The sequence below is a fragment of the Meriones unguiculatus genome, chromosome 2 (genome assembly GCF_030254825.1).
Source record: "Meriones unguiculatus strain TT.TT164.6M chromosome 2, Bangor_MerUng_6.1, whole genome shotgun sequence".
Lineage (NCBI taxonomy): Eukaryota > Metazoa > Chordata > Mammalia > Rodentia > Muridae > Meriones > Meriones unguiculatus.
In genome coordinates, this window is record NC_083350.1 from 46263661 (window position 1) to 46552018 (window position 288358).

Genomic DNA, 288358 nt, shown 5'->3' on the forward strand with positions numbered 1-288358 from the left:
TAATGGTCCAACTGAAAGCCCTAGGAAAAAAAAAAGAAGCAGATACACCCAAGAGGAGCAGACGGCTGGAAATAATCAAACTCAGGGCTGAAATCAATCAATTAGAAGCAAATAAAACTATTCAAAGAATCAGTGAAACCAAGAGCTGGTTCTTTGAGAAAATCAACAAGATAGACAAGCCCTTAGCCAAACTAACAAAAAGGCAGAGAGAAACTATCGAAATGAGCTAATCAGAAATGAAAAGGGTGACATAACAGCAGACAGAGAGGAAATCCAAGCAATCATTAGGTCATACTACACAAGCCTATTGGCCACAAAATTTGAAAATCTAAAGGAAATGGACAAGTTTCTTGATTGATTCCATCTACCTAAATTAAGTCAAGATCAGGTAGAAAGACTGAATGGTCCTGTATCCTCCAAGGAAATAGAAGCAGTCATTAACAGTCTCCCTTCCAAAAAAAGCCCAGGGCCAGACAGTTTCAGCACAGAATTCTACCAGACCTTCAGAGAAGAGCTAACTCCAATTCTCTTCAAACTATTCCACAAAATAGAAACAGATTCTAAACTAAACTCATTCTATGAAGCCAGAGTTACCTTGATACCTAAATCACACAAAGACCCAACAAAAAAATAGAACTTCAGACCTATCTCTCTTATGAACATTGATGCAAAAATACTCAATAAAATACTAGCAAACTGAATCCAAGAACACATAAAAGATATCATCCACCATGATCAGGTATGCTTTATCCCAGGCATGCAAGGGTGGTTCAATATTTGGAAATCCATCAATGTAATCCACCATATAAACAAACAGAAGGAGAAAAACCACATGGTCATCTCCTTAGATGCTAAAAAGCATTTGATAAAACTCAACATTCATTTATGTTTAAAGTCTTGGAGAGACCAGGGATACAAGGCACTTACCTAAACATAGTAAAGGCAATATACAGCAAGCCAATAGCCAATATCAAAATAAACAGAGAGAAACTTAAATCCAGTCCATTGAAATCAGAGACAAATCAAGGCTTCCCACTCTCTCCATATCTCTTCAACATAGTTCTTGAAGTCCTTGCTAGAGCAATAAGACAATTAAAGGAGGTCAAGGGGAGTTCAGAAAGGAAGAAGTCAAAGTATCACTATTTGTAGATGATATGACAGTATACATGAGTGACCCCCAAAATTCAACCAGAGAACTCCTTCAGCTGATAAACACATTCAGCAAAATGGCTGTATACAAAATCAATTAAAAAAAATCAGAAGCTGTCCTGTATAACAAAGACAAAAGAGTTGAGAAAGAAATTAGGAAAACAACACTGTTCACAATAGCCACTAATAACATAAAGTACCTTGGTGTGACTCTAACCAAGCAAAGGAAATACCTGTTTGAGAAAAACTTCAAGTCTCTGAAGAAAGAAATTGGAGAAGATATTAGAAGATGGAAAGATCTCCCATGCTCATGGATTGGTAGGATTGACACAGTCAAAATGGCCATTCTGCCAAAAGCAATCTACAGATTCAATGCAATTCCCATCAAAATACCAACACAATTCTTTACAGATCTTGAAAGAAAAATTCTCAACTTTGTATGGAGAAACAAAAAATCCAGAATTTCCAAAACGATCTTGTACAAGAACAGATTGTCTGGAGGTATCTCTATCCCTGATCTCAAGCTGTACAACAGAGCAATAGTAATAAAAACTGCATGGAATTGGCAAAGAAACAGAACAGTGGATCAATGGAACAGCATAGAAGACCCAGAAATAAACCCACACACCTTTGGATACTTGATTTTTGACAAAGAAGCCAAAACCATTCAATGGAAAAAAGACAGCATCTTCAACACATGGTGCTGGTCTAACTGGATGTCTACATGCAGAAAAATGCAAATAGATCCGTATTTATCACCCTGCACAAAACTAAAGTCTAAGTGGATCAAAGACCTCAACATAAAACCGGACACATTAAATTGGTTAGAAGAAAAAGTAGGGAACAGCCTAGAACTCATTGGCACAGGAGAAAACTTCCTGAACAGAACACCAACAGCACGGGCTCTAAGAGCAACAATCAATAAATGGGACCTCATGAAACTGAAAAGCTTCTGTAAAGCAAAGGACACTGTCGTCAAAACAGAAAGACAGCCTACAGACTGGGAAAGGATCTTCACCAACCCTGTATCTGACAGAGGGCTGATATCCAGTATATATAAAGAACTCAAGAAATTAAAAAGCAAAAAATCAAGTAATCCAATTAAAAAATGGGGTACGGAGCTAAAGAGAGAACTCTCTGTAGAGGATTATAGAATGGCAGAAAAACACTTCAAGAAATGTTCAATGTCCTTAGCCATCAGGGAGATGAAAATCAAAACAACCCTGAGATTTCACCTTACACACATCTGGATGGCTAAGATCAAAAACTCAAGTGACAACACATGGAGAGGTTGTGGAGAAAGGGGAATCTCCTCCGTTGCTGGTGGGAATGTAAATTTGTACAACCACTTTGGAAATCAATCTGGCGCTTTCTTAGACAATTAGGAATAGTGTTTCCTCAAGATCCAGCTATACCACTCCTAGGCATATATCCAAAAGATGCTCAAGTACACAACAAGGACATTTGTTCAACCATGTTCATAGTAGCTTTATTTGTAATAGCCAGAACCTGGAAACAACCCACATGTCCTTCAATGGAGGAATGGATACAGAAATTGTGGTACATTTACACAATGGAATATTACTCAGCAATTAAAAACAAGGAAATCATGAAATTTGCCGGCAAATGGTGGGGCCTAGAGAAGATCATCCTGAGTGATGTATCCCAGAAGCAGAAAGACACACACGGTATATACTCACTTATAAGTGGATACTAGACCTATAAGATAGGATAAACAAAATAAAATCTGTACACCTAAAGAAGCTAAACAAGAGGGAGGACCCAGGGTAAGATGATCAATCCTTACTTAGAAAGACAAATAAGATGGACATTGGAAGTAGGAGAAAACGAGAAGCAGGATAGGTGCCTACCATAGAGGGCCTCTGAAAGACTCTACATAGCAGTGTACCAAAGTAGATGCTGACACTCATGGCCAAATTTTGGGCAGAGTGCAGGGAATCATATGAAAAAAGAGAGATTTAGTAAGACCTGGAAAGAACAGGAGCGCCACAAAGGACCAAATATATCTGGGCATAGGGGGCTTGTTTGAGACTGATTCTCCAGCCAGGGACCATGCATAGATATAACCTAGAACCCCTGCTCGGATGTAGCCCATGGCAGCTCAGTATCCAAGTGGGTACCCTACTAAGGGGAACAGGGACTATTTCTGACATGTACTCAGTGGTTGGCTCTTTGCCCTTCCACCCCCCGTGGGAGGAGCAGCCTAGCTAGGCCACAGAGGAGGACATTGCAGCCAGTCCTGGTGAGACCTGATAAGCTAGGGTCATATTATAGGGGAGGAGGACCTCCCCTATAAGTGGACTTAGAGAGGGGCAGGGAGGAGATGGAGGAGGGAGGGTGGGCTTGGGAGGGAATGAAGGAGGGGGCTACAACTGGGATACAAAGTAAATAAACTGTAATTACTATAACAAAATTTGCTTGTCTTGTTCATAATATGTGGCTTGGTCTCATTTTATTATTTCCATGATACAAGATTCCATTGTCTGGTGTCATAATGAAGATTTTCTACATCTGTTTAACAAATTATGTTTGAACTCAGTGGTTTAATACAGAAATAATCATTCTTTCTCTTTTCCTTTTCTGTGACAAGGGGATTGAAACCAGAACCTTACCTATGCCAGGCAAACATGTGATAATTGCAGTCAACATACATTTAAAGTTTCTGTAAGTAAGGTGTTCAGGAGAGGCTGCTTTGGAAGTGGTAGCAGCCAGGCTAGTGACTGGGGCTTCATAAATCTGGGGTTAGATGGATGCTTCTAATATGGGTTAGCAACACGGCTGTCATGTTGATGCTGGCCTGTTGCCAAAGGCCACAGTTTCCCACCATGTGTCCTTTCCAGGAATGCTTCAGTGTCTTTGTACCATGGTAACTGAATGCCACTGGGCATCAAGAGCCAAGAAAGATCAGAACTGAAGCACTGTACAATGTCAGGTGCCGCGTTACAGCATTTCTACAATAGTTGTGTGTACAGGTCAAGACGGCTCAAGGATTAGTCAATGGGGAGGGATCTACAAAGAGTGAGCACATAAAAATGAGGATCACTGGGGTCAACTAGGAGGGAATAGTCTAGCACATGTATAGCCTTTTTATATTAAGGACGATCATGGCTTCAGAACCACCACTATGCATGTGTATATGTATGCTTACAAGTATTTTCATAATATGTATTCATCAAGCTTTCTTTATGCAATTATTTTTAATTATATGTATGTGAGTATGCCTGTGTGTGGGTCTGTGCACATGAGTGCAGGTGCCCACAAAGGTCAGGGTGTTGGAACCCTTGGGCTTGGATTTATAGGTGGTTGTGGGCTACCCAGTGTGGATGCTCAGAACCAAACTCAGGTCTTCTGCAAGAGCAGCAAATCCTCTTAGCTACTTTTGTCCAGCACTTGCTCATACGATTTCCTTCCTTCCTTCCTTCCTTCCTTCCTTCCTTCCTTCCTTCCTTCCTTCCTTCCTTCCTTCCTTCCTTCCTCCTTCTCCCTTCCTCCCTTCCTTCTGAGCCATGATCTCACTATGCAGCATTAGCTGGTCTCAAACTCACAGAGACCCAAGGACTTTGTTTCTTGAGCTCTGGAGTTAAAGGAGTTGCTCAATAGGCTTTTCTAAATAAAGTATACCTTATATCCCTGTTTGGTCATTATGTATTCCTTTCATAGTGAAGCAATGAATTATGCTTTTCATAGTAAATATTTAATATTTTTGCATTAATATTAAAAGCTGTATTACCCAGCAATTTCATTAAATTTGCTTGGATTTAGATATTTATCTAAAATAAAGATAATCAGATTTTTTTTCACTAATATCATATTTGCCTCACAAAATGATTTTGGAAGTTTTCCTTATTTTTCCAGCATTGGGACTATTTTGTGCACTGAAACGACTTCACTGTTCAGTTTGGTAAAATTCCCTTATAAAATGTGTGTGTGTGAATTATAACTTTAGCATTTCTTTATTATTTTTAAAAATTGCCTCGTTTTAGCTTTCTAAGATGAGTAAATTTGATAACCAGTATTTCTTAAAAAATACTCATTTGATACTAATTTTCACATTTATTTGCACAGTGGTGTACAATTTCAGTATTTTAAAGCTTTCTTCTGTTTCACTGGTTTTCAATTCCATCAGTTCTTATTTTATACAACTTGTACTTAGCTACCCTCTTTTGATTAATAAACTTTATTAAAATTCTTCAAGGAAGCAGGCTTTGGACTTATCAACTAGATTTTTTTGAAATTTTTATTAATTACAGTTTATTCACTTTGTATCCTCCCTGTAGCTCCCCCGCAATCTCACCCTCCCTCCCCCTTCTCCACCCATGCCCCTCCCCAAGTCTACTGATGGGGAGGTCCTCCTCTCCTTCCTTCTGACCCTAGCCTATGTATGAGGTCTCATCAGGTGTGGCTGCATTGTCTTCCTCTGTGGCCTGGTAAGACTGCTCTCCCCTCAGGGGGAGGTGATCAAAGAGCAGGCCAGTCAGATTATGTCAGAGGCAGTCCCTGTTCCCATTACTATGGAACCCACTTGGACACTGAACTGCCATGGGCTACATCTGTGCAGGGGTTCTAGGTTATCTCCATGAATGGTCCTTGGCTGGAGTATCAGTCTCAGAAAAGACCCCTGTGTCCAGATTTTTTTGTTCTATCAACTAGATAGTCTATAACTTCCTTTTTCTACTATGACTTTTACTTTTGTCTATTTTCTGTTTGTGCTGACTTTTGATTAACTTTGTTGTCTGCAAAAATTCTAAATTTGTAATTTAATTTTTTCTTTTATCATTTTATTTTTATTGATTATACAGTATTTTTTTGATTAATTTAAACGTTTCCCCAGATTCTTACAGATAGGAGTTTTCATTATTCCATTGTTGAAATTATAAAATTATAGGTGATGTTTTCCCCTTCAGTTTAGATGTAAGAGAAAAACTTAACTTCTAGGTAAGAGTTTTGATATTTAAAAATGTTGCTATTAATATTTCACTGCTATGATCAGAGACTGTTACTTATTGCATTTCTTCTCCCCATGACTTACTAATACTTCCTTTGTTACCTAGTATTTTAACAGCTTTACAAGTGCTCTATTCGTTCTTGGCATGAAAACATCTTCTGTGATCAGAGTTTAATGGCCAATGTGTTTCCGTAGGTGTCATTAGATCTTCCGTAGCCCTTTGTGTACTGTCGTGTGGTAGCTTTAAAGTGGCTTCGAAGTCTGTTACTAATGCGCTTCTTTTGTAGTTTGTGCTCTATGAAGATGGCAGTTGTGTCACTTGGTGCACAAATGCTGCTCGACACTTTGAATTGTGGCCCGTTGCATTATAAGCTTCATTCATCTTTTTTTTTTGTGTGTGTGTGTGTGCCTTATTTTCTTCTCTTTTGACAGGAACTTCACAAACGTGGCTTTCTAACTGATTTGCCTTTCATAATTGGTGTTTTGTTAAAGCTGTCAGTCTTTTTAAAATGCACACTTTCCAGTTTTTAACTGAGAGCTGACAGTTGACCGCATTACTGGGAACACTGTGGCGAACAGAGAGCGTGCAAACTGGGTAGTCCATGTCCCCATTTGGTCCTCTTGGATCACTTGTCTTGTGAAATCCAGCTACCTGCTCTGAAAACACTCAAGCAGCCCTCAAAAAGCCTGAACGATGGGCAACCATGACTTTCCACAGGCCAGCAACAGCTTTGCCAGCTTTGTGAGTGACCCGGGGCTCTGCACATGCGCTTTACTGCTGAGAACACCCTGACCAACATACATCTCAGGACCTTAGGAAAAACCTGGCTGGGTAGGCTGGCTTGGGATGGTGTCTGTTAGCATGAAGGTTAAGATGGTCCCCAGGGTTTTAAACTTCTGTGGCTGGATGGCTGATGAGTTTTCTCTGTATCCTGGGCTTGCCTCAAACTGTGATCTTCCTGCCTCAGCTCTTGTGTGCCAGGATTATAGGCATGGAACTGTTAAGATCTAGTTTTATTTCCCTTTGTGCAGTAAACAGGACTTCTTATTACATGTTATTGAACACTCAGAGATTTTCTTCATTATTTATATTTCAAAATAAATTAAGTCCGCAAAGACATCATTATTTCTAAGCTGTTTATCACACACGATTGATCATTGGTTAATAGAATATGTCTTAATATTTGAGTGCCCAGGATTAGTTCAATGTTTTAAAGTTGACTTGCTATGCCTGGGCCTTTATTTTTTTCACAGTGGCTTTAGAATATGTTTAAGTTTCTCAAATACACTCAGATGGAAGCTTGAGAATTTGTAGGTTAGTGAAAACCTATTAACTAATTGATGTTTTACAAATTATGAATGATCTTTCCTTCATTCTTATCATTATTGTTGTTTAATTTTGTCATGAATGCAGGTAGAATTAGAGGCTTTGTTCATGCTAGGAAAATCTTCTGTCATTGAACTACATCTCCCAGCCCCTTGATGGTCTTTACTAGATTTTAGAATTGTTTTGTAGAGAGGTATTGCTCTTTATTGCTTAGGTTAATTTCTAGGTGTATATTATAGAAGAAGTCATGAATTTGAAAGAAAGGGAAAGTGTGGGAGAAGGACAGGGGAGGAGCTGGAAGAGAAAGAAAAAGAGGCAGAAATTACTTAAATACAATATTTGTGTATAAAATTCTCAAAAGAATCTAAAAAAGATAAATGAGTATGGATCTCTAAATAGACCAGTAAAAAAACTGTTCCAAAAAAAAAAAAAAAAAAAAAACCAAAATCCTGTAACACTGGGTCATGCTTTCTCTAGGGACAGAAATTCTGCGGGTCAGAAAGTTCCTCTATCAAAATGATGCTGGGTTTGACACTGTAGAGACTTCAATGTTAGATCACACATACATGGCTTCTCCAGTTTCAGCTGCACAGCTGCAGAATGGTGGCCATGGTTTAGGGAAATAAGCATCTGGAGGAGGGCTCTGTGCCTCCCTTCTGAGCTCTGCAAATGAACAGGAATAAAGGGTATGAAATATTGTGAATTATTTTTTTTAATTCCTGTCTATTCATGAGAAATTTCTGTCTACAAGAAATTTTATTTTGTTTTGGGCAATAATTACTGACATTATTCATTTACTGTCTTCAAAAACCCAGAGCTAGGGCTAGAACACTTCTTTCCCTCTCTTGGGTTTCTTTTTTGTTCTTGAGATGGAGTTTTGCTTTGTTGCACAGGTTGGGCTTACCCATAATCCTCCTGCCCCCCGAGCATCCAGAACACAGGTGTGCACCCATAGGTGTATGTCTGCTGTATCTGTTGTTTCAGCTTTTTTTCATCTTTCTTTCTTTTTCTTTCTTTCTTTCTTTCTTTCTTTCTTTCTTTCTTTCTTTCTTTCTTTCCTTCCTTCCTTCCTTCCTTCCTTCCTCCTTCCTTCCTTCCTTCCTTTTTTCCTTCCTGTTATTGTATAAATATTACACGCCATGCAACAGGTATAGTACAAGAAAGTTTACAATGGGAAAGGCAAGACAGAGACAGTGGGGAAGAGTATAAGAGAGAAGAGAATACAGAGTGGAGAGGGAGACAAACAGAGAATCAGAGGGACAGACAGACAGATGGACAGGCAGAAAGAATGCAAGAGAAAAGAGAGAGAAGGGTAAGTGATGGGCTCTTTTGTCCCAGGTCCCTGGTGTTGGAGACAGATGAGGGGCTGCCTGGATGCTAACATTCACCCCTTTTCATTTAATTAAAAAAATGAGGAACTTGGAAGGAATGGCAAGGCAGGATGAGGACATTGGACTGCTTATCATGAAAGACAAGTGAAAGTATATAAATGTAGGTTCATTGGAAGCAGTTCTTGGCTGCCATGCAGTCGGGATTATATGGTGAAGGAGAAAAGGAAGTCCCTGCCCTGGAAAATTCAGGATAGAAGGCAGGGTGTGCCAGCCATGCCCTGCAGCACATAGGGACTGAGGAATTCTGGGAGAACCTGGAGCTGTTTGTCCGGGCCTGGAGCACACCATTCCAGCATTTTGTTGTTAATAAATGGACAAGGGGAGAAGAAATCAAATTGTCTTTGGCTACTTCTGGCTGACAATGGGCCGTTGATTTTGGAGGCAAAAGTCTGGAATGTTGGCCAGATCCTAAGATCAGGCTATTCCGGATCTGTGACATCACCTGTGGCTAGGTAGGAAAATGCAGGGTCCAGTCTGATGGATTAGTTAGACTGGAGCATCTATAGGTAGTTGCTTTGGCGCTGTCATGGAGGTAGGAAACACCTGGGACTGACAACTATGAGAGCAGAAGACAAACTTAAGTAGGTTAGGGAGTAAATTAGGTGTACATTTGAAACTATTGAATCCATTGTTTTGATAGTTAGAGGAGAAGAGTCTCAAAAACCTAAGGAAAGGAGGAGGAATCTCACCCTCTGAAATAGGCTATAAGTGGGTTAAGCTGTTGATTGAAAGTACTTATCTGGATTCCATTTGACCTGAGAGGTGGATTCAGTTGCATTTCCTGTACCTTGCAAGAATCGTTTCTAAGTTTACAAAGAAGGTAGATTTTAAACAAGTTAGTGTCACCATTGTTTGTACTTTGCAGTGAAATACACATTGTAGAAAAGGCAGTAAACACATATATTTGTGTTAACAGTATAAAAACTCTTTTAAGGTGAGCTCTAGGAAGCCAGAAGTATTCTGTGAAGTAGAAGGGGCAAAAGCTCACTTGATCTTGATTTTTGGTATGGTTACCTACCATGAAAGAGAGGCCGATTCCCTCTATTCAGAAAACTGGATGTATATAAATCTAGCACAATGAGAAACATTTTTAAGTCAATGCTTAAAAGAGAAACCAAAGGAAATCTAAAATCTTTAGAGTTTGGAACTATGGCAGCGGATCATGTAGTGGAATTTTTTTTCTTTCTTTTCTTTTCTTTTTTTAACCAGAGTTATATTAATAAATAAGAGTTCCAGTGATTAATGTAAAAGCCCTGGACATTCTTAATACCACAGTAGCACAGCAACAGGAAAAATTTTGAAGCATTTATTTTTTGGATACCTTAATCACCTTCTTAGATCCTAAAATACTTCCTTAGGTCATCATATCTTAAGTTTTTGTGTTCTTAGACCTTTTTTTCTATATACCATGAGACAAAGGTAAGGCTGCTGGGAACAGTCACTGTTCTTTGGCTAAAGGAAGAGTAAAAGGTTACATCCGAGACCTGTTGTTTCAGTCTGGTAACAAGGTAGACTGTATCTAGGCCTGACAGTAGCAGCTCTAGGAGTGAGGTTTAAAACCTGATCTTTATACACAAGGAGGACTGATAAGGCATCTAAATCCTGTTTATCCTTAACACGAGGTCTGTGAGTAAGGCAAACCTGTTTGTCTCTTTAAATAAAAGACCTAGTAGGTGGTAGATATAACTGGCTAATCAATTGGCTAATGAAGTAATACAGTGGATTACCTTGGGATAAGGAGTGAATTGTCTGTTTTTTGGCTGTCCTGCTAGCACTAGCTTAGCTGTCAATGTAACCAGAGACCTGAGAAAGATAAATTGTATTCTCAATGAATCTATGTATCTATCAAAAGGAGAGAGGACTAGTCAGTCCATAGTCTGCTACCTAGACGGTTGTCCCTGGTCTCATGGCAATGTGGACAGAGACAGTCTGGCCATCAGGTGCAGAAGATAAGAAGTTTGTTTTCTGTGGAGGAAGAGTATGGAAGAGATTGACCTCACCTCACTTTCAGCAATGTGAAGCAATAACTCTCTGGGTGTCCAGTTTGTCCACAGTTCAGGCTGTGCCCTAGCAGCAGGTGAGGCATTGAAGGCAGTCCAGTTCAGTGGTTAGCATACCACACTCCAGCATTGAAGTCATCTGTCGTTGAACCTAAATCTTCTCAGAGACCACCTGGGAGTTATTGTTAGGATTTGGGAGTCTCTGTCTGTCATAATAAGCTTAAACATGTTAACTGCCATATTCAGTAGATCTCTGACAAGCTTGAGGGCTAACATATCTGAGTTAACATTTACCTGTCTTTAGTTATCAGCTCTAAACTCTTGCAAACATAAAATAGAATGTTATGATTTATATTTATGCTATATTCTGCATATGTGTTTGAGGACCATGTTTATCTTAAGCAGATCTACATTAAGGACTTGGGTTTAGGTTTCATACCTGTTAGGTTGGAGGCTTAAAAATAGTAGTTTATAAAAAGATTGGGAACCTTTTGATCTTTTTTTTTAATGGTTTAGCACTATGAGCATTAATAGTTTTCCATATGATTTAGTTTACAAAAATTCAATAGCTTATAAAAATCTAAGGTCATATTATAGATTAATAACATTACCATACTGAAAACAAGGCTAAACATATTTCTAAGGCAGTGATTTTTAACCTGTTTGGGAGTGAAGATAGAGCATAATGACCAAGTTTTAACATTGTAAACAAATGAGTGTCTTTAAAATTCATATATCCCAATGTAAAATATCTTTGGAATTATGTTAAATGGTTTATGATTAGTTAACCACAAGCTTTTTACTATTGAGCCTAGACTTTAAAAACATGACTCGGTCTGAGAAAGGGTTAACAATAACCCATTTCTAAGGTTAAGAATGCAGTAGGACAGTATAAAAAATTTTAAAATTACATTTGAATCTATTATACCAAATACATTGGCCAGAAAGCCTGAAGGTGAACCCAGATCATAGGTAGCTGGCAGTGAGAGAAACAGCATTTATTCATTCATGTATCCAAGAACTAGTAAAGACATAAGTAGTTAGACATATATTTTAAATTAGCTTGGTAATCTGAATAGACCTTTCTAACCTTGAAAATTTTGTCATCATGTAAAGAACATTTTGAAAGTTTACCATCATATAAAAAGCACTTTGAACCAGGATAAATATATACAGCACGTTATAAAAATCTATACCAATTTAAGATGAGACCTGTTGCTCTCTTAGTCTAAAAAGGAGATGAAATAATAAAGAGTCAATTATGACTAAGAAGTTTTATAATGCTGGTTCATACCATGTGGTCATCTTAAAATGGTAGTTATATGGCAGCTTGTAAACCATGCGGTCAGCAAATTATATAAATCTTTGATAGGCATTTAAAGTAAAATCTTAAGATATGTTTTTTTTTTTTAAAGAGCAGAGTGTACAGAAATCAGGGAGAAAAATATTCTTAAGAGATGGGAAGTTGACTCTTAGAGATCAGAGATTTCTGATGGTAGAGCAGGGTTTGGACATCTGGAAATCACTTGTCTGCAAGAATTTGGAAGTCTGCTATGGCAATTCTTGATTTTGAATGAGGCCAGGTTTAGAAAGCACACACGTGGGCTCCTGCAGACCAGCTGTGGGAGTGGGAGAGGGCCCATTGGCCACAAGCCAGTCCATGTGGAAAGAGAGAACTCCGTGGGGGAGTGTCTAAATAGACTTTAGGGTCACATTAACATAAAAACAGAACCAAATTAACAGGTAAGTAATCTACACATACATTAGGAGCAATCTTGAGAAAGCTGGTTGTGTGGGTTGCTGTCACTGTTCCTTCCTGCTTTTTAACTGTTGTATGGTTTAGTCATATAGTATTGGAGAGCAACTAGGTGGCAAAGGAACAAAGAAAGGAAAGCTTTGTTTTCTGTTCCCCTGATTGCTAGGGCATTATATTGAAGATAGACATAATAAATTTAGCTGCTAAGTATAGGGGTTTGAAATTGTGGGTCTAGATAAAGGCATTTTTCCCCCATGGACAAGAGTAGGAGTCAACGTGTTGAAGCATCCCAGGAGCAGAGCTTGACTCAAAAATTGGTGCAATCTGTACCAACAGTTCATCAGTGCTGGTCAGAGACCAAGAGCATAGCTTGGGTAGACACGGTTTACCTAGTACTAGGATTTTTAGCAGCAGACAAAACTGTGCTAGAGAGGATCTCACCAGAGGTAAAAGGTCCTAAATGAAGTGTAAGTCTGTGTTGGATCCAGGAGTGTAGCCATCAGTGTATCAGAAGTGTCTTGTGGGTAATAGAGGAGCAGGGAGGGCAGGAAGGGGCACAGTGCCCTTCAGTTTTGCAGCTCTGAAAACAGTGGGACAGAAGCAAGGTACTTGAAGTGGTACATGACTTTTTCATTACCAAGATGGCTACCAATCATGTGATTGTCCTTAGTCAAGATGGTGGTGAAGCCATGGATCCACCCTCTTTACCCAAAGTCAACCTTATGGTAGGAACGACAGTGCCTCAGGGCTAACACTTTCCTTCCTTCCTTCCTTCCTTCCTTCCTTCCTTCCTTCCTTCCTTCCTTCCTTCCTTCCTTCCTTCTTTCTTCCTTCCTTCCTTCCTTCCTTCTTTCCTAAACATGGTCTCACATTGTAGCTCAGGCTAGTCTAAAACTCAATGGTATCCCAGACTGGCTTGGAAATTTCAATCATGCTCTTTTCTCAGCCTTCTAAGTGCTGGGATGAAAAGCATGAGTCACACCACACCCTGCCCATGCCCCTCTCTTTAGAATCATTTTGTTATTTCTCTCAGTGTTTCTTCCATTTTGTTGATTCAATCCCTGCAACTGGCTAAGGGCAATTTTGCTCTCATGAGGCAAGGCAGTGTGTGTGTGCTGGTGTATAAGGCATGCTGGTGTGTGGTTTCAGGTGGCCTTGCAAGCTCTACTCTACTGATAACCTCACAATAAGAAATGCCACAAGTAGAAAGCCAGCCCTCAGTTTCTACTGAAGCTGAAGGCTTATGAGAAATGGCACCAGAAGCCACATGAGTATCTATATTTTAAAAACTGATTGAGTCCCTCTCAAAAAGAGACACAGATAAGAGAAAAGAGAGAGTCCATGGAACAAAGGGCCTATCTGCATGCTATTAAGACTCTTTAGAGTGGGATTGGTACAGTGATGCATACCTGTAATCCCAGCACTGGGGAGATGGAGACAGAAGGATCCTGAGTTCAAGGACAGCTTTTACTATATTGCAAGTTCAAGGCCAACCCTAGTTACAAGACTCCTTATTTAAAAATGAAACAACCCACAGTGGGTATCGCTGGAGTGGGGTGTGCTGGTGGAGCAGGAAAATATAGATGTACAGAGACTGCTGGTCTAACCTCAGCCCTCATCTCTAGGGCACCTTCACTTGAGGTGGTGATGGAGGTAGTGGTGATGGTTGTGTTTGTGGTGGTGGTAGTGGAGTGGCTCTTACGTTCAGCTCTGTATCAGCAACACAACCTGCACGAGACTTAGAAGGGCAGCTTTGTCACTCAGGCTCTCCTCCTCTCAGCCCATGCCATCTTTCCACCTTTTTTGTTCCTGGCTGCACACGGAGACAGCTGTAGATGGTGTCCTTGATGCCAGCTTGCTGGGGGAATTTTCCACAAAGCACAAGGATTTGTCTCACCCGACTGAGAATGCTGTTTTTCTGGATGGATCTCTGTTTATGCATGAGGAGACTTGGCACTGGCAAAGTGGTAGCTTATTTTCCTTTTCTGTTTGGTTTTATTTTGTGCTGCAGAAATAGAACAGCTTAAGTCTTGCTTGCTTTTAAAGGCTTCAGCTCTCTCTACAGCATTATTGTAAGTTTTTTCTCCTCTAGGAGATCGTGAAAAATATCCAGTTTTTGTTAAAAGCAATGCAAGTGCAGGGAATACTTCGGAGAGACTTGTCATTGTTTAATTCATTTATAAGTCTTTGAAAGTAAATCTTTTCTTCCTATAGAAAATATATGCTCACTGAAAAGAAATTAGAACAAATCAGAAAATACACAAAGAATAAATAAATAAATAAAATTGAGTGGCAATTAAAATAACATTACAAGTTTACATTCGCACCAGCAACGGAGGAGGGTTCCCCTTTCTCCACATCCTTTCCAGCATGTGTTGTCACTTGAGTTCTTGATCTTAGCCATTCTGATGGGTGTAAGGTGAAATCTCAGGGTCATTTTGATTTGCATTTCCATGATAGCTAAGGATGTTGGGCATTTCTTTAAGTGTTTCTCTGACATTTGATATTACTCTACAGAGAATTCTCTGTTTAGCTCCATACTCCATTTTTTAAATTGGATTACTTGATTTGTTGCTGATTAACTTCTTGAGTTCTTTATAGATTCTGGATATTAGCTTTTTGTCAGATACAGGGTTGGTGAAGATCCTTTCCCAATCTGTAGGCTGTCATTTTGTTCTGATGACAGTATCCTTTGCTTTGCAGAAGCTTTTCAGTTTCATGAGGTACCATTTATTGATTGTTGCTCTTAGAGCCTGTGCTGTTGGTGTTCTGTTCAGGAAGTTGTCTCCTGTACCAATGAGTTCAAGGCTCTTCCCCATATTTTCTTCTTAGAGGTTTAGTGTGTCTGGTTTAATGTTGAGGTCTTTTACCCACTTGGACTTTAGTTTTGTGCAGGGTGATAAGTATGGACCTATTTGCATTTTTCTACATGTAGACATCCAGTTAGACCAGCACCATTTGTTGAAGATTCTTTTTTTCCATTGAATGGTTTTGGCATCTTTGTCAAAAATCAGGTTTCCATAAGTGTGTAGGTTTATTTCTGGGTCTTTTTGATTCCATTTTTTCCAGCATTCTGTTTCTATGCCAGTACCATACTCTATAGTACAGCTTGAGATCAGAAATGGAGATCCCTCTAAAAGGTCTTTTATTGTAGAGGATTGTTTTAGCAATTCTGGGTGTCTTGTTACTCCATAGAAAGTTGAGAATTTTTTCCTTCAAGGTCTGTAAAGAATTGTGTTGGTAAGTTGATGGGAATTGCATTGAAATCAATTTGGTGCTTTCTCAGACAATTAGGAATATTGCTACCTCAAGTTCCAGCTATACCACTCCTAGGCATAGATCCAAAGGATGGTCAAGTATACAACAAGGACATTTGCTCAACCATGTTCATAGCAACTTTATTTGTAATAGCCAGAAGCTGGAAACAGCCCAGGTGTCCCTCAGTTGAGGAATGGATACAGAAATTTTGGTACATTTACACAATGGAATACTACTCAGCAATTAAAAACAAGGAAATCATGAAATTTGTAGGTAAATGGTAGACACTAGAAAAGACCATCCTTACTGAGATATCCCAGAAGCAGAAAGACACACATAGTATATACTCACTTATAAGTGGATATTAGACTTAATATAGGATAATCATACTAAAGCCTCTACACCTAAAGAAGTTAAGCAAGAAGGAGTATCCTGGGTAAGATGCTCAATCTTTATTCAGAAAGGCAAATGGGATAGACATTGGAAGAAGGTGAAAATAAGGAACAAGACAGGAGCCTACCACAGAGGGCTTCTGAAAGACTCTATCTAGCAGGGTATTAAAGCAAATGCTGAGACTCATAGCCAAACTTTAGGCATAGTGCAGGGAATCTTATAAAAGAAGGGGAGATAGTAAGACCTGGAGAGGACAGGAGCTCCACAAGGAGAACAACAGAACCAAAAAATCTGGGCACAGGGGTCTTTTCTGAGACTGATACTCCAACTAAGGACTATTCATGGAAATAACCTAGAACTCCTGTTCAGATGTAGCCCATGGCAGCTCAGTATCCAAGTGGGTTATCCTAGTAAGGGGAACAGGGGCTGTCTCTGACATGAACTCAGTTGCTGGCTCTTTGATCACCTCCCCCTGAGGGGGGAGAAGTCTTGCTTGCCAGGCCATGGAGAGGACAATGCAGCCAGTCCTGATGAGACCTGATAGACTAGGGTCAGATGGAAGGGGAAGAGGACCTCCCCTATCAGTGAACTTAGAGAGGGCCAGGGAGGAGATGAGGGAAGGAGGGTGGAATTGGGTGGGAATGAAGGAGGGGGCTATAGCTGGGATACAAAGTGAATAAACTATAATTAATATAAAAATAAATATTTGATAAAAAAGAAATGAAAACAATAAAATAACATTACTTTGAATCTAGATTCAAAGGATATAATTAATCTAACTCATCAAATTATTTTAGCAGTGACATAAATTGGCTCCAGAGAAGGACAGGTTATCCAAGGTCACACAGCTGAAAATAAAAGTATTAAAGTCTTCCTTCCATTTTCCTTTCTGTATGTTTTTCTTCTCCCCCATCTCACCCTTTATCTTTCCCTCCCTCAATCCCTCTCTCTGTCTCATATCTCTATATCTATCTATCTATCTATCTATCTATCTATCTATCTATCTATCTATCTATCTATCTTTGAGACTGCTTTCCCTACATAGTCCAAAATTACCTCTAGCTCTCTATCCTTGTGCCCAAGCCTTCTGTGTGTTAGACTTGCAGGCTTACGCCATCGCATTAAGCTTCCTTTCCTATCCATTTTTAAGTGCATGTGGTGTGCATATTGTGTATATGTCCTAATTGGCATTAACTGTCAACTTAATACAGCCTAAAATTGCCTGGGGGAATAAAAGATTCTCAACTGAGTAATCGTCTTTATTAGGTTGGTCTGTAGACATGTCTGTGAAGACTTTTCTTGCCTGTTAATTGATATAGGAGGGCCCAGCTCTGTGGGCATTGCCAGCCCCTTGGCAGATGGTTGTAGCATATTTATTGAAGCTAGCTGGACATGATCCTGAGAACAAGCCACCAAGCAGTGCTCCTCCAAGCCACCAAGAAGTACAAAGTTTTTACCCTTGAACACCTGCCTTGACTCCCCTCAGTGATGGACAATGCCTTGGAAGTTTAAACCAAAGAAATAATTTCCCCCTATATTACTGTGCTGGATAGTTTTATGACAACTTGACATATGATAGAGTCATTCGGGGAAAGAGAACCACAGTTGAGAAATGTGTCCATAAGATTAGCCTGTAGGCAAGCCCATAGTGCATTTTCTTAATTAGTAGTTGAAATGGGAGGGCCCATGGTGGGTCCTGGGTTCTATAAGAAAGCAGGCTTGGCAAGCCAAAAGGAGCAAGCCGGTAAGCAGCACCCCTCCATTCGCATCAGCTCTTGCTTCCACGTTTCTGCCGTGTTTGAGTTCCTGTCCTGACTTCCTTCAATGATGAACAGTGATGTGGAAGCATAAGCTGAATAAACCCTTTCCTCCCAGAGTTGCTTTTAATCAACTCTTGTGTTTCAACTGTGGTGTTTCATCACAGCAATAGTAACCCTGACTAAGACACTTGCTTTAAGTCAGAGTGTTTTATTATAGCAACGGACAGGAAACTAGAATAGATGTATGTTCCAATGTTGTGGGCACATGTGTATGAGTGAACATGTATTTGTGTAAGAGCACATGTGTGTGTACACTTGTGTGCACGGATGTAGGGGCTTGGGGTTCATGCCAGGCATCTTTCTTGCTCTCTCATTGAATCCAGAGCTCACTGTTTTAGCTAGCTTGGCTTACCAGCTTGCATCAGGGATGCCCTGTTTTTTTCCCTGTGTGCTGGGATTACAGGTGGGTCACTACACTCCTCTGACTTGGGTTCTGGGATTCTGAACTCCTCTCCTCACACTGACAAGGCAAATGTTTGACTCTCTGAGCCATCTCACCAGTTCCTTTTCTTTTTTGAGTAATCAGTTTTTCTTGTACTAATGTTTTTCAAAACTCATGTTTTCCTTTTTGGTGATAGAATTTTTCTTTAATAAAAATATTTATTACATGTGTTCCACGTGTAAAACAAGATTGAAAATAGGTGGATAGGGGATGTGAACACCTGGTTACTTCACACTCAGGATTCTGGAAATGCACACATCATGGTTCCCAACATATTCCTAACAGAGTCCATCATCTGGTTCTTCAGTGACTACTTACTGTTGCATGTTATAAATCAAGCACCTTGTGGCATGCGCTAACTCCAGCCTTGAGCAAAGCTGACAGCAGAGTCAAGCAGGGCATACAGTCTGTGCTGCAGATGCTCCCAGGATCCCAGAGTCTGCAGGTCAGGCCCTATCTGGCATTTTCTCTGGCAGGTCTGGACAGCCCATGTCATTTGAACCATGCACAAGTCTAAGCATAAATCAATCCAAAAACCTCTAAATTGGAATTTCTGACTTCAGTACTTCTTGGATTTTCTTTGTTTAGAAGTCACCCAGTATCTTCAGTGTTCACCAGAACATTTCTCTGTAGCTGGCAGTGGAGTATTCAGTCAGCTGCCTTAGGGTACCCTTATTAGAGAAGTGGGGCTTGTCCTCCCCACCACTGCCACATCACCACCAGACAGATCAATCTCCTAGGTAAAATTGAGCACCCTCTTTTTGTACAGTCTGAATGAAGGCTCATCCCTGTGGAACACAATTACAGCTTCTGTTTCTGCTGTCCCTAATGTAGTATATTCTAAGTTGAAGTCTACACATGACTCTCCTCATCTATAAAGGATGAATTCCTGAAACTGTGGGTTCCTGAAACTGTGGCTAGTGCCGAACTCCATCAGTACTACAGCTATCCTGGACACATCTAGGATAAAAGCTGGCTTGGAAATGAAGTGGGACAAAAGATTAATAAATCATATAATAGAATATGTATAACAATATGACACAATGAAGGTTATGCAGAAAGTATGGGTGGCTTATTTGTGGAAGTTTTCATCTTTTCACTTAGTATTTTGTCCTTGCCTTACCCTCCCCTTCCTCCCATCCTTTCCCTTTTCTTTCCGCTTTCCCTTTTTGGCTTCAACAGCCAACTATAGATAATTGAAACCCCGGCAAGCGGGTAAGCATGATGACCATAGTATAGACACCATCTTCTTCCCAACACTACTGGTAAATTCACATCTTGAATCAGTGGCCCTATCTGAAGTTGGCTACATACTTCTGCATCCTTTGGATCTGGCATGAGTGCAGGAGAGACAGATGTTACTATGAGCATGGGGGACAAATCCTGGCTCCGCCACTCACTGCTTGCCAATTCCTGGCCAACTCTCTAACTTCCGTGAGTTTTAGGCCCTTCCTGTACATAGTCATACAAGAGCATGAAAGCAGAACTGTGGTGTGAATAGAAAAACACTGATATGGAAATGGCAAAATACCTGAATTGAAGGTGCTTAATGGGGGCAGAGTGAGCAGGTCTGTAAGGGAGGCCTGAGGCACTGCATTTTCAACAGGCCCTCCAGTGTTGGCTAACATTCAAAGGCTTAGGACACAAGTGTGATTGAATCTTGACTTTGCCAGTTTGTCTAGGGCAAAGCATTTTCATATTTTAGTGCCCCTTTTCACTGAGAAAGGGGGGGGGAACCACAGAGCATATGTGAAGATAAATTGGAACTTTAGGGAATCCTTTCTCTCCTTCCACCATGCGGGATGTGGGGATTGCATTCAGGTTGTCAAGTTCGGTGGCAAGTGACTGTATCCACAGAGCCATCACTACAGCCTCTGTGCCTGTTTTCCAACCGGTGTCATGTATGTTATTTTTTTTTCAGGGAAAGTAGAGATTAAGAGAACAGTCTCACAACCACAGCATTATTATTATTATTATTATTATTATTATTACTACCACTATTAGTACTATTGCTGTTGTTGCTATTTTAGCTAAGGTTTTGATGAATCACTACAAATTGACAATGGGGATGCTGGGGAAGGAGCAACTGGCAGAGGGCACACATCTTTAGATAGTGCCTTGTGTAGTGCCAGGCTTAGAGGAGAATTTCACCGCGGTGTAAAGTTCACACTGAAGGTGGCCTGCTGGAGACCTGCTACTGTGCAAGAAAGGCAGATCATGCTGAGTGTTTGGTCATATGCTCCCTCACCTCTTTACTAGGAGGGAAACCCAACTTCACAGAATCAGTTGGGTCCCCAAAGTAGTGGTGCCCACCGAGTTTTCTTTCCTTTCTGCTGGAAAACACCAGATTCTATGCTGTGAGGTTCTGACTCTTCTGGTTGGGATCCCAGAAAGCTGAGGCTAAGGTACTTGGTCAGGCATGCTACGTTGAGCTAGGATTCTGTGCCTTGTTGACATGATGTATAAATCTAGCTCAGCTCTCCGGAGACCACTAAAGGTCCAGGAAACCTTCCAGGGCCTGTGTGCTCATCTCCTCCATTTCCTTGTTTGTCTCGTTCCTTATCTCTGAACTATATATCATTTGTGGTCTATATATCATTACGGTCTCATACGCCTTTTCATGGTCCCATTTTGGACTCTATTACACATATACACACACCCTCTATAAATTTAATTTTAGATTCTGCTATGGAAGAAAGTACACTGAGATTATCTTTCTGAGTCTTGCTTATTTCACTTAACACAATTATCTTCAATACCATCCATTTTCCTGCAAGTCTCATTATTTCATTTTTTCTTTATGGTTGAACAAAATTCCTTCTTCATCTTTTCCTCTGTTGTTATAATCCAGGCTGATGCTGGTGGTTTCTTCTTATTATTATTATTTTCTTCCTCCTCTTCCTCCTTCTTCTTCTTCACTGTTCTGAATTGTGTAGCTGTAGCCACGTGTGTGAAAATTTATATGTGGTATGTCGATTTGTAGCCCATCATGCTACCCACTCATGAGTGGTATGATAGTTTAAGTACATTTTACAACCAACTTTCTTCTTTGTAAAATGTACCTATAATTCTATAAGTAAACATGCCTACACAGAAAAACAAAAACACAGACGATGAAAAAGAAGAAAATAACCTACACCATAAACCTATCACATCCCCTTTTCTTTCCTTCCTCCTGCTAGACTAGACTTTCTGATATTCCCTAAGATGGCCTGAGACTAAGTATTCCTCTCCCTTAGCCTCCCAAGTGCTGGAGTCATAGGCATGTACCACCACACTGTAAGATAAATCCTTTCACCATTTTGAAGTTTTCAAAAGTTGTTTATGTGTGTGTCCCACAGATAAGAATAAAGTATATACCTTATACATTTTTAAATGGTTGAAGAAAATTAAAAATAACAGTATTTTGTGACGTGCAATTTACATCTCAGTCTCTATTAATGCAATCTTATTGAAAGAAAATAAGTATCTAAAATTTATTTATGGCTGCATCCCCAGTATATTAGCAGCATAGAGCAATTTTGGCTGAGCTGACATGCTCACAAAGCCCCAGTGTTTACTGTCTGTGTTTCTGTTGCAACAATTTGAAGACCCATGATAAAACCAAAATCTTTTGAATAACGTTATCTAATTGACGGCAGACGGTTTTCCATACAGAAAATAATTTTGTTAAAAAAGTTGCACCTTTATTCAAATCTAGTGTGTTTATTAGTTTTCATTTTTTCCCTAAATTTAATTTTTCTTGTGTATGGGTGTTTTGTATATCTATACTTCACATGAGTGCAGTGCCCATAGAGCGCAGATGAGGGTGACTGATAGCCTGAAACTGGGATTTCAGACACGTTGTTAGCTGCTGTGGCTTCTGAGAACCATGGCTAGGTCCTCTGGAAGAACAGCCAGTGCACCAAGCCTCAGCCCTTCTTTATTAGTTTTTAATATTGTTTTTCATTCATTCATTCATATAAGATTGCTGTTATCTATTTTCATTCTCAGTTACTCAGTGAGTTAGATGTCATTTGTTCACTAACATTCTTTGTTTGAAAATAATAGAAACAACTCCAAGGAGAGCTGATTGAAGAAGTTTGACTTTGAGAACATGGGTTTGCTGTGGAAACTTTAGGCAGAATTCCTCTGGGTGTTTGATGGCTCGGAAGAATGGCTAAGATCCCCAGTAGTCTCCCCTCAGATCATTTGTGTGTCTGCATTCTAGTCTTTTGTTTTTTTTTTGCACAGTCTTCTTCTGTCAATCAGTAGAGGAGACTCTGGCTTTTGAGCAGCTTGAGTCTCTTGTAGTCACAGACAGAAGACATTTTGCCTGCCCACTACTCTGTCTTTTTTAATTTCTTTTTTTCATATTAATATTTTTTATTTTTAAATAATTTTATACATTCACTTGTATCCCAGCTGTAGCCTACTCCCTCTTTCCGTCCCAATCCTTCCCTCCCTTCCCTCATCTCCTCCCTGCTCCCTTCCAAGTCCACTGAGGGGGGTGCCCTCCTCTCCTTCCGTCTGGCTCTAGCTTATCAGGTATCTTCAGGATGGTTGCAATGTCCTTATCTGTGGCCTAGCCAGGCTGCTCCTCTCTCAGGGGGGAGGGGAAGCTCATGAGTTCATGTCAGAAACAGTTCCTGTCCCCCTTACTAGGGAACTCACTTGGATACTGAGCTACCATGGGCTATGTCTGAGCAGGGGTTGTTGGCTATATCCATGCATGGTCCTTGGTTGGATAAACAGTCTCATTGAGGACCCCTGTGCTCAGATATATTTTGCCCACTACCTTGATAGAGACTAATTTTTTGCTTTCTGGGCTAATTGGTATATGTATATTTGTAGGGAGAAAAATGAGTAGGCCAGCTTTGGCCAGGTTTTACTTACAATGGCCACAAATTGTGTATCAGCTCCTCTGTCTGTCAGATAGCATTGAAAAGGGCATGTGGTTTGAATGAACATGGCCCCTTCAGGCTCATATTTTTGTATGCTTGGTCTTCAGTTGGTGGATGTACTGTCTGGGAAGGATTATTAGGATTATTATTATTATTATTCTTGTTGGAGAGGGTATGCCACTGGGGGTATGGGTTTTGAGATTTCTACAGCCCAGCCAGATCCAGTCTCTCTCTCTCTGTTTATCTCTCTCTCTCTCTGTTTCTTTCTCTCTCTGCCTGCTACCCGTGAAGCAAGATGTAAAACTCTCAGCAACTGCTCCAGAGGCGTGCCTGTTGGCGTCCTTGCCTTGATGGTCTGACTAGCTCTTTGGAACTGTAAGCAAGCCCCTAGTTAAATGTTCTCCTTTATAAGTTGCTTTAGTCATGGCGTTTATTGACAGCCATAGAAAAGTAGCTAAGACGGGGGTGGGGGGGGGTAACTGCGGACTGGGTGATACTCCACTGTGCTGTTCCCAGGTTTCAGAATAGGCAATTAAATTTTATGATCATCCTGTGTGTTGTTCAAGTAGTCATTTTTCAAGTATAAATCTATAGACCACAGAGGCCATGTTTTCTTTGTATATATAAAACTACAGGGAAGTTATGATAATAACATATTTGGTCTGTAGATTCTGTGTTGCTCATTTTTCATCTCATTGCTTGATAGATGACTGGATAGTAAGAATTCCTTCTGTAAGACACACAGGGTATATACTCACTCATAAGTGGATGTAATTAGACATGTAATATAGGATAAACTTACTAAAATCTGTACACCTAAAGAAACTAATCAAGAAGGAGGACTCTGGCTAAAATGCTCAATCCCCATTCAGAAAGGCAAAGAGGGTGGACATCAGAAGAGGGAGAAAACAGGGAACAGGACAGGAGCCTACCACAGAGGGCTTCTGAAAGGCTCTACCCTGCAGAGTATCAAGGCAGATGCTGAGACTCATAGCCAAACTTTGGGTAGAGTGTAGAAAATCTCATGAAAGAAAGAGATAGTAAGACCTGAAGAGGACAGGCGCTCCACAAGGAGAGCAACAGAACAAAAAAAATCTGAGCACAGGGGTCTTTCCTGAGACTCATACTCACACCAAGGACCATTTATGAAGATAACCTAGAACCCCTGAACAGATGTAGCCCAGGGCAGTTCAGGGTCCAAGTGGGTTCCATAGTATGGGGACAGAGACTGTGTCTGACATGAACTGATTGTCCTGTTCTTTGATTACTTCCCCCTGAGGTGGGGGGGGCAGCCTTACCAGGCCACAGAGGAAGACAATGCAGTCACTCTTGATGAGACCTGATACACTAGGGTCAGAAGGAAGGGGAAGAAGACCCCCCCCATCAGTGGACTTGGGGAGGGGCATGGGTGGAGAAGGGGGAGAGAAGATAGGATTAGGAGGGGATGAGGGAGGGAGCTACAGGGGGGATCCAAAGTGAATAATTGTTATTAGTAAAAACTAAAATTAAAAAAAGGAATTCCTTTTGTGCTTTTTGCTTGTGTTTTCAGGGTGCAGCTGGGAGATGATGGACAGAAGCAAGTACAGGACTCTCCTCCTGGTCACCTGCTGTGCTGAGTGCTTTGATCCATCAGTGGAGGGAAATTGAGTGAGAATGATCCACATGCTAATCTGGGCTGGCATCTTATCATTTAGCCAGGCTTTTGTCTCACATCTTGTGTTTAATGCCAGCGACTAAACCTCCAAGCTCGATTAGCAACGGTTACATCCCAGTAAACAGGAATTAGAACCTGCTTTGACATGATGCTGCAGGAGGGAGAAACGCAGCCACTACCCCTGCTGGAGCCCACAGAGGAGGCCGCGGGTGCTGTGGTTCCCATTCTTGGGATGCTGTTATTAAAATATGCCGCAATTTCAGGGCTTTACTTTTCTCAAGTTGAATGAATAAAACTTGCCATGTGGTTTTGTCACTGTCTGAAAATGTCCTGGGAATTGGATGCTTGCTAGAGAACTCTCTTCATGCAAGGAAGCACCGAGGCACGGGGCGGCAGGAGCTGGCTGGCTACTCCCACGTTCACCCCCTTATTCTCCATATTTTCCTCCATAAACTTAACTCATTCTCGGTTCTGGGTGGCACAGATCTCACACACAGTTCCAGAATTAAGCAATGATTGACACACACCAATTTGCTCCCCCCCCCCCGTTTCTCATATTAATTTGCATTGAGTCAAATGACCTATTTGAGGGTAAGGAAAGGAATCCCAAGACCTGGGTATATGCCAGTGGGGCGGACTTGTTCCTTTCCATGGATCATTCAGGATGAAAATGTTAGATTTGAAACAGAGACACCCGTTTTTCTCTTTTGTTGTCATGGAGTAAAGCTTCACTTACTGTGTATGTTTGAAGGGATATCCAGCAAACGATTCTGAAGATGAAGCTGAGCTGTAGAAGGCAGAACTGAAAACAAAAACAAAAACACCAAGACACCCACAGTCTCTGGAAATATTGCCTACCCTGCTGAGCCTGCAAGCTTCACTCTGAGAGCCTTCCAACTGTAACTCAGTTTTCTCAAGCCGTTTGAGTAGTTCTCAACTATTTGCTAAAAATTTGAATCTCATATTTAATGTCTCTAAATACCTACTCTGAACAGATTATGCTTGCATGGCAATTTGAATGGCTTCTTCCGAATGCTTGGCACACTTGTCTCTTGACAGTCAATGGGTCAGAAATATAAAGAAATGGCAAGTATTGATCCCGATGTAGACCCAATTCTCTGTTTGCATGACTAATGCATGTTTTTTATAAGGGTCAAGAGATGATAATTGCTTTATCTGACAGCATTTGCAATCTTTTGATAGAAGGAGAAATAATTATAAATAAAGTCAGTATGGTAAATGACTCTCTCTCATCTCCTTATGGTCTACCTTTATGAATTTTTAAGGGAATATAGAGCTGTAGCCCAAATGGTTTTCTCTCTGACTTTCAACTGATGATGTCTCATTAAGGATGCTGTGGACAGCAATGGATATTTTGACAAGTTTGCTTCATTTAACACAATTTCTCTCCCTATGTGTGTTATCTGCTCAGAGCTGCTCATTGGCCAATTCTGGCCTCTGGTTGTGACTTGCAAGAGTCCGATGAGCTTGCATTTTGTTGAGGGAAAGGTTTCTGAGCCATTTATAAAACAGGGAATTTTGAATTGCTATACCTCTAGGCTTCTTATTCTGTGAGTCTTTTCAGCTGGTTGTCAGATTTTACTTTCTTTATGTCTTAATTTGTGTCACAGAAAGCATTCTGATGCATTCTGTCAGGGCCATGTGAGTTAGGGTGTTGTTGATTCCCCCAAGGAGCCTAAATAGAAAAAGAGAAAGAGATCTAAATATATCTACAGCGGCTTCTTTATGCTTATGTGGCCACGCTGGTTCTCTGTGCACAGCCCTCACTTCAGCCATAGACGGGATGAGTGGTCTCTGTGATTGCTGAATTTAGAGGGCTCTGTTTTGGTAAGTAGTGGTACATGAATATTATTCATAGATTATCATAAATGCATGGACCTGCACTCATACACACTTAAGACATTTCTTTATGAGTATATACAGAGATGGTGTTGAAATACTTAATAAGCATTTTAAGAAGATAAATTCATGTATAACTCAAGCAAAAAAATAAAAAGGAGTCAGCCTGGCATGCTGGATGGAGCACACCTTTAATCTCATCACTGGAGAGGCAGAGGCAGGTATATCTCTGAGTTTGAGGTCAGCCTGGTCTGACCAGGACAGCCAGGGCTACACAGAGAAACTATGTTTTAAAAAAACCAACCAACTAATCAACCAACTAACCAACCAACCAACCAACCAACCAAACAAACAAACAAACAAACAAACAGAAATAAAACATGTATTCCTTGGTAGCAGGTGGTCTAAGTTGTGAGACACGTAGGTTATTAAGCTGTTCATGATTTAGATTGGTTGTTGACTCTTAGGAATTGTGGCTGTTATGTGCTGATGGCAGAGCTGTTAGTTCTTAACTGATACCTTGAGGTTGGATACAAGAATTTTCATTGAGCTTGTACCTCAGACTTTCTATTCTGTTCCACGCATAGCCATTAGGAGATCTGCAGTCTTAAGGAACAGAGAGTTGCTTTTAAAACCGGTAATATTATGCATGATTTTGAGACCTCACGGAGCTTCTGCTGAACTAAGCAATTGCATTAAAATTCTTTCCTAGATTTCATAATGCTGCCAAAAACCTTATATGGCTAAATTCTTTCTTATCAAGTAAGTCATGAAAATCACTTACTGGAATGTCATTTTTAATTAAGCTGAAAATATACTTCAGGCCAAATGAGAGGTTGTGTGGTGTGAAGGTTAAGCAGCAACCTGTGATGTTAAGGAGCCACACTCTGTTCCTAAAATATTCTTCTTTAAAAAATATTTTATTAATTCTTTGCAAATTTTATGCAATTTATTTTGATCATATTCACCCTCACTTCTTTCTTTAACTCATTCCTCCAAGATCCATTCCCACCTCGCCATCCTTCTAAACTTTGTGTATCATCATCATCACCATTATCATCATCATCATCATCATTTTTCATTAATCCATTGAATCTAATTTGTGCTGTCCATGTGTATCCCTGTGCATGAGGCCTTGCCCTGGAGAACTGTCTACCCATCAGCAGCCACATCCTTAAAGAAAACATTCTCTCTACTCCAGGAGCTGCCACCTGTTCATAGCTCCTCAGTGAGGGCTGAGGGCTTATGAACTCTCCCCTCCAGGCCAGAATGTTAAGTGGCTCAGTCTTGTGCAGCCAACCACAACTTCTCTGAGTACCTGAGTGTATAGCAGAGGCCCTGTGATGTGCAGGAGAAAGTTTCACCTAGGTCGTCCCCAACCTCATGTTCTAACAATGGTGTAGACCACCTGGTCCTGATTATCCCTGACCTTGGAAGAGGACATAGCACAATTTGTATCCCAATTGTGGCTGAGTATTTCACTTTGGCCAGTTGTGGGTTTTTGTGTTAACCACCTGCTGTCTGTTGCACACAGACACTTCTTGAATAAGGATTGAGAGCTTCATTGATCTGTGAGTAGAGAGATACAAATTTGGAGTCCTACTTCATACCAAGTCCCTTTAGCAGCATAATATTAGGTTCATTCCTAAGCTTTAATCCATGGGATCTTGGTCAGATTTATAGTACCAGGCATGTGTTTCCTCCTGTGAAGTGAACCTTAAATTCAATCAAACAGTGGTTGGTTACTTTCATTACACCATGTCATTATAGTATCCATGTTTTATTTTGAGGTCTTTGATTCATGCAGGGTGTTAAATTTGGATCTATTTGCATTTTTCTACATGCATGCATCCAGTAAGACCAGTATCATTTGTTGAAGATGCTTTCAAAAAGATGGTTTTGGCTTCTTTGTTGAAAATCAAGTGGTCATAGGAGTGTGGGTTTATTTCTGGGTCTTCACTTTGGTTTTATTCAGCAATATGTCTGTTTCTGTGCTAGTACCATGCAGTTTTCATTACTATTGCTCTGTAGAATAGCTTGAAATCAGGGATGTTGACACCATCAGAAGTTCCTTTATTGTACAGAGTTGTTTTGGCTCTCCTGGGTCTTTAATTTTTCTATATGCAGTTAATGGTTGTTATTTCCAGGTCTGTAAAGAATTTTGTTGGAATTTTGATGGAAATTGTATTGAATCTGTAGATGGCTGTTGGCAGAATAGCCATTTTCACTAGGTATACTTACTGATCCATAAACATGGGAGATCTTTCCATCTTCTAAAATCTTCTTTAATTTCTTTCTTCAAAGACTTGAAATTTTGGTCATACTGTTCATTTACTTGTTTGGTTAGAGTTATACCAAGATATTTTATATTATTTGTAGCTATTGTGAAGGGTGTTGTTTTTCTAATTTCTTTTCTCAGCCCTTTTGTAGCTTGTATAAAGTAGGGCTACTGACTTTTTTTTAGTTAATTTTATATTCAGATACTTTGATGAAGGTGTTTATCAGCCATAGAAGTTCTCTGGCAAAATCTTGGGGGGTCACTTATGTATGCCATCATATCATCTGTGAATAGCAATACTTTGACTTCTCCTCAAATTTGTATCTCCTTGATCTCCTGTATTTGTTTTATTGTTCTAACTAGAACTTCAAATACTATATTAAAGAAATATAGCTAGAGTGGGCAGCCTTGTCTTGTCATGGTTTTAGTGGAAACACTAAGTTTCTCTCCTTTTAATATGATGTTGGCTGTTGGCTTGCTGTTTATTGCCTTCATTGTGTTCAGATATGTGCCTTGTATCCCTGATGTCTCCAAGACTTTAAACACAAAGGGGTGTTGGGTTTTATCCAAGGTCTTTTCAGCATCTAATGAGATGATCATGTGACTTTTTTCTTTCAGTTTGTTTATAGTGTGGATTATGTTGATGGATGGATTTTCGTGTATTGAGCCATTTCTCCATTCCTGAGCCTACTTGAGCACGGTAGATGATATTTTTGTTGTGTTTCCTGGATTCGGTTTGCAACTATCTTATTAACTATTTCTGCATGAATATTAACAAGGGAGAAATTCTGAATTGTTCTGAATTACTTTTTTGTTGTTGTTGTTGTTGTTTTTGTTGGGATCTTTGTATGGGTTAGGTATTAGGGTGACTGGCCTCATAGAATGAGTTTGGCAATGTTCTACTTTGTGTTTTCTTTACTGCTTCTATTTCCATTTTCAGGTCTTGGACAGTTTTATTTATTTTCTTCACTTATTAATTGTATTTTCCTGTATTTCATTAAGGGAGTTATTCATTTCCAGCACCTGTTTGATTGAATTATTTTTGTATTCAAAAATATGGAACATTTCCCAAGTTTGCATGCCATCCTTTTGCAGGTGCTGTGCTAATCTTCTCTGTATCATTGCAGTTTTAGTATGTATTCTGCTGATGTGAGCACTCACATTTTAGATACATCCTTGTTCTTCAGTTTCTTTATCTGTAAAATACAAAAAGATTGCCCAGGTCCCTGGAAATTATTTCTTTCATTCAGAAGTGTCAGTCAGGACTCTAAAGCTTCCTAGCTGGCCTTAGGCCACAGCGGCACCTCTCTCCCTGACTCACTTGTCTGCCGCCTCCCCTTCTCTATGGCTCTTGCTGGATCTGGCTCCTAGTGGTTAAAATTTACAACTGGCCACACAAAAATGAATCCAAGGTATTGTGGCCTTGGGTGGATATATTGGTGTTTGTCATCAGGGCACAGGAGCTCTCACTTAGTAGTCCCTGTATGCATGGCTGTCTGCTGGAGCCTATCAGGTGAGTGAGTGGTGGGAAGCAGGCACAAATATATTGAAGACATCTTGAGGGTTTTGAGCAACAGATGAGAAAGAATACCAGCTATGGCCTCTGTTTGGTTTAGGATGTATCAGTCAGCAATCCTTCTGTGCCTGGATTGTGGAGATGTAGGAGAGGGATTCCCTGGGGAGCCGGAAGTAGTTTTTTGTTTACAGAAAACCAAATGCACCTAAATGTTTAATAAACCAATATTGTCCCACTGGTAAAAATCAGCTATGTGGAGGAGAGATGGCTCAGCAAGTTAAAAGCACTGGCTGCTCTTCCAGAGGACCTGAGTTCAATTTCCAGCACCTACATGGCAGCTCACAGCTGTCTGTAACTCTAGTTGCAGAGCATCTGACATCCTCTGCAGACAAACAGCAATGCACGTAAATAAATAAATAATAAATGATCTAAAACATTTTAAAAATCAGCTGTGTTCTTGTATGATTTAATGTTGGGCTTAAGAGTAGGGGAGAATGGCGCTTTTAGGAAAATCATTATATGTGGTATAGAAAAATAGAAACACAGTTATATAATTAAGTTGCCCCAGACAAAATAGTCATGGGAGCTTTGGGAATAGAATCTAGGCCTGCTTGTCCCATAACCATTATAGGCTGGTGTCTAGAGGAGCAAGAATTGGTGATGCTGCTGTGGACAGAAATGCTGGTCATGTTCAGAGTTCCCACAAAGAGCCATTAGACTCGCAAGGGTCACATCTTGTCATTCCATCACCATTCTTCACATGTCAAGTGGCAATTAAATAACCACAAATAGAAAAGTGGCTGTGTCTCTCCATGTCTGTGGTTGCTCTAAAAGGCAAGCGGATTCCCTCTTGGGAGGTCTTTGGGGCCTATAGCACTTATGTGTGTCTTCCTGAGTCCAGTCTTATATTCCCAGGAAGTGAGCTGCCTGTCATGATGAGCCAACCAGAGGGATGATTCCATTTCACTGAATGTGAGGATCTGTTTTTGGAATCTGCGAAAGTCCAAAGAAATGATGGTGATGTTTTCCTTTCAGCAAAGATACTTGCAAAGTAACTGAACTAGTGATGAGGGTGGCTTGCTAGAGAGCTAGAGAGTCAGGGCTAGCTTGGTTTAAATGACAGCTTTTGACATTTTCTTTATGAATTTAGAAATCTTAAAACAAAACCATATGGCTTTGAAGGTGGCTTTCTTTAGAGTAGTCTAGTGTCACATGAGATGACTTGAGAATTAGGCCCAATGCAGAAGCTTTGCAGGCTTGTTAGTATATCTTGGTCAATGGAAGCCAGCCAGGCCTGGCCACCAGTTTCAGACAGCAAATGAATAAGTCAGCATTATCACTCAGTTTTAATTTGTTCATGTGCAACTTTGCGTGTGTGTGTGTGTTGTGTGTGTGTGTAAAAGGGTTGTAATTCTAACATCCATCTTGGCAAGGGTTAAATACCACATCTTGACAATCTAGGATGTGAAGACTGTGGCAAAGATTATACTTACATAAAATAGGGCTTGGCTCTCCTCCTTTGGGTCTTCCCTTAGACCTCACATCCTCCTTTGCCTTTCTTAGCATTTGAAGATGCCATTTGTCTTACTAAATGCTCTAGTCTTTGTTTGTATCCTGTTTCCATGGGCTGAATCTTTGTATCATTCTCAAAATTCATGTGGAAATTCTGTATCCAGCTTGATGTCTGATAGAATTAGAATATAAGGCTTCTGAAGAATGGTTAGATTATAAAAGTAGGACCCCCAAGAATACACTTAAGCCTCAAAGACCTTTAAACTTCAAAGCTACTTTGCCTTTTAACAGGTGAGAACACAGTGAAACACAGGATCCACCTGTGACCCAGGAAGCAGATTCTCATCAGACATGGAATCCTCCCATCCTCCCAGTGCCTTGATCTTGTGTTGCATTGAGTTCAGAGCCATAAGGAAAGACAACACACACACACACACACACACACACACACACACACACACACAAAACAAAAACAAAAAAACAAAAACAAAAAACAAAGAAAGGGATGTAGCTACTTAGTCTATGACATTTTCCTATAGCAATCCAAATGTGCCAAGATAATTGTAATGATATGTACCTTTCAGGTATTTGTGGGTGTATTTGGATTCTTTTTTGTTTTTTGACCATAAGCTCCAAAGTATTGAGGGGGTATCCCTGTTTTTGATACCATTTAAAAGTGAAAATATATAAAATGTAAAAATACCATTGGTGAGGGGTGTGGGACACTGTGAATTTAGCTGATGCTCGGCAATGAACTATTCTGTAGGCACTTAGAGTACCCGGCATATCACAGGTTCTGGGGGAAACTGGATTGTATGGATGAGCACATGAGATACAATATATTGGTACTGCAATCTAAACTTTTTCTAAGATAACTTAATGATAGAAAGATTATGTTATTAAGCTTGCAAGAGACCTGGATGCTATTTTTAGTTTATAATAATACTCAAAGTGTCTAATCTATATACTTTTCACTGCTTTGCAAGCCATAGCATCTGTAAAACAATTTCTCTCTGTGTGTGTGTATGTTAGAGGGGCATTGGGAGACTCACAGGTCTCATATGTGATCTTTGAAGTAAGAAGGCTGCAAATTTTTAGTGATTTTATTTTGGAATGTCAGATAACAGGCAGCTGAAATCGAAACAGCTTCAAATGTCAAGAAATGTCTTCTTGTAATTCTTTTCATGCATTAAATGCATTAAACCTTAAAGGCACAGCCTGAATTTCTCTCATCACTGTAAATTTGAGCTGTCCAAGCAGACACAATCACATCCAAGATGCCTTTCTTATCTGAATAGACTGCATTTTTTTTTATTTTCTCCAAATTCTCACATTAGTTTTTCAGATAACAGCAAAAAGCAGAAGTTTGAAAAACCATTTCTTGTATATAAGTTATTTCTGGTAAATAGTTTAGATTTTTGTGGTTGTCTGCTCTTTGTTCCAACTACTCGGCTCTTTTGTACCAGCATAAAGGAAGCAGCACTGTGCAAAGTTGTGGATTGTTCCAATAAAACTATATATTTTTCTACATGTAAACATCCAGTTAGACCAGCACCATTTGTTGAAGATGCTATCTTTTTTCCATTGTATGGTTTTGGCATCTTTGTAAAAAATCAGGTGTCCATAAGTATGTGGGTTTATTTCTGGGTCTTCTACTCGATTCCATTGATCCACCATTCTGTTTCTATGCCTGTACCATGTAGTTTTTATTACTGTTGCTCTTTAGTACAGCTTGAGATCAGGGATGGAGATCTCTCCAGAAGATATTTTATTGTAGAGGATTGTTTTGGTGATTCTGTGTTTCTTGTTATTCCATATGAAGTTGAGAACTTTTCTTTCAAGGTCTGTAAAGAATTGTGCTGGTAACTTGATGGGAATTGCATTGAATCTGTACATTGCTTTTGGTTACCTTGTTTTTGTTTTGTTTTGTTTTTTGGTCTTTTTGTTATTTTAATTTTAATTTTTTCCAGAGCTGAGGACCGAACCCAGAGCCTTGCGCTTGCTAAGCAAGCACTCTACCACTGCGCTAAATCTCCAACCCCTGTAGATTGCGTTTGGTAAGGTGGCCATTTTCACTATGTTAATCCTGCCAAGCCATGAGCATGGGAGATCTTTCCATCTTCTGATATAGTCTTCTAATTCTTTCTTCAGAGACTTGAAATTTTTTTCGTAGATCCATACTTATCACCCTTTACAAAACTAAAGTCTAAGTGGAGCAAAGACCTCAATATAAATCCAGACACACTAAACCTGTTAGAAGAAAAAAAGGGAAAGAGCCTTGAACTCATTGGCACAAGACACAACTTCCTGAACAGAACATCAACAATCAATAAATAGGACCTCATGAAACTGAAAAGCTCTGGAAAGCAAAGGACACTGTTGTCCACACTGTTGTCAGAACAAAGCGACAGCCTACAGCTTGGGAAAGGATCCTCATCATCCCTATATCTGACAGAGGGCTAATATCCAGAATATACAAAGAACTAAAGAAGTTAAAAAAAATCAAGTAATCCAATTAAAAATGAGGTACAGAGCTAAACAGAGAATTCTCAGTAGAGGAATATCGAATGTCAGAGAAACACTTAAAGAAAAGCTCAACATCCTTAGCCATCAGGGAAATGCAAATTAAAATGACCCTGAGATTTCACCTTACACCCATCAGAATGGCTAAGATCAAAAACTCAAGTGACAACACATGCTGGAGAGGTTGTGGAGAAAGGGAAACCTCCTCCATTGCTGGTGAGAATGTAAACTTGAACAAACACTTTGAAAATCAATCTGGTACTTTCTCAGACAACTAGGAATAGTGCTTCCTCAAGATCCAGCCATACCACTACTGGGCATATATCCAAAAGAGGCTCAAGTACACAACAAGGTCATTTGCTCAACCATGTTTGTAGCAGCTTTATTTGTAATAGCCAGATTCTGGAAACAACCCAGATGCCCCTCAATGGAGGAATGGATACAAAAATTGTGGTACAATTACACAATGAAACAATGGAATACTACTCAGCAATTAAAAACAAGGAAATTCTTTAGCACATTTAATATAATGTGTAATTGTTTGTAATGGTTGCATTGGCATCTGGTCATTAGGTCTTACACTTTGCAGATAAGACAAGAATTACAACTTTCTGGTACCATGTCCTTAGCATCAGTACAGTCCCTGACACATTCTAAGCAGCAAATAGCTAAGCAGAGACTAGACCGCTTGTCTTTGTGTTTCTCAGTGGGCTTTGCATGCCCATCTCATGAGTGCTCACTGATGATTCGTGTGACCACTTTTTACAACCTGGAGCCAATGCTTGCCTTCTCCTTTGTCCTTCTACCCAAACTGTCATCTGCTCTTCTTTAGATATTTTTAATTTGTATATTTTCGTTTCTGTCAGATTTTCCTATCCTAGGATAAGACTACCTAAGAGCCAGAATTTCTGTGTAATTGGGCCACATATTTAGCACTTGTTAAATGACTAGCATTTCTCCAGGATATAGGAACAGTTCATCCTAGAGAAAAAGGTCATTAAGAATCAAAATATAACAGAACTACAGTCATGTATAACTTTACACCATGGACTTTAAATCTTCTAGATACACTGGCTTTTTAGTTAATTTCAAATAATATCTGCTATCATACATTATATTACACTGTACTATTACATACAAAATTTTTAAAGGTGATGCTTTGTTACTATTTTAGAAACAAAATATAAAGAAGCATTTTATCGAAAATTATCAGCACTTAAAATTATAGATGATCTTTATTTTAGGAAAGTAAAAAAAATACTTAAAATTATTCTTAATTTCATTAAGGTTTTATTGGTTAATGATTTATGTATTTTCTTTTATGTCTAAACTATACATAAATCCTGTTTAAAACAGAAGCACATTATAAACATTAAGAAGAGTCAATGTTTGTGTTTATAACTGCTTTAATTACGTGTAAGAGCTTTTATGTTCTCTAAGTTTTCAAGATTACTTTGTGTTCTCTGTTGAACTGTTTAGTCTTACAGGTGGGGAAAGCAGGAAGTCTGCAGAACCAGCACCTTGCCTGCAGCTAACCAGGAAGTAGAAACAGGTTTAAGCAAGGCAGGCTGATTCCCAAACCCACACTCATCCGTGGCTTTGTCTCTTTGTTTTTGTAATTTATTTTTAATTGACATTGTTTTTACACAATGCATTCTGATGACACTTACTCTTCCCCTCCCCTCCCCTCCCCTCCCCTCCCCTCCCCTCCCCTCCCCTCCCCTCCCCTCCCCTCCCCTCCCCTCCCCTCCCCTCCCCAGATCCTTCCCGTTTTCTCATCCAACCTCCTAACTCCATGCCTTCCTTTCTTTTACACACACACAGAAACAGTCAACATACTTGTTAGGCCTTTCCCTCCTGTATGAGGAACACTTCTCCAGCATCACCTGTGAAGGCTGTGCCCTGGGGCTTTGCCGCATGGACCATTTGGAAAGAAATGTGGAGGATCACATCTTTTTGTTTGATTGAGTCTGTGAATGACTCTACACTAACTCACGTTGAACACGAGTCTTCGCATCTCCTCATGGTGTCTTTCTTGGGTTAAATTTGTTAAAGTAGACTGGCATGCAAAATAAGTGCAAGCATCTACCTTAAGTCATTTTTTTAGAAATAGCTTTAGAGAGTGAATGATACTTCAGGGTTATTTCCATCCCACCTGCAGTGTTTGTCAGTTGTTTAATGAATATTTTAAAGTGGGTCTACCCCTATTTCCATTGTTTGTAAAATGTGTGTTTCTATCTCCAATGTACCTGCTCACCTGTACAAGGGAAATTGTTCCTAAACAGAAGAATTTTGACTTTGGGAAGGTCTATCCATGACAACGGGAAATTCAGAGTTCAGATTCAGACAAACGTAAGCAAATCTGCATACTTAGCCCTGCAGACAAATTACAGTGCATTTCAAGGCAAACAAAGATCTTGCTTTATGAAGACGCAGATCTCATTAATCTATGTCAAATTGTTTTTTAAATACAAGCCTTTTGGAATAATTCAAGCTCACTCTTGCAGGAATTAATCTATCTTCACTTTGCCATTTGTAATTGCCGACCTGACAGGCATTTACTGGGTTTGTTTTGTAGTATAAAGTGTTTAAGGTGGAAAATTAACACTATGAGACAAAATGTCACCTTTTGGGTGGAAACATACAAGCATTTTTACCTTCTAAAGTGGCAGCCCAATTCTCCTGATGGATGGATGCATGTGCTGCTCCGGGAAAAAGCTTGGAGTGGGTCATGAATTCTCTTTTCGAAAATTCTAAAATATACAGCAGGGTTACATCTGAGGCCTCGAGATAGGGGAGTGTGTGCATGTGTATGTGTGTGTCTGTGTGTGTGTGCTTATGTGTCTCTGCATACATATACACAGGAGCAGAACTGCCTGCACTTTAAAAAACACACATCATTATTTTATTCCTCATCAACCACAATTCTCCAAGAGATTATAGTGTCATTAATTAAAGGTTTATTCAATGAGTATTTATTAAGCACAGTTTGAACTGAACAATGGAAAACTGAGTTGAATGAGAGAGTCAAGAATTTTGGGGCACAATGGACAGGTGAGCCAGGTCAGGAAGTGACCTGAGATCAGGGATCCTGGGATCCATGCAAGGCTCTTGTCAGTAATGGTGAATACAGATGACAGTGTCAGCACTGCTCAGTCAGGGAGAGACTGTAGAACAAATACCACAGGGAAGGCTCGCTTGTATCCAGGCTTGAGGAATGCATGCTCCTGGCAGTGTTATGGAAGGAAGAAAGTGTTCAAAGGCACAGAAGCTATGACGTGACACGGAATATTCAGGAATTGCTGAAGGCAGGGGAGTTGGGAAACAGCTCTTGTTCTGGTCATGGGGCTCCTGGAAGGGACAGCTGAGAATAACAGCTACGGGCCACCTTTGAATTAAAGACTGAGAGGCTCACGCGGCCACCGAAAGTCTATGTAGTAGCTGTCCATAAGTCTATTGCTAGGACTGACTTGTCTGTGGTTAGTCTTGGCTCCATATTTATGTGTGAATATTCCCAGGAAAATATTTATCACGTGTTAGCTGTGCTGCATGAGTTCCACCTCACAGTGGACAGGTCTGAGCCACTCGCTGACTAACAGAAGAATGCTATGGAGATGGAAGATGGTGCTTTGTAATTTCCAGTTTGGGAGAGATAAGGCATAAACGTGTAAAGTACTCACAAGGTAGAGCTTTAGTGACAGTTACATGCACCATGTAATTTGACGAAACTGGTTGGTTCAAGTTAAAACAAAACAAAACAAACAAAAAAAATACCAGTTAACTCAAGCCTAATTAGTACACACAGGAATGTTCTGCATCTTGCTGAAATGAATAGGAACACTGAATTCTAGTTCATGTACAATGTATAAGGTTTTGATGGTTTTAAAGTAGAGTATTGATAAGTTGACTTTACACAGGGGTTGAGTATGAGAGGTGTCAACGCAATCCTTCAGGTACATTTCTGTGAACAGACTTACCGACTCAAAGGTTGTAAACAATTTTAAGGTCATATTGCAGTATACATTTCCCAAATTGCCATACAGGGTTGCAGTGTCCGAGTAATACATGAATGTACCTTTTGCATCACAATGTTGGCTGTTGGAGTTTTAAAGGTTTTTATGGAACAATTTGATCAGGGTAAGACCATTCTCTCTGTAACATGAGTTTCTTTGTTTACTAGCAGAGTCTCATGATTCCCATTCATTTGACAGTGTTAATTGTATTGTTTGAGGGCATATTCTCGCTGGCACTGCAATCCAAAAGGAGGGAAGAAAAAAAAAAGAAAAGAAAAAGGATATTTTGCAACTGGGGAAGAAGAGAGACAGGTGTAGAAAAACAGATGTTTTCAGTACCTGTTTGGATTGTATCAGTAAGTGAGAAGTGAAAGAAAATCTCACTGCTGGTGGCCTAAATAAAAAAAAAAAGTGGAATTTAGTAATTTACCCTCTCAAAGTGGTGCCAGCGGATTTGGCTTTCCGTGCATCTCAGAGCTCAGATGACGCTCTGGGGACCTCCTTTTGGATTCTGTGCCTTCCATTTTGATGTTGAAGCCCCACTTTCTGGTGAGCTCACCACCGATGGTTGTAAGGTGAAATCTCAGGGTTGTTTAGAGTTAATTCAAATGAGTCCACTGGGCAGGAAAATGCACCAGGAAAACCTGTGTTCAGGGATTTAGAAAAGGGTATAAAGCTTTCTTTCCTAACATGAGGTTGGCACAGGGGTGTCTGTTAGTACAAACTATGATCATTTCAAAGTGAGCCCTTCTTAATGTTGTTTTTTCTACCCCCCTGAGAGCATGCTCTCCACAATGGTCCCTGACATTGTTATTGACTACTTCAGAGTGCGGCTACTGCCCTGGTGTGTCTGCCATTGTCTACCCTCACCCCTTAAGAGTGTGGCCCTCACAGGGATCTCTCTGCCATTTCCCACCTGTAGATCTTTAATGCGATAGTTACTAAGCTATTGTATTTCAGTTCTAAATTTTCCCTTGTCCTTAGCCTTTTTATGCTGAGGCTGAGGTTCAGAAAAGCACCATTCCTTTTTCTGGGTGCCTTCCTGTTGAGTGCTGCCCGTGGCAGAGAGGAGGCTGGGAGATGTGAATCTAGAGAAGGGAGGGCCCTTTTCCTTCCTGTTTAGACAACCCAGCAACGCTTCGTCACGGCACTGACACTTGTGCCCGAAAGCAGCCCTTGGTTCCAGTTTGTAGCTTCCAGCCCTCTCAGAACTTGCCACGTGATGCTCCCCAGATGTTATCGGCACCTGTTCGTCAGCCTCTCCTGGGAGATGTGAATCTCAACTTTACCAGATTCTTCCAACTCACAAGAAAACTGAACCAGCCGGGCCTGCATGTCATCCCTTCCCCAGCTCCTCCTCTAGTCTCACAGTTTATTTCATGTACGTTCAGCACATTTGTTCTTACTCATGGACGTACTTTTAAAATAAAATTCAAAATTATAAGTATTATTATTGGCAGTAGTATTGGGTGTGAGGTGTATGTGTGGTGTGCATAGGTATGTGTGTGTGTGAGATTTGCTTGTATGTGTGTGTATGCTATGTATGTGTATAGTATGTGCATGTGTGGTGGATGTGTGTGTGATGTGTGAGTGTGGGCCCACAGGCCACAGTACATACACATGTTCAGACACTCTCTCTTCCTGCCCCTTCTTGTTTCCGAAGCCCTCAAAGTAGAAGCTGTTTCCTGAACATTCGTGATCTTATGTCTTCTTCAGCTCTTGTCAACGTCCCAATAGATGACTAATTATTTAGATTAGTTGTTTTCCTGAAGATAACTGGTGGAGCTCCCACTTCTTGGCTACACTCTGACTAAAGGAGCCCCCGCACTGGTCTTCCTGCATTGTCTTGAACTATGGCTGGAAAAGATCATCTTTATGGGAAATTAATAACCACTTCCTAAGACCTGGTGAACAACGTCCAAACCTGCAGGCCCTGCTGCATTTCTGCAGCTGCATCTTTTTTTTTTTTCTGACAGAGCTTACACCTTAATTTTTAGGTGCATGGTGCTTTACTAACTTCTCCTAGTGTGCCAAGCTTCATCCTCGTTAGGCCACAGGACATACAGTTTCTGCTGCTAAGAATGTGACACCTTCTCCCCCTTTTACACGGGGAACTCACACAAACCTCCCAGGCATTAGCATAAGGAAGGCTTTTTTGGTCCCCCCTTCTCTGTGGCACACTGTGCTGTCCCTCTGACCACATGCATTATTTGCTTATCTTCTTAAAAAAAGGTTTATTTTAAATGTGTGTGTGTGTGTGTGTGTGTAACTTTGTGCATGTGGGAGTGCAGGTACTCAAGGAGTGTAAAAGATGGAATCAGATGCACGAGAGCTGAAGTTATAGGTGGTGGTGAGCCACCTGAGATGGGTTCTGGACACAAACTCAGGTTCTATGGAAGGCTAGGCAGTGCTCTCAATGTGGAGCTATCTCTTTAGCCCGGTATTTGCTGAAAAAAACCTTTTTTTTTTTTTTGTCCCTGTGGATTACAAGTACTTTGGGAGGTACCTAAAGCAAAATAGGTAGTTTATTAGATATTCAACAAGCACTTCTTTAGAACATTTCAATGCTTCTCTTTTTCACTTTTATAGAGCAAGGGCAAAAATTACAGATACCATTACGGCTGATGAAAGGCAGACCTGTGATGATTACTGAAGGCTTTGTCTCTATCCAAAGGACAAGTTAATGTTGTGAAAATTGCCGAAGGGAGACTTGAGGGCAACAAACAAGGTGCCTTCCAGACCTGGGATGTCTCCGGTGCTTCTGTGTGTCAGTCTAGTGATGGAGGTGGACAGAGATCAGCTACTGCTTCACCCGGTTAAAAGCCTTCTCATCACCCACAGCAGCTGCAGACACTGTACCAGCGGTAAGCTGCAGAAGAAAATGAGATCATGTCAGGCTCCTGCAGCATGACTTCAGGATGCTAATAAAAGGAGCTGCTTTGGAGGGAAAACACAACACACCTGTTTTTCTGAGGCTGTGTCAAACATTGAGAAGACAGACACTTTAGAGCACAGACTGCTTCAGGAGCTAGGGACCTTGGTGTGACTGTTGGTTTATTCATCTGTAAAATGGTACTGTTGGCATCTACCTCATCTTATTTATTTATTTAGAACTAAATAGGGCAATTGATTTAAGGCATCCGTTATTGAGTTGAGAAATATCAGTTGTTTGTGGGAAATGACCACATGTCCAGGGCTGATCATATTCATTCACTCATTCATTATTTATCCAAAAACTATCATTGATTGTTTAATAACTACCAGTGATACAAAAGCAAATAAATTATAAAATATCCTTCCTGTCATGGAGTTGGTACAGAAGGCAATCTGAAAATGTAAAAGCTTATCAATAAACAACAGAATGACAATTTGGGCCTGGAGATGTAGCTCAATGGTGGAGCATTCACCTAGCATCTATGAGGTCACAGGTTCAACACTGAACACAGAGGGTTGTCAATTGACTTAATAATGTTCTCCATAGTATTTTTTTATTTGTTCATTTGTCTGTTGTCTCATCCATGATTACAAGTGATATTTCATCACTGTGTCCCTTGAGTGTTCACTCAGGAACAGCTCTTCGCTGTCGTGTTGACTTTCATGACTTTGACGGTTTTGGGGAGTCTGGGCCAGTTGTTTTATAGAACTCTTTGGGTCTAGGAGGTTGTTTTCTACAAGGTAGTTTGAAGGGTTTGTGAAGCCAGCTAGATAAGAGTGGAGCCCAGATCTCCTTATCCCATGTCTGTGAACCTTCCTTTTAAAAGTTTCCAGGAGACTTGGTGGTCAAGAGGCCTCATTGCTCCACCTTTAGACCATTGCATTAACAGCCAGGGCATTAATGATAAGAGAACTGATGTGATAATGGCCAGAGAGAATGCCTCCTGTCACATGAACCCACATACTTTTTTGGTTACCACCGATCATCTCTGGTTAGAACATCTAGTTTTTAAAAAGCTGTAGTTATTTCATTACTGTTTGGCTTTATCTCTCAAGGTGACAATTTGTCCTCTTTTAGCAGAACCAGTTTTAAAAAATCAGGAAAATTAGAGCCAGTGAGGGTAGAATTCTCTTAGACCTTTTTAGTTTTGTTAGTTTTCAACGCTGTAGGGCACTGAACAAACTGCACTAAAATTTACTTCTTTTTTCATTTGGAGAATTCTTCTTAAGAGCTGAACAATTGCTGCAGCTAATATATAATTTACCCAAAAGGTAGGTACTTTATTATATTGACATACTTGGAACTCACTCACAAAAATTTCTCCAAGAAATGGGGAGACAAAGGGGCAAGCAATTGGTATTCTGAGCTTATGTTCTGCTTTCTGCTTCATGAACTGAACCACAAGCACACTTTATAATTCTACTAGATGCTATTAAAAATATCTCCAGATCATCACTAAGGGCGTCCTGCTACACACAGCTCTCTCACTTCTAGCCCAATGGTTCACTCTCAGGTCCCAAAAGAGACCTTGAAAGAATAGCTCAAGTGGGGCTGTGACCCGAGTCTCTCACTTGATCCAAGTTACTTCAGTGTAAGATGATGTGACTGGAAAGGAAATCTTACCTATTGTCAGTCTTTATTGAGGCAAAGAGGTATGAATGGGTTGTTTATACTATATTAATTAAAATTATTTTAAAAACATTTCATTCTTGTATGATCCAGGCATAGTGGTAGATCATGGATTTAAAAATCAATAACTCAGGTATGGTCTTTACCCTGAGGGAATCTCAATGTTGTGTATCTGGGTTGTGGGTGAGATGATTATCTAGGCTACACACAGGATTCTGCAGACACATACTCAGGTTCAGGAACTGTGTAGCTGTGGGTAAGGTTAAATATGAAATTTACCTGTAGCAAACATTTTCATCTCCTAAGGCAGAATTAGAAGCTGTATATCTACATGAATTCCAACCCCATAAAATGTGTTAAGTCAATGGTAAAAGCTTTTTCAAAGAATGCTGATATGCGGACAGCAGGGAGACCACGGATGTCAAACAGAACTTTTGGATTCTTCCTTAGAAAACCTAGGAGAATTCCAAGATGGAAGCTGTGCAGCACAAGGGAGCTGATGACCTTGAAATTAACAAAAAACTCCTTTCCTGGTGGCTCTTCAAGTAGATCCTTGAGGGGAATCAGGAAACATGCGTGCATGTGTGTGTGTGTGTTCATACAGAATCCCTGGAATCATGGGATCAGGCTCTGGAGACCAGACTCAAGGTGCAGATCTAACTTTATTACATTGTAAAATTGTAAAAGCCTTTAAACTATTGAAAGACCAATCATACCATCCCATGCTAGCATCAAGCACCAGTAAATGTGGGGATTTGGAGGGAAGGACAAGGTCACCTTAGAAGACTTCCATGAGGAAGGGGAAGCAGTCACCTCTAGTCTCAGATCCATTTTGAGACTTCACTAGTGTGCTAGGAGTCCCTAGGAAATCAACACTGTGTGCAATAGATCAGGATCTCTCAGTGAGTTGTAGGAGCAGTTGAGGCCTCACTCGCCATTCACCTATGGGTCTCCAAAAGGCTTGTCTTAACATTCCCCACAGACCCTCCATATGAGTCCATGACTTTCTATTCTTTTTCTTTACGAGAACAACTTCCTGAGCTTTTCCAATGGTATTTATTTTATATTTATCATAAGCATTCACCTCTTTCTCTCTCTCAAGTGCCTTATACCTTCTAGACAATATTTTACAGCAGTTCTGAAACAGATATGGGGCCATGGGGTCATGATGTGGTATTAGAGTTGCTTAAAGGGAGAAAGAAATCATGGCGTGCGGGGGGGGGGGGATGTGATAGTATGAAGTTTGTCTCCTGTGCCAACAAAGGCTTCTGGGAGGAAGCGATGTTCATGCTGAGACTTGAGGGCACTGGGATAGAAATTGTTCTCTAGACTGTAGAGAGAATATTCACAAAGGTTACTAGGGAAAACATGATGTATTGCAAGAGAGAAACTAAAAACATCTCATTTGTTTGAAGGAAGGGTAAAATTGGGAGATGTGACAGATGAAGTTGTAGGATGAAAGATTAGTGTGTCTTTTTTCACTCCCCTTAATTTGTTTCTCCCAAAGCCAGGAGAAGCTACTGAACTATAGGAGATGGAGAAAGGTAGGCTCAGGTGTATATTTCAGAAACAACAGACTGTCTGTGATGGTACGGAGGGACTAGAGTTGCAAAGCTCCTAGTAGATAGATTGGGTATCTCAAAATATTAGGATAGTAGCTTTTAAAATGAGGAGAGGGAGAAGGGTGTCAGAAATATTGTGAAATGACAACACTAAGATGATGGTTAATCAGAGGTGAAGAATAGGAACTGAGAAAGAATCAGAGAGAGTGGCCCAACTTTCTTCACACCACCCTGAAGCTAATCTTAGCATTGGACTTTGTAGTCTCTTTCATCCTTGGTGCCTAACTCTAGGACTTCAGGTCTTGGAGCTGGCCTCAGGTGCTATAGTGATTGTTTGTGTCCTGGTTGTGTCAAGAGCACCATGGCAAGAACCTGAACTTGAAGTGCTGGTCATCGCCTGACCCTACTTGTTCTTTTCAGATTTGATCTGTGCTGAAAAGAGCCAAAGGTCAGCACAGTGTTTAGAGCAATGATGCCCATGCTTAAGAGATGCGGATCCAAGTTCCAGATCTCCACACTTCCTCTTACTTACTGTGGCATTTGGCATAAGTCACTAACTCTCCCTGGACTTGAGCTCTCTCTCCCTCTCTCATTTTTTTGTGTGTATTTATATTGCTGTACACATATGTGTGCAGGTACACTTGCCTATGTATATGAATGTGGAAGCCAATGGGTGGGTTGCATTCCTCAGTCACTCTCTATCTTATTTTTGTTATTCTAGTTTAATTGCAATGTTTCTCCCTCCCCTCTCCATCCTTCTAACTCTCCATCTATTCTTACCCGCTCTCCTTCAAGTTCAGGGTCTGTTTTCCATCGATTGTTATTGAATGCATATATCTACTTGTATACACATATATACTCCTTAATATAACTGTTGAGTCTATATAATGTTACTTAAACATATGTGTTCAGGCTGGCCATTTGACACTGGACAATAATAAGTTGGTAGGCGCCTCCCTCAGGAAAGCCACCTTTCACTCTCCCTGCTTTACTCTTTGTATAGGGTTGTTTGTAAAGGGTTATTTGAATGGGGTTGAGGCGTCCTCATCTTTTCCTCTTATGCAGTTTGGCAAGTTTGTTGCTGTCATCCTTGTTCATTCAGTTCATGACTGGGTGGTCATGTTGGTAAGACTGTGGGCATAGCTTCAGCTGTTACTAGGAGACATAATCCTATAGTAAAGTACCTGATCCTCTGGCTCTTTACAATCTTTCCACCACCACCCCCACCTTTCTCAATGTTCCCTGAGCTTTATGTGTAGGAGTGTTTTGTAGATGTACCCATTGGTACAGGGTTCCACAGTTCAGGAGATTAATTGGTTGTGTTTTTCTGTAATAGTCTCTATCTCTTGCAAAGAGAAGTTCCTTGAGTCGAAGTGTCTATGAATATAAGGACACATGTTTATAGATTACTGTTAGAGATTATTCTGGTTTAGTAAATTAGTGGTTGTAGGTTCTTCACCAATAAACATGATCTTGCTAGCACTGTTTAGCTAGGTTGCCAATATGAGGCACATGTCCCCCTTGTTGAGTCAGTCCTAGGTCCAATTAGAAAGCTGTTGATTACTGTCAACAGATGTGTGCCACTGCTACCCCTAAAGGGTTATCATGCCATGCTTGTCATTGATGTGGTTTATAGACATCATGACTGGGTAGGGCTCTCGCTTGCCTTCCTCCTTTGGAAGCTTGCATAGTGCCTTCTGGAACCATGAAAACTAGTCCTCAGGGAGGGGGCATACACATCAATTCCAGCTTAGGGGCTTCTGGCTTCTTTTTCTGGCATTCATAGTGTCTTCAGCGATAGGGACTTAATTTCCACCTTTGGAGGTCAATTAAGGGCAATAACAATAGACTGTATATTGTGAGTCTTTGGACAGCCCTGGTCAGCCAACAAACCCAGAGAGGGCTTCTCCTGTCTGATATTAAGGTTTTTGTTAGGTGATCTTTGGCTCTTGGAATGAGCACCAACATCTCACTCTCCATCTTATTTATTTATCTATTTATTTATTTATTTAGAGGCAGGATCTCTCACTAATCCTAGAGCTTTCTGTTTTGCTTAGACTGGCTCCATAATGAGGCTCTGGGAGTCACCTGACTTTGCCACACTACCTAAAGCATTGGAGTTAGAAGAGTGCATTGCACATGCCTAGGTTTTATGTGGGTTGTGGCGATCCAAATTCTATTTCCCCAGCCAGTCCCCTCCCTTTTAGACATGGACTTACTACGTAGCACTTAGTGGACTGAAACTCACTATATAGAAAATGGCGGCCTGGAACTAACAGAAATCCAGCTGCTTTTGCCTCTTGAATGCTAGGATTGAAAGGGTATACCATCTTACCTGGCTGTATCTCTGCCTTTTTGAAATGGGATCTTACGCTTTTCTAGGCTGACTGAAATTCTCCAGTTTTAGAACCTGAAACTGGGATTATAAGTTGAAACACCATTCCTGACTTGACTTTTTCACAGCTCACATTTTCTGAGCTGTGAAATAACATGGCTATTGAGGCCATGAGCATTAGATGAAGGAATAAATGTGAAGCATAGTACATCATGTGTCAAGCACAGGATGAAGGTGACCCAAAGAAAGGAAGAAGAAACACTGCACAAAAAGGTGATAGCATTTCTTTTATTTGAGTTATCTATCATTTTCCCTTCTATAACCTACAGTATAATACAACAGAGGACAATGAAAGAAGCCATTGGGTTGAAAGGGTAAGGAAAATCTTTTAGCAGGGTGACATGAAGGGTATGCTAGGAAGGGCTCATATTGACTATATCTAATTTCTTATTGATTCTTTTAACCAAAGTCACAATGAATCCAGAAGGCTCTCTCTACTCCAAGACTCTTGCCCCTGCCCTTCTACCCTAAGACTCTTGCCCCTGCTCACTGTACCCCAAGAATCTTGTACCTGTCCCCTCTACTCTAAGACTCTTGCCTCTGTCCCATCTGCTCTAAGACTTTTGCTCCTTCTCCCTCCATCCTAGAACTCTTGCCCATATCCCCTCCACCCCAAGACTCTTGCCTGTTTCTCGTGGTCATTTCTTACTCTTTTCTTCGTGTCTCTGTTAAAAATCTCAGCTTTCCTTAGCTATTAGGTGTTTGCATGTGTCCAATTCCAAACCCTGCTGAAGAGTGTAATGCCCTCTGAAATCTTGGCTGTAAGGGCCATTGGGCTACTCTGTCTAAAGCCTGATATGCTCCCAATGAGAGGCTGTGCAAGAAGCACTCAGTTGATAATAGCAACCACAGCTGTAAACACAGGTCTGCATCACTTTTCTGTGCTATTCAGATTGGCTAGTGAACAAAGGGCGTTCTGACTGGCCAGCTTTTGTGCCATACTGCTTAGTGTGGGTTACTTTGTCATCCTCTCCCAGTTCAAATGTTGATTGTCTAACTTTCAGTACTTCAGAATGAGTGTGTTGGGGCAAAGGACTTTGAACAGGTGACTACGTTCAAAAGAGGCCATTAAGGATGGGGCCATGAATAAACGGTGTCCATTTAAGAAGAAGAAATATAGACATCTAGACACCAACGACAGACACACACAGAGAAGAGACCAGAAAAGGACACAGGGAGGTGACTACTTCAAGCCAAGGAAGAAGACCTCAGGAGATACCAAGACTTTAGACTTATCTAACTGTGAGAGAGAATTTTTTTTTTTTATTGTTTAACACACCTATAACACCTGTTCTATGGTGTTTATTATTAGCAGCCTCAGGAAGCCAATGCACTGGACCACCAAGATTGGTAATAATCTTATTACATTTTTACTAAAATCTTCAGGCTGCATAGGTGATGTCAATACAGCTTTGCTCATGCGTGACATATTATCACCCTAATTTTGCATATGGTGGAGGTTTGGAGGAGGAAATGATATACTTGGAGAGTCACAGCCACAAAGCTAGCCCTGTGTTTTTATGCCCCTGGTGTGTGTTCTCAGCCATTGTGCTATGCTGCCTAAAGATGCTGGTGTTTCTGAACGGTCCCATCCCTAATGTAATAGCGCCCCTTACTGTCCCTATGACTTTCTACTTTCATTTGGGGCACTAGCTGCAATTTGTAATTATAATTTGAGTCTGTGATCGTTTTTTTTTCTCCATGTTTTTCTTTCTCACTAGTCTGTGTAGCACTGAGCTTATAATCATGAAGATGGGATTGGTTTTGGAACACACAGCGCTGAGATGCTTCTTGATTTTTCTGCCAGGTGAAAGCCAGCCAGCCCTTCCCATATGTTGAAATGATCAACCTCAGTGGGGCCTTGGCAACAAACAGGAGCTACTGCTGGGCTCTTTAATTTATACTTTAATATTGTACACATGTGGCCTCTGGAGTGGAGCATGCCGTTGGACCCTACCGCCTGGTGGACACCGGTTCTTGCACCACCTGCCTGGCTTGGAGCTCTAGAATATGCCTTTCTGTTCAGCAATTCACTTCAGAACAGGAAGCTCTGAGTCACCTGATGCTCATTTGGTGGCTTTTCTGCACTTCCCGAGCCCCGAGACTCTTCCTTCTATTTAACACAGCCAGGTGAAAGTGGTAGGCGCTTATTTTGTACATAATGGAGTCTTAAAAAAAGAAAATAAATGAAACCGGATATGTTATACTAGATTGTGGCTCTTCAATCATCAAGATCCCATAGATAATTTTTTGGTCACACCATATTAGTCATCCACTTCAGGCCCGGCAACAGTGTGGTAATAGTGGTTAAGTGGTTATTATTTTACCAATGATGTCCCCTCATCAGAAGTGTGTACATGGCCCTCCCCCCCCCAACAAAAAAAATTTGAAAAACTCTCCATCTCCCAAGGGCAGAATTTCATAGAAGCAAGACTATTTTACAGGTACCTTTTAAAGTTTAGGTTTACCTTTCTCCTCCATTTTATTTCCCCATTTAATGCTTTCAGAAAGAATAAATAGTATTCTACATTTTTATATTCTAAACACTATTCCTGCATAATTCTATTCAGTTCTTTGTTGTTTTGTTTTTTTCCCCAAGTTACAGTTTTAAAAATAATCTAGAACTAATTTGTCTAATGAATATGCAATTATTACGAGAGTCTTTTGAAGTTTTTGAAAACCATCCGTCAGCATCTTTTGGGGACATGGTGATGAATGTAGCATCAGGCACTTGGAAGCCGTTTCTAATTTGGCATCAGCAGGTATAATTTTTGCACATTTCAAAGCTGAACATGATGCAGTCAGTTATTGTGTACTCATCATAGTTAGCTCAGTGCTGTTGCTCTCTAGCTTAGCTCCTTCGGCAGGTGGATTCGAGGCATCATGGGTTTGAGTATACAGGGCTTGGGGCACAAGTCAGGGAGCCCAGCCACAACAGAATACACGAGAAGAGAAGGGGGCATGCTTTAGTCTTTACAGCTCATGTTGCGAGCTCACGATTCACAGCTACCACACAGAGAGTCAGATCCAACTTCTGTGCATCTTATTAGCCAGGCATGCCAACTGTATAAAGCAAAGGGAAGGTCTCAGTATGATTAAGGAGAATAAGACATGATGAGAGGAAAAAAAGGCCATAGAGTTGGGAGGGTGGGGTAACAGGAGGTGGGTCTTGGAGGAAATATGGGGAGAGGTTAGGGGGGTGAATATGATAAAATACATTGCATGCATGAAATTATCAAAAAATAATGCTATTGTATAAAAAATGAACTTGACCAAGAGTCTGCCCACACAGAGTTTATCTTCTGGTGGAAGACAGAGATAAATAACCATGTTATGAGGCCGAGACAATTCTGAAAAGGGACAAGATAGAGGGCCATGCCATGAGAGCAGAAGCAGAAACAGGGAACGTTTTTGTCTTGGTATATGTAAAATTTATTCTCAGAGGGACACTGATTTTTTTCTGAGGTTTCTTGCCTCTTACCTGTTGTTTACACTGTTACTTTGAAAGTGGCTCCAGGACAGAATTTTCTGTGATTGTTTCTGACCTGAGGAGGGGGCAGCTCCTTCTCGTTTACTTTTTCTCCTAGCTCCTGAGCAAAGAAGCCAGCTGGGCTTTGTCTATTGTTGAAAGGAGCAGAAACAACCCAAACCCAACTGCAGGATTTATTAGCTTCTGCTGTCATATTGCCATAACCAGGAGGGTGTAAAAGGCACAGCACCTCCCAACCCTAGCTGGGCACAGACTGTCACCACTCCCCATAAAAGTGGCTCAGGGTCAGCTGCTTTGGACCCAGAGAAGAGCATGTCTGATTGCATGCGGGTTGATGCCCCAGGTCCCGCCTCTGAGAAAAAGGTATCGGACGGGTCTGATGCTCTTTGGGTGGATGACACCTAAATGAACATCGGTACAAAGTCCCAATTTATTTCTAATATCAGAGATCAGACCTCTACTCTTGCCTGATGCGTCTAAAACAAGAAGGGGAAACTGCAGAGAGCTGCGTAATGCCACGCCTTAAAGATGGAGCTGGTTTCCGCCTTCCACCTTTCCGATGGTGAGTGCTCTCTGTCACGAACAATTCCACATTTGGCTAAGGCTGAGGATCTGGCTTGCTTCCATGTATGTGGACCTATCTTGCATTGCCCACGTGGCACGCTGGGGTTGGCTACCCAGAGGCTATTTAAGCTGTGGGCTGGCTTTCCCCAGGGTCAGATGATTGTTCAAGGTTCCTGAATAAACTGCATTGAAAAAACAAAAAAAAAGTGGCTCGGGCCCTGCTGCTAAGCACCAGGATGTGACTCCTCACAAACCATTACCTTGCTGGGACTGTTTTACCAATCTGAACAGCAGTTTCTCCTACACCCAGTTGTAACTGGACATCCATCTCAACTTCCTGGCCTGAATGACAGCATTCTTTTGTTGTAGGAGCTGAATAATAAACATCATAGTTAATTTAGGCAACTCAAAGAGAGTTTACTGAAAGGATCTTGGTGATTAGATGCAGGAAGTAGAAACAGCATCAGGAGCCATGCCAGTTATTGTCCTTGTAATTTCGTCTTCTTCTCCTCCTCCTCCTCTTCTTCTTCTCCTTCTTCTTCTTTTGATCTTATTGTCTTATGTCCCTGGTTGTTTCTGTATATCTTATTTTTCCCTCTTTAACCAGGCTTTTGAGAAGTTATCTCTTTCTGTGTGCTCTTAGCAGAATATGCCAGATACCTTCTCAGTTTGAGCTACCCAAACAAGAAACTCAAGCTGAGCCTTAGTTCTTTTTTTGAGGGGAAATAAGCTTGCTTTATTTCAAGCTGGGTTCAGCTAGCCATTGTCATGGTAGGAACTGTAAAGACTCTAGAGGTCTTCTGGCCTCCATCCTGTCCCCAGCCCTTGAGTGAGGGCACATTTAGAGGAACAGACACACACACAAGTAATCATAGAATTATTAACTAGAAATGTGACATGAAGTTAGCTTTTTCCTGTAAGTCTGTGAAACATGAAGTGTCCTTAGTGGAGCTTTGTCTGTGAAAGTTTACTGTGTCTTCTTGGAACAAGTGGAATTTACTTGAAGCCATATAAAGAAGAAAGTTGATGAAATTATGTATGTAATCAGACAAAACCTGTGGTGAGGGAAGAGAGCCTTGGGTTGTTCTGAACTAACTGGGTCCATTAATGCTACTCAAATATGCAAATGAAGTACGTAAGCATCCTTCCAGCATCTGGGACTTGAAACCACCTGCCTATCAAATGTCTCTTCTGTAGGGGTTTCCTTTACTACTCCAAAAGGATGCACATGCAGAAGAAATACTTTGCATTTTTCTAGTTAGCTCCCTTATACTTGCTTGCATGCTTTTGTTTCCTGATAGATTTTTTTCAGTTTAATTGTTTTTATTTATTTATTTTATTTTATTAATTACACTTTATTTACTTTGTATCTCCCCCATTAGCCTCTCTCTCCTCCCCTCCCGGTCCCACTCTCCCATCCCCTTCTTCATGCATGCCCCTCCCCAAGTCCACTGATAGGGGAGGTCCTCCAAAATCTGTACATCTAAAGAAACTAATCAAGAGAGAGGACCCTGACTAAAACGCTCAATCTCCATCCCGAAAGGCAAAGAGGATGGACATCAGAAGAAAAAGAAAACAGGAAACAACCTAGGACCTGCCACAGAGGGCTTCTGAAAAGTTCTTCCCTGCAGACTATCCTGATAGATTTTTGCTTGTTGAGAATAACATTGGGCTTATCTTGGCCCTAAGACTGATCATAGTGTCTACACATTGAAGATCACTAAAACGAATGTGTTGAATATTTAGATCTCTTCAGTGGACTACAGAAAATTAGACAAACTGATATTATAGGGTATCTGCTAAAGAAGACTGATTGACATGGGTTTAAACAAATAGAAAATCTTTATTAGCTAGCCAGTGACTACACTGGGTGTTCAGGCTCCCAATGTAGCCCAAAGCCTTCTGCAGGGTGAGCTTTTAAGCACACACACACACACACACACACACACACACACACACACACACACACAATCATATCCTGGGTTGACACACTTCAGTTAACAAGAACAGTTAGCCAGAAGCAGAACTATAGAAGTCACTACAGAAGTCAAAAAAGCAAAGTTAGTATATTTAGCAACTTTCCCAAAACTATGGCTTTGATGGATTAAGCTTTTGTTTTAGTTTTGGCAGGTGGTGCTGTCCATGTACATAGTTTTATAGCCTGAATGCCACTTTCATCATGGAGTCAGTTGTGCTTAGGTCTAGGGACCTAGTAAGGTCTGGGGCCCTGTTACAATGATTGTTGATTCAAAAACCTCTGAGTCAGAAATTCTTTAGTTTGTCAACTAATCAGATACTACCTTCAATACACCTAGCACTACTGTGTTAATATAATCGGCTGACTGTTAGTCGACATATGGTTTTATAATTTATTAGCTAATTTGGGAGAGCTTAACCTCAGTCTCAATATTCCATTGGTAAAATGGGGAGAGGAGAGGACAGAAAAGAACAGTAATACTAGATGCTGTGATAAGTATGGGTTGGAAGTTATACCACATATAGAGTAGTCTTTTATAACTGTGGTTATTCTTGTCTTTCACACAGACAAGAAAAGTCACATTTCATTTACCTTTTTTATTTGTGTATGTGTGTGTAATATATATACACATGTGTACAGGCACACAGGTGGAACTCAGAGAACAAGTTGTGGGAGTTGATTCTCTCCTTCCATAGTGGGTTCCAGGGTCTGGAACTCAGGTAATTTGGATAGAATAGCAAACAACTTTTACCAGCTGAGCCATCTTGCTAGCTCTATGTTTGTTCTGACTGACACTGCCCTCTGACCATCTGTTTTCCTTAGGATAATATTCTGTTTCAGTGATATTCTAGTAACCACGGGACTTCCCAAGGGTGTGTGGGATCTCTGTGGCTCTTATGCAGTTCTTGTCATTTGGAAAATGCTCTTTGGATTCTAGTCCATACATTTTTGTCAAGGTCCACTTCCAAGGCCTTCTTGGGCCCTCGGTGGATGGTTCTGCATCTTTGCCTCTCAAGCTGGGCTTGAAGGCCTCCAGCTGAGTTTGCAGGAACAGAGTGGACATATTTCCCCTTCTCCTTGGACTGAGGAAGCTTTCATTCTCTTTGTTTGGATCTTAATCTCCCATCTACAAAAGGCTGATTCCAGGCGATAGGGCTTTCTTCTAGGAAACTATAGCTCCTGCTTCCATTTAGTTGTTAGCAATTCCTTAAGGCAAAAATATGCTAAAAACTTTGCTGTCAAAAAATTTTAATGTCTTGAAATCTCACCCAGCATCCTGACCATGACAAACCAGTTGATTCTTTTTCTGGTCCTAAGTGTAGATTTTGCCTCCAGGCTCTGTTTGTTCTTCTTTTTAAGCAGCACATTCCCATCAGTTCACAATTTGGTTCTTGTTTGTCACGTCTTAGCTGAAATGTTATTTCTTCATAGAGGCCTTTCTAGAATACCATTTCTAAAACAGGGACCATTCCCAACCTCGACTTCCTATTTGTTTTTTCACTCCATTTGTTTTGATTACAACCCATTGTATCTTTAGCATTATGCCTGATGTGTGTCACACACACACACACACACACACACACACACATACACACACACAAGTTCAGCATTATGCCTATTGTGTGTCAGACACTAAAGAAATAGTTCTGAATGAAAGAAAGAATGATTGTCCTGAAGGGATGCTCCTGAAGGTAAAGAAGTTACCTCTTGGTGCAGGAATGTGCCAGGACCCACCTTACAATTAATTAAATGATTGGTAATTATTATTTAAGAGCTAGTTTGAAGATAAACCCGAGTTGAGTACTGAGTTAAAGTGTTTTATAAAACACATAAATGTATATTTCACACAGAAATGTCTATAAAATAGACATAATATAACAATATAGTTTGAAGAACTTTTAAAAAGTTCAAGTGCTTATATTAAGAATAGTCAAGTCTGATAAAATGTCTTTACATTTATCAAGAGAAGATGTGGATTTAAAAAGCTGCAGAAATATTAATTTAAGGTCTAGACCCAGAGTGAGCTCAGCATTGACCCTTTCAGCACCAGTGGGAGTTCAATGGCATCACTCATGGGGATTCTGACTCAGTGAAGCTGGAGGGGACTAAAATCTGAAAAGGACTGACTGGGCCATTCTACTTCATAACTAAATTTGGGGTGAGTGATCAATTCGAGAAGCTTATGACATGCAGAATGGACTTAAAAACAGAGTGATCTACAGGCAGTGTTGAGCTCCTTCTCGGAGAGGATTTCTAAGGAGACACTCTGGAGCTCAGTGGTGAATTTTTAATAAAATAATATAGTTGTCAATCCCACAGTTATAATGCACACCTCTCTAAACTTTAAGATGAAGGGTCATCTTCCAGTGTTCCCTTATTCCAGTTTCATTTAAACTGTCTCTTTCTAACCAGACAATTTATGCATGCAGAAGCAGGATAGCATAACAAATCCTTGGGTGCTCATCCCCAGCTAACTTATCTGTATCCCCATTCACCACCACCCTGACCTCATGTTATTATGACGAACATCAAAGGCATGGCATTGTTTGTTGTGAAAGTGGGAACTTGTCTTAGTCCCTATGGCCATTTGGGTGATGAAACACCATGACCAAAAGCAAGTCAGGAAAGTAAGGATTTGTCTGGCTTATACTTCCACATTGCAGTCCATCACTGAAGGAAATTAGGACAAGAACTCAAACAGGGCAAGATATGGAGGCAGGAGCTGATGTAGAGGCCATGGAGGGGTGCTGCTTGCTGGCTTGTTCCTCATGGCTTGCTCCACCAACATTTTTAGAGAACTCAGAACCACTAGTCCATCAGTGGCCCCCCCACAGTGGGGTGAGTCCTCCCTCATGGATCACTAATTAAGAAAATGCCCTACCAGCTTATCTGCTTACAGCCTCATCTTACAGAAGCAGTTTCTCATTTGAAACTCCTTCTTTTCAGATGGCTCTAGCTTATGTCAAGTTGACATAAAATTAGGCACTACAGAACTCTTTCAATCTTAGTACCAACATAATATAAAACAATGATCTTGCAAGTTTTCAATTATTGGTGTTGACATTTCCTCAGTTATTATAGAAATCCTTTTGAAAATTGCTTTGGCTTATGATTAGAAGAATACTCATTTATTTTAATTGTTCCATAGGCCTCCTAAACCTCCTTTGATCTATAAATTTTTCTTATTCTCTTTACAATTTTTTTTTTTTTTGGAAAAAAAATCTAGCCCTTTTGTTTTACTTTATTTTTGGAGGGAGTAGGTGATGGGTTATCTCTGCTGAAAAAATAAACCAATCCAAGCCAGATTATAAGTATTAAAAGCGCAGGTTTATTTGGGAACTGTAGCTCCTGGGCAAATTCAGCAGCCTCGGGTGACAAGGCCAGGGGAAGTCGCAACCAGACTATGGCGGACAGGATTTTTAAGGATTGTAGGACTGATGGAAGACGATGAGTCTGTACCTGCTGGACTAGAGGGGCTGGTGGCTCTAGATGAGAGGTTGGGGCAGTCCTCAGGAATGCCAGGAATGTGGAGGTTTTTCTCGCTGGTGGCAGGGTTGGAGAAAGTGGAGTTTACTTGATGAGGGAGGGGAGGGCAACCAGAGATGGCAACTGAACAGAACAGTAGGGTTTCTAGGGTTTCGTAGAGCCTGTATTTTGCTGATCCTTTCCGTCCCCTGTGGTGTCACTAACAGTGTTTGTTGGTCACCTCCATTTTGTATGATTCAAGAAGCAGATTTAAATGCTTCTAGTCACATTAATGTTTGGTTTATCCACGGTCTGTAGACCGTGATGATTGTCTTCACCAGGAGACACTTGGGTGCTTTGTTTCACCTGGCTGCGCATTAGTGTAGCCACTGGTATTTGCTGCCTACAGCCCTGTAACTCAGGCTGGCAGGAACTGTGGCAGTCTTATTTTATCATTGCTTTTCATTTACTCTCAGGAGCATGCCTATCGGTGATAGTAGGGCCACCCAGGGAAAGCAAGGTCAGCGCTCCCTTCTGTCTTTTTACTTGTTAATTGGCATTCTTCAAAAACTGAACAATAGGCTTGTGACCTCCTACAAGCCCATCCAATTTAGGATGTCTATTGCTGTGCTTGTTCAGCTCCTGTTTAGGCAGTCATAGAGGTGTGAATTTATGGGTGTAGAACTACATTATAATTTCAAAAAATAAAAGAACTAAGCAGGGTTTATACGGGCTCCCAGAAGGTGAAGTGACAATCAGGAAGCTTGTATGGGTTTGAGCCAGGTCCTCTGCATGTGTGCTGTGGTTTTATAGCTTGGTGTTCTTGTGCAATTTCTAATATTGTGTGTGTGTTGGGGATTCTTTGACTCTTCTGTCTGCTCTTGGGACCCTTTTTCTCTTACTGGCCTGCCTCATCCAGCCTTGATATGAGGGTTTATGCTTTGTCTTACTGTGACTACAGGTATTCTTCACTCTGTGGGTGGAATTTTCCTTGCTTTCTTTCTCTGCTTTTTCTTCCTGTTTGTGGTTGGTGCTGGAGATAGAATGTAGAACCCTGGCAGTGCAGGATATTTGGTCCCATTTTGAACCCCGAGATTTTGTACTGGGAAAATCTGTTTTTGGTTGTGGTGTGGCTCAATCTTTGATCCTAGAGCTTTCTGTTACTATAAACAAGTACTTGCGGTGTGGCTCAGCCCTAGCACACACCTTTAATCCAAGTGCTTCTGCAAACAGGATTAAATAAAGTTAACCCTAGGTCAAAAGGTATATTAAGCAACCCGCTGACAGGGATTAACATCTAGGAGGGACATTGAGTTGAAGATAAGACAGTATGGAGAAGGAGAAGGAGCCTCTCCCTCTAGAAGAGAAGCTGAATAGGAAGGTTTTTGTTTTTGTTTTTGTTTTTGTTTTTCCTTTTGGTCTGTGAGCTGAGTAGGAAGATCAGCTGGGTGCTTTCTCTGCCTCTATGAGCTAGTAGGTTTTCACCCCAGCATCTGTCTCCTGAGTTTCATTGGTAAAATTAAATGATTCGTATTTTTTTCTTTATTACAACACCCTGGGCATGCTAGTTACACAGTCTATCCTTGAGTTACAGCCATCTTTGGATAGACCATGTTGATTCAAATTTAGAGTTTACCAAATATTTTCTGCAAAGAACTAAACAATAGTACTTTTTTTTTTTTGGAAACAACACTTTAAACTTTTTAACTTGCAGGCTGCATAACAACAGGCCCTGGGGCTCTGTCTCCCGGGTTGCAGCGGGGACCCCTTAGCTTATATCTATTTGATTCTATTTGATTTATTTCACATTTACTGACATAACTTTTGCCACATTGAACCCACTTTACCACACATCTTTTTTGCTATTTTTACAATTGGAACAGAGTCCTAGAAGTGGGCTTTCTCAGACAAAGAGCAAATGAGTATTAATTTTGCTTGATACTATCAATTTTTTCTGAAGCGCTTGTTCCATTTTGTAGTAGCAATATAGGAGAACACTTATTTGCTATAACCTTGCCAAACTGTAGATGATTGCTCTTTTAGGCTCTTGTGATTCTGAGTAACAAGTATAATCTTGTTCCATATTTATCTTCTTATAGGGATAGGAGCCATTTAAATTTTTTTAAAAAAGCTAGCTGCTTATATGCTTTGACTAGTTTTCTCAAATTATTGATCTATTTCTATTCTGTTATAAAAATATTAATTTATTGTCAATGCAAATACCAAATGTTTTTCTCAGGGTTGTCATTTTATTTTGAATTATAGAGTTTTTTTTTTTTTAAATTCGGAAGTGTTAAGTTTTAAAATGTTGTATCAAATTATTTCAGCTATATTTTTTGAGACAGTGTCTCACTATGTTGCTCTGGCTGGCCTGACTCTCTATGTAGATCAGATTGGACTTAAATTCACAGAGATCCACCCCTCTGCCTCCTGAGCACAGGGATTAAAGGTGTTCATCACCACATCGAACAGCAACTAGATTTTTGAATCTCGGGAGTGTTTTTTGCTCTCAGGTTTTGAGGGATGCACTTCTAGTCTCCCAGTACTGGTTGTGTAGCAGACCCTTTAGAATTTATACTTGGTCCATAGAGTGAGAAATGGATCCAATTTTGTTTTTTTCCCCAATTCTCACTAAGTATTCAAAAAACACTAATTAAAGCATCCATCTTTTCCACCTTATTTAGATGCTGAATTTGAATTAATAGAAATTTCAATCATATCCATTTCAATTATTAAATGCTGACTGTTTTTGTACAATTAGATAGGTCTTCACATTTTCTGTTTGATTTGAAATTTTGTCTATTCTTGTGCTACTGCACATTTATAGCGTTGATTCCATCCACACTTACTGATATGAAGGACTGTCTATAAATACTTCCTTTGTTTATGTGGCATTGCATGTGTGTGCATGTGTGTGTGTGTGTGTGTGTGTGCTCACTATTTCACTATTTGCTTTATTTTCTCTCATCTTTTTCTTTTTGATATATATCAATATATTTTTTGTTTGTTTTTAAAGACAGGGTTTCTCTGTATAGTTCTGTAGACCAGGCTGGCTTCAAACTCACAGAGATCTGCATGCCTCTGCACCTGAGTGCTGGCTTTGTTCTATTTTTTTCATCATTGAAGAAAATCTGGATTCTCAGTCCAGTGGTTAAAGTTATGTAATTCATTTAATAGCTTGAGTTTTGGAAGGGATTAATGCTTCTCTATGATGAGCAAGACAGAGATTGGCTAGTATCTCTACCTCCACCCCAAACCTTTATTGCAGTTATAAGATGTATTGCTAAAGCAATATTTTTCTTTTCCTGTGAATTCCCATGTGGCAATAAGTAGTGGAATATTCTTCCTATATGGCAGCGTGTTTTGCTTCTTTACTTCTCATGTTTTCTCTTTTCTTCCCACAAGGCTCAGAGAACATTTCTCAATGGGGAAATGAGATTGCATTGAATTTTTTTCTTTTTTCTTTTGAAATGAAAATATAATTACATCGTTTTCCTTCCTCTCCCTTTACCCTTCCTCATGCACCCACCTCTGCTCTCTTTCAAATTCATGGCCTCCATTTCTTTAATTTTTACATATATGTATATACACATGTGTATATGTGTGTATGTATACATACATATGTATATATAACCTGCTATGCTCAGTTTATATTCTGTTTCATATTTATACACACACACATACATATGTATATAATTGCAATACTGACCACTTGGTATTGGATAATCAATTCTGGGGGCTCATCCCTGGGAAAGACTCCCATTCTTAGGATTCCTTAGTTGCCTATAGTTCTTTGTCTAGGGTTGAGATCCCATGAGATTTTCCCTTCTATGTTAGTGCCTCTGTTGATGTCATCCTTATTCTCTCACACCTGGTTAAGGCAGGCATATTGGTAATAGTTCATGGGTGTACCTTCTCTGATATTTCCACCAACTTACTTTCTCTGAAGGTATTTAACAGGCTACTTGTTTTCATACTTTCCTTCCAGCAATGTAATGTGAGTTATGTCTTTGTAGTTTTCATTATTTTCTTGTCATGCATTGAATGCATTAGCTATAAGAATTGTGTAGTAAAAATAGGAAGGGAAGTTGGTCATGAAGTTCAGGAAGTTAGACATACTCACTTATGTTTTGCCTCCTGTCCATATCTATACAGGCAGCACACTTCATAGATAAAGGCTCATTCTTCAGGAACAACAATGCCATGACGTCATAGCTTAGGTTGCTGGGGCTTATTGTATGTGAGCCTGAGTTGAGATTTGTAAATATACTTTATCATATATTCTTTTTAAGCAATTAAGATAAAATCACATCATTTTCCTTTGCTTTTCCTCCTTTCAACCCCTTCCAGTTACCTGCCCTTGAACCCTTTCTAGAAATGGCTGCACAAACAAGATTAGAACAATAGCATTATTAGTGGCCATGTTAACATAGAAAGAGGAACATGTGCAGGGTCTCATTTTTAGACAAAGAGACCAGGTTTTGATGGCTGAAAAAGAAGGGTTTTAGTCAGCTGTTTATAATAACTTTTTTACTCAATGTATATCAGATAATGAGTTGTCACCTATAAGCCAAATAAACCCTTTCCTCCACAAGTTAGATTTTTTTCAGTGTTTCATCAGAACAGAAAAATAATTAATATAGGTGTCATTTTTATTTGTTTTTTTAAATTTTGTTTGTTCATTTATTGGATGTATGTATTGCTCACGGCTTGATTTGAGATGAAGTAAAAGTAAGTGGAGTTTTTGTTTGACCTTTGTTCTGTGTATTTTTTCAATTTTTTACTGCTTCAATGAATAAAATACATTTTTAGTGCTCTCTCTTGTCTCCTTCCACAGATAGTATGTTACCTCCAGAGTGAGGAAGAAGAGGAGGGAGTGGAAGAGAGAGAGAGAAAGAGAATAAGAGATGGAGAATGAGATGCGGGGAAGGAAATAAGCTCCCGTTACTTGAGACCTTTCCCCCTGTTGGGAATTCTGAACATTTGCTTGAAAAGAGTTCTTGGGCCAAAGCTGCTTTTAGATTTGGCCTTTAGAGATTCATCCTATGCTGCCAGCACTGGTAATAGGAAATGCCAATTCTCCAAATGGAGCAAAGGTGAAGTAATGCTAACAACAAAAGCTAAAAAAAAATTATCAGGATGGATCTCTCCAGACATTGTGAGAGTTCCCTGTTCCTCTGCATTTTTTTCTGCTGCTAAAGATGATGCTGATTATACTTAGCAAGTTTCTATCATGTGGCATCCCAGTCTGATTTTGTAATCTCTTCTTGATGTAAATAAACTGCAAGGAAGTTGAGGGCAAAAGAAAGGCAAAAGAAGAGTGAATTTTTACAAAAGTATTCCTGAATTGAGTGTGATCCTCCTCCCCCATAGTATGGAAAGATACAAATGAAGGCCTCAAATTATTTTAACATCACTATTATTAATTAATGATTTTTGTTTTTAGAGTGTAGTTTTCAATTGTAGAAATCTAAGACTGGATGAGTGGTGCCCAAGTAAGGTTAATCCTGGTGTTTCTTGCTGTGCAGTTCAGCTGCTGGCCTTTTTCTTAGGTCCAACATAAAGAATAGACAACACACCAAAGTTTTGTACTGAGAAAGAATGAGAAACTGTAGGTTTTGATGGGTAGCACACCCTGGTTGATTATTGAGGTCTGCTTCAGCTATAAAATACTGGCAAATGGTTTATCGGCTATGGACTCTCCACAACACTTGGGACATTCTCTTCTTGATTCCTTTGTGTCACATACAACTAGGGTGACAAAGAAGAGAGACATGATGTACAAACTAAATAAAGTAGAAGGGAGTGAGTTAAATAACTGAGCAGAGCTTCCAATGAGGGGGCTCCAGTTCAGCTCTGTGCTTTGGATGCCCCTCAAAATTGATCAAGTTTTCAGAGATCTGTTAGATCTAAAAGTTTTATGGTGGCCCTGAGTTCAATATTGATTAATGAGGCTCCAAAAGCCAACCGTTCCTTCTTGTGAATTTTTCATATCAATGACATCTACTGCCTGGAATCTGAAGAGCAATCATTTAAAACTCTGTTTACCTTAAAACATTCTATTGTTTTATTTAAAAGTTTGGCTCTTTATGAATACAACTTTTCTGAGAAGAACGTTTACATAGTTATAGGAATTGGGTCTGTTAATGATAGTTTCCATTTCTGGGCTAAATGTTTTGCATACATTAGCTTACTGAATACCCATAAAAATCTTCTGAGATCAGAGTCATTATCCCGACTAACCGTGGAAGCAACTGATTCTCAGGGAGGTTATGTAAGCAACCCCTTCTGGAACATGTTTAATACATAAAGGTCTCACTGCTATTCATTGCCGACCTCCGGCTCTCAGTCACACAATATGCTATTTTGTTTACTTGTATGGTTATTTATTCTTTGTAGCATACTTTATGCAACTGAAAAAAGTATAGTAGTTGTCCATCTCCTGCCATGCATGGATCATAAAAAGGTCTTGGAACATAATCCAACATTTTATAATCTCTCTCTCTCCTCCCCCCTCTTTCCTCTCCTCTTTCTCTCCCTCCCTTCCTCATTATTCTCCCCTTTCCTTCCTCCATCTCTCTCTTTCTTGCTCTCTACCTTCCACCCTCCCTTTGCCCTCCCTTTCTCTTCCAGCCCTCTTTCTGTCTCGCTCCCTCAATCTTCTCTTCCTTTCCTTCCACTTTTTCTCTCCTTCCTTCCCTCCTCCCTTTCTTCTTCTTCTTTCTTTTTCTCCCTCTCTCTCTGTTTCTCCCTCCATTCCCCTTTTCTCTGTGTGTGTGGAGAGAGAGGGTGGGGATGGATCTGGGGGAGAGGTCTTTTGACAGGTATGGGTAGAAAAGGCCAGTGTGGCTAAAGCAAAGTCAATACCCTATGTGGGAAAGATAGGCAGATGACAGACACTGTATTTTCAGACTATGTTCAGAGTTTTGGACTTCATCTCTAGAACTGTGGGTGGTACAGAAGGATTTTAAGTGGGTGAACAACATGAACAAACTCAAATTCTAAATTGGTCATCTGAGCACCAATGGGAAACAGAGCAGAAGGTGACATTAAAAAGAGAAAGTAGTTCAGATTAATGGAATCTTTGTTCCAATACAATGATTGGCTCTCAAGAGGATGAATTAATAGCAAGCAGTATTGGAATTTTGGCCTGGTTGCCCCAGTATAAAGGTAGCTTGTTATCTGACCTATGGGATAAATCTACAATATAGTTAAGTAAACAAGTAAACAATGCTTGTTTTGGACACAACCGTGGTTGCCATTTACTGACATTTTGGCTGATCACTGCTGTATATTTATAGCCAACACTTAATCTGCCTCTGTTTCTTCCTCCAAGATTGTTTCAAGTCAAATAATCTTTTGTTTTATTTTTGTTTTTCAAGGCAGGCTACACAAGGTTTCTCTGTGTAGCCTTGGCTGTACTGGACTCACTTTGTAGACCAGGCTGCCCTCAAACTCACAGAAATTTGCCTGCCTTTGCCTCTCTGAGTGCTGGGCTTACAGCCTCACATTAAATAATCTTAATCTCAGTGTTACCCTGCTTTACAAGGCCTGATTACCCTAATAGTGATCACATTAGTTTTCTCAAGTAGTTGACTTAGGAATACATACTGACATACTTCTAGTCAATGAAGAAGGGAAGCTGAGGACTATGGGACTGTACTCCTGAAGAGAGTTTCTGTGTTCCAAAAGAACCCTCTAGGAAGTGATCCTGAATATGAAGCCAGGAACTAGTACAACCTGTGGGTGGTACAGCTGGTAGACTGGAGGGAACTTTGGACCTCGTTAAACCATCCTTCAACCAAATCAAACACCTTCATGTCTCTCTGCTTCTGACTTCTTGTTACATGGGATGATCAAGTCCTTAGTTGGATCTTAGGGTTCTTCCATTTACAGTCAAAAGTTTTGAAACCAATCAGCCAGGTGCTTGGGGCTTGCAAAAGCTGCTTGCTGCCCATGAATCACTTTTTTGTGTCTATAATGTGGATGATAGCTGTATTTGCTGCATTGAAACATAGTTGTTAGGTTTATATCATATAATGTAGCTTGTGTGCTTAGTTTAGAACCTAATGAATTCTTTTAGTCTGCTGTTGCTATGGAGATGGTTTTAATCCTTTCTTATATTGGAGTCAGTGACAATGGACTCAGATTACACATGGCCTCATGTCTAGAGGACATTCACCAGCTAAGTGTATGGAAATTAATTGACAACTATTTTTTTTCTACCTAGATTTATCTTAATTTTTTTCTATATAGATTTATCTTAAGTTTTAGAGTTTTATCTAAAACATGTATGCCTGGGACTACCTACATCTCTCTCTCTCTTCTTCTCTCCTCTTCCATCTTCTCCTGTCTTCATCTTGACAATACATTTCAATAAAATTAATTAGATTGGTTATGCAGATGATTCAATTTGATTCTTAGGTTGTCAGAGACACCATCTAGGTAATCTCAGAGCCAGAACCTTCCCTTCGCTGTAGTCTCTCTGTCTTTGAGAAGGACTTCCACATTATTGACACAGTGTAGGGCTCATCTTGGCAACTTTAACTCACTTGCTCTGTCACATGGAATACCGAGTCAAGCATTTTGATATTTCTCATATGTATAGATCAACAGCTTAGTTCTTTCCTCAAATCCTAATTTGATGTTTGGACCAATCTCAGAGGTTGGAAAGTTGTGATTTCTAAGATGAATTTGTGTAATTTAAAGCCCCAAATTGTTTATTACTTTGGAGCACTAAGCCTGAAAGAAAGTAAGTCAATCTTTCTTTCTTTCTTTCTTTCTTTCTTTCTTTCTTTCTTTCTTTCTTTCTTTCTTCTTTTTTTTTCTGTCTTTCCTTCCCTTCCTGTCTCCCTCCCTCCCTTTCTTCCTTCCTTCCTGATGGAAGAAAGCTGACATTTGAGTGCAACATTGGTGCCAGGGGACTGACATGATACTACTATCTCCATCTAGCAGATGCAGACCTAGACTCAGATACAATAACATCTCTAAGTGACTAGTTGGCACCTAATGGACAAACAGTTTGAAGCGAGGCTAACCTCACTCCTAGCCCACTTTCTGAAAAAGCAGTATCATGTATCAAGAAGCTAGGGTCAAAAGTGTGGCTGTGGTATTAGGTGAGTTTGTCCAAGGTGGTCCTTATCACTTACTGAGGTGCAATTCTCAGAACATTGATGAGCTCTGTGCCCAACTGTCCTCTCATAGTATAATATGTATAATATCATGTATAATATCAGTACTCACATTAATGGCTTATTGTGGGGGTGGAACATCCAGGGACTTCCTGTCTGTAGAGTACTGTAGCTACTAAATTTGCACCTTAAATAAAGTAGCATAACAGGCTCTTTTCTGTTAGGTTCGTGTATCTATGTTGCTGTATTTACATTTGGAAGTGATGTCATGGAGATGTTGTCGTGGAAACACAAATGCTTCCAGATGAGTTGCTTGCTCTTCACCATAGAGCCAAAGTATTTCAGGCTAAGATTTGAATGCAGGTCTTTTAGGAGTGAGAAGACAGTAGACACTTAATTTTATTTATGTGTTTTGTTGCTTGAAGATAATAAGAAAAAAACATTTTATTTTCTTTCAGAGTTGCTTTTTCTACAACATCATTATACTTTGTTCCTCTTCTCTTTTCATCTGCTCTCTCCCATCCTTCCTCTTCCTCTCTTGCTGGCCACCAAAACTGTTTACTTCATTATTCTCTCTTGTTCTCCCCATCCTCCTTTAGAACTGTCAAAGTCCACAGCTTTCATAGTCCCATTTACTGAGTCTTTGACACTACAAAACCAGTATGATTCCTACCACATTAAGCACAGAATGAGATACTTCGGGAGATTCAGAGGCAAAACCTCACCGAGGATATTAAGTGAAAAGTCAACCTTTCTATGAGCTTATTAGACATTTCATGGATTATCTGTGAGTGACTAGGGCTTTACTTTTCATATCAAGGCTTAAATACTTAAGCATAATTTCAAATATAAGTCCAAATAACACACACACACACACACACACACACACACGCACACAATTTCTCATTCCCTTTTCTTCTTTTCCCTATTAACAGAGCCTATCTTTTCTTATTCATTTTAATGCCTCATCTTTTGTTTCTATGGTAAGGTGTTTTAATATTGTCAGTTGGTCACATATAGGTGATTCTGTAATGACTGCCTTGGTTTTGAATCTGTACTATTAATAAACCTCCAAACTAGAATACATTTCATCAGCAAGTAAACAATACACATAGAACACTCCACAGTAATTCCCCTCTCTGCTTGTCAAGCAAGGACTGGAGAAACGCTTGTCTCTGCAAGCTGTACAAGACTAATAAATTGCTTCACAGGATGAGGAAATATTCCGTAAACACACACAATTAATAACCATGATCCCATGGGGCTGATGAAGGCCCTCACATTTCCACAGAGCTGAGGAAAAATACTGTCCTTCCCTTGTCCTTTAGAATTGTGCCCTGGAAACCACTGACCAGTAATATGGATTCAGAGTAAGATAGAAAAATAAACTGGAAGGTTTTACTTTTTGTGTATATGTACTTTTATATTTTTCATGCTTGGAATTGATTCTCTATTTTTCTTCCAAGAACAAGCCCAGCTTTCCCTTACAGAATCTGCTCTGTTCCACTCTCAGCACGTATGTTTGAGTTGATTTATCACCCTGCTCAGGAATCTGACTTATAGAGACCTGACCTATCAGAAAATTCCATCCATGTGGTTGGTCCTGCCATTTAATGCAATTCTGTGCCTCCTATTGGAACTGCTGGGAAAGAATACTCTGTGTGTATACCTGCAGCTTACAAGATACCAAGGGGACCTGCCTGCTTGGAAAAGAGTGGAAGAGTTATGAGGGATGAAGGAGCCAGCTCTGAAGACATCACTGGAGCATTCTGAGCTAATTCCTGAAGACTCTATGCCCTAATTTTTCACTAATATGCAGGAATAAAGAGTTCATTTTTTAAAAATGATGTTTTTTTTTAATTCGTTAAATTGTCTTATAATTTGTAACAAAAAGGCTTTCACTAGTTAATTAAACTCAGCTGCATAATACTTGTAGGAATAAGTATTATGTAGGGATAATCATAGCACTTGCATGAATAAGAGATCTTAGGTATCTAGGATGGACAGAGTATGAACTGGGATTGACACTGAAGGATGTGTGAAATTTCACGAGGGCAGTAAGGTAGGGAAAGCCATGTCAGAGAGAAACAATGCCATGTGGGGACATGAAAGGTGTGGAAATTAGGGTGAGTAGCATAGCAGGGTGGAGTGGGAAATGTTGATAAACTGGCTGGAGCACGGTGTGCTAGGGTTTACACACCAAAGTAAGGTGCCCCAGAGAGCTGGTGTGATGGGTAAGGCATGTTGGATTGCTAAGAGTGGTGAAGAATGAGACACATTTTACCGCATGTTGTGGGGGGAGGAAGGTGGACTTGGAGGCTGTAGCAAAGACACCTCAGAGCAGTAGAACATTAGCTGTGTTAAGTCAGTAAATGAACGGAAACATTGATACCTTTTTCTGCCCTTGCATCTGAGGCAGGCATTGATGGCTGGCCTCTCCCTTCCGGTTTCAGCACCCTCGACATCCTGTTCCGCCGAGCAAGTGCAAATTATTTGTTAACATCGTCACTCTGTTGAAACCCGTCTGCTCTTCCATTCAGTAAGCGGGCAACATAGACGGAGGGTAGAACCAGGGTTGGATCTTGCTTTGGGATCATGGGATACACTGTGGGACTAGATCTCTTTAAAAACAAGGAGTGTTCGCTTTGCAGGGGAAAAAATGCTGTGAACCAAGACCTCAGGAACCTAAGAGAGACTGTAACTTTTCTTCTCTCAATGCAAACCACAGCTTTGACCTGGCAACCAGAACAAAGCCGACTCCGTGGAGGCTGGCACCGAGCTCTGTGTAATGGGATGTGGGACACGTTGTGTTTCTTTGAGGTCACAAATCTGACCCGTGGCTGCAAGAACCACTGTCTGACAGCTCCTTGGCGGCTGGTGTGAAATGAGTTAGGCGTCTCACGGCCATTTCCGGTGACATGAGTCCACTTCAGCAACGCTGTTACGGAGTTACTGCTGGAGAGGGGGTGCTTTGAATTAATGGAGACAAGGCTGCTTGCATCCACCGCACCGACAGGCTTTCCCATAGCCGCTGGGAGGCCTGGTGGGTTAAAGGCTACAGTGAGGACTTCCATTGGAGAAGGATGCTGGATGCTGCCAGCAGGGTTCTGAATTCTTCCTCTGTTTTAGAGATAGAGTTTTTTTTTTCTGTTCTTTTTTTTTTAAATTCTTTATTAATTACACTTTATTCATTTTGTATTCCCCCTGTGGTTCCCTCCCTCCTCCTGTCCCAATCCCTCCCTTCCTCCACCCTCTGCATGCATGCCCCTCCCCAAGTCCACTAATAGGGGAGGTCTTCTATTCCTTCCTTCTGATCCTAGTCAATTAGGTCTCATCAGGAGTGGCTGCATTGTCTTCTTCTGTGGCCTGGTAATGCTGTTTCCCCTCAGGGGGAGGTAATTAAAGAGCAGGCCAATCAGTTCATGTTAGAGACAGTCTCTGTTCCTATTACAATGGAACCCACTTGGATATTGAACTGCCATGGGCTACATCTGTGCAGGGGTCTTAGGTTATCTCCATGCATGGTACTTGGTTGGAGTATCAGTCTCAGGAAAGACCCCTGTGCTCAGATTTTTTGGTTCTGTTGCTCTCCTTGTGGAGTTCCTGTCCTCTCAGGATCTTACTGTTTCCTACTTCTTTCATAAGATTCCCTGCACTCTGTCCAAAGGTTGCCCATAAGTCTCAGCATCTGCATTGATAGTCTGCAGGGCAGAGCCTTTGTGTCAGGTCCTCTGTGTCAGGTTCCTGACTTGTTCCCTCTTTTCTCCTTCTTCTGATGTCTATCCTCTTTGCTTTTCTGGATAGAAATTGAGCATGTTAGCAAGAATCCTCCCTCTTGATTAGTTTCTTTAGGTGTACAGATTTTAGTAGGTTTATCCTATATTATATGTCAATATGAGTGAGTATATACAGTGTGCATCTTTCTGCTTCTGGGATAGCTCACTCAGGATGATTTTTTACAGATCCCACCATTTACCTGCAAATTTCATGATTTCCTTAGTTTTTTATTGCTGAGTAATATTCCATTGTGTAGATATACCACGATCTATGCATCCATTCCTCCACTGAGGGGCATCTGGGCTGTTTCCAGCTTCTGGCTATTACAGATAACCATAATACAAACATGGCTGAGCAAATGTCCTTATTGTGTACTTGAGACTCTTTTTCGTATATGCCTAGGAGTGGTATAGCTGGATCTTGAGGAAGCGCTATTCCTAGTTGTCTGAGAAAGTGCCAGATTGATTTCCAGAGTGGTTGTACAAGTTTACATTCCCACCAGCAGTGGAGGAGGGTTCCCCTTTCTCTACAACCTCTCCAGCCAGTGTTTTCTCTTGAGTTTTTGATCTTAGCCATTCTGATGTGTGTAAGGTGAAATCTTAGGGTCGTTTTGATTTATATTTCCCTGATGGCTAATGAGGTTGAGCATTTCTTTAAGTGTTTCTCTGCCATTCGATATTCCTCTATTGAGAATTCTCTGTTTAGCTCTGTACTCCATATTTTTAATTTGATTACTTGATTTGTTGCTGTTTAACTTCTTTAGTTCTTTATATACACTGGATCTTAGCCCTCTGTCAGATATAGGGTTGGTGAAGATCCTTTCCCAATCTGTAGGCTGTCATTTTGTTCTGATTGAGAGACCAAAAGATTAAAAATTAGCAGCTATTATTAATTAAGGCCTGAACTAGGTAGGTAAAGAAGTACAGTAATGCCCTGAGGGGAAGGGCCGCCTCACTGCATTATTTTCCCACCCACTAGAGATACAGTTGCTAGGAAACTGGCCCATCCCCCTAGGGAGGAACATCAGATCATTAATGATCTGGGAACCTTCCTACAGCCAATCAATTCAAAATGTAGCATTTTGACCAATAGATGCTTACCAGGCAGGAATCACCCCTGCCTTGGGCATGCTGGGATGGACCAGAATCTTTAAATCACCCAACTAACCTGGGCACGGTGCGCTCGGCTCCCACCGCTTCGGCAGTGGGGGTGTGTGGGCCCAAGTTGCAGCTTGTAATTTACAATAAAAAGAACCTCATGTATTTACAGCGGAGTATGTTTATTCCTGGTCTTTTGGGGTTTGTGAACTGGGCAGGACATGATGACAGTGTCCTTTGCTTTACAGAAGCTTTTCAGTTTCATAAGGTCTCATTTATTGATTGTTGATCTTAGAGCCTGTGCTGTTGGTGTTTTGTTCAGGAAGTTGTCTCCTGTGCCAATGAATTCAAGGCTCTTACCCACTTTTTCTTCTAACCGATTTAATGTGTCTGGTTTAATGTTGAGGTCTTTGATCCACTTGGACCTTAGTTTTGTGCAGGGTGATAAATATGGACCTATTTGCATTTTTCTACATGTAGACATCCAGTTAGACCAGCACCATTTGTTGAAGATGCTATCTTTTTTTCCATTGAATGGTTTTGGCATCTTTGTCAAAAATCAGGTGTCCATAAGTGTGTGGATTTATGTCAGGGTCTTCTATTCGATTCCATTGATCCACCAGTCTGTTTCTATGCCAGTAACATGCAGTTTTTAACATTGTTGCTCTATAATACAGCTTGAGATCAGGGATGGAGATACCGCCTGAAGATATTTTACTGTAGAGAATTGTTTTAGCAATTCTGGGTTTCTTGTTTTTCCATATGAAGGTGAGAATTTTTCTTTCAAGGTCTGTAAAGAATTGTGTTGGTAATTTGATGGGAATTGCATTGAATCTGTAGATTGCTTTTGGTAAAATGGCCATTTTTACTATGTTAATCCTGCCAAGCCATGAGCATGGGAGATCTTTCCATCTTGAGATAAGGGATACAAGGCACATACCTTAACATAGTAAAGGCAATATACAGCAAGCCTATAGCCAATATCAAACTCAGTGGAGAGAAACTTAAATCATTCCCACTGAAATCAGGAACAAGGCTGCCCACTCTCTCCATATCTCTTCAGCATTGTTCTTGTCCTTGCTAGAGCAATAAGACAGTTGAAGGAGATCAAGGGGATACAAATTGGAAAGGAAGAAGTCAAAGTATCATTATTTGCAGATGATATGATAGTATACCTGAGTGGCCCCAAAAATTCTATCAGCGAACTCCTACAGCTGATTAACACCTTCAGCAAAGTGACTGGATACAAAATGAACTCAAAAAAATCAGTAGCCCTCCTGTATACAAAATACAAAAGGGCCGAGAAAGAAATTAGGGAAACAACTCTATTCACAATAGCCACAAAGGACATAAAGTACCTTGGTGTGAATCTAACCAAGCAAGTCAAAGACTTGTATGAAAAAAAATTCCAGTTTCTGAAGAAAGAATTAGCAGAGATAGAGTTTTAAAGAGCAGGAGTTTAGAATGGCTTTGTAGTTGAAAGAAATCACCACCTCCTCCCTCCTAGGAAAGAGAGGCTGTCTCTTCCAGATCTATTAGATAAAAGAATCTTGAGAGTTGCATTTGATTTACATTTCATTTAAAAGAAATTCTTCATTGAAAGACCACTTGGAACCTGTTTTGATATTTTCTGAAGGTCTCATCAGTCTCTTCTCAGTGCCATCTTGTTCTTGCTCAAGTGAGAAGGACTGCACACAATTATTTTGAGGTAATCCAGTGTTTTATGGCGAAGCAAATTGGATCTAAAATAGAGGAATGTTTGGGGCTTCCAAACTTCAAATGGCTACTAGTATCTGCATTTTCAGAAAACTCTGAAAGAAATTGGTGGATGAAGCTGGTGCGACGGGAAGGCCAGGAGAACCAGGGACACAGGATTAGGAGGCTGTGGCGGCTTCCTCAGAGCAGCAGTGGTCAAGGCCTCAGCTGAGGTCAAGGCTGCCGGACTGGTGGAGGTAAAGCTGAAGACAAGATGTGGATCACCATCATGAAACTGGACCGCCTGGTTAAGGACATGAAGTTCGAGTCCTTGGAGGAGATCTAACTGTTCTCCCTGCCCATTAAAGAATCCTAGATTATTGACTTTATCCTGGGTATATCCCTAAAGGATGAGGTTCTAAAGACCATGGCAGTGCATGCAGAAGCAGACACAGGCTGGCCAGAGGACCAGGTTCAAGGCTTTTGTCGTTATTGGGGACTACAATGGTCACGTTGGTCTTGGTGTTAAGTACTTCAAGGAGGTAGCCACTGCCGCCCCAGGGGCCATCATCTTGGTCAAGCTTTCACTTGTCCCTGTGTGGAGAGGCTACTGTGGGAACAAGATTGGCAAGCCCCACGCTGTTCCGTGCAAGGTGACAGGCCGCTGTGGCTCTGTGGTGCATCTCATCCCTGCCACCAGAAACACTGGCAACCTCTTTGCTCCTGTGCCCCAAAAGCTGCTGCTGATGGCCAGTATTGATGACTGCTACACAACAACCAAGGGCTGCACTTCCACCCTGGGCAACCAAGGCCACCTTTGATGTCATCTCCAAGACCTACAGCCACCTGACCGCTGGCCTCTGAAAAAAGATAGATTGTGTTCACCAAGCCTCCTTATCAGGAATTCACTGATCATTTTGTGAAAACCCACACCAGAGTCTCTGTTAAGAGAACCCAGGCTCCAGCTGTGGCTACCACATAAGGGTTTTTATACCAGAAAAATAAAGTGAATTAAGTCTGTTAAAAAAAAAAAAAGAAAATGTAATAAAATAGTGAAAAGAATAGACACCCATTAAACAACCATTGGCAGGTCTCATTTACACTCTTCCAGCACCAGGGCACCTGAGACTGTTTTCCTTATTCATACAGGAAGTGAGAACTTAAGAGAGCAGCTGGCCCAGGTTGAACCTTCTTGCTCCTGACAAAGCCTGATTTCATACCTTGTCAGTATGGTTGTTAGGATAGCATTGTTTTCACTCTGCCCTGATATGCCAGGGTATAAACAATGGTTTGGTCTGAAACAGATGTCCCCAACACAGATAAAGTAGGGTGATTTATATGTCCCTGTCAATACTGCATGCCAGGCACTCAGCTAAGTACCTTAGAGAGATCCTCAATTCTTAGAATAAACTGTAAATTGGGTCCTGTTTATTTCCTTCCCCTTTTATAGGGAAGGAAATTGAGATTCCAGTTACCTCATTGGAGGACTAGATAATATGGAGAGCTGGGGTTAGGATCCTGCTCTGTTCTGCTGTAAAGCACATACATGTGACCACTGAAGCTGGTGAGGTACAGACTAACAGAGGCACATGTAGGTGCTTTAGGGGACAGAAAAGAGCATTAAAGAGCAAGCCAACTCAAATTAAGCATTAGGTGACAATGATAAAATAGCACAGGTATGTGGCCAAAATGATCCATGAAAGGCTTGGACTGAGGGTCATTGTGTATGCTGTAGGTACTGTGCTGAGGGCAAAGTCATGAAGAGCCACATTCCTGGGAGGTCTTAAAAGAGAATATGACTTCCTGTTGGCGCCTTGCCTTATTCTTCTCTCAGGGTTAGTTTTGCTTTTAAGTAATTCTGAGTTATCCACAGCCTGCTCATGTCTCTCCTCCAGCAGCTCTACTCTCTGTACCAACCACCAGACTTCTCATCATACTCTCTGGCCGTGGCTATTATTGCTTCTCTTCAGTGGGAACCAGGGATGGCAAATGCATTTCAGATTAGATACAGACTCTGAAAGATTGAGAGCAGTGGTTGAACTGCTGGTTCCACAGAGTTCTGAGGCTTCACATGAGATCACTAGGAAAGGTCACTGTGATCAGTTAGTGATGTCTGTCACAGGGCAGGTTGGTGTAGAAGAGGACTTGTGTACCACCCTTTATCCTTCATTCTGCAAATAACATAGGTGCCCTTTGAGAAAATGATCCCTGGCTTCTCCAGCCACACTTCCCTCAGTATGTCACTTATTTATAGATTTATTGGTTCTGCTTCTCATCTCCCCTGGAGACCGAATCTGTAATTCTGAATCAGAAACCATTGTATTAAATTTCAGGGTAGATTATGGGCACAGAGTCTGTACTTCTACTTTGAAGACAAAATAGCTGCTTTCCAAACAGCAATTATCCTTTCCTTTCTTCCCAAACTTTTACCCAGCAAATGTTAAACATGGGATTTAAGGATGTGGTATAAGAATAAGGGAAGGGAATCAATCGGAAAAAGCAACACCTTTAAGCTGAAATTGGCTTCTTGACAGTGCTCAGATCATCTTTCTTCATATGTTAATTCAGTCACATTCAACCATTTTTCTTTGATATGACAGTTCCTGTTGCACGTTTTGACCCTCTTGTTGCCGGAGAGCAGATGGCCAACAGGTAGGAATAGTTTGTTCACTGGTCCTCTTTCTTGAGATGTTCTCTGCACCACATAAGTTAAAGGACAAGAGCTCTCAGGCCTCACTCTCAGCAGGATGATGATATGAACAAGTGCCTGCCTCAGATCCACAGATATCACATTGGATCTGGAGAAAGATAATTGGGGAACAGAGTTCAGAGTTCATGCCTTCACAAAGCTGTGAGGTCAGCAATCTCCTAATGCTGCTTCCATCTCTCTCTTCTCTAGCCACACAACATCTCTTCCCTTCCTTGCTCTTGAATGTTCATGGTTCAATGGTATGTCCTTTTCATTGAGAACAGTATTAAGCATGTCTTAATTACTTCCTTCTTTCCTGCCTTGCATTCTGGCTCATGTTTCTTCAGAGTCTTCACTCTCAGCTTGATTGTATTTCTGTTAGAGCAGTGTTTCTCAACACGTGGGTTGTAACCCCTTTGGCAAACCTATCTCTCCAAAAATGCTTACGTTGTGATTCATAACAGTAGCAAAGTTACAGGTATGAAGTAGAAACGAATGTAATTTTACAGTTGGGGGTCGCCACAACCTGGGGAACCGTATTAAAGGGTCGCAGCACTAGGAAGGTTGGGAACCACTGATCTAGAATAAGTTAAATAGCTAACTTATTTTCTTGTCTTAGTTTTCTGGTACGGTCATAAAACACTACAAACAAAAGCAATGTACCAAAAAAAGAGTTTATTTTAATTTATAGTTCCAGAGAGACAAGAGTCCATTATGGCTGGGGAACAGAAGGGCAAGTGGCAGGCATGGTGGTCAAAGGAGGAAGCTGAGAGAGCTCATGTCATTTAACACAGCATAAAACAGAAAAAGCAAACTGGAAGTAGGGTGAGAGTTTTCATTGTCAAAGCCCATCTTAGTGACACACTAGTCCTCACATACTAAGTTTCACCAAACAGCATCACCACCCTAGGACCAGCTCTTTCCATATGGAAGCTTATTAGGGGACATTTATCTTTTAATTCTTTTTCTACCCAAACTTAATTTTTTTTTTGGGGGGGAAAGGGTGGGGTGGAGGGAGGAGACAGGTCAATGTGAAATATCCATGGAACTTGGGATTTTCCTGTCTCAACCTCCTGAATGCTGGAAATACAAGTGTGTGCTACTGACCATCCTGTATTTTTCCTTCTAAAGTAGTAAGTAAAAGTCTTTGATGTTGGTGGTTTGTATATTTTTTAATGTCTTGGTATAATTCCTTGATTTTGTGAAATCGAAATCAAAAGTAAAATTCTTTGATTTTGGTGGTTTATATTTTTTAAATGTCTTAGCATAATGTCCATAGGTGCAACTCTCTGGCAGTGGGAGAGGACAGGGGAGTGTTTCTGGTCTTAACAGTTTCCTTTGAATCATACAATGGTGTAGTCCTTCTTTCTGTCTGAATACTTCCAGGCAGTGGGTCTCAGCTTTGCCCTAGCAGTAATGAGGAGTGAGTTTATGTCTGCTTGGACATCACCTCCATATTGATGAAGCCATTTCTATGGAACTGAAGTGAAGTCAGTGCTTTGTAGGGCTGGGTAAGACTTGTGCAGATGAATGACATCTAGCACAATGCTAAACTAGTGCCAAGGGAGGTTGTATCTTTTTGTTTGTTTGGTTGGTTTTCCTGAGACAGGGTTTCTCTGTGTAGCCTTGGCTGTCCCGGATTGGTCTTGTAGACCAGGCTGGCCTTGAACTCACAGAAATCCGTAGGCCTCTGCCTCCCTGTGTGTTGATATTACAGGCGTGTGCCACCGCTCCAGGCAAGGAGGCTGTATCTTTACTGAAACATAGAGGCAGGCAGACTTTGTATACAAATACAAAAGGCAAAGTTAAGTAAGCAAATGCCAGAACTGAAAATCATCGGTCTAGAGTGTGTAGTCCCACTTCCTGTTTTTGGAGAACATCTTGATGCCTAGCATAGGGATATTCAAGAGCTATTTTACAAGCTGGGGCGTGGTGGTACCTGCCTGTGATCACATCACTCAGGGAGGCAGAGGCAAGTGGATCTCAGTGAGTTTGAGACTAGCCTGGTCTTCAAAGCAAGTCCAGGACAGCCAAGGCTACACAGAGAAAAAAACCGAGAGAGAGGAGAATTTACAGAATAGGATTTAGGTTTCTATTGCTTACCCTCCCATGTGCAGTACAAGGCAGCCTTGAACCGAGTAATCCTGCATCTTCCCCCAAAAGAGTAGACATTTAAAAAGGTTTTTAAGATTATTAATTTTTTTATTGTTTGAGAATTTCATACATTTCTGTAATACGTTTAGTCACACCCATGCCTGCTCCTGTTCCTTCAATTCCCTTCCATCCCATCTATCACTTTGGCCTCCCAACATGTTTTTTTTGTAAACTTACTCAGTGCGGTCTGTATGTATTTGGATATAGGAATATCTCAACCCTATTAAAATATTTTAAAAATTCTAATTAGATATCTATGTTTCAATATACAGATGAACTAGTTACTTACCTGTAATGAACATTCATTTATTTTATTACATAGATACACATAATTTCAGACAGTAACATTATTAATTTTAAAATGATGACCTCCATTTTTAAATCTGGAGACAGTTTTCTTCAATTCCTTCAGGTGTATTCTCCCCTTCTCTTGATCCTATTTCTTCTTCAGATTCAGGTTGTTCAAAAGAAACTTAGGCTGTTGCCCAAAGATATTTCAAAGTTGGCAGTGTCATGCTAAATTATGCAGAGCCCCATTGGCACCAGTCAGCCTGATGCTGGTTCTGGCATCCATTAAGTCTCTCCACGGGGCCTTTTGGTGGCTTAGACAACTTGCATATTACTTTTATTGCTAGGCTGGGGCCAATAGGTGAGCACCCTTTCCCCCCCCCAACAGCCATGGAAGGTAGCAATAGACTGTCTTGCTGGGTTCACTTTTGAGGTTTATACTGTCTAGGGAGTTAACCGGAGGGACTGGAAGCTGATGCAAGGGAATGAGAACGGGGAAGAAAAACACAGTGGTTTGATTTTGCCCTGGGCTGGACTGTGAAGCCTTTGGAGCACCAGGCTAGAAAGGCCCATGAAGAAGATGGAATCCAATGCCTTCAGAGTTTAGAAAAAAAAATGTGCAAACAGTTTTGATGAAGTATGTTTTCCAGGATGTCTTTTTCTTTGACCCTAAGGCCCACATTCTTAACCACTGCTCTCTTTTTCAGGGAAATCTATCCAGTTCCTAGTCTTGTTCATTATTAACTACAAATCCTTTAGGAGGAGGCCTAGCATTTAGGTACCAGAGCTTCATTATCTTCAAAGTGGAGCAATGTTCTCCACAGTGGTTTTATCAGCAGAGATGAGATGCTGCAAATGAAAAGCTCCTCTTGCCTGATGCAGGAGCTTCATGGCGGGAGTTGTTATGGCTTTATCTCTACTCTTATCAGAAGTAGCAGGTCTTTCCTAGGCAGCAAATGCACTCTCACATAGTCCTGCTATGTCTTCTTCCCTAGACCCACTATGCTTAGACACAAAAATGTAATGAAAAACAAAACCCAGCAAGAATGCTAGCTGTATTAATGAAGTTGGATTACGTTACGTCCAATGACTCTTTTTCTTTTACAACTCTAGAACTTTTAATAACCCTTTTATCTCAGATCAAACATTTCCTGTTTAGACACTTTGTCTCTGCACACTGAGATGATGATGGTCTGAATTTGAAAACATCAGGGGAAGATAAGATGGTGTATGCAAAAGCTTGTATGTGGAGACAGTTTTAAACATAGCAAACAGCGTTAGGTATTACCAAAACAATATTGTCATTGGAAGTTTGCATTGAAACAAAAGGACAGTATAAAGCTCCAAGTCTTTTATCCATTTTGTTTGAGAAGATGAGCCCAGCTCCCGATAGAAACAGTGAACTGAATGTTGGTAAGAATTTATCATTAATGTCCTAATAAACAATATCTCATTGTTGCTCTCCCACTGCATCTAATGGATGGAGATGCTCTTAGCATCCTAGACACATCATCTCGGCATTGTCCAAAAATATAGCACTGTCATTTTCTTTTCTTTCCATAACTGAGACATATAATTTAAAAAAATCTTTTTGTTTTTGTTTGAATTGCTGTTTCTAGAAATACTGAGAGTGTATTGGGCATGAGGCTGGGTGACCAGAGGCTAATTCTTGTCTCTGGACCGAAATGTTAAAAGTAATTGCGAACGATGGAAAAAGTAATTCCCTGAATGGGTCAAGGAAGGCTCCTTTTACCACTATGCCTCTCCTATCCAAATTTAAGCTAGGAGAGTCATTTTCCTCTTGACTCCTGGCAGTCTGCAGATTTGAATATCCTAACATTCAACACCCAGGTCTACTTCTGCTTTTGCTAATTCACCTACTCAATATTTCTTTAGCGCGTATTATGTACCACGAACTGTGGTGGTTTGTTTGGGTTCTCCTTTAAACAGGGTTACAGTGCAATGTGGTGAGAACAGTAGAGAGGTAAACAGGAATTAGACTCACACCAAGTTTCAGACAGACCTACTGAGTTGACAGACCAAGCCTTAGTTCAGCTTCAGAACCTGAGCTACTGGTGAGTGCTCGCTGGGATTTAGGGACTAAGTGTGTGCTTTTGTCAGTTAGAAAGTGAACTGTAATCCCTGTGGATGATTTGCTGATCTCTGAGGATGTGTCATAACTCTAACACCTCCCTGGCCAGCTGGCCAGCTGGCCATCACCCAACTCCAGTCTCAGCTAAGTTGGGGGCTCCCTTGCTCCCACAGGCTTCAACCTGCAGGCACAATTCTTCTTTACACCTTTGCTTCTTTTTACTATAACCTCTTCTTATAAACCACAGGTTTGCTGCTGTTGTTTTAATGGAGGCTTTGGGAAGGAGAACATATCACCTAAGTTACTTCTCTCTTAGGACCTTTTAAATCCTGTAACTTGTATGTTCTGTCCCCTCCCACAAACATTCTCTGTGAATGATAGAACTGAGAATAATTTCTAGGGGTGTCAGGGCTGGTCTTTGGTGGGTTGTGCCTTGTCAATTATCCTTTGGTCACCATTTCTGCTGAATTTGCTATTTTGCTGTGACCTTTCTATTTTCATGACTTTCTCCGAGTCCTAACAATTGGCACATTGACATTTCGTAGTAACAAGAGCAGTTTCGTTCTGTTCTTTCATCAGCTTATCTTTTCTACAGGAGCCTGTCTTACTTTGAACTGTAACCTTGGAGCCTACCACATGTCCAGCACAGGAGGTGCTCAGCATGCTCTCTGAAGTGTCTGCTACGCACTGACTCTGTGACTTGCTGGATGCCATGTTGCTGATAACAGTAGTTTATTGACTTGTAGAATATGTGGGAATAATTTTACCTTTATTACCAAAATGCTGAGGGGTGTAGAAAGCTAGTGAGCCAAGAACACTTAACAAACTCTGGATGTGAGCAGGGAAAATTCATGTGAAAGCTTAAGTACAGGCTCTCTCTTTCTTTTGAAGATGTAACCTTGGCTATTCTGCCCTGGAGGCAGAGACAATGTTTGAAGAGTCCAGACTGTGTCCATGCATCCGTCAGCATTTAGGAACTCATTTTACTTTCAGCTAATGTCTTCTTGATGAGGCCAAAGGGTAGAGCCATCCAGTAATTGCCTGGTCTCAGCTTGCTTTTTTTTTGTTTGTTTGTTTTAAACTACAAAAAAAAGAACCTTTCCTTATACATTGATTTCCTATTTTAAAGAAAATTCACAATTGGATCCAATTTAAGGGAAAAAACAGCATAGTCACAGGCCAGAAAGCCCCAAACTAATGTTACATCCTCATATGAATGTTGTGGATTCTGTTGAACTAGCTATTCTTTTTGGTGTTTGGAGCCTCTCCTTCCAGAGGACTTAGAGACAAACCTCTGAACAATAAGAGGAATGACAAATATTCCATTTATTTATGTTATTATTATCAAGCTAGTATTTATTGAATACTGAGTACAGACCAGGCATTGTACTCAGTATTTTGCTTATATGTCTTATTCAATATTCACCCAAAGAAACCTGTGAAAAATGTAGAAAACTTTAGGGTGCCTATACTGCATGTGAGAAGATGGACAACAGAGCGTTTATGTCATTTCTTGGAACAGAAACCAAGAGAGTTAAAGCTGATGGTAGAAGAGATGGCTAGTTAAAGATGGAGACCCTTCTGTTTCATCCTGTTCCAACTGGTAAAAAGCCTAGAATGACTGAGAATCATGTGCTTCCCTTCTGTGCATACCAAAAGCTGCCTGTGAAATTTTGTGGCCAGAGAGGTTCTTACTTCAGAGACTCCCCAGTTGGTATACATTTTGGTGACTAGTGTCTAAGCCAAGGGGTGTCATCTGAGGTACTTGAATGTGGAGGAGTCAGGTGGAGCACTGAGAGCTGTTACTGGAGGACTCATCTTGGTGTTCATAGCTCCCACTCAAAATTTACTATTGAGAAGCAGGAAGCTGAGATGATTGCCCACAGGACCTAAGCTTTATAGTTCGCAGCTCTGTTGCAGAAAATAAAAGGTATCAGGCAAATAATGCTTATTATTAGCCTTATCACTATTAGGATGGTATTATCTAACCCACTATCACAAATCTATAAAAGACACAAACACCTGATAGTGTTAGGATCTGGAACTCTCTGAAGAAAACTCCCCAGACTTAAGTAGTATGCAATCAACAAAGAGTGTTTATTCTGCAGAAGTCCAGCATGCAGGGATCACTATTCAGACAGAAATGGCTCCTAAAGCCAGCTAGGGGAATTTCAGGTACAGTTAGGTCATCATTATTTTGATTGGCACAAGTCAGAAGAAAGAATATGAGTGCATTGGGGATTGGCTAGGGTTCTGGTCAGGGGCTAGAGGCTCTCTAAATTGGTTCAAACTGGCCCGAACTGGTAGGTGCCTATGGAGACTACGTGACCTTAATTGGGATTGGTCAGTACCCTTGGTGGCTATGTGACTCTGCTCAGGACTTTGGGGCTTTTCAAATGAGTAGTTTAGTAACCTTACCTTCCCAGGCTTGATGTTTTGGTTGGCTTTGATTGGTTGCCCTTTTGTGTGTGTGTGTGTGTGTGTGTGTGTGTGTGTGTGTGTTTGTGTGTGATTTTTCATGCAACTGAATTCCTATTTCTGAGCAATGGAAAACTCAGGCCTGTTCTGTCTTAGTGAGAAAATGAAGTCTGTCCTCTGTCCTGGAGTTCATTAGTTAGGCTTATTTAACCAGGCCTCTCAGTCTTAAACAATAGGCTTCTTTTGAAGATGATCCCTAGCCATAGCTTTGTAAGACAGGGGACCTTCTCTCCATGGGAGAAACCACAGTTTCACTAGAACCCTGAACTGGTTTTGTTACTTGAAGGACCGGTGGGCTTGTTCGGTGGGGAGGGTTGAGAGGTCTTCTTGCCAAGGCTATCTGGATCTCCATCCAGATGAGACACCTGCTTCTCCTTCCCACTCCATGGAGCTGCCTGTCTGGAGCTGTGTGCTGCTTGCTTCTTGTTGCTGTATTGTCCTTCTGTTCCCATGTTCCTGTTCCTGACCCCCATGCCTTGAGATTTGTGATGCTCTTTAATCTTTTCTCTTTGAAATGGAGTCTGCTACCTGTTATCTTGACTTCTCATTCACTGTGTCACGTGGAGGCAGCTTCCAATCTGCTATCTTTCATAGGAAGTCACCAATTTAGTTTTTGCATGTTTTGCTGTTTATTTCACTATTTGTCTTTTGAAAAGTATACACACAAGACTAAGCACCACCTAAAATGTGAAACAGTAGTTTAGCCTGGCTGTCTGCATATGGACAACCCATATGGCACAGACTTTTATAACAAGAGTTTGGAAGTATTAAACAGTGTCTACATTAATTTTTATCATATCACATACAAGGACAAGAGGTTGAGGCTTTCTTTTTTATGATAGTATTTACAGAGAGATACCATGCCATTAGTATCTTTATTTATTAAAAATTATGATGTCAGTGGTCACAATGTGGTAAATTGTAAAGCTGTAGAAACTTTCTCCCTGTTTTGATATAGAATCCATTTTTCTACAAATGCCTTCTTTTACAAATATTTTAAAAATTATCTTTGTGTATTGTATCTGTAGGTGAGTGTGTGCTGATAGAGACTAGAGGAGAACTTGAGGAAGCTGGTTTTCTACTTCTAATATGTGGATCTCTGAGATTGAATTCAGGTCATTAGACTTCATGGTAAACCCTTTCACCTGCTGAGGCACTTCACTGGCCCCTATAGATAACCTCGAAAAAAATATGAAAACATGTGTTTGAACTGACTCTGTTAACCTAATACACCATCCTTCATATAGCCACCAAACAATGAAAAGACTCAGACAGTGTGATGGCATCTATGACAGCTATGATTCATATTCCCCAAGATCTTACAATGCATATTAAGTGAGTGTAGAAAAATAAGAAAAAACTAAATAAATAGATACATAATAAGTAATTTTAAATAGTGTCAAGTGATAGAGAGTTCAAGAAAGGGATGGGGCCAAGCCTGTCTTTGTATATGTGACTATGGGGTGACAGGGAGTTTATGGTGTTAGGATAAAAGCTGTGTTGTCTTTGTTGTAGTAGCGTGAACCATGGTTATATGAATGTAGCTTCAGTGCTAGTGTGTATTATAGCACATATCTAGAAGGAAGCACAGTTTGCAATGCTTAAGCCTAGCATCTCACAGACCCATGACACAATCATAACAGTTGTTCTCTTGGCTTATATGATAAGTTGTAGATCTTTGAGGATGCTTTTCACGTTTGTATTGGTCAAGCATCAGTAAGACTTTGAACAAGTCGCTTTTCTGGTTCCGGTATACTCACAGAGTTGGGGTGGACAATCTTGAAAGTCCTTTTCATAAGAAAATAACATTGACTGCTCTGTCTTATGTGCCTTCTTCTCCTTAGACTGGGTTTCCCTTCCAATTGATTATTCACACTTCAGCTCATCTTCAGAGTGCTTTCTTTTACCAGTTAAGTATATGATTCAGTTCTGAAAACTGCTTTCTCTTGAGAAGACCGTGAGGCTTATCCAAGAAAGAAACACAATGATGAAAATGCCTGGACACAGTACAGTAAAGAAATAAATGATGAAAGATTTTGAGTCTGAGAAATGTAGGTTTGAGTCCTGACCACTATCCAGGGGCTTAGCTTAGGCCCTTCTGAGAGTCTAATTGCTTACCTATAAAATGGGAGCAATGGTAATGCCCCCTTCATTGGATTTTTATCAGGTATTGGAGAAAAAGTGCACATTAGATGTCCATTGTATGGTGTCCCCAAAATGTTAGTTGCTGTTATTTATGCACATCCAAAGCTTTTTAGAAGGGGCTGTCTTTTAACGGTCACTTTCTGATCTGGACTGAATGTGGTTGATCTCCCATGTGAGGCCCCTGGCCTTTACCTGGATTCAACAAAGAATAGAAGTGCTTTCTCTGCCTGATAGCTTCCTGCCTCTGGCAGTTCACTTCCCCTTTTTACTGACAGAGTAGCTTTGATGAAAAGATAGAGTTCGAAAGTAGTGAAAATAGCTTGCAAAGGGAGGAAGAGAAATATCTTACCTCTAAAAGAATTACTTGATGAAAAAAAAAAACCATAATAACTCAGTTATGCTTTTTCAAGGCAACGATTTGATCTCTGGGTTAATCTTTTACATGTGTACAACATCAGAGTGTGGGACCTTTTGCCCCCAGAGAACTCCCAGGCCATTTCTTGTTGTTTTAAGTCATGAAATTCAGGAAGAATTTTTCATCCCCCTTAGATATCTATCTCCTTCTTCTGGTGGATAGAAACAGCTGTTTAATGGCTGCCTAGCAACATTGCTCAGTGTCTGAGGACAGGCTGTGAGATGGTCCATGCAGCCGAACACCCAAGGGCAATTAGAAAGACAATGTAATTACACAAGTTGGAAATAGGTCAGGATTTGGGACAAACACCCAGATGCCTGGGAAAGTGGCTCCGGGATTTGAAAAGCCCCTGGAGTGAGAAGTTATTTGGGTTGGTGTGCCTGGGGGCCCTTCTTTGTTTTGTTCTAAGCACTTAAGCAGAAAGAGTGCAATTCAAAGCCTAGACCTTGGATGCAGGCTGGGTGCTGTTTGCCAGGGTAGGTATGTTGGTGCCTGCATGCTGCAAGATGGCTGTTTAAACGTGTGAGCGATGGCGTGAAGCAGCACTGTGTTTGGTAACTGCTCCCCTTAGATGAACAAGGTGATAGTATATTGTTTAACTTCATTCTCATGTTTATGTTTATTTCATTTTTATGTTGAATGAGCAACTGAACTCATCGCATGAAGTTGCGTGGATTCAGTAGTTAGATAAGGGTAGTGCTTAGCAGAGTTCGAGGGGGTTGGCAAATTACTTAGCAGGGCGTGACAAAATGCTCATGGTGTGGCCCTCGGCTGTTATTACCTTCTACAGCTCTTTCTCCATGTGATTTCTCTTCCTTACAGAGAGCTCACAGTCCCAGGCCAGTCACCACAAGGGTTATTTGTTTTACCACAGTTGCACAGATTCTGAAATGTATTGGCCAAGCCTAGAGCATGTATGAATTAGAGTCGGTTATTTGTTTTACCACAGTTGCACAGATTCTGAAATGTATTGGCCAAGCCTAGAGCATGTATGTATTAGAGTCGTCCAGTTTATGGGAGTCACCCAAGGATATAAGAACTGCACAACAGACCTTCAATGCCTTGTGATCTGCAAGCCAGAGCGGGCGTGACTATGATTCCAGAAAAAGCTTTATGGAACTGGCTCGTTTCAAGCACAAAGGGGTTTTGAGAAAGAAATTAAGCCTGGCTTCACTTGAGACGTGCAAGCTAGTAGAATGATGCGAATTCTCAGAGCCAGGTTATCTCAGTGGGCAAGGAGTATCAGCAGAAAGTCTCAGGTGCGGGGGCCAGACCGGCTTGCCACCACATTTTGAATATTGGGCTTTCACAGTGTGTGATCTCTAACAGCTTCTGCAAGTTAATTTTCAGTTTTCTCATCTATATCGAGGGGATACTATTAACGACTGTGTGATTTTGAATGGGTCACAAGTAATGAATATAAAGTATTAAATCAAAGCCTGATGCGTGATATGCTGTTAATACACAGTTGATATTATGTTTCTTAAAAATGAATATTATGACCATTACATCCTTTAGTCCTAAGATCACATTAAAATACACAGTTATCTTCCATACTGTGACCTCTGCATTATTTAGTGCTGTAAATATTCATGGAGAACTAGTTCAGAGTCTGGCTTGACTAAGACATTATTGCTTTCCTCAAGGAATTTACATCTCAGTTGAAGGGGCAGACATATAAACAACCCAAGACAAAAACCCTCCAGGGCACTAAACAGAAGGCACAAGCCTCCTGCTGCAGGAAGGGAAACAAATTAATTGTGTGTCAGGGAATGTGGGCATTCTTGTGAAGGCCACAGAGCCTGGAAGGTTGGAACATATGACACACTAGAAAATAATAGATGCTCAGTCTGTGTGGGTGCTGCAGAAGGACGTTATGTAAAAGATTAAAAAATTGTGTAGGGTTCCATGCTGGAGATCTTGAATATGTAAATATGACTGTTTATAAAATGTCTTCCAAAACAACAACTTCATTTACATATCTCCCTTTCCCTTTATCAGCAGTGTTTAGTGCCTTCTTCTGCCAGAGAACACTTTGGTGATTTGTAATTTCATTAGAAAGTACTGGGTACATCAACAGCCAGGGAGTGAAAAATGCTTCCCATCAGGTGTCCTAACCCACACTGGGGCAGTAGGAGAGGGTGTTTTGTGTTGGGTAGCTTTAAGCTGAAGCCTAAGAGAATAACTGAAGGTGAATGAGCAAAAAGGATGGAGGGAGAGTATTTTGAGTAGAAATCTATCATGGTTTATAGTTTAGGCATGAGGCCAGTCGTGAAGGTCTCAGGACTTGCAAGTGAGTCAAGTGTTGGTGTTGGAAGACCCTGTTATTAAGGTCTCAGTCTACCATGTCTGGATAGCTCTCTGAGCTCAGTGCAAAATGAAGGATTCTCTTCTCAGCAGGGTTTCATCTTTTCTGCCTGATCTTCTCTGGAGAGCATCTCTAGGCACAGATGGCTGACCTTGCTTGGAAGGTGACTCTGCACAGAGCTACGACACTCAATACATGAGTCCTGCTCCTTCGCCTGCCTGTATGAGAAACAGGTACTATGTTATGGTCAATCAGAATTCTAAGAATTTTCCCACAATTCTAAGAACCTTTATATACCTCACTCTTGATTCAATAAAATGGGCAGCCTCTCTGAAGCTGATCCAGGAAGTCTTGTTTGTTGTGCTCACAGTTGTCTGAACCCCATTCATGACTTCTGCTCCCTTTATCCTTGTGGGCTGACGGCCAATGACCCCTGGGGAAAGGGAGGACCACATACAGGAATAGTATTAAGTACAGGGGATTAGAATTTAGAGTTTGGACGGCCAAGAAGATTGTGAAAAGCTGTGTATCCTGGAGACCTTGGATGTCATATAGAAATCCAGGGAGATTTTAAGTTCTGCTTGCTTTGAGTGTGAGGAGTGAGTGGATGGCTAAGTTACATTTGAATTTCAGATACATAGAACTGTCATTAGAGAAAACTGGAAGTAAGAAGCCAATCCAATAAGCCACTGTGGTCATTCAGGCAGGTGCCGCTATATGTACCAGAATGTAATCTTCGTGGATCACCTCCATAACTTGCAAGTTATCATGTCCAATGTAGTTGCTTGTAATGGTTTGTGTGGTTTTCTGTCAAGTTAGTCAATGTTTCTAGCCATTGGTGTGGGAGTGTGCATATGTGTGTGTGTGTGTGTGTGTGTGAGAGAGAGAGAGAGAGAGAGAGAGAGAGAGAGAGAGAGAGAGAGAGAGAGACTGAGGCTTCTGCACTTTCCCAATAGGAGGAGGAAAATATCCTATCTTCTGGAGACACTAGAGACATGACTTTAGTGTCCTATGCAGTGTTTGCCAGATATCGGGAATTATCTTGGAAAATTACCCCAATAGTGGTTTCTACACTTTCTAAGAGCCCCTGGTTTGCCTATGGAGATGGCAAGCACTGGCCGTTGACTTTAATGAAAGCTAAAGGCGATAGCAGCAGCTGTTAGAGAGAGATGTAAGCAGGGTGCTGATTTGATAGTAATTGTATGTACTTCTAAAGTTCTTTTTCCCCTTAGGAAATCAGAGCAGCAAGCAGCATGGCACTGGAGTGGAAGTGTGAAGTCCCCCAACTCGGTCTTGTCTGATGCTCTTGTTGATTGGAGTGGGTCTTGTACATTCACAAAAGATGACTGAAGAGGTTTTCTTCGGTTCTGCAGATATGTAGGTTGTCTTTTCTAAGGGTGGCTATTTGCCTCTGCTGTTGTTGAAGAGGGAGGAGAGAGCAAATGTGAATTCGTGCTTGTATTCTTGCTAAAACTGATGCTAGAATTGGGGGAACCAGAATTGATCATGAAACAAATTGGACGTGAAAGTTAGTCTCCAGGTGGTCAGCACCTTAGTGCTAGAACATGATTCACTTCTGTTTTTCTTTTTTGTTGTTTTGTTTTTGTTTCATTACAACATAAGAATGTCTATATGCCCAGTGACCTGAAACAATATGAATTTATGGTCTGAAGTGTCTGTGTGGTTCAAGAGTCTAAGCGTATGTTAACTCTGTCCTCATTTGGAAACTTGAGTTGAAGGAGATCTACTTCTAAATTCCCTCAGAATTATTCTCAAAATTAATTTTTTAATGGCTGTAGTGTTACTTTCCCTCCCGCATGAATGGCTTTCTAGCAGAAGCAGGTCTTAACACTCAGAGAGCACCTGCCATGACCCTCTACATGGTCCTGTCCCCACCATAGCAAATTCCCCTTTTTTGTTCAATAGCAAAGTTTCCCTGTCACTTTGAGTTTCTCAAATTGCTTTTCAGGCTTATCTAGTGAGGCCAGGCCCATGCACGATAATGAAGAGTTAACTTATTAGGGGTCTTACTTCCTTCAATGTCGTTCCTTCTCCAGAGCGCTGTAACTCCGGAGTGGTAGCGAGCATATCTCCAGTTCCGCTCAGACCGAGGGGAAATGATTACGGAAGAAGCCCTCCCTGGGTATGGAAGGCCTGAGGACTGCGTTAGGATTCTGATTTCCACAGCTACCAACTTGGTTTATTCACAGGCACAATCCCTAACCTTATTAGAGAGTTTTACCGACTTTGAAAAATGAGTATATTTGCAGTCTTACCTGTCCCCATGCAAGTAGAGTCAGTCACAAATGACACTGAAAACCCAGCTTTCTGTATATGTGTGGGATGGTAGCTTTTGATACCAGGATCTCTGCACATGTGAGGACAGTGCCCACAGATACACATTTGCATGTGAATTCACCTTCAGCTCTTAGAAACAGTACAGAAAACAAAACAAAACAAACAAACAAACAAAAAAAACCTTCCCCATGGTATGCAGCCTTAGAGCCTTCCAACAATGATGTAGCAGGGTCATAAGATAGTTCTAGTTTCTTTTTTTGGAAACATTTATACTTACATTCATAGTAAATGCAACAGTTTAATTTTCTATCATCAGTGAATAATGGTTCCTTCTCTCTCCATCATTAGTTTGCCAGCATTAGTTGCTTTTCTTTTCCTTCCTTCCTTCCTTCCTTCCTTCCTTCCTTCCTTCCTTCCTTCCTTCCTTCCTTCCTTTGTGTTTATTTTGTGAAACAGGTTTGTTTGTTTGTTTATTCTGTGTAGCTATGGATGTTGTAGAACTCACTCTATGGACTGGGCTGGCCTCCAATGCAGAGATCTGCCTGCTTCTGCCCACTGAATGCTGGGATTAAAGGTGTGCACCACTACTGCCTGGCTACTTTTTTCTTGATGATAACCATTCTGACTGGGGTGAGAATTACATTTCTATTGCTGAATATTTAAGTATTTTTGATGCTTTATTATTATAATTAATGAGATCATAGGGCATGGACAATTATATATTTTTATCTTTGTCTGTATGTGTGCTTGTGTGTGTGTATGTGTGCATGTGTTATGTATGTGTGTGTATTCATAAATGTGGGCCTGACTTTGCCGTCGCTGTACATATGAAGCTCAGAAGAACCCTCAGCTGTCAGATCTTGCCTCTAGTCTTGTTTGAGACAGGGTCTCTCTCTTCTTTAGGACTATAAGCCAGGCTAGCTGGCCTGTGAGCTCCTGGAGATGCTTCTCTTTCTGCCTCCTATCTCCCATGGGAACAATGGCATTATAGATGTATGTTACCACTTCAGATTTCCAGGGATTCTGGGCACCAAACTCATACCTTGCTTGCACGACAGGCACTTTTACCCACCGAGCCATCACTCAAGCATAAGGAATTTTAAAGCTTATTTAACTTTTGATAGGTATTTGATAGTAACTTCTCTACAAATAGTGCTGATGGTTGTTAGGTCTAACTGTCAAAAATGTCCTGGATTATAAGAGAAAGGCTCAAGTCTAAGGCCCATAGGTTACTCAAAGACGAGAGGACCTTTTCTCAAGATGGTTTGACACAGGACAAGGGATTTGGAGAGTTATTAAAAGACCTGGCTTCCTAATTCCTGCATAAGTACACATTAACAGTTTCTAATTCATCTTCACCTCACATTCTTTGCACTGTTGGGTTAGATTTTATTTTTAAATGAAATTAATCAGTTCAGGAAATATCTAGAGATGGATTATCAAAGGCTGGTCTCTATGTTTACAAATGTAATAGTCACCATGGAGTCTGGGGCATTCTGTGTATTTAAGAGGAAATTGCACTCTAATGTGTAATGTACATTGAAGGCTTAAATTACACACAAGCATCTACATCCCCAGTACAGATGCTTTGTGTTTTAGATATTCAATTTTACACGACTGTTTGAAAGAGTAATACTAGTGGCAATGTAGAGTTCTTGCATTTAAATTATCCACTCACTTGTAAATGTGTATTTTATGCCCACTGTGTACTAGGTAATATTCTAAGTGCTAGTGTATGTCAGTGAATAAAATAGCAAAGTTTCTTCTCTCATACTACTTGCAGTTCTACAGGAAGAGGCAAAAGACACGATGAGATGGAACTTTACTCTTTAATGTTTGGTGTGTGCCTATATGTATATATGTGCACTTACATGTATGTAGATGTATGAGCGCCAGTGCACGTGCATATGAAGGTTGGAGTTGTCATTTGTCTTCCTCAATCACTTTATTTTCTGAGATAAGGTCTCTCATGGAACTCTCGCACACTTACTGATTCTTCTAGACTGGCTGGCCAGGAGGTCCTGGTATTCTCTAATTTCTACCATCTTCAGTCTTAGTGAGATGCCTTGACGTATTGTATGCAGCAGTACTATAACACAAGGAAGGGGAGTATTGTTTATTCCATTTTTTAAATTTAATAATTTTTATTTTTGTATATTAATCACAGGTTATTTACTTTGTATTCCAGCCATAGTCCCCTCCCTCATTCCCTCCCAATCCCATCCTCTTTGCCCCATTTTTCAATTGTAAAATGATTATCATCCCAGGTCATATAGCTCATGTCTGGGAGTGAGATATCACATCAGATATAGTATTTCTGAGAACCAGACAGCCCAGGACCACACGTGTTCTGGGGGTTCCAGAAAGATCTGGGTGATCCTCTGAAGTACTGACTTACCAGCTGGTGATGTTGGCTTGGTGCCTTGACTCCTTCAGATAGATTTTGCTGTTTGATGCCACTTACTTCATACATATCAGCCATGGGGAAAAGACCCATCAGGTGAAACTCTCCTGGAGAGAAGTTCTTCAGCGAAGTTTGAGCATACACCAAAAAAAGAGGAGTTGTATCATTGCCTTGGTGTGGAGAGCTTCATTTACTTGGTACATTAGAAACTTTCACTATCCTCTGGGATCTGCATTAGAAATAAGTTGAGTTGGCTCAAGTTGCATGGCAATCAGTAGTATCAGGAGATGGGATAATTGACAGGTGAGATCCAAGATATCATCTGTTTATAATTTGATTTCTCACTGTAAATTCTCTGGACTTGAGAATTATAGTAACATTAGGCATTATGAAATCATGCATATATATGCATATATATACAATACTATATATGTTATGTACCATTGTTCTAAAACACTATCAATGGTCCTTTTTCAGTCTTAGGTATACCTTTAAATGAGCCAGCAATGGTAGGCAGCTCTTGCTACCTTTCCGTGGTCCCATGGTGGAGTTGGGGAAGATTTGATCTCTAGTTTTCACTCTTGTTCCAGAAACTCTTGCCTACTGAGGTTTCTGTGGAGCCCAGAGCTCTCCGCTAGGCTAACAGACCAGTGGAAGAGCAGGTTACTAGGGAAGTGAAGATACCCTTTAAGGGACACAGGATGTTGTTGGCTTATGCAGTCTTCTCAGAACTGTGAAATGGAAAGCATTTGTCTTTTATGTTTTTCCTCGTCCTTTCATGTACACTTAAAATAAGTTAGTTTGAAATAGTCAAGTCATGTCCAAAGGCACAAAGCAAAAGGTACAAAAGTGTATCAATAAAAAAAGGGCAGAGTTTTTCTAGTTATTTTCCATTCACCCAGTTTCTCTTCCCATGGCAATAAATACTGTTTCTCCCCATTTGAAATGATTCCAGTCTTCTTTTTTTCTTTCATTGCCATCAACTGCTCAAGGAATTTATCTTTGAAGAGGATGATTCATAATTCACTTCCCTTTCTCCCCTTTTTGCCTTTTCCCTTTCTCCCTTTTTCTTCCTTCCTCCAGTCTCCCCTCTTTTTCCCTCCCTCCCTTCTTTTTACCCCTTCTTTCCATCTACAAACATTTCTTTTTGATTGTCTACTTGGTGCTTTGTATTATGTTACAGTCTGGACATGCCAAAAGTCATAGTCCTTAACTGCAAGGAGAAGAATTTACTCAGTTTGCACATTTGTAAAATCAGAATGATAGTAAAACAGTCCAATATGTATTTCAGTTTTTTCTTTTTTGCTTGTGATTTTTATTAGTATATGTTAATTATACATAATGAATTTCATTATGATATTTTCATATTTTTATATTTCATATTTTGTTTATGAAGTTTTTAATGAGAATACAATTTAAATGCTTCCTCAAAAGAATATAGGAAAGTGTCTGACATGCCATATGCCTGAATAATCATGGCAATCGTTATCAGAATTGTTATCAGTCGTGGTTGTCACATGTTGGTTTTCATATCAGCTGTTTTTAGTCTGCCTATTAAGTGACCTTCTTTGTTTACATATTTCCATGGGTGGGCACTGCCCTCATATCAAAGATATGTATACAAAGCAAAGTCAAGATCTAGAATTCTTTACCTGTCATTAACCAGAAATCAACAGCATTAACAAAATGCCAAAACACCAACTAAAAAGATAAAAGACTTGAATTTTCAAGCTTATCTTCAGGTTGAAAAAATTTAGATGGCACACCAGACTTCCTACACCCTTCTAATGAAAGAAGAGCGTTATGCTGTAGCCGCTCTTCTTGACACTTATTTTAAGAACCAGGATGCTTAATCACTGCTCTTCCTGGAGTCTCTGGGCCAATAGAGCAGGTGTTAGGCGCTGATCTGCTGTCTGTGTGAGTAGCCTCATGGAACTAGGGCTATCACGGCCTGGCTGACTTGGCAGTTCTGGTAGATTAGACTTGAGAGCAGTAATTTGTACTCTACTGGGACCAGGAATAAATTTCAGCTACCACGAGCAAAGTCAATTTCCAAGTTACTTTCCTTGCTCTCCATGTTCGTTTCTTTCATTTTCTGATTTTCTTTCCTCCTGTACGTGTTGCAAGGTGTACAAGTCTAAAAGCATACTTAATCTTGCTTTCTGGAAGGAAAATTCACTCGTTGTTCAACCATTTTACATGAGGACTGATACTGCTTTTTAATATCATTTTAATTGAGGGGCCAGGTCATGACTTAAATCAGGTTCTCCTGTCTTTAATTTCCATTTTCTAACCATAAAATGTTCAGTTAATAGCCAGAAATCACAGTCCTTTCTGAAAGGATAGGAGGAGCTGGCTGTGATAAAAGAGTTTTTGCTTCAAGTTCAGGTAATCATTCAAAATCTCATTAAGAATATATTTCTTGAGGCTTTTTCAGATATCTTGAGGGTGAATATTTAATAAAGAAAACACATTTCTTCACAGTGGCGTTGGTGGATTTGGGGAGATGGAGAAGTGGAGATAATAGGATGAGTGCTTGCTGGGTCTTCTGCAGCTTGCCTCCTTGCTATCCAGAGAGAACCTATGTGGCGGCTTGAGCTTACTTTGGGAAGGATACAATGTGTAAGCAGCTCCCAACTCATATGTGTATACTAGTCTCAGAATTCTCCAAACAGCAATGAGGAGGGCTTTGTGGTATGGATGGCGTGAGTGCTAGAAAATGAAACTAGAGGTACATACTGGGACCACAGTCATGTAGGTTTGGATTTTATTCTATTTGGAATTAGAAGTCACAATTGATTGCAGTGATAAGAGTAGTAGCTACAGCATTTCATTTTCCCACAAGCCATGTACAAGGGCTTTCATCTACCTCTTGGCTACTACCTGTTTTTATTATTATTCCTGTTGTGTTAGTATTTCATCCATTTGATACAAGATAAGAGTAATGTGTGAAAAGGGAATGCCAGTTTTGAAGAACTGTCTCGGTCAGATTGGCTTGTGGGCATTCTTTTAGTGGCTGATGATCGATGTAGGAGGCCCAGCCCCCTGCGGTTGGTGCCACTCCTGGGCATGTGTTCCTGAGTTATTGAAGAAAGCCTGCTGAGCAAGCTAAGGTGAACGAGCCAGCACGCAGTAGTCCTCCGTGCTCCCTGATTCTGTTCCTGCCTCCAGGTTCTTGCCTTGAGTTCCTTCTATGACCTCCCTTTAAGACAGACAATAAGCTGCAATAGGAAACAAACCCTGTCCTCCCCAAGTTGCTCTTGATCATGGTGTTTAACACAGAAACAGAAAAAAAAAGTAGAAAAGTCATGTGGGTCATTGTGACACATTTGTTTCACTTTTCCTTTTTGACTCAGTGATGTCGAGGAGCTTTCCATGTGTTTAGTGGCCACATGGACATCTACTTTGTGGAAACATATATTCAGCTACTTAGCTAAATTTTTACATTTGGTTAACAGTCATTTTTATATTGACTTGTAAGAATTCTTTACATATTCTGAATGCACTCTTTGAGCTACCTTATTTTTAACATAATATTTGTATTGATTATTTGGGAATGTCACATAATGTACCCCAATCCACCTTACTTCCCATCCTCCCAGGTCCACCCCTCACCCTCATAGCATTCCCCTCACCCCCACCCCGAAAAAGAAAAAAGCAAGGCCAGTTAGTATTTTTATAGTCGCTGGCTCCTCCTCGCATTCCAGCAGCTCATAATGGGGTAGGTACTCGGGTTGACTGACTGGAACCACTGGGTCTGGACTCAGATGGCTGCCTAGCTGACCAGGCCACCCTGGCTGTGCTGTGTCAGGCTCTTCCAGGTGGCTGCCCCATGCTGCTGAGATATCTCATTTTTATCAATGAATTTTTTTTCTCATATGCAACGCTAGCTTGACAATTACAATTATTCAAAGTTGTTAAAACTACTTTGAATAGACCAATTAAATCTCTTCCGGCTTTCACGGTTGCATTTGGAAAGTCGAATTTAAATGTCATTATTTTCTAAGTCATTTATTGTTCCCCTGGCTATCCTTAGTGTTTCATGAATGTATGTATATATGTATGTATGTATGTATATACATATTTATTTATTTATTATGGGGAAGGGGTCAGGTGGCACAATGAGAATGTAGGATGAGGTTAAAGAACAGCTTTTCCCAGAGATCAAACTCAGGTCTTCAAGCTTGGTACCTAGTATTGGCACCTAGTAGTTGGTACCTAGTACCTTTGTCTGCTGAGCTTGCTACTGACTGCGGTCTTTGATTTCTCTTAGACTTTGATTTTTTTTTTTAGAGCCGTTGAAGGTTCATAGCAAGGTACAGAGGTTTCTCAGTGTCTGTGTTCCTAAACAGACACAGCCTTCCATATGGTTGTTGCTCTTCCAGGAGTAGTGCATCTGCTAGGGCAGGCTTGCAAGAACACATTATTACTTCCTAGAGCCCTTAGAGCCCACTGAGGCTCATTCTTGGCTAATATTCCATAGAACTGGGTACATGGCCAATATGTGCACCAGCTTTCCTTGGCATTTTTACACTAGAGCTGTGTTTTGACCTGATCCACACCTGTGTGTGTGTATCCTTTCTGTGTATTCTGATGAATACCGCTTATCCCTCTCTTTGTGGACTGAAGTAATTTGGGGGCTACTACATATAAATGACATGATACACATATGCACTTGATCAGGAGCTGGCAACTTTGCCATGAAAAAAACAAACCTGAATAGAATCCCTATTGATTTAAGTTTTTTCAGACTTACCGGGTTAAAAGAAGAAGGTCTTAGGGAAGAGGAGGGATAAGAGAGGGAGCAATGGAAGCAGACCTCTGGTGTCTTCTTCTGTAGCTCTACACCTTGCTTCTGGAGATTAGGGCTCTCATTGATCCCAGAGCTCACTGATTGGCTTGACGGGTTGGCCAATGTGGGCCTCCGAGGATTGCTTATCTCTGCTTCCCAACGCCGATATGATGAGAGCCACATCTGGCTTTTTATGTGAGTGCTGGAGACTCAAACTCCGGCCTTTGTACTTGTACAACAAATATTAACCCACGGAGCCGTCTCCCTATCCCCAAGAATGGCAAATACAATCTTTGAGTACATATTTCTTCTGCCTCTTTGAACAGGCTGGTCTTTTCTGTTTATTGATGACTACATTTAATGAGCATGGTTTCCTATTTTGTCCCAATTTCAAAAATAAAAAAAACATTTCATCATTTTGATCTATTTTCCATTTTGATCCTGGCATTACCTGTAAATTCTTGTAACTCTCCTTTATCAGCTTAATGGTAATCTCTTTACTCCAATTTGGTCAATCTGAAGAAAATAGGTTAGAAAATATTCATCTTAAAGGCAAAATAGCCTTTACCCTCAATTTTGTACACTTGCCTTTGTCGTGAATTTTAAGATTTTTACCATGTTAGTTTTCTGGATCTAGGTATGAATTTTTGTCTTAAACAGAGTTTGATGAAAAACTTAAAATTATGACAATGGTCTTTATTTGCTTATGCATTAACTAGAGGCTTTGTTTTAGTTTGTGACCCTGTGTCTTGTATTCTACACAAATATTTTGAATTGTTTTTTTTTTTATTTTTGACATTTAAACTGGCTTTTTTTTCTTCTTTCTCCCTTTCATCCTCCTTCCCTCTCTTCCTTTTCCCTGATAGAGCTCAACAAAGCCCCAAACCCTGTGAAGTAAACTCATGCATTAAATACCCACACTTAATCCATGACAGTTCTTTCTTTTCAATTGAGGGTATTTAATTTAATTCATTTCCATTCAGTTTAATTGCTGATATCTTACATTTATACTATCAATGTATTATCATTTCTCTCATTTCTTTCTATGAATTCAATATTTTATTCTTTAATCATTCTGTTTCATACCCTTTAGCTGATGGAAATCACTCTATTTTTAGAGATTACCATAGAGATTATAATCTGTAGGTTTATTTATTGTGATAGCATTAATTGTTGATTTGACAGAATACAGAACCTCCTGAGAGGTTGCTGTCAGGACACCCCCGTGAGGGACTGTCTTGATGAGATTCACTGATGTGCAAACACCCATCTTAACTCTCAGTGGGACCATTCCCTAGGTGGGAACCCAAGATTTCATAAAACAGAAAAAACAAAACCAAGCTGAGTGCATGCAGCTGTCATCCGGACTTTAGATGTGATAGGATCAGCTCCTTCAAGCTCTGCTTCTGCGGCTCTGTTGCTATGATGGGCTGGGCTCTAGCCCTTTCTTCCTTAAGTGTTTGTGTCAGGATGCTTTACCACAGCCATAAGAAAACAAATGAAGACATGCAATGAAAACATTTTAATTATTGATACTTCTTTTCTCTGTCCTTAAGAATAACCCACCTTGGAGTACAAGTTTCACTAACCACTTCCTCAAGGAAAATCAATGCATGTAATTTAGATATATATGTGTAGGTGTGTGGGTATGTGAAATATCATGTCAGATTTTTTTGTAGTACACTTATTTAGGTGTGCCTGTATATTCATCTTTTTTTTTTTTTCCTTTCCAGAGCGAACATTGTTTCTTATTACTATTACAAATAGTGCTTACTATTCCTCACTGTGGGGTCAGGATACTCTAACTTCTTGCTGGAAAATTTTCTCCTCTTTCAAAATGTAAACAATGTAAAAAGAAAAAAAAAACACTGAGATATTACTACACTGTATACCATGAATATGTACAATTATTGTACATCAATTAAAAACATGAGATTTTAGTCTATGATACAGTTACTTTGTCATGCGTGCACACAGTGCCTTGGAATAAGCAGAGACCCCACTCTAAAATTGGAATTCTGCACATGTGAGATGAAAGCAGAATGGAGACTACTAGAAGGAGGAAGTGGCAAGAATGGGGAAGTGGAGGAGGAGTGGCAAAAACAAACTTACAGTAGGAAACCCGATTACTTCTAGCTGATTAAAAACAACACAGGAAAATAAAGAATAATTTGATTACACTTCACTGAGATTACATAGTAAAAGTAATATTTATCGACTGAAAATGTTAAGCTTAGCTTTTTAGAAAATAAAATTTTATTCAGGTCTTTCTCTTTTAGTCTATTTAGGTTTGATCTTCGTAAAAACTTAAAAAAATGTCTTTGTGAACCCTTGAAGTTGTTTAATATTTTGTCTGTGTGTGAGTTGATTTCCAGTATTTAAACTGATTGTTTTAGCAATGGTTTTGAAACCTATGATGCATCAAATTCCAGAGAGGACTTTTTAAAACAAGAAGCCCTTAAATGTAGCTCAAAGTTGCTGTGATTCTTCGGTGTGGAGGAGCTGGGAAATGTGCTTTAAAAGAGCTACCAGGTTCAGTCTCAGGATGCCCTAGTGTGCCCAGGTAGGTCTTCTTGTGGGGTCCTTGACTCCTCTGGCTCCCTCTATCCTTTCTCTCATTCTTTCTCAGCACTTCCCCAGCTGTGCCTATTGCTTGGGCTTGGGTCACTGCATCTTTCTCTGTCACTGCTGGATGTAGCCTCTCAGTGGACAGTTATGCTTGACTCCTGCCTGCAAGCATAGCAGAGTATCATTAATAGTGACAGTGGTCACCAAATATCTTGCATGGACTGAAACTAGACCCTCTACACATACGTGGTAAATGCGCAGCTTGATCATCATGTAAGTCCCCTAGCAATAGGAATAGGGGCTGTCCCTGATCTGTTATCTACCGCTGGGTCACTTTCCCCTCACTGGGCTGCCTTCTCACTCCCAGGTGGGAGAGAATGTGCTTATTCCTGCTGTGACTTGAGATACTAGGGATGATTGATACAAATGGGGGCCTCCCCTTCTCTGGGAGGAAGGAGGGACCAAATGGGATGAGAGGGATGTGGGTGTGAGACTGGAAGGAGAGGAGGGAGCAGGCTGGGATCGAGATGTAAAGTGATAAAAAAAAAACAAAAAACAAATAAGTGGAGAAAATAAGCTAAGAAATAAAGATCTGCCAGGTATTCTGATGTACAATTAAGAACTCTGCATGGCTTTTATCTATGAAAAACTTTTTAAATGAACGTTATAGTAATACATGTATTTACTCACCTTCTCCCATATTTACTGAGAACATGTTAAGTGCTATGGGACTGAAGGGCCAATAAAATACCTCTCACAGGGGTTTATTATCCAGATGGCAGGATCAGATATGTTCTCAAATATCCTGTGCACAAGATTGAAAAGGAAGTGGCTGAATTCATCCAGCAGCCATCAAGTTGTTGGTCAAAGCATACAGATGAGATCGTTGTGCGTTTCAAGGATCTTAAGATAGAAAACAGAACAAAAAAAGAAATTTACTAAACTAACATCTCCACTCCAGAGGTGGGGGTTAGGGAGAAGGCTTGGTTAAGGCTTTAGGGCCAGTTGGACAAGATTGAATGAGGAGAAGGTTTCTCTTTCTGCTGATATAATCAGATATTACCAACGTCTGGAACTCTAAGCATATATCAATCTATGTTTTCTTCTACACTTTGCTATATAGCTGCTAAAAATAGACCGTCAGCCTTGAATGGCTGTGTGGTAATAGAACCGTCATGGGTAGAAATATGACTTCCTGTCAATAAATATTTACTACTAAGGTTTGGATTTATGGCAGCAATTACCATCTCCATGTTGATGTCCCTCCAGCGAGTTAATGGCTGCCTCAGCAGCAATTTCCGTCCCTGATCTATTTGGGCCCATCATTAGTTGGAAATGGTAACAACCAGTAGCAGGATGGAACTCTGAGCTGGGAAAGGACAGGGAAGGGAGATTCTATTTTCTTTAAGATATACAATTACAGTATGTTCCCAGTTGTGGAAACGGGGCTGTAATAACTCCTTCCTTTTTCTCCTTCATGCTCAGCTCTTCAGTGAACTTGTCTTACAGTCCTCATGAAAAAGAACTTTCTGTTGTTTTCTCTCATTGCTGCTAGTTTGTTTTCTTTGTCAATGCAAAAGCACAGCTCTCATCTCAAAGAGTTACGAGAGAGTTTATTCTGGAGTTAAAGATGAGTGACCATGACCTGGGAACACAGATTTAGGCTACCCCAAATTCTATTTTGCAACAGATTGGTGGTGGTTGCATGAAGTTCTTACAGCAACAGAAAGGAGAAAGTCATAGAACAAGGAACTTTTCAAATCCATTGGTGGAAACATTAAATAGGTAGGTGAGTTACAGTGAGACATTTCAGCTATAGGCCTCAGGGAATACCTGATGACATTCTTAGACTTTTGGTTGGTGGGAACTATGATTTTACTAAGTCAATACAATCAAATGGTTTTATCTGTTAGTCACAGTATGTTTGGCCAGACACAGGGGTGGGAAGGGATTGGCTATTTAGTGGGACATCAAGATAACCCAAGATAAACTGTAAATGGATTCAGGGCTTTACCATTCCATATTCCTCACAATCAATGATGTTTTAATCAGTTAATCAGCTTTGCAGAAGGTTTGGATGGAGTTTCTTTGTAGAAACTTTCATTCCCACCTTCAAAACTCAATACCATTTGCAATTGTGTGTTCTCATTTAATCTTTATCTTTCGCCCCAGAATGTTCTGTGAGACTGCCAAACCATGTCTACTTATTTTATCCTTGTATCCTCAGAACCTAGAAAAGCTCAGACTACAAAGTACTCATGAAATATTTGTACAATAAACGAAGTGCTAAAGGGCCATGCACTGAGTAATGCTGAGTGAGGACTTGGTGAGTTAAATCCAAATTTGGAGCAAAATTACTTGTTCTTTCATTTCACTCCATAATAATCTTTTATAATTTTAGGGTGCAATTTAGAAAGAACATTTTGGTTATATCCATTCATTTGAATGTCAGGAAAGGCATTGTTTAACTGGTTTCTGATTGCCTGCCTGTAATCTGTCCTAGCCTACTTTTTGTAGTATGTTTTATCTTGTAATGCTTTTACTCAAAGCATTCAACAGCACCCATTACTTAGAGAATATTATTGTATTGATTAAATGACTTCTTCCACTTCAATTTCAAAACCTTTCGTTTCCAGCTTTATTTCTTTCTCATTTTCTTCTGGTGAAAGTTTGTTTGTATAGATACCAGTCTATTTATAGAAGTCTCTTCTCCCAGTGCCTTAAGCTTCATTCAGATATATCAGGCACATTACCCCAAAGATAAGAATATGAGTGGCATTGCATTTGGCACAAAATTTTTACTCTATCTATTAACATTTTATTTATCTATTATTCTTATTAGCTATACTCCTGGGAATCAAGTGTAGGGCCTTGTCATCTGTCACTTAGCTCCTAAAAAGGCTGTATTTTTAATTATGTGTCTGTGTGTCTGTGTGTGGGTATGTGCATTTTAGTACTGGTGCTAATGAAGGTCAGAGAAGGGCATTAGACTCCAACATGGGTGCTAGGCACCGAACTTGTGTTTTCTGGGAAAGCAGTTTGTTTCCTTAACCATGGAGCTATTTCTCCAGTCCTTCATACTCATTCTTTTGAGTCAGGGTCTCTCTGTGACCTTAAATTCAAGCTGTAACCTCAGCCCTTTTTGGATAACAGGCATGTCCCATCATAATTAGCTCTTTCAAGTTTTAATGAAGCATTTGAGATCAAGATAAACTATAGTATTGTTTCCTTGTATACATTATCTATAAGTCCAAATACTCCTTCAGTAGTCTATAATAATGTGCACTCATTATATAATTCCAATAATATAATCTTCATAAATATCTTGCAAATAAAAGTAGCATTGGAATCTCCGTATATATATTCTTCAGGATCCTTCTAATGGTATTCTAAGAGAATCTTTTTTTTTTTTTAAATTAACGAATAAATGGATAAATAAGTCTTTCATGTTAAAAGCAGCTTTTCAGGGGAATTTCCATACAGGGCATTGGGTACATTTTTTTCTTCTGCTAGTGGTGGATATTTGGTTGATATTGGACACCTGGATAATGGAGTTGGCCTCATTCAATCATCCCCTGTCTACTGGAGTGAGACAGAGGAAGTGGTAGGAAGCGTGTTACAGTTTTATATATACATACCAACTGTCTCATACAGTGATGGAGTTATATTGTTCTTCCCAAGGTATTGAATAGTAGTTCACGTAAACCAAATACTTTCTGTGGTGTGAAGTACCGTGCTACTCTCCCACAGTTACTTCCAATGATAATTCAATGCGGGTCTATCACCATGTAGTTAGTTGGCAAAATATCCAGATTGATTAGGCAGCATGACTTTGATTAGACATGAGTTTGGGCCTCATGAAGATTGAGTAATAGATACTCTTTCTGATGACAAACAATAGTTTAGTATCAAATGGTAGTTTTTATATTCAATTATCAGGGCCTTGACTATTTTATGTATCTCCATGTTATTTATTGTTGTGTTTGTAGTTAATGAAGTATTGCTATAAATTTTCTTAGAATATTTCTAAGAATATTCTATCAAAATCTAGCTACTTTTTATATCAATATTTGAGCTTGTAGTAGTAACATAATTACTTATGTTCAGCAAGGTTAACTCCCCTAATGTGCGTATGTTTTCTGATATGTAGTATTTTTTGACCATATGGAGCCCTTAATTTGCATTTAGTGTTTGCTATTCATCTTCTCAATGGACTAAAGAACAGTGACAGATGACTAATCACTGAGGAGGAAATGTTGGGGCTCAAATAAGGACACATCACCAGGGAGCAGCTTCTTTTTTCCCCCAATTTTTTTTCTTCTGTCTCTCCAGCTGGTCAAGTGCTTGTCTAGTCCAGGGCACTGGGCTGTATATTTTTCTTAAGTCTGTATTTAAGATTAGACAGAGTAGATTCATTTTATTCATGCATTCTGATGGTGGGGCTCTGGGAAACTTCACTGAGGTGGTGTGTGTTTGTGTGTGCATGTGTGCACACATGCTTAAGCTGGAAGGTAAACAACTCAAAATAGCTCCAGGAAGTCCCTGAAACTGACCAGTGTTTCTTGAGGACCCTCCCAGCTCTGGCAATATTTACTGTGGTAGCAATAAAAACAGAGAATCACTCTCAGATACGCCAAGTTGCAAGGAATACTCGGAGCCAGACCGGCTGTCTGGAAGAAGCAGAGAGCAACTGAGAGCTGCCTGAAAGAGGCTTAGACTAAAGAGTTACTTGGAAGGGACAGATTCTAACCTCTTGAGCTGCCTGCAGGCTATGCAGTGTGCTCCAGGTTCCTAGCCTTTGTTAGCTCTCACCAGTGCTGTGGTGGGCTTTGGAGATGCAGCTGTCTTTGAGTCATTTCTGCACCTCCAAGTGACCCTTCATCCACATTCCTGTAAGTATCTCCAATAAACTCATAGTTCACCAAGTTGGACTTCGGTGGAATCCATATTTTGGTCTGTCATGGCATCCCTATCTGGGACGAATAGGTGTGTGTCTCCCTGGGAAAAGTTGTGTCACACACATGCATGTTTGTATGTATGTGTGTGTGTGTATGTTATGTACATTCTCCCACCCATGTGAATGTACATGTGAATGTATGGGAGAATGTATGTTTTTTTGGGACTGTGGGTATACATGCACACCCATGTGTGTGTGTGTGTGTGCATGTTCGCCTGTGTACATATGTGTATATAAGGTGAGTGTGCATGCACCTGTGTGCCTGTGTGTGTCTGTAGGATGAGAGTGTGTATACACATTTGTGTGTGCACACATGCTCCTGCGTATGTGTGTGTGTGTGTGTGTGTGTGTGTGTGTATGTGTGTGTTGGTAGCAGGGTTGTCTGCATTTACTTATCTTTTTTTGACTTTCTTTTGGCAAGAATCCTTTGTTACAGAAAAATAGTGTGAGGGTTGATTTTCTGAGTTGGAAGAACTCTCTCATCATTTTATCTGACTTTTAGTTTGAGAAGCTTCTTAACCATGGTTATGAAGCCTTACATCTTGGTAAAAGTGCTGCTCACAAACAGTTTGTCTTTATGCTCTCTCTCTGCAAAACAAGGACAATGAATACCTTTATGTTGTATACTAATAATAACAGTCCTCAACAAAAAAGAGAGTCAAAGTCACCTCAAGAAATTACAAAGTAAATCAAATGAGCAAGTTATATTTATCATCTTTAAAAATACCTCAGTGTGAGTCTTCTTCCTCCTATTTCATATTATCTTACCCTCCTTTTTTATTTTGTTCTTTGCAAAACCTCCAAAGACTCTGGACTAGATAATGAGAAAAGGATCCTTAGAAAAGTGTAATTATTAGCATCATCTCTTTGCATTGATCCTTCAGGCAGATTGAGTTACCCAGAGGGATATGATGGAGTTGAGCTGACGATGTATATCCGCATAAGAAAACAGGGCCAGAGGACTTGTGGGTTAAAAGGGTAGGTTAGATGCTTTCTCTTTGCAGCGTGTATGAGAGGCATCAGGTGATTAAAAAAATGATTGCATTTTGAGTAGAATGGAAGGAAGAACTTTAGGTATCATGAAAGATGTTATAGGACTTCTGACAAAAACAGAAACGTGGAGGTAACACAATGAATAGTCCAGCAGGCTGCTCCTGTTCTCTAATGGATGAGAAGCAGAAGTCATAACCACAAGGTAGATCTGGTGAATTCAAGCAGACCTGAGGACAAAGGAGTACAATTCTAGCCTTTGAAAAACCACTGGTTTCTGAAAGTCTTAAGTCCAGTGTGAGGATTTGGCCTGGAGATTCTTCCTACATGACAGGCCAGCCTTGGATAGGAAACCTCTTGTTTGCTCACCATGGCACAAAGAACTGTGGTCGGAGGCCATATTGTATTAGACTGAGTTACTCTGGAAACCTGAAAATGAGGGGCCAATCATAAGGGAGGGATCCTGGAGGCAGCCTATCACAGTGATTGGATAGGAGTCACACAGCAGAGGTTAAGATGGGAGAAGTTCTATGTAGATGTACAGGGATATTTAATCACCTGGCTGCTCAAGATGCAGAGGCCATGATGGTTGGTGGTCCTGCTTTTTGTTGAAAGGAGCAAGTCGTGTTGTCCATGGGTTATTACAGAGGTTGTGAGCTCTAACCTCACAGCAACTAATGGCTTATCCTGGGCTTCCTGCTGCGTGGGCTTTATGATCAGGCAAGTCTGAGAGCTCTGCGCTAAGCCTGATAGAGTACACAATCCACAGCTACCCTCCGGCTACAGAAGAACATACTTTTGGAAAGGGTCTTGCAACATCGAGATTGGCCGGAAGAGGGCCCAGATCTCTACTTTCTCTCTTACCAGCTCTCCTTTTGATACCTCCACATCACAGGAATGTTCCTCAGCTGGGACAATTGGCTACCTCTGGTTACAGAGAAGAAGGTATTTCTAGAGGGAGTGGAGATATTTCTGTTACAGCCATGCAAAGATGATTAGGATTGTGAAACTTGGAATTGGAAAGCCAGTCAAAGGGCTCATCTCGGGGCATGATGAACTCTCAATCTTTAGCAATTTAGTTTCCTGTAGTTTTTTATCTAGAGACAAGGCTTATGAGATTTCCCCCTTCCATAGTCATATGTCTATTGGTGTTGTCTCCACAGTCATATGCTTTTTGGCACTGTCATTGTTCAGGTCCTATGGAGACAGCCATACTGTTGAGGTATCATGGGAATAGCTTCCATTGGTTATCTCCAAGTGGGTAAAGGTAAGTCCACATTGCTGAAGACACCTTGCACTTCGGACACAGGACTCAAATGACCCGGATTTGGCTCTGACTTAAGAGCTCCCTGATGCACTTTTCTAGTACCAGAAATTGCAATACAAACTGGTAAAGGAGGGAAGCAACCAACTGGCTGTTTGTACATCTTCCTTTGAACAGTATCTGTTTAGGTCATTTGCCTATTTACGATTGGATTATTTTGGATTTTTTTGTTTGTGTGTGTGTGTGTCTGTGTGTGTGGTACTGTGGTGGAACCCAGAGCTGTGTGCATTCTAGGCAAGTGTTTCATTTCTGAGCCACACTGTTAGCCCTAGTACACAATTCTTGATCACATGACTCTCTATAGCAGCAATAGATAATAGATAGGTCTAATTTCTATACATTCTATATTGGCAGGGCTGGATAGTAACTTGTACAATCCATAGAACCAGGCAAAGTTCAATAATCTGAAATCTTGTTTTCCAGCAGAGTCCCAGTACATTGAAAGCTGGGGTGTGTTATAGTGCTGGCATCTAGTTTGGTGTCTGGTCCCTGAGTCTTTTACTTGACTAGAAGATACTTAAATGTATGAAAGTGGTTTCTTGAAGCTCTGTCAGTTTTCAAACTTCATTTCTGTTTTCTGTGATGACTTCTAACTCTGACCTGATGTTTCTAACTGATTTTCTTTTGAACATAAAGGCTTAAGACAGTCTGACTTTTCTTGAGGAGTTACTATTGATTAATCTATCATAGAAAGGCTGTGCTCAAAAAAAATGAATGGTTCAGGGTAATTGATAATAAGTAACGTGATTGACTGGAAGGACAGTATGTCCCTTACAGAATCCGTTATGCTCTTAAGTTTTGTTACCCACTAAATTAATATGTGATCATTGTTTAAACACTAGAAAATACAAAATAAAAACCCTCAAAATTTTCTATTATTTGGAGACAATCACTTTAAAATTTTATAATTACAAAATTGATGACTTTTTTAATCTTTAAGACTTTCTGACTCATGAATTTTATTGCTAATAATGTATATAAATACAGTCCCATTGTGACTACATTGTTTTGAGATTAAGATCATTTCCAACTTTTAGTTTTTGATAGACTGATGTAAATCTGCACACATATATCTATGAGCTTTTTACCTATTTCCTCTTAGTAAAGCTTTTGAAGTGATGACAGTTCTTCAAAGTAAATTGAGATGAAAGTCAAGAAAGAACAGAAAAACAAAAAGTGAGCTATATTTTATAATCACCAAAATTATGTTAATGTTATTCATTACTCATGAATCATGGGATAGATATGCCCAGACTCAAAGAAAAACTCAGAATACTTATTAGTAAAGGCAGATAAAGAAAATCCCTCATTGTCATATCAGCACGGGAAAGAGTTGTACTTAGGCTTTGTAGCACTGTACACTGATGTATTTTTTGGGGGAAATTATTCTTAAGTTAGAGATTCAACTTTTGTTATGAAAATTTCCAATGCATAGAAAAATATTACAGTAATCTTTGATGTATATATTTTTAAGTTTCCAAAATTAGAATCTCCCAACCAATCTTGGTTCATATCTGCCCCATTAATTAACTATCGTAGTTAGGGTTTTATTGCTCTGAAGAGACGCTATGACGATAGTAATTCTTATAAAGAAAAATATTAACTGGGGCTTGCTTACAGTTCAGAGGTTTAGTCCATTATTGTCATAGAGGGAAGCATGGCAGCATGCAGGCAGACATGGTGCTGGAGAGGTAGCCGAGAGATTTGGATCTGTAGGCAGCAGGAAGGGACAGTGAACAACTAGGCTTGATCTGAGCACCTGAAATCTCAAAGACCATCTCCCCCCAGTGACACACTTTCTCCAACAACGCCACACCTACTCCAACAAGGCCACATCTCCAATAATGTCTCTCTCTCTCTGAGTCTTGGGGGCCATTTTCATTCAGATCACCACACTAACCAATATACTCAATTAATCTGAAATGATCCCACATTATACAATGCCTTTCACAACTATTGAAGTACTGACTATAAGCCAATCATAAGAATTTCTTTAAAGTCATTATGACAACACTGTTAAAAAAATCTAACAGTTGAGAAGTGATTTAATATTATTGTTAGTTTTCAGGCTTGCCAGGTTGCATTTTTGTCTTCTATTGTTTGGTTTCAACAAATTCAATTAGGGTCATTGATTGTAATTAAGTGATAAGTATTTTTCTTGTTTCTTTTGGAAATTTAATTAAAAAATTGATACATAATAATTATAGATACTTACAGTGTGCTGTGATTTTGATACTTGTACATAATATATGATGATCAAATTAAGCTAATTAACATATCCATTACCTCAAATATTAGTAATTTCTTCATCTTGGGAACAGTTAAAATCCTCTACTGTTGTTAGTTTAATATGCACAGTGAAATATTGCTAATTATAACTAAAGTTACTGTGCAGTAAAAATTGAGAACTTTTTATTGAGAATTTCATACATGCATGGAGTATGTTTTGATCAAATCTACACTCATCCCCTCCCCTCCAATTCTTCTCCTGCATTGTCTATGGCATTAGCAAGGTACCTCCTTTTCCTTTCCTCCTCTGTCTTCTTGCTCTCACTCTCATTTTAAAGACTGGCTTCAGTTTAATGGGTTTGTTACCCAGCATTAAAAATCATTTGTAATTTAAGGTTTTAGTTTCTTGAACGTATAGAGGAAAACTACTGGGTATTTTAACTTGTTGCATTTCCAATCACATTACCCTAATCTTTGCTCACAGTTGTCTCTTCAGATCAGCTCCTGGGTCTTTCTGAAATGGCTGGAGGAGACTCTCTTAGGTGTTGTGGCTCAAGATACCATAGGTTCATTTAATGGATTTTCTACTGCATATTTGCTTCTCCAAGTAGCTCTGATTCCTTTACATTGGAAATGGTGTTTCAAAGTCACAATCTGGTATTGTAGAAGCCATTTGCTTCCAGGCTTATCATTATTCTTATGCCTTTTCCATTGGCAAACCTATGAAATACTGATAATTTATAAAGTTAAAGTACATCATGGGTTTTACTGATACTTCCAAATCATTGTCTGGAATATAAGCTCTTTACTTTACCTTATCAATTTTGGATCCATTTCCTGTCTCCTATCCTGGATATATCAGCACTCAAAGGATACTACTATTACTATTTCTTACTTACCAGACACATCCATATTCAGAATAGACTTAGAATAAGAATACCAATTCTATTTTAAATAATATAATTACTAAAAATCATGTTTATTTTCTTTTATTACACTGGAAAGCTGTAGTCAAATGCCTATTTCTGGTAACTATTTGGAACGTTGTTCCCTGTTGTTATGTAACTAGCTTATTATGCTTCTTATTTTAATGTTTATAGGCTGCACTACTATATTAATTTATAATTATTCAAGTACACTCTTTAAATTTAAATTTTAATAATTTAAAATATAATTGCATCATTTTTCCTCTTTATTTTCTTTCTTCTAACCCCTTCTGTCCCCCTCCCCCCAACTTGCTCTTTTTCAAATTCCCGGCCTCTTTTTTCTTTAATTATTACCACTACTTATGTAAATAAATGTATAACCATAGAAGTGCCATCTGCTGAGTCTATTTGGTGTTGCTTGTACCGAATTGGATAACCTGTTAGTGGACTCATCCCTGCGGACAGTTAAACCCTCCTCTTTAGGCAGCTATTGGTTGCCTATAGTTATCCAGGGGTAGAGCCCTGTGAGATCTCTCCCTTCCACAATAGCATGCTTGTTGGTGCTGGTATTGTTCAGGCCTTGTGTAGGTCATTACATTGTTGAGGTCAAAGGAGTGTAACTTCTCTGTCATTTCTAGCAGTCAAAAATTCACACCAGACTTCCTGGTTCTCTAGCTCTTCTGCTCCCGCTTGTGTGATTTTCCTGAGCCTCAGGGTCTGGAGTTGTATATTGTACGTGTATTCATTAAGGCTGGCCTTCCCATGCTTGATTTGTTTTCACATGTTGATCAGTTAAGTTTTTCTGTAATTATCTCTATCTGCTGTAAAGAGAAGTGTCTTTGGTGAGAGATGAGAGCCACTCTTACCTATTTAGGATGCAATTAGGAATTGTACTAGTTTGGGGAAGTGGTAGAAAGTTCTCCTGTAGTGCCCATGCCATCACCAGCCACAGGTGATTGGCTAAGTTTCTGTTACCAGGTATCTTTTCCCCTTGTTGTGTGGGCCTTCAGTCCAATTCGACAGCAGTTGGTTGCCACAGAGATGTAAGTATCACTATTCCACTTTTAGGAATATTATACCATTGTTGTGGTTCATTAAATGTCACAACAAGGTAGAGTTACCGATTGCTTCCCTCCCTTGGTAGCTTGCATAGACATTTCCATTCCCAGGAAATCAGGGAAGAGACTTTCAGGGACTATCCAGCTTAAATCTTGCGAGACCTATGTCTAAAACAAATGGTGCTTTCAGCCATAGGGACTTACTGCCAGCCTCTGGGAACCAACCAATCACAACCGCAATAGCCTGTACTGTTTGGGGAGTCTATTGTAGACTCCCAGCCAACAGCTCAGAAGGAGTTTTCTCATACCTGTTACTAGCATTTTGGGTTGTTTTTGGTTTTGTTTGATAGTCTATGGCTCTTGGTTGGGGGAGAGTATTGCCAGCTCAAGTGGCATAACATCATTGAATATGTACAGATATATGTAGCTATATACTTATATGCACTATATGCCATTTTAGGTAAAAATAATACAATATAAATATCTATGGATTTTTCAAACGTTTTTTTCCCTCTCTCCCCCTCTCCTTCTGCATTGACCTTCCTCATCACCTCTCCAATTAAAGCCCCACCCGTTTTATAGTTTTCTTTCCGTATTATTTGTATCCTGCTATTCCTTTTTCTCCCACTCCTTCTCAAATACATATTTTTGATATTAAAGCCATAAAACATGATTAAGACGTGTATAGTTTCCATTTTATTTCCCCAAATCTGTTCACATCCTTTACTTTTAACAACCTGCTTATGAAACTTTTATGGTTTGATTTTCAAATTTTCAGGAATACAAGCAATGATTTACAGGCGTCCCTGTTCTGAAACGTACACAGAAAGCCTTGTACCCTGGGCTCAATTTGGGTTTTCAAGCTTTGTATTTTACCTTGGCGATCTCTCCGTGCTCCTATTTGTAGGTAGTCCCAGTTCCTTGTTTACAGATTCATGACACTCATTGGATTTAATAGGTCTTCTGTTGTACTACAGTCGTTTTGAGTCTTTTGCAATTATAGCTCACACCGCCTTTAATTTATGAGTCACCCTATGGCCAGGGTAAATGCACATTTCTCCAGATAGAAATGTCTCAGAAGAGACTGCACCATCTCTAAGCATCATCAGGGAAGCTGTACTGAATGAAGGATGAGGTGGAAGTGAGGGACGTTTCTCAGGCAGTGCGCTGGTGCCCTAAGTGGATCCACACTGTGGCACAGCAGCATGCAGGGACAGCATAAATGTCCCGCCTTATCCCAGAGCTCATCAACCCCGGGGAAAGTTTTGAGTGTAGGAGTCAAGTTCTCACCAGAGGATGAGTAAGTGCTTTCAGCTCAACTGCTCTGGGGAGGAACACGTTTCCTGGAAGGGTTCCTCTCATAGCAAGATCACTATGTTTAGCTTCCCCACCCTTTAGTATGGAATATTTGGTACTATTCTATAGGGGGAAAGAATACAAGTGTGTTTGTATAATCAAGGAGGCCTGAGTGCTGTGTCAACTAAAGTGCCCTGAAACCAAATGGCTCGGTGGTACTGTGAAAGTGGTAATTTCACCTCAACATTCAAATGACAGAGGTTAGCACTCTCCGTAGCCCACTTTACCTGAAAATCACTGACTTCTCACTTCCTTTCTACTGTAACATGCTCTCTCCTTCAGTGTAGGAAAACACTTGAAACTTTGCTTTATTGTTCTCCTTTCTATGTTTTGGGGTGGATATCTGTTCCCCCCCACTTCCTTTTTAAAACCGAGTGCTATAGTTTTATGGTCAAATCAACATGTATCTTAACTTCTTCTCTGGAAATTAAAGTTAATCTTTTCAGACTTAGGAGTCCATGTTTCTGTAAGCTCTGACATCAGTGGCTTTCAATGGCATGAAGAAATCATTGAATCACTTTATGCTCCCATCGTTTAGAATAGGACCAGTATACCCTGGGGTACACTGGCTTTAATTAACATCAACATTTTCCTCATGGAAGGGACACAATATGGGCTACAATCGAGACAAGAAACATGATGAGCAGATTCTAAATATTATCTAGAAATGATCCAGATTATTTGGAAAATAATAGGATAAGAGTTTTCTTAAGAATACTAAGCTGTATTTTTGAGTTACAGTAATTAAAGGAAAGCAGGTATAAATGTAAGAAAAGATTGACCTCTTGTTGGGTTCCTTAACATTTAGTTTTATTGAGCCCTGTATTGGTTGTCTACCATTTTTCAGGAGTGTTGCAGACTCTGATAATGCAAATGGTTCAGGTCTCTGGTCTCCCTGAGCTTCAGGTTAGCGGAATACAGAAAAAACAAAGAAGCAGGGGATAGAGATAGAGATAGGGGATAGAGAGACAGCTCAGTGGCTAAGCTGCTTTCAGCTTTTCCAGAGGCAAATTTCACCATTCAGTACACATAGTGGGCAGCTCACACCATCCTCTACTGTAGTGTCAAGGGACTTGATCGCCCTTTCTGGCCTCCGAGCGCTCCTGTGTACATGTGCCCCCGCCCCCAACACAAATACAAATTCCATGTCATGTGAAGAACTCTGACGGTCTAGGGGAGAGCCAGTTCAGGAAGCAGCTGAGATAACAACGTCACAGCCAAGATGTGGCTCCAACACACATACCCATCAGCAGATGAGGGGCTAGGAAAACATGGTGCTTAAAGAGTGTGATGTTAATCTAGTTCTTGTTTGTTTGTTTTTTTATTTTGGGTTTTGGTTTTGTGAGACAAGGTTTCTCTGTGTGTGTAGCCTTGGCTGTCCTGGATTCACTTTGTCAACCAACCTGGTTTCAAATTCACAGAGATCTGCCTGCCTCTGCCTCCCGGCATGCTGGGATCACAGGTGTGCACCACTACACCTGGCTATTACATTAGTCTTATAGAGAAAATGAAACCATGTTGTCTGCAGCAGAAACCTGGACCTGAGGACATTATATTTAGCAAAATAGGCCACACACAGAAAGACAAGTATGCATTTTCTCCTTATATAAAAGAGCTGTCTGTCTGTCTATCTATCTATCTATCTATCTATCTGGGCTTATGGTTTTAGACTATTGAGATAGAAGGGGCTTGTCATTTATGGTCCTTAGCTATGAGGCCTCAGGACTAAGATAATTTGGTTGCAATAAGTACAATGCATTCCAGTGAGTAATGCCCCTTTTTCTGAGCTGTGTTTAGAAATAATTTCTGTGGACTAGAGAGATTGTATATCAGTTGAGAGCATTTGCTGCTCTTCTAGAGAGCTCAGGTTTGGTTCCAAGCAATCACATGGTGTCACCCAACAATCTGTAACTATTGTTGCAGGGAACTGGATACTTTCTTCTGATCACTGAATGCACCAAGCACGCACATACACACACACACACACACACACACACACGGCATACATGCACACGTACAGGCAAACACTCAAACAAAAAGCACAAATAAGTCCTTAAAATTACATTTATTTTATTTTTAAAATGTTTGTGTTTCATACAGATATACAATATGAAATATGATAATATTTAATAATACCTTACAAGGTCTATTGCATAATACCTTTGCCCCTCCAATTCCTTCTGTATTCCCCTCAACACGTCCTCACAAGCTTTCTGTCTTTTGTTGTTGTTGTTTTAATAACCTATTCAGTCCAGTTAGTGCTTCCCATATGTGCTTGGGTTATGGGACCACCCACTGGGATAGGAAAGCTTCTGGCTACATCTTCCAAAAAGAACGATTTCTCTCTTTTCTAGGAGGTCTCCACCATCAGGAGCCACCCAGTAAGGAATGGGACATAGAAATCATCTACCTTATCTAAGCTTGATTTTGGTAAGAAGTAAAGATCAAAAGACAGGAAAAGATTATGGAGAGGTTTAGAAGTCTATTAAATGAAATTCAAATGTGCCTCCAAAAATTTAGTATATAATTCATTTGTATTATGTATAAGCATTCCAGGCATATTCAAGAATGGAGTTCAAACCATTGAAGAAATGATAGACCATAAAAATCGTGTTAGACACATACGTTGTCTGTGCCAATGGTGATATCATTACATCAACTATGTAAAAAACAAAACAAAACAAAACAAAACACCAAACACCCCACACTGTGAATGTATTTAACATTTTGACATAAAACAAGAGGTTAAATGCTGGAAAGAAACATGAATGCATGCATGTGATTTTAGAGGAGGAAATTTTCTAAACATGAAGTAGGTATAAGAAATCGAAAGAGGAAACAGAAAAATGTGGGCAATAAATATATCATTGTGTATGAAGCTAAGCTAATAAAACAGAAGACACACCAACAGTACAGTAAGATGACAAAGCTAGGTACTGGTGGGGGATTGCAATAGGATGGATACAAAAGCCTCTGAAATCAAGAAAAAGTTTTAAAAATTGCTAGAAATAAGGGGACACTGAGCAGAAAAAGCTGTATGGTTTTTGTCTGCTAAGGTAACCAAGAAAAAAAATGATTATAGGCAAGGCTGCTACTGTGTGGTCTGGATAGGTGCGGGGGCTTCTTGTGTGACTAACACTCTTGAAACCTTTCATATTTTGGGGGGAGGATTACATTGGAAATGTTAACATTAAATCGTAAAGTTAAATTAGATGTTAAAATTAAAGTGGGGATAATTTTTATATCTAGGAATCTTTCTAAAGTGAGTGATCAGAGACATGGCTAAAAGTTCAAATGCAGGTAGTTGTATTACCATCCAAATCTTTAACTCCAGAAGAAGAGTACAGATCTGAGACGGTGAAACCATTGAATATCGCACTTCTGCAGAATTTAAATGATAAGGAGAAAGGCTTGTAATATAATGCAAAGCATTAACTCCAGAACTAGAACTTTATATCCTTTGTGGGTGAGGATTTTGAGCAAATCCAGTAATCTCATGCTTATACTGCTCACCAGAACTCATTTGCTCTAGTTCTTCCTCTCTGCCTGGAGGAAAATACAAGCAGTCATCGACGTGGGCATGAGCTGGAGCTAAGTTTATAGATGATTTTATTTTCTTATTTTCTGAATATTTTATAGTAAGTATACATTACTTTTACAGTCAGTCGAGAATACCTATTTTTAAAATAAAGGCATCCTTTGAAAGGCAACTTTGTATATTTCAACAGTCCTTATATTGTCATGTATTCATTTCCTCCTGCACCTGACTGCTGTTGGTCCTGCCTTACACATGTGGATAGGAAGGAATTATTATTATTATTATTACTGCTGCTATTTTAGAGAATCCAGGGGTTTCATGTGGGGAAAAGAAGTAAATGAAGGTGTAAAAGAAAGTGCTTTGTGGAAAATTAAACATATCTGGGTCCCCAGGGGTCACCTGTCAAGTCAACTCATTTTCACATGTGCATAACTTTATTCACCAACTCATTTCAATGCTACTTTATTGCACTGCTTAAAATTCCATCAGAGATTAATTCTGGATAATAATCTATATATAAACACTAGTATGAATATAAGCACAATTTCTGGGTAGACTGGGGAGCTATTCAAGTACTTTAGTATGATCTAGGACTGAAGCAGTCGTATTGAATATAAGTTAGGGAATAGGAACTTTATGTGGAGGGAAAGGCAGTGATTGTGGTACACAGTGTTCTGTGTCAGTGGGAGCCCAGAGGGAAACGTGTTGTCTATCAGGACCTAGGGCAACACATACACAACAGAGCGTTTCTTAGTGCCATTGTGCTTGCGTTTCTTTGCTTGTGCCATGGGAAACACATTCATCTATATGATAGATAGGCCTATAGGACAGTGTAGCAGTCAATAAGTTGTGATACAGGAGATGCTGATGCTGAGGGTGACTGGGAAAGCAGAAACCTGACATCAGTGAGCTGCTGGACAAGACATGGCATGTTCCAACGGGGAAACTGGAGACTCTTGTACATGACACTTAGAGTCCAAGCAGAAGTAAGCAGCACAAGAAATCCTCTGCTCTTTCTGAGTTGGCAGCTGCCGGTATGACAGAAACAAAGCTTCCAAATGTTACTCATCTGTTTTTATATCTCAGAGTGAATTACTCAGTGTTGCTTCAGAGGCCTGAAAAAGTTATCTTCAAAGAATTTTCATCCACAGAGTAACTGAGTCATCTAAGGAAAAAAAACCCGAGTTAATCACTAGGGAATCAAGGAAACAGAAATGATGTTATACAGTTAGGTTGCATCTGAATAAGAGAGACATGATTGGGCTATTTGTAAAGTTTGAGCAGTGTACCTTATTATAATGAGGAAAGGAAAGATAATAAAATTTGTTATAAAGTATTATGCTTTTGCAAAGTGTTGCAGAAAAGCCAAATCTTACTATTGATGATCCTATGGCAACAGCATTAAGACTAGATTCTGTATTGCCCCAAAGAAATGTTTTAGTATCTCCTGCAGAATTAGAGTTGAATTTTATGACTCTCTTTTCATGGGCATTTGCTCTGTCAGCAGATGCTAACTGAAGATGCTTGAAGAGGAGAAAGTCAAATTGACATCATCCTCTCTCTAATGCTAGCAGATGTATAAAGTGTTCCATCCACGAAAGCTGGAAGGCTTTGTCACATAGGGCAACGCCATCCTCTCAACACTAAGCAGAACGATTGCCACAAATGCATCACACCCCTAACCCTTATCTCCCAGATCCAAGGCGCCAGGGGGTGGCCATGTTTAAGCTCCCAGGGTTAGAGCTGATTGTTTGTGATCTTAAAAGGGATGTGGCTAGATCTATGTTTCCTTGTGCTGTCTGGCTCAGTGCCGTGTCTTCCTCTTATTGACCACGATATACAACCATGGGCAATGACTCAACACTCATTCACAATATTAACACGATGCTTGAAGCCAGACTGTCCCTGAGGACAATTCATCCTGTATAGGAACTAAGACCTAAGGCTGAGAAGTATATGCATGAGGTATGTAGTATGAAATATAAAACTTGTTCCTTCCCTATCTATTTTTTTGTCATAATTCCTTTCCCTGGGTTGTTGGGAAATAATTGGCAGTGGGTCAGAAACGTGTAATCCCAGTGTGCAAGTGTTCTCTGGACTTGAGATTCCTTATTAGCACTAGTAAAGGATTGGAGTCAGGGATGTCTGAGTTTTCTTTCTTTTTCTACTTAGAAACATGGGGTTTGTAAAATACAGGAGAATCCGGATAGGGACCTTACAACTTTAATTTTTCAGAAGGAAAGGACTAATTAAGTCACAAACCAAGATCTATACAATTTAAGTGAGTGTTAGTTAATGAGTTAACAGCAGATATAAAGAGATACATCAGATACTGAGCTGGGAGTGCTTTAAGGAATGATGTTAATGAATGGAGTCATCAGGGAAGGGCAAGTTATTACAAGCCCTGCTGGTGGGGAACATGTCTGGCAAAAGGCATGATTTATACAGGTGGACATAAGAATGGACATGTAGGCTAGCGTGACAGGGGCCTTCTTGACAAAAGACTCAGAGAACACAAGATGATCATGGCATGATCACAGGATGATTCCTGTTTTTTTTTTTTGTTTTGTTTTGTTTTTTGTCTGTCTTTCTGTCTCCTATACATTACCAAACATAATCTGATATATGAAAAATATAATTTTTTTTATATATATATTTTTTTCAATGCAGTTTATTCAGGAACATTGAACAATCCTCGGACCCCGGGGAAAGCCAGCCCACAGCTTAAATAGCCTCTGGGTAGCCAACCCAGGCGTGCCACGGGGGCAATGCAGAAAAATATAATTTTATGGGAATTTTTCTTTCATTCTCTGCCTTCAGAGTTCTAAACAAGGATGACTGGTACGATGGACTTGAAGTCCCTAGATGACGCTCTTCCACAAGCACAGAGTCCTGGAATGACGTCATGTACCTTTCAGCTGTGGCATCACTCAGATTAAGACGTTCACACATGTACAGTATACTCAGGTCAGTGTGTGAAAGCTTTACAGTTTCCCCGACTCCTGACTGGGCGCACCATTCTGTGCTTTCTCACTGAAGGAAGTATACATGGTTAGAGGCACTACCATAATTTGTTTTTATTAAATAAAGATTATCAAGTTATAATAGAATCATCCCAAGAAAATTAGCATGCTATTAGTTGAAAAAAGATGCACTGATGAGTGGAATAGAATCAGGACACAGATGTCAATCCATGTAATATCGCCACCTGATTTTTGACAAAGAGCAAAAACACGTACTGGAGAGAATACAGTGTCTCTCACAAACGGTGCTGAGGAAACTGAATGTTTCCATACAGAAGAATTAAACTAGGTGTTTGGCTCTCATCCTGCACAAAAATCAAGAACCCCAGCATAAACCCAGAATTCTGAAACTACCAAATGAAACATTAAGGAGGGCATTTCAACATTTAGCCACAGTACTCTCTGGATGGCATTCTGATCACTCACAAAGTAAGATCAACAATCAAACAGCAGGATCTCATAAAACTAAAATGTTTCTGTACAGCAAAGGAAACAGTTAATTAAAAACAGCTCACAGGGGGGACCCCACGGGGAAGCAGGGTTGTGGGTCTGATCACAGGTCACCCAGTCTTTCCCCGGAAGGTCTCTGCTGCCATCACAGCTGAGCTCCTGCTGCGCTCAGAGAGCTTTGCACTCAGCTCAGTGGTACAGACAAGCTGCGCGCCCCAGTACAACAGGGACTGGGAACCCCTGTCCGGAGAGGACCCCACAGAGAAGGAAGAAACCATGCTGCTGGGGTCACCTAGGGAAAGTCTAGCAGACTGCAGATCGCAAACAGGTGAGTAAGGCCAGCCATCACAGATCTGGGCCCAAACAGGCAGCACAGAGTGATTGGAAACTCAGCTCCCGCAGACTAGCAGGTAGGCGCACGATCCGCCAGCTCAGACGCCTGCTTTGTACCAACTACTCCTTACAGACAGAACTGAGTGCCCCAAGACACCAGAGCAGTACTCACCTGCCACAGATTACCTCTTGGGTTCTGGGGCACAGAGCCCCAACCTCAGACCTACAAAAGACAGGGAACCCTGAGATCAACCCCCAGATACTGCTCCAAAGGGCAACCAGTTATCCCTAACAAAACCGACCAAACCACGGGACACACAGGTTACAGCAGCTGATCACTAAATTTACAGCAAGAAACCCAGAAGGAGGGCAGCTTTCTCCAGGACTTCTCCCGGTGAGAGGAGAGCCCTCTTGACTAATCAGGACCACAATTACCACCCAGGTCTCTATGCCTGAGGTGAGCTGTAGCAACTCCTGAAAAACACCAGACATCCAGGGACTATACCCAAAAAGCTGAGAAGGCTTCCTTCAGGAAAAACCATCTTCCTGCCAAAGGGATTCTCTCCACTACAACAGTCCAGGAACAATCAGAAACTAAATTCAAACAACTAAGATAGCCCAATGGGTAGAGGACAGCATAAAAGTTCAACCAACAAAAGCCAGAGCATTATGGCATCTCCAGAACCCAGTTATCCAGGGGCAAATAGCCCTAGACACCCCAGCATACACGAAATTCAAGGAGACGACCTAACATCTATGCTCAAGAAGATGATAACAGAGGAAACAAATAAAATATGAAAAGAAATAGAAGAAGCTGCAGCCAAACGGTATGTGGCCCTTAAAGAGGAAATGCTTAATTCACTGAATGAAATAAAAGAAACAGTGGATTGTTCAAATAGCTGAAGGAATTGACGGAAAAACATGAAAATACAGTCAGACAGGGGAAGGAAACCAACAAAATAGCTCAAGACCTGAAGATAGAATTGGAAAAATTAAAAAAAAAAAAAAACACAAATGGAAGAAATTGTGGAGAGAAAGAACTTAGGGAAGAAAGCAGGAACTACAGAGGTTAGCATAACCAATAGGCTACAAGAAATGGAAGAAAGAATCGCAGGTGTGGAAGATACAATGAAAGAAATAGATGTATCTGTCAAAGAAAATGTCAAATCTAAAAAATTCCTGACACAGACCGTCCAAGAAATTCAAGACAACATAAAAAGACAAAACCTAAGAATAATAGGAATAGAGGAAAAAGAAGATTCCCTGCACCAAGGCCCAGAAAATATTTTCAACAAAATCATTGAAGAAAATTTCCCCAACTTAAAGAAGAGGCCAATAAGAATACAAGAGGCCTATAGAACACCCAATAAATTAGACCGGAAAAGAAAATCCTCCCGCCACATAATAATCAAAACTGTAAGTATACAGAACAAAGAAAAAATACTAAAAGCTGCAAGAGAAAAAGGCCAAGTAACATATAATGGCAAACCCATTAGAATCACACCTCACTTTTCAACGGAGACTATGAAAACCAGAAGGGCCTGGACAGATATCATGCAGACCCTAAGAGAACACAGATGTCAGTCCAGGCTATTATACCCTGCAAAACTCTCAGTCCTCATAGATGGAGAAAACAAGATATTCAATGACAAGAACAAATTTCAACGATACCTACAAACAAATCCAGCATTACAGAAGACACTGGAAGGGAAAATACAAACCAAGAAATCTAGCTACACTCAAGAAAACACAGGAAATAAATAACCCCACTACAGTAAAACAAAAAGCAACCAAGCACACAACCGTATGACCACAGCCAACATCAAATTCTAAGGATCTAACAGCCACTGGTCATTACTCTCTCTCAATATCAATGGACTTAATTCTCCAATAAAAAGACACAGACTAAAAGAATGGATGTGTAAACAAAACCCAGCAATCTGTTGTATATAAGAAACACACCCAAGTCACAAAGATAGACATTACCTGAGGGTAAAGGGATGGAAGCAATTTCAAGCAATTGGACGCAAGAAGCAGGCAGGAGTAGCCATTCTAATATCTGATAAAATAGTCTTTCAACCAAAATTAATCAAAAGAGATGGGGAAGGACACTTCATACTCATCAAGGGAAAATTCCACCAAGAAGACATCACAATCCTGAACATCTATGCCCCAAATACAAGGGCACCCACATTTGTGAAAGAAACATTGATAAAACTTAAACCACATATAGATCCCCACACACTAATAGTGGGAGACTTCAACACCCCACTCTCAACAAAGGACAGGTCAACAAAACAGAAATTAAACAAAGAAACAATATCTCTAACAGAGGTCATGAATCAAATGGACCTAACAGACATTTACAGAACCTTACACCCAAACACAAAAGAATTTACCTTCTTCTCAGCACCTCATGGAACCTTCTCCAAAATAGACCACATAGTTGGTCACAGAGCAAGCCTTAACAAATACAGGAAGATTGAAATAATCCCTTGTATCCTGTCGGATCACCATGGAATAAAGCTGGACCTCAGTAACAACAGAAATAGCAAAAAGCCTACACATACATGGAAACTGAACAACTTGCTACTAAAAGACAGTTGGGTCAGGGAAGAAATAAAGAAAGAAATTAAAATCTTCCTAGAACTCAATGAAAATGAAGACACAACATACCCAAACTTGTGGGACACAATGAAAACAGTGCTAAGAGGAAAGTTCATAGCACTAAGTGCCTTCAAGAAGAAATTTGAGACAGTGCATTCAAGCAATTTAATGGCTCACTTAAAAACCCTAGAAAAAGAAGAAGCAGACACACCAAGAAGGAGCAGATGGCTGGAAATAATCAAACTCAGGGCTGAAATCAATCAATTAGAAACAAATAAAACAATTCGAAGAATCAATGAAACCAAGAGCTGATTCTTTGAGAAAATCAACAAGATAGACAAACCCTTAGCCAAGCTAACTAAAAGGCAGTGAGACACCATCCAAATCAACAAAATCAGAAATGAAAAGGGGGACATAACTACAGACACTGAGGAAATCCAAGCAATCATTAGGACTTACTTCAAAAGTCTATACGGAACAAAATTTGAAAATTTAAATGAAATGGACAATTTTCTTGATCGACTCCACTTACCACAGCTAAATCAGGACCAGGTAAATCAATTAAATAGTCCTATATCCCCCAAGGAAATAGAAGCAGTCATCGAAAGTCTCCCATCCAAAAAAAGCCCAGGACCTGATGGTTTCAGTGCAGAATTCTACCAGACATTCAAAAAAGAGCTAACTCCAATTCTCTTCAAACCATTCCACAAAATCGAAACAGAAGCAACATTACCAAACTCATTCTATGAAGCCACAGTCACCTAACCTCACAAAGACCCAACCAATAAAGAGAACTTCAGGCCAATCTCCCTTATGAACATTGATGCAAAAATACTCAACAAAATACTCGCAAACCGAATACAAGAACACATCAAAGATATCGTCCACCATGACCAAGTAGGCTTCATCCCAGGTATGCAGGGGTGGTTCAATATACGGAAATCCATCAATGTGATCCACCATATTAACAAACTGAAAGAAAAAAAACCACATGATAATCTCCCTAGATGCTGAAAAAGCCTTTGACAAAATCCAACGTCCATTCATGTTTAAAGTATTGGAGAGATCAGGGATACAAGGCACATATCTAAACATAGTAAAGGCATTGTACAGCAAACCTATAGCCAACATCAAACTGAACGAAGAGAAACTTAAAGCAATTCCACTGAAATCAGGGACAAGACAAGGCTGCCTACTCTCTCCATATCTCTTCAACATAGTGCTGGAAGTCCTTGCTAGAGCAATAAGACAGTTGAAGGAGATCAAGGGGATACAAATTGGAAAGGAAGAAGTCAAATTATCACTATTTGCAGATGATATGATAGTATACGTGAGTGATCCCCAAAACTCTACCAGGGAACTCCTACAGCTGATAAACACCTTCAGCAAAGTGGCCGGATACAAAATTAACTCAAACAAATCCGTAGCCCTCCTGTATACAAAAGACAAAAGGGCTGAGAAAGAAATTAGGGAAACAACACCCTTCACAATAGCCACAAATGACAGAAGGTACCTTGCAGTAACCCTAACCAAGGAAGTCAAAGACTTGTATGAAAAAAATTTCAAATCTCTGAAGAAAGAACTAGAAGAAGATATGAGAAGATGGAAAGATCTCCCATGCTCATGGCTTGGCAGGATTAACATAGTAAAAATGGCCATCTTACCAAAAGCAATCCACAGATTCAATGCAATGCCCATCAAATTACCAACACAATTCTTTACAGACCTGGAAAGAAAAATTCTCAACTTCATATGGAATAACAAGAAACCCAGAATTGCTAAAACAATCCTCTACAATAAAAGATCTTCTGGAGGTATCTCCATCCCTGATCTTAAGTTGTACTATAGAGCAACAGTTTTAAAAACTGCATGGTACTGGCATAGAAACAGAATGGTGGATCAATGGAACCGAACAGAGGACCCAGAAATAAACCCACACACTTATGGACACCTGATACTTGACAAAGACGCCAAAACCATACAATGGAAAAAAGATAGCATCTTCAACAAATGGTGCTCGTCCCACTGGATGTCTACATGTAAAAAAATTAAAATAGATCCATACTTATCACCCTGCACAAAACTGAAGTCCAAGTGGATCAAAGTCCTCAACATAAAACCAGACACATTAAATCCGCTTGAAAAAAAAGTGGGGAATACCCTAGAACTCATTGGTACAGGGGAAAACTTCCTGAACAGAACACCAACAGCACAGGCTCTAAGAGCAACAATCAATAAATGGGACCTCATGAAACTGAAAAGGTTCTGTAAAGCAAAGGATACTGTCATCAAAACAAAGCGACCGCCTACAGATTGGGAAAGAATCTTCACCAACCCTTTATCTGACAGAGGACCCATATCCAGTATATATAAAGAACTAAAGAAGCTGAAAAGCAGCAAACCAAGTAATCCACTTAAAAAATGGGGAACAGAGCTAAACAGAGAATTCTCTGTAGAGGAATACCGAATGGCAGAGAAGCACTTAAAGAAATGCTCAACCTCACTAGCCATTAGGGAAATGCAAATCAAAACAACCCTGAGATTTCACCTTACACCCATGAGAATGGCCAAGATCAAAAACTCAAGTGACAACACATGCTGGAGAGGTTGTGGAGAAAGAGGAACCCTTCTCCACTGCTGGTGGGAATGTAAACTTGTACAACCATTCTGGAAATCAATCTGACGTTTTCTCAGACAACTAGGAATAGTGCTTCCCCAAGATCCAGCCATACCACTCCTAGGCATATATCCAAAAGAGGCTCAAGCACACAAAAAGGAAATTTGCTCAACCATGTTTGTAGCAGCTTTATTTGTAATAGCCAGAAGCTGGAAACAACCCAGATGCCCCTCAACTGAAGAATGGATGCAGAAAATGTGGTACATCTACACAATGGAATATTACTCAGCAATGAAAAATAAGGAAATCATGAAATTTGCAGGTAAATGGTGGGATCTGTAAAGGATCATCCTGAGTGAGTTGTCCCAGAAGGAAAAAGGCACACATGGTATATACTCACTCATATAGACATACAACATAGGACAAACCCACTAAAACCTGTGCATCTAAAGAAACTAAGCAAGAGAGAGGACCCTAACTAAAATGTCCAATCCCCATCCGGAAAGCCAAAGAGGATGGACATCAGAAGAAGAAGAAAACAGGAAACAACCTAGGAACCTACCACAAATGGCCTCTGAAAGCCTCTGCCCTACAGACTATCAAAGCAGATGCTGAGCCTGATGGGCAACTGTTGGGCAGAGTGAATGGAATTCTATGTAAGAACTGGGAAATAGTAAGAGCTGGAGAGGACAGGGTCTCCACAAGGAGAGCAACAGAACAAGAAAATTTGAACACAGGGAACTTCCCAGAGACTCATACCCAACCAAGGACTATTCATAGAGATAACCCAGAACCCCTGCACAGATGTAGCCCAGGGCAGTTCAGAGTCCAATTGGCTTACATAGTAATGTGAAGAGGGACTGCCTCTGACATGAACTGACTGGCCTGCTCTTTAGTCACCTCCTCCTGAGGGGGAGCAGCCTTACCAGGCCATAGTAAAGGACAATGCAGCCACTTTTGATGTGAACTGATGGACTAAGATCAGAAAGGAGAGGAGATCCTCCCCTATCAGTGGACTTGGGGCGTGGCATGCATGCAGAGGGACGAGGGAGGGTGGAATTGGGAGGGGAGGAGGGAGGGGCTTATGGGAGGATGCAGAATGAATAAAGTGCAATTGATGAAAAATTAAAAAAAAAAAGGGAAAAAATAATTTAAGAACCTTAAATGACTTTCAAAAGTGGAGGAAAACATGGAGTTAGTCAATTTACATGGAGCACGTCTCGCCCCTGGGGGCAATGGTCTCCTGAACCTACTCAGACCTCAGACACCACCACTGCTAATTCTAGAACTGATGCAGGATGTTCCAACGAGGGGGTTAAGGCTTCTCATAATATTTCCTATAAGCCCACACCTGTTTGTTTATATCCCCCATTTTTATTCATTATTAGCCAGATAGAGCCAAGTAATTGTGGTAATGATACTTGCTTTTTTACCCAATGCTGGAATGCTAGTAAATTTACTAACTGGTTACTCGCATGCCTTGCTGGTTGCCTGTGCCCGTTGATGCCCCTCATGCTATGACTCTCTTCAGACAGAAAAGGGATCTTGGAATTACAGCTGCCATTGTTACTGCCATCTCATTGGAGGCTGTTGGAGCTACCACCGCGGAATTAGCCAGGAGTCATACTGTGCAGACTGCTCAGACCCTGAATAACCTTTTAGCCAATGTAGCTCATGCCTTAGATGTACAAAAAGGAATTAATGCTCAACTAAAAGGAGGCTTGATGGTGTTCAATCAGAGGATTGACCTCTTGCAGGAGCAAATTGATACCCTATGGCAAATTGCTCAACTTGGCTGTCAATGAAAGTATGCTGGACTTTGAGTCACTAGCATACAACATGAGAATTTTCCCTGTGCTGCAAATCTGTCTAAACAATTGTCTAGCTATATTTTAGGTAATTGGACTGGAGAATTCGATACTACGATGGAGCAGCTGAGAGTGGCCATTGTCATGGTAAATTCTACCAGAGTGGACTCAGGACTAGCCACAGGATTATCATCATTGATTGCTGCAGCCATGAATCATCTGAAGGAATGGGCGGCTATGGGAGTGTTAGCAGGCCTTCTGGTGTTGGTCTCCTTGGTTTGCCTGTGGTATATATGCAAGATTAGAGTCTCACAACAGCATAATGCAGCCATGACCATTCAGGCCTTTACAGCCATTGAAGCAGGACAGTCTCCCCAAGCATGTTTGGCTACCATAAAAAGCTAAAATGTTAAGCTCAGGATGCGAGGCTAAGCACTGCACTCAGGGTCAGCCGCTTTGGACCCAGAGAAGAGCATGTCTGATTGCATGCAGGTTGATGCCCCAGGTCCCACCTCTGAGAAAAAGGTATCGGACGGGTCTGATGCTCTTTAGGTGGATGACACCTAAATGAACATTGGTACAAAGTCCCAATTTATTTCTAATATCAGAGATCAGACCTCTACTCTTGCCTGATGTGTCTAAAACAAAAAGGGGGAACTGTAGAGAGCTGTGTAATGCCTCGCCTTAAAGATGGAGCTGTTTTCCACCTTCCACCTTCCCGATGGTGAGTGCTCTCTGTCACGAACAACTCCACATTTGGCTAAGGCTGAGGATCTGGCTTGCTTCCATGTATGTGGACCTATCTGCATTGCCCACGTGGCACGCCTGGGTTGGCTACCCAGAGGCTATTTAAGCTGTTTAAGCTGTGGGCTGGCTTTCCCCAGGGTCAGATGATTGTTCAAGGTTCCTGAATAAACTGCATTGAAAAAAAAAAAAAAACAAAAACAGCTCACAAAAGCGAGAGAACATTTCGTCAGCTGACAGAATTAGTGTGTAGAACAGACAAAAAAAAAATCTAAAAAGACAAAAACAAAACAAAACAAAAAACCAAACATCAAAAACAAAACCATTATAATAAAGTCTGGACTATTGAATCGATCAGAGAGTTTTCAAAAGAAGAAATACAAATGACAAGGAAACAGTTACAAAAATGCTCAGTAGTATTCCTCTCTCCATTATTTCATTACCAGTACCCTCGCATGCTCACCTCCCTGACCAATGGTCTCTTTATACCTTCTTGGTTTCTGGGATTATTCCACATTGTATACTCACATCTGAGAAACTGGAGTTAAGAAATGCAGATGGAAGAGAACATGCAGTTTTTGGGTCTGGGTGATCTCACTAATATACTCTTTTTCTTGATCCATCCATTTACTTGAAAAATTTCATGATTTCATTTTGCTTTATATATAGCCAAATATTATTCCTTTGTGTATATGTACCAAATTTTCATTATATAATTATCAGGTGAAGCATATTTAGTTTGCTTTCATTTCCTGGCTATTCTGAGTAGGGCAGCTATGAACACTGCCTATATCTGTAGGATCAAGTTCTCTCAATGAATGTCAGGGAGTGTATAGCTAAATCATGCGGTAAATTTTTAATTTCTTGACAATTCTCCATACTGATCCCAAGTGTGACTGTACCAAATTGCAATCCCACCAAGAATGAATGAAAGTTCGTTTACAACCTTTCTAGCATTTACAGTAAAAAAAAAAAAATTTTTTTTAAATTTTTTTGAGATCCTAACAATGGCTCAGGCAATAGCATAGAAACAGAGGAAGAAAGACTGTAAGAGCCATAATATCAGAAATGACTACACAAACAAGACAGTAAAAGTTGCAATATCAATGGACATGTTAACTGTAAAGGGGAAAAAATATCATGGGGCTCCACCCCTAGATGAAGAAATATAGGCAACTACTGAGTGCTGGGAGAAAGAGAATTAGTTGCTCCCAGCGATGAGCCCTGAAACCTTATACACAAACCACAAAAACAGATTCAATGTGTCGCATTTATATCTATTTGTACAAGCACACAGATGTAAAATAATAATAATAATAATAATAATAATAATAATAAACAGGCTAGCAACTTAAGAGTGAGGGACATGGGAGGAATTCAGAAAAGGTAGCTGGGAGGGACTGAAGGAAGAAAAGGAGGACGAAGTTATGTAACTCTATTTAAAATAAAAAATATTTAAAAACTCCAACATCCTTAGCCATCTGAGCCACCATCTTAGCCATACTAATGTTCCGTCATTCACATTAGTATGAAGCTGGAATTCGTCCATCTTGCAGACAACTGCAAAGTTGCTTAGGGTCACTCAGGACTTCTCGGTCTCAAAATTCATCTGGTAGTCAGCCCTCCTAGCCGAGCATCAGGGCGCCCGGGATCCAGGGCCCGGCGATGTCAAAATCATGTCACAGTCTAGGTTGATATGCTTCCTCTGGTTATCCTGTCTTGGTTCTCCCACCTCAGTATTAGGCAAGAAGGATGAGCCAGACGTCGGCTTCCGTCCACGCGAGCTGGTCTTCCACCGTGAACTCGGGGCCCCTGGGGGTTGTCCGTGTTCCATCTCTGTAAACGTCAGCCCATACCCGTCCACCTGTCCTTGGTTTCCAGGCTGCCGTTCACTTTGGTGGTCTCTGTGTTGGCAGAAGTGGTGGCTGTGTGTCCTTGGAAACAGCAACATCTACAGAAAGGCTTGAGGCGAGGACACACAGTACAATTTTAACCACCACTGCGCCCTTCCCTAAAGAAAATACGAAATTTTCAGAAAAATGGAAATATTATACTGGATGAAGTATCCCAAGAGCACGATGACAAATGCCACATGTGGGTCACCGCTTTGAATATTTTATATTTATGTGCTTAACTCGGAATGTCTGAAAGACCATGGGGTTAGAAAGGGTCCATGGAGAGGGCAGTGAGAGAGGCCTGAAGGAAGTCAAATAGTAGGTATGCCCCTCCCCCATTTGCATTTCACATGGGCTCTACTATTGGCCTTGTAAAATGAGAATATGGGAGGGAGAATACTCCCAGAATACTGGGAGGGGTAAGGTTTAAATGGGGAAAGGAGCACGGAAACAGGGCAGAGGGGAGGAATTGGGGAGGAATGACAGACAGTAAAGATAACCAGCCTCGGGGTGCGTTCGTGATTAAACACATATCCCGGCGCTGGGCATGGGATGCTTCTCTATGTGTGCCTGGCTGCAAAGGGCACACAGACACTCAAAATAGCATAAACCATTACTTTCTAACTGGATTTGAAGCTGGCTCTAGAGAAGGGACCTCTGCTTGGTAAAGCCTGATCAAAAGCTCATGAATGGGGAGGTCATGAGCCCTAGGGGGAACTCAGTTCCTTTGCCTTACTGAATGACATAGTGTCATAACGCTCTTTAAATATCTATGTTTAGGATCAACGAGATGGCTCAGTGAGTACAGGTGCTTACTGCCAAGCCTGAAACTTTGAATTTGGTCCCTGGGATCCACAAAGTAGAAAGAACTTACTCCTTCAAGTTGCATTCTGACTTCCATGTGCATGTATGGATTCATACACACAAATAAAAAGTTAAAAGAATCTACATTTCTCTCAGTTTTGATTAGAGACATTTTATTCTGCAGCTAATGGTGGCAAATGCAGGGGATTTTAGCTGCTCAAGGTGCTGAGAACAAGAGACTGTTGACTGCTCAGCCTTAAGCAAAACAAGGCTTAGGGAATGGAGCTGAAGAGGGCCTGAAAGAATATAAGACCAAGGAGATCAGGAGGAGGGATGTGACACGCTATCTTTAGTCATGTTGTAGCTATTGGAATTATGAAATAACAAAAAATGGGGACTCTCTGCATTTGGTCTGTGTAAAGCTCTGCCTGTCAACATTAAGTCACAGATTGGGGCCATCCAATTCTCCTCTCTGGGAAACTATTGGTGGTTATTGGATACGAAAGGAGGAGGAGGAGGACGAGAAGGAGGGGGAGAGGAAGGGGGGTGAGGGAAGAGGAGAAAGAAGAGTAGGAGGGGGAGAGGGAAGAGGAGGAGGAAGAAAAGGAAGAGAAGGAAGAGGAGGAGGAGGAGGAGGAGGAGGAGGAGGAGGAGGAGGAGGAGGAGGAGGAGGAGGAGGAGGAGGAGGAGGAGAAGGATTCATTGGCTTCAGTGGTGTAACCACAGAAACGTCTTCATGCCCAGAGTGGACAGCTACATAGTCATATGAGTGTGAATATTATTGGTTAAACTCAGCAGGTCACAAAAGAGAAACAAAACAAAGTGACAAGAAAACAGGTGGAAGACTTGTAGAGAGGGAGGTCATGAGAAATGAGAGGGCAATTCAAGGATTGGGAGTGGATGGAACCAGAATGCACTGTATGCATGTATGACATCGTCAAGGAATACTTATAATTAAATTAAAAAAAGATTCCTCTGCAGATGTGATCAATCAAATGATTTTCAGTTAGGAATAAGATGAGTTTCTTCTACTTTATGTTTAGTGTGTGCCTCATGGGGACTGTAATGTAAGCATCTTAGGAACCTTGATGGTGGGCACTGTTGTAATGTCCTCCATAAGACTGTCTCTGCAACTACTTTGCACAGAGCGACATCTTTAACTTCAAACAGAGCAATGTAAACTATGTGTGACTACCCTTATATAAACTATGTTGCGACTACCCTTTTCCAGACAAAGAAACACTCTGAGACATGCAGGGCTCTGCAAGTCTGTTCCTGCCATTAAGTAGAAGAGCTGCAATCTGAATCTAGTTTCTACCTGCAAGAGATTATGTCCCTACCTTTAATGACCTGAATTTAAAAAAATTACCTGAAGTGTCTCTCACCACTGGTGGTGACTCAAAAATAGAGCTGTTTCTGTGGCTGAGCAATGTTGATATGTGAGATTGTTTTCTGTAGTGCCTTTTGAGTCACACTGAATATGCCTAATTTTAATCAGGCACTTTTGGGAGAAAAAAAAAGATAACTGGCAAGATGAGGGCACTGATACCTTGCTGAGCAGCCACATTCGCTGCTTGGAATAATGACTAGAATAATGATGTTTCCACGGGTAGGTCCTGCCTGACTGGTTCACAATTTATCTTGTGTGGAACACGGGTGATGCACTTGGGTTTGCTAGGTGCTCTTAGGCTAATGTAAAATCACAGGGGGGCTACTTCCAAGTGACCTCAAGGCTCCACCAGCTGCTTAGGTGCCCTAAACCATGCAGGCAGAATAATTAACACATTTTTTGATTAAGTGTTTTCAACCTAAATGCTGGGGAGTGATGTTCCTCAAGATAAGATTTAAGGATTCCAACAGTTACTGACATATGAATTTGGGAGAAAACTAGGATGTGACCTGGCAGGCAACACATACCTACAGATGTAATAAAGGGGTCACAGAATGGACTTCAGGCAATCAAAATAAAACTAGAGGATCCCCATACGCCATCAAAGCAGAACTCTGCTGTTCCTGTGAATAGAGATGCAACTCCTGCTCATCTCCATGCCTAACACAGGTGGCACTTTGGGACAAAATACACTTGCATGTCTAAGTTAAATACCCAACCAGTAAATTTTCAGAGTTTGTACAGCACTGAACATTATGCTAGACACTAGGAATAGTTTGGGGAGAAGACATAGTTTCCTGGCTCGCCGCCAGGAAAAGGATAGGGATGGATGCTATGTCAGCTCTTAGTGGAGTATGGGACAGGGGCTGCTGAGGTCCAATCTCGGAAGGGGAAGTCTGAATTCAGACTGAGACTTAAGTGAGAGTTTGTCTGACAATGAGAGTTGGGAGCTCTGTGCCAGCCAGAGGTAAGAGAAGCATAAAAATAGAGATTGTTGCCTTGGTAGAGAAACTGGGGTGAGAAAGAACAAGGTGAGAAACAAGGTGAGAAAGAAGGAAAGAGAGAAAAAAGTGTAGTCTGTGATACAGGTAGGAATAAACCATAGAGAGATTCACATATTTTATAGGAACATCGTCATTTTATTCTGGTAGGCATGGGAGTCATTGGAAAATTTCAGATAGGTACGAAGGCAAGCACATTTCAGCTAGAGGTTGGAGAGCAAGAGAACACTGGTAGCTAGCTTCAGATATCCAAACCCGATGATGAAGCATCTCTCAGTGGGGTTTCTCGGTCTTCTGCCTGTGCCACCTCTCTTTCACCATGACAGAACAGTCCATATTTAGGATAGTAGCTGGGGTTCCAGCACACACCTGCATAATGGAATCTAACATGTTCTAGTGATTGGAACATTTTCAGTGTCTTTTGATGCCTGAGTTCTTAATATTCAAGACATAGTCTCGTGTTCCTTACAGAAAGAGATGATATAGGAGGATGGCTGAACTTAACTTCATCCTCAAGAAAGGACATTAGTTGATAGTGTAGAACAAGAAGGTTAGCTTAGGTCTCTGAGCCACACGTTAGGGAAGTATACGTAAGGATTCATTATCTAGAATTGAGCGTGCTAGTAAGGCTAGATTAATTTATATGCATAAGCCCATGGGCACTGAAGTGAGTGTCATTTCTGCTATTAGTAAAGCAATTTAGTAGTGACCTCCAAATATGGGTTTGGCTGTTATTCACCTTGTAACTCTTCTGACAGAATTTTACAACTTCGCCTTCCTGTTTCTCACTGCTTGTGATTATCTGTAGTCCATTTTACGTTATATAAGAATGCAGCCCTTTGTTACCTGGGCTAATTAAGGCAGTACTTGCTGTTGTGATAGAGTCTTAGAGTGCCATATTCTTGGTTAGAAAATATAGCAGGGTCTCAAGCTGACTCTCAGCCTAACTAAAAAATGTTGTAGGCATGGTATCTTCATTTGTTTTTTTTTTTTTTTTTTTTTTTTTTATTACAGTGATAAAACATGGTAAAAAAAAAAAAAAAAAACAACTCAGGAGGAAAGGATTTAATTCAGCTCATTGTCCATCGTTGAAAGAAGCCAAAGGCAGAAATTCTGGGCAAGAACTCCAGCAGGGACATGGAGGAGTGTTGTTTACATGCTCGCTCTACCTTGCTTGCCCAGCAACCTTTCTTACGCAGCCCAAGCCAGAGCTCAGGGATGTTACTGCCTAGGGTAGACTTGTTCCTCCCTCATCAATCAGCAATCAAGAAAATGCCCCACAGATGGGACTGTAGGCCAACACAATGGAAGTAATTCTTTAGTTGTGGGTCTCTTCCAAGGTATGTCTAAGTTTCTGTCAAGTTGACAAAAACTATGACAGAAGATCAGTAGATTTGATTGCATAGAGGAAAGAGGACAGTTGTCATATCTGGAAAGCTATTTACTGAACTTAGTTAACTCCTAGTGATTCACTGCATATACCTATTTTTTACTGAGTTGGTATTTAAGTGTGATGTAGCGTCTCATGTTACATGTCTAAATGAATCTCTAAGATGCACCAAGAAAGACCCTCAGATGCTGGGTGAGCCAAAGGGATAGGAGGAAAGTGATAAAAGAGACGTGACATACTGGTAAGATGCAAATGTGGTTTCTTTTCTTTCCATCACATAGGACTCAGTAACTTAGAGCATAAGCTATTATGGAATATGCTCAGCTACTCTCCTAAGGAAAAAAAAAAGTTGGTTTGCCTATGTCCTATACAGCAATGCATGAGATTCTGAGAAGTTCATTGAACTTCACAAGATGATGTCTAGATAAGTTGGTGATTCACTCTGACCAGCATCCACAGAAAACTCCAGCTCTTCCTGACTTTAAATGGTCATAGGCCACATAGTTCAATTATATATCCAATAAACCTGGTACTTGACTTCTCTTGTCACAGCTTGACAGTATCCTTAAATGTCAATGGACCAGAAAATACAATTGCACAATATTGCTCAAACTGAGAGCAGTAAAATTGATGGATGAAATGATAAGGATTAGCTAAGATGAAATAACAAGAATTATACAGCCTCTATGATACTGTCTATTTCCCACTATATTTTTGACTGTGAACTCTCCCCATAGAAATACATCACTTACAAGTTATTACTATGTGCAGATTCCAGATTATTAATTAGTAAAGACTTTATGTATGGCAACAATCATGCCATTTACATGAATCTCCCCAATGTTTCTGTAATTTCATATGGCCTTGTATAATTGGAATTATTGTATGTCAGACTGGTGTTCATATTTCCATTTGGCCAAATATGCATTAATTCTCTTACTTTACAAATAAAACATGCGGAGGCACACAGCCACTAAATGAGTCACCCATTGTTTGTACACCTGATGAAGAGCAATACCTGTACTAGAAGACATTCTTCTGACAAGCAAGTGCCTAGCCTGATGTCTAAGAACATGGAACACTGGTCTGGAGGTTGAGTTCAGTGTCAAAGTGCTTACCATGCGTACATGAGGCTCTGGATTCAACGGTTTTCACCACAAACCATCAAAATAGAACACAAAGAGATGAATCATGGTGATCACCCACTGTACTGGTTGGTTTTGTGTCAACTTGACACAAGTTAGAGTCATCAGAGAGGAAGGAGCCTCAGTTGAGGAGATATCTCCATGAGATCCAGCTGTAAGGCATGTTCTCAGTTATCAATGATCAGTAAGGGCTGGCGGTCCTGAGTTCTACAAGAAACCAGACTGAGCAAGCCATGTGGAGCAAGCAAGTAAGTAGCACCTCACCATGGCCTCTGTAACAGTTCCTGTCTTCAGGTTCCTATCCTGTTTGATTTCTTGTCCTGACTCTCTTTAATGATGAACAGTGTTTTGCAAGTGTAAGCCAAATAAAGCCATTCTTCGCCAACTTGCCTTTTCATCATGGTGTTTTGTTGTTGTTGTTGTTTTCTTTTTTTGTGTGTTTGTTTTTTTTTTTTTTGCAACAATAGAAACCCTAACTAAGACAGCCACGAGTCAAATCTTAGTTCTACCATGACCACTTAAAAAGATTCAAATCCATTAATCTAACTTCCTGTTTCTTCCTTTATCAAGAGAAGCTAATTATTAAACCTATACCATTAAACCTATACCTTGCACATTGTGAGGTCACCTCAACAGATCTGCTTAGCCCTGTGCCTGCCATCTATGGAGGGAGCGCACATGAATGCTTAGGTATCACTGAGGCTAATTCCGGGTCTTTCTTACATAGAGTGAGGTACTGTAGTCTGTATTATAAGCATGAAGTGCCGCTACTTCACCAGATGAAACTGAGAGTGAAATATCCTTTCTTTAAAACTGTGTCTTCATTTTGCAGTAGGCTGCTTTCTTTTCACCCAGACTGCTTTCTCCAGCAAGGCCTATTCTGGACAGTCTGTTTCCTCTTTGCTCCTGGCAAAGGTTCTGCTTTTCACACGTCTTTCAGCACAGCAGGCTGTGGTGATTCTCCAAAGTTGGCCACATTTACCTTTGACCTCAGAGAAAAGAGGAGAGTTCAATGTGTCTGAGCAGTACTAGAAACCACGGCAGCCTGGGACTTGAATTGTACTTTCTCTCCACTCCCACCACTCACAGCCTGAGAGGGCTGTTATTTAAAAGGCTTCTCACGTTTTTTTGGAGTGAGAGCTGGGCCACTGTGGAGCACATGTGTTGTGTAGGAGGTATTTGGGGATACATATGCTGACTTCCTAGCATGTACCTGTAGCCGGTTGAGACAGGATAGAAATGCTTGCTTTCAGCACATGGCAAGGTGGGGTGCATCTTTTCCTGGAACTTTTCATTTCATGAATCTACGTGGCTACAAATTAAAGTTTTACAGATGTTGTCTAAGCTGATGTTATGTCCAAAATATTTTGCCCAAAGGTGAAATTGCAGAATAGTGGGGCAATTAGAAAGGAAGGGTTTTCCGAATGTCTGAAGAGGAAAATCTCCACACTGAGAACAAAAGTCACCCCTATTTCACCATTACAACTTTTTGATGAGTGCTCCTTTGGTCTTCTTCCCTCTTTTCTTCCTTCCTTCCCTTTCTCCCTCCATCCCTTCCCCCCTTTCTCCTTCCCTCCCTCCTTCTCTTCTTTCCTTCTTTTCTTCCTTTCTTCTTTCATTCCCCCTCCCTTTCCTTTCTTCCTCCTCTTCTCTTTTCCTTCCTGCATTTGTGTATTTCTAATGTGATTAATGTCTGTTGGTTGATGGGAGCACAATGGGGAGCAAATAACAGATGTAATACTGGGGTTAAAGAACTTTCCTGTCTATTCTGAGAAGTAGGTATCAGGCTAGGGAGATGGCTCAGTGGATTAAAAGTACTTTCTGTGTAAGCATGAGGACCTGAGTTCAGACCCCCAACACCCAGTTAAAAGCCAAGCATGCCTGTGGGTACCTGTAACTCCAGTGCTGGGTAGAGGAGGAAAACAGTAGGATCCTGCAGGATTTTCTTGCTGGGCAGCCTACTGTGAGTATGTATTGGTGCTATAAATTCCAGGCAAGGTGAGAGACCCTGTCTCAACAGAATAAAGTAGAGAAATGTAGAGCAGGAATCCTGACTTCCTCCTTTGACTTTTGCAAACATGCACAAGGCAGTTGCACCCACATGCACAGGTGCTCACATACTACATGCAAATGCACACACACACACACACACACACACAGAGAGAGAGAGAGAGAGAGAGAGAGAGAGAGAGAGAAAGAGAGAGAGAGAGCAAAAGAAGTAGATAATAAAAAATAAGAGCATAAAATCATAGTTACCATCTGCTAAATTCATAGGTCCATTAAAAGCAACCCTGATTTATACGACATGATAAATGGAGAAATAAAATGTGGTACATCCTGGCCAAAGAATATTATTTGTCAGTAGAAATAAATGAATTATGGATGCATGCTGCAATATGAGTGGGTCTGGAGAACATTGGGCTAAGTGAGGGAGACAAGGCCCAAAAGATCATGTGCTCCATGATTCTGTTTTTCAAAAGGTGTTTAGAACAGGCAAGTCCATAGAAACAGAATGTAAATTACTAGCTACTAGATGTGGAAATGACTGCAAAAAATAAGGGGTTAGTGTGGAATTTTTAATGGGCAATAACAAAGTTTTAAAATTGAATGGGGCAAGTATGAATTATTGTGAATTTACTAAAGAGCTTTGAATTGGACACGTTAGGTGGTTGAAATACGTGCTATGTGATCTACATCTCAACAAAACTGTTGCAATTACAAGTTTATGGGAGCAAGTAAGGCAAGATGGTTTGTTCTGCAGAGGTAGAGAAAGCTGCCTTGAGTAAATAGAGATCTTCGAGGTGATAGGAATTACCTAAGTACAGGTAGATGGAAGTTCAGAAGAGACCTTCCCAACTTAGTAGGACCAGCGAGGCCAAAAAGCAGCACAGAGAGAAAGAGGCCAGAGCTGCTGGAGCTTTGAGATCAAGGAGAGTGAGATGAGAGTGGCATAAAAGGCCGTTCCACTTACTGTGCAAAGATGTGAGTTAGTTCAAGGTGTAATATAGGTGCCATTTAGTGTAATTTCCCCTATTATTCAATGAGGTAAAAGTCATGAAAGGTAGGGGAAGGCTCTGTAGAACTTTACAGACAATTTTTGAAATATATACCTTTTCTTCTTGAAGACTCTTGAAGAACAGTAAGAAAGCGTGAGCATTGTACGGTCTGGTTAATATTTTGAATTTCTCATTGACGACTTTGGAAAATAATATAAGGACTGAAGAAGAGTCATAAGTTCTGGCTGTAGATATCTCTAAATGCTCGTGTCATCGGTCCAGAATCTGTTCAATTTTGCTGAATCAACAGATGGGTAGCATGAAGACTGGAACTGTTCAGAAAGTCTGGAAATAAGTCTAGCACATAATCTAAGAACCACCCATCCACCCTATGAACTGCAGCCCCTGTAGTCAATCAATTTTAGATAAATTAGTTGTCTCTAGTAGGACAGGACATTGAATCCCCTAGGCATCTTTGTTCACAGGTCAGATTGATGGGAAAAGACTTGGGTCATTTGACTTTATTGATCCGAGTACCATAAAGTAGTAAAGTGGGTGGGTTGGGGGCATGGACACTAAAGTCAGACAGGCTCTGACTCTGAAATTATAGATCCTGAATCAGATCTGATGAGTTGCAGCAGGAAGCAACTCAAATGCTGCCTGAGAACCTTACCACAAGAGGGTTCAGTAACACTTCTCCTCTGAGGTCTGTCATTAAGCATGAAATACTTCGTAATTCATTGCTAGTGCAGTCTGGTAACGTTAGGTGGAGTGGGCTGGGATCAATAGAGGAGGCTGTTGTTGCCAGTCTTTTGGTTACTTTTTTGAGTTCTTTTTCCTACCTCCCTATACCACCCCTCTTTCTTCCCAGGCCCCAACACTAGGTAGGAGATAAAGAAGGTTAGATGAGAAAGAGAATATCAATATCATTAGACTACTTCCTGCTGATTAAGCAGGGTCAAGTCTGTTGGCACAAATTTGATCTTCATCAGCAGGATGTGTCCAATCAGTAACCAGGAATACAGCAAACAGCAAACAGCAAACAGCAAACAGCAACAGTAGCAGGAGCAAACAGCAGCAGAGGAGAGAGCATCAGACAGCCCGCTTCTCAGGGCTCTGGTATTATATACCCTCTGAAGAGTCCCAAGAATTCCAAATGTAAACTATCTCAGCTGTCAAAAATCATACCCCCACCACAGCATGAGATGAATCACATTCAACTGCTGTGGTCAACCTGAAGCAGCCCCATGTCCCACACCTGAAATATTTTGAAAGAAAAATTATTCATATAACATTTTTATGTTTTTTTAAGGAAGCAAAAACTCTCACTACAGGCTGTCAGTAGAGTTAAAAATTAGAAACAAATCCATAATTTTAATGTGGAGAATTGCATGCTGGAATGGGTGGCCACCTTTCTGTTTTGCTGTGCAGAGTCTTCATTAATAGCACTGTTGGGTTCACTTTAGAGGGGAAAGCCAATCAGATGGGAGGTTACATTTGCAGAATTTGTTAGCTTTTAGAGGAGAAGTGACAGTTTTAATTTCCTATGCCATTTTAATATTGTCTTGACGTATAACAATACATTCAAACTTTCCTGTGCAAAAATTACAAGACATTTTTTTTCCCACTAGAAGCAATTCAGAACTTACAGAATTTAGATAATGCCTTTCCTTTTTCCTCCTTAGGAAAAGGTTAGCATTAGAGTGTGTTCCTTTACTGCCATTATTTAGGGGGCCTGAACGTCTCTACTTATTTGGGAGCTGGTTATTATCTTTTATTTGAATATTATGAAGAGGTTGAGGATGGTAGATAAGAATGAAAATGTAGTCGAAGAGTGTTGAGATGACATCCAGAGCTGGTAGATGGAAGTCTTTCTTCATTCTCACTCTTCAGTAGACTAGAATGTATACATTTTCTTTGAGTTGAGAGAGACATCAGAAAGTAGATTGCTGCAAGTTCTACACTTCCTTATCCAAACGGGTATGGGGAATGTTTAGCTTCTAGAGGATAATCACACAGTATACCCCATGGGAGTTTTAATCCTTTCTATAGAGCAGAAGTTGGCTTCCATATAGTCTTAGGGAAGACCAACTGGTAGCCAGTGAGGAGACCTGCCACAGAGAACTTAAGCTGGAGGTAAACTTTATACCATACAAGAAGACCCATGGTGCTTATTTAATACTGGAAATGATGAAGAAGAGCACAGAAGGTTTTGATAGAATAGAGCTGATAATAGCTATAGGGACAGATCATTTCATATTGAAATTAATTCACATTAGACTTCTTATAGCAGAAATAAGAGAGAAATGATAGCTGGCATTCATATGGCACTCACATGTGGTACTTAAAGTATTTTTATATTTATTAATTCAGTTAAGCCTTTGAAGATTATGAGAGTTAGGATTATTTCCACTTTTTTCATATGAAGAATTAAAGACACAAAGAAAAGAAATAATGTGTACCATCATATATACATAAGTGGTAGATCTGGAATTTGAATATAAGAAATATGGCTGAAATATTAATATTTTCAAGGGACTTTAAAAACATCAGAATGCATTTATAGAAAATTAATGTGAAATGTTTTTCTGAGCCATTTATATTCTATCTTGTCATTTTGATTCATTTATTCAGCAAACTTTCATTAAGAGTTTGGCATGCTTGAGGAATTGTTAGTCAGCAAGAGAGAATCATGGGAGAATCATACTATAGGGTGGTGTCCTCGATTATGTAACGTCTAGAAGCTTTTTCAAGTTCCTTAGTCCTGCTAAAAAATGGTGTGGAAAGTTTGGGTGGGTGTTCATCAGAGGAGTGATAAGATTTTACTTACGTTTTAAAATATATATGTATATATATATTATTTTTGAGAGTATAATGCAAGATAATTTTGTCTTCTGTATTTAAAAGAGCCTGGGAGTAAGCACGGACAATGATGGAAGTGTGCCTAGTTGGAGGCTGTTATTATAGTTCACAACAGACTGATGGACTAGTGTGCAGCAGAGCAGAGGCATGGACAGATTATAGATATATTTTGAAGGTAGAATTAATGTCATTTATTGGTGGATTGGTTCTGAGACACAAGTAGAAGGATGAAATTACTACCAATTTGAAGAATATTTTTGTACCTGAAATTCATCTCATTAGCACCACAATCTTCAGTAGCTGAATCTGGGCTTAGTATCATAATGCCTATTGAGTACAGTTTTATTTATTTTGAAAGCAATTCTTGTGCATAATATTTTGATAATGGAGAGAACAAAGAGTTCAAATGAGTGGAAACAGTCTATGTCAAAATTTTCTGTAATTTTATGGTTTTCCTATGAATATCTTATTCACACATCTTAATGGAAAAGTCATAGAGACTTTTTGTATGACTTGAACTGTTCTCCTTAAAATAAACAAAAAAGTTTTCTTGTCATTAGAATCTTACTTTGCAACACTATTTGATGAGAGTTCTTAGCAAAATTAATAAAGTTTAGTTGAGTCTTTATTGAGGGTCCTCATTTAATTAAGTCTTTATTGAGGGTCCTAATGAATGACTGATGCCCTTGCATAAATGTTGGTATAATGTTCTTGTCGAATGTATACAATTTACTCTTGTTCATTCAAATGTTGATTTCTCTACCCCACTATCTGGTTAATCCAGACATTGCAGTGCATTGTGGTCTCAAGTTTGTGTAAAAATGTCACCATTTGTTCTCTCTATTGTCAATAAAACAACCAACCACATTGCTGAGCAATGGAGAAAATAGGGTGGGACATCCTGGTCCGGAAGGGAGAAGAAGGAAGCTAGTGGGAGGAGAGGAGGAGAGCAGAGATGGGCAGGACAAGACTTGGAACTACAAGCAGAGATGAATCAGAGCTAAGATATGACTAAAAGCCAGTATAAAATGGAAATTCTGAATGGGAGGAAACTATGCGGGCTTGGAGATTTAGGGTGGAGTAATCATTGCTCAGCATTGTGCTCTAGGTTAATTAAATAAATCCTAGTCTCTGTGTAGGTATACAGCTGGTTTAGGAATAACTGCTGCTTAACTAAAAGATAAATCAGTAATAAGTGTTAAAATTCAACAACACATAAAGCAGGAAACTTGGGCACAAATGTGCTCCCAGGGAGAATGGCACAGAAGTGTGAAGGCAGAGGTCTTAATGATGAGCCTGTAGGCCATAGTGTGACAAGGCAATCCCAGAAGCTAGTGTAGAAGTGCAAAGCAGATGTCCCTCACACTACTCAGAGGTGTGAACTCTGTCAACACCTTTCTCTTGGACTACAAGCCTTCAAAACTGTGAAATGACAAAAACACTTCTGTGCTCTGTGATAGAAACCATAGGAGATGAAGAAAATAGTCTCTTAAAGGACTTCCCAAAATAAAACCAGAACTGTCATGGAGGCCTGGAGAAAGGATGGCCAAGATATTGAGAAGAATGCTAGGCTGTCTACCTACGGATGACTAAGCAGATGCCATCACTACAGTACCTGGTACCATGTCAGGTACAAACACAACAGTGAGTAAATATTTGGTGCCTGGAAGGTATCTATTGTATACAAATATCTAATGTATAGTAGATGCTGAACAAGTACTACTTTCTTGATTTGGGAACCAGGAGCCACCACCAATTTTGCTAGCCTTCTGTTTCCATGACAAAATACCCGAGATAATAAACCTATGAGGAGGAAATTTTGGTTTGGCTTATGACTTTTGGGGGACTCTATATTCATGATCGATTGATCCCTTCGGTCCTATTATAGGGAAGCACATTAGGCAGGGGCACATGAGGAGTGGAGTTGCTCTCCGAATGGTCAGGAAATGGAAGGAAGGAGAGAGAAGAGATTAGTGCTCCAGGCCTCTGACCATGTCCCAACGTCTTAGCTTTGACTTCCACTAACTAGTGCAGTAGTTCCCAACTTTCCTAATGCAGTGACCCTCTAATATGATTTTGACCCCAACCATAAGATTATGCTGTTGCTATGTTATAACTGTAATTTTGCTACCGTTCCGAATTGAAATGTATCTGTTATGCAGGCTATCTGAAACGCGACTCCAAAGTGGATTACGACCCATAGGTTGGGAACTGCCACATTAGTGCCAAGTAGGGGACTAGAGCTTTTGGGGACCCTTCAAATACGAATTACAGCACAAATTACAATAATGGTTTCAAAATCCTTTTTAGGAACCAGATACTGTAATGTCAGCTCATTCAGAGGTTGTTACCAAGAGGGACATCTGGCTCTCTTTTACATCTTCTCACCATTTCAAGACACTATAATCTAGCATTGTATTAGAGCTTTTAGAAAGTCAAGTGTTTATCTTCATAGACCAGAATAATGAGAATGATGGAGAGAAATAGGAAGTAAAAAACTCTAGCAACATAATTGTAGTCCTTTAAAAACTCATAATTAAGGGCCTGGTCTACCTGTATGTGTTATGTCAAAAACAGCTTAAGCTGAAAACTTTGTTGAAGAACCAGCTTTTTTCAATGCCCTGTAATTAATTAATATTCTTCCTCCTCATGAACTCAGCTATAGGAATGAATTTGAATTATCATCTCTATCTATCATTTTATTGTTCCATGGCTTATTCTGTGGCTTTATTGTTCCATGGACTTTTCTTGACAGCTTTTCAGTGTGCCCTTGTCATCATCATTCACCATGTTGTAACTGGGAAGGATGAGACTTAATGCTCTAGGTAATGATATAATTGATAACCTTTGTACAAATCCTTACACTGTTTCTTTAAAACTGCATGGAGGGAGCATGTAAATGGGAATAGTTCCAAATAGCTACAAACCAGAAGGAGCTGTCTGCCATGTTTCTTCCTGATAGCAGCAATAAAATATGTGCCAATTCCGGTGGGCTGAATAAATCTTTGCTCGGAGATGGTAGTGGATGGCAGGCACAGTGTGTTACAACGGCCCCGGGTTTTCCCAGTGACCCCATGCCTCCTCTTTGAGAGTAATATTGTGCTAACAGGCAGACAATGACTGGCTACCCACGTTGCTCATAAATAAAAGCAGCTGGCTACATCATAAGTCTAAGTAGCTCAGGCTTCATCATTATTTATGAGCCAGGCTGGGGAGAAGAAGGCTTTAAAAGTGCTACAGCACATGCCATGTGTCCCGGGGAAGCCGGTTGATCAGAGGGTGTGTATGTGTGGATCTTATATGAGAAAAGGAATGAGTATCACATTCATTTTCATGGCATCTTCTCAGTCTTGTGTGTGGTAAATAATAGAAGCTCACCATCATGATGCAGGCCTGGTAAGCCTCCCCTGCAGAGATGTTTATCCATCATAGTTGCTGTATATTTCGTTGCTCAGCTTAAAGAAAAGGTTGCTTATTGATTCCAGTCATGGAAGACAGGCATGAACAATGAGGACTTGAATAACGTGTTTTTTTTTTCTTTATCTAAGTTCACTGGTAGAGATAAAAGTTAGCATATGATGGATGGCTGACGATAGGTCATGCCGTTCGTCCACCAGAGCACGTTCTTTGCCCTGGCAGTATACTCAAGCACACCTTGACTCTTCCTCGTTCCAAAATTTACCGTTTTCCCAACAGTTATGAAGTGATTCTGGGAACGTGCCTAAGAGTGTGCGGCCTGATGCTGTCCTGTGTTCTCTGATTTTGGGGCGAACACTGCCAGCATTCTATCTGTGCTCCTCTTTTCTGTTTAACGTAGCTCTCCAATGAGGAAGGAAGGGGCTGATACTATCCAGGCTTCATCAGCAGCTAGACTGGGAAGGTGCATCTAAAAGAGGGGATGGAGTATCCATGAGCCCACTCATCTGGAAAATGAAAAGTTTCCCCCAAATTAGGTTTATTGATGCTAAAATTGATACTTCCAAATTTGGCTGGACTCCTGTGAATTTTTCTCTCTCTCAAAATGAGTCTGAACTTTGTTAGAAGAAATGTAGCCGTGTTATTGTTGTTTATTATCACTATTAAATGACCACAATACATATGCAAATGGAATATATGCTCTGACCATGAAGGATAGCATAGAATAAACTCATGGGAAATAAAAGCACAGTGAAAATATTGTATGTTTATTCTAGAAAAATTATCACTTGGATATTTTTAGGTTTTACTTTTGCTTCTATGCTCTGACGTTTTAACTTATTTTTCTTCCTCTCTTTTCAGCACTATTTCTTCTCTCCTCCCCATTGTTATTCATTCTGAACCATCTTTTATTGTACAAATACGTGTGCAGAAGTGTAAATGAATGGGACATCATGATGTCGACCCTGGGGGGGATCCCCTCTGTGTCTCAGTCTGTTGGTATTTGAAGAGGAGACAGTTTATATAACAAGACATATGTGAGACAAATTCTAGTGTTGGGCACCCCATACAGTGTTGAGAAGATGCTGGTTTTTCACTCAGTCACATGGCAGGTCTCTCGTCCTTTACCTCTCCTCAGGTGACACAGGCTTGGTTAAGAATACTGGCTCTGCCCGAGCGGCTGCCAACATTGTCACAATATTTCTGAGCGACTCAAGCATTAATGTAAAAGTCTACTCTTTGGCTGTTCATCTTTCACTCAGGTCTCTTGTCACTGCACTCTGCTTTCCCCTGGGGAAATAATGTGGTCTTTAATTTTTAAGTGCAGCTTCAAGTAAAGTTGACTCTGCCCCAATGATCAGGAATATCCTACACAGTCAACACTTCCTCTAGATACAGCCATTGTTTTAGGGAAGGACATAAGATATTTTAGGAGCCAGTAGGAGTTACTGAAGTGCTTGCTTAGCCTTAGGTCTCTTAGCATGGTGGGTTGGGATAGCTGTCTGCAGCCTGGGAATGGGGTGTGTCAGAAAGTGGTAGTGGGGATGACATCATTTGAAACTGCGGATGCAGGCTCAGATTTATTCCTGACACTTTTAGCTAGCTAACCCAATAAAGTTCTATTCTTCTTGGAACTTCTTATTTTTGTCTCTTACAACACAAAAGATCCTAATTGTCTGTATGAGGTGAGAGCTGTTTTGTCTGCCATATGGTTAGGGATGGCAGAGCTTCTTGGCTTAGAGCTGTCCACACTGCTGAAGAAGTGCCTGTCTGCAGTGCATGTGAGGTTAAACATGCCTTTTCTCAAAGCTTAGCTTTTGAGATTCACAATTGACGTGGACTAGAATATAATATTTAGCTATTCAAGCTGGCAGCCGACTCACATGGTTTCATGCACCGAGGTGCTAATGTCAGCATTAATTTAATGATGTTGTGTCAAAATGGGACCAGGGAAAATCACCTGGAAGGGCTATTCAGTCACTGAGGCCTTATTGCCACTGGTGAAAGGAGTACAGAACCACTTTGTAAGATGCAGGCTTGGGTGAAGCTGAGATGCCAACCATTTTAGGATAAGAAAAGGTGATTGAATTCAGTGCTGTCTGACTTAATGGCAAATGTATTCTTTTTTTGGGGGGGGTTCTAATGAAAGCACCTTAAAGCTTTTGGGTGTTGGAAAGAAAGATGTTGAAGACCTGTTTGGGAAGAAATTGTGAGCAAAATTGGAGGTTTGTTTATTACATCAACTTGAATATTTTTCCAATACATTTAAGTGATGGTTGATGAGGTTTAAGTAGGGCACTGTAGAGATGTGTAGCTGTCACACAAGTCTATCAGGGAGGCAGGCAATAAGTATGCTTTCACAAACAGTATTATAGCATAGCTAGGCTGGAACCCAAGGTTCTGTGGAAAAGAGTGCTAGAGGACTGAGCCAGCCAAATAACAGCCCTGAAGTGCTAACACTGCATGTCTATTGTAACAAACGCAGACAGTCCTTCAACTTTTTCTCCATGTTTTTAGACTCAGCACACTTCCACTGTCAACCATGTTTCTTCTCCGAGAGTCAAAAAGCTTTGTTTATTTCTTCAAATTAGAAATATTTATATTTTTAAATTTTTTTATTAATTACATTTTATTAACTTTGTATCTCAGCTGTAGCCCTCTCCCTCAGCCCTTCCTAATCCCATCCTCTTTCCCTCATTTCCTACCATGCCCATCCCCAGTCCACTGGGGAAGGTCCTTCTCCCCTTCCATCTGACCCTAGCCTAACAGGTCTTACCAGGACTGTCTGCATTGTCTCCCTCTGAGGCCTGGTAAGGCTGCACACCCCCACACACTCAGGGGGAGGTGATCATAGAGCCAGCCACTGAGTTCATGTCAGAGACAGACCCTGTTTCCTTTACTGGGAAGCCCATTTGGAAACTGAGCTACCACGGGCTACATCTGTGCAGGGATTCTAGGTTATCTCCATGCATTATCCTGGGTTGCAATATCAGTCACAGAAAAGACCCCTGGGCCCAGATATTTTGGTTCTGTTGCTCTCCATGTGAAATTCCAGTCCCCTCTATGTCTTCCTATCTCCCCATTCTTTCATAAGATTCTCTGCACTCTGCCCAAAGTTTGGTTAGAGTCTCAGCATCTGCTTTGATACACTGCTGGGTAGTGTCTTTCAGAGGCCCTCTGTGGTAGGCTCCTGTCCTGTTTCCCGTTTTCTGTTTCTTCCAATGTCCATCCTGTTTATCTTTCTGAGTGAGGATTGAACATCTTACCCATGGTCCTCCTTCTTGCTTAGCTTTTATACATATACAGATTTTAGTATGTTTATCCTACATTTGATGTCTAATATCCACTAATAAGTGAGTATATACCATGTGTGTCTTTCTGCTTCTGGGATACCTCACTCAGGATGATATTTTCTAGTTCCCACCACGTGCCTGCAAATTTCATGATTTCCTTGTTTTTAATCGCTGAGTAGCATTCCATTGTGTAAATGTATCACAATTTCTGCATCTATTCCTCCATTAAGGGACATCTGGGTTGTTTCCAGATTCTGGCTATTATGAATAAAGCTGCTACAAACATGGTTGAGCAAATGTCCTTGTTGTATACTTGAGCATCTTTTGGATATATGTCTAGGAGTGGTATAGTTGGATCTTGAGCTAGCACTATTCCTAATTGTCTGAGAAACCACCAGATTGACTTCCAAAGTGGGTGTGAAAGTTTACATTCCCACCAGCAATGGAGGAGGGTTTCCCTTTCTCCACATCCTCTCCAACATGTGTTGTTACTTGAGTTTTTTATCTTAGCCATTCTGATGAGTGTAAGGTGAAATCTTAGAGTCATTTTGATTTACATTTCATTGATGACTAAGGACGTTGAACATTTTTTAAAGTGTTTTCTGCCATTCAATATTCTTTAATTGAGACTTCTGTGTTTAGCTTTGTACCTCATTTTTTAAATCCCCATTGGATTACTTGATTTGTTGCTGTTTAACTTCTTGAGTTCTCTATATATACTAGATATTAGCCATCTGTCAGATATAGGTTTGGTGAAGATCCTTTCCCAATCTGTATGCTATCGTTTTGTTCTGCTGACAATTTGCCTTACAGAAGCTTTTCAATTTCATGAGATCCCATTTATTGTTGATCTTAGAGCCTGTGCTGTTGGTATTCTATTCAGGAAGTTGTCTCCTGTGCCAATGATTTCAAGGATCTTCTCCACCTTTTCTTCTAATAGGTTTAGTGTGTCTGGTTTTATGTTGAGGTCTTCCATCCACTTGGACTTTAGTTTTGTGCAGGGTAGTAACTATGGATCGATTTGCATTTTTCTACATGTAGATATCCAGTTAGACCAGGACCATTTGTTGAAGATGCTGTCTTTTTTCCATTGTATGGTTTTGGCAATTAGCCAAAGTTCACGTATCCATAAATGTGTGGGTTTATTACTAAGTCTTTTATTTGATTCCATTGATTCACCATTCTCTTTCTATGCCAGTACCATGTAGTTTTTATTACTGTTGCTCTATAGTACAGCTTGAGATCAGGGATGAAGATACTTCCAGAAGATCTTTTATTGTAGAGGATTGTTTTGGTGATTCTGGGTTTCTTGTTATTCCATATGAAGTTGAGAAGTTTTCTTTCAAGGTCTGTAAAGAATTGTGGGAATTGCATTGAATCTGTAGATTGCTTTTGGTAAGATGGCCATTTTTACTATGTTAATACTGCCAAGCCATGAGCATGGGAGATCTTTCCATCTTCTGATATCTTCTTCTAATTCTTTCTTCAGAGACTTGAAATTTTTTTTCATATAAGTCTTTGACTTGCTTGATTAGGGTTACACCAAGGTACTTTATGTCATTTGTGACTTATTGTGAGGGGTGGTGTTTCCCTAATTTCTTTCTCAGCCTTTTTGTCTTTTGTATGCAGGAGTTCTACTGATTTTTTAGAGTTAATTTTGTATCTGGCCATTTTGCAGAAGTTTTTTTAATCAGCTGTAGAAGTTCCCTAGTAGAATTTTTGAGGTCACTCATGTATATTATCATATACTGCAAATTGACTTCTTCCTTTCTGAACTGAATCCCCTTGATCTCCTTTAATTATCTTATTGTTCTAGCAAGGACTTCAAGAACTATGTTGAAGTGATATGGAGAGAGTGGGAAGCCTTGCTTTGTTTCAGAGGGATTGATTTAAGTTTCTCTCTGTTTCGTGTGATGTTGGCTACAGGTTTGTTGCATATTGCCTTTACTATATTTATGTAAGTGCCTTATATCCCTGGTCTTTCCAAGACTTTAAACGTAAATGAATGTTGAGTTTTATCAAATGCTTTTTTAGCATCTAAGGAGATTATCATGCGATTTTTTTCTTTCAGTTTGTTTATATGGTGGGTTACATTGATGGATTTCCATCTATTGAACCACCCTTGCGAACCTGGGATCAACTCTACCTGGTCATGGAGAATGATATCTTTCGTGCGTTTTTTTGATTTAGTTTGCGAGTATTTTATTGAGTATTTTTGCATCAATGTTCATAAGGGAGATAGGTCTGAAGTTCTGTTTATTTTTGGTGTTGTTGTTGTTGGATCTTTGTGAGGTTTAGGTTTCAAGGTGACTGTCGCTTCATAGAATGAATTTGGTAATGTTCTTTCTGTTTCTATTTTGTGGAATACTTTGAAAAGTATTGGTGTTAGCTCTTCTTTGGAGGTCTGGTAGAATTCTGCACTGAAACCATTTGGCCCTGGGCTTTTTTTGGAAGGGAGACTTTTGATGACAGCTTCTATTTCCGTAGGGGATATAGGACTATTTAATTGATTTACCTTCTCTTGATTCACCTTTGTTAAGTGACATCAATCAAGAAAATTGTACAGTTCATTTAGATTTTCAAATTTTGAGCCATATGGGCTTTTGAAGTAAGACCTAATGATTGTCAGGATTTCCTCAGTGTCTGTTGTTATGTCCCCCTTTTCATTTCTGATTTTGTTGATTCGGATAGTGTCTCTCTTCCTTTTAGTGAGTTTGTCTAAGGGTTTTTCTATCCTGTTGATTTTCTCAAAGAACCAGCTCTTGGTTTTATTGATTCTTTGAATTGTTTTATTTGTTTTTAATTTATTGATTTTAGACCTGAGTTTGACTATTCCCAGCTGTCTACTCATCTTGGGTGTGTCTGCTTCTTTTTTTCTTAGGGCTTTCAGGTGATCTATTAAGTTGCTTGAATGAGACGTTTGATTTTCTTCTTGAAGGTACTTAGTGCTATGAACTTTCCTCTTAGCACTGATTTCATTGTGTCCCATAAGTTTGGGTATGTTGTGCCTTCATTTCCATTGAATCCTAGGAAGACTAATTTCTTTTTTTTTTCTTCCCTGACCCAGCTGTCATTGATTAGCGAGTTCTTCAGTTTCCATGTGTGTGTAAGCCTTTTTCTATTTCTGTTGTTGTTGATGTCCAGTTTTAGTCCATGGTGATCAGATAGAATACAAGGGATTATTTCAATGTGTTCTCTTTTGGAGAAGGTTCCATGAGGTGCTGAGAAGAAGGTAAATTTTTTTATGTTTGGATGAAAAGTTCTACAGATATCTGTTATATCCTTTTGACTTATGTTGACCTCTGTTGTAGTCATTGTTTCTTTGTTAATTTTTGTTTTGTTGACTGTCCTTTGTTGAGAGTAGGGTGTTAAAGTCTCTCACTATTAATGTGTGGGAACCTATGCGTGGTTTCAGTTTTATTAATGTTCTTTCACAAATGTGGGTGCCCTTGTATTGGGGCATAGACGTTCAGCATTGTGATGTCTTCTTGGTGGAATTTTCCTTTGATGAGTATGAAGTGACCTTCCCCATCTCTTTTGATTAATTTTTGTTGAAAATCTATTTTATTAGATATTAGAATGACTATTCCTGCTTGCTTCTTGGGTCGATTTGCTTGGAAAATCCTTTTCCAGCCCTTTACTCCCAGGTAATGTCTATATTTGTGACTTAGATGTGTTTCTTGTATGCAACAGTTTGTTAGGTCTTGCGTATACTTTCATCCTGTTAGTCTGTGTCTTTTTATTGGAGAGTTGAGTCCATTGATGTTGAGAGAGATTAATGACCAGTGGCTGTTAGATCCTTTGATTTTAATGTTGGTTGTGGTAGTGTATTTGTGTGCTTCGCTACTTTTTAGTTTTGCTCTGTGAGGTTATTTATTTCTAGTGTTTTCCTGAAAGTAGTTATTCTTGAGTTGTGTTTTTCCTTCTAGTATTTCCTGTAATGCAGGATTTGTGTTTCGGTATTGTTTAAATCTGTTTTTGTTGTTGAATATCTTGTTTTCTCCGTCTACGAGGACTGAGAGTTTTGCTGGGTATAGTAGCCTGGGCTGACATCTGTGCTCTCTTAGAGTCTTCATGATATCTGTCCAGGTCCTTTTGGCTTTCATAGTCTCTATTGAGAAGTCAGGTGCAATTCTGATGGGTTTGCCATTATATGTTACTTGACCTTTTTCCCTTGCAGCTTTTAGTATTCTTTTCTTTGTTCTGTTTACTTACTGTTTTGATTATTGTGTGGTAGGAGGATTTTCTTTTCTGTCTAATTTATTAGGTGTTTTTTAGACCTCTGTTATGCTTATAGGCTTTTCTTTAAGTTGGGGAAATTTTCTCCTGTGATTTTGTTGAAAATATTTTCTGTGCCTTGGAGACGGGAATCTTCTTTTTCCTCTATTCCTGTCATTCTTAGATTTTGTGTTTTCATGTTGTCTTGGATTTCTTGGATAGTTTGTTATTTGAATATTTTAGTTTTAACATTTGCTTTGATGGATACATCGATTTCTTCCATTGTATCTTCTACACCTGAGATTCTTTCTCCCATCTCTTGTAGTCTATTGGTTATGCTTACTTCTGTACTTCTTGTTTTCTTCCCTAAGGTTTTTCTCTCCATGATTTCCTCCATTTGTGTTTTCTTTAATTTTTTCAATTCTATCTTCAGATATTGAATTGTTTTGTTGATTTCCTTACTGGTCTGACTGTATTTCCTACTGTATTTTCTTATAATTCCTTAACCTATTTGTTTGAACATTCTTCTGTTTCTTTTATTTCTTTCAATGAATTAATTATTTCCTTCTGAAGGCCACAAACTATTTTGCTGCATCTCCTGTATTTCTTTATGGATGGCCCTAGTCTCTTTGACTTTATATTCCTCTATTTCTTTATGCATTTTATTTGTTTCCTCCATTATTCTCTTCATAAGCATAGATGTAAAGTCATCTTCTTGAATTTCATTTATGATAGTGCTACTTGCCTCTAGATAACTGGGTTCTGGAGATGCCATATTGCTTTGGCTTTTGTTTGTTGTGCTTTTATGCTAACCTCTACCCATGTGGCTGTCTCAGGTGTTGTCTGTTATGTTCTGGTGCCTGCTGGAATCCTGAGGTGGGGAGAATTCCCTTGGCAGAAGATGATTTTCTCTGAAGGAGGTCTCTTCACTTTTTTGGTTATAGTCACCGAATGGCTGGTGCATCTCAGGAATTGCCACAGCTCACCTAAGACATATAAACCTGTGTAGTAACTGTGGTTGTTGGTAGTCAGGGGGGCTACCTGGACCTTTTCCCGGGATTGTCTCGATGACCTGAAGTTAGTTCCTCTCTGCAGGAAAAGTCCTAGAGACAGCTGCCTTGCCTCTGTGTTTTTTGCTCTGAATTTGGTAAGCTGCTATTGCTGCTCTGACATTGTGTTTGCTGGGTGCTGTTCTTTTGAAGAACTAGGGGGTCCCTTGGTTTGGTTAGTTTTGCTATGGATATTGTGTTGCACCTTGGAGTAGTATCTGGGGGCTGATCCAGTGGCTCTCAGGCTTCTGTAGATGTGAGGTTGGAGCTGTGTGCCCCAGTATCCAAGCAGTTATCAGTGGCAGGTGAATGTAACACTCGTGTGAGGCAGGAGGCTAGAGCCTGGAGCCTGCGGGAACCCAGAAACTGGAACTGGGTTTCCTAAGGTTGGACCCTATATTTCTCCCACTGTGGGGTTTCCTCCCAAAAGGGAGACCCAGTCTGTGTTGTTCTGTTGAACTGGGTCCACAGTTCAGTCTGGGATGGTTAGTAGAGCACGCAGGTGCAAGGAGTGGCTCTGCTCTGGCGACTGGGTGCCTGCAGTAACCCAGGAAACTTTCCCAAGATCTTATTTTTTTCGGGGAGGGGTCCTTCCAGTTGGGTGCCCTGAGGCCAGACCTGATGTTTCCTTCACTGTGTGTTTCCTCCAGACAGGGAAACCCAGTCTCTGTTGCCCTGGGGCCTACAGTTCTGTCTGGGATGGTGAGTTGGGCTGGTGGCTGGGCTGAGTGCCTGCCAGAGCCTTGGATCTTTTCCTGGGATTGTCTGGATGACCTGAGATTGGTCCCTATTTCTTCCTTCACTGTGGGGTTTTCTCTCAACTGGAAATCTCAGTCTCTGGTGTTGTGGGGCCCATAGTTCAGTCTGGGATGGTAATCAGAGCACATAGACATGTGGTTCTAGGCTGGCAACAGAGCACCTATAGGACTCAGGAACTCTTCCGGGGTTTAGCTGGGTGACTTGAGAATGGACCGGATTGCTTCCCACACTGTGGAGCTTCCTCTCACCTGGGAAACACAGTTGCTGGTGTTTTAAGGCCCAGAGTTTGCTCTATTGGTCGCTGTGCAGTCACTGTGGTCCTGCTCATCAGACATAGTGTCTCCCCGGTGCTGCCATCTTGGATTCCCCTGAAATGTTCATAATTTTAATGAGAAATCTCATATGATTGATGGGGATTATATCTATGGGACTTTAACATGAGATAAATATACAGTATATCATGTTATCATTTTATCTGCTTTCACCCAGATAAATCTTACACACAGATTTATTAGGGGCATTTCTTTTTTCTTTTAAAAAAATTAATTAATTTATTTATTCACTTTATATCCTTATCGTAGCCCCCTCTGTTCTCTCTTCCTGGTCCCACCCTCCATCCATCTTTACCCACCCAGCTCCACTATTACTTAGATAAGGGGAGTGGCCCCCAGCTCATTAAGTCACATCAGGGCTGTGTACATCCTCTTTCCCTGTAGCCTGGATAGGTGCCCTGCCAGGAGAGCCTGATCAGAAAGCAAGCAACAGAGTCCAAGTTACAGACAGCCCTTGATCCCCTTACTAGGAGACCCACATAAAGCCTGAGCTTCCCATCTGCTAAATCTGTGTAGGGGGCATAGTTCTAGTCTATTCATGGTCCTTGGTTGGTGCTTCAGTCCCTGAAGGCCCCTCTGAGCCCTGTTTAGTTGGCACTGTTGGTCTTCTTGTGTAGTCCTGGCACTTCCGGTTCCTTCTATATTTCCTCCCACTTTTCCACAAGTCTTCCTACACTTTGACCAATATTTGGTTATGAGTCTCACCATCTGTTTTGATCCTTGAAGCCTCTCAGAGGACAGCTATGCTAAGTTCCTGTCTTGTTTCCGCTTTTAGGCCACGTCCATTGTCTATTTTATTTCCCCTTCTAAATGAGATTTAAGCATCCTCTAGTTGGTCCTCCTTGTTACTTATCTTCTTTGGATCTGTGAATTGCAGTGTGTCTATCCTGTACTATATGGCTAAAATCCTTTTATAATACATACCATGTGTGTCTTTTGCATCTGAGTTACCTCACTCCGGATGATCTTTCCTAGTTTCACCCATTTGCCTGAAAATTTCATGATTTCCTTGTTTTTTTTTTCTTTTAATAGCTGAGTAGTATTCCATTGTGTAAACGTATTTGTTCCTGTTGGCTTCCTGGGTGGAAAGTGGCTAGAATTGATGTTACTTTCTCATTTATAATTTCTATGCTGAATTGCTAGAAAATTACCGTAGGATTATTGTATATCACTGTGCTAGCTTCCTGTTGTTGCTGTAACTGATGCCTGAATTAATAAGATTATAAGGAGAAAAGCTGATCTCCTGCAGAGTTTTGGAGGTCTCAGTCTATGGGCAGTTGGGCCTATGGTGAGCTTGCACATCATGGTCTACAGCAAGTAGCAGGGCCCATGTTCATCACATGGTGGCCAGAAAGCAAGGAACAATCAGTGACAGGGTCTCTGTAATGGAACACCCAATGACTTAGACCATTTACTTGGCTCTCCTTGTCTTTACCTCTCAATAGCACTAGGGGCCAGGGACACAACCTTTAGTACATAAGCCTATGGGGACTATTCCAGATCTCAACCGTAGTAATTTATCTTTAACAGAACTTAGAAATGACCCCTTCCACTCCACACCTAACCAGCCATGTATTTTCTACTAAAGTATTGTTTCCTATCAAAATGTACAGAGAATGTTTTGACATAATGTATCTTTTGTCTCAAAGCATATCTGTTCTATTTTCCAGTATTCCTTTTAGTCAGAGTTTTCATTGCTACTTAGTTTTACAAGGCATTTTAATTTTTATCTAACCCATTATTAATCGAAAAAAGTAGCTTATTTCTTAATGAGATATAATACTTCTAGATTTGGGCTGTGAATTTTTTTTCCCATGTAGGATACGCTTGGTCCTCATCTTGGTGCTATTTCAGGGAGGAATCTTTTACAATATGGGGCTTCACAGTAGCTTTTAGGTCACTGGGACATGTCTGGACTTGGATTGGGATATACTAGTCTTACTCTTTTTCCTTTCCTGTCTTGATCAGAAGGTTGGTAAATCTTTCTGTTCCACGAGCTGGCACTATAACTTGCAGCCCCTCAGATGTCACAAAGCAATGGGACCAATAGATCATGGCCTGAAATCACATGAGTCAATTCTATAAATCGATCTTCTGAAGTATTTATGATACTAATAGAAATCTGCCCAACATCAGTTCACACAGCATAAAATTTGCCCCTGGAAAGCATACAAGACATACAGGATGTTGCTAGTTAGCACATTTACAAGGTTGCACAGCATTACCATTTTCTGATCTAGAATCATTTCATTATCCTAAAAAGAAAGCCTTTGTGAATCTGTAATCATTTGCATTTGACCCTCATAAATTCATGAGTTTTGTTTCTGAAGTCTCCTTCTCAAAGGCAGTTGCTGACACCTGCCATTCTTTCTTTTTCTCCCATAGAAGTCTAGCTCACTTCTGGGGGCCGAAGAGGCACTAACAGAAACACATTGCATTGAAATTCATTAGGCTGATTGCAGTTAGACTTTGAGGCCATGTGCTGTTTGGAGGAATACAGAAAAGGAGTTTTAGCTTTTCTTGCTCTCTTGACACCAGCTGAACCCTCAGGCAACATGCTTCCTGGCTTTAGGCCAAGTCCTGTTTCTCTGTAAATGAGGGACACAGACTTGATGATTTCTACAAGATGTACCAGTCTAAAATGGCACTAAGCACTGCTAATCTTGAAATCGAGACTGACCTGAGGAGTAAAACAATTTGTTGAATGAACACAGCAGAGCTCTTTGTATTTCCATAGGGATTTTAGCTCCCCTCCAGTGATTATAGGATGTGCAATCTATATTGGCTCAGTGGAACCATGGTGACATTACTGAATTATGAATCTGTTGTTCTTGGTCTAGGTTTCAACATTAGGAGTTTATTTTATTTTCTTGTTTATATTTGAGGTTAATATATTTTTGTATTTGGGAGTTTATTTTTTTTAATTAGGAGCCAACGAGCAGATAGAATTGATGTCCCCCAAACAGAAAAATGTATGGAATTTATATTGTACTTGGAAGTTGAATGCCTTTCTTTTTCTACCTATGTAGCCATAGGTAGTTTTAATTATCTTTCAATTCAGAAGAGCCCAGTGTCTTCTAGGACATCGTTGGGGGTAAAATAAATGGACTATTCCTCATGTTTCCCAAATGAGTGGTTCAGCATTGTATAAATGAGGTCAGAATGGTAAAGAGGACAGCTGTTCTGTATTTCTACTTCCCTGGAGATGAAGGTCAAAGAAACCTTTCTTTTGCTTAACATATGCCTCCCCAATGGGCTGTAAACAAATGTGCCTGGTACCCCAGCTGCAAAGGGAAAGGAGGCATTTGAAACAGCCTTCAGAGCTGTTGAGCATACATACCTTTGATTCTCTTTTCCCATCTCTTTGCGGTGTCTTTCTTTCACAACACGAAGCCATTGATTGAGTGAAGTTAGAATAACTTTTGACACAACTAACCAAAATAGATAGCAAAGGGACTGGTTGCTAAGCGCAGCTCTGCTGGATTCCTTGGCTGACAGCCTGAATTAGCATACCCGGCTTTGCAGAAGTTAAGTCCTCAGTTATTGGTGGCTGCTGGTTTCAAAGCTGATGGTGCTTCTTGAGTAAGAGTAAGTTACAGCACTTGTGATGTTAAGGGGGAGATCACTTAATATTACAAGCCATAAACCTCCCTATTCAAATGTAATACTCAACAAAGGTTTTGTACCTACTTTATGTCATCTGAAATCTGAGGGTATTGTCCTACCCAGTGCAGGAGTCCCCAAATGACCAGTGGGATTTGAGTTCATTGTAAAACACACGAGGGTCTTTTATTACAAGCTCGAGCTGGGTGGCCCTTTACAAAGATAAAGGGGCAAGTGATCCCCAACTCTGGGAGAACAGGTTTTTAAAGGGACAAAATGCAAGCTGGGAAGTGCAAGTCTTGGCATTACAGGATTAGGTAAGAGGGTCTCTAGGGGAGCTGACCTTTAAAATGATTGGTCTGTTTTTAAGTGCTAAGGCTGCAAATGATCAGGCCTGGCTACCTGGGAGACACCTGACCCCCAGTACTGCCCTGTTATGTGCAGGTTAGGCTGTAGCAGGGGGGAGGGGTTCACAGATCTCTTGGGTTTTTTAGTGGCTCTGTGACCCCAGTCACACCCTAAGGTTTATCTGGGTGGGGGACTGCTGCTGGACCTCTGCTCTGAAAGGACTGTGATCTGGTGATTTTGCCCCAGCCCCAGGAATTTACTCTAAGTTTGTGAACCTCTCAGTATAACAATAAAGCCATAGTGTCTATTCCCATGAAACTCAAGTAAGAGAGAAAGAGAGTTAAAGGAATGAAGGGCTGGAGGCAGGAAGGAAGAGAAGAGGGAAGGGAGAGAGTAGAGACAATTGTTAGTATTTCAATGTCTTTGTTCTGTTCTTCTATTCAGCAATGGTAGCAATGTCTTTCGTCTTTTTTGTTTGTTTTGTTTTCCTTTTTTATTTTTCTGAGACAGGGTTTCTCTGTGTAGCCGTGGCTGTCTTGGACTTGCTTTGTATATCAGACTGGCCTTGAACTCACGGAGATCTGTCTGCCTCTGTCTCCCTGAGTACTGGGATTACAGGCTTGTGACACCATGCCCTGTTGTTTTTATACCACAAAATCAAAGATAGCTTGCCTTATACACATCAAAATGAGAATGTATTTGTGGATTTTTACCATTCATAGTTTACAGAAAAAAACCTGGTAACGGAAGATAGCTACTTTTTGTTAAAAATGCAAACAATATGAAAGATAGTATGGTGAGACGTGAAAGTTAGCTGGCCTTGTTCCATGTCTTCATATCACGTGATAAGCCTATTGATAAGCAGGTACTGACAGTGTTGGTGTACTAGAAGAGCGTGAATATATAAATGGAAACAGTGTCAACTATTAATATTGTATATGCAAACACGTATGGCATAATTTTAGAACAAAATAGACTATATTATGCAGTTAATGTTCTCCATTAAAAAAAACTTAAAGGTATAATTTTGGAGTAATATACATACATATCTCTGATAATACTCACTTTAAGAGACACTGTAATATTAAAAATTATACCTTTGTTAATGGGTATTTATTACTACATTCTCAGGAATAATGTTTTTACATCCTTTTTCCTGTTTATGGAATATTTTTGTAGAATAGATTCTTAGAAGCTGGTTTTCTGGTCATAGGGAATATCCATTCATATTTTTTATAGACTGTCAAATTAGCCCTCTCCATGTGTCATATTCTGCAAAAGGGTTTGAGAATGGATGTTTCTTATAATCACATAAAATCCATCTTTAAAGTCAAGTGTTTCCATGCCGCTGATGCATTTGACTTCCAATCCTCAAATTCTTTATCCTTTTCTGAATGGGTCCAATAATCTTGCAAAGTCTGATTTTCTGCTTCACAGATGAGTAGCTCTGACGGTTTTACACTAAGACATGCCTTGGAAATGGAAGTAGAAAAGCTTTTGACTCTCAGAAATACTTCTAAAGCCAACTGTAAAGCTGCTGGTAGAATTGTGAGTGGAACATGAGTCAAGTTAACTTTAGCTGTCAGCGTTTCTGAGAGCAAAATGTAGCTTCACAGCTATCAGCTTCTTTCAATAGCCTTCATTAGGGAATTTCTGTTCTTCCCCCAGGAGACATTTAACCAATAAAGAAGGTTATCCATGCACATATATGTATCTGTCAAGTCATTGCTAATGAACCATTCACTCCATAGAGAATCAACAACGTAATGCTCTATATCCCCCTTCCTTCAACCATGATAGCTCAGCTCTGTAAAAACTCTTTTATGGTTAATTATACAGTGTGGAATTATTTAGTTTTATACTGACAACTCACAAATACCTAATCTTATTTCACCTCTTAACAACTATGAGGTAGACAATAATATTCTCATTAAATGAAGATGCCTAATGTCAGAGTTTAAATAACAGCCATGTAACTAGGTCATGGCAACATCACCATGCCCCTGGTAGGTATAAGGCTAAGAGGTGACTCATGTGTTGCTGTCACCTCCGCTGTTTTCACAGGGTTGCTGATGATCTTGCTAACCTAGTTCAACAACTTCAGGATCAACACTTTTTTCTGCATCTGTGTCCTCATCCTGAACGAGGCTTGAGACAAAAGACAAAAGACTTGTTTTTCTGCTTCAGCTCTCGACTCAGATTCTTTTAAAAAATTTTTAATGACTTATTTATTTTTATTTATGTACATTGGTGTTGTGCCTGTGTGTGCGCATATGTGAGGGTATGAGATCCCCTGGGATTAGAGTTACAGACAGTTGTGAGCTACCATGTGGGTGCTGGGAATTGAACTCAGGTCCTTTGGAAGAGCAGCCAGTGTTGGCTATTCACATCCACTCAAGTGCAGGGAAAGGCTGTCCTGTTGTGGATTCCTTTTGTAAACTTTGCAAACTAAACTCTCAAGTCAGAGAAGTGGCCAGGCCCCAGCCTGAGGAGCTTCCTTCCCACAGATTTCCCTAATGGCTCCAACAGTCATTTTTCTAATGGCTGTAACTGTCATTTTCAACCTAGACACAGGAGAGTGCCTAAACCACACCCTGCAAGAAAAACCCCATCAAACCCTGAACAGGAAAACCCAACAATCCCTGAGCTTCCTCAAGCTCTGGACTTCTAGACCCTGGAAACCCTGCCCTGAAAAGCTCTGCCCTCTAAGAAATCTTATGTAGCCCTGCTTACTGTTCAGTTTCTTGTAGTCTTCTTTCTGGAGCAGAGGCAGCCATCCCTGGATTCATCCCTCCACCCTGTATGCGTCCCTCCCAATAAATTTTTTTTTTAATGAGATTTGCTGCCTTTGTCACTCTCTCCTTGTAAGAAGCAAAAAAGGACAGAAGGGAAGTAGAGTGTGGTTGAGGCTCCTGAGCCCCTGAGCTCAGCTAAGGACACCCTCCTTTGGAAGCTGTACCACAGGCTGTATAGCACTCCAGCTCAGCCAGGGATATCCTCCCACAGGGCTGGAATGCCTCTGTTTAAGAAGCTTCCTCTCAGAGCTATGTGGTTCCTGGGCACCTGTGTCTCAGGATGTCCTTCTGTTTGGGTACTGTCCCACCTCTGAGCCGTGTGGTTCCTGTGCTCCCAGGTCTCAGGATGCCCTTCCATCTGAGCAGGAATGGCAGTTGCCAGTGCTCTCAACCACTGAGCCATTTCTGTATCCCCATCTTGACTCATATTCTTAACCCATGGGTTATAACTTGTTTGCTGTCACACGAGTATTTTGTTTCAAGTTATTACGATTTTTGTTTCAGTACCTAACTAAGCTCTAAGAGATCAAACATTCTATTGTGCCAACTTGTCTTGTATAACCATGAATGTTTTATCCAATTTCTACTTTCATTTGATCAATGAAAAATTTGATTCTCATACACCACTTTATTTTATTTTTTTTGGTACCGTTCTGGTTACTAAATACTTATCCAATAAATGTTTCAGGTATAGTTCTGGGTGCTAGGGATGTGATATTGACCATAATAGATACAGGACTGATAGCCTAGAATATAACCAATAAATGATCAGATTATCAAATACATCTAAAGTTGCAATTGTGATAAATATTAGGTGAATCACATGGCGCTAAAAGTCTACTCTAGAAGTATTAGGCTTTGTCCCTGAGGTCAGAACAGCTGTCCTTGAGAGAATGCCATTTGAGATAAAAGCCAGAGTATGGTGGGAGTTACATAAGAAAGCAGAGACAGGGAGATTTAGGCTTAGAGAAAAGTGTCGTCAGGAATAATGTGGGGTAAAGGAGCATGGGAAGCATTATGTACCGGAAGAGAGGGCTGAACATAGAACAAAAGAATACAAGGTGCGAGATGGGGGGTGGGGTGAGATCAGAGTGAGTCTACCCTGTACATTCTAGGCTCTGTTAAGGGTCCTGATCTTTGTTACATGTGAAAGGGGCAACCATGGTGGATATGGCAGCAATGTAATGGGGATATGATCAGATTTTTAGACTCATTTTTCCTGGGCATGGCAGTGTGGGTTTTGGGTAGTCTGATGATGTCAGAGGCAGACTGCTTAGTACCTTTAAGTAGGGTAAGAGTCAGAAAGAGTAATGTTAGAGGTGAAATGGGCAACTTTTGGTGATACTGGATGCAGTAGTGGGGCAATGGGATGACTGCAAAGTTCCTAGGTCATACAATGGACCAAAGATGACTACTGAGGTAGAGAGAAAGAGATGGTACTTACTGAGTTTGCTTGTCTTTAAGTTAATTGCTCCAAATAAAGTTTTTATAACTCCTGAGTAGGAGTCGAAGCCCACTCAAAGTAGCTTGAAAAAGATTAAATGGACTCAGTAGGATATATATGTATATACATATGAGTATGTTTATATATAACAATAACTGAAGTATAAGTTCTGAATTTGAGAAGGAGGCAAGGGGGCATAGGAAGAGTTTGAAGAGATCAGAAAATGCTGGAAATGATGTCAGTACATGTATGAAATTCTCAGAAGTTTCTTAATTAAAATAACAGATTTCATGTAACTATTTAGGGATGCTTGCAAAGACTACAGTAGGAGGACCATGAGGTAACTGGTGCTTCTTTTTCTGGCTGTCAGGCTTAGTCTTAATGTCTTCATTCTGTGTCACACTCTGAGGTTTGTTTTCCTGGACAATTTTGTCAGCTCTGTTTGCATAGTATTCACTGGAACCACTATAACCAGTTGTCTATAGTTTCTATCTCCCAATTCGCAGAGAGACAGTAGAGGTTGAGGGAGTGTTTCCCTGCTCTGATTGGCTGGATCAGTTTGTTGTACAGTCAGGGAAAAGAGTATTTCTATGTATTCAGAATTGGTGATCATGTTTTTTAAAATTCATAGCTCAAGCCCGCTTTCAGGAAAACAAATCAGTAGGTTTGAAGAAGGCCCCAGGAATATATATTTATAAAAAATGTGATGCATGAATTTGAGACAATTGCCCCTTGGCTTCTTTGACAGATGCCGTTCTAGTTTATAGAAAGATATCCAGCAATTTCTGATGTAAACTCTGACCATGACCTCCTTTTGAAAACGAGCCCTTTATTTCTTCATTTATATAATGGGCCCGCTCTTTATCTCTATCTAATATTAAAAGGCAAATCTGAAGCCTTTTTGTAATGGTCTCAGTCTGTTGCAAAGAGAAGCTTCTTTGATGAAGGACAAGAACTGCACTTATTCATGGGTATAAGGACAAATATTTATAATGCAAGTTAAGAATTATGGTGGTTTAGCAAAGTGACAGTTATAGGTCCTTTAACTCTTCCAATATCCAGGTCCTTATTAGTCCTGGATAACTGACTACAATTCCAGTACCAGGTATGATTTCTGTCTTGTTGAGTGAGCCTTAAGTTCAATCCGAGAGCTGTTGGTTACTACCAAGCATGAACACCACTATTGTACTGTTAGAGTTTTTGTGTCATGCAGGTAATTGTTGTGGTTCATGGGCTGTGTGTGTGTGTGTGTGTATGTGTAAAACAACAATTAAATAAAAAGAGACTGTGAATTTGAGAGAGAACAGGAACAGTTTATGGAGGCGGAAGGAGGAAATAGAAAGAGAAATGATAAAATTATATTATTATTATTTCAAAAAAAATAAAAGAAATATTGTTTAAAAAGGTAAATCTGGAGGCTAATAAGATGACTTTGGAAATAATCTTGGAACTCTCTTTCCTGGTATCATAAATATGAATGATGGGTTTAATATACATATATATCTAGGCAATTTCTGCATTACTTGGATTATATCAAGTTCTTCTTATACTTACTCTTTGCTGATGATGACCTCAAAATGAACAAGACCTCATCAGTATTTTATTGTCAGCATTCAAGAATTGAAAATGAAACTCTTAAATCACCGCAACTTGTCCCTCCTAAAGTTCTTGCAAGGAGAATGGAAGAAAGTTCTTAGAAAGTCAATCAAAGTACAGTTTGTAACTGTCTATTTTTTTAAACTAGCATTTCTGATTTTGAAAGATCCACTCTGACAAGTGCCACCCAACAATGAGCAACATTATACACAGTATTTTATTACAAAACTTGCCCAACTGTAAGACCAGTGGAATATCAATGGGAGGGGTGCCTGGAAGGTTCGCCATCCAGTGCCTTGAACAAGTGTGCCCCTATGACTTTACTCCAGGCTCTCATTTCTCCTTGCCCTTGGTCACAACAAAGAGGATACAGCTCTGTCACCTCTGTGAAACTTCTGCCTTGAACTAAGAATGATTCTTATTGCCAAGAACAGGGATATTCTTGGACTCATGCCTCTTAGGAGGCTAGCTCCCCTAGACTTTCCTTGACTAAAGCTTCCTTCCCTAAACTCTTTTCTTATTATTTATGTGATCTCTCCTCTCTTCTACTTCATGTTCTACCACACAGATGATTATCATGAAGTTTCTGCACTGACTCTTTTTGTTTAGCGGTTTCTAGAGTCCTTCTCATTGTTGGTCAGTTCAGCATCTCCCTTTCTTTAGTTATCATTCACCTGCAGGGGATCCTCACCCACCTGTCTCCAGCCTTCGACTTTAACTTGAGCTCATATTTTCAACAACATCTGGAAGCTGTCACTCATTTCTCATATGAGCAACTGACATTCAACAAGTCCAAAATTTGGGCTTATTGTCTTCTTTTCCCACCATAATCCTTATTTTGTAATATTTACTTACTTAAGGTATTAGTATCCATCAAAACCTTGGCTATCATTCCTTCATTTTTGTTAGTTCTTCACAGCAACTCCTTCCATGGTCAAGTTTATACTCTAGATAAGGACTCTAGATAAGAAATGTCCCATCTTCTCTCTTTGCAATTCCCCATTGTTTTAACTCCAGAGTGATGTCATTGTCACAATTATTCTTCCAAGAGTTAAACCTATCTATGCATATTTAAAATTTCTGATGTTTGTTATGTCTTAGCTACATTATGATACACTTTATCCATAATATGAGATCAATTATTTAGCAGAACTTGCAGCATTTTCACAGTTTGGCACCATTCATCATTTTTAGCTTTAAGCAATGATTTCTCTCTTATAATAAGCTGTTTTTGAGTGATAAGTATGTTGTTGTGATGATTTGAATGAGAATAGTTCCCGTAGAATGACACATTTATTTGAATACTTGGTACCTAGTAGGTGGACTTATTTGGGAAAGATTAGGAGGTTTGACTTTGTTGGAGGAGGTGTATCACTGGGGGTGGGATTTGAGATTTCAAAAACCCATGTCACTCCCAGTTAACTCTCTCTGCCTAATGGATGTGTCTTAAGATATGAACTATCAGCTACTGCTCTAGCGCCATGTTTGCCTGTCTGCGACCACGCTCACATGATGGTTATGGACTCTAACCCTCTGAAATCATGAGTCTGAAGTTAAATGCTTTATTTTATAAGTTGCCTTGGTTATGGTGTTTTATTACAACAATATAAAGGTAAACAAGACATTTACTTATAATAAGACTTTCATCATCAGAGGGACAAGCACAAACAAAACAGGAATATTAGTTTTACACATTAAAAAAAGTGATACTAAGGAAAGTTATATGACTCATCCAAGCTTACATAAGCAGACAGAAGAGGATCCCCACTCTGCTCAGTCACTCTGCCACTGTCTGTATAGAAGCTACATTGAGCCTCTTCCTCTGCCCGTACTTTGCTCAAGCTACCGCCCCTGCTTTCATTGTTATACTTGTCAAACAGCCTGTGAGAACCCAGTGCAGAGATCACCTCTCTGTAAAGCTTTAACAGAATTTTTGCATCAATATAGAGTTGAGGGTGCCTTCTTTAGCGTTTCTCCGTCATGTTCCTCTTCACTCTCGTTTTATCACTATGTTGTGTATAACTCACTTATAGTACTCTGCATCGCCTGACAGCTTCTCAATCTGTCTTCACTAAACTTGGGTGAGACTTCTGTGAGGATTCTAGGTTTTAGTTGTCTTAGGTCTTCAGTATCTGCAACAGCAGCATTTGGCAGGGGGTATTTCCATGTTCTTATTAAATTGCTAGTGACTAATCTAAACATTTATTTTAAGTAAAATAATTTTAGGTGTTAACATAAGAACACTAAGACTTCTCAGCAGGCTGGCCAGAGTTTATGATAGACTGTAGGCAGGTGTTTTCAAGAACATTAATTGAAACTACCTCAAATGTAGTTACTTCTGTAGGAGGTTTGGAGAACCTCAGTAGAGATGCGATACAGTCAGTTTGACGGCTGATGAGACACTTCTTAGTGTTAAATAACAGAAAACCCAACCAAATTCACTAAAGGATAGTTAGTTACTGTTTCTCTATTATAGAGAAAAACAGTGATAGGGCAGAATTTGACCCAGACCCTGTGATTCATTGGAGTTTCAAATGTTCTCTGTTGTAGTCCTAGGACTACACTGGCTCATTCATGCTCACAAAACTTGTGTGTATTTCCCAAGTAGCCAACAGATTCTCTGTTTAGATCAATTTGGGTCAGGTGAGTTCGAAGATGTAAAATATAGTCACCTGGCATCCCTATGCTACACTCATTCATGATGCAGCACTGGTTTTGCTTAAACAAATTGGTGCAGGGAGGAAAGGCAGACTTAGCAAAAACCTGGTTTCGGATACACAGCCCCAGGCAAACACAAGGTGGGGAACCACCTTGAGTGATCCTTATAATAAAAGATGGAATGGATCTGGGAGCCTGCAGCTGCTGCCAGCATTCCTTTCAAGAGAGACCTATGCTTCAGTCTTCTGGAAGAGCAAGACACCCAGAGCACTGTACTGTTTTTCTGTGTCATCATGACATTTCAATAGGGAAGGGTATTGAACACTCCCCCTCTCTGCCATGCAGTCCAGCTGGCATGGTGAGTCTTGATGGGCCTTTCAGACCCAGGATGGGTTCGATAAGGGAGGCAGGAAAGCATGTCCCTTAAGTGTATGCCCTGGCTTCCTTCCTGCTGGGTTATGACTTGCTTGTGTCCTTGCTTCTGCTAGGCAGCCTCCATACACCTATTCCTTCTGGGTCCCAAATAGCACTTTGCCTTACCTGCTTAGCTTTCTCAATTCCTCACTTCCTGGAGTTCTGCACTGTTAGTTTTTCCAAACTCTGCCCATATTTTTAAATTAATTAATTAATTTATTTACAGCCACCACCTTTATTTTCATTTATTTATTTATTTTTGTGCATCAGGCCATGAACTCATATGGAATGGGCTCCAGCAGCTCTTACTCTTTTTCGTTGGTCCTCACAAAGTGTGCTTCTCTCAGGAGTGCAGGCTGGGCGCCCAGGTGCCCTTCTTTTTGGCCTCCTTCTTGTTCTGGTCATTCTCTTCGCGCTTCAGAAAGCTGTCCCTGCTCTCAGAGCGCTTGATGTGCTCAGTGTCCATGTTGACTCTCTTGGCTAGGGTCTCGCCCTTAACCTACTTGCTCACAATGATGCCCACGGCATGCTGGATGCTGCTGTAGACTCTTCCCATTTTGCGGTGGTAACACTTATGGAACATTCCGTTTTGGACAGTGCCTATACCGTTGATGTCTACAATGCCACCCTTTTTGTAGATTAACGTGTATGTGGCCAAAGGAACAACTCCATGTTTCCTAAAAGGCCTGGAGAACACTTTGAGAGTGCCCCTCCTCTTTCCCTTTGTGTTTGTCATCTCGGCGAGTTAATGCAAGATGACTGCCACACTGGAAAAGCCGATATATATATATATATATATATATATATATATATATATATATTTTTTTTCATTAAACTCACTTCAAATTGCTTAAGCTGGCTCTCTGCCAAGACCCTTACCAATAGAATAGGCAACTAGTTCTCCATTTCTCTCCTAACATATTTTCTTTCTTTTTAAAATTATTTTTTATTTATTTTTAATTTTAATTATTATTATTTATTACAATTTATTCACTTTGTATCTCTGCTGTGGCCCCCTCCCTCATCTCCTCCCAATCCCACCTTTCCTCCCTCTTCTCCCTTATATCTCTCCCCTAGTCCACTGATAGGGAAGGACCTCTTCCTCTTCTATCTGACCCTAGCCTACCAGGTCTCATCAGGACTGGCTGCATTGTCTTCCTCTGTGGCCTGCAAGGCTGCACCCTTCCCCCTCCCCAAAGGGAGGTGATCAGAGAGCCTGCCATATTTTCAATCACTGAAGCAGCACCTTTTCAAAAAAAGAATACTACTGCTAAAGGTAAATGTTATTTAGTTAGGAAATAGAGTTTCTTTTCATCAATGTGACCATTTGTGATTCAATTGCCTTGTCAGCAACTCCATCTCAGGACATGTGCAGTGGCCAGGCAGGGCCAGAGTGTTCTTTTAATAATGATCACTAGGCATCCCCTTTTAGTTTACATATTAATTTAAAAATTTATATGTAACTCTTGAATTTAGATACAAATAATGAATTCAAGTGAATTTATCTTAGTATCTTAGTGTTTTATCTTTAGTATCTTAGTATCTTAGTGCCATAGCATGAGTTGTCATTCTCATTAACTAGTGCAGTTTTTGACTAATGAAGAAATAATATTTTTATTTAAGTCATGACAATAGTATTTATCACTCAAATTACTAATATAAACTTTTTTATTTTTAAAACTTAGTAAATGATAGCCTCAAAGGTGTATTATCTAAAATTATGTTAATATTCTCTCAAAAATAATGACTATCTTATTTCTTTTATCCTGGAATCCTTTGTCTTTGATTTTAGGGACTATATCTTGCTATTGAGTTCAATTTTGTCCCTTTGGTTTGGTGATTTCTTACTTAGATATATTCTGATATCGTTAAAGTTAGAAATAGTGACTTCGTTAGTATTGTAGGATCCATTGTCTTTAATGTGGGGATGTTTGCATTTTCAAGCACTTAAACATAATGCCTGTGGCAGATTCTTGGGTATAACCTTTGAGATTTTGATTTAATTGGTCCCTAATAATCAGTTTGTTACCTAAGCTTAATATACTATCTGCCTTTCTAAGAACTTAGGGAAGTCCTTGAACTCATTTACTTGTTTATTTATTTGCTAATTCAAGAAATAAAATGTAAACGCTACTTACATTTCAGTGACTATTCTGAGACCTATGGAGATAAATATCTGCAGTCCCTGACATCATAATGCTTGTGGTTGAGGTTGGAAATAAGCAGCTCGTGAACAGAAGCAGCCATAAAGTAAGGCGTGTGCTTTGCTGCAGGCGTGAAAAGTCTTCTGAAAACACATGGTTAGAAAGCTGAAATACACCTGAAAAGATGGCCAGGACATTTACAATGGCCAGGCAGGGCCAGAGTGTTCTAGGCCTCTGACATTGTCACTAGCCACAGCTATTAAAGGACCTGACTGTAACCCTGATGACCTGAGATCCATTCTGGAGACGCACGTGGTGGGAACACAGAACCATACACCCCCAAGTAGTCTTTTGACCTCCATACATATTCCATGACACATACCCCACTCACCACACAAAACAGACGATGAATGAAAATAAAATTAAAAACCCAACCACTACCCCCACCACCAACATCACCGAAACCCAACATAAAAAATTAAGAAAAAGAGATAAATGAAAGACTTAGATTTAGCAACAGAATTTTATAACTTTCTTGCCTTATGGGGTAAAGAGAGAAAAATGTTAGTGCTATCTAGGCAAATTTAGAACTTCTCTAAATATTTTCCCTTTTCTCCTGAAATTCAGCCGCCAACTGCTCTAGCCTTTACTTACTAATTAAGCTTAAGGAACAGGACACTTTCTTATTCCTTAGTATTTAAACTGAAGCAAAAGAAAGAGAAGGGAGCTGGCATCGGCTGGCACATACACTGTGTTTCTTGAGGATGAAGATAAAATTTATTATTCTAAGTTTTCTAACTTGGGTAATTGTAGATCGTCCGTGGTCAAGCTGGCTTTATTGTCCTATAACTCTCAGTTCTGTGGTTTGCATGCTCTCTAGGCTTGAGCTGCTCTCCCAAAAGGCTTCCGGCTTTGCTGTTGCTGCAGGGGAGTCTTACACACAGATGGCTTTTAGCACGAGCGTCAATTTGCTAGGCATTTGCCTTGATTACAGTGCATTCTCTGCACTGATTGTTAGCAGAGTGAAGATTTCTTGCATGGAGAAAATGTTTCAGGATCCGGATAAAGAAACCCTGCACTTGGCAGATGATCTCCATGTGACTACACACTGATGAAAAGGCTGCCTGGTTCCTTTAATTTATTCAGATAAATTTCTAGAAGCAAGGATAAAGCCAACACGAGGCACTGAAGGGAAGAGTGGAGCAGAATTTGCAGCTGTGAGTAGATATTGATTCGGGTGGATAATTACCTCCATCTTGTTATATGGTCTCATTTTCTTCTCTTGCAACCTTGCATATAAGTATAAAAATCTTATCTGACATACCTTGCACCCACTGGAAAAAAAATTCATTTCAATGAACTTCATTTCAAAATCATTCAATGGTCTTTCCAGGAGAGCACAGGTACAAAAGGCAATAAATACCTCTCTTATTTGAAACTGATTTTATTTCATTTCTTATGTTAACTTTTAAATCAACCCTTTATTACAGTGTTATGTAAGTTTCTTATAGGAATACTAAAAAACAAAGCCATTTTTTTAACGTAAATTTATATCCGGGTGACCATGTGAGTACGGAACCACTGAACATAAGAGGAACATAGCTGTCCAGTCTGCTTATTTTGCCCTTAGTCTGTTTTGTGATCTCTACCAGATGATTTTTGTCCTTATCCCTGTGTAGACTTTTTTTTCCCCGAGACTCGGTGAGAGTGGATCAGAGTAGGTGGCTTCCCAGGGATAACTCTAATCAAGCCAAGTTTTCGAATCAGCTGACAAGAGTAGGCTTTGCTGTCAAATTGTGAGAACCAGAGTGAAGCAGAAGACATTCTTGTCTGGAGAAATTCCTTCTACAAGGTCTACACATAATACCAAATGTTGAGTGTTTGGGGAATGGGAAACATTTTCCTAAGCTTGTCACACAGGCTTTATTCACCACAGCAGCAGTTTGCACTCTTGCACAGAAAACAAGACTAGCACAGAGATAGGCTTTTCCTTCAGAGGGTGATACATGGCCTCTTCACATTACAGCTTTCTTTTCTTCTCCTTTCCTCCTTGTGACTCTTCTTTCCAGTGTGAGAAGTACTCCCTTCAAAGCCAGCGTTCTGAGCTGCTGCCTAGGATGCCTGGAAGAGCCTGCTGTTGAGGGAATCATGCACAGGAAGGGGCAGGATACACTCCTTCTCTGCTTGCCTGAGTCAGAGGTTTTCCGTGAGAGTGTATAGGTAATCCGTGATATGCTTATGTCATGAATCCTCTGTGCCTCTGTGCCTTTATCTCCTCTGTGTGATATTTGCTCACCTTCACGAATTTCCACACAGCTGTTCTATTTTCTTGTAGTCTTAAGGTCTTTGTCTTAGAGGGCACATACCCAACTTTTTTTCTCCACCTCACTATAACCAGCAGGATATTCATAAGGCCCTTCCTGCAAACCGTGGTTAATCCTTAGAGATTCCCTTTCATTACTCCATTTTAATTTTGAACACTCTGATGAATCATTTTATTACATTTGTTGGAGCCATTGAATATTAAAGTGTCATCAGCCTATTTGTTTCTTAGTTATTTGTTCTAGAAATCACTCTTTTTTTTCTTTTAGTCTCATGATGTCTCTTTGATGCCATCCAGTGTGGCAATTATAGAATGGCTTCAAGACTGAAGATATAATGATAATAATTATGTTATGTGCTTTCCGTGGTTTTATGTTTCATGAAACAATATTTACAAATCTGATGCAATGATAGTTTCAATTTATATGTAGGGGAAGGAGGCTGACCATGACTGGCAGTCAAGGACCTCAAATGTCCACCACACTTCCACGAGAACACGACACATTTGAACCGTCAGGACTGGGAGTTACGGACATTTCCTTTATTGGGGTTTCGCAACATGACTCAACTGGTGAAAGTGCTGACTGGCAGCCTCTCTGGCTTGAGTTTAGTCTTTGGATCCCAGATGGTGGAAGGAGAGAAGCAATGCCTACAAGTTGCTTTTTATCTTCTGCACATATCACCCCTCCCCAGATACCATGCAGCTATACACACACACAAACATGAAACAAAGGTAAAATGTAAATATATATATATTCATTATAAAGTGCTCATTTTTAATCTTCAAGTATTTTGTTACAGTACTAAATGGATTAAGCCAATCAGTTATCTGCATGTTTTTTACTACTATCAGCGGAAACACTGAGCCACAGGAACCATTTTTTTGGGAAATACTTTTTTCATGGGCCTTATTTTTATTTCATAGATGAACAGCATCTATTTCACTTAAATCTCAGGTCTCTTTTACTACTGAGATAAATTTGAGTATATCTTCCACTTTTTTTTTTTTGGTGAATAATCTTTAAGAAGTTTGAAGAACAGAACTGCTGAAAATGAAGATAGCACTTGTGATGCCATTGAAACTGATTTTTTTTTCCTTGCTCTCAAATAACCATCTAGAGAAATGTTCTCTGTAAGGCAAACTAAGCAGGGTGAAGATACGTCTGAGATGCAGAGGTAGCTGATGGGTTCTGGAGAACACAACGAATGAGTGGGCAGCAGCCCCCTATCTATTACCATCACAGGCTGTATGACCCTGACCTCAGCCCTTTTCCTTCTCTGACTCTGGTTGACTGGAACCAGTATGCGTATGTGTTTAATATTCCAGCTAAAATAACATGTAAGAAAGCTTTTAGGTCATCAAAGAATTTTGGCAACAACTGGAAGGAGCCTTCAAAATGCCATTTTTTTAAACTATTATGATTTACTTTAAAAACCAATGTTATTTTGGGGGGATTGGAGACTCTTCTTTTCCATCATGTATACATGCTAACTTTAGCATGGAAGTAATATTTTACATTAAATATCATTGAACAAAATAGAAACTTCCATAGTTCCAATCGCTGCTGTATCATAGCCCAGCAGTTTACATGGTGCAGTTTGAAATAGAATAGATATTTCTAAAAGTTCCTTTCAGGCCTCTGACTTATGATTTAAGGACACTGAGTAAATTTGCCATCTGATGCACTTACCTCCTCCTCCAATCTGATTTCTTTGATGTTTGGGGACTGAGAAAGTGTTCTGTAGGGAAAATAATCACCTGTAAAGTGACAGCCAGTCTGATGTCAGCTAAATTTATTGAGCCTAATCATAAAAGATTTTGTGACTCTCAAAACTCTTGTTGGAGTCTATATGAATTTATTGCCCTCAAATTGAACTTATACTTGCAAATGGCTATCAGAATGGTTTTTTTTAAAAAAAAAATGAACCAAAGCAAAGAAAACCAAAACCTAGGTCGGCACATACACCTATAGTGGGATTTAGTGCAATAGACTTTTGAGGGCTGAGTAACCTTCATTAAGCATATTGATTCTTTTATGTCTCACATTGCCTCTCTGTGAACTCTGACTACTAATAAACCCTCCAAACTGGCCATTTCTTGACCTGTTTGCCCTTAGAAAGGAAGATGATTTGAGAAACAGTCTGAACTATTTGAATTCTGTTATTTCCCATAATAAAACCTATCTCTGGCTTCAATAAAGAGTCTGTGAACTTCAAATGAACTGTATTTAATTTTGTGGGCAACCAAAGGGAAATGGACCAACACAAAGAAAGACATATTAGCTTCAAGAAGCCTGCTCTTCCTCCTTCAAACTCTTTCCTAAGTTAGTTAGTAACCAGCTAGGGTCTCCAGAATGCACTATAAATTAAATTCAGTAAAAACTGCTGTATGGGAAACCAGTGTCAAACAGTTAATTTGCACAAAGAAAATTTGACCAAAAATATACAAGGTCACATGTATTATTTGATTAACACATCTGTCTTTTACCACAGAGAAATATACTCAAAGGAAAAAAAAATACTGTTTACAGTTCGGTTGATGAGTGTGGAATTAGAAAAATTAATTTTATTGGCTGATCTTGGGTTTTAGGGCAACAAATTAAACATATGGTGAAGAAATCTCTGCTTTGAGCAGACTGTGAGCTGGAGCTGTGTACCCAAATGAGTCCTCGTGTCAGTGACACTGCTCATGACCTGTATACACGGGGCTATCTGGGATGAGAGTTTCATTTTACAACTTACAACTTGGTGGCTTTTCATACCTTCCTTATTCGCTGACCTCACCTTCTGTAAAATCTTGTTCTGCCTTGCTCTATTCTTTTTATAGACTTTGAATCGTGGTGGAAAATTCAATCTTCTTTATTTCCTGGGTTTTGGAGTGCATCTCCGTGTCACCGCCACCCCTTCGAAGCCACTCAGACTCCAGATTGAAAATTCACTGCCTTACCTGCTCTTAGAAAGGACAGTTGTCTGAAGGAAAATTCTTGTCCCATAAAAAAACTCAATGGCCAACTTTATGAACTGTTTAACTTCTGGGAGAAAAGTGAAGCCTTATTGTCCCATCTTTCTCTAGATGGCCTCCAAATGTGACAATTACTGATAGTCAAGACTTCAGATAGAAGATGAAAATGCCAGTTTCGGCTCAGTGACTATTTCCAAGACCTCGTTAATCTCCCCATATTTTTCTCAGATGCTAAAAAGACACTCTAAGGCTTTTACTTCCTCTTGTTCTTTCTAAGAGAAAAATAAAAAGTTTAAGAAAGAAAGAAAACGTTCATCAAGGTATTGCAGTAAGCTACTGAAATTTGAACAAAGTAACAGAAGTCTCTGACAAGTACACAGACATACTGAGTGTTCAGAAGTCAAAGGCCTGCCTGCCAGGAATTACAACACAGGGAAGAAGAGACATAATCCAAAGTCTGCAAGGGTCGCGTCGCTTAAATAAGTTCTTTTAAGCCCCTATGGAACACGCCAAAATTTAGGGAAAGAAACGTAGTTAAATGGCTTCTTGTTTCAACACTATGTAGGAAATAGGTGCTAGATTGACCACAGAGTTACAACTTGAGTAGAAGCTATTGTCCTCAGGGAAAGTGCAGCCTAGCGGGAGAGCTGGGTATTGTTCAGATCACACAAGCTAATAAGGAATTTTAAGAGATCTGTGCTGCAAGGTGTTCAGTAGGGAGGAAGGTCAAGAAAAGCCGTCTCCGAAAAAGTAAGAGATGAGCTGAGATATGGGACGTGAGCCAGAGTGAATTAAGAGAGCGGGAGGAAAAGGTAGCACTGCCTGCAAGGGTTTAAAGGAAAACGTGGTGTCCGTAGGCTGGAGGCTGGGGACTTGGTGTGGAGCCGGATGCCATTCACATCATGAGAGCAAGGATATAAAACAGGTGCTTTTGCCAAGCCATATCATGCCTAAAAGATAAGTAACTAACAAATAAGGAAGTCAGAGAAAGAGAAGATGAATTGTGCACGGTTTTTACTGGAGGAGAGAAAGAACAGTGACAAGATACCAGTTTCAGTAAAGCAAAAATGGCTGGCACACCGAATGTAGTAAGAGGCTTGCTTTGGTCCTTCCTGTGGTCCTTGGGCAAAGGAATCACAATCTCCGCTCTTTTTGTTTTCCCAAGACAGGGGATTGGAAGATCCTTTCTTCTCCTGGCTGTGGAATTGAGAAAGCTAGGCACAATGGTGAACCAGTGGCAGTCTGTAAAAAAGTCCAATGTCAACCAAGTGTGTAGCATTTGATGGATCTTTAATGCACATTTCAGTTTCCACCGCTTTCATACTCTTTTGTGCTGGTCTGTCTAGAGACAGGGGTCTCACTACATTCTCCAGGCTGGTCTCAAGCTCCTAGACTTAGGTGATAGCTCTGTCTCAGCGCTCTGAATGGCTATAGGCATGCCTGCTGCACCTGGATCATCTTTGCACTCTGGAAATACAAGTGTGACAAGGAGGCTCTGTTTCCACCCGTCACTGGAATAATTTAATGCCAGCACAAAAGGAGCCCCGTCTGTTGACAAGTGACATCAATCACTATAGTCATATTGAAGTGCTGTAGGAAAGATCCTGAGATGGCAGAATACTCAATTGTTTGATATTAGGTCCGAAGGGGACAGGCTAATGGTCCAAATCATGGGTAATTACTCTTATCCACCTGGTACACCTCCTTTCAAACCATTTAAAAGAACCATTTGTATTTGTGTGTTAACTTCTGAAACAATAACACAAATCATATCAAGACTTTTCTCTTACATATAACATAATGATCTCTCTCACTCTCCTTTTCTGGTTACTTATGTAGAGCCATGTATCCAGTAACAATTTTACTTATAGATGAGGAGCTGGAGAGACGGCTCACTGGTTAAGAGCACTTGCAGCTCTTACAGAGGATGTGGGTTCATTTCCCAGCACATGCATCAAAGCTCACAAACATTCCCAAATCCAGTTTCAGGGGATGAGTGCCTCTTCTGAATTAATTAGGCACCAGACATGCATTTGGTGCTCAGACACACAGCCAGGCAAAAAAATTACACACATAAATAAGTTGAAAAATTAAAAATATATGCTTACTTAAAAATTTCAGCAACATTTTACAGGTTCTTTTTTCTCTTTTGTAAGAAGTCATAAACAAGAAAATAGAAATGGTCTATTATCTTAAAACCCATATTTTGATCTAAAAATACATTCATACATGCAGTAAAAATAATACACACTAATAATAGGAATTTATAAAATCTATAAACTAAGTATTTTCATCTCTTCAGGTTTAGTTTCCTTTCTCAAATTGAACTGCCTTTGTAGTCTGTCATATACATACATATATATATATATATATAATGCATACACACATAATTTGAAGAGCCATAATTACACAAGTCACTTACAGTATATACACAGCAAATATGGTCCATACTGTCAACAGTAATATTCATCCTGCTTACTTACCTTCACAAAGCATCCTGGGATTATTCTGCAGCCCGAGAAACAAAGGTTGTACAGTGTTGCAGTGTCTGAACTCTTTTTCTGTGTATCCTGTGATTAAATAGCAGCTCTATAGTCTAATAGTTCCAAGATCTTTAAATAATCTGTTTAACCAATGAGTACCTCAGTGTCTCTGTTTTCTCCTCCTGTGTGTGTGTATGTGTGTGTGTGTGTGTGTGTGTGTGTGTGTGTGTATGTGTGTGTGTGTGTGGTGTGTGTGTACTCCTACGTAGGGCAAAATTCAGCATCAGGTGTCTCCCTTCACTGTTCTCCACCTGACTTTGAGTCAGGGTCTGTCACTGAACAGTTTCTTCGAAACTGGCCGAACAGTAAGTCCCAGGATCTGCCTGTTCCTGCTTTCTTAGTGCTGGGGTTACAGATGCTCACCATCATGCCTGCCTCTTCCATGGGTTCAGGCCATCTGCATTTACTCTTGCGTGCAGACCGTGTGACCTATGAAGTCATTTTCCCAACTTTTATCCTTCATTTTGGATACATATGCAAAGCATTATTTTATTTTATGTATAAATAGTTTTAGTTTTAAAATAACCTTAATTTCAATATCACCTCTTATTCCTTATTGTTTTCTAAAATAATTGTCTGGTCCAGCTTTCTCCAGTTGCCTCAGAAATATCATTTCTTTCATTGTGTTTGTTCAGATCAAGCTTCAAGTACAATTGGTTGCTATGCATCTTTATTTCATAGTTTTTCCTGTATGAATTTTCCTCCTCCTGCTCCCTTTCTCCACTGACTTCTTTACGTGACTACACATATTTTAGAGTTGGCTAACTCCTTCTTCATCAGTGTTCTTTAATATATGCCTCCATTTGCAAGGCTCCCCGTAACACCTTAGTTAGAGCTAGAGACCTGAGAATGCAATGTCTCCTAAACATGTCCCCTGAAAATGCTCATTTTTCAAACACTCCACAGTACCGTGCATAGGAGTGGGCACACCACAGCTGACACAGTCCTTTCTCTTCGGGCAGTCCCCTTGTCAAGTGGTGTAAGCAGGTGTCTCTGAGCCCTTGTGTATTCCTGGAGTTACAGACTCTATCAAACGGTAGAGTGTAGAAGATGGATAAGTCTAGAGTTCGTTATTCTCTTCTCAATAAGTTCCCACTCCTTTTCTAAACTGTGGATGGCTGGAGGACAGTTAAGGTGCAGAGACTGGGTAGAGCTCAGATCTCAGAGCTCGGAGCCTAACCCTAACAATTGCAAACCAAGCATAAACAAATAGATGGAAAATAAAGGGCTGAACTGAATGCACCTAAGGTAAAAATAGAGACATTGCAGACATCTATGACAGTATTATATTACTTTAGTATATTTTTTCTAATTGTGATTTTCATGTGCTAGATGAATGTGCTGTTTAGTATTTGTCAATTTGACATAAACTAGAGATACCTGGAGAGAGAGAACCTTAGCTGAAGAATTGTTTCCATCAACTGGCCTGTGGACTAGTCTGTGGGGGCATTTCTTATTTATCAATTGATTTGAGAGGGCTTGGTCCACTGTGGATAGTACCATGCTGCCCTGTCTGGGCTAGAGGTCCTGGGCTTCATAATAAAAGTAGCAGAAAAGAGAACACCAGTTGGTCATCCAATAACAAATGGCCAGTCCTGCAAACATGTTATATAGAGTGATCAGGTTGTGTTTCTGTATTTAGGAATAAACACACCACACACATACACACACACACACACACACACACACACACACACGGGGGGGGAGGGGAGTGGTAGTCACTGATCAAACCACAGAAAGCAATCCTCTGAGCATCACTCCTCCATAGCCTCTGCTTTAGCTTCTGCACTCCAGCTCCTGCTTTGAATTCCTGCTCTGCCCTCCCTCAGGGATGAACTGTGACATGGGAGTTGTAAGCTGAACTAAACCTCTTTTTCATCAAGTTGCTTTTGGTCATAGTTTTATCACAGCAACAGAGAGCAAAGTAGAACAATTAATTACTGAAAGGGGAGAATAAGACAATGAATAAGCAGCTACCATCATGATTTTATTACTTAACAATAGTTGCTTTTATTAATATTTTGTTTTTAATATAATATTATTTCCATAGTTTTGTCATACCTTATACATATGATGAAAAATTTTTAACTTAACAGTATGTTTTCTTCCATTATTAAGAAGTCTCTGTAGATACAATATTTAACAAATACATAAAACACCACAGAGTTGACATATCATATTTAACTGTTATTATAAAGTATTTGTTTACTGTTTATTATATGTCCAGGTTTATAAACATTTTTACAAATTTAATTATGGCTCAACAAACACTTATTAATTTTTTGGTTATTACAATATATTTGTGCCGGAGTTAAAACTTTTCCTCTTTTTTATAAATTTCTTCATAAGTAAAAAAAGAAAAGGAGAGAGGTAGTTGCTAAAGTACATAATAAAGTGTAAGGGTAGATATTGTTTATTATAATTTGCCCTTTGATTATTATGGTGGTATTATCCAACTTGCTATAACAAACAATAAGACACAGATACCTGTTAGAGTTTATAATTGCTTTATTTACCTTGGGCTGGGCAGATATTCCTCCTACACTGTCTGAATCACTCCATCATTCATCTTCCAGCCCCCATTCAATGCCATCATCCTTAACCATCCTATCTTCCATCCATAATCTTATAAATACTTGCTTTCATTCACCCCAGTTTTGGAGTCCTTCCTCCTAAGCCCCACGTGGTTTCTTCTCTAAGCTAACCCATTGTGATGTCCTCTTTTATTTAATTTTTTTCTTCTTTCTGTTTTTGTTTAAGGAGGATGGCTTTGGGTGGGGACTGGGAGATAGATGTTGAGGTGATTCAGACAGTGTAAGTAGGAATATCTGCCCGGCCCAAGGTAAATAAGGCAATTATACGATCTAATAGGTGTCTGTGTCTTATTATTTCTGATAGCGGATTAGATAATACTGCCATGATAATCGTAGTGCCAATAATAATAAGCAACATATAACCTTACATTTGTTTTTATTTACTACAGCAAGCAGTGAAGGAAAAACACTGAAGACGGTGAAGTAGGAGGAGGGAAGTTAAATGTCCAGGTGTGTAAGTGTCCTTGGGTGAGTGATTTACAAAGCACAGATATTTGGGTTCTAGCTCCAGCTAAACCGACTGGACAAAGTCAACAAACTGACTTGGCATCCACACAAAGCTCTAGTGTAAGGGGTTTGTGTAATACACTTTGAAAACAATGCCCACATTGCTTCTCCAGGATTCATTGAGCTGGTGAGCTTAGGTGTGGTTTTTCTGTGTGAAGGAAGATTGGTTGGAACTTGGAATGACCACTCCAGAGCCAACTCAGTCTGCTACTGTTTATTTTCCACTCTGAGGTCTTCTACAGTGGTTGTTGACCATACTTTCGCTCCTGAAGGACAATCTTTGCTCAGCTGTCTTATTGCTTTGATGTCCTCACAGGATCAGCACCCAGTGGTCCCAATTCCAATAGGAGAGTTTGCTATTTAGTTGGCTGGGTGGCTTCCACTTGATTGGCCAACATTGACTGAATGACACCACACATGCTAAATTATGTGGCAAGGCTTTCTGGGCTGGAATGTGTGCTTTTGAGGAAGAAATGGCTTATGTAAAGCAAATCTTGTCTTTAACAAGGACTTCAAAAATTTATTTCACTTGTTGAAGCTCTTAACTATGTCCTCATATTGGTAACCTTTGTGCAGGGAACACTGGCTGATTGGAGCATTCCTCCACCATTCATGTAACTGAGCACAGAACCTACCTACCTATGCAAAGGGTTTTTTTCCAGTCTCTCCAAGTGACTCTATGAGTTGTAAGCCAAAATAAATGGAAGCAGAAATAGTCCACCACGTGCTATTTCCAGAATTAAAACAGGTCACGAGTGATGGCAGGCAATGCACAATGAAATGTCTTCTGTGACCGTAGCAATTTTGGGAACTGAATGCTTTAAACTAGCGCTGCCAATAGAACCTTCAGGGGTGACAGTCTCCTGTAGTCTGCATGTGCTGTGAAATAGCTCAATAGTTATGAGTTCATACTGCGCTTACAGAGGAAGTGGTTTTAGTTTTGGAACCCACATGGTGGCTCACATCCACTCCTAACTCCAATTTCAAGGGATCTGACACCCTCTCTTTACCTGCAAGTGCATCAGCCATGTTCATGGTTCACATACATACACTCATGCAAAATTCTCATATGCATAGAAAGAAATAGACATTGAAAAACTAGAATCCATGTCATCTTATTGATTGTATACCTAACTCATCTCAACTTGCAAACTGTCGTAGCTGCAATGACTGAAATTCACCATCTAAAGAGCAGTTCTGAGTTGTTCTTTAATTTTCGGTTTAATCATTCTTTAGAATATTTATACTCTTTCTCCTTGTTTTAGTTAGATTTCTAATCTGCGAGGAAACACCACAACCAAAGCAACTTGGAGAACAAAGCCTCTACTTCACCTTACTCTTCCATGGCACAGTCCGTTACTGAGGGAAGTCAGGGCAGACAGCTGGAGGCAGGAGCTGATGCAGAGGGCTTGGAGGGATGCTGCTTTCTGGCTTGCTCCTCATGGCTTTCTCAGCCTGCTTTCTTATATCACTGAGGACCACGAGCTCAGGGAAGCCACTGCCTACACTCTGCTGAGCCCTCCCATATCAGTTATCACAGCCAATCCTAAAGAAGCATTTATTAATTTCCAAAATGTCTAGGTAACGTCAGGTTGATATAAGGCTAGCTGGCACACCTCTAAAGAGAATTTTTATACCTTTTTATTTCTTTACGTTCAAAATATATTACTAACTAAAGAGTGCAGTTTATAAAACCCTGTGCCTGTTCTCATTCACTGGTGACTACAATAGACCAGAAATTCACTTAGCTGTTTTTTTTTTCTGCCAAATAATATCACTTCATATTTTAATTTTTTATATAATAGATGTAAATGTTCAAAAAGATGGATGATGGTTTACATTATTAACATAATCATTCCTTTGTCAGTGCATATTTGTGAGATTTTTAAAGTTTTAGCCTTTAAAAAGCTTGATTCTAAAATACTGCCTAAATCAAATCCTTGAATAAAAAAGATATTTGATCATATATATATATATATATATATATAAAACTCTCTTTATATATACATATATATCAAAGAAACCAAATAACAAGAATAATCATGTCATTTTATAATTTTGGAATATTTAAAGAAAAACAACTAGATTTTCAATTCTGTCCTTCACAGAAAAGTTCTTGTAACTTAAATTTTCTCTTTTTTCATTTGGATGTGCTATGAATGAATATGCTTCAAAGGCCACACTGGATCCATAGCCTCTTGAAATATAAACCAGAAGAAACTGGAAAAGAAGTACAAAGTATATTAAATATATTTTACTCACCCTTTGAGTCACTTTATTATCTTTTAGGCCTTGGGAAAAGAGCTGTGTCTTTGTTTTCACACAGCGTTAGAGCAGATATTTCATTATAGCCTCCAAGGGGCCAGGACCAAGTTAATTGCTCTGAACTGCATAGAAGTGTCTTGGTCCCTTTGGGCTCCAACAGCGAGAGGCTCTGTATCTTCCCTCTCCCCTGCCATTTTAAAGAGGCAGAGCACAAACGCCAGATTTTCCAGCCCATATATGAAATAAGCTGTTACAGTCATCTGCAAATGCCCAGGGGCATGAAGACCTTTACACATGAGAGCCATGCAGCAGCAGGGAGGTCAGTGTCTTAGCAGGTACATTTCAAACCCACTGTTCGAAGGCCGTGAAATGATTTACTTCCTGTTGTCTACAAATGAGCAAAACCGCACCTTTAACTTGAGACTCTTCAGTGGTGATTCCATTTCTAGCCTATGTCCGTTGCTTGTGATTTGCAATGAAGAAAGCTTATCTGCATTCATTTCCTAGACCATTGCTTTGCCACTTTCAAGGTTTTATCCAAGCATGACTTTTATAACCGTGTGGAAATTGCAGTGATAAAGGATGCATCAGCAATTTTCAAACCCATTTCTTTTTGTGGAGCCATCTCTCAGTCCCCCTTAACAGAGAAATGGAGAGAACCACAGGTTTTTCTTTTTCTTTTCTTTTCTTTTCTTTTCTTTTCTTTTCTTTTCTTTTCTTTTCTTTTCTTTTCTTTTCTTTTCTTTTCTTTTCTTTTCTTTTCTTTACTGTCTTCATTTTGAGAGAGTTTTGTTTTGGTCAATGAGACATACAGCTGTGGAAACAAGGCCAACACAAACTTTATTGTGTTTCTGCATTGAACATCTAACTATCCTTGATTAGATGTGAAACAAGGGGCTGGCCCATCATTTTATATCCCTTAAAATTGGTTTCAGAGGAATTGGTTGTAATGGAAATGTCAGACCCTTTAAATATCGAACCTTTAAATATCACGCAGGCATATGGTTGCGGATGTAACTTTGCCCGTTCTTAGATTCTAGTGTGCCAAAATGTCAGAGCTAAAGGAAGAAATGAGGGTGGGGTGTGGACTACTGCTTAGGAAGACTTGATGGAAACAATTAGACGTGGCGCGGGGATGAGGTTTGTTGCCTCCTGGTTTGTGTGAGCATGGTCACTTTTTCTCTGGAAATCACAGCTAGTGTACAGTTGGCAGAACAATGGAGACTGTGAATTGATGCACACAGCTCATTGTTTCTTCCACCCCACTTCTTCCCATACTCTAGAGGACTTCCTTTCCTTGAAATAAGCTAAATGCCAGGATAGTTCCTTTAAAAATGGGTCCAAGGAGCTTGCTCTTTTGGGGGAGAAATCAAACTCTTCCTACTGGGGAACTTGGCAAAGCCTGTTTATGTCCTGTAGATTCTTTATGATCTTCGTTAAGTTTGTATCACTGTGGTAAAACACTGTGACCAAAGCAACTTGGGGAGGAAAGAGTTTATTTCAGTTTACAGCTTTCAGGTCACATTCCATCACTGAGGGAAGTGAGGAAGAAACTGAAGCTGGAACCTGGAAGCAGGAGCTGATGCCGAGACCCTGGAGGAGTGCTTCTCTCTGGATTGCTCCTCACAGCTTGCTCAGCCTGCTGTTTTATATAGTCCCGGACCTCTTGCTCCTCGCAGCTTGCTCAGCCGGTCTTCTTATATAATCCAGGGCCCCTTGCTCAGGGGCTGCACCACTCACAATGGCTAAGAACTTCTCCATGATTAAGAAAGAAAATGTCCCCCCAGACTTGCCTACAGGCTAATCTGATGGAGACATTTTTCTGAACTGATGTTCATTTCCCCAGATTATTCCATTTTATGTTGACAAGCAGCAATGGTAGCAACAAGGACAATATCTAGGATACATACTAAATAACACATTAATTTAATTCTCACTACTGGGGACAGGATAGGACTGGGAAGACACAGATTCAAATCATACCGTGTTTTACAACTAACTGTATGACTGTGAGAAAGCCACTTAGATTCTCCTAGTTACAGTGTAAAAGCGTTAACTCATCTACTTTATGGCAATCCAAGGACCTGATCACCCAAAATTTCTTGAAAATATAGAAATCAAATGAAGATAACAAACTTGGTGGGCACAGAAGAGCATTCAAGTAAGAGGTAAAGAGATGTTTTAGCAAGTTTAAACATGGTTGAGACACCTGCTAATACAGAAAAAGGGAAAAGGCAAATATGCCTATATTACATATGGGGCCTGTGAGAGTCCTAAAGCTTTGCAGTGTCTTTAATGCTGTAGAGCTGCTGAGATGAGCTTGTTCCTTCCTGTGTGGTATGGAAATCTAATGTCAAACGAGCCTGCAAAACTCTGCCAGGCAAATAAAAGCTTAGGATGACAAGATTAGTCTTGGATCATGGAAATTGTAAAATATGAATGATATGACATTTCCTATAAGAAGAGAGTCTTTTAAAGCCAGTTTGTATAATGAGCTGGCTGGAGTGTATTTTGTCATCAGTCTGGATATAGTTTGTCATCCAGCAGAGACTTTTCTTATGGAAAGCTACACAGTGCACTCAACATGATAAGAGTCATCTTGGTCTTCTCATCACACATGCAAGCATGTATGCGCACACACACACAGACATAAACACACAAACAAACAAATGAAAAGAAACTAGCACTTAGCAGACAACTGCCTTTATGTGCCTGACAATGTCAAAATTCAGCTATTATGTGAGTTGCCCATCATCTTACAAATAAAGAAACAGGACTTTGAGCTCAGTGGTTCTTGGTGAGGCAATTTTGTCCTGTCTTTCTCCAAGCTGTATGAGGTTTTAAAGATACCTGTGTTTTCATAAACTGTGCTCTATTGAAAGGCTTTGTGACCAAATAATTTTGTCAAATGGTCCATGTCCTAATTCCTTCTTAGAGATTTGTTCTAATAAAGAGCAAAAGGCTTGGTGAGTTAATAAAGTTGAAAACTTTAAAAAATACTTTATAATTAGTTTTCCTTTGTAGAGCTGTAAAATAAACATTTTCCCCAGATACACTAACACACAGGGAGCATGCCTGAAGAGCAGATTTCGTGCCCCAAGCGTCATGAAAGGTGCTTGCCTCTCCATTTTCATGTGCACTTGTTCAGGGATGGACGTGCCATCACAGTGTGATATCAGGTGAAGGTGGGGAGGGGTGTGATTTCTTTTTCTAATTATGTAACTTTGTTCATGAAAATTTACTTTATTATTACCTTTCATTATAACAAAAACACCTTTTAGAAAGGAAATGCCTAAAAATTGAGTCAGTTTCCTCATGGAATATAGACTTTCCTCGACCATGGACTCACTGAGCTGTTTCATGGACACCTCTGTGGCTAGTGAGCTCACTAATTGAGTGCTTCCGTAAGTCAGGCTGAATAGATTGCTGCAAATGGAAAGAAAAAAACATTTAGTTATATGCTGCTCTTCTTAAGATGTGGGGAGACACCCACTGAAGGGTAGAGAGTTCTAAAGACTTATCGGCATCATGGGGATTATAGTTAACAATAAGTTATTCTATCCTTGGTACGAACTAAGTCTGTGGATTTTAAATGTCCTCACTACAAAATGACAAGGATGTCAGATGATAGACGTGCTAATTGGCTACATGTAGACTTTCCAAGTTGAGTCAAACTATCACACTGTGTAGCATAAATGTATGCAACCTAGCTGAAAAGCAAAGAAGAAAGGGAGAGTCTTACATATTGAATTTATTTATTCATTCCATAACTCCAAGAGAAAATATCATTTTATTGTTGTTTTTCTTCTTCCTAGAAATAAAGCCAGAGCCTTGCAAAGGCTGTACCTGTGCTGGACTACCATGATTTACCCAGCTCTGTACTAAAGTCATAAATCATTGCTACTAATATTTATAGTTTGTTAATGGTGAAGACAGAGCACACACCCAATGAATAATCTAGATAGAATTGTAATATTTGTCCTGCCCCCTCCAAATATCAAGTTTTTTAACAATCATACTAAATGTCTAGATGAGGTAAGGAAGGATAACTATGATGATAATGATGCTGGTTGTCATTTTCACTGATGGTTTCCCAGCCTTTTCTTTTTAATACAGTAAACACTATATTAAACACTTTGAATATATTTTGCCATTTATTTTCTACACTGTCTCTATAATAGCTACCATTTTTTGCTAGACTTTTACTTAGTAATTAACTTAAAGACACTGACTTCCTCAAGGCCTCCATGCTTACTAACTGGCAGAGGATATAGGTCCAAGTCTTTGATAGATTAAGCCATTTTAATGGTACAAACAATTAATCCACAGAACCTGGACAGCAGGTGTTGGGTAGGAAGCTGCGGTAGTCTCTGTACTAACATAATGAAACATTATTTTATCAGAGCAAGGAGTAGCTATTTGCAATCTGAACACAGGGGCCCTGCGGAGCTGGGGAGAGAGCTATGCGGATGCCCCCTGATATCTTCTGGGAGCTGACAAGCTCCTCAGCATTGGGCCCTGCAGATTCTTGGCCTTTCCTCTCACCTGGTCTGAGCTGAACAATGAGTGCTTTAAGGCGAGTCATGCTTCCCACAGAAAGTGACAGAATGGCCACTTGCCAAACCACTCTTCAGCCTTTTCTTCAATTATCAAGGTGAGGGCTCTGAACTTTCACCCTTTGGAGCAAGGCCCTTAGCCACATGTGACCAGCCAAATGCAGCTTTTGACACTAGCCAGAAGTAAACAACAATTACCCGTCACTTGTCAAACCAGTCTCTTTCAGGGCAGAGAAAGCAGCAGAAGCAGGGAATGCCTTTTTGTCTATCAGAGCAGCATAAGGCCAGAGACACAGCATAACAATGTGAAGTGGAGCTCTGGAACAATGCTGCCCAGACCCCTTCAGCAGGCAGAAGACTGGTTAGATGGCACACATGAGTGAATTTCAGGGCTTCTGTTGACATGGACTGTAGTTATTAATGTTGTAGAGCTGTGCAACAAATGATCACCACTCATAGTGTGAGTCTGAGCGAAACGCTGATAAGGGAGCTAGGTTGGATCATCTCAGTTGACACAAACCCAAACCAAATCCTTCTGAGAATTTTTCAGAACTCAGGGAGGACTTTATCATTTGAAGATTATACCAACAAGAATATTTGTAAGGTTGAATGTTGTACATTTCTTACCCCGAGTAATCTTTATCAACATGGATGAACAAAATGGCACAACACCTGTCAATTAAGCTGACTGGAGTCCTCCACACCGTGAGTTCATTCTGAAAAGGGCATTGATTACATCAGGAGCCTCTGTGTTGAATCATTCACTTCTTCTATGTCCTATGTTCTATGAGCCACAGCTTTCTCACCTGCAGCGAGGGATACACTGCCCATTTCCCAAAGTCAGAGAGAAATAGATGCAAAGGAAAATGAACAGAGTAGTCCAGAGGCTCCTGTAGTAAAGCAGATTCTTGTGGGATGTAGCACTTCCTCATGTCAAGGTGTGAGAATGAAGAAAGTTGACTTACGCAGTAATGTTGGGCATGATAATGCCATCTGTGACACGTGTGCCAACATACACCAATAGTTTAATCAACAGTGTTCTAAGCATGCAGCCTATGAAGCGTCTCAGACCTACATGCAGGGAAGGGTTTGAACTCAAAGCTGTTTCTTTGGAAAGATCTTTGAAACAGACCTGTAATCATTCATTATCAGAGCATTATTTTTCTCTATGTTTTACATGTATGTCCTGTAAGCAACTGCTTCTCTGTTGTCAGGGTCTTCTCTAGAAGAGGAACACATCTCTGCTCAGGATGAACCTTAAAGCCTGGAATGGTTTATATGACATAGTATGTACTCTATAAACAGTTATTAAATAAACAAACAGTCTGTGAGGACAGCAGAGGATTGTTAATTTCAAATGTAATCACAACTTTTATGATCATTCAAAAGAGATAATATGTATGAAAGTAGCTTATAAGCCATTAAATGATAGAAACTTGATTCATGATTGTGGTCCATTGTGAATCTCTGGCTTGACCATTATAATTTGCCTTATTAATTAACTCAAGAAAGACAGAGAAGATCTAGCTAGTTGTCTGCTTATAATACATTTGGTCACGTTTCCCCTCCTTTTGGAATTAGAAACTTTAGAACTAGTTAAATACTTTGACTAATTTGACATGATTACCTCTGGTTGGTGCTGAGTGGTAATTAAGTCTGCAATTATATGTTCAGATTTTCATAACTTTCCTGCATGTGTATTTTGACAGTAATTGAACAAGGCAGCATTTGCAATATCCACTCTGAAATTGTTTCACAATATTTCATTATACGCCAGATTAATTTGTTAAACTCACAGAGCAAATGAAAACTTCAACATTGATCTAATTAATCCAACTGTGGGACTTTTCTGCTAATATGCCTCAGCAGGGAAAGCTCAAGGGTTGGGCAAACTTGGGTGAATTGTCTAGAAAGATTAGGTGTGTAACAGGACGAATGAGGGCCTGACAGTAATCTTTGTTTTCACTTTGAGTAATTATTTCTTCTCATTGAATACCATATATTTCCAGAGAGTCAGTACAGTGGAAGAATGAATAAGCCTTGATAGGATGCGCATTTGAATCTTGAAAAGACTTGGGGATCTCTCTCTCCCTCTATCTTCACCTCTTCCTTCTCCTCTCTCTATTTCCCTTCACCTTCTCTCTGTCCCCACTCTATCTACCCTTCTTTCTTCCTATTTCTCCCCCTCACTGGTTATAAATGTTTTAGAATAAAGTGGAATGGCTTAGTGGGAACTGGCCTTTTCACACAGTTCTTTTAAAATTGTGTTCTCATGTGTCCTGCAAAGAGTACGGGACTTGGTGTCTCATTCACTGTGGTATAAACTGGAACCGCATACTACAGAAACATTCAATATCATATCCATTTGAGCATAAGTGCTCTCTCTTGTGAATAAAGAATGCCACTCGTATTGGCTTGACATGTCCATCAGCTCTGCCATTATAGGTGTATTCATTCATTCATTTGTGTTTTACCACTCAACAAATGCCAAAGATCTATAATGACCCAACAACTGTTATAAATGCCAAGGACACCATGGAGAGTAAAACTGGATTCTCTCCCTGCCTTCTAAGTTTAAAATATGGTGGGGAGGCTCATATCAGTCACATAGCTTTCTAAGTATGTAAGGGAGCTATATCCAGGATAGATACACGAATCTGCTGTGCTCCCAGGAACTTATAAAAGCAGCAACATCTGTCCTTGTCAGTAAGGTTATAGAGGCCTTCCCAGAAAGAGGGAAGCTTCTGTTGAGATCAACATGGATGAGCTAAAGGGTTGGCATGTTGACTGACAGTGAGGAGGTTATGGTTGGGAGGAGGAACAGCCTAAGAGGAAGTTCTGAGGCAAGAGAAATTAAGGTTGAGGTGAGTGCAGGAATGGGAATGTAAAGTGAGAAGTGATGGAGACTTGGTAGCCTTGTAGGTAGAATGTGAAAAGGAACACTTTATAGATGCTTTGTGCTAAACAGTCTTCTAAGTGCTTGATCATATTAACTGGATTAGTTATCATGAGGCTGCACGAAACAGGTTCCTTTGTAAATCTTAGTTTCCTGGATGAGAGCCTGAGGCACAGAGAGCATGAAGACCTTGGAGGAGCAGATCCCTGCAGGGAGTAGAGGCAGGCTTTGAGCATCGTCTTGCTTTAGAACAAAGGTTGTGAACACACAATTTGGAATGACAAAACATCTTCTCTCTAGGTTTCTCTGTGGATTTGTAGAACAGCAAAGGGTAGAAATTCAGAGAGACTTTAGGGAGTCTGGGTACTTCGTAAAATCATACAAAGAATGTCTACCATGGTAATGTGTGAAAGCAGCTAACTTTCATTAGAGTTCCAAAGGGTTTCAGAAATCACAAAAAATTAAAAGCCACACATCTATATGGTTTAACTTTGTAAATTTAGATAAATTATATTTTCTCACTATGTTGTTGTGAGAGGTTATTTGTAAAGATTTATTTAAAAGAAAGAAAAATACATAGATCCTGTGTGCCCTTCAGCATAGTTCATTCAATGGTAATATTTTCATGATCTTAGGATGAATTACAACTAGGTGTATGTAGACTTTAAATCCCATTTCTGCCAGTTAATAGATGCATGATAGTAGATACATCATGCCAGTTGAGTTTGCATTTCTGTTCTTGCATTAATAAGGTTCACATCACATCAGATGGATAGGAAAACACAACATGTGGAGCATCGTGCTTGGCACGGAGCAGAGCTAGTGACTTTAGTTACTGGGATGATGTTTGGTGCCTCCATTAGGCAAAGCAATGTGCAATGCCCAGTAAGTGATGACTCTCCCTAGGGAAGGTGCTTCAAACACCCTTGGTCCCAGCACTTTCCCTAGTATGGGCATGTCAAGAGTTGGTGAAATGTTTAGGTTAGGAGAGAAGAGAAAAGAGGTCAGGTTCCCAGTTGCTCCTGTTCATCTTTTCAGAGTCCAGCCATCAGTGTACAGCGTCAAGACAGTTCAGAATATCAGACACATCCACTGCTGAGTGCAGTCCCTCCACCAGTTGTAAGCTTCAGTAGAAATGATATTAATTTTGTGCAGTATTGGAAGTACTTATATGATTGGAGTTAACATACTGAGTATGTGTTGAATCCTCTGAGCCTTTGAACAAAAGCCTGAATTTTAAGCCTAAGGGAGGAGACACTGGGAAGGAGTGGGTGTGAGGGGAGGAGAGAAGAGGAGAGGGAGAGGAAGCCAGAGAAGGAGGGAGGGAGAGACAGAAGAAGAGGAGAGAGAGGGAAAGGAAAGGAGAAGAGAGAGAGGGAGGCAGGGAGGGAGAGATAGAACAAGGAAGAAAGGGAAGGAGAAGATAGAGAGGGAGAGAGAGAGAGACAGAGCGGGAGAGGGATGTAGGAGATAGGCAGGGGAACAAAAGTGCTCCTTCTGTGGCTGATGTTGGAGTTGACCATCATGGTTGAGCTTGGTTCACGGTGGCTTTCGTTAGTATATCTGTGGTGAAGAAGAAATGGGCAAATCAACTTTCCAAATGCCTCAAAGTGAGAAACATCTTTAAATTCACTCTATTAAGGAAATAAAAATACTGTATCATTGGTGACTTTTAACATCCCAGCGGAATAGGTGCATATGTATGTGTATCAGATTCTCCTAGAGATTGCTTACACACCATTTTACCTGTACTGGAAGAAGCCTGAGGAAGGTGTATTCTTGTGGTGTTGAAAGGGTCAGCAGAACTGGTCTAATTTAGTTTGAGTTCAATTTCTGCCACTTAATTTTTGTTTAAGGGAAATTATTTAACCTTCTGCGTCACGGTTCTCTCCTCTGTAAAATGAGCATGAATAATTCTCACATCCTGACTGAAGTTGAATGAGATGAATTAGACTAGTGACAGGGGAAAAATGTTCAGATACCAAACAAATGGCTGGCACCATTAAAATTAGAGTCAGCCTTGATTCTTGTCACTTTTTTTATTATGTTTTATTTCTGATGTCATAATTTTTTTATTATGTTTTATTTCTGATGTCATAATTACTTTCTCTTTCCTTTATTCCCTCCAAATCTTCTCACCTCTCCTTTCTCTCTTTCAAATCGCTGACCTCTTTTTCCATTAACTGTTTTTCCATTAACTACCTGCCTATATGCATATCTATACACATGTATGCTCCTAAATATAACCTTATTAGTATGCTTAATGTTACTCAAATGTGTGTTTTCAGGGTTGACCACTGGATAACCGATTGGTGTGCTTTTTCCCTAGCGAAGACAATTTCTTGTCACTTTTAAAGCAAGAGGCAAGTGTGACAGAGAGCGTCTACCAAACACTTCTATGTCCCCTGTATCGCTTCTTCCCGGCAAGGCAGCATTTAGTCCCCAAACAATCCCACACACGAGGGGTATTATTTCTAATTTGTAGAAGAGGAAACCCAAGGTCAGGGGTTAGTAACCTATCTCACAGCTATTGAGAAGTGGATTTACTGCTTCAACCCAGGACTGAGTGGTTGATCGGCCCTAAGTTATTCCAAGATTTTGGCTTTTTTTGGGGAAGGAGGGTGTACTAATGTGGGCATGTATAACCTCTACTACATTAGGTGAAGTCAACTGGTATTTTAAATACTCCAGCTTTTGTCAGCTTCCACTGTAGCAAGGGGCCGACCTAAGGAGTTTCCATAGCATAGAGGCCTTTCAACTTTGCCCTGGGCCTGTTGCTTCTTTGTCTTTCTCATGGCTGTGTACATATTAGGTATCCAGTTAGTTCCGCACATTTAGTTATAGAGGTGAATTATAATTTAGGGTCCTTCTGCCTCTGGAGACCCTCTATGGCCAGAGTGTGCAAGACCACACAGACCCTTGCTATAGAGTATGTCTAAGACACTGTTGAGGAAGGGAGCCTGCTTGGCACAGATGCAGAGAGCAGGAGGCTGAATCAGAACCATGACCCATTTTGATCACTGCCACTTTGAGTTGATGACTCTGACAAAGCCCTAATTTATAAGGGGAGGGGAGGAAGCCTCAGGGAGAAAGAGACCACCATGTTACCAGGTGCAGAAAGTCATATTGCAGAAGAATCTTGTTGGAAAGTCTTATGAGAGAAAAAATGTGGGATTTCCACCTGTTTATCAGTGTCCCTTTAGTCCCTAGAAAACAAAAAGCCCCTTCAGAATCAACACAGAATTTTAATGACATCTTGGAGTAGGAATGGATGGGGTCCTTCTAGGCATTCACACCAGAGAAATGCTTGTTAGTCATTTGTATTAGTGGCATCATTTATAATAAAAACATGATAGTTGTCATCAAAGGCTTAAAAATAATGCAACTTCAACTACATACATGTACCTTGTCATAGGCCAAATGTTTGTGCCCTACTAAAATTCGAGTGCCAAGGCCAAACCCCACAGTGTTGCTGTGCTTGGAAACAGAGTCGTTATGGAAGCACTAATCATCAAGTGAGGTCAGAGTGGAGCCTGGTACGTCAGAATGGCTGCCCACTCCTCTTTGTGCACATAGACATATAAACAGGTGGTCACTGTGTGAACATCACGGGCACGCTCAGAGAGGCTCAGAACACCTGCCTTGCTGCCATATTTATCTTGCAATCCACACCCTTCAGACTTGTGAGAAAACTATTGCTATTGTTTAAGTTATCCTGTCTTTGGTAGTTCTTATGATGCTGTGATCAGTTCAGTGCCTTGTGCATGCTACTCTCTCTCTGCTGAGTTAAACAGCTGGCCCTGTGGGATTATGTCTTTTTTCTGTGCGACTAGAGCTGGACAATAGTGTTTCCCTTTATAATAGGAACACTGAAAAAGAAGTCTGGGAGCGAAACTGAATATATACAATCTTAGGGATGTGAAAGAGTCAAATATCCACTTAAGAGTGAAACATGAGTATCTGAAATCACATGACAAAGTGATAACTTAAAATGTTATTCTTTGCATCTTTCAGAAAGTGACATCTTTGATACAAGGTTGACCATCAGGGAAGAACCAATTTCTGAGAGACACTGATAGCTCCTCAGGGAGCGTCAGTCTTGACAGTTTATGAACTGGTCTTCATAGTTTCTCTGGGGGAAAAAATTGCCTGACTGTAGGGATTTTTATGCCTAACGTTAGAATGACTGACTTTTTCCTTTGTCCTATAATTATATACTTCCTTTCCACAGCACGACTATTTCCTGCATTATTTCAAAGTGATTTTTACAGCATAATGACCCACACATTTGCAATTATGATGTCTTCTACTCATAATTACCCAGTTTGTGTGCAATTTCTCTCTTGGTTCTCTCTCATCTTCATCTCACCTTACTGCTTCAGAAACTAATGTTGTATAGAAAAATTTCAGAAAGTGTGTCTTTCCTAAAAATATGTGGTTTGAAATAAAGTAATTGAAAGATTGGAATATCATACCCTAGACTGTCAAGTATCACATGATTTCTTTCTCTACATAGTACTTTGGAGAGAATGTCACTTTATGTTTTTTAATACATGTCATCATTTGGGGAAAAATAAATGAGTATGTGATGCAATATTATATGTGAGTATAAAGAGAGGAATTAATTTTCTTTCTCTGTCTCTCTCTCCTTTTCTATTTCTCTCTTTGTTTGCTTACATGTATATGTCCCTCTGTCTCTGGACAGATTTTAGAGACACAGTAGTAATTAGAAAGACCCGTTACAGAATGATACATGCAGTGTACACAAAAGCCTCTGACATGATGTGATCTCTATTGATACATTTATGCACATACATAAATGGAAAAAGAACTGGATGGATTGAGTTCAAAGCTTATGTTTGGAAGAGCACCTTTCCCTGTCCACTTCTATCTTCTAAGGCTCAGCTTCTTGGTGCAAAAGCAGGCTGGCCTCAAAGTCACAGAGATCTACCTGCCTCTGCCTTCTTGAGTGTTGTGATTCCAGGGGTGTGCCACCATGCCTGACTGAAAATAAATTATTAAAGTAAAAGAAAACCATTGTTTGAAAAAAAAGGGATGTCTAAAGAACTAGAATCTTAGGCAGAGAGAGTTTTACCTTCATCTGTGGTGTCTTATTTTGCTGAAAAATAAAGGCATGAAGCAAACGTTGCAACATTTTAACACATTTTAATTCTTGGTGATGCACATGTGTCTCGTTCACACAGAGTATCTTATTTTTAAAGAGTCTTGATATGCACAAATGGAGAAAGAAACAGGATGAAGAGGATCATAGCAACTGTTTTTCTTCTGCTCAAGAGAGGCTGCAAAAGAAAGGGAAGGAATTCATGGGCAAGTTTTCTCCATCAAAGTCCTTCTGTTTGGACATACTCGTAGAATGAGTGCTTTCCATCTAGATCATAAACTAAGCAGAAGTTATCAACTGTGTTTCTAGGGAGAGAGGTAAGATTGACAAGTTGCTGGCGGTGGAGAAGTAAAGCAATGGTCTTTGAACTTGGAGCCAAGCAGATGCCTGGTGGTGACACACCTCCCCCCCCCCCGATACATACAGGTCTGCAGCGCACATTTCTCAATGTGGTTGGCTCCACTTTCAAACAAAGGTAGGTTTTTGAAGAGGGATTAGTGGCTTGCAGCCTTTTATGCATGTACACTCCCAAATACATGCACACACACACACACAAACGTAGGCACATATACACATACACATAATATGTGTACAACATATGAATTCAGATATACTGCGATTTAAAAAGTGAATCATTAATAAAGAAAAACCCTTTATAGCTGCCTTGGGTCCTTGTGTGTTCTTTTTCACGGCAGTCCAGTGTGTTCTCCATTTGGCTGCAGAGTCCTGCTTCAGGCATCTGCACTCAGGTACTAACTGGCCCCTGATGGAATGTGGGCATCCTTCCCTCATCTAGAGTTAATCATGTGGCAGGCAAGATAGCTAAGCTTCTGCAATAGGCTGTGCCCATCTTTTACAGAAATGCCAGCAAAGCGCTGTAGAGGAAAATTCACTTTAGCTCCCCACTGTGCCTAATTATAAATAAATGGTTGGAACATTTAAACATGCCACAAACGGATGACTAGACTCTCAGCAGCACACAATTCTCCCCTCTCTGACTTTAGATTAACTGACATTCTTCATCTTTAATTTCCATAAATTAATCATTGTCCTCACCCAAGAAGGCTTTTGTTTGTTAATTCCCCCAAAGCTTAGGACTTATATGCACATTAGCTAATTATGCCCCATGGGAAATATCTGAGTGTCTCTTTTTCCTAACCATCAATGAAGCCACTTTGAATGCAAGCTCTGTTCAACTATAGGTACTTAGAAGAGAAACAGAAGATTACAGTAAAGATATGGTTAAGACTAACTCAAAGTTTGCTTTTCCATGTGAGAAAGGAATTGATCACTGAGCTGAATGCACAACTCAAAAGCTAATCTTTATTACTTCATTCAGTGTACACTGAGTGCCAAGTTCCAGGCATGGTGCTAGCTTCTAGGAGTGAGGTGATAATGTAAAGATAACCCTGTTTGCCTGAGACTTAAATCCTGGTAGAAAGACCTCTTCAAACATACTGAGATGGTTAACTCTTACTCAATATTGCACTTTCTCCCCAGACCTAACAGTTTAGTTATAGCTAAGAGTTAGGTTAGCATGAGATAGCTAGGAAGGTTCCTGAGAGGAAAGCTACAGGAGTGAACAGCAAGCAATCTGCATGGAGCAAAAGAAGGTAAAGATGTGTAGATGAGGAACACTGTTCTTGTGGAAGCAGAGGGAGGCTAGTGTATCTGTAGCACATTGAGGATTAGAGGGGTGAGAACACTCGGTTGCCTGCTCTTTGATCACTTTCCCCTGGCAATGCAGCCTTGCCAGGCCACAGAGGAAGAAGATCCAGGCCGTCCTGATGAGACTTGACAAGCTGGGGTCAGATGGCTGGGGAGGATGACTCCTCCTTTCAGTGGACTAGAGGAAGGGAATGGGGGGAAGACGGAGAAAGGGTGGGACTGGGAAAGTTGAGGGAGGGGGCTACAATTGGGATATGAAATGAATAACCTGTAAAAATATTAAAAAAAAGAAAAAAAGAGGCTTGAGGGGTAAACTGTGGTGGATTTTGCAAGGACAAGGATTCTGACTTGTCATTTTACTTCTCTGCTGCTGACATTTTGACTTACAGAGATTTTTTTTTTCATTTTTCTTTTTGCCTGCCTTTCTTTGAACTTATGACAAGTTTAGAGGACATGGGAGTGCCTTTGGAATCCCACCATGTAGTTCAGTTAACATGGTGCTAAATGTTCTGTCTTTCTGCTGACTGGCCTGGACCACCTATGCTGAGTTTCCTGTCCTGTATACCGTCAACAGAAAAATAATGCCAAAAAAAAAAAAAAAAAAACCTGATAAAATATAGCAGTCATGGTCTGGCAAAAGTAACTTTTCCCTTTTAAACATTTTCATACCCGCCCCACCCCAAAGCTTACTTAAATACAGCTGTATGTTGCTTAACAATAGGGATCCATTCTGAAAAATGTATCCTGAGGTGATTTTGCCATCATTCAAACACCACAGAGCATAATTACAGAAACAGGTGTCTGGTACACACTGTCACACATGCTGCTCCTGACAGAACTGTTAAATAGGGCAGGATTGCAGATGTCTATATTAGTTATTGTCATTTTGCTGTGTCAAAATACCTGACAAAAGCACTTGAGGGAGTAAGGGCTTATTTTGGCTCACAGTTTGAGAAGAACATAGTCTGTTGTGGTGGGGTGTCCTCTTGGCAGGGACACAGGATGCTGGACACACTGCATCCACAGAGGGATGTACATGTTAGTTCTCTGCTTTTCTCTGTACTCCCTTTTGATTCTGCACAGGACCCAAGCTCTGTAGACAGTTTCCTTCCCATTCAGGGTGGGTCTTCTCTCTTAGTTAAACTTTTCTGGAAATTCCCTGAAAGATGTAGATCCAAAGATTTGTCTTCTATTTGATTTTAAATCCAGTCAAGTTACATTGAAGATTAATGGTCTTAGTGGCTTTGAATGAGGAATGTATTACAAATACAAATTTGTAATACAGCCTTACCAGGCCACAGAAGAAGACAATGCAGCCACTCCTGATGAGGCCTGATAGACTAGGATCAGAAGGAAGGAGAGTACAAATACAAATTCACTACGAGCTGAAGTTGATTAGAAGCCTTGCTACCTGCTGGTGCTGGAATGTAGGTTATCACAAACTAAGAGTAGCTAGGGTATTTAAATTTCATAAGCGTAGTTTAGAAACCTAATGTATGTTTTGATGAATTTTATAGTAATTCCATTTGAGAAATTTCAATTGTAATTTTAGACTAATTTTTTTTTCTGGGTAGAGGCTAACCTAAAACCTCTTGTCTTATTTAATTTTTTAAAATAAAAAATAAATCAATATTGAACTGGGTTAGCACTTTCAATTAATTTCTAATGGTCTGCTGGTCACCATGTCCCTGAATCAGAACCTCTGAATCTAGCTGTATAGCTGAGGTGTTTTTTTTTTGTTTGTTTTTTGTCTTTTTTTTTTTTTAATAGCTGAGCTTTTAAATAAGTTCTTAAGAATTATGTTTGGTCTATATCAGATTCATACTGAAAAATAGAATTTGGGTTTATTCAGTTTATCCTGGAAGTATATCTCTGAAGTTAACATGTTTAATAAAGCTTCATGAGAAGCAGCATATGGCTTTTCTAGGCAAAGTAAGTTAGTGCTAAAAATGGTTAAAAAGCATGAAATGGCTGTCAGAGAGTAACTAAGTATTAGTAACAGGATACATGGCTGGTGAAATCAGCCATAGGAACACAGCCATGAAGCCCAGTCATCTCTAAATTCCTGCTATAGATGCACAGGTTTCAGTAATTTGTGCATTTTTTGTATTTTATACTTTTATTAATTATAGTTTATTTACTTTATACCCCCTCTGTGGCTCCCTCCCTCCTCCTCTCCCAACCCCACCCTCCCTTCCTCCTCTCCACCCATGCCCCTCACCAAGTCCATTAATAAGGGAGGTCTTCCTCTCCTTCCTTCTGATCCTAGTCTATCAGGCCTCATCAGGAGTGGCTTGCATTGTCTTCTTCTGTGGCCTGGTAAGGCTGTTTCCCCCTCAGGGGGAGGTGATCAAAGAGCAGGCCCCTGAGTTCATGTCAGAGACAGTCCCTGTTCCCATTACTATGGAACCCACTTGGACACTGAACTGCTATGGGCTACATCTGTATTGGGGTTCTAGGTTATCTCCATGAATGGTCCTTGGTTGGAATATCAGTCTCAGAAAAGACCCCTGTACCCAGATTTTTTGTTTCTGTTGCTCTCCTTGTGGAGCTCCTGTCCTCTCCAGGTCTTACTGTCTCCCCTTCTTTCATAAGATTCCCTGCATTCTGCCCCAAATTTGGCTATAAGTCTCAGCATCTGCAGGGTAGAGCCTTTCAGAGGCCCTCTGTGGTAGGCTCCTGTCCTGTTCCCTGTTTTCTCCCTATATTATATGTCTAATATCCAATTATGAGTAAGTATACACCCTGTGTGTCTTTCTGCTACTGGGTTACCTCACTCAGGATGATTTTTTCCAGTTTCTAACATTTGTTTGTAAATTTCATGATGATTTCCTTTTTTTTTAATTTTTATTGCTGAGTAATACTCCATTGTGTAGATGTACTACAATTTCTGTATCCATTCCTCAACTGAGGGGCATCTGGGTTGATTCCAGCTTCTGGCTATTACAAATAAAGCTGATACAAACATGGTTGAGCAAATGTCCTTGTTGTATAGCTAAACATCTTTTGGATATATGCCTAAGATTTAGGTGGATATAGCTGGATATAGCTGGATATATATCCAGTATAGCTGGATCTTGAGGAAGTGCTATTCCTAATTGTTTGAGAAAGGGGAAGATTAATATCCAAAGTGATTGTATAAGTTTACATTCCCACCAACAGTGGAGGAGGGTTCCCCTTTCTCTACATCCACTCTAGCATGTGTTGTCACTTGAGTTTTTGATCTTAGCAATTCTGATGGGTGTGAGGTGAAATCTCAGGTTCATTTTGATTTGCATTTCCCTGATGACTGATGACATTGAGCATTTCTTTAAGTGTCTGTCTGCTTTTTAATATTCTTCTGTTGAGAATTCTCTGTTTAGCTCTCTACCCCATTTTTTTAATTGGATTAATTAATTTATTGCTGTTTAACTTCTTGAGTTCTTTAAATATTCTGGATATTAATCCTCTGTCAGATATAGGATTGGTGAAGATCCTTTCCCAATCTGTAGGCAGTCGTTTTGTTTTGATGATGGTGTCTTTGCTTTACAGAAGCTTTTCAGTTTCATGAGGTCCCATTTATTGATTGTTGTTCTTAGAGCCTGTGCTGTTGGTGTTCTGTTCAGGAAGTTGTCTCCTGTGCCAGTGAGTTCAAGGCTTTTCCCCACTTTTTCTTCTAACAGGTTTAGTGTGTGTGGTTTTCTGTTAAAGTCTTTGATCCACTTGTACTTTAGTTTTGTTCAGGGTGATATGTATGGATTTATTTGCATTTCTCCACATGTTGATATCCAGTTAGACCAGCACCATTTGTTGAAGATGCTGTATTTTTTTTCTGTTAAATTGTCATGGCATCTTTGTCAAAAATCAGGTGTCCATAAGTGTGTGGATTTATTTCAGGGTCTTCTATTTGATTCCATTGATCCACCAGTTGTTTTCTATGCCAGTACCAGGCAGTTTTTATAACTGTTGCTCTATAGTACAGGGATGAGATCAGGGATGGAGATACCTCCAGAAGATTTTTTTTTTTGAATTTTATTTTTTCTTATCAGTTACGTTTTATTAACTCTGTATCCCAGCCGTGTCCCGATCCCTCATTCCCTCCCAGTCACTCCCTCCCTCCCTCATCTGCACCGTGCCCCTTTCCAAGTCCACTGATGGGGGGGACCTCCTCCCCATTCATCTGATCCTGTTTTATCAGGTATCTTCAGGACTTGCTGCAAAGCCCTCCTCTGTGGCCTAACAGGACTGCTCCTCCCTTGGGGGGTGGGGAGGCCAAAGAGTCAGTCATTGAGTTCCTGTTAGAAATAGTCCTTGTTCCCCTCACTTTGGGAAACCAATTGGTTACTGAGCTACCACAGGCTACATCTGAGTGGAGGTTCTAGGTTATATCCATACATGGTCCTTGGTTGAATGTCAGTCTCAGAAAAGACCCTGTGCCCAGATATATTTGGTCCTTGTGGAGCTCCAATCCTTTCTGTATCAGACTAACTCCCCTTCTTTCTTATGATTCCCTGTACTCTGCCAAAGGTTTGGTCATGAGTCTTTGCTTTGAAAACACTGCTAGTTAAAGTCTTTTAGATGCGCTCAGTAGACTCCTGTCATACATTCAATGCATATCCCATCTGTCTTTCTAAATGAGGATTGATTATCTTACCCCATTTCTGCTCTCTTGATTATCTTCTTTAGGTGTATAGATTTCATTATGTTTATCATATCTTATAGGTCTATATAAGTGAGTATATACCGTGTTTGTCTTTCTCCTTCTGGGATATTTCACTCAGAATGATCTTTTCTAGATCCCACCACTTGCCTGCAAATTTCATGATTTCCTCCTTTTTGATTGCTGAGTAGTATTCCATTGTGCAGAAATACCACAATTTCTGTACCCATTCTTCTGTTGATGGACATCTGGGTTGTTTCCAGGTTCTGGCTATTACAAATAAAGCTGCTATAAACATGGTTGAGCAAGTATCCCTTTTGTGTACTTGAGAAAACTTTGGGTATATACCTAGCAGTGGTATAGCTGGGTCTTGAGGAAACACTATTCCTAATTCTCTTAGAAAGTGCCAGATAGCTTTCCAGAGTGGTTGTACCAGTTTACATTCCCACCAGCAGTGCAGGAGGAATCCCCTTTCTCCACAACCTCTCCAACATGTGTTGTCGCTTGAGTTTTTCATCTTGGCCATTCTGATGGGTGTAAGGTGATATCTCAGGGTCGTTTTGATTTGCATTTCCCTGATGGCTAATGAGGATGAGCATTTTTTTAAGTGTTTCTCTGCCATTCGATATTCCTCTGTCGAGAATTCTCTGTTTAGCTCTGTTCCCCATTTTTTAATTGGATTCCTTGGTTTGCTGCTTTTCAGCTTCTTTAGTTCTTTGTATATACTGGATATTAGTCCTCTGTCAGATAAAGGGTTAGTGAAGATTCTTTCCCAATCTGTAGGCAGTCGTTTTGTTTTGATGACGGTGTCCTTTGCTTTACAGAAGCTTTTCAGTTTCATGAGGTCCCATTTATTGATTGTTGCTCTTAGAACCTGTGCTGTTGGTGTTCTGTTCAGGAAGTTGTCTCCTGAGCCAATGAGTTCTAGGCTCTTCCCCACTTTTTTTTCCAATTGATTTAGAGTATCTGGTTTTATATTGAGGTCCTTGATCCACTTTGACTTTAGTTTTGTGCAGGGTGATAAGTATGGATCTATTTTCATTTTACTGCATGTAGATATCCAGTTGGTCCAGCACCATTTGTTGAAGATGCTGTCTTTTTTCCATTGAATGGATTTGGCTTTTTTGTCAAATATCGAGTATTCATAGGTGTGTGGGTTTATTTCTGGGTCTTCTATGCGGTTCCATTGATCCTCCTTTCTGTTTCTATGCCAATACCATGCAGTTTTTATTACTGTTGCCCTGTAGTACAGCTTGAGATCAGGGATGGTGATACCTCCAGATGATCTGTTGTTGCGCAGGATTGTTTTGGAGATTCTGGGTTTTTTCTTTCTCCATATGAAGCTGAGAATCGTTTTTTCAAGGTCTGTAAAGAATTGAGTTGGTATTTTGATGGGAATTGCATTGAATCTGTAGATTGCTTTTGGCAGTATGGCCATTTTCACAAAGTTAATCCTACCAATCCATGAGCACGGGTGATCTTTCCATCTTCTGATATCTTCTTCCATTTCTTCTTCAGAGACTTGAAGTTTTTCTCAAACAGGTCTTTCACTTGCTTGGTTAGAGTCACACCAAGGTACTTTATGTTATTAGTGGCTATTGTGAAGGGTGTTGTTTCCCTAATTTCTTTCTCAGCCTTTTTGTCTTTGGTATACAGGAGGGCTTCTGATTTTTTGAGTTGATTTTGTATCCTGCCATTTTGCTGAAGGTGTTTATCAGCTGAAGGAGTTCTCTGGTTGAATTTATGGGGTCGCTCATGTATACAATCATATCATCTGCAAATAGTGACACTTTGACCTCTTCCTTTCCGATTTGTATCCCCTTGATTTCCTTTAGTTGTCTTATTGCTCTGGCTAGGACTTCAAGTACTATGTTGAAGAGATATGGAGACAATGGACAGCCTTGTCTTGTCCCTGATTTCAGTGGGATTGATTTAAGTTTCTCTCCATTGAGTTTGATGTTAGCTATAGGCTTGCTGTATATTGCCTTTACTATCTTTAGGTATGTGCCTTGTATCCCTGATCTCTCCAAGACTTTAAACATGAATGGGTGTTGGACTTTGTCAAATGTTTTTTCGGCATCTACGGAGATGATCATGTGGTTTTTCTCCTTCAGTTTGTTTATGTGGTGGATTACATTGATGGATTTCCGTATGTTGAACCACCCTTGCATGCCTGGGATGAAGCCTACTTGGTCACGGTGGATGATATCTTTGATATGTTCTTGGATTCGGTTTGCAAGTATTTTATTGAGTATTTTTGAGTCAATGTTCATAAGAGAGATAGACCTGAATTTCTCTTTTTTTGTTGGGTCTTTGTGTGGTTTAGGTATCAAGGTGACTGTGGCTTCATAGAATGAGTTTGGTAGTGTTCCTTCTGTTTCTATTTTGTGGAATAGCTTGAGGAGAATTGGAGTTAGCACTTCTTTGAAGGTCTTGAGAATTCTGCGCTGAAGCCATCTGGTCCAGAGCTTTTTTTGGAGGGGAGACTGTTAATGACTGCTTCGATTTCCTTGGGAGATATAGGGCTATTCAGTCTTTCTACCTGATCTTAGTTTTGTTAGATGGAATCTTTCAAGAAAATTATCCATTTCATTTAGATTTTCAAATTTTGTGGCATATAGGCTTTTGTAGTATGACCTAATAATTGTTTGGATTTCCTCAGTGTCTGTGGTTATGTCCCCATTTTCATTTCTGATTTTGCTGATCTGGATAGTTTCTCTCTGCTTTTTAGTTAGTTTGGCTAAGGGTTTGTCTATCTTTTTGATTTTCTCAAAGAACCAGCTTTTTGTTTCATTGATTCTTTGGATAGTTTTATTTGTTTCTAATTGATTGATTTCAGCCCTTAGTTTGATTATTTCCAGCCGTCTGCTCCTCTTGGGTGTATCTGCTTCTTTTTTTTCTAGGGTTTTCAGTTGGGCCATTAAGTTGTTTGTATGTGATGTTACAAATTTCTTCTTGCAGGCCCTTAGTGCTATAAATTTTCCTCTGAGCACTGCTTTCAGTGTGTCCCATAAATTTGGGTATGTTGTGCCTTCCTTTTCATTGAATTCTAGGAAGTCTTTAATTTCTTTCTTTATTTCTTCCTTAACCCAGCTGTCATTGAGTAGTAAGTTGTTCAGTTTCCATGTGTGTGTCGGCTTTTTGTTGTTTCTGTTGTTGTTGATGTCTAGCTTTAGTCCATGGTGGTCAGATAGTATACAAGGGATTATTTCAATCCTTTTGTATCTGTTGAGGCTTGCTTTGTGACCCACTATATGGTCTATTTTGGAAAAGGTTCCATGCGGTGCTGAAAAGAAGGTGTACTCTTTTGAGTTTGGGTGAAACGATCTGTAGACGTCTATTAGGTCCATTTGATTTAGGGATTCTGTGAGTGCTTTTAGTTCCCTATTTGGTGTCTGTCTAGTTGATCTGTCCCTTGGTGAGAGTGGAGTGTTGAAGTCTCCCACTATTAAGGTATTAGGATCAATGTATGATTTAAGCTTTAATAATGTTTTATTTACGAATGTCGGTGCTCTTGTATTTGGGGCATAGATATTCAAGATTGTGATGTCCTCTTGGTGGATTTTTCTTTTGATGAGAATATAGTGGCCCTCCTTATCTTTTTTGATTAACTTGGGTTGAAAGTCTATTTTATTAGATATTAGGATGGCTACTCCAGCTTGTTTTCTGGAACCATTTGCTTGAAAAACAGTTTTCCAGCCCTTTACTCTGAGGTCGTGTTTATCTTTGTTGCATAGGTGTTTCTTGGATTCAACAGAATGTTGGATCCTGTTTCCATAACCATTCTGTTGGCCTGTGTCTTTTTATTGGTGAGTTGAGTCCATTGATATTGATAGATAATAGTGACCAATGCATGTTAGTTTCTTTTGTAATGGAGTCGGTGATCTAACCCTGTTTCATTGCTTGTTTTCTTTTCATTTTTGTTGGGATATTATCTGTATGCCCTGTTTTCTTGGGTGAATTTGTTTTCGTTGGATTGGAGTTTTCCTTCTAGTATCTTCTGTAGGGTTGGTTTGCTGTGTAGATATTGCGTAAATTTAGTTTTGTCATGGAATATTTTTTTTTCTCCACCTATGTTGATTGAAAGCTTTTCAGGGTATAGTAGTCTGGGCTGACATTTGTGATCTCTTAGAGTCTCCATGATACTTGCCCAGGCCCTTCTGGCTTTCATAGTTTCTGATGAGAAGTCTGGTGTGATTCTGATAGGTCTACCTTCATATGTTACTTGGCCTTTTTCCCTTGCTGCTTTTAATATCTTTTCTTTGTTCTGTAGATTTAGTGTTTTGACTATGATGTGACATGATGTGTTTCTTTTCTGGTCTAGTCTATTTGGAGTTCTGTAGGCCTCTTGTATACTTATGGACATCTCTTTCTTTAAGTTGGGAAAATTTTCTTCTATGATTTTCTTGAAAATATTTTCTGGACCTTGGAGTCTGGAGTCTTCTTTTTCATGAATTCCTATTATTGTTAGATTTTGTCTTTTCATAGCATCCTTGATTTCTTGGGTATTTTGTGATTGGAATTTTTCTGATTTTACTTCTTCTTTGACAGAAGTATCAATTTCTGCAAGTGTGTCTTCAGCTCCAGAGATTTTCTCTTCCATCTCTTGTATTCTGTTGGTGATGCTTACTTTTGTGGTTCCTGATCTTTTCTCCAAGTTCTCCAGCTCAAGGGTTTTCTCATTTTGTGTTTACTTTATTCATTCTAATTCTGTGTTTTCATGCCTTGCACCATTTCTTTCATGTGTTTGAATTTGGATTCCTGTCTCTCTACGATGGCCTCTATTTCTTTGTTCATTTCCTTTTTATATGCCACTAATTTTTCCTCTACTTGTGTATCTATTTGTTTGTCTATGTTTGCCTGTGTTTCTTTAAGGATTTCGTCTATTTCTTCTTTCTTTACCTCCAATTGACTGGCCAACTCTTTGAAAGATTTGTTCATTTCCTCCTTATGAGCCTCAAATAATTGGGCAAGCATGGCTTTAAAATAATTTTCCTGTGCTTCTGCTGAATTGGAGTATCCATCGATTTTGGGGTTTGCTGATGAAGTCATGATGTCCTGATTTATGTTGGAAGTGTTCTTTTGCCTACCCCTGGCCATTGGCTTATCTGATACCTTCCCTGTTTGTTTTTGGATTCTGCAGATCAGACTGGTACTGTCTCTCTCTGGCGTCTGGAGAGTTCTTCAGGAAGCTGAGAACTCTCAGCATGTGCTGAGGACTAGCTGTACCTGTGGGAGGAAAGTACGCAGGCGCAAATGGGGCAAATGCAAGCGCGGACGTGTGTGTGTGTGTGTGTGTGTGTGTGTGTAAGTGTGTGTGGACGTGTGTCTCAAGGGACAGAGTGATGGCTAATGTTGAACCCTTTAGTGTGTGGGAGGGGCTCTGCACTGTATATGTCGCAGGCGCTAGTGATGATCGCAGCACAATTTCTGGCATTAACTGCCTTAACTCCTCAATTAGACCCACAGAGCAGGAACTTCAATGTCCCTAGTGCCCCTATATTTCCCCAAAGTAGTTATGTGGGTGGGAGGGGGTTCGATGCCTGGCTTCTCTTTTAGAAGGACCCAGGATCTGGGGAACTGCAGATTCTCAAGGGTGCACTCACTTACAGGCAGGTCACTTGGCAGAGATTGGGGTATCTGGGCTCTCTGCTCTCTGGTTTGGCCCTGCTTCTTTGATGTGTTCTGCCAGTTCTGTGCTGCTGTCACTGCCAGGTTCTGAGGTCTTGCTGCAGCTGGAGATTTCAGGGTGGGATGAGGTAACCAGGGTCTCTGTTCTCTGCTTTGGCCCTGATTAGTCTTAAACTGGAGAGCTGGTTGTGCCCAGCCAGCTCAGTGTTGCTCCGCCGCCAAGTCCCGCTGTCACTGGAGACTGGGTCGCTAGTCCCGATGCTTTCTGGGAAGTCCTGGGGTCTCTTCACTGTGCTCTCCAAGCTTGGGAGGCCCAGCGCCTGGTGTGTCTTGGTTGTATGACATTTCTGCCTGCTTTTTGTGAGTATATAGCGTATTCTCTATCACTGTGGGATTGGGCGGGCCGTACCATCAGTGATGGTGATCCTGCAGAGCTAGTATGGCATCTAGCAGACTCGGGCCCTGGGAGGATGGTGCAGCTGCCACGAGAATCTGGGACTCCGGGACACGTACTGCTGGCCTTTGCATGCCGCTAACGGCTTGGAGCTCTGCCTCAGCAGCTGTATACCCCAGGCAGTTAGGTCTGAGCTGAGAAAGACAAGTCTGCTGTGCCGCTGTGCCAAGGAAGAAGGAGGTCTGGGGGAGGGGAGTGCCACGAGATCAAAGGATTGTTTCTCTCCTTCCCCTCCAGAAGATCTTTTATTGTAGAGGATTGTTTTAGCTATTCTGGGTTTCTTATTATTCCATATGAAGTTGAGGATTTTTCTTTCCAAGTCTGGAAATAATTGTGTTGGTAGTTTGATGGGCATTGCATTGAATCTGTAGATTGCTTTTGATAAGATGGCTATTTTTATTATGTTTATCCTGCCAAGCTATGAGCATGGGAGATCTTTCCGTTTTCTGATATCTTCTTTTCATTCTTTCTTCAGAGACTGGAAACTTTTTCATACAAGTCTTTGACTTGCTTGATTAAGGTCACACCAAGGTATTTCTGTCCTTTGTGGCTATTCTGAAGGGTGTTGTTTCCCTATTTTCTTTCTCGGCTCTTTTGTCTTTTGTATACCGGAGGGCTACTCATTTTTTTGAATTAATTTTCTATCCAGCCACTTTCCTGAAGCTGTAGAAGTTTCCTGCTAGAATTTTTGGGGTCACTCATGTATACTATCATATCATCTGCAAACAGTGTTACTTTTACTTCTTTCTTTCCAACTTGTATCCCCTTGATATCCTTTAATTGTCTTGTTGCTCTAGCAAGGACTTCAAGAACTAGGTTGAAGAGATATGGAGAGAGTGGGCAGCCTTGCCTTGTCTCTGATTTCAGTGGGATTGATTTAAGTTTCTCTCCATTTAGTTTGATGTTGGCTATAGGCTTGCTGTATATTGCCTTTACTATGTTTAGGCATGTGCCTTGTATCCCTGATCTCTCCAAGACTTTAAACATGAATGGATGTTGGATTTTGTCAAATACTTTTTCAGCATCTAAGGAGATGATCATGTGGTTTTTTCCTTTAGTTTTTTTATATGATGGATTACATTGATGGATTTCATATATCTAATTACCCCTGCATGCCTGGGATGAAGCCTACTTGGTCATAGTGGATGATATCTTTGATGTGTCCATATATTCAGTTTGCAAGTATTTTGTTGAGTATTTTTACATCAATGTTCATAAGGGAGATTGACCTGAAATTCTCATTCTTTGTTGGATCTTTGTGAAGTTTAGGTACTAAGGTGACTGTGGCTTCACAGAATGAGTTTGGCAGTGTTCCTTCTGTTTTTATTTTGTGGAATAGTTTGAAGAGTATTGGTGTTAGCTCTTCTTTGAAAGATGGTAGAATTCTGCACTGAAGCCATTTGGTCCTGGACATTTTTTACATGGGAGACTTTTGATGACTGCTTTTATTTCCTTAGGGGATATAGGACTATTTAATTGATTTGCCTGGTCTTGATACAGCTTAGGCAAGTGGAATCAGTCAAGAAAATTGTCCATTTCATTTAGATTTTCAAATTTTGTGGCTTATAGGCTTTTGAAGTAAGACCTAATGATTGTTAGGATTTACTCAGTGTCTGTAGTTATGTCCCCCTTTTCATTTCTGATTTTGTTGATTTGGACAGTGTCTCTTTGCCTTTTAGTTTGGTTGGCTAGAGGTTTGTCTATCTTGTTGATTTTTTTCAAAGAAATAGCTCTTGGTTTCATTGATTCTTTGAATTGTTTTCTTGGTTTCTAATTTATTGATTTCAGCTCTGAGTTTGATTATTTCCAGCCATCTACTGCTCTTTGGTGTGTCTGCTTCTTCTTCTTTTTTTTTTCCTAGGGTTTTCAGGTGAGCCATTAAGTTTCTTGAATGAGATGTTTTGAGTTTCTTCTTGAAGGTACTTAGTGCTATGAACTTTCCTCTTAGCACTGCTTTCATTGTGTCCCATAAATTTGGGTATGTTGTGCCTTCATTTCCATTGAATTCTAGGAAGACTTTAATTTCTTTCTTTATTTCTTCCCTGACACAGTTGTCAATGAGTAGCGAGTTCTTCAGTTTCCATGTGTGTGTAGGCTTTTTGCTATTTCTGTTGTTGTTGATGTCCAGCTTTAGTCCATGCTGATCAGATAGGATACAAGGGATTATTTCAATCTTCTTGAATCTGTTGAGGCTTGCTTTATCACCAACTATATGGTTTCTTTTGAAGAAGGTTCCATGAGATGTTGAGAAGAAGGTAAATTCTTTTGTGTTTGAGTGTAAGTTTCTGTAATGTCTGTTAGGTCCATTTGATTCATGACCTCTGTTAGATATATTGTTTCTTTGTTTAATTTCTGTTTTGTTGACCTGTCCTTTGTTGAGAGTAGGGTGTTGAAATCTCCCACTATTAAGGTATGGGAATCTATGTGTGGTTTAAGTGTTATTAATGTTTCTTTTGCAAACGTGTGTGCCCTGGTATTTGGGGTGTAGATGTTCAGGATGGTGATGTCTTCCTGATGGAATATTCCTTTGATGAGTATGAAAGGTCCTTCCCCATCTCTTTTTATTAATTTTCGTTGAAAATCTATTTTATTAGATATTAGAATGGCTACTCCTGCTTGCTTCTTGTGTCCATTTGCTTGGAAAACCATCTTCAAGCCTTTTAATCTCAGGTAATATCTATCTTTGTAATGTAGGTGTGTTTCTTGAATGCAACAGATTTTTCAGTCTTGTTTACACTTCCATTCTGTTAGTCTGTGTCTTTTTATTGGAGAATTGAGTCCATTGATGTTGAGAGAGATTAATGACCAGTGGCTGTTAGATCCTTTGATTTTGATGTTGGCTGTAGTAGTGTGTTTGTGGCTAGGCTACTTTTTGTTCTGCTGTAATGAGGTTAATTATTTCCTGTGTTTTCTTGAACGTCGTTAGTTTTCTTGGATTATATTTTTCCTTCTAGTGTCTTCTGCAATGCTGGATTTGTGTTTCGGTATTGTTGAAATTTGTTTTGTCTTTGAATATCTTGTTTTCTCTGTCTATTAGGATTGAGAGTTTTGCTGGGTATAGTTGCTTGGGCTGACATCTGTGCTCTCTTAGGGTCTTCATGATATCCATTCAGGCCTTTTTGGCTTTCATAGTCTCTATTGAGAAGTCAGGTGTGATTCTGAAGGGGTGCCATTATATGTTACTTGCCCTTTCCCCATGCAGCTTTTAGTATTTTTCTTTGTACTGTATACTTACTGTTTTGATTATTTTGTGCCAGGAGGATTTTATTTTCTGTTTTGATTTATTAGGTGTTTTGTTGGTCTTTAGTATTCTTATAGGCCTCTCCTTTAAGTTGGAGAAATTTTCTTCTTTGATTTTGTTGAAAATATTTTCTGGGTTTTGGAGGAGGGAATCTTCTTTTTTCTCTATTCCTATTATTCTTAAGTTTTGTCTTTTCATGTTGCCTTGGGTTTCTTGGATGATTTGTGTCTGGAATTTTTTAGATTTATTATTTTCTTTGATGGATACATCGACTTCTTCCATTGTATCTTCCACATCTGAGATTCTTTCTTCCATCTCTTGTAGTCTATTAGTTACGCTTACCTCTGTAGTTCCTGTTTTCTTTCCTAAGTTCTCCCTCTCCATGATTTTTTCTGTTTGTGTTTTCTTTAATTTTTCCAATTCTATCTTCATATCTTGCACCATTTTGTTGATTTCCTTCACCTGTCTGACTGTATTTTCCTTCAATTCCTTCACCTGTTTGTTTGAACATTCCTCTGTTTCTTTTATTTCTTTCAGTGATTTAATTATTTCTGCTCTGAAAGCAACAAACTGTTTGGCTGCATCTTCCTGTATTTCTTTACAGATGGCCATAATCTGTTTGACTTTATCTTCCTCTAATTCTTTATGCATTTTATTTGTTTCCTCCATTAACCTCTACATAAGCATAGATGTAAGGTCACGTTCTTGAATTTCACTTATGTTAGGGTGTCCAGGGCTACTTGCCTCTTTATAACTGGGTTCTGGGGATGCCATATTGCTTTGCCTTTTGTTGGTTGTGCTTTTAAGCTGTTCTTTACCCATCTGACTGTCTCAGGTATAGTCTGTTAATTTCTGGTGCCTGCTGGTGTCCTGGGGTGGGGAGAATCCCCTTGGCAGGGTTCTGAGGGAGGCCTCCTCAGCTTTTTAGGTATGGTCAACTGAATGGTGGTGCTTCTCAGGAATTTTCACTGTTCACCTCAGGCATATGGACCTGTGTCATAACTGCGGTGTTTAGGAAGGCTCTCCTCTCATCACAAAAAGTTTTAGAGACAGCTGCCCTGCTATTTATTGGGTTTCTTGCTCTGAATTTACTGAGTTGCTTCTGCTGCTCTTAAGCTGTATTTGCTGGCCACAGCCCTTTTGAAGAACCAGGGAGTCCTGCGGTTTTGTCAGTTTAGCTAGGGATAACTGGTTGCACCTTAGAGCAGTATCTGAGTGCAGACTTTTGCAGGTCTGAGGTTGCAGCTGTGTGCATCAGTGCCCTAGCTGTAATCAGTGGCAGGTGAGCATGGCACTCATGCCTGCAGTAGAAGGCCAGAGCCTAGAGCCTACATGAACCCAGAAACTCTTTTGGAGCTGGGTGTCCTGAGCATTGGATCTGATGTTTTCCCCACTGTGGGGTTTCCTCCTGACAGTTACACCAGACTGCGGTGTTTTGGAGACTGCAGTTCTGTCTGGGATGGCAAGTAGAACACACAGGCACAGGCATGTGGCTCTGCCTTGCTGGCGATTGGCGACTTGGGCATTTGTAGAAACCAGGGAACTTTTCCTGAGAACTTTTTTTGGGAGGGAGGGGTGTCGTCTGAGTGCTCTGAGGTCAGACCTGCTGTGGGTTTCCACCTGACACAGAAATTCAGTCTCTGGTGCCCTGGAGCCCATAGTTCTGTCTGGGGCAGTGAGTCAGGCATGCAGGCTGCGCTTGGGCACCCACCGACCCTAGGTCTTTTCCAGGGATTGTCTGGGTAACCTAAGGTTGTTCCCGACTATTTCCTGCACTGTGGGGTTTTCTGTCAACTGGAAATCCCAGCCCCTGGCATTGTGGGGCCCGCAGTTTAGACTGGGACAGTGATCAGAACACGCTGATGTGTGGCTCTGGGGTGTCGACCAAGTGCCTGGTAGAACCAAGAACTCTTCCGTGGTTTAGCTGGGTGACCAGAAGCTGATTGAATATCACACTATGGGGTTTTCTCTCACCTGGGAAACACATACCTGGAAAGTCACTGTAGACAGCATAGACAGCAAGGTAGAGACAGCAGCTGTGTCAGACATCTGGGACTTTAGGGTCCTTGTGGGAAGAGGAAAGTTAAGATCAGAGCTACATTTTCTACAGAGCATTATTTCTTGACTTCATCACTAGTGAATGCTGACTGGATAATCCTTTGTTGAGGGAGATTGTCTTCTTCTTTATAGGCTGTTTAACAGCAACCATGGCCAGTAGATGCCAAGAGCTTCTCTCTTTCTCAAATTATAGCACCACAAGTTATTTCCCAGGGAATAAAACTGCTCCTGTTTGAGAACCACTGTCATCAAGAAGAGAGAGAGAGAGAGAGAGAGAGAGAGAGAGAGAGAGAATAGAATCATCAATAAAGAAAGGTAGACAGCTCTAATTTTAAGGAAATGACAGGTCATGTATAAGTACCTCCTGCATCATCAGCCTAGAAAGCTCTTCTGACTTTCAGGCACTGCTTTGAGCTGCTAACATCTCCGCTGAGAAGTTTCAAAGAGTGTACTCATGCCCTGACATCTTTCATGTCCTTTCTTCAGGACTTTGGGTCTCAGTGAGTATGCTAAATTAGAACACAAGAGTTCATTTTGACTCTAGAGCTCAACTTTCTTCTTCCTCATCTTCTGCATGCAATCAAACAGAAGGATTTGTTTATGGCCATAAGAAAGAATGAAACAATGTGATTTTCATAACAGTGAACAGAACTGAAAATTTTTGTATTAAATGAGATAAGCCAGTCTCTTAAATACAAGTATTTCTTGCTTTCTCTTCTTTGTGCGATTAAGGTGGGAGAACAAGGCTCAAAAGTCAGAGGAAGATAGAGTTGTGGAAGGAGAAAAGACAGATTGGGTGGAAGGATGGCACTGGAGAGGATGGATATAATCAAAGTACATAGTAGGCATATGTGGAAAAGTCCCAAGGGAGCACATTACTTTTTATGATTGACATAATGTCAATAAAATGTGCAGAAAAAAGTCTTCTTGATTCTTACCATCAAATATCTCCTGAATTCAAATGCTTTGCACCACTATGTTACTATGGTCAAGCTGGAATGATCTTTTTGGTGAACCTCCATTATTAAATCTGGAAAGGCCAAGTATTTAGCTCTGGTTTCTTCTGTAACCAAGAGTACCTAGGGCGACTAATGAGGTTCTACTAGTCCGTCTTCTGAGAGGTTTTGAAAGATGCTATTATCTAATAGAAGTCACAGAGGTGCTGCAATCATCCCTTGTAATCATCCAGCTGCCTCCAAGACCGACTTCATGCTGAGAGCTGAAACAGTCACCTGCAGCCTTGAGGAAAAGGCCACAGGAGTCCACAGAGTGCTAGCCTGATGTTGCCTAACAATTAGATTCCCAGCATAGCTGCTGCTGCTGTCCCATCATACTTTTCCATATGAAGCAGGATCCTTGTTCATTGATGCTGCTTCTGAGGCATTCCACAGTGGCGCTCTTCTAATTGATTACGGAGTCACCAGTCCCGTGACACTTTCAGTGGTGGTGGTAGTCTAAATGTTAGCCTATTTTCTTGTAAAGTGATACAGAGTGATGTGGATAAAGATTCGAAAATGGGCTCTTTAAAATTTCTTTTGCCTCACCTAATAATCTTGCCAATATAAGCCCAGTGGAGGAGCTGGATCATCTTCCACCCTCCTCCAGAGGGCATAGCCTGACTCATTAGGTTTGGTGCAAGAAGAGTTATGGGAAGAAGCCAGTACCTGAGTAACAAAGAGCTGACACACAGCGAACTCTTACTTCCCATTAGACACTCTTGTACCAGCAACCTCTAGTCTGAGAGAGCTTTATAAAGACGCTGAGCACAGATTGGCTAAAAACTCTAGTTTACACATGTGCACTTAGGTCTCAGTCTGCCTTTGTACCACTGTACCACCGTAACCTGAGCCCCTGGGCTGTGTGCCTGCAGTGGCCACTGCGCATCCTTGCCAGTGAAGGAGAAACATTAGCAGAGACACACAGACAGGAAAGATGTACAGCTTCTTCAAAACAATTCTGTGAGACAGTCTGTTCCAATTTTATGGGTATAGGAGATCATAAGTAGGGAGAGAGCTCTGTATATATGTCCTGACTCTTGATTTCTTCATTCTGTTGAGCCACTGTGGATGTTCATCCTTTGGGACAAAACACCATCAGATCATAAGAAATCTCCACTCTATGTGGCTCCCACTGGGATCATCAAGTGGCGATTCCTCATCTGCCCATGGAAGGCTTAATGAATCAATTTCCCACCATAGAGCACTAAGTGGCTTGGTTATCTTGAATAGTGTTCATGAAGACACTGCAATCCTTGATATTACCATTTATAGAAAGGTACTATTCTCATATTTGTTTGCTATGATTACATGAAATTTTAAAAAGTTAATGGGTGGCAATTGAGAAATATTCCAGTGGCAATAATTCCTTTTTTTTAAAATTAAATTAAATTTTATTAATTACACTTTCTTCACTTTGTATCCCCCCATAACCCCCTCCCTCCTCCCCTCCCAGTCTCACCCTCCCTCCCCCTTCTTCATGCATGCCCCTCCCCAAGTCCGCTGATAAGGGAGGTCCTCCTCTCCTTCCTTCTGATCTTAGTCTATCAGATCACATCAGGAGTGGATGCATCGTCATCTTCTGTGGCTTGTTAAGCCTGCTCCCTGCTCAGGGGGAGGTGATCAAAGATCAGGCCAATCAGATTATGTCAGAGGCAGTCCCTCTTCCCATTACTATGGCACCCACTTGGACACTAACTAAAATGCCATGGGCTACATCTGAGCAGAAGTTTTAGGTTATTTCCATTCCTGGTACTTGGTTGGAGTATGAGTCTCTGGGAAGACCCCTGTGTTCAAATTTTCTGGTTCTGTTGCTCTCCTTGTGGGGCTCCTGTCCTCTCCAGATCTTACTTTTTCCCACTTCTTACATAAGATTCCATGCACTCTGCTCAAAAGTTGGCCATAAGTTTCAGAGTCTGCTTTGATAGTCTGCAGGGCAGAGCCTTTCAGAGGCCCTCTGTGGCAGGTTTCTAAGTTGTTTCCTGTTTTCTTCTTCTTCTGATGTCCATCCTCTTTGCCTTTCGGTATGACAATTGAGCATTTTAGTCAGGGTCTTCTCTCTTAATTTGTTTCTGTAGATGTACAGATTTTAATAGGTTTATTTTATGTTATATGTCTATATGAGTGAGTATATACCCTGTGTGTCTTTCTGCTTCTGGGACAGCTCACTCAGGATGATCCTTTTCAGGTCCTACCCTTTACCTGCAAATTTCATAATTTCCTTTCATTGCAGAGTAATACTCCATTGTGTAGATGTACCATAATTTCTGCATCCATTCTTCAGTTGAGGGGCATCTGGGCTGTTTCCAGTTTCTGTAATAACAAATAAAGCTGCAACAAACATGGCTGAGCAAATGTCCTTATTGTGTACTTGAGCCTCTTTTGGATATATGCCTAGAATATATAGCGCTTCTTGAGGAAGAGCTATTCCTAGTTGTCTGAGAAAGTGTCAGATTGATTTCCAGAGTGGTTGTACAAGTTTACATTCCCACCAGCAGTGGAGAAGGGTTCCCCTTTCTCCACAACCTCTCCAGCATGTGTTGTCGCTTGAGTTTTTCATCTTGGCCATTCTGATGGGTGTAAGGTGAAATCTCAGGGTTGTTTTGATTTGCATTTCCCTAATGGCTAATGATGTTGAGCATTTCTTTAAGTGTTTCTCTGCCATTCGATATTCCTCTACAGGGAGTTCTCTGTTTAGCTCTGTTCCCCATTTTTTAATTGGATTACTTGGTTTGCTGCTTTTCAACTTCTTTAGTTCTTTATATATACTGGATATTAGCCCTCTGTCAGATAAAGGGTTAGTGAAGATTCTTTCCCAATGTGTAGGCAGTCATTTTGTTTTGATGATAGCGTCTTTGCTTTACAGAAGCTTTTCAGTTTCATGAGGTCCCATTTATTGGTTGTTGCTCTTAGAGCCTGTGCTGTTGGTGTTCTGTTCAGGAAGTTGTCTCCTGTACCAATGAGTTCTAGGGTTTTCCCCACTTTTTCTTCTAACTGATTTAATGTGTCTGGTTTTATGTTGAGGTCTTTGATCCACTTGGACTTCAGTTTTGTGCAGGGTGATAAGTATAGATCTATGCATTTTTCTACATGTAGACATCCAGTTAGACCAGCACCATTTGTTAAAGATGCTGTCTTTTTTCTATTGAATGATTTTGGCGTCTTTGTCAAAGATCAGGTGTCCCTAAGTGTGTGGTTTTATTTCTGGGTCTTCTGTTTGGTTCCATTGATCCACCATTCTGTTTCTATGCCAGTATCATGCAGTTTTTATAACTGTTGCTCTATGGTACAGTTTAAGATCAGGGATGGAGATACCTCTTGAAGATATTTTATTATAGAGGATTGTTTTAGCAATTCTGGGTTTCTTGTTATGCCATATGAAGCTGAGAATTTTTCTTTTCATGTCTGTAAAGAATTGTAATTGTTGGTAATGGCCTTTAGAGAGGAAATGCTTAAATCACTGAAAGAAATAAAAGAAACAGAGGATTGTTCAAACAAACAGCTGAAGTAATTGAAGGAAAAACAGGAAAATACAGTTAGACGGGTGAAGGAAATCACCAAAACGGCTCAAGATCTGAAGATAGAATTGGAAAAAATTAAAGAAAACACAAATGGAGGAAATTGTGGAGAGAAAGAACTTAGGGAAGAAAAGAGGCAATCATTTCTTAATAGAGAATTTGAACATGCTACTTTTTAAGAATCGAGCTAGCTCTGTGCATATGGATTTAATGGAAATGAAGGTAGCACAGGTAGCAGATGGGAACAGTTCTCTGTGTCCTCATGAAGTAGGCTCATGCTGCTGTTGATGATGACCTCTACCTGAGTGGCCTGAAGCACAGCAGTTATATCCTGAGCCATTGCCCTTCAGAGTCAAGGACCACATGGCTGAAATCATTTTGATTGTTCAGCCTCCTGTTGAATTACTTGTTGTATCCTGCACCATATGCCCTAACCATTCTGCTTTATTTTTCCAGGTGTCTGTGAGGCATCTTGCTTATTGACCAATGCGATATATTTCATATGGAGCTGCCCAGTTCCAAAACTGGTCACCTGAAGCCTGAGCACAAGGGAAGAGATCTTAGCATCATCTGTGCTGACTCATAAAAGAGATTCTGCAAAGGGCAGCTATAACCCTGGGCTAAAGATTAGATGACAGGACACCCAGAGTTTTCTGAGTTTAATTTGTAAAGTTTCCTCAGCATGCATGGAAGAAAAAGTACATACAGGGAGAAGTGATAGAAAGAAAATGCATGAAATTGACTAGCAGGAGACTGCAGGTTATCAATTGTTCCAGAAGACAGCTGCCACCACCTTCGCTTTGCCTCCAGCCTTCTGAAATTATTTTTGGTGTGGGTGAGAGGGATTCTTTCTTTTTCTCTTCCACATCAAATGTTGTGCTGGACAGCAATGAAGCATATGGTCAGAGCCAAGTCTTGGATTGGAGGCAATACTTCTGAGCAAGATGCAAGCCTCTTCCGAGGTATGTAGCTGCAAGCCGCTGGGAGGAGCCATCTGTGCCTGGAAGACAGCAGAGCTGAGGATTGTTGCAGGGATGTCTACTCCTATGGAAAACAATGTTAAGTGAGGGGGAAATTTCTCCTTTAATATTCCACATTCTCCTAAGGGGACTGCAGGGGAGTGGCATTATGGAGGGCAAGGAGATGGAAGAGGCATCTCCTCTAACACACAACAGACGAAGTTCTTTCGCATTCTGTGGGTAGTCACAGGTTAACAGCGTTCTTTCAGAAAAAAGATTATTAGTTTTTGAGTGTGATGCAGGCATCAATGCAGCTATTGTATATGGAACATTTAGTCCTCAAAGCAGCCATGTCTGCTGGGTGAGACAATTCTCCATGACAAATGATATGTAGGGAAGTCATGTGATTTACCCAGGCGCAGGCAGGTTTTATACAGCTCCCTAGCTCTACACAATGTGACCTAAGTACTTAACAATGTGATCGGTGAAGTCTATAGAATGATTTTGTGCTTGGAACATTCTGGGTAGTGTCTCGGCCACTGTGACTGTTGAGTGATATTACTTTCACCTTTTAAGTGGGAGGAAACTAAGATCCCGAGAGCTTAAGAAATTAGTTATATGTCTCTGGACAAGATACCTGACACGTCACAGTTCTCTGTGACAAGTCCAGTGCTTTTGCTGGCCTTAACACTAAAACAGAAGAGAGTTAAGAAAAACAAAAGTTGTGTTTCTGTGGTGAGAGCCTTGGAAAACCAAGGCAGCTTCAGGGAAGGATCCGTAGTGACGACTGTGAACTATATAAGGAGGTTTTATTACTCATGTGTCTACCAAGCACAGCAGAGGGAAAAGCGCCTGATCCCCTGCCCTGAGCCCTGGCCCAGGAGGCTTAGATAATGGAGATTCAGATGAGTGAACTTTTCTTCTGTCATGGAGGGCACCTGCGGTGACCCTGCCTCTCTCAGAAGCCACTTAGGATGCCAAGGTAAAGATAAAAGCATCTTATTAAAGGGTAGTTGATACACAGGTAATCAGGTCAATGTAGTAATCCTGGCTCTGACAGTCCTAAATTTCATTTAATCTGTAAGATGAGCGGGATCAATCTGTGCAGTTTCTTTGAGAAAGCATGTGTAGAACTTAGCCTAATGGCTGGTCCACAGCACATATTCAACATGGGTCCTCCGTTCATTTTTTATTTTTTGTGGTTATTAATCTGTACCATAGATACTCAGAGTTAATTTTTCTGTAGTATGCACATAATTTTTTTCTTTTGAGGGATGGTAGTATGTACTTTGTCTCTTGAAGTTGTACAAATTTTAGAATTTAAAATAGAATTTAACATTGATTTTGACTGCCTTCATTCCACTTTCTCCACTTACTGGACTGCAGCTCTTATTGTGGACTCAGGGTTACAGTTATGCTCCAGGAATTCCAGTGAGAAAAGACAGATCTCAGCATGCAAATAATCTAAGAGACAGAGTCTTGTGTAGTCTAGGTTGGCTTTGAAATCACTATAGAGGCAAAGATGGCCTTGAAGTTCTTGTCCCACCTCTACCTCTCCAGTGGTTCGATTACAGGCATTTGGAACCACACCTGGTTTTATGCAGTGCTGGGGATCAAACTCATGCCTTTCTGTATTCTAGGGGTGAAGTAGTGACACTAGCCAGCTCTGTCCTTTTTAGAAGGATGTATGTTATTCCTGTGACATGGAAGCAAGTAGGCCAAGAACATGATTCAAAGGCTGTTTTGTAATATTAGGTAGTGTCTAATGTGATGATGTCACATGGTCTTCTGTGGGCAGACACAACACTTTCTTCATTTCCTATTAAATAATTTTATGTTTTGCAGCGAAAGTGAAACCTGTTCATGTTTAACAAATTCAATTAGCATCCAGTGGAAAAAAGACAGCACCACCTTCCTGCGTTGTGTCTCTGTTTTCTGCTGCTTAAGATTTCGCACTCTCACCAGCCATTTTTAGACAGTTGCTTTGTCCACTCCAATTTTTTATTATTATCTCTTTTCCTTTCTACCGTTATAATTAAATAATTTCCCCCTTCTCATTCCTCCCTTCAAGCCCGCTTACATACCATTCTTTGCTGTCTTTCAAATTCGTTATATCATTTTTCATAAATAACTCTGCTCAATCTATATGCTGTTATTGCATGTACATATGTTTTCAGGTCTTACCTTTAAAAACACTGCATGTTATTTTATGTGTATGATTGCTTTGCCTGCTTATGTCTGTGCATAACATGAGCACCCCATCTGGAAGAGGGTATTGGATTACCTATAACTAGAATTATAGACAGTTGTGAACCTCCATGTGGTTGCTAGGAATTAAGCCTGGATCCTCTGCTAGAACAGCTGGTGCCTTAACCACTGAGCCATCTCTTCCAGTCCCTGAAATAATCATTTTTATCTAAGTGAATACATACAAGTTTAATTTCAAACACTGTTTGAGAACAATATTTATCACTGAATCTGCAGCTTCATATCTCTACCTTTATGCACGCACACACACACACACACATACACACACATACACATTTGTATAAAGCAACTGTAGGCAACAGTCCTAGAAATGGAACTTCTCATCTCCAGGAAATGTGTTCTGTCTTCCAAATTACTCTTGGGAGAGATTGTAGTTTCACTATCAGTAAATAAGAATAATTTTTTTCCTTACACTCGACACAAAAGCGTTATTAGTCTACTAAATTTTAGTGATCTTTATACACTTGGGAGGATTGACTGTCTGAAAGACCAAGACTATTGTGATATCAATTCTAAAAAAAAATAACCACCATATAGTGACTATGAGGCCAGACACTTCTGGATGAATTCTGAGTCTTTAATTTATTATTCCAGACAAGGTTGTCTGTCAAGTTCTTGCCTTACCTTCTTCTTGGAGAAATTAATTCATTAATACAATCGTTCAAAGAAACAGTCTGTTAAAAAAAAAAACAGAGGCATAGAGTCAAGACAAGAACTCAGCCTGCCACCATACTCTCCAAATGAGATTTTCTTAGGGTCTAATTAGAAAGGATAACCATAGCGCTAAGAAACAATCTGGATACAGTCTGTTAGACCTGAAGCAAAGTTTAGGACAAAAAGGCCATCAGGACTCTACCATTGTAGTGGTGTGTATGAGCATGTCTGCCTCTCATATATTTGAGTGTTTGGTTCACAGTTGATGGAACTATTTCAGAAGGATTAGAAGGTATGGCCTTGTTGAAGCAAGCCCACTCCCCTTCCTTTCAGTACCAGACAATAGCTATTCTACTCTATGTTTCTAGGAATTTAATTTGTTAGATGTGAGTGAAATTACAGAACTTTGATCTTTCTGTGATTGTCTCTTTTCACTAAATGTAACACCCTCAAGTTTCATCTGTGTTGTCATACACTGCAAGCTTTTCTCTCCTTTTAAGGATGAAAAGTAGAGCCAGCATATAAGTACCACATACGATTTATCCATTCTTTCACTAAGGGACATATTACACCATCTCACATCTTTGCTGCTGTGAATAATACTGCAGTAAATACAGAAGGCACAATCTCTTCCACATCCCAATTTAATTCTTTTGGATAAACATCCAGAAATGGGATTGCTGGACCATATGGTAGAACTTGTATTTTAAGTGTGAGGATCTCAAGTAGAGGAGTGATATGATTTGGTTCACATTTCAAAAAGATCGCTCTAAGTGTCATGTTGGAAATATCATAGGTTGTCAAGAACAGAACTCAGAGAAAAGGTAAGAACTATTGCAGCAACCAAGGAAGAAAGGTCAGGGCCACATAGAGACATTTCGGATTTTCACTAGTGAAGATGTGAGTGAACCACACTTGCTGGCCTACTATGTGTTGCTGTGAGTCAGTGGCTTCCCAGAAGACAATTTGTGCAAAACCTCCATGGGACTGGTGCTGGCCTTGGCCTCGGCAGTGTCTCACACTGGGTGGTCATAAATTTGGTCCCTTTCTTTCTCATTTTTGATTGTTTGATGGGTTGTATTGGTGAATTGGTACATTTGCTTTAGAGGAGAAAATACGAAGGATTAAACAGGTAAGATATAGCATATGCATTTGCTGTTGTGTGGGCTCAAAAAATATTGTATGTGATATTCCTGAAAGAAAAATTATCAGATCAGAGGGTTGGAGAGATTGTGCTCTGCTTGTTCAGGTACATTGTGATGGAGGTCAGGGCCACAGAGGCTGAAGAAAATCTGTTCCCACATTCAAAACATGAAACAATCAAAAACATCTTGGAGTTTGACTATTTAGTGGTTCCTATCCGGGTTGGTCTCAATGCCTGCATCTCAGTCTACAGGAAACATTCTAGATACTAGGCAGATTATCCAGAGTCAAATGGAGCAAGTCATAATCAAGAGGAGATTAGTAAGAAGGCATGAAGAAAGCCACATTTTCTTTGAGGGAGGATCTAAGTGGAATGTTGACAGGGTGGTTAGAGGCTAACAGCAGATGAGAAAGGCTGCAGTTTCTAAATGACGGTATGAAGCCAACAGGCTTAGATGGGTCTGCCCATGCCAGTCATCCCCACCCCCACCCCAGGTAAATGAGTCAAGTGTTTGTGATTCTGTGTTCACTTACCTACTGTCCTATTATCATCTGTATATTGAAAGAAACTTTTGGGTAGATATAATCCCATCATGAAAAATAAATTGCTTCTAGAAGACATTCGGTACTCTGAAGTTAAAGGAGCTATTAGTCCATGTTTATTAATCATTTGTTGTGGGCTACAAACTCTTCTAAGACCTCCACATCTACTTGAAACTTTGTATCAACCTATGGAATAAAACAATTCCGTCTCCATTTTACAGGTGGAAGATTCCAGGTTTGGTAACATTAAGTTGGTCTAGCCCAAGGTCGTAGCCAGGCTCAGTTTTGGGAGCATGTGCAGTTGCCGTGGCAACCCACTTCAGAGAGATTTTTGGTTGTTTAGTGTTCTGAGTGGCATGAGAGCCTGATAGTTCAAAGCATTGCTTCCGAGGTCTGTCTTCCTGGTTCTTAATCCTGACTTCACTGCCTAGGTAAATCGGGCGAGACTCTCTCCTCAGCCTCACTTTCTTCATTACAACATGGAATAAAAGTTCAGTATAGTGTCTGATCAAGATAAATGACAGATGATCCCCCCACCTCAGCCATTTTCTGCCATGTGTCACGGGGCTCCGAGTTTCTTCTTTAGAAACATCAAATGGCTTTGCAAAGACTTTGAATTCAAGGTAGAGTCAACACCTATGGCATATTTCCCAAGGTAGCACAGGTATTCGCTATCAAACAAATTTAGAAAACATTTCTCACAGAACTGTAATGTAAGCCAGCATGTTAAAGACAGCAAAATCCCGTAGATGAGAAGGATTGCGATGGCTGAGTCTCCTGTCCCCAACCAGATTTTTTTTTTTTTTTTTCCCTGTGCCAGAATAAAATCAGCAGATAGTAAAGAATGAACAAATGAGAACTTTATTGACCTGGAATTAACCATTTAGGAGGGAAAACAGGTCGCCATAGGGGAATGGCAACTTGAACGAAGAGTGAGAAATTCGAACTTTTGGTAGCAGCGGGATGCTAAGGAGAGAGCTTGCCAGCAAGTTAGGAGGTGAGACAGATTTGGGAACTGTTTCAGCTCCTGCAGTCCTCGGAGCAGCAGCAGATCAGAAAGGCTGGGGTTGCAGGTCTCAGAACTAGGGCATCTTGGAAAGGTCGCAGCAGGACTAGGAGGGAATTCCTGTCTGCAGCCAGAATACGGAATCTCAGAGGTTGAGGCGGAAATGAGATTGCTAGAGAGAGCAGTGGGGGCGCAAACAAGTGACTTGCTTAACACAGAAACCCATGACGTGGTGCGCCTCCAGTGAGTCTGTCCCCAGTAAGTCTCAAAAGCATTCTTTCTTTCCCTCCTTGAAGAAAGGACCCCACTCCTCTGTCCAGAGCCCACCTACTCTCTTTTATAGAGCCAAGTGAGCCCTGATTGGCTGAATGTGTAAGCATGCAACTGAGGGGCCAAATGGAAGGACTCATTTGGCCTTGTTACATTTGGAATTGCTGAGTAGAAGCTGAGCAGGTAAAAGTTACCTGATCAGGTTGGTGGGCTTCCTTTTCCAACAGGATGATGGTAGCGGTAAACAGCTGTCAGAAGGGTGTCAAGAACAGTCTGCACTCACAGGTTTTGACTGTTTTTTTTTTTTTTTTTTTTTTTTGGTTGCTGTGGTGACATTCCAGTAATCTTTGTGCTCAGAGCTGCTGCAGTGATCTCAACCTGGAACTATCCCACTGCTGTCACATCAGGCTTCAACGGATGGCTACAGGAAGGACACTTCAATCTTTGATCATCCTTGTGGGCTGGGCCTGTTCCTGGCCCCACTTTGTTTGGGACTTTTCACATCAGTTTCTGTCCAGCCAGAATTTTTCACATGTGGATCCTGGCTGCAATTTTGCTGACAGCTGGGGCCTTCCCTAAAACCTGGCAGGATGCTGTCAGATGCAGCCCACCACGCTAGGTCCTTGCGTTGGGGGTCGGAACTTCAGGTTACTATCAGGTTCTGAATCTGCGGCCTCTCCTGCCTCTTCGGCATTATTTACATCATTATTCCCTAAAGTGATTGGACCTGAACATTTCATATGGTTGCTGTGTACACTGGAAAGGGGAAGTCTTGGCTTTCAACTTAGATATGTCGTATTTTTTTCCCTTGATTGGTTCTCAGTCCATTTAGGTTTTTCCATCTGTGAAATGGGAATGATGATAAAAATTTGTTCACAGGGCAGGGGAGGAAAGGCCTGGGAAATGACTGCATCAGGTAAGCCCTTAATAAATAGGATATTATTATTACCATAACTATTTATTCAAAACCCAAGGGCTCATATTATCCCCCGTATATATTTCTGTGGTCCAAGTATTTGTTTCTTTATTTTATCACTCCTCTTACAAAGTGAAGCTTTCGATTGTATGTGGTTTTAAATTGTGGAATTACACAGACAGCAAAGATCATCACAATCGCTCTGAGGACTGCTTTGGGCCACGCATTGGGTTGTAGACAATACTACACCAATTAAAGTGTTAATACTCCTCACTCCTCTCTTGAACTTTCAAGCCATGGAAGATAGGCAGGTTGGGTGCTGTGAACACCTCTGGTGAGGCGCCTGTTTTCACTAACCTCCTGTCTTTGATGCTCTCTCAGTCTTTACCCCTGGGAACACCCCTTCAGCCATTCATTCTGCCACTTCTAAAAGCTAATGCCCACAGCAAGAAAATTAAAGCTCATTTTCACAAAAGTGTGCTCTGTGAGTCGTGTCTACCTATCTCTCAGACAAAGATCCACGTTGATTTTGGTATCTGCATAGTGAGCCTGTATCTCAGAAAGATGTTTATTAGAGTTAAAAAAAAAAGATAACTAGACAGATACTTGTGAAAATAGAACTCCTGGGGATCAAGATCTAGGACGTCATTAATTTGCTTCCTTGCATAGCTACTGGAGAGCACAGCCACAGCTCCTAGGAGTCTCCTGTGACTGTTAATTAATTTACTAATTAACATGCACATTAATTCATTATATATATATTGAGAAGGTTCCGGGGACTAAGTACCAGGTTAAGTTATTTAAGGGCAAAACCAGCACACAAGACTTGATTTCTGCCGGTAAAGGAAAATCTCAAAGTTCAAAGTAGGAAACACATATGTACAAATAATTTTGATTAAAAATATTTTTAACGTAACTAATGGTTATGTGGCAGGGAAGAGTTTGTTAGGTGGGTTTATAGAGTTTCCTGCTGTTTTAAGTGTAATTTCTCTTCTCCTCCCTAGAGATTCTTGCTCTTCCAGATAACTTGAGAGGGTTGAGTGGGATAGACTCAACAAATGGACAGAGGAGAAGAATAAAAGCAAGGCTTGTTGGAAAAGTTTAGTTCATTTAAGAATCTTTCATTAATTCTTTGACAAGGCCATATAATGTGTTTTGATCGTATTCACTTGTCTTCCAACTCTTTCCAGGTCCACTCCCTCCTCCCTACCCTTCCAAATCTGTGTCCTTTAAAGAGGAACCGTCAAGACCAATCTGAGCTGCCCAATATAAGTGGGTGCGTGGTTTTCAACGGGAGTGTAGAATACTTAGCAAGGGTGCACTCTTAGGGAAAACCGACTCTCTTCTTCAAGTAGCTGTCAATTTCCAATAGCTCCTCGGCGGGGGTGGTAGGACTTTCTGACCAGCTCCTCTCTCTGCTTGGATTTGGTCTACACTGGGCTTGCATAGGTACTGTGTATGCTGACACACTGCTGTGAGTTCGTAAGTGTGGCGGCCCTGGTGTGTAGAGAAGTCACTGTTTCTTTGCAGTCATCTGCTACCTCTGGCTCTTACATTCTCTCTATCCCTTCTGCTGCAATGATTCTTGAGACTTTGGAGGAAGGCGTGCATTATAGATGTCCCATTTACATCTAAGCATTCTGCTGCCTCATAGTCTCAATACTTTGGCCAGTTGTGTTTCTCAGTGTTGATTGCCATCTACCACAAATGGAAGCTTCTGGGATGAGCATGGAAGATGCTTTACTCTATTAGTATAATGAAAAATCATTAGTGATAAGCTTAATACTATAACTGCATAGAAGAATAATGGCAGTAGGTTCTACCTTAGGGCCTATAACCAGTTCAGGAACATGTTATTGGGTTTCATGACTGGTCCAGAAAGACATGCTTATTGGTCTAAAAGTGGTATGAACATCATGGGAGTGACTGCTTACTGGTTGATTTAAGTTTTGCTCCACAAGAGGAAATGTTTAATTTTTTTGACATAATAAAGATGATAAGGAAGATGTGGGCTACAGTGGGAGATGCTTCATGATATAATATGTGTTTATTGTTTGACTCCATTGACTGTATGGTAGGAGAGAATTTCTTTAGGGTGCCAAGGTTTCTCAAAGGTAACAGCACTTAATGGGGTCCAGCCTTCAGAAGGTTTTATATTTGGAGACTCATAGGAATTCAGAGGAGACAGAGAGATACTAAAACAGAGATGACCAGAGGAAATGCTATCCAGGGTAAAACTTTTTAATTGGATGTTAAAAAATAATAGACAGATGTTGAAATATAAAGATTTAGGAGAGATCTGAAATTTAGCCATGGGGTACCTTTTAAAGAAAGCAGCATGGTGGAACATTGCCATCAGGATTCATAGATGCAAGCAGTCTGGGGTTTATAGGGCAGTAATGAAATAAGCCTTTACGTTCTAGTCAAGGACAGAATTTAGTAAATATTTGTTTCTTGTCAATTAGACATAAACCTATACATATCTTGGAGGAAAACATCAATTTAAAAATGCCTTCATAAAATTTTCTGTAGGCAGTCTGAAGGACATTTTCTTGATTAATAATTGGTGTGGAAGAGCTAGCTTATTGTAGATGGTGCCACCTTTGGGCAGGTGGTCCTGAGATAATTAATAAACTAGGCTGATGTTTAATTTCTTGAGTTCTTTATGTATTCTGGATATTAACCCTTTGTCCCATGTAGGATTGATGAAAATCTTTTTCCAGTCTGTAGACTGCCATTTCTTTGTATTAATAGTGTCCTTTGCTTTAGAGAAGATTTTTCAGTCTCAAGAGGTGGCATTTATGAATTGTAGATCTTAGAACCTGAGCTGTTGGTGTTCTGTTGAGGTAGTTGTCTCCTGTGCCAATGAGTTCAAGGCTGTTACCCACATTCTCCTCTATAACCCAACTAAAAAAAATGGGATACAGAGCTAAACAGAGAATTCTCAACAGAGGAATCACGAATGGTAGAGAAACACTTAAAGAAATGCTCAGCATCCTTAGTCACCAAAACAACTCTGAGATTCCACCTTATACCTGTCAGAATGGCTTAGATCAAAAACTCAAGTGACAACACATGTTGAGAGTATGTGGGGAAAGGGGAATACTCTTCCATTGCTGGTGGGAGTGCAAACTTGTACAACCACATTGGAATTCAACCTGCCACTTTCTCAGGAAACTGGGAATAGCCATACCTCAAGACCCAGCTATATCCCTCATCCTGAGTGAGGTAACACAGACCCAGAAAGACATGCATGTTATATACTCACTTATAAGCAGATTTTAATCATACGTACAGGATAGACATACTACAATGCACAGACCCCAAGAAGATAAGTCCGTTGGGCATCTTAGGTTTCATGTCATCCCACTAGTTAAGGGAGTGGAGGATATCTCTGACACAGACTATGTTGCTTGCTTTCTGGTCACTTCTCCCTGATGGGACTTCCCCACAGGGGAGAAAGACAAACCCAGTCCTCTTGTGAAGAGATGAGCTGGGGTGCCTGGGTAGGGGGCTCCCCTATTCTGAGGAATAGGGAAGAAGGAAATGAGGAAGGGATGGGTGGGGCTGGGAGGAGAGGATGGAGGGGCCTATGACCGAGATGTAAAGTAAATTAATTAATTAAAATATATAAAATTAAAAAAAAAGAAAGCAGGCCGAGCAAGTCATAGTGGCAAGCTAGTAGCTTCGCTCCTCCATGTCCTCTGCATCAGACCCTGCCTCCAGGCTCCACCCTGCTGGAGTTCCAGCCCTGAACACCCTCAGTAAAGAACTGTGATTGCAACACACAAGTCCCCCAAACCCTTTCCTTCCCATGTTGCCTTTGGATATAGTGCTTCCTCACAGCAACGGAAACCAAACTAGCCACCGACACAACCTCAGTTTTGCTATAAAGTGTTCCAGTGAATTGATGGTAAGGATACCTGAGCTATTAGTCTGGTTTTTGTATGGTTGTGAGAAAAAGATACACTCACATTGAGATTCTCTTTCCCAGGTACATGCATAGTCACTTCGGTAGCACAACTCCAGGGAACAACCTTTCGCTGCAGAGTCAAAGAGGCCAAGTCTTTGTTTCTTCCTTCATAAACTCACCAGACAACACATGATTTATGCTCTGCCATCTGGAGCCTTACGACTTGAGTGGATGACCCAAGAACAAGAGGAATATTGGAGAGGATTTATTGCAACAGCAGTTGTGCAGCATTCTGGGCTGCAGTGGAATTGGCTTCACCTTGTTCCACCTACAAAGCAGTTTTCACTTTTCTTAAAAATGCAAATTTAACATAGCCCCTGTTTCTTCTGCTGCCTAGTGCCCCAGCCACTCTCAGTTCCCTCTCCTACTCTGAAAGATTTCCAACAAATCCTGCTTATATTAAATGAACAAAATTGTCTTTTTGTTTCCTAGTCAAGAACCTTAAATGACCCTGAGGCCAAATGCTCATCATCATTCTGTGAGCAGAGACACAGTAGCTCAAAGGCACAGCAGTCACAAAGCACGCCGTTCATTGCAGGAACCAGCATGGTAACTTAGAGGGTTCTACTTTTTTTTATAAGTGTTTTTCACCTTGTCACATAACTTCTCTCAAAGCAAAAGCAGGATAATTGTCATACTTTCCCAAATACCACAGTGGAAAGCCCTGGGAGGTTAAGTGACTAGCCCAGGGCAACAGAGCCTGTCAATTTTTAATCCTGGATTAAAACCAAGTGTCTGGTTTACCAGTGTGTGGGGGCAGAGGGTTCAGCCTTGTAGAGGTACAAAGCCCTTGATTTTCTTTCTTTAAAGGAATTAATCTCCTTTACTCTGAAGAAAATGGCAGGGGAACTGGCTAGAATTCCTTCCCAAGGTCCTTTCATTGTTATCAGAAGTTTACTCACATACTCTTTAGTAATTTTGTTTTGTTTTTTGTTTTCTTTTTTTCTCATAACCTAGGTGATACCTCAGAATTCCTTACATGTGCTAATAATTCTTTGGTTGCCAAGCTTAAGGACCACAGCTTTTTAGGCTCTACAGGCTGCAGAAGCTTCTTCTTTCAGTAGGTGGTACTTATCACATAAAATGGACAATGCACAGAGAAAGAGGGGCTTTGGAACACTCATTTCTAAAGACTGTGGCAGTACACACAACACCTGTGTTCAAGACAGAAAGTATCCCAGTTCTAAAAGGGGGAAGTGTACCTGGACTCCCATCCTTAATCAAGAAGCTATTTGCAACTGATACCTTCTGGCAAAGGGAAACCAGTGTTTTCCAGTACAATGTACTAGGTATAGCAAACACATTCCAGAGCAGGATATGCCCAGGAATATTTGGCCAACACAAAATGAACTCTCTCTCTCTCTTTCTCTCTCTATCCCTCTCTCCCTCTGAATGTGTGTGTGTGTGTGTTTTGTTTGATTTTGGCATTTTGTCTTATTATTCTTTTGCTTATTTTTATTTTCATTTTTGTGAGTTTTTGAGTTTCTTTGGAAGAGAATGAGCAAGAAAGAGAAAGAGCACAAAGTATGGCAGAGAAAGGTGAGTAGGGAGATAGAGAGGATCTAGGAGTTGTAGGAGAGTGAAAATGTGAGCATTTTATAAAAATTTTAATTTTTAGAATATTAATGTAGGTTTTTCCTCAGTTTTTGATATAAAATTGTTCATGAGTTTATAAAAAATTACTTTTTTACATGTAAAGCTAATATTTATCCATATTTGCTTCTTGGTATTGAAAGAAATCAAGTTGATTGCCACGTAATCATAAACCTCAGAAAAAATATGCTGAGGAAAATGAGTAATGTTAAATGTAGAAATCACTATTCATAATTCTCCTCTAGTCTCTTTATATATCCTCAGATTTATGCTTATCTATAACTATAGCTAATTCTTTGAAATGTCATGTCTTATTTAATTATGCATTTTGCTCAGTAATGTATTGTCAACATTCCTTCATGATTTTCAATGCTTGTGTAGTATTTTAATCATTTGGATGCACTGTAATTCAGTTAACATATATTAAACCATTAAGCATTCTGCTCCTTTTTCCTTTTTATAAAAAACATTGTTCTTCTTGATTTTATTTTCTTTAGACAAATTCTTAAAAGTAGAATTGTTGGGTCTTTGAGAAGAGTTAATTTTCTAATTAGGTTTCTTGGCTTTCTTTAATTTGCTTTGTAGTTTACTAAGGAAGCCAAGATGGAGCCAAGTAGCATAAGAAAGTTCAGTACTCTGGAGTATATCTTATAAAGAGCTGATGGAAACTCAGGTCTTATGGAGTTATCAGTAGGGCCCAGGGATGAAGGCTTTTAGGACTTAATTTAACCCAACCAGGGACTGGAAATGGTAATAATGTACAGACAAACAACAACTCAGGTTCTAAGGCCAGGGCTAAAGCTTTCAAAAGCTGCACAGTGCCACAGATGCCTATGAGAAAGATGAAACCATCTTCCTTTCTTGACAACAGTAATAATCCTCTTGATCTATGCCCAGCTGTCCAAACCTCCATCCAGATGTGCACTCCAGAATTTGGCTCACTTGGTAAGTTTTTTTCCCCCATTAACTGTATAGTCTCTGCATGTAAATAAACCTCAGATATTCCAGCCATCTGCTGTGACAGTATCTCTTGAGACTGGCAGGAAGGGGCTTGCTGACACTCTGAGCATAGTTAGCTTGGTAGCTCACAGGTTAGTGGCCAATTGACAATTTCCATTAGCCAGGACACAGGCATTTCTCCTTACCTGGAAGTCCTCCTAAGTTGTTGCTAGAGTATTAAACACATTGTTTTCTTTTTCCAATAGATACTAGCTGTCTCAGTCTTTTCTCCAGAGGTGAAATTTTAAATGCAGGAAGTTTATTAGAATGTTCAAGGGAGATGGACCATTACGGTGGGAATAGTACAGAAAAGGGTGGATGTTTTAAAAAGGCTTCTTTTATTTTTTATTAGTGCTGAGTTACAGGAGATGGGTAGAACCTTAATGTTCTTGGAAAATCTGAAACAGAAGGAAAGCTGGAGCCCAAGAAGCATTCTGTATGAAAAACAACCACTCTGATATGAGCAGACTTGTGATCAGTTTATGGACATTAGCACCTACAACAAGATCAATAGAGAACAGTGGGAGTAGGATGGGGGACACTGAAGGCTGTGACGCAGGGATTGACCACTTGAGAAAAGAGAGGGGAGGGGGTGGTGAAGGAGTGAATTTAGGCCATTGCACAGTCCTGGGAATTCTCAGCCCGAAAGTAGAACATTCACAGGGTTAGCAGCTCATTAGAAAGAAGGGAGTGTCACACCTTGACCTTGAATTGTACCTAGTCATTGGCTGGGGCAGAAAGGTGAAGACTAACCTTGATCACACACTTTTGGCTTTGAACTTTCCAGCCATTTCTTTTCAGGAACTTTTGCTGGTTTATGTTCCCATGTCTTCAAGTGTAGAATTTCCCAGTATAGTTCTTCTTTTCTGTGTATTCATTATTTTCCAAGCATCTTACTGGTATTGACTTTAAATGCCATAAAAATACCCCAATGCCAAAATGCCAAAAAATGTTTGTATCTCTGTTCCAGACTTGGCACCTGGTTTCTCCAGCTATCCACCTAATTGTCTATATGATATATCTTCATACATAGTAACCGGATACCTAAATCTCTCCTGTGAAATGAGTTAATGGGCATGCATAATTTTTATTCAATGAAGAATTTTTATTCAATAAAATTGGAGAGTTAGTTACAAGTTTGGGGCTTGAAAATAACCACCACCTTAGAGCAGATAATTAGCTCATCATTCTAGCAAAGTCTAATGAGTACAATTAAATCAAACAACACTGATATGTTGAGCTGAATTTTCAACATATCAAAGAAGAAGAAGAAGAAAAACTCTAAGGCCCAGAAAGTATTTTCAACAAAATCATGGAAAAAAACTTCTCCAACATGAAGAAATGCCTGTATGTATACAGGAAGCCTACAGAACATCAAATAGATTGGACCAGAAAAGAAAATCCTTCTGTCACATGATAATCAAAACACTAAATGTACAGAACAAAGAAAGAATACTAAAAGCTGCAATAGAAAAAGGCAAAGTCATATATAAAGGTAAACCTATTGGAATTACACTTGATTATGAAAGCCAGAAGGGCCTGGACAGATGTCATATAGACACTGAAAAAGCACAAATCTCAACCAAGACTAGTGCACCCAGAAAAACTCTCAGTCACCATAGATGGAGAAAACAAGATATTCAAAGATAAAACAAAGTTTAAACAGTACACTGCCACAAACCCAGCCCAACAAAATATACCAGAAGGAAAACTCCAACTCAAGGAGGCTCACTACACCCAGGAAAGCACAAGAAACAACCCCACAGCCACAAAACCAAAAGAGTGAAAGCATGCACACACTCTACCACCATCAACATCAAAATAACAGGAAGTAACAACAACTGATCATTAATATCTCTCATCATTAATGGCCTCAACTCCCCAGTTAAAAGACACAGACTAACAGAATGAATGTGTAAACAGGACCCATTATTCTGTTGCATAAAAGAAACACACCTCAGCAATAATGATAGCTATTACCTCAGAATAAAGAACTGGAAAAAGGTTTTCTAAGCAAATGGACACAAAAATCAAGCTGGAATAGGTATTCTAATATCTAATAAAATAGACTTTCAACCAAAATTAACCAAACGAGAGAGGAAGGGCACTTCATACTCATCAACGGAAACATCAACCAAGATGAGGTCTCAATACTAACAATACACATTCCACATGCAAGGGCACCCACATTTGTAAAAGAAACATTACTAAAGCTTAAATTACACATTGAACCCCACATGTTAATAGCAGGAGACTTCAACACACCTCTCTCACCAGTGGATATATCATTGAGGCAGAAACTAAACAGAGAAACAATGAAACTAAGTGATATTATGAGTCAATTAGACCTAACAGATATCAGCAGAACATTCCATCCAAACACAAAAGAATATAATTTCTTCCTTAGCATCTCATGGAAACTTCTCTAAAACTGATCACATACTGGGACACAAAGCAAGCCTCAACAAATACAAGAAAATTGAAATAACACCTTGTATTCTATCAGACCACCATGGATTAAAGCTAGACTTCAACAACAACAGAAACAATAGAATGCCTATAAACTCATGGAAATTGAACAACTGTCTACTCCACTGGGTCAGGGAGGAAATAAAGAAAGAAATTAAAGATTTTCTAGAATTCAATGAAAATGATGGTACAATCTACCCAAACTTATGGGACACAATGAAAGCAGTGCTAAGAGGAAAGCTCCTACTGCTAAGTGCCTTTATGAAAAAAGTGGTGGGTGCTCATACTAGTAGCTTAATAACTCACCTGAAAGCTCCAGAGAAAAGAAAGCAAACATACCCAAGAGGAGTCAACAGCAGGAATCAAAACTCAGGGCTGAAATCAATAACATAGAAACAAAGAGGACAATACAGAGAATCAACAAAACCAGGAGCTTTTTTTTTTTTTTTTTGAGAAAATCAACAAGATAGACAAACCTTTAGCTAAACTAACCAAAAGACAGAGGGAGAGTATCCAAATTAAAAAAAAAATCAGAAATGAAAAGAGAGATATAATGACAGATACCGAGGGAGTTGAATGAATCACTAGATTGTACTTTGAAAACCTGTATGCCGTTCTGTTCTGTTGACCTTGTCCTTTGCTTTACAGAAGATTTTCCATTTCATGACGTCCCATTTATTGATTGTTGATCTTAGAGCCTGAATTATTGGTGTTCTGTTCAGGAAGTTGTCTTCTGTGTTAATAAGTTTAAGGTTATTCCTCACTTTGTCTTCTACTAGATTTAGTGTATCTGGTTTTATGTTGAGGTCTTTGATCTGCTTGGACTTGAGTTTTGTGCAGGGTGATAAATATTTGTATTTTTCTATATATAAACATCCAGTTAGATCAGCACCATTTGTTGAAGATGCTATCTTTTTTCCATTTAATGGTTTTGTCTTCTTTGTCAAAAAACAAGTGTCCATAACTGTGTGGGCTTATTTCTTTGATTTCTTTGAGTTCATTGACCTATCAGTCTGTTTCTATGCCAGTACCTGATCTTGATTCACTTTGGTAAATGGAATCTATCAAGAAAATTGTCCATTTCATTTTCAAATGTTGTTACACATAGGCTTTTAAAGTAGGACATAATGATTCTTTGGATTTCCTTAGTGCCTCTTGCTTTGTCCCCCTTTTCATTTCTGATTTTGTTGGAAAGTGTCCCTCTGCCTTTTGTTTAGTTTGGCTAAGGGTTTGTCTATCTTGTTGATTTTCTCAAAGAACCAGCTCTTGGTTTCTTTGATTCTTTGAATTGTTCTCTTTGTTTCTAACGTATTTATTTCAGCCCTGAGGTTGATTATTTCCAGCTATCTACTCCTCTTGGGTGTGTCCGCTTCTTTTTTCTTCTAGTGTTTTCTGGTGTGTCATTAAGTTGCTTGCATGAGATGCCTGAAATTTCTTCTTGAAGGCACTTAGTGCTATGAACTTTCCTCTTAGCACTGCTTTCATTGTGTCATAAATGTGGATAAGTTGTGCCTTCATTTTCATTGAGTTCTAGAAAGTCTTTAATTTCTTTCTTTATTTCATCCCTGACACAGTTGTCATAGAGAGTTGTTCAGTTTCCATGAGTGTATAGGCTTTTTGCTATTTCTGTTACTGTTAACGTCTAGTTTTAGACCATGGTGGTCTGATATGATACAGTAGATTATTTCAATCTTCCTGTATCTGTTGAGGCTTGCTCTGTGCCCAACTATATGGCCAGTTTTGGAGAAGGTTTAATGAGGTGCTGAGAAGAAGTTATATTCTTTTGTGTTCAGGTGAAAATTCTGTAGACATCTATTAGATTTGTTTGATTTAAGAACTTTCTCTGTGTTATTATTTTTCTGTTTGGCTTCTGTCTCAATGATCTGTCCCTTGGCAAGAATGAGGTGTTGAAGTCTCCCACTATTAAGGTATTGGGATTGATGTGATTTAAGCTTTAATAATGTTTCTTTGAAAAATGCAGGAGCCCTTGGTTTGGTGCACTGATGTTCAGGATTGAAATGTCCTCCTCATGGATTTTTCCTTTGATGAAAATGAAGTGTTCCTTTCCATCTCTTTTGATTAATTTTGGTTGAAAGTCTATTTTATTAGATATTAGGATGGTTATTCCAGCTTGCTTATTGGGTCCATTTGCTTGGAAAACCTTTTTCTAGTCCTTTACTCTGAGGAAATGTCTATTTTTATTGCTAAGGTGTGTTTCTTAGATGAAGCATGAAAATGGGCCATGTTTTTGTATCCATTCCTATACCCCACACTTGGTACCCAAACAAACAAACAAAAAATGATGTTCAAAACTGAGTTTCCAAAGAAACCAGAAACTTTTTACTCACAGATGAACAAACCATCTCTCATTTTCTCAATCCTTTATCTGTATAGAGATGGTCTCCTAAGCTTTAACCATCTATGATTTATTTATTTTTCTTTGAAATAAATAGGCTACTTGGAAAGTATACTGAGGAAGGGGACCCAAAAATGACAAAATTCAGTTTAGTATAGTTTTGCCAGAACCCATTTCCCAAAGTGTTGCATTTTTTAATTTTAACCTTTACACTCACACAGATATCTCATAAGGATTTTGCTTAATTTTATATTGCTTGGCTAGATTTTGGGATTGTTCTGTACATGTCTCAGTCCAGCCTGTTATTGTATGCTCCCTATTTTTCTCCTCATGCACAATTTATATACTTTCCCTCTGATTCTTAGCTCTTTTTTTTTATCACCCCCTCTTCATATTTCTTAACTATAATCTTCTGTCTTAGTTAGGGTTTCTTTTTGATGAAACATCATGACCAATAATCAAGTTTGGAGGAAAGGCTTTATTTGACTTACACTTCTATATCATTGTTCATCAACAGTCAGGACAGGAACTCAAACAGGTCAGGAACCTGGGTGCAGCAGCTGATGCAGAAGCCATGGACCAGTGTTGCTTGCTCATCATGGCTTTCTCAGCCTGCTTTGTTATAGAACCCAAGACCAGCTCAGGGATGGCACCACTCACAACAGGCTGAACCCTCCCCAGCTAACTACTAATTTAAAAAATGCCTTACAGGCTGGCCTGCAGCCTGATCTTATGGAGGCATTTTCTTTTTTTTAAGTTGAATTTTTTAATTTTTTAATTATTTTATTTTTATTAATTACAGTTTATTCACTTTGTATTCCCCCTATACCTCGCTCCTTCCTCCCCTCCCAATCCTACCTTCCCTCTTTCCCACCCATGTCCCTCTTCCAATCCACTGATGGGGAGGTCCTCTTCCCCTTCCCTCTGATCCTCCTCTATCAGGTCTCATCAAGAGTGGATGCATTGTCTTCTTCTGTGGCCTGGCAAGGCTAATCCTGACTCAGGGGAAGGTGATCAAAGAGCAGGCAAATCAGTTCTTGTCAGAGACAGTCCCTGTCCCTATTACTATGGAACCCATTTGGATACTGAAATGCCATAGTCTACCTCTGTGCAGGGGTTCCAGGCCATCTCCATGAGTGGTCTTTGGCTGGAGTATCAGTCTCAGAAAAGACCACTGTGCTCAGACATTTTGGATCTGTTGCTCTCCTTGTGGAGCTTCTGTCCTCTCCAGGTCTTACTATCTACCATTTCTTTCGTAAAATTCCCTGCACTCTGCCCAAAATTTGGCTATGAGTCTCAGCCATCTGCCTTGATACCCTGCAAGGTAGAGGAGCCATTTTCTTAATTGAGGTTCCCTCCTCTTAGATGATGTCAGCTTGTGTCAAGTTGACATAAAATTATCCATCATACCTTCCTTACCTTAACAATTTCTAAAATCTGTGATATTAATGCTATCCTAACATTTCCCTTCCAGATTCTTTTCTAATCTTGAAGGTGTTGCTTATTCAATATCTGACAAAATAGGCCAGCTTATATTCATAAAATGCTGGTTCATTTAGTTTCGTAAAACAAACACTACTATTTGCAAAAAACACAGCCTAACAATCTCAGTACAATAATAGAGGGTGACTCAAGTATCCTGTTATCACCGATAGACAGGCTATCCCAACCAAAACATCTTGATTGCGAATACAGAAACATTTGCAAAGACTCTGGTAAGCAAAATGAGATATTGAAAGGGAAGGGAAATATTACAGTAGATACCACTTAAAATCAGAAAGTCATTAGGCCGTACTTTTAAAGCTTATATTTCACTAAATGAGAAATGTAAACATACAGTGGAACTGGGAAATGGAAATCTTCTCACTCTGTAATAAAGTCAGCTTTAAGTGGGTCCAAAACATTAATTTAAGTTATGAAACTAAAAATTGTAGAGGACCAAGTTACAGAATGCATTTGAAGGCAAGTGCTCCTTGAGTCCAGTTGCTCAGGAGAAAGCATTCTCGATGTGTTCACAAATGCTTAAGACCAAGATTGCGAGGTCTCTGCATGCTCCAGGGATTAAAAGGCGGCAAAGAACAGACAGAAGGAGGAGGCGGAGTTTGCATTCAGCTGCATATTCTACCTGCTGCTGTTTGTCTCTCCTAATGGACAGAGTCCAGTTTTAAACACGCCTGTGCATTGTGAAGAAAACATCCTCGAGTACAAGAATGCAAAGTGAAAGCTTGTTCAAGAAGCTATAATGATGGAAAAACAGAAAAGCAAGCAAGCAAACCCTCAAACAGAGAGCAACAGAGAGATGTAAATCTAAACTCACTTATTCTAGTCCAGGGAAGGTAAGAACAAAGAGAAGCTGAAAGAGAAGAGTCTTGGATCACAGCATCCCCTTGAAGGTGCCCCAAACGACCTTTACTCTGATCCTCAACCAAGCTCTAAAGCATTCCTCAATCCTGTTCTTTGGTACTTCAAAGCTGTGGTCAGTGTATGAATCAGTCAATTGAAGATTTCAGAAAAATTACATCTGCTAAACCTGTATGTCTGTCCACCCCTCCACCAAAGGATACTTACTATGTATATAAAATATATAATACCATTATACTATCAATTAGAATGTGAAATGACATATGCAAATGATAAATGCCTTTATTAATGAACACTTGCCAGAAATGGTGAGGTGATCAGTCTAAAACTTAGGAGTAAAGAATTCTTATGTTTGTTGTTGGGGATTCAGCCCTCCAGATATCAGCCATTCAGGGCTGTGAGCTCTTCTGCTATTATCTCTGCCCTTCTCTCTCTTGGCTGGGAACTGATATTCCTATTAGCTACTGCTTGCTTGATAACCTCATTTTTCTTCCTAACCTGTCACTACATGGAGAAGCTTGGAGTTTTCATGGTATTGTCTGTTATAAAAATTTGATCATCAAAAGCTACTAGGGACCAGTGAAACATATACTGGATGCATACACTCAGCTTCAGCTACTCTGGCAAACCATAACATTTATAGAAGGGGAGGAGGTCCTCCCCTATCAGTGGACTAGGGGAGAGGTATAGGGGAAGAAGAGGGAGGGAGGATGGGATTGGGAGGAGATGAGGGACGAGGGAGAGGGTCACAGCTGGGATACAAGTGAATAAATTATAATATGAAATAATAATTTAAAAACTGTGCTCTCATTCCTTCTATGGGTGATTGATTGTACTGCTCAGAAAGAGCTGAGAAAGTGGTGGGAGTCTGTCTCAAAAAAAAGCATAATCAATCAGAACAGGAACTGTTCAGTGCCTTGGAGTAGATAATCCAGAACCAGTGGCTGGAAAAAGAGTGACTAAAGAGTTTGCAATCATTTTGGAAGGTGAACTCAGACCAGGTAGATGCTAGTGGGTGATTTAGAAAAGCCTTTCTTAAATGTAGTCTACACCTTATCTGTGTCATCCACACTGGTGTCAGACTGTAACAAAAAAGTAGGCCCAATTGAACCATCAGTCCTTGAGCAAAGGAGTACTTAGAAGCATGAAAAATGCTCCTGGCATTGACCGATTGTGTCATATGTTGGTGCCTAGAAAGCGGTATTCAGTTTCTACAGTCCTCCAGTGCTGAGGTGGTCATGACATAGAATCAGGTGGAGATGTTGAGGTTCATAGGTCCCAACAAATGATTTTGTCACAGACTGTTAGGTAATAGATATTTTAGGGTATATCATTCTTCTCCAGTGAAAGTTAACTTAGAAAGACTTAATTATTTTCTCAAGTGAAATTTAACTGTCTTCATTTCTTCTCATGGTGCATAATACATATCCATTTGCTGCTGACACGGTGAATGAGAATGTAGTTTAATGTGTCCTTGTCTCCCTCTGCTAGACGTTTTTCTGTGTTATAAGTTCCTTTTTCTGATGACCTCCAGATATTTGATCAGCCCACCCTGTCATTTGTAGAGTATGACCCGTCCCCTGTGTGTAAACCTTGTTGGGATTTGGATCCAATTGATGAGCTTTCACTTAAGCCATCATCAACCAATTATCACACAATTAAAAGGCTCAAATTATCACTCCATCTTGATTCTCAACTACAAACATGTTTGATTTTGGAAAAAAATATTTTCAAGAATCTATTTTTTATAGACTGGGCACATTTTGTTTCTACTTTTATACTCCTTAATATGCACAGGTATTTGAAATTTTGGTCAGTGTTTAATTTATCTAAAGATTCTATATACAATTTTGCTTATTTATTTAAAGGTAATATGAGTTATATGACATTATTTTAACAATATTTATTTTGAGATTATATTATAATACATACATTTAAAGCAAAACAGAGCACTGTTTGGTAGGCATGAACTTCAGGCTAGGATTAACTAATATTTCAACCTGTTTTTGCCATTTGCTGGTGTTAGGTGATCTGCTTTTTCTAGACATCTCTAAATTTCATTTTCCTTTTGTTAAAAGGATAGATTCCAAGTTCCAAGAAAGGATAGATGAAACATGCTTGTAAGATGGTAAGCACAGAATGTGAAATTAACTACATGGTCAGAAACTTATGACAGAGAAAAGCAGCTTACCAAGTTTTAAAAGAAACAAAATAATAAACTACAAAAAAAAATGTTATGCCATAGTGCCTAGCCTAAAGGAATATATGCACCAAAGAAAGAATTTGCACGCACTTCATGTGGAAGTGAATTTAAGAACTATTTAGAAGGATAAAAACCAAGACTTAATGGAACTCAAGGGGAGGAGAAAGTACCTCTAACTTGGAATGCTAGGAAGGACTTCGTCATTAATATGGCATATATTCATATGCTTGGTTGTAGGAAATTGAACTGAAGGTCTTTGTGCTAAGCAAGCACTGTGCCACCTAGGTCCATCCCAGCCCAGGGAGAAAAATCTTCTTCATTTACTTTAAAGATTTTTATGTTCTTATTCTTCTCTCAAATTACTTCCTGACCAAGTTTCTTCTCCTCCCACCTCTCCCAGTACTCCGCCCCCCTCACCCTCTCTCCCAGATCCACCTCTCCTAAATCTGTATAAGAAGCTAAAAGAAGACCAGCACATACCATCACATCAAGGCAGGAGGGGGCCTTCCAATTGAGGAAAAGTGTCTCAGTGGCAGGCATAAGAATTAGAGAAAGTCATATCCATATATGGTCCTTGGTTGGAGAAACAGTCCCATGTAAGACCCCTGTGCCCAGATATATTTGGTCCTATCCTCTCCACGTCATATTAACTCCCTCTTCTTTCATATGGTTCCCTGCACTCGGCTGAAGGTTTAGTCATGAGTCTTAGTATCTGGTTTGATACACTGCTAGGTAGAGTCTTTCAGAGGCCCTCTATGGAAGGCTCCGGTCCTGTTACTTGTTAGAATCTTTGCTTGGATGTAGCCCATAGTAGCTCAAGTGGGTTTTCCCCAGTAAGGGGAACAGGGACTATTTCTGACATGAACTCAATGGCAGACACTTTGACCTCCCTACCCCCGAAGGGAGGAGCAGCCCTGCTAGGCCACAGAAGAGGACTTTGCAGCCACTCTTGAAGATACCTGATAAAACAGGGTCAGATGAAAGGGGAGGAGGTCCTTCACTATCAGTTGAGTTGGAAAGGGGCAGGAAGGAGATGAAGGAAGGAGGGTGGGACTAGGAAGGAATGAGGGAGAAAGCCTTTGCTCTCACTGTTAAGATTTCCACAAGAACACCAAGCTACTCAGCCATAACCTGTATATGCAGAGGACCTAGTCAGACCCCTATAGGTGCCTGATCTCTCCATGTGCCACAGTCAGTTGATTCGGCGGACCATGCTCTTCTGGTGCGTCCCTGACCCCTCTGGTTCCTCTGATCCTTTCTCCCCCTACTCCACAGGACTTCCTGGGCTCTGCCTAATGTTTGGCTGTGGGACTCTGCATCTGCTTCAGTCAGTTGCTGGATGGAGTCTCTGATGGCAATTATGCTAGTTCCAGTTTCAGGACACTCTGCAGGCAGGACAAACTGGAGGTCTAACATTTTGTAGCTGGGTTGGTGTCTCAATCCCTCCACCTGGTTATAGAAGATGGCCACTTCAGGCTCCGTGTCCCCATTATTAGGAGTCTTTGCTAGGGTTACTCTGGTAGATTCCATGGAGTTTCCTGTTATGTTCCCACCTCTTAAAGAGAGGATACCTTGTAAGGGTTAGGGCATTGGAGTATTCCGTTTCAAGTCGCAGAAGATTCTAAAAAGTTCCCATTTGATTGTCAGTGTAAGCAAAGTAGAAAAAAGTTTGAGAGAACTCCCTTTATACTGAAAATGGAAAGAGCGAGGATCACTTGGACATGGAGATGGTGGGAGAGAGGGTGAGGTTTTTAAGGTGGCCTCAAGGATTCACAGCTCACACAGGGAAAGGCTGAAACTCATCTGCTGGTTGAAGCATTGAGACTAAGCCAAAAATTCTCATGTCCATAGGACCAGGAAAGCAAGGGCATGTGGGAAGTGGGCCAGGGCATGCTTGGAATGTGATGAAGGAGACTGCCAAAACAGCTTTAGTCAGGCTTCACCATGAAGAACAGTTATCAGGATTTTGTTTGTTAATTTTAGGGAAAAAAATCAAAGTGATCCTGATTTTTCTTTAGACTCAACTGTTTATTTATTTCTTTTCTTTTCTTTTCTTTTCTTTTCTTTTCTTTTCTTTTCTTTTCTTTGAGACAGGGTCTCTCTTGTGTAGCCTTGGCTGTCCTAGACTCGTTCTTTAGACGAGGCTAGCCTCAGACTCACAGAAATCTGCCTGTCTCTGCCTCCCTGAGCGCTGGGATTACAGGTGTAAACCCCCATGTCCTGGCTGACTCAATTATTTTTAAATACTGCATCAGACAAACAAAACAAGATTGTAGAGTTGAAGACTTATTATCAATTTATAAATTTTCCTGACTATTTGATACTTTAGTGTATATATTTGTTTAAACTGAGGTTTCTGTTTCCATACATTGTTTCCAGTTGACTTAGGATGAGTTTGATGCATAGAACTGATGACTGCTACTAGAAATCTCAGGCACAGAGCTCTATTTGCCTTTTCTAAGGAGCTTCTTCTACTAGACATTATAATACTAAATTTCAAGGACCACCTCCTCACACATGGTCAATACATTAACATATGGACTCTGAAGTAAACACACAGTTTCTCACATTATGAAATAGGTATGTGTGTGTATGTGTGTGTGTGTTTATGTGTGTGTACTCACAAGAGCATGGACATGCACAGGTGGTTGTGTGATGCTTATGTAGCTTCCAATAGAGAAGAAAGTATGAACAGTTGCAATTTGTTTGGTAACAGGGCCTTGTATGTAGCTTAGTGTGGCCTCAGCTTCTGGCAGTCACCCATCCTCAACTGCAAGTACTGGGATTACAAGTCAGCAGTGTTGTTAATAAAAATACTGAACTACCAGAACTTGAAACGTAAGAAGATAAGAAAGACTTTTCATTTTTAAATCCTATTTGAAAACATAAAGATGACGATCTTTATCTATCTATCTATCTATCTATCTATCTATCTATCTATCCATCCATCCATCCATCCATCCATCCATCCATCCATCTATCTATCTATCTATCTATCTATCTATCTATCTATCTATCTATCTGTTTATCTAGTGTATATGTACTTGTATGTGTAAATCTTTATGTGTGTATGTATGTCTAAGAATTTGTGCATTGTGCCACACGTGTGTACATGCATGCAGAGGTCAGAGGACAATATTGGCTGTCATCCCTTGGATGCCTTCTACCTTCTATTTGAGAAAGGGTCTTGACCAGGAACTTTTCCAGGTTGGCTAGATCAGCTGACAAGCAACTTCCAAGGATCCGTCTATGTTCACCTTCCATCTTATCATCACTAAGATGACAGAGGTTTCCCATGGTATCTATTAATTTTTTACATGGTTTCTGGGCATTGAACTTGGGTCCTCATGTTTGCAAGATAAGTACTTCACCAAATAAGCCATCTTCCCAGCCTATTTTGAAGATCTGCTTTTAACTATCATCTATCTATCTATCTATCTATCTATCTATCTATCTATCTATCTATCTATCTGTTTTTGTAATAGTCCTGGCTCTCCTGGATTCTCTTTGTAGACCAGGCTGGCCTGAAACTCACAGAGAGCTTCCTGCCTTTGCCTCCTGAGTGCTGGGATTAAAGGCGTGTGCACCAAGCCTGGCTAAGATCTGCTTTTAAATAAGCATTAACAAGCAGATTGATCAACCTAACCATAGAGCAATTCTGTAGCTTCTGTTTGGAGGTGTGGTGACAGGTAAAATATTTACTTTGAGCAACACTTTTAAAGAACCATAAAGTAAAAATGGTATATGACAGCACGGATGTCATTTGAGAGAAATCCAAACTCCTTTTTCAATATCACCATCATAAAAAAACAATATAAATCTTATGTAAAAATAATATTTATATAGTAAGCTTTGATGCTACTGAAATAATAGACAAATCTTTTAGGAAACTATATTAAGATTGCAGAAAATATATGTATGTGCTTCAATACTGAAAGTTAATGGCAGAGATCAGAGTCTGAAGTATAAATCTGAAGATAAAATGGATCAATTAATTCCTTTTGCAATCATTCCATCTTCTTACTGTGCTTTTCATCTTATCCTGGTTGCCTGATAACTTGGTAGTTATCTGAAAGGGTCATGACACAGCAACATTGAGTGCAAAGGTGATTAAGCACATAGTGCCTGGCCCCTTTCAGGCTGAATAGGCACTTGTTCAGCTTGTAGGTCGAAGAGAAAGAAAAAGGCCTAAGAACGCTGGACACAGGATGACAATCCTACCTCTACTAACTTACTACCTCTGGCTATTGTAGAAGTTACTTTAATTCGGGAAACCTCACTTTTCTCAAATGTGTAATAGAAATCGTCTTAGTATCTGTTCCTCAGGGTTGTCATGAACCTTAGATGGGATCATGTATGTAAAACAAACAAATGTACATTACAAATAATTTCCATCTCAACAGCACGGCCATTACTGTCACTGAAGGGAACAGGGTTTGCTGTGGGAAAATCTGAAATGACTCATTATTGAAAGCTGGATCTGAAATGTATGATGATGCTTTGCTAACCATATAGAATTCTTTAATTGAAACAAGAACAACTTGACTTCAATTGTAACATAAAATAATTGATTGAAAGGCTTTCTGTGGCACGTGCTTAGTGGGTGGCTGGGGATCAGAGTAACTTAGGGCAGTGAATGGTTTCATCACACATGGGTGGTCCTGATACCACACTTAACTACCTGAGCTCCATTTTTCTTACTTCTTTTATTTTTTGAGATTATAACATAATTACATTATTTTCCCTTCGCTTTGCTTTCTCCATCAAGTCCATCTTTTAAAAAAAACTCCTCTTGGTCGCTTTGATTTTGATATTCACGTTTCAAGCATGGCTAACTGGTCTCCTTTGTGTTGTAGGCATCCTCTTTTGGAAACCCCAAAGGAAAAGCCCAAAGGGAAAATTGAGACACCGTAAGGAATATTAAATGAGCACTACATAGCCCAGAAAACTACAAAAACAAATTTTTCAACCCTAATAAATAGAAACAGCAACCAGTCCTTTATGTCAACTGTCAGAATTGTGTGAAAAAACATTGAACTATGCAAATGAAGCTTGAAAGTTATTACTGTAATATTTACTCAGTGCTTGTTATATGTCAGGACTTGTGTAAAACTCAGGAAACAGATCGCACAATATATATAAATATGTGAAATGTAGCACTGAATGCCAACTAATGGGCAAATCACAGATTTTCTGAATTAGGAATTTTTTAGGGATAATTGTAGCTTTCATTTTATTTCCATTCTAATCCTCACAGTGACTATTTATTACAGTTATTGAATTACTGAGGAGTCTTTTGCTTAAAAATAATCAAAATTCAACTGCAACTGAATTGACCCCCCCCAAATAATCATGAACTCACCATCAGGGAGAAGACTGGACTCCACAAACTTGCTTGCTGCAAGAGAAGGATTCTGGAAGAGTTAGATTCAGCACTGATATTTCTATTGATCTCTCCTTGGGTGCTACACCTGTCTAAGCTTAATAATTTCAGGTTTTTTTTTTCCACTGCAGAAAGACCTTCTCCACATGCTGTTGAGATAGCCACTGGCATATTCAACCTTCCTGCCCCTGATCCTCCACCTCCAAGAGAAAAGAAAGCATAGATGGTAGTTTTTAGAAATCCCATTTTTATTCATTTTAATTCTGCCTTAGTCTCCTAGTGGGTGACGGAACAGGTAAGTGGAATGAAATGTCATTGATGTTTGAAGGAGCAATTGGATTTTCCATGTTGAGGACTATGAAAACAAGGCAGAGTATTCACCCTCCTCAACTCATCACGTAGCGACCTGTCCCAGTGCAGTCTCACAGCCACCCCTCCACACAGTCTTTACTTCCACTCATTGAAACCGACATTTCATGTTGATTATTTCGAGAATAACAAAATAATAAAATATTTTGTCAGAATAGCCACTCATGTTTGTCTTAAAAAAGGTCTTAGTAGATTCAGAAATGTATGGCACTTATTGTGCTTTGCCCTAAGAACAGGTAGTTTCCAGCCTGTGCCCCTGTAGGAACCTAGCAGATAACTTACAAGCTCTTTCAAAGCAGATGGGTTTTATATATACTGGGTGGGGATGTAGCATGATGCAAGAGGCAGGAACTTCCATTAAGAAAGGATGGCCAACAGATGTGCTTCTACTAATGCAATACAAGTATGTTTTCTCTTTCTCCACGTCTTTGTTTTAATGGCATATGACAGCACATAGTACCTTCTACTGCTTATGTGTCTGTGACTAGGCAAGGTGTTTCCCAAGAGGAAAAATACTCAGCAACATGCAGGTGTGAGTTCTTGAGTGGACAGTGCAGTGTAGGGCAGCCAGGGCAGAGTTTGGGTAGAACGGAAGAATGCTGGGATTGCCGCTGGAATTTTATTTTAACTGAGAAAACATTTCTTAAGGTATTGCCTTACTTAAGGAGATATTACATTAACAAATTAACAATACAAATAAACCAGATACTGGGTTAGACCCTGGGGTCAAAGCAATGAGAAAACAGGTAGAATTCTTAGTTATTGACTTTATAATATAAAACAATATAATAGAAGACCTGCAAATTATAACAACTGAGATAAAGGTTATTGGAGAAAAAAACAACAACAACAGGTATTTGTATAAATGAGCAGAAAGTATGCTTAATTTAATCCTTCCAGAGGGACCTAATTTAGGTTTTCATTTCATTCACCCTCCACTTGAAGAAGTCAAGTGACTTTTTGGTCTTGTGCTTTCAATCGGTGTCTAGACTTAGATTAAAACTATTTAACTAATTAGGAGATTTACACGGAAACACACTTTTCTCTACTTCTCCTTTAAACCTTGTCAGTGATATAGATATGTGTATGTGACTTGGAAATATAACTGGTAAACTAAGCTTGTGTCTAGAGTCCTCCTTCCCAGCAGATTTAGATTGATAGATTCATATAGAAAAAATATTTATGGACAACCCAAAATTCTCAATTAAGACCTCTACATCTACATTCATTTAATACTGACTTTTAAATCAAGTTGTTTGTATTTTCCTTCAACAAAATGCCCCCCAGGGTCTTAGCCACCAACAGCATACTTTACCAAAAGGATAAGTGCACTCCGTATGGATGGAGGCATGTTCGTTGATGACACCAGTGCTCAGGGATCTCTGGCCAAAGACAGACACCTGGTGGGAGTGGATGGATAGGTGGATTTCAGTGATTAAGATCTCCATTTTCAGCACAGGCATCCAGGATGCCAAGAAGTTGACAGTATGACAGATAGTGAGAAAGGAAGCCAAGCTAGTTAGAGGTGGCCTTCTATTCATGGTTGACAGCCAAAAATAACTCATGGCTAACAGAGCAGGCAAACTCACGCTCTATCTGTATGCTCATTCTGCCAGTGTTTGTAGTGATGCGATTTTCATGGAATTCTAGATGCCTTGGAATTTCAATCATTGTTTTTTTAAAAGTATTTTTTTAAAAGTATTTTTCCAAATTGAAATAATTAGCTCTATATATGATAGTCAGGTATGTTCCAGGCTTAAAACCTCTCCAATAGCTATTTGCCATGTTTAAAACATTCAGTCCTCAGATTATCCTATGCTTAAAATTCCCATTCTCAACTGTCAGGAAGCCTTTCTTGGGTTAGATAATAGCTTTCTGGCATGTTATATTATTTTATTGTCAAACATATTTTACTTGTTGAAATTGTACAGTTTTTGTAATCGTAGATTTCTGCATTTCATTTCCTCCCAGTCTGTATGAAAGCTGTCTTCTTCACCACTAGGCTCCAAATGTTTAGAAGAGTTCCTGACATTTTACCACTCTGTTCCTTGAAGACAAATATAATTTCTTAAACAACTTCTTAAGCCAAATGCCCACTGAATACACAAGCTGACAAAATATATTCTGATTTAAAATAATTCCACAGTTATGATAAAATGAACAAGTTAACAGTTGTCACCTGATACTTCACAAGGCCTATTTTTATCTCCTGTTAGTGATGCCGACATGTTAATAGGCACCTTTAATGCACATTTACCACAGAAGACATTTATTTTTCAGCTGGGAAAAAACCGATTTTGTATTGTTACTATCACGGTGTTGTACATCTATGGAATGCTCCTGAGGTCCCCTGCCTGCAATTCCCCCTCATCAAGTCTCTTCCTAGGTAATTTTAAATTGTGTCAAGTTGACAAATAAAACTAACCAACACAAACCTTCTCCTGGATTTCAGAATCTTTTTTATTGATGCCTCTCATTATGCTCCTCATCATCAACATTAAACACTTCTTAGGAAGAAAGGATGAGAAAGAGAATTTCAAACAAAATGGAGTAAGGAAAAAGGCAGCCAATGCTATTGTAATATTTGACAAGATGGACTTCAAACCAAATCTAATGAAAAAAGATAAAGAAGATTGCTTCATATTAAACAAAGCAACAACTCATCAAGAGGAAATTACAATTCTAAAGAGATGTGAACTAAACAAAAGCTCCCCTAACTTCACAAGTTCCACTAGATTTAAAAGTTATACAGTAACCTCAGGGTATGCCTTTTGGGAGGAAGGGTTTCAGAGAAAGAAGGGAGAGCGAGACAAAAATAACAGGGCCCAAAAGGACTAGGATACATATTCACATGCATGAAACTGTTGAAAAATGATGAATACATTCTAAAAGAAGAAGAAAAAAGTTTAAAATTCATTAAAAATTAAAAAGAAACTGTAAAAGCACAAGCAAACCTCTTAATGTCATAGTCTGTGTCTTAAAATTAGTAGATGAAATGCCTTTTCCTTTCTAATTGTTGGAAATAGTGCCCATTTTCTTATATTTAATGCTATTTTTTAAATCATCATAAGGATCAAAAAGTGAATTAATGCAATAATTTTTTAATTTTTTTATTTTTTATATTAATCACAGGTTATTTACTTTGTATCCCAGCCCTAGCCCCCTCTCTCCTTCCCTCCCAAACCCACCCTTCCTCCCTCATTTTCTCCCTGCCCCTTTCCAAGTCCACTAATAGGGGAGGACCTCCTCCCCTTCCATCTGACCATAGCTTATCAAGTCTCTTTAGGCTTGGCTGCAATGTCCTCTTCTGTGGCCTAGCAAGGCTGCTCCTCCCTTGGGTGGGGGTGGTCGAAGAGCTCGCGATTGAGTTCATGTCAGAAATAGTTCCTGTTCTTGTTAGAGAACCCATTTGGACACTGAGCTACCGTGGGCTATATCCGAGCAGGGGTTCTAGGTTATATCCATACATGGTCCTTGGTTGGTGAAATAGTCCCATGAAAGACCCCTGTGCCCTGATATATTTGGTCCTTGTGGCACTCCTGTAATCTCCAGGTCTTACTAACTCCCCCTTCTTTCATATGATTCCCTGCACTCTGTCGAAGGTTTGGTTATGAGTCTTAATATGTGCTTTGATACACTGCTAGGTAGAGTCTTTTTGAGGCCCTCTGTTGTAGGCTCCTGTCCTGTTACTTGTTTTCTCCTTCATCCAATGTCCATCCCATTTGTCTTTCTAAGTGATGATTGGTCATCTTACCCAAAGTCCTCTTTCTTGTTTATCTTCTTTAGCTGTATAGATTTCAGTATATTTATCCTATCTTATAGGTCTATATAAGTGAGTATATACCATGTGTGTCTTTCTGCTTTTTGGATACCTCACTCAGGATTATTGATTCTAGGTCCTCAATGCAATAATTAATGGCTGGGTAAGGAAGAGAAGAACTGGGGTCAAGGGGTCAGATTCTGAGTTATAGAGGTAGGAGTAGGGGGTATATCATTACCTGGAGTCTTTGACTTGTAAAGTGGACGGCATTTATTTTGTACCCAATGGAAATAAGCTTTCTTGTGTGAATACCACAATTTCATCCTTTTCTGGAAGGCTCCTGAAAGCCCATACCTGTGATCCTCCCTTCATTGTCAGCCTATGCGCTAAGTCTAAGCCCAGAGAACAAAATCAGATGTTACCACTCCAGTGTACCATTTCTCGCCTCTCTTTGTTTAATTCTTAATGCCTCTGCATTCCGCCAAAGCTGTATTGATTCTTTTCCTGCGACAGTTAGATTTCCTATTTTGAATTACCATGCTTGACATCTGTGAGTAGTCTTTTATTTTAGACTCACAGCTGTTCAAGGGCAGGAGTCATTAAGGCTTTATCTGAGGAAGTAATCCTGCACAATTTATTCAATAAATCCTTTTCAAAGATGTATCACATTTCGGGTTCAGCACTGAGTTAGAGAGACAGTAGTGAACAACTAAGGTGGAGGAAAGAATCACTACTTTGTTCCATAGTTTAATGATACAGCATAACATTAATGACTTTCATTTGTTGAGCACCTCAACTTAACAAGACAATAAGCTCAGCATACAGCAGTAGTTAATGATGTAGGTTTCAATTCACGAATTAAAAAAGAATCCCATCTTGGCTTTGTCACTAAATGTGTGCCACTGTGTTCTCTGTCTGGAATATAAGAGTAGGTTAAAACAAAATCCATTGTACTCATCTATCATTGGTTCTTTTGACCTGGACCAGGTTAGCTCTTTCTCATTTTGGCTAATTTTTTTGTCTGGGCTGAGCTGTTGAGTTACCTGGGTGCTGGATTGGTTTAGAATAATCTTACACAGGACAGACGACTCTTTTACACACAATCTCTCATCCTTTATGGAAATACTGGACTTCTTCCAGAATGGTTCAGTGGCCCTAAAACAGCCACTGGAGGTTCAGAATTAACACAGGATTACTACTGCTGCGTTCTATTCGCTGAAAGAAATGACAAGGACCACCCAAAATCACGGGTAGTGGAAACAGCCCATATTTTGATGGGAATTGTTGAAAAATCACATTGTACTGTCATGAATACACTGAGCATGAAAAATGGTTGGTTACTTTTGTACTTTATCAGCTATAATTTTGTAGTCATTAAACAAAGATAAATAAGATTATTTTAGATGGGTTGTTAAAATTATACAAGGTTACTTGGAATGAGGTAGGTATATTGCTTTGATTTTATGAAATCCTTGTCAAATGTTGACAATTTATTATTATTGTATCATTTATTTTCACAATCAGTCATATTGAAGAAGTATTATAATTCCCATCTTAGAGAGGAAGATGCTTATAGCTTCAGCTACTTGTTCGTATCATGTTGTCAATTTTGAGCCTGTATTCAAACCAGTTTGTTAAATTCCAAAAGTTGTGTGTGTGTGTGTTATTGTAGCTTTTATGCTGTTGGCTGTGGCTATGAGACTGAATGCTGGATAGAACTGACATGAGGAGGCTCCATATTGACCTTTGTAGGCCTTCTGTGTAGGATTTTATTAATTTTTTCCTGTACCACGTTTGATATATTTTCCTCTTTAAGCATCTCACTTAAACTCACACTCAGTTTAACTTCTAAACCACTGTGCTGCGGCTGTAAGAGCTTAGACTGGTCATGACTCTCACAGGCGATGCTTTGATCACATTGGGTATTCTATCACTTGCTAAAAAAAATGTGAGTTTTCTAAAACCAAGCCAGATTTTCATACACTTACTATCGGGCACCATTTGTGTTTAATCTCACTACCTACCTGTGATTTTCACACTTCCCTATCGTTGAAAGAAATTTGTTTCTCTTGGGCCAAACCAGATTGACTATAGTGCTAATATACATGTAATCTTGGCCAGAAGATCAAATTCTATAGAGTATTAACTTCAGTATCTATTCTAGCTACATGAAAAAGAATCAAATCATGTTTCCAAGAAAAATGATAAAATGGCTCTTTTTACTGAAGAAAATGTCTCTTTTAGGATCTCTAAGTCCTTAAATTCTTAAATGATTATGAAAAGTAACTTCAAATAAATTTTTCATGTAAACAAAGAGAGGAGCTTAAAATTGAAAGTGAATGAAGGAAATTATAAAGGTAAAGAAGAACTGGAGTAAATATGAGATAAATCAAATGCGATGAAAAACACACGTTTCCTCTGCATTGGCCTAAAAAAGAAGTCCTGCTAATTGGCATCATGACAAAAAGCCATTTTTTTTTTCTATTATGGTTATCTGAAATCCTTGCTAATACATCATTCAACAACTTTTTTTGTCTGCTTAGAGAACCTCAGAATTACAGATAGGCTGATTGCACAAATTTAAAGCCAAGGCATACGAGGTCCAGTTACATTCCTTAAAAGAAAAATAATTCACATACAATAAAAGGGGAATAGACAAAGAAAATATGGCTCACACACACATTCGTTTTGCCATCCACAAAGAAAAACGGAATTATCCTGTTTAAATGAAAATGGATGGAACTAGAGGTAATCATGTCAAGGTAATTAAGTCAGCCTTTAAAAGACAAATACCACATTTTCTTTCATCTGTGGGCCCTAGAATTTTTGATATACAAAATCTTGTATGTACAGATGACATGAAAGGAGAATCAAAGATGTCTAGGAGAACAAAAGTGATTATTTTAAGGGAGGGCATGAAAGGGGAAGATAATGGCACATTGAGGGAATATGCTTGGAGTCTATTATATAGAAGTAAAAAAAAAGTAGAGTAAAAATGGTCTTTACAGGCTCATATAGGTCTGGCCTTGTCAGAGTAGGTGTGGTCTTTTTGGAGGCGTGTGCCATGGGGAGTGGGGTGGGGTGGACATTGAGGTTTCAAAGGCCAAAGCCAGACACAGACTCTCTCTTAGTCTGCAGGGTAGGAGGTAGCTCTCAGCTACTGCTTAAGTTATGTGCAGGCTGTTCTCCATCTGATGAGAATTAAATCTCAGGAATTGTAAGCTAGCTTCCATAAATGCTTTCTTTCACAAGAGTTGCCTTGGTTTTGGTGTTTCTTTACAGCAACAGAACAGCGACTAAGACAGAAGATGGGACCAGGAAGTGGGGCATTGTAGTGATAGGCCTGACCATACTATTTGTCGGAAGAATATGGAAGACACTGGGTCTTTGAACATTAAAAGAAGAGGGACACTTTAAATGAGCCACCCAGTAGGAGCATGGAAGATGGTATCCAGGGTGATTGAAACTGCAGGGGTCCAACTCAAAAATTTTCAGAAGAATATCGGTTATTGTTCCAGAGACTATTCTTGTGATGTTTTGGCAAAGAATGAGGCTGGTTTTTACCCTTATTCTAAAAACTTTCCTGAGGTTAACTTGAAGAGTTTTTTTGATTAATGGCACTGGCAGAGGAAAATTCAAGACATCTTAGTATTGACTCTGTTGTGTGGTTATTAGTTATTGCTCTTATGCAGATCTATAATGAAAAAAAATTCAAGCAAAGAGAAATACAAAGTGTACATTTTGAGGAAGAAAGAGGCACCCAGGAAATGTAATAGAGCCCAAGTCCAGTGCTCAAGGATAATGCAGGATGTTTTATACCATTGTGAACCCCGAGATTGTGAACTGTAAAAACCTGTTTCGTGTTTGGGGTGGTTCAATCCTAACACATATCTTTAATCCAAGAAGTTTCTGTTTATTTTAAGTGGTGATTATGGTATGGCTCAGTCCTAGCATACACCTTTATTCCAAGAACTTTCTGTACACCAGATTAAATAAAGTTAACCCTTGGTCAAGAGATAGAGCAAGTACCCAGCTGACAGGGATTTAAAAAGAAAGAAGGGGCATTGAGAGAAGGGTATTTAAGACATCATGGAGAAAAAAAAAGGCTTTTAGCTTTTTGTTTTTGGCTTTTTCCCTTTTCCTTTGGGACATGAGCTGAGTAGGAAGGTCTTTTTCCTTCTGGGACATTGGTCGAATAAGAAGGTCAGTTGAGTGCTTTCTCTGCCTCTGAGCTAACAGGCTTTCAACACACCATCTGACTCCTGAGTCTTCACTGGCAAAATTGAACCATTAGGATTTTGTTTTTAAAACAACACGAGATAAAAGTTTAAATAAAAAACCTGATGCTAGATGGAATAAAGGGAGTGATGACCCCAGCTAAACTTCCAAGTTATGAAAAGGAATTAAAGAAAAGCTCAAGAGCAGGCAACAAAGTCCATATCAAAGATAACCCCTGCTTCCCTTACTAGGGAACACACATGGAGACTGAGCTGCTTATGGGTTACATCTGGGCAGGGGTCTAGGTCCTCCCAATCCATTGTCCTTGGTTGGTGCATCAGTCTCTGCAGGTGCTTCTTGGCCCAGATTTTTTTTGGCTCTGTTGGTTTCTGTTGCTTCCAGTATATATTTTATTTTTACTAATGAATGAGAATTAAGCATCCTCCCTAGGGTCCTCCTTTTCATTTAGGTTCTTCAGGTCTGTGGATTTTAGTATGGTTATCTTGTATTATATGGCTAATATGTGCTTATAAGTGTCTTTATGGTTCTGGATTACCTCACTTAGGATGATTATTTTTCTAGTTCTATCCATTTGTCTGCAAATTTCATGATTTCCATGTTTTTAATAGCTGAGTAGTATGTCATTATGTAAATGTACTACAATTTCTTTATCCATTCTTCAGTTGAGGGACGTCTAGGTTGTTTCCAGATTCTGGGTATTATGAATGGAGCAGGGATTATCTCTTACCTGGACCCAAGATGTTTCCTACTATTTGATCACTTTACCCTGGTGAGGTGGCCTTTCTGGGCCACAGAGGAAGAGGATCCCGCAGTCCTGATGAGACTTGTTTGGCAAGGGCCAGATGGTAGGGGAGGAGAGCTTCCTCTTTCTGTGGTCTGCAGCGGAGAGGGAAGGGAAGGATAGGACTTGGAGGAGACAAAGGAATGTGCTACAATAATACAGTAATTCAATAACACAATAATTCAATATATAAGTGAATAAATCATAAAAATAAATAAATAAGGAAAAAAGAAAGAAAAAAGGAAAAAATAAAAGCTTAAGCAGCGAAGGGAAAACAAAACAAAACAAAAAACCCTATCAACAACAGAAAGCTGATAAGAATGTAACTGAATGAGAGGACTAACTTTCAGACCCATTAAATAGCAGATTTTGGCAGCTTTGGAAAAATGGTTCTGGTTTTAGAGTCAAGGATCCAAGAGACGGGTTGTGGAATCTCCCTCTGTAGCTAAGGAGAACTACAGAGGTCAGAAATGTGTCAAGGGTATCCCTGCATGAAGGACCAGAGGGGCAACTGTGTGAAGCTGTGAAGATGAAGCCTGGATTGTTTAGGAGACCCAAGCTGTAGGAGAGGCCTGTGTCATCAGATATCTGTTGTGGAAAGCAGCTAACAGGGTATGGAACCAGCTCAAGAGAGAGAAGTGTGCTGCAGTCAACAAAGCTAAAAGGAGTTGGAGATCTGAGGAGTGTTCTGACATCAGACAGAGTGATGCAGAATTTGGTGTTTTCTGTGTTTGGTCTTGTGTAGGTCCAGCATTTCCTCACTATGCTCCTCTCTCTCTCTCTTTGAAATGGTAGTACATATTCTGTGCCATTAAATGTTGGAAGTATGTGATCTGCTTTTGATTTTACAGGAGGGTTACAGTTAAAAAAATTGTTTTAAGTCTCAGAAGAGACTTTGGATTTTGAATTAGTTTTGAGACTGAAAGACTGTGGCAACTTGTGAAGCTGGAATGAATGTATTTTGTGTTATGATATGGCTACAAGCCTATGAGGGGAGTGGAATGTGATGGTGAGATTGAGAACATCCCCCAAAGCCTTCTAGAGGTGTGGCCTTGCCAGAGGAAATAGGTAACTGGGCATAGGCTCCCAGTTTCAAAAGTCCATGCCAGGACTTGTCTGTCTCTTTCTTGATTTGTGGATCAGGATGTAGCTCTCAGGTACTCTGTATGCTGCCATGCTTCCCATCGTGAAGAAAACCTGACTAAACCTCTGAAACTATGATCAAGCCCTCAGTTAAATTCTTTATTTTATAAAAGTTGCCTTGGTCATAGTATCTCTTCCTTGTATTAGAAAATGACTAAGACATACACTTAGAGGAAAATAGCCTTATGTAACTTGTATAATAAATTGAAAATATCTAAAGTAATAAAAAATGTTAGGGAGACAGAAGTTTGCTTTCAGTAAATTTTGATTTCTATTCAGTCACTTTACAAGAAACAGCAGCATTAACAATATTGATAATTTAATTAACACATACTCTGTGCCAGGCAGGTGAAGCTGAAATAGAAAGTGGTGAGATAAAAAACCATGCTCGAGTCAGATATTTTGCTGATGCAAATTGTTTTGTTTTAAGATGCACAGGTTCCAGAGAGGCTTTGGGTGGAGGAACATGCATACCTCTAGTCTTTGATTAAGTCTTGGTTCTGACATATAAATGCATCAGGCTTTTCAATGCTCAGTTCATTCATCAGAAAACTAGGAGTGATGCTACCTTTTTCTACGTGTTTATTCATGAGATATTTTTCTAGGTCATATAACACAGTGCACATATAACATATTGAAATCAACTCTTTAATTCACAAACACACACAGAAACACACACACACAGAAACACACACACACAGAAACACACACACACAGACACACACACACAGAAACACACACACAGAAACTCACACACAGACACACACATACACACACACAGAAACACACACAGACACACACAGAAACACACACACAGACACACACATACACACACACAGAAACACACACACACAGACACACACATACACACACAGAAACACACACACACAGAAACACACACACAGACACACACACACACAGACACACACACACAGAAACACACACACAGAAACACACACACAGACACTCTATTTCATTTATATTGGATTTTGGCACAAACAAACAGCATAATGAACATTTTGAGAAAACTTAAAAATGTTTTACACTTTCATGTTTCATACAGGGAAAACTCCTCACATGTCACTAATATTTCTTCATTGTCCAGTAACTGAGATGAAAATATCTAACGAATAACATTTCAACAAGATCCCATATCAAAAACAAAGGGACAACGTTCAAAGAAATCTGCAAGTGTTTGTTGTGTGACAGAAAACAGTAAATGAGGTGATCCACTTATAAAATTCATTACTTCCAGTAAGTCATTAGATGCTTAGGAGAAGTGGCTTATGCCAGTTTTACTTGTCATTAAATATTCATATTTACTAATGGAAATTGTCCTCACAAATTGGGTAAATTGAGCAACTTACAAATTTATGCCGCAAAAAGGAGAAGTTCTAGAATTCCCAGGGAGCAGGCTAATGCTGTAATCATTAACACTCCATTGATTTTATAATTAAAAAGTTGGGAAGTAAATAGAGTGTGTGTTTTAAACACTGTGATATCTGCCCATCTCTACACTTAGATCTCAAGCCTTCTGGTGGCAGATACCCATTAGCTATGAAAGATGTGTCTGTGGTTCCTTCAGATGATGCTCTTTCAGTTCTCTGGGGATGAAGCTCTTCCATTGTGTCACCTATAAGGAAGAAAATGTCAGTAGATTTTTTCTTGTCATTTATGAGGTAGGGCAGAGTAAGTTCTAGACAATCATAGACCGGAGATTGATACTACTTTTAATTCTTTAATAAATAATCAGAGTATGTTTCTTATTGTTCTAGAGGCTGGCAAATTCAAGATCTTACATATTTGATTTCTTGGGAGGGTTTGCTCCCTGAGTTGTTCGGATCTGAGAGGCCGGAAATCTGACTACAGACGTGGTTCTCATTCTTGGAGGGTCAGGGTAAGCAAGAGTTTCTGAGGAAGCTTGAGAGAGCAACTTATCCCCAGTTATTCAACAATAATACAGCCATTATTTATTGAGCACTTACTGTGTGCTTGGTGCAGTGTTCTGAACAAATAAAAAAAAATACATCAATGAAGTCAGAGGCTTCAGAAGAGAAATGAGTCTCCACTGACACCACATTGGGGCAGTCTTTTGATGACCTAACTTAGGTGAGAAAGGATGAGCAGGGCATGCAAGTTTCCACACTGTGATGGCAAAGTGTGTGGTGACCAGAAAATTAGGAAGAGCATCAACATTCCCCTCAAAGATCCCAGGTTCTCTCCAAAGCTTATTTCTCCTGTTTCATTTGACAAAGCATTTGCTTAAAGTTGTTTCCAGAATAGCTTTTGTCTGAGGATTACATCACTTTCTTTTTCTAGGAAACTAATATTGTTTCATTGTAGTTATCATGCCATGAGTCCAAGCACAGGTATATCCTAGGTTTAAGCCAAGTCACACTGTAGCTTTTTGAGAAGTATGTGGCAGAAACCATGTGATCAGGTCCATTCAGAGACTGTAGACTTAGACTTTCATTTAATATACAAGTCTCTCCCTCCCTCTTTCCCTCCCTCCTTCCCTCCCTCCCTCCCTTTCACCTTCCCTATTTTCTCTCTTGCTGATAAACATAGGGTAGGCTAGGATGTGTAATTTACTTGAAAACCATAAAGGAAAATCCTGCTTGAATTTGAGCAAGCACAGAAAAATGCTTTCACAGAGATAAGAAGACTAAAGCTTTGAGCAAATCTTTCATGACCTAGGTCCAGCTGTAACTGAGGTGAAAATATACAGTCTTAGGGGTGCACTTTCATACATTTCTGTAGTCTCTGTTTTACTAAAGACCTTTGACACGGAACTTCTGCCATTTCAAGGTAAACGCCTCTAGCAAAAGTCCTAAGCATCGTGTTATCAAGATAAGACACCCTATGGAATAGTTCCCAGAATTGGATTGTAGGAAAACTTGATTAAACATCCTAATGTATTTAAATATATATTTAATCTTAAGAAGTACTTTTAGTTATTCATTGACTAAGGTATTTTTTTCATCTCTCTTAGTTAGGATTTTATTTCTGTGAAAAGACACCATGACCACTCTTATTGAAAAAAGACTCTTATTTAAAAATAAAAACATTCAGTTAGGACTAGCTTATAGTTTCAGACAGTTAGTCCATTATCATCATGGCAGAAAGCATGGCAGTGTGCTGGAGCTGAGAGTTCTACATCTTGATCCTCATGCAGCAGAAGAAGACTGTGTACCACACTGGGCATAGCTTGAGAATATGAGACCTCAAAGCCCTTGTCCACAGTGACACACTTCCTCCAACAAGGCCACACCTGCTAATAGTGCCACTCCTTATGGCTAAGATTCAAACGCATGAGTCTTGCAGGGCTGTTCCTATTCAAACCACATGACATCTATTCTATAAAATTGTATTGTAAATAAATATTCTGTTTTTAAAGCAGATACTGCTCTGCTTTAACAGTTGTGACAATTGTTTACTCAATGGTCTTTTCCATTTCTCCAAGGTCTTTTGGGTGGCAAAATATGCCTACTTAAACCTAAGACACAATGAAGATCCCAGAAATAAAAACTGAAGTGAGATCTTTCATTTAAAAAGTTCTCATTTTTCAAAGTACTCTTTAAGAAGAGACAATATTCCCCACCTCCTCTGGTCATAACACACACATATTAGTTTTCTGACTACAATTTTGGAGCAGTTTCAAGCAGATTTTCTCTCAAAATTGTGACTAGAATAAGTGACTGGACAGAATAAACAGGTCATTGAAGATTGAGCTTGTGTTTAGACTTTCCCTAGTGCACTTGAATACACCAAGTGATTATTTAAAAGAACATTCCAGGTTTTCTTTTGTTCACACATAGTAAATTGGAATCTTTTGTAGTATAAAATTTATGTCTTCACCATATCTCTTGGAGAAATATATGTACAGTAAAGTTTTAGAATTCTGTGTCTGTTTAGGAAGAGAAACACCCGTAAGGATCGCATGATCTATGGAAGGCATACATTGGCTTTGAGACATGGATAATTGTACTTAAGTATGATTTATCTGCTACAATCTGTGTGATAATAAAGGATTACTTTAATCAGTAGAAGCATTTTACACAGAAGATATATTTTCTAAACTTTACTTGCATATTAATGTGTGAACACAATGTTATTTATCATAGATAAACACTATAGTTTTAATGACTGCTATTAAATTTAATTATAGAATATGACCTTTGTCTAATGAGAGGATAGTGGATCAATATCAAGTTGGAAAGGCTGGGCTACTATCATATGTTTTAAAATAAAAAACGACAAGAAAAATATTGTGCTTAAGCTCTTTCATAAAAAGTATTTTACTAAATATCTTGACGAAAGTTGGCCAAACTTTTAAAAATATCATCCTAAATTAGGAGTGCTGATGTTTATTTTATTTTATTTTATTTTATTTTGCTTTGCAAGCATAATTAGTGCAGTGGATCCATGGAGTAAGAGCCATGTCCAAGAACGGGGTCCATGACAAAGTTTACAGGGACTTGAAGGAATTGATAGGAAAGCTCATACCACAGTGGTTACTTAAGATGCTACTTTTCCAAGTTCATAAGTCAGCAGATTTAATGTGTCCCCGGGACACTAAAGCCTAATAGTGACACCATGGAAAATTTCCTTTCCAGAGAAAACTGCTAGTTCACTCAAACAGTGGCCTCTGATTCTGGCTGACTAACTTATTTTTACTGGCTTCATTCATTAGTTCAGCTTACAAAGTTTCGGTAATTGCTAGGCATTGCTCTATTGAATGTAATGAACCAGGCTTGGCCTCCTTTAGCCTTTCATTGGTGACTGTATTCACTTCTGCCCTTGAGGCTATGTGGAGGGATCCACAGCAGGCTTTTGCAATTCCAGGAACATTATTTTAGTTCCCGTAAACTAAACACTTTTTAGTTTACTGGATGGTGTACACCTATTGCAATGTTTATATACAATATCATGTCATTCTCAGTCAAACGTCCTACACCATGAATGTGTGGGTTATTCTATTAATTATTACTACCATAATCTACCTTCTTGCAGGAAATAACCTCTCAAATGGCAGAAGATGACTACGCCTTTTGCTAAGTTAGTACTCCAATCTGCAGCAGACAAACTCTGACTTCTCTCATTAGGAAGAAGCACAAATATTTACACTGACCCCCTGGAATAACTTTAGGAACAGGAAATCTGTCTCCATGGGCCAGCTGTGACCTCAACCATTTATTAGATTCCATCAGGCAATGTAGCAATTATGATCAGTTATGCTTAGGAAGATAATTGGAACAGGCCATGCAGGTGTGAGTAATTGTCCTCCATTGGTGAGCAAAGGCTCTGTAGGCACAGAGCTTTTCAGTGAATTGCAAGACCTGCCAAATGACTGTCATCGTGGCTAATGAAAATCGGGTAAATTTCTCCTAATTACCCAGATTTCTAAGGGGTGAGATTTCCGTTGATAGGGAGACATGGTTTGAAAGAGCAGTGCTTGGGGAGTCTGCCCAGTCTTTTCCGGCTTTATAAAATAATCACAGTGAAGAGAGAATGGATGCAATGTTAAGGCCGTGATAACACTAAATGAAGTTGAATCTATAGCGTTTTATTTATTTATTTATTTATTTATTTATTTATTTATTTTTTCATTTTTTTTTTAATTTTTCATCAATTACACTTTATTCATTCTGCATCCCCCCATAAGCCCCTCCCTCCTCCCCTCCCTATCCCACCTTCCCTCCTCCCTCTGCATGCATGCCACTCCCCAAGTCCGCTGATAGGGGAGGTTCTCCTCTCCTTTCTGATCTTAGTCTATCAGTTCACATCAAAAGTGGCTGCATTGTCCTCTACTATGGCCTGGTAAGGCTGCTCCCCCCCAGGGGGAGGTGATCAAAGAGCAGGCCAATCAGATTATGTCAGAGGCAGCGTTTTATTTTTAAAAATTATGAAGTACTCACTGCATGTGCAGCCCACACTGCCAGCTTTGGACCCCATATTTGTCGTGGGGGGAAGCACCCTGAGTTAGTAGTTGATAGTGGTCCTGCAGCACCTGCTCCTACATTGGAGAGGCATTCCATGCAATGCAACAACTTAGGTTAGGAACTTCCTTTACTATCGACAAAGGGATGAAATTGATGGAGCTTATTCCATATTCCTTTAGTGGAAAACAAACTCTTTTCCGGATACTTCTTGAATTTATTAAGATGAAAAATGACTTCTGGTCATGGATCTTAGAGGACGACCTAGCTCCACCATTTTATGAAATTAGCAGAATCCCTAACTTCATTGTAAATATTTCTCCTTACGCTCACAGATAAGCCCTCACCTCCCATTGAGGAAACTTCTCTTCAGAACAGAGAAGACAGTTAAAGAAATTCACAACCAAACTTCAGAGTAGAGGAGACCAGTCCTAATGGATACAGCACAACCACATCTACAACATGCCTCCTGTCCCTGGGGCTCAGGGATCATCGTGGATGAGGGGCTGGACAGATTGTAAGAGCCAGAGAAACAGGGTGTTTGCTGTGAGATAGTGTCTCTTAGGGATGTCAAAATCTATACCCATGAATTCTCTCAAACTTGGCTGCCTAAACATGGCTTGAATAAGGATGACACCAACAGACATGCTAACGTAGATGGAGAAGAAGTTCACTAGGCCTCAACCACAGACAAAGAACTATAGGCAACAAAGAAATGCTACAAGTGAAAGAGTTTCCCCAGAGAAGAGCACAGCAATTCGTTAGCCAATACCAGACAATGAGCCCTGAAAATAAATACATACAAGTAACATTATATAGACCGATCAGGTTGTATTTATGTATTCAGGAATATGTGTGTGTGTGTGTGTGTGTGTGTGTGTGTGTGTGTGTGTGTATGTGTGTGTAACTATAATTACTGAAAAAAGAGAACATGAATTAGAAAGAGAGCAAGGAAGTAGGTATATGGAGGATTTGGAGGGAGAAACAGGAAGGAGAATGGTGTAATTATTTTATTATCTGAAATAAAAATAAAAACAAAGCTAAAAAATTAAAAAATAATTAAAATGACTTCTGAAAAACTGAGATTTTGGTAATTGAAGTAAAATCAACACAATTAATGTAAATATGACCACAACGTACTTCACAATATGTGAAGTGTCACACACATTTTTTTAATTATAGATTTTATTCTTTTATATGGAAAATATAAAAATGCATTTGTCATATGAAAATTCTTTTGCCATTATTATTATTTATTGTATATTCTTTTTTATTAATTATAGTTTATTCACTTTGTATACCCCATAAGCCCCCCATCCTCCCCTCCTGGTCCCACCCTCCTCCCCCTTCTTCACACATGCTCCTCCCCAAGTCCACTGATAAGGGAGGTCCTCCTCTCCTTCCTTCTGATCTTAGTTTATTAGATCTCATCAGGAATGGCTGCATTGTCATCTTCTGTGGCCTGGTAAGGCTGCTTTCCCCTCAGGGGAAGGTGATCAAAGAATAGGCCTATCAGATTATGTCAGAGGCAGTCCCTCTTCCCATTACTATGGAACCCACTTGGACACTACACTGCCATGGACTACGTCTGTGCAGGGGTTCTAGGTTATCTCCATGCATGGTACTTGGTTGGAGTATGAGTCTCTGGGAAGATCCCTGTGTTCAAATTTTCTGGTTCTGTTGCTCTCTTTGTGGGGCTCCTGTCCTTTGCAGATCTTACTATTTCTCACTTCTGACATAAGATTCCATGTACTCTGCTCAAAAGTTGGCCATTAAGTCTCAGCGTCTGCTTTGATAGTCTGCAGGGCAGAGCCTTTCAGAGGCCCTCTGTGGCAGGTTCCTAGGTTGTTTCCTGTTTTCTTCTTCTTCTGATGTCTATCCTCTTTGCCTTTCGGGATGGGGATTGAGCGTGTTAGTCAGGGTCCTCTCTCTTAATTAGATTTTTAGATGTACAGGTTTTAGTAGGTTTATCCTATGTTATATGTCTATATGATTGAGTATATACTGTGTGTGTCTTTCTGCTTCTGGGACAGCTCACTCAGGGTGATCCTTTCCAGGTCCCACCATTTACCTGCAAATTTCATGATTTCCTTATTTTTCATTGCAGAGTAGTACTCCATCATGTAGATGTAGCACAATTTCTGCATCCATTCTTCAGCTGAGGGGCATCTGGGCTGTTTCCAGCTTCTGGCTATTACAAATAAAGCTGTTACAAACATGGTTGAGCAAATGACTTGAGCCCCTTTTGGATATATGCCTAGGAATGGTATGGCTGGATCTTGAGGAAGCGTTATTCCTAGTTGTCTGAGAAACCCCCAGAATGTTTTTATGTTTGGTCTTTAAGGTCATTCCATGGGTGAGTGTTATTAACTTAATTTTATAGAAAAAAAGGGAGAAGGATCACTGAAGACTAGCTTAAGGTCACATGCCTTGCAAGATCTAGAACTAAATCCAAATCCAGTTTTACCTAATTGAATGTCCTATCTTATTTTTTCACCAGGAACTAAATGCCTCTCGAAAGGGGGTCATAGATGGCATGATGTGTTTGCCAAGTTTTACTCCAAGCTGTTTTCATAGATACTCAATAGTGGATTTAATTAAAAGTCAAAGATACTAACAATAACAATGTTATCCCAGGTTAGTGCTAATTATATGCATTCTGGGTAAGTCTTGGTTTCAATTTCAAGTCTACACCAGAGTGAGTAACTTTGAGTGCATGGTTTAAATTCTCAAAGACATAGTCATCAAACTTTATAAGGTGACATCGTGAGGACTGGTTACATCACCAACGTGATAATGATCAGGTGATAGATGACAAATATGTCAACTTCTGTCTTGAGATGTGTGTGTGTGTTGTGTGTGTGTGTGTGTGTGTGTGTGTGTGTGGCACTTTACAGGTTCTCTCTGAGCTTTGAATTGCTCTATGAACTAAGTATTTTAATTTTCAATTTATGAATGGGAAGAAACAGGAGACTTTCCACGACTCACTCAAGATCAAACAGCTTTCTATAAAGTGTGTGAGGGCTTGTCCGAGAGCTATAACATGTAGCCTTTACTATGCTTATTAGTTTCTTGTGCAGCAACTTTTGAGGCAAAATATGGAAGCTTTCAGAGGGTCATAGAAAATGACTTCACAGTAAGTGAACTATGATTCTGTTTCCTCAAACCCTTGACTTCCTGTGAATATTAAACCCATATTTGTGTGATTGCTGAGACAGCCAGGGCATCTGTGTCAACCGCATGCTCCTGACATGCCCCTTTCTATACTCTGGAAGCTCGTCAAGTGAGAAAGAATGAAAGTCAGCCAAAACTGGAATGTCCAGCTTGTGTTAACATCTCACAAGTATGCGGGCACTATATATGCTTCTTTGGAGAGAAGACGCTTCCTGCATGTAAAACAAGCCAGTTTTTCTTGCAATGCTGGTCAGACAAGAACAAAGCAAGTGTGCATGCCAGTGATATCCCTGCCTCTAACTTACCTGAGAGCTCATCTTTCCTGTAATTAGCAGTGTGGGAAAAGGGAGCACTGATAAATGTCCTGTCCATGTGCTCTTATCCCAGCTCCTCTGGACCCTCCAATGAGCTATCTGGTGTAAGCCATCACCACTGGGCTCTCCCTGTTGGTAGGCCCCAGTAGACCTTATGTCTTATACATGGTCTCTAGATATTTTCTTTGGTTTCTTAGCAATCGCAACTCCTATGCTAGTGTAGCTAGCTGTGAACCCAACAGTGTTATACTTATGGTAAGATTTGGTGTATATGAGAAAAGTTTTCAGTTTCACAGTTTAGTACAGATCTTTAGAAGGGGAAGTCTTTTTTATTTTTTATTTTTGTAATAACAAGCACAAGTGTAGTCATAATCCTTAAAAATGTAAGTAAAAACAAAACAAAATAAAATAAAACCAAACAAAACCACCAACTGACCAAATAAACAAATGTTTTGAAAAAATATAGAGGAAAATTTAAATTGAGACTTAGAGAATTGTGACTGTATTTAGAAGGTCAGTGAACAACCATTTGTGGGTGTTGATTAGACAGTTGGAATGTTCTCAAGATGCATCTGTACATCTCTCAAGGAAAGGAAAGCCAACCAGGAAAGAGTTCCCTTATACCATAGCTCATGAAACTGAGCCTGTATGTGTGATATGTTTCATCAAGTATTGCACGATAAGGGGAAGCTTTCAACCTCCTGAACATTTTTTGTTGTTGTAATCCTAACATGTTCACGAAGGCCCAGAACTATTTATTTACTTAATTTCATGATGCCATTAATTTTATATGCATCTGGAGTGACTTCTTCAGCGATAATGCAAACAATTTACATAGTAAATCCCATTACATAGGATGATTTACATAGTTTGTGTGATATCTATATCCATATCTATCTATCTATCTATCATCTATCTATCTATCTATCTATCTATCTATCTATCTATCTATCTATCTATCATCTATCTATCTATCATATATCTATCTTTATATTTATACACACACAAAATGATAGGTCAGATGCATCTTGAAAAGGGGAAATCAAGAACAGAAGAATGCAAAAAGAATGTGCTTGAATGGAGGAAATGGGGTCCTCATATTATTGGTATGAATACACTAGATTAAGATGGTGATGACAATTGAACATTTTAGGTGCATAGTGCTTAGAAGGAGCCAGGGAAGGATGCCAGAGGAGCCAATTCTAAAGTTCTCTGGGTTGCTTCTGTAAGAATTCTTGGATTTATTTGTTATTTGGGCTGTCAGCTAATTTCCAAAAGTTGCAGGCAGCTCTGGCTTGCTGTGAGTGGGAGGTTTGCAGGAGAATAGCAGAGTAACAGTAGGGAGAGGCTCTCTGAAGTTGTTCTGAATGTACCTCTAATGGGCCGTTATTGTCCAGAGAGATTTTGTAGCTTTGCTACTTATAGCTGGTGAAAAATTAGCCAGTGTCTCAGAGGAGGAGCTTGTCAGTTTGGCTCCTTTCCAAAGACAACTTTACTAAGTAGGTTTTTTTTTTCCTTCTTTCTTGCTTTTTATTTATTACTAAAGTAGGCACATCTGAGCTGGCAGCTATGATTGATAGACTAATGATCACTAGTTCCCATAATATAACCCTCATCTTTGCCCCCAAATAGCTATACATTATTTTCAGGGTTAGGAGGAAATGAGGATCTTACTCAAACAGGCTCGGGGGTAGTGAGAGATCAGATCTATTTCAAGAAATGCCCTCCATGAACAAGTCTGGGAGCCACTAGCTTGACTTGAAGGTGGCAGTGACTTAATTGGAAGACATTATAGTGGTAAGGCACTACAAGAGTGTTGAGAAAGAGTCCTGTAGTTGCTTTAAGCCTACCTGCTCCACAGGTCTTTCAATTCCACCTAATGATTTACATTTGACTGCCACTGGTATCATGTTTAATGACTTAGAGTTACCCTTTGTTTCCACGACCCAGCTTTTCACAGCTGCGTGGTGGATTTACTGACACATTTCTGCTCACTTCTGTCATGGCTCCACAAACATTTGCATCTCAGCTTCTCATCGGGAAAATAACAGCGCCCAAATCGTCATCGTTTTCTTAGAGAAATCACTCTAGTCTCTGTGACAGGTTTAACGGGATACACAGTACATATTCAATAAGTGTGAGCTGCCATCACTAAGTCATGCAGGGGTGGACACTTGCGGATAGATGAGTGCCATGCCGGTGGCTTATTATTCATCTTGGCCTAGGACTGGCAAGCTATGGTCCTGATGCAGATGTAAGCTCCATGTTTTTGTAAGTAAAGTTTTATTGGGCCAGAGCTATGCTCATTGGTGGAGTCATTGTCCATGATTTTCTACCTTAAAAGGGCTAGCTTATCAAAAGCGGAGATCCTGTGGCTCATAAGCCTAAAAACTCCCTCTTTGGACCTTTCCATGGAAATTCTAACCCCTGCTGTTCATCAAGAATAACAGTCAAGGTGCACACATGATATAATTTACATTTAGCAACATAGTGATGACAGTGTAACTTGGTTAATCTTTGCTGATGATGAATAGATGCTGTTTTCTCATTCACAAATAATTATGCAATGGATTATATAATCTACAAGTCCCTGTTTCTAGGGTAGTTTTCTTCGGCCTGTGAGGTGCTTAGGGGCAATTACTGGGAACACATCAGCTGATGTGATTGCAGATTGGCTGATGGGATACGGTGAAGTTTCTCAACAGTGAAGCTGTCAGAACTGAGTACAGAATTAAGCTGTCAGTTCTAATTCCCCACAACAAGGTTTATCATTAATTAGCTTCTTTGATCCAGCTAGAGGTTGCATTCCCCAAAGAAAAGAACCACAACACTGAAGCTCAAGAAATTGACTACTTGTCAGGTGAAATTAATTATCAAGATTCCTATATCAAGATTCCTAGCCATCTTGGGCGATCCTATGGCTCATCACTGCTTCCGCTTTTTGAGTCGTGATGCTGAATGTACACTGTGGAGTAGACTGCATGGATAAAGTCATCAGGCTTAATGTAATTCACCATCTAGCCTGTAAGAACTGTTATCCTTACAAAGACTTAAATAAGCTGGACAACACTGTTTTTCTATATAAAACAACCTTATTCCTAAAATCCAGGACCTTTATAAAACATGACTCTGTACAAAGACTCAAGAGTGAAAGTGTTAAGTTTTACCCTACATTAGCCTTAAAATCACGGCACCTGCAGAGACACAGCTGATGAATCCCCATTTCTGTAGAAGATGACAATGACACATTGTTAGGAGGCTGGATTAACTCTCACTGTGCCCCAATAGTACACTAAAACCAGAGAACAAGGTCTCATGTTCTATCACGGGTCTAAATGTTGAAAGCATCCAAGGGCCTGGCAAGAAATATTGATAGAAAACTGGGGTTCAGTCTGTACAGAGGGCTTGATTCTTAGCTCTGACTCATTACTGCTACATTATCACACCTTCCCAGTGAAGTCAGAAAAGCACAGTTGTACTTGAAACTGCCCCAAGATTTAGACTAAAGCCACAGACCCCAAAACCCCAAAAGCACATATCATAGACCATCTGGAAAACATTTAATGTTTTTATCCACTGTACAAAGACTCAAGAGTGAAAGTGTTAAGTTTTACCCTACATTAGCCTTAAAATCATGGCACCTGCAGAGACACAGCTTGTGTTTACAGAATCCCCATTTCTGTACAAGATGACAATGACACATTGTTAGGAGGCTGGATTAACTCTCACTGTGCCCCAATAGTACACTAAAACCAGAGAACAAGGTCTCATGTCCTATCACAGGTCTAAACCTTGAAAGCATCCAAGGGCCCGGCAAGAAATATTGATAGAAAACTGGGGTTCAGTCTGTACAGAGGGCTTGATTCTTAGCTCTGACTCATTACTGCTACATTATCACACCTTCCCAGTGAAGTCAGAAAAGCACAGTTGTACTTGAAACTGCCCCAAGATTTAGACTAAAGCCACAGACCCCAAAACCCCAAAAGCACATATCATAGACCATCTGGAAAACATTTAATGTTTTTATCCACTGTATAAAATATATCCATAAAGTCAGAACTTTTATGACTGACGTAAGTATAGCTTAGAAAGGGAGCATCTACAATTAAGGTAATGAATAGCTCTAGCTTTGCCATCAGACACAAATTCCAGAGGTTGACTTTTCAGAAGGTGAAATGGAAAAATCTACGCAAAGCCTTTCGCACAGTCCCTCATACAGAGTAGGCCTTGAGTACATACTAGTTAACATAAAATGTAAAATAGAGCTGACTTCATTAATAATATCATGACTTTTGAGACTGAGAATTGCTTTCAGGATTTCTATTTCCTAGGAAGTCACTATGAAATCCTGCAGACTGTCACTCTATCATTAATCACTGGATCTGTTGTACTGGGAGGCAGAGAACTGGGCATGCCACGGTACAGATGGGGGCTGTGCATGCTGATGGGTTATGCTCCATTTTAACTAAAATCACCTAATTCTAAGTAAATCACAACTCAAAAAAAAAAAAAATCACACAGCTGTCTAAGGAATGACTCACACACTTGCCCAGCCTCAAACTCTGTATACTCGGTGAAGTTCCATACAATTAGGATGGCTTTTCTGACGCAATGGCACTTCCCTTAGAGTTCAACATTTTCACTCTCAATTGTTCTCCTCCCCTCCCCTCCCCTCCCCTCCCCTCCCCTCCCCTCCCCTCCCCTCCCCTCCCCTCCCCTCCCCTCCCCTCCCCTCCCCTCCCCTCCCCTCCCCTCCCCTCCCCTCCCCTCCTCTCCTCTCCTGAGCTCTCCTCTCTTCTATGCTCTCCTCTCCTTTCCTGTACTCTCCTCTCCTTTCCTGTTCTCTCCTCTCCTCTCCTCTCCTTTCCTGTCCTGTCCTGTCCTGTCCTCTCCTCTCCTCTCTTCTCCTTTCCTGTGCTCTTCTCCTTTCCTTTCCTGCCCTATCCTTTCCTCTGCTCTCTTTTGCTCTGTTCTTCTCTCCTCTCCTTTACTGTTTTCTCCTCTTTTCTCCTCTTCTCCATCTCTCTTCTCTCTGTCTCCCTTCCCCCCTTCCCTCCTCTCTTCCACTGTCCTCTTCTCTTCCTCTTACCCCTCTTCCTTCTACTTTAATAACCAAGAGGTTAAATTCACTTTTGTATCATAAAAAGAAAACAATTTGACAGTTGAACCTAGAAAAAAATGAGCTTTGTCATCTTTTCCACATGCTCTTTTTGTCAGGGTTCTGTTCTTCCTCGTCACCCAATATTACTCTTCTACTATAACAGTGGTTCTTATTTATCTGTTGAGTTATAGGTTGCTATTGAGACTAATAAAAATGTTGAACTGATATTAATTGTAGATTATTTCTTTAGTTTTAATATTAGAAAAAATTTTAATTTTAGTAGGTGAGAATCCAGAGTGGATCAGGAGAAAGTTTAGTATAGTTGATGAGTAAATTCTTTGTTGCAAGTTGGGTGTGACCTGCTGAGTGGGAGTGGATTAGAACTGAGGTAGGAGGGGGTGCACCTTAGAAATCTGTCCTAAAAAAATATTTGAAGTCTTAGACCTCACTATTATTTTTACCTACTTAACTAGAAAACTTTTATTTCCTGGGAAACCACTGTATTTGTTTCTAAAATGTCTTATTTCAGGCTCTCAAGAGACATTATAGTCTTAGATAACTGTTTTACCCAGTGGTACAGTGTTTAAATGAACCAGAAATCAAATTGCATAGTCTGTTTAGAGAAATGGCTTTTCCATTGCCATTGTCATGCGTTTACACATACAAATAAATATACATATGAACACATGTAACATTATATTTAACAGTTTTAATTTAGTGATTAGTATATTATTTAAGTTTATATTAACTTGATCAACATTTTCGTGTTGTAAACCACAGGCATGATTGATACTTTAAACAGTGTCACAATTAAACTTTTCACTTACATCTTATATTACTCATAAGGAAAAACACTATTCTAATTCCTCTCAAGATAGTAATTCTCATTGTATTGATTCACTTATATGTGTATTCATAATTTATCAATGTGATAAGACGAATTTTCCATGGAGAGTATCTTCTGTAGTTGTTACATATATGTTTCTTTCATTCATTTTATAAACCATTGCCCACTGTTAAGCTTTTTGACGTCTATGAATTTCTCCACATCCCTAGTTCCTCTAATGAGGGGGACAAACCTTTGAGATAGAATTTCATCACATAGATATGTCAACTCTCAGTTCAGAGCAAAATTTCCAGTGGATAATTATAGGTGTCATTAAAGCTGAGTCCATGATGGTCAGGGTGTCAGAAATCTTATTTATGAGTGCTCTGTTAATGCTTCAGGGAATTTCTGTTTTGCCTTGGAAAAGCATTTGAACTCTACCAAGCTGCCCGAGTTCACTGCCATGCCTTTCCCTACTCCACATTGGCTTGAGAATCAGCTGTGGAGCTTTTGAGGGCTACAGACAAGAGTAACTTCAGCTCCGCACATACTTCTTCTCAGTCAGTATTCATTAGTTACTAGTCTGTCTAGTGGATTGTAACTATTCTATGAACGTTAGACATAACATTGACTTGGGCGCTTCTCCTCTCAAGCTTGTGAGTTAGCTACTGATTTTATAATTATTTTACCAACAGAGATCCTGGAACTCAGAAAGGTTATGTAGCTTGCCCAGGGTGAAATAAGCAGTAACTTGCATTGCTCAGTTCCTTAGTTCATAGTTTTAGCTTTCACTTTTTTTCATCTTATGTGTGTGTGCATGCGCGCTGGTGTCTGTGTGTCTGTGTCATTGTGTGTTTCATGTTTTTTTAAATTTTTTTATTTTTAATGTTTTTTTATTAATTACACTTTATTAATTTGTATCCCCCCATAAGCCCCTCCCTCTTCCCCTCCCGATTCCACCCTCCCTCCCGTTTCTGCATGCATGCCCCTACCCAAGTCCACTGATAGGAGAGGTTCTCCTCTCCTTTCTGATCTTAGTCTATCAGTTCTCATCAAAAGTGGCTGCATTGTCCTCTTCTGTGGCCTGGTAGGGCTGCTCCCCCCTCTGGGGGAGGTGATCAAAGAGCAGGCCAATCAGATTATGTCAGAGGCAGTCCCTCTTCCCATTACTAGGTAACCTACTTGGACACTGTCCTGCCATGGGCTACATCTGTGCAGGGGTTCTAGGTTATCTCCATGAATAGTCCTTGGTTGGAGTAAATTCTGTTTTGTTTTGAGACATAGTCTAAAACATAGCTTGTGCTAGGCTAAGACTTTCAGCAATCCTCTGCCTCACCCTTTTGAAATATAGGAAAGACAGGAATGAACCAACCATCAATATTCACTGTAATATCATCGGTGTGCCGTATCTGTTAGGATAACCTCAAAAGAGCAAATCATTGTCTAGTTCTTCACCATAACTAGTTTCATGTGAATACTTTATTTTATTTTTTATTATATGTGTGTGTGTGTGTGTGTGTGTGTGTGTGTGTGTGTGTGTGCTCACAGGGCTAAAAGAGGGCACTGGATCCCGTCAAGTTGGAGTTACAGACAGTTATGAGTCACCATATTGATGCTGGGAACTAAACCCAAGTCCTCTGGAGAAGCAGACAGTGTTCTTACTCTCTGAGCCACCTCTCCAGCCCCATGGAAGCCTTATTTCAATCACTTAATTTTCAGATTCACTGGATAATTACAAACAGACAAAAGAATGTCTTCAGAGTGTATCTTTTGACTCCTAACCTGATGAATGGCACCTCCAGTGTGGATTCCTGACCCTGAACCTGGTGGGTGGGGTCTCCTGTGTGGATTCCTGACCCTCTTCACCTGTGGGTGGACCTTGAGCATTTGTAGCGGAGGCAGATTCTCTGGTGAGTCTGAAATCCATGCTGCTTGCCATATTGGATCAGAAGACAGCTAAACACTCCACGGCTTACGCTGACAAGGAGACCAAGACAAGGACTCTAAGAAGCCGGGAGAAGCACCACAAGGATGCGGGTTGTTACTGACTCCACTGACAAGACACTAAATTAATGAAATATTAGAAAGACTCTAGAAAATTGATTCAAAACTACAAAGTTACAAGGAATATTTGTTGAAAACTAGCCAGGGAAGAGGAAATAATTGCATTTGAATTATCTCCTATTGGAAAACCTAGACTTATGATAATATATACTTCATGCCTTCTTCTAAGAAAAATAGTTTTGTTTTTGGGTATTGAAGGTATTTAAATATTAGTCTTATACTTGAGAAAGCCTAATACCAGGGGGCTATCAGTCACTGGCTTTTTATTTTAGTGGCATGCCATAAACCAAGGAAGGTGGAAAGTTTTCCTCCTTCTAACTACATCTCTCCAATGCATCATGGTATAGGAATGAGATCTGCAACATGGTTCCTCTTCATTCCTGACTACCAGCAACTGTGTTTGCTTGGGTTGTCTAAAGCCTCTCTCACAAGGCTACACGGTTGATAAATTTGCTGGGTAAAATAGTCTGGGTTGATATCTGTAGCCTTTCAGAGTTTGGAGGACACTGCTCTAGATTTTTCTGGCCTTTAAAATTTCCATTGAGAAGTCAGCTGATATTCTGACAGATTTTCCATTATAAGTGACTAGTTGTTGCATATCACAGCTTTTAACACCCTCTCTTTGTTCTCTATAGTAAATGTTTTAATTGTAACATGATGTGGAATGTTTCTTTTCTGTTCATGTCTCGTTAGTGTTCTCTGTGTTACTTGTATATGTATGGACATATCTTTCCCTAATTTGGGGAAATTTTCATTGTGTGTTTACATCAGCTTGGGTTTTTGTTGTTGTTGGTGGTTTTTTATTACTGTTATTTCTATCACTTCAGTGAATGCAATTTTGAGATTCTAGATTTTCTTTGCCAGTCAGTTCAGGCTTCTATTTGTATTTACACAGACTTGACTTGGGAATTTATTTTTGCCCTTTTTAAGACGTTTGTTCTGTTCTTCTTTAAATTTTAGGAATTCTTTTATTATATTTGTTTTTGCTCTTCCAAATTCATGTCTTGGCATCATCTAGGTAACCCTGATTGGAGAACACCTCTGTGGGACTGGTGGCATCGGGCAAAGGATGTTGTGGCACACTGTCTTGTCCTGTGTGTGTTTGTGGAATATGACCTGAGCATGTAGACCTTTCTTGTTGATTGTGTGATGTGAGATTGTAGCCTGCCTCTGTTGATTGGATGCTTGGTTTTTGGCTTTGTTTGCTCAAGCTCGTTTGATTTCAGACCAGGTATGAAGAATTGATAGGCAAATTATTTGGATAGCCACTGTTGATTTTTGGTGGAAGGGATGGGGTGAGTCCAACTCAGTGGTAAGCAAGAGTGCTTGTGAATATGACATCAGACTGGGTCTTCCTAGGCTGGTGTGTGAGTTGCCCTACTTGGGCTCTGCTTGGGAGCATAAATATGGTGCAGGTAGGCTGGGATCTGGAGAAATTCACCAAACTACGCTGACACACAGGCTGTGCCTGGTAATCACTAAGGGGTTGAGGCTACTGTGGTAGGTAAGGTTGTGGGAAACCCTCCAGGCTTGGCATGTACAAAAATCTAGGCCTGTGAGTTTGAGATCAGGCTTGAATATTCAAAATATGAGCCTGTAGATGACATTTAAGATTTAAACTATTATAGATATTGCTACTTCTTTATGATGGGAGAGAAAAGAAAATCCTGGAGGTTAATTATGTTTTCCACAGATATACAGTCCACAATCAGCGGAGAAATGCTTTGAGCCAATTAATTATAAACACATATATCACTTCTTACTACCTGTATATCAATATCTTGTTAGTATGGGATAAAAGAAGGGTAACCTGAGGTTAGGTGGAAGTAGTGCGAATTGATTTTTCATTCTCCTCAGTACTTCTTTTCTATCACTCTGACTTGTAACATTCTCTCACTTTTATCCATACACCCACCACTCTTGTTATCTTCCCTTTATCAAATTCTGTCACAAAAAAATATCTAGAGAGTCACTCACAGTGTAGTAAAAATGACTAAATAGCTTGTTTTCCAGTTTTAGGGGTTATTTATTTATTAAAATGGATCATTCCACGAGTGAACATAATAATTTTCTGGTTGTGGGGCAATAAGACATCTTTGGATGAGTTTATATGAAAGAAGATACATTATGGCTTTTCCTACTGTTATATCATCAAGCTATTACTGCTGCAGTCTTGGGAGGTGGTATATCATGACAGAAATCAAGGTCTTCAGATTCAGTATAGGAATTAATTCTTCTAGTTATACTTCTAGTGTTTATTTGACTTTAATTTTCTGATCTTTAAAACGAATTTAAAATGCCTCCTTTACATGTGTTGATAACATTATAGAAGTATGGCACAGAGTAGGTGTGCAGTGAATGGTGCTCATCATGTGTCTACTGGACTCTCAGAACACAGAAGATAGTGGCTAAGAATTGGTCAGGTTGGAACTAGGGACAGGATAGGGTGCGTTAGAGGAGGAAAGGTCAGCAAGTGAAGCCAGTCGAGTGTTAAGGTTGAGCTTCACTGCTCATCATGGACTCAATGAAGAGATGTGGGTCTGGGTAGATGAACATGGCATTTCCAGGAGGGGTTAGCTGAGGAGAGAAAGCTGTCCCCTATAGTGGCTATTACTTTCTGGAGTAGGAAGAGAAAGCAGTGTTGCTTGCTTGCCTGCCTTCTTGCTGGTGAACAACTAATTCTACTAATGCTACTGCTGTTGCTGCTGCCATCCTTCACTGACTCCAATGTCTTTGGCTTTCCAACAGACTTGTGGCAAGATAAAACAAAACAAAACAACAACAACAAAACCAGGGTAAATGATGGGGATTCAGGGAGAGAAAAAGATCTCCTCACTCGGGTGTAGCTGAAGAGTTTCACCAGCCGAGAACTGGGGATGCCAGCACAATGTGCAATTGCTGTGAAGGAGGCTCACAAACAGTAGTTCTTTTACAAAGAATTATCTTTCAATAAAAATGCTAAACTAGCAGTAAACTAGAACTCAGGATGAGCCTTATGAAGCAGAGCTAGAGCTTATTAAAAGGGCATTGCTAATATATACCTTGGTTTGCCTGTGGTATATATGCAAGATTAGAGTCTCACAACAGCGTAATGCAGCCATGACCATTCAGGCCTTTACAGCCATTGAAGCAGGACAGTCTCCCTAAGCATGGTTGGCTACCATAAAAAGCCAAAATGTTATGCTCAGGATGCGAGGCTAAGCACTGCACTCAGGGTCAGCCGCTTTGGACCCAGAGAAGAGCATGTCTGATTGCATGCGGGTTGATGCCCCAGGTCCCGCCTCTGAGAAAAAGGTATCGGAAGGGTCTGATGCTCTTTGGGTGGATGACACCTAAATGAACATCAGTACAAAGTCCCAATTTATTTCTAATATCAGAGATCAGACTTCTACTCTTGCCTGATGCATCCAAAACAAAAAGGGGGAACTGTAGAGAGCTGCGTAATGCCGCGCCTGAAAGATGGAGCTGGTTTCCACCTTCCACCTTCCCGATGGTGAGTGCTCTCTGTCACAAACAACTCCACATTTGGCTAAGGCTGAGGATCTGGCTTGCTTCCATGTATGTGGACCTATCTGCATTGCCCACGTGGCATGCTGAGGTTGGCTACCCAGAGGCTATTTAAAGTGGGCTGGCTTTCCCCAGGGTCAGATGATTGTTCAAGGTTCCTGAATAAACTGCATTGAAAAAAAAAAAAAGAATGGGGGTTAGACAGAGGGCCTTTGAAAGGCTCTGCTCTGCAGACTATCAAAGCAGACACTGAGACTTATGGCCAAATGTTGGGCAGAGTGCATGGAATCTTATGTAAGAAGTCGGAAATAGTAAGATCTGCAGAGGACAGGAACTCCACATAGAGAACAGCAGAATCAGAAAATTTGAACACAGGGGTCTTCCCAGAGACTCATACTCCAACGAAGTACCATGCATGGAGATAATCTAGAACCCCTGCACAGATATAGCCCATAGCAGTTCAGTGTCCAAGTGAGTTCCATAGTAATGGGGACAGAGACTGCCTCTGACATAATCTGATTGGCCTGCCCTTTGATCACCTCCCCCTGAGGGGGGAGCAGCCTAACCAGGCCACAGAGGATAACAATGCAGCCACTCCTGATGAGATCTAATAGACTAAGATCAGAAGGAAGGAGAGGAGGCCCTCCCCTATCAGTGGACTTGGGAAGGGGCATGGGCAAAGAAGAGGGAGGGAGGGTGGGATCGGCAAGGGAGGAGGGAGGGGATTATGGGGGGGATACAAAGTGAAGAAAGTGTAATTAATAAAAAAATAATAATAAATTACAATAAAAGAATGGGGGTTAGTAGAAAGGCACTCTTGAGAAGAGTGAGACATATCCAAGTGTGGGTGTGGGTTTCTCAAAGGAGATCATACTCATTGCAGCCTGTGTGTGAGTGTGTGTGTGTGTGTGTGTGTGTGTGTGTGTGTATGTAAATTTTAGTGGATTTTCAACTTGTTTAAAGGATTTTTATAAATGTATACGAGACTTTTTCAGGATATTTTCAGACAGACTGAACACTGGTGACTCTGGGAATCCTCTGTCTTTGGCATTAATGGGACCACTATCCCATCCAGGTTGGTGAATGAGATTCTCTGCATGTCCAGCAAACAGACTGTCATTGTCTGGCTGTCCAGCCCCTCTGCTGGACATAAGCCGTCCTAGAAAGTATGATACTGAATGGAAAAATCACTTCTTTGCAAACCCGATCTTTGAACAGTAGATTTATGTGCTGGTTGGGTAAAAGGTAATTTATTTGGAATCTATCTACTAAAAAAACATATTGTAATCTTGTCATTATAATAACTGATGGCTACCTGTTGTGGTAACGTATGACCACGACAGCATGGGTAGGACAAAACCTAGTTGAAACCACTGTCTGGCCATCTGGTAGAGGAAATAATAGGGGATTAATCACATTTCAGTTGTAGCCATCTCAAGAAATACTAACAACATGAATTGTGATGACTCTTGCTCATTTCTGTGTTGTTGAACAATTCTTCTCAGTCTGTTAAATTACAATTGCTCGACTGCTTTCTTTGGATTCTACTTAGAGAGCAGAGACAATACAAAGGAGGTAAGACAATGTATTGAGGAGATTTTGGCGGCATGTTAGGATAGTTTTTGTTAATCATTGTGCATTTCAAATAAAGACATTTAAATCTGGAAACATGAATATGTAGGGGAAAGTTTTCAAGCATGAAGAAAGAAAATGTATCACAGCAATATGTGTCTGACTTAAATTGCAAATTAAATAGTCTTATTTGTTGAGAATTGCAATTCATGCATAGATAAGTGGGAACTTTATGTGGGAGACTGGGTTTTATTGGGAAAGAAAACATGTTTCTCTCTGTTCTTTCTTGTGTAACAATACACAGGAGTTTCTGTCATGGGTCAGCTTAAGAAATTTCACCATTGAAACTAAAGAGATACTTGAACATTTCTACCCTCAGTACTTCAGCTGCGGTGTGCCATCTCAGGAAAAACAGATGCTGGGTGTGTGAAACGGCCATTATATAAGTTCCAGATTGTTGATTCCTTAGGGATTCTAGAACAGTTTTCTGGGGCTCTTAGAATGTTCCAAACTGGTTTAGATATTCCTTTTAGTCAGTACAGCATCTTTCTTTCCTCTCTCCACTGAGATTGCCTCTGCTTCACTCCAGAGAAAGATGAAGATGACTCACACAGGACCATACTTCTTTGTATTCATCCCTGGGGGCTGATGACATCTGCTTTTTCATTTCCCCCAAGGAAACAAAACTCATGATAATTCATATGCATACCCAACCAACTTCTGAATGTGAGTCTAAGCTGACCTCCTGACATACTAAATTGTTTTTAAAACTAGGGCAATTTTTAATTTTGATTGCTTTTCTTTTTTCATAATGTTTAAAGTAGATCATTTCAAATACCAATATTGAATTCATAAAATTATGGGTGACTGTGTAATGATGTTTCTAGGGAAACATTACGATTGTATAAGGATGATTGAGTTGATTTGGACTGTGATTATGGAGAGTTGGGATGGTGCAGCCCTGGAACAAAATCATCATGGCCTATCTTTGGCCTCATAAATGCCATCCATTGCCAACCTCTGTGGTTTATCTAATATGATGCTTGAGTTTTAGGTAAATCATTTCAGAATGTGCTGATACTACTCCCCAATGACTAAGATTATCATCAGGCAACATCTGAAGCCTAGGATGAAGATTCCTATGCTTTGTTGTACCTTGTCTGTTTGGTGATCCCATGGAATATATTATTTTCCAATTAATCAGTTAATCAATCAATCAATCAATCAATCAATCTATTAATTTACAGCCCGATTGCAGCTTCTCCTCCCTCTTCTCCCTCCCTCTCTCCCCCCCATCCCACCTTCCATCCTCCCTTTCTCCTCAGAAAAGGGTGGTCTCCCTGGGATATCAACTCAGGCATGTCAAAGTGCAGTAGGACGAGGTACATCTTCTTCTGTTATAGGTAGACAAGGCAGCCCAGTAGGGGAAAGGAATCCAATGGCAGGCAATAAAGTCAGAGGCAGTCCCTGCTCCTGCTGTTAGAGGTCCCACATGAAGGCCAAACTGCACAACTGTTACATATGTGCAGAGGCCTAGTTCTACCACACACAGGCTCTCTGTTCAGTGGTTCAGTCTCTATAGGCCCCAATGGGCCCAGGTTAGTAGATTTACGTAGGTTTTCTTGTGGTCCCATGGACATATTTTAAAATGATTTGATTAATTACTTTTTTGTTGTTCTCTTACTATAAAAAGTTTCATGAATCTGTTACCTTATCAGAACATGGTTTTGAGATAAACTAAATCTGTGTTCCCCAGCTATGATCACTCACATTTAGTTCCAAAATAAACTGTCCCTTTTAAGGGGAAAGCTGTTTCTGCATTGAAAAGTTGCAATCTGCGTATGTTATCTTATAATATCTTCTCTCTGTATTAGAGGCTTTAGAGCTCTTGGCATTTTGGACAGAATAATCCTTTTTCTGTTAGAGGCTGACCTTTGGATTATGGGCTGTTTATAAAATTCCTGGATTTTACTGCCTAGATGGAGAACTCTCCATTCCCAACCCTGTAGTCATGACAATAAAAATGGTTTTGGGCATCGCCAGTTATGGGAGGTGGGGTGCAAAACCATCACTTGCCGAGAAATAGCATTAAGCATTCTAACAAAATCCCAAGTTAGTGTTTCAAATCTTTAATCTACTAACTTTGGAAGAAAGATTCCATTGGTTGAGCAGCCGATGAAAGCTGATCTTTAAAACGGAGGCAAAGGAAAACAAAACAACAATGACAACAACAAAACCCTGAGCATAGACACTGTACTGCTCAGCGAGGATCATTAAGAATTTCTATATCTGCAAGTGTTTTCTTTTTTTTTAAAGGTAAAACAGAGCTGTGAAGGATGGTTCCATGAGACATTTTCACTCATTGTGGTTTCTTTTTCTCATCTATGAAATTGGGATTATAACCCCTGTTTTGCAGTGTTTTCAATATGCTATTCAACACACATTCTTTTGTTTGTGTGTGTGCATCTAATGTGCCATAGGTACTTTAGTGGGGGCTTGGAGGAGGAGCTTGGAGGAAAAAGAAACGCTAAAAATTAGTGTAATTATCCACTGAGCTAAACACTTTGAAACATATTAGCAAGCATCTTAGGTTGGAGATTGAGGGTGACAGGTCTGTCAAGGAAGGCCTCTTTGGGGGATGGTGGAGACAAGAGAGCTGGAGCATAAGATGACGTGAAGAAATTAAAGGAGAAGGGCTTACAACAGCTTTGAGGGTGAGGCCCAGTGTTGCTAGGGGACAGAAGGCAAGAGAACCCTCACACTGTTCCCTACAGTGTGGCCTACAGGCCTCTGGTCATTGTCACATCTGTGTCTAATATACCACAAGTTTAAGAACTTTCTCAAGAACTCAATCAACACAAGCTCACTGCTTTGAAAAGGTCATGCTAAAACCATCAGGAGAAGAAGGAGACATGCTGAGTCACATGGTATACACGCCAGTAGCGGACCATCCCCTTTAGTCTTAAAGTAGGAACTCTCTCTTCGCTGTTAATTTCACTCTTGGGAGCTGTCCAACATCTTATTGCTGCATTAAAATATAAACCGACTTTAAAAAATAATGAAGGATAGATTATGCAGGCAGTTGTCAAGGGAATACTGAAACTCAGTCCTGAGATTCTGTTGTCTCAAACCCTACATGTATTAATCTGTCCCCTCAAGGTTTTTCTTAGTGTACACCCATGATGGAAAGAGAGGGAAATTAAACAAAGAGGAAGCAAGTGTGTTCATCACTGTTGTGAAGAAAACACAGAATGAAACACCCTGGAAGATAATGAAGACACTTAAGACACCGCCATCACCCTGAAGTTGTCTTGTTTAAAATGCAAAGGCAAACACATATGAAAGCCTCAAGCCATTTAAAGCAATATTTAAGGACACATGATCACTAAATGTTTCCAAATGAAGGACTTAGTTGTTGAGAAAATAGGGTAGGTGGGGGACAGGGAGTCAGGGAAATGTTCTAGGGAGAGGGGGAATTGGTGCCTAACATTGGAGAGACAACTGATAGAGGGCAGGAGAACTGAGGTCATGGGTGTGTGAGGGCTTGTGTCGTGTGGCACTTTGGTATGATGCTAAGGCAAGAACAAAGTAATAATGTCCTAAGAGGACTTTCAGAAAGGAGCTCTGAGGAAACAGGAGCTCCACAAAGAGAGCAAAAATAAATCTGGACACAGGAGTCTTTTCTGAGACTGATACTCTAACCAAGGACCATTCATGGAGATAACCTAGAACCCCTGCACAGATGTAGCCCATGGCAGCTCAGTGTCCAAGTGGGTACCCTGTAAGGGGAACAGGGACTGTCTCTGATATGAACTCAGTGGCAGGCTCTTTGATCACCTCCCCCTCCATGGGGTGCAGCCTTACCAGACCACAAAGGGAAAAAATGCAGCCAGTCTTGATAAGAAGTGATAGACTAGGATCAGAGGGAAGGGGAGGAGGAGCTCCACTATTGGTGGACTGGGGGAGGGGCATGGGTGGAGAAGAGCGAGGGAGGGTGAGATTGGGAGGGCATGAGAGAGGGGGTTAGAGTTGAGATACAAAGTGAATAAACTGTAATTAATAAAAAGAAAGAGAAAGGAAGAAAGAAAGAAAGAAAGAAAGAAAGAAAGAAAGAAAGAAAGAAAGAAAGAAAGAAGACTCAGAAAAAAGCTCTGATACTTGGGATGTGAGAAATAAGGGATGACTGACTTTGGAGGTTAAGACACAGAAAATCTGAGGAGTGGAACTGCAAATCAAGATTCTTGAAAAAATTCTGAATGAGGACTGACCATCTTCCCTGGGGTCTTCCTTGTTGTTTATAAAGCTGTCTCTTACAATACGTAAGACAAATAAAGTCTGTACTTTTCTATATATTAGGCAAAGCTCTTACCTGAGGTCAATTTCTTGCACAATAGTATAGTTCTCAAAATCTCTCCTGCTTTCATTCTAAACTCCAGAGCAATAAATATATTATAGTTCCCATATAAGAAAATAGCAACACCAAGAATAACATCTTATTCTAAGTCAATAGGACTCTTCTAAATTTAACCATGAAGAAGAATCTATAATGGGAACCAGGTTATAAATCTGGACATGGGAAAGTTTATGGTCATATAAATATGTCTATGACTTAATAACTAAACTCGTGGAAAGTAATGTTGGATCCAATTTTAGTATACTTCAGAAATATATTATTAAAATTGTGATACCATAATATCAACATTAAGTGAAATAGAATTTGTTGCTTTGTCTTGGCAAAATATTGCATTGAGGGGCTGGAAAGGTGGCTCAGTGGTTAAGAGCACTGGTTGTTCTTCTAAAGAACCCAGATGCAATTCCCAGCAACTCACATGGGAAAAATCATGTATGATATCCATAGGATTTGGGAAGAATGATCAGTCTTGGTTCTTACTGCAGTAGATATTATATGCACAATGTGGCCAACAAATGTCTGTTTATTCTATGGCTGGTCTGCTCTCTGAGTTAAAGGACATGATAGATGTGAAAGTGACTTGTTGATCTTAAGTTATTTCCATGAGATCTGTGCCCACCAGTGCTGCACCATGATGCCTTTTGGTCAATTATTTTGCGTTCTGGCCAAATCGTTGAATCAGTACTACCTTGCACTGACTAGGAAGTCTTGCACTGACTAGCAGAGTGCACAGTCCAGAGCTTGTCTGCAGTTCCTGCAGTTCATTGTCATCTCCAGCATCTTATGTACATTTGGTAGGGGAGAATCTGGTCTGATGAAACAACCCCACAAAACAAAGAACGGAACCACCATTCAAATCAGTGAGGAGGTTTGACCAGCTTTATATTTTTAAAGTTTGATCTGAGTAGGGATTTTTGCAGTCATGTTTTAAGGCTACTGTGTCTTTCAGGGTTGCCCAGAGGATGCCAAGTAGCCTCAATAACTAACTAATAGCTGTTCTGGACAAGTCCCTGAAGGACTGCCTGGGAGGTAGATTATGTTTCTTCTTGTGCAGAAAGCAATGGCTTAGAGCTTTTCCATCATGGAGTTCAGCTGGTATTTTTGATGATCAAGATATTATAAAAAGTGGCATTAAGTGGGGTTATCTTCAGTGGTTCCTTTTGTTACCAACAGGACTGCAATGTTTTGAACTCAGCTGCGCCTGTTTAAACCTTCAGCTTTTCTGTATTTTCTGCAAGACCTGTGCTGTGTGTTTTTTTGAGACAATGTTGGGCATTTTTCTGTTGGTTTCTATGCAATGAAGATTCACAAAGACATGCCTTTTGATTGATGACTATATTTAAGAAGCTATTTAAGTATTATTAGGTTCCTGTGTTCTTTTTGCTCAGGATCAGCTTTTAAACTGCTCTTTCTCAGCAGCTTCATTCTGACAAGGAACATTCTCTTTGCATTTCATTTTTATTTTTAGGCATTTGCAAAGGAGCCTGCCTTACACAGCAGTCTGCTCCTTCCAGAGGGGGGCAGGAGAGTGTCAGAATTCACGTGTTTATCTCATCATTATTCATTCAGCAAGCAAGGCTTGGTGGGCCAGGTCTTAGGTACTCGATGTACAGCGCTGCATTATAACTAACTCAGTAGTATTCTCGAGGAGTTTATACATTTTTAAGGGTGTCATGAGTTCTAATGAGTTCTAATGTCATGAGTTATATGATGATTATGATGAAGAGAAAGCATTGAGATCCATTAGCACATTCTGAGTGTGGACAAAACCACCTCAAACACACCTAGTTTGTATTTCTGAAATATACCTCATGTTAGGTTTCTATTTCAGTAGCATTTGTCTGATGATGCTGGCTTGGAGTAGAAGAACCATCTGTGAAGATGGAATAGCATCTATGGATGATGCTAACAATGACAGGACTCTGTGATTGGGAAGGTATGGTAGATGAGGGAAAAGGAAGGGATAAAAGGGATTTCCCAGTCTCTTGCCATACCATTGTAAGGGAGGAAAGGAAAATTAGATGTGAGTAAAGGTAAGAGTTGATTCTCTGGTCAACAGGTGGAAGCCACCACCCATCAATAACTCACATTAACCATCTCAACTCCTTATCACCCTCACAGTAAACATCTCAATTCCTAATCGCCAAATACTATGGGTATTGCTTCCTCAAGTAGAAAGGATACCCCCAAAGAGGAGACCTAATTACTCTGAACTCTAATTATCTGGCCCCTGTGGCAAAACTGTTTTCTTATAGTCCCTTTAGTTGGTTGCTCTTTAAGCATTCCCTACCATTCTGAGCATGAGTGGTTTACCAGTATGTTTATGTTAGCATTCTGATAGTTCATTCCTCTTACTTAGGAAGTGTGGTATCCTTTTTAGCATCTCCAGAAACCACTGGTTTTAACTTCAGAGATTCCATCTTTCACACTGACTGTAGTAGGGGTTGAAAATTCCTCTCTGTTCTCTCTGTAGCCTTGTTGTTTGGCCGAAGTCATTAGATATTAGGATTCAGCCTGAGAACTTTAGCTGAACTCTTGAATAAGACACAATATCCTTCTTGAAGGGTTGCAGACTCTTAGGCATTTGGGACAGACAGGAGGGTCATAGTGAGAGCAAAGACAACACAGAGGCAACAAAGTCCAGCAGGCCAACTCCAGAACACTTTTAGGTGATGACATTTGAGATTCTGTAAGTTCTATTCTACCCTACCCCAGCTTTATCAGTTACACTATCCAATATAGTCTCTATTTTTACTGAGTTCAAGCTGTCTTTTTGTCACTTGCAACTAAGTACTCCTTCAAATGCAGAATTTTAAGAGATCAACAGCCAGAATTAGTGACAGATGGTGAGGAATATGTATTTAGTTCTTACTAGGTGTCATGACAGTCAACACAAGTTATTGAAGTTTAATCACCCAACAATCTTAGGACATGAGTATGATGATCTCCCCCAACCCCAGAACAGATGATTATGTCTCAGAAGGGTCACCCAAGGCCACACAATTAGAGGCCAAATTGAGGTAAGATGCCTTTACTAAGAGTCCATGCTTAGGACTTCACAAGAATAAAATGAAAATTCTATTTTTAAAAAGGCCATGAATTTAAAAGAGAGAAAGAGAGTAAATGGGAGTGTTTGGAGGGGGAAAGGAAAAGAAAAAATATGCAATTGTGTTATAATCCCAAGAATAAAAGAGAGAAGAGAGATGTAACCTTTAATTAAAAAAGAGAAGTTAGTTAAAGAAGTATCTTATGAATCATAAATACTCTATTTTTCCAATATTTTCCACATAATAGAGAGGGAAAATAAACAAGCAAAACCATCACCAATACAGCTTAGATTAAGTCCTGTGCCTTATCACTGTGTCAGGCCACACCTAACATTGCTAGATTTGGCTTTATAAAGGATCTTCTAAATCCATATAGCAGAGAAAACTCAATGATAAAAAAGATAGCTCCCTCTGGCTCAGTACTGTACAACCAACTACTTTTATGACATTTCAAATTAGTTCTTTCATAGGATCACAAACTTTACATGTCAAGAAAATTTCCTGGCTCCAAATGCCATCTCAGCCTGATGCTCTTGCTGATTTCCCCATTTTAGTCAATGGAAGCCTCAGTTACTTGGCTTCTCAATGCAATCTCACTGAGCTCCTCTCTCTTTTCCTCTTTATCATCAAGTTGCTGGTTATGAATTCAAACTATTTCTGGAAAACACTCACCATCCACACTGGACTTTATAGGTTTTAAGACCTATGATGCTAATAAGTATAATAGGACAGCTACAGATGTTTCTCTCACCTCTACCTGATTCTTTCTGTGGCTACCAGCTCATCATAACTGAGTTACCAGCTCCACCCTCAGCCTTCCAACATCCCTTTCTGGGTCTCCCATGCACCATTTTTCATCTCTGGCCACTTTCTGTCACGTCATCTTCTTTATAGCCCTCATTTCTCAAAGAGAACCTCCTTGATGATGTTTCTTTTTAAAAATTTTTTTCTTTATTATTGTTTATTACAATTTATTCACTTTGTATCCTGGCTATAGGCCCCTCCATTATCTCCTCCCTGTCCCACACTTCCTCCCTGTTTCCCCCTATGTCCTTCTCCTGGTCCACTGATAAGGGAGATCCTCCTCCCCTACTATCTGAACCTAGCCTATCAGGTCTCATTAGGACTGCCTGAATTCTCTTTCTATGTGGTCTAGTTAGGCCACCTCACCAAGGGTTGGTAATCAAAGAGCCAGCCACTGAGTCAATGTCAGGGATGTTTCTATTTATTTCTTGCATTCTCCATCACAACATAAGCTCTTGTCCTAGCGCCTTTAGTACAACCCCATACTACCATTGGCAAAGCAATATTAGACATTTCAGACTTGTTCCATAATATAAAAATACATGGACAAATGAGCACTTGGACAAGGAAGTGCAACAGAAAGACAATCAGGCAGCTTTTTTTTTTTCTCACATTGTCTACTTATACCTCACTGTATGTCTTTGAGTCTTATTCTCACAGCATGTCAAAAAAGAGAAGGGTGATAATTATCACTTTTCCTGCCACAGCTGACAGGATTACAAACCTTGAATTGCAAAGATCACTGTAAATATTCAGGGAAAATCAATAATTTGTGACCCATGACTCAAAAGGCAGGTGACTAGAGATCTGGAGCGAAGACAGTAATGACAGTGTGGGGGCCCAAATGAGCCTGCTAGTAACATTTGCACAGCAATTTGTTCACACAGAGTGAAACATCTAAATTTGTTGCAGAGATATATTCAGCCATGTGGAATTCTCTCCGGAACTGGAAAAATATTCCCAAATTCAGCATCTGTACTAATGTGTACCTTTTCAGTTAAAGGTTCAGTGTTTAGGGTATTTTCACTAAATCTAAGTTTTACGGCTGACAAAAATTAAAACATGGTCCAGAATAATTACATGTAAATGCTGGTGGGCTATTAGTCTCAAGAGTCCAATTTTCTAGCCATTTATCGATATCTAAAATGTCAAATTTCTTACACAGAGGGCATGGGAATACACACAACACCCTCTTCTAAATAGAATATGAAAGGCACCAGTCAGAACAGTGCATTCACACACTGAAGACAGGGAGATGTTGCTTGAGTTAATGAGATGATCTAAATTAACTTTCATAGACTATTGTAAGGAAAATAAAACATTTCGTAGTAAAATTACCACCCGAACACAAGTTCTTTAGTTCAAAGACCTTGTGCTTTTTGAGAGGGTGGTTTGTTTACTGCCCACTCCTTTGCTCATAGCCTTTCATGAACCATGAGAGAAGGCACAGCGTGAGAAAGGAAGATCCAGGTTTGGGCCTTTTCTCTACCATTGTCTTACCCTTGAGCTTGAAAAAGCTATTATCCTCAGTGACCTTCAGTATTCTCTTCTGTAAAGATAAGGCTGTGTTGCCCTGTCAGCATCCCCAAGGGCTCGAAGGAGGAATTGATATTTAAGCACCTCGCACAGCTGAAGAA

General features: G+C 40.0%; 1 long non-coding RNA gene, 1 other non-coding gene and 2 pseudogenes across 2 annotated transcripts; 2 read left to right on the forward strand and 2 right to left on the reverse strand.

Annotated features, from left to right (window-relative positions):
* The first annotated feature begins 29818 nt into the window (after positions 1-29818).
* Positions 29819-229059, forward strand: LOC132652129 (uncharacterized). Its single transcript, XR_009589612.1, has 3 exons — positions 29819-29877; positions 217031-217536; positions 228328-229059. It is a non-coding gene; the product is annotated as an uncharacterized LOC132652129 (long non-coding RNA).
* On the reverse strand, positions 30228-30334 carry LOC132652702 (U6 spliceosomal RNA). Its single transcript, XR_009590279.1, has one exon. It is a non-coding gene; the product is annotated as a U6 spliceosomal RNA (small nuclear RNA).
* Positions 72517-73441, forward strand: LOC110548376 (small ribosomal subunit protein uS5-like; annotated as a pseudogene).
* Positions 166726-167195, reverse strand: LOC110548368 (large ribosomal subunit protein eL21-like; annotated as a pseudogene).
* Positions 229060-288358: the final 59299 nt, after the last annotated feature.